Consider the following 246472-nt stretch of genomic DNA (forward strand, 5'->3'; position numbering starts at 1 on the left):
AACTTGGAAAACTTATTGACTCGAGTATAAGCCTAGACACAACTACAGCCCTGTCTCCCAGCAGCGCACATTCCGCCAAAGCGACCCCCCAGCGATCAACTGGACTTCTTTGCAAAGATGATGGTGACAGAGAATTGCTAAACGGATTACTGTGTGCATTGTCCCACTGTCCCACTACAATGTGCAGAGGGCGCTGTGTGATATTGCCATCACTGTTAATCTTTCATATAACCAACAGAGGGCGCTGTGTGATATTGCAGTTTCTCCCCAAGCGAACTGTTGGTATAGGAATGATTAAAAGTGACTGCAATCTCAGCTACTGCCCGCTGACCCGAGTATAAGCCGAGGTAGACTTTATCAGCACATTTTGGATGCTGAAAAACTCGGCTTATACTCGAGTATATACGGTAATTATGTTTTGGGCTTCTGTACCAGCCCAATGCAACCACAGCCCTTTAGCAGTAAAGATCTGTGTCTCCAAAGATGCCCCAGTAGCTCCCCATCTTCTTTTCTTCTGATTCACTGCACATGCTCTGTGCTGCTGTCACTTACTGAGCTTAGGGACCCACTCACAATATACAGTACATATAGAATAGAAATGTCACAAGATAAGGCTGATCAGTAATTAATACAGATAATTACTACATGGCAGCACAGAAACCAGTGCAATTAGCATCAGAATTTAATAATCAGCCCTGTAGCATCAACTTATATTACAGACCAACCTCATTTTCTGCTGGATAATTAGTGACGACCCCTAAGCTTAGCTTCTCAACAGCTGCTCAGAACCCACTGAGCATGTGAGTGTCACAGACACTTTCCAAGATGGTGACCCCCTGTGACAAGTTTGAAGTCCTGGATCATTGCTGCTATTGACAAGCTGAAACTTTAGGCTGCTGCAATAAGTTCAGTATATAAAGCATGGCATTTTTTGCCAAATTCATTTTTAGGTTTTAGTTCTCCTTTAAAGGCGGACACATGCACAGTACATGTGCTCACCAGGGTGCCTGGCAAAGCAGAAGAGCAGAACTGAATTAAATAATACAGGTATGGTATCCGTTACCTGGTGAGAACCCAGCATGGGATTCATTATCCCAAAGACCATTGCACAAGTTGCCGTGTTTTTTCACCAACAATGCAGTGTTTATATTGCATAATACCAGCATAATTGTAGTCTTAAAGGACATGTAAAGCCTGCATTTTCCTACCATGTATTTAAGTTGGGCATATCTTCACCACCCAAGCCACATCATTTCCCCCCTCCGTTTGCCAGTGCCATCACATTTTCCTAAAACAAATAGCAGCTTCACCCGGCGGCCATTTTCCCTCTGACATTGAGTCATGTGTGCTGTAAAGTTCATGCAATGCAGAATGGAGGTTTACACAGGCACAACATATTTGATAAAAGGTACGGCTGGGGTTGAGCACTTTAAAATAGGATCAGACTGCTAGAGTTTCTATGGCAACCAGCAATGCCATCTCTTCATTGGCTGTTAGACTGGAGGGTGTGTTTAGTAATCTGAGCTGAGAAGAACTGAACTTGCTCATTAGCAAACAGCCAAAGCAAATTACTGAGAGAGGAGGAAGAGTGGGTTAGAGGAGGAGAAGGATTTCTAAGTGATTAGGGGGGTGCTGCAGCTTTACTGTTAACCTTTTAACAACCAGATTTCAAAGAGGCTGTTCACTGATTACATTTTTGTGGAGGGGGGGTTTACATGTCCTTTAAAGGAGAATTCAACCCTAAACTTAAAAAACTCCTACCCCCCTTCCCTACATAGACCCTCCCCCCAGCCTAAAGCTGGCCATAGACACACAGATCCTATCGTACAAATCGAGGATTCGTACGATTTTTGGATCGTGTCTGGTGAGTGCCGACATCTTTCGTCCGGCTGAGATCGGTCGTTTGGTCGATCGGACAGGTTTGATTTTGACCCGACCGATCCCGCCGGAGCCCATTGCGCATCGTAAACGGATCGTTCGGCCTTACGGTCGAACTTTCAGATTACTCCTGATATAGCCATGCTCGTTAATGGCATATTGGCGAAAAATCCGCTCGTTTGGCGATGTCGCAGTCTGTGTCATTTCCACCATTCTCCACCTAAACTACACGTAGGCCCAATATTTCAGGTACAAGTGCTCTGCAGTGACTGAGGTCGGCTGTGAAGCCTGGAGCTACTGCTGAATGGAAAGTGTCTTAAATGAGCGCTAGTGATCAACCACAAACCATGTTCTCACCCAGTCTCCTGTTGAACCCAACTCTGGCTTTGGCCAAACACAGAACAGAAGCTGAAGTTTGCATTATAATAAAAAAGTACTTCCCAAAGTGCCAGTGAGACGTCTCTCCTGATGCTGATGACATTTTAAAAAAACTAGGATTGGCACCACCCGCAGAAAACCATCACACTATACTGTCAATTACTCTCAATGGGACAACTATGACAAGGAAATGAAATACAGGTATGGGATCTGTTATCCAGAATGCTCAGGACCTGGGGTTTCCAGATAATGGATCTTTCTGTAATTTGGATCTTGATACCTTAAGTCTATTAGAAAAAACATTAAATAAACCCAATAGGCTGGTTTTGCTTCCAATAAGGATTAATTATATCTTAGTTGAGATCAAGTACAAGCTACTGTCATTTTTAAAGGGATACTGTCATGGGAAAAAAATTTTTTTTCAAAACGCATCAGTTAATAGTGCTGGTCCAGCAGAATTCTGCACTGAAATCTGTTTCTCAAAAGAGCAAAGACAATTTTTATATTTAATTTTGAAATCTGACATGGGGCTAGTCATATTGTCAGTTTCCCAGCTGCCCCCAGTCATATGACTTGTGCTCTGATAAACTTCAGTCACTCTTTAATGCAAGTTGGAGTGATATCACCCCCCCCCACCCCAGCAGCCTAACAACAGAACAATGGGAAGGTAACCAGATAGCAGCTCCCTAACACAAGATAACAGCTCCCTGGTAGATATAAGAAAAGCACTCAATAGTAGAATCCAGATCCCACTGTGACACATTCAGTTACATTGAGTAGGAGAAACAGCCTGTCAGAAAGCAGTTCCATCCTAAAGTGCTGGCTCTTTCTGAAAGCACATGACCAGGCAAAATGACCCGAGATGTCGCCTACACACCAATATTACAAATAAAAAATACACTTGCTGGTTCAGGAATGAAATGTTATATTGTAGAGTGAATTATTTGCTGTGTAAACCATATCCTAAAAATCCTGACAGAATCTCTTTAAAAATTTTGATTATATGGAGTCTATGGGAAACAGACATTCTGTAATTCTGAGCTTTCTGGATAGCGGGTTTCCATATAACGGATCCCATACCTGTACCTGATGTGTATTTACATGGTGCCATTCTGTATCATTTCTATAACATGAGCTGCATTTATTTAAATATTCCTACAATTACATTTTGCCATTTTGGGGGCAGATCATAAATATCTATCGGCCCGGACTGGCAATCTGTGGGTTCTGGCAAATGCCAGAGGGGCTGCTATAAGGTGCCATAGAAAGTCAGTATTTAGTGGGCTGGTGGGGGCTGATTGGGCCTTTGTGTACCTGAAATGCCAGGACCTATTTCAATTCTCAGTCCAGACCTGACCGGTAGTGCAGGCCGACCCGATACACGTGGGACCCGCAGTTCGGATGGGTTCGGGTCGACTTCGCACTGCTCCTCGCGGGTGGCGGGTTGAGCTCTTCTCCTGCTCTCCCCAGCCGCAACCTTCAAATGCCGGCATCTGACTTCCGGGTTCCGGTTTTATAGTCTCGTGTCTGCTCGTCCCGCCCCTTTTGTGATGTCATCGGCGAGGCGGGTCTATAAAAGGACCCCGGAAGGGCGGGCGCGGGCTGCAGCAGGGCGGGTTAGGGTCGAGTGCGGGTCAGGAAAACCCTGACCTGCACATCACTAATTACCGGAACTAAAAGGATAAATTATTCAGTGAAACAAAAGCAAATGTCTTGCATATCGTCACTTTATTAAATGAACATGTTCACACAAAAAGACATTGCATGTTTCCTGTTAGCTTTCACGGTATATATATATATGTATTACTATTTATACACATTAAAGGGGAAGACAGATTGTCTATTAAATGCTTTGGGAAATGGGCGGCAGCACATTGACTGACACACACATGCCATCCCTTACACTGACACAGTCTAACACAATGTTGCAGCACACAGACACCGACACTACAATGACAGTAAGTTCGTATGCATATCTACGCAAATGTGCAAAAATACTGGTTTTAGAGCATTTCAATAATAAAACAAACCACAGGAAAGAAGTCATGGCGTTCAGATCATTCCGTGAGCACAGAAATTGCAAAAATAAATAAATAAATCAAAGACGCTACACAATTCCCTAATATCAGTTTAGTTACCCCTGCTTATATATATTCAGATATGTCACACACTGCTCTGGGGCAGATTTAATGTGGATAGAACCATATTTGCTTTAATATTTTGACAAATGCCCCCAACTTGGTGAATCCCTAATATAATGATATATAATATAATTGCACTACCCCATTATGCAACTTTCTTAAATTATAAAAATATAATTTACAGTTTGGTCTCATAGGGAAATGATCAAACCGTAGCCTTGTGCCTTTATATGGTCATGGAACTCCTCTGTGACTTAGAATATCCTTACATTTTACAATAGGGGATATATATATATATATATATATATATATATATATATATATATATATATATATATATATATATATATATATATATATATATATATATATATAACAATAAGGCAGGAAGGAGGGAGGGGGTCTATGAAGGGTAGGGGTTTTTTAACTTTAGGGTTTCGTTCTCCTTTAAACAAATAAAGTGTATTTTATATCATATTGATATGTAAAATCTTTTTAACTCACATTATTTTACTAGTTTTAGCTTAATGAATGAGGCAATTTTAGCCATTTGAGTGAATATATTATCTAAAGGAAAAGCAAAGGCTCCCAGGCATTTTTTTTAGTTTTAGCAGCACTTACATACTTGAGATAATAAGATAATAAAACTAATTTCTGATACAAATCACTTGTATTATGCAAAATAGCATTTCTTGTATTTAGACCCTTACATCTTGTTCCAGAAGTGGAATTACACAAACATGTAGTCAGATTTAAAAAGCCCAGGTTATTCTGAAAAAAATTATGTATAATTTTCTAGGAAAAATAAACCCCCCTCCCCCAAAAATTCCAATTTGATGGCTGACTAACAGGTGTAGTAAGAGCTAAAGACAAATTCTGAAAAAATGTCTTAAAAATGTCGTGCAGAAGACAAAATATTTAGACAAATTCACAAAAGTGGAGATAGAGGTTTGTGAATTTGGTGGGAAATCCGACACTTTCATTTTGTCTCAATATCACCACTTTTGTAAATTCCCCCCTTATTGAACGGTCCCAGAAAGCAAATTGAAATTGAGCCTCTCAACCCTTTCTGTGTATGAAAGGGAAGGTAACACTTATTGAATTGAAATACTTTAAAAAACCAAAGTCTTTATTAAGAAATAACTTACAGAAACTCTGCTTCCTGTCTTCTACAGAAAGGGCGACCATCCATTGAGTGGTGCTTGATTTCTCCTCCCTGGCTCTCTGCTGCTGGATCCTTTAGATGCCACATTCTGTGCTTTCTGTAGTGCAGCGGCGCTTCCAGCAGGAACTTGAGGCGGATCTGTGGTGCCAGTGTTCCTATGGGCCATGTTCTCTCTCTCACTGCTGTAACGGCTCACGCCCTACAAGATCCCCCTCCGCCGGGGGGGGTGAGTCCGGGTCAGTTCCCTGTAAGGCGGCTGTGTGGCAAGTGGAGAAGGAAGACTTGGAAGGGGGCGCCGATGTATTTAGGGGGGACCGGGGGTATTTGGGGGTTCTCTTACACAGTTTGCTGGGACAACCGGTAACGCGTTCTCGCAGCTGCGCCCACCCGCTGCAACTATGTATCTCTCTGGCGCTTCGCAGCTACCGACAAAACTACAAGTCCCACCATGCATCCGTCCCTTCTGCTGGGCAGCTTCTCCGAAAGCGCTACCGGCAGTGGGACGCAGGGACTTGTAGTCAGCTGGATGCAGAGTCCGCAGGGCGTGAGCCGTTACAGCAGTGAGAGAGAGAACATGGCCCATAGGACACCGGCACCGCCAATCCGCCTCAAGTTCCTGCTGGAAGTGCCGCTGCACTACAGAAAGCACAGAATGTGGCATCTAAAGGATCCAGCAGCAGAGAGCCAGGGAGGAGAAATCAAGCACCACTCAATGGATGGTCGCCCTTTCTGTAGAAGACAGGAAGCAGAGTTTCTGTAAGTTATTTCTTAATAAAGACTTTGCTTTTTTAAAGTATTAATTGTGTTAATTGTGTAATTAAATTTTTTTTGATGTTACTGGTCCTTTAAAAGGATCACTGTCAGCGAAATTATACGTTGGTTTTTATGCAAGAAAATAATGTTACATATTGAAATATATTATAACTTGGCTGAATATTTTTTTAACCAGTTCCTTTATTCTACTTGCATAGAGGGGGGCATTTCCTGTTCCTCGGGGACTTCCTTCCCAAAGGAATGATGATGGAGATGCAGCAAATCACAGGAGGCCCAGACACCTTGAAAACCCATTGTTCTACATTTCACTACAGGGATCACTGAATAAAGTCGGGCCCAAGCGTTACACTAATGGGCAGAAATTGCCCCTATTACACCTGCCACTTACACTATGTCCTTGTGCAAAGAAATGCACTCTAATCCCATGGCACCCTTCACAGAGCATCAAGCACAGAGCACCCATGCTCAAGGGAACCCTGACTTGACTCCCACCTAAAATGTTAATAAAATACAGGGTTCCACATGCACCTTTCATCCACACACTCCTTCTAGTAGCCAAGTGGTTACGGAGACATCCTCTCCTTACGGCACGTAGTGACTTACAGCAATAACGCGCGCACCTAGTGGCAGGAGGTACAAGTGGAACAGGAGTGGAGGGGGTGGGAGTGTGTCTGTCTGACACTTTATCTACGGGGTGTGAGGGGCTGCGGCCAGAACCAGGGTCTAACTATTGAGGAAGCAGACCCCACAGTTGCAGGGGGGGGCAGGGAATAGGGGCCCCCCTGCTTCGTTAGGCTCTGAGGAAGTGCCGAGTTTGGAGGCACGAAACGCGTAAGCTTTATCTGTATACCCACTGCCATAATGTGTGTTTTAAGAAAACCACATTGATATTACTGGTAGCGACTCAGTTAGTGCTAGATGTGAGCATAGAGTATTGGGAAGTATTGTACCTTCGGACTGAAGTTGCTGAATGCTAGCGAGAATTGAGTCCGGCCCAGGACACACTATTACAAGGAGACGAGCTCCGCCATCTAATGCATCCTTAATCTGTGTTCTGCTTCCCCTATAGCTAATAAAAAAAAACCTTTTCCCCAACCGCTTTCTCTTACTGGCGAGAAAGGGGAAGCAAGTCAGGCGGGAGTGGGCGGAGTCAGGAGCGGAAGTGGGAGGGAGGATGGTGATCGGAGTGCGTGGACAGCTTTGAAGATTTGTTTTGCAGCTCACTCTAGTTACGCCACTGACCAGAACCTTATAGCCGCTGTGAGAAATAAGTGGAAGAAAGGCAGAAAGTTTATTCTATTCCCTCACGTGTGTGTGGCCTCATTACTGCCTCGAATTCTCAGCACGTCACCATGAATAAGTTGTGGCAAAAGACCCAGTGGGTGGGCTCCCAGCCTGCATTGCCCGAGGCACCGTTGGGTTACCAGTATTGTGAATGGTTCTATATGCTCCTCTTGTTATTCGGAGACCTGTAATAATATATAAATATATGTGTGTGTATTGAAGTCTTTTCTGTTACTTTCTAACCCCTACGTTCATTCCTGATATGACACAAAATACAAAGAAATATAATGAAAATAAAATCTCTTCACCCTCTGATAACCCACTCTTTTCTGCCCACAGTCATCCCTATTAGCTTCACTGGCACTGATGAGACATCTGCAAAATAAATTAAAAAAAAAAAAAAGAGGGGGGGTATAATGTTGGCAGATCTGCATACATTCCGCTGCTTCACCCTCCTGTTCATTTCAGGTCCCCGTCACCATCTCCCTGAATGGATTTCTTTATACGGAGCAACATAGTCGTGAGCCACTGATCCAAACGCGATATCGAATCAAATTCCTTCACCTGAGCAAAACAGGAAGGAGAAATAATTAAAACATTTTTTAGAGGTTTCTGGTGTAAGTGCAGTTTTAGACTGCCATTACCAGGCTTTCATTTCTGCAGCTGTTTTTCAGAGTCAGTATGTCAGCAACCCTAAAGGTGGACATACACATAAAGATCTGCTGGTTATCAGGGTCACCAAAAAAGTGGATCTTTCCCCTATAAGCACATCTAGAGCTGGATTATCAACCTGATCGAATCGTCTCGCGATGGTAAATGTAGGCCGTCGAGATGAAGAGCTGCTGATGTAGTCCATTCCTTTACAAGGTTTTTCAACCTGCCCAATGTGACCCATCAACTGGCCAATAAACTGCCAGCTTTAACACATAAGGGCCAGTAAAGGCCTGGACACATAAGATTGCTAATCTGAAAGCCTGGTATTAGCAGTCTAAAACTGCAAATATCTCAAAAAACACTAATATAAAATTAGTGTCGGTTGCAAAAGTGTTCAGAGAAGCACTCTCAGCACATTTGAATGAATTTGTTTTTGGGGATATAGGCAGCATTAAAAAGTAAATGCGAATCACTGCGTATCTTGACAGCGCTATATAAATAAATGATGATGATGATGAATCCCTTTCAAGTCATATTGTTACATTGCAACTGGATAAATTGCACCCAGATACACTATACATATACACACACTATACTATAGATTAATCCCATTTGTTACTTACAGCTTCGGTGTATGCATCACAGTTTTGTTCTTCGTGAGCCTCCAGCAATTTCTACACAAGTTTTGAAAGGAAAAATCATTAGTTCTGAAATAATCAGGGAATTAGCTTCACCTTTGAACATAAAGGAACACATTCTCCATATCTTTATCCCTCACCAACATAAATTCAAAATTAAATTTTTGATGCATGGGTTGTCGTGGTTACGGGTTTGTACTCCGAATTATGTGAATACACATGAAATAAATGATTGCAATGATGATGAATTCATGTGATTGCTACTGCAAGCGGCATGTGTCTCTCCCTTTCTGTTCTCTGTCCTGCGTGTTACGACTCTTGAAACAACACAAGAGAAGTCGCTAACAGCTGTGTGGGCATTGTGGGAAATGCAGAGAGTACAGACATGAGCAGACAAAAACTGCTTTCAGTAACTATTCTAAAGGTGGCCATACACAGGCCGATAAAAGCTACCGACAGACCGTGTCGGCAGCTTATTGGCCCGTGTATGGGGCCCCCCCGACGGGCTATCCCGATCGAGATCTGGCCAAAAGTCGCCCAGATCTCGATCGGATGGGACGAAAAATCCCGTCGGATCGCTGCCCCATCTATTCGTCGATGCGGTCCCGCGATCGACCGCCCATTACTATTCGTTAGGACACGATCGTTGGGCCTAGGGCCCACGATCAGATCAGCCCGATATTGCCCACCTCAAGGTGGGCATATCGGGGAGAGATCAGCTCATTTGGCGATGTCGCCAAATGAGCCACCTTAAGTCATTTTAAAATATACATTCATCCCTAGTTTTTTGTGGTTTTCTAAAATTACGGTTTCTTACATTATGCTGTATTTCCCCTTTAAGTAGCAGAAATAATAAATATAATACTATAAATAATATAATAATAAATAAATGGGCTTCTTCACCAATTAGGAGTTGCTATAAAGTATTATTATAAAGAAGAATGTGTCTGAGCCTGAGCAATAGGAACTGCTAACTGGTTGCTATGGGCAACGACAAAGGTGTAATTTAGCACCTTTGTGAGTAAGATAGGTGCAAAATCTTCCGCAGCTCTAGCAGCTTAACCCATAACGTGCCACATGATATACAGCACCTGCATAAAAGAACATTTCCTCCATATTAGCACTTTTACAACACTAATATCATGAGTGTGTAGCTTAATTCCCCTTCTGTTTGGCTCAGTTGATAGAAGGGCAGAATGCAAAAGCTTATTATTGACAAAATGGTGGAAGCTCAAACTGCACATTCACAATACTAGCTGTGTAAAACTGCAAAGTGAAATGTAATCTGCCGTGTGAGATTTGGAAGTATTACTTTACCTTTAACAGCTTGCACTCTCTTGAATCTGTAAATGCAGGAAACATTTCTTCGTACTTCTCCAGCGCAAGCTGTGGAACAGCGGAATGGAATAACCAGTTAATCCTCTAGCTCAGCGGTCCCCAACCTTTTTTGGCCCAGGGACCAATGTAAGGGAAAAAATGTTTTGCAAGGACCGGGGAGGGGGTGTGGGGAGAGGCTGAGGTTGGCCAGCCGGCGTCCAATTCGGCGTGCCACGTTAATTCCAGGCTACGCTCAACGGCCCAGTTCAGGACTGTCCGTGGCCCGTTGGTTGGGGACCACTGCTCTAGCTGCCATGTGACAGCTGGAGAGAGATATATATATATATATATATAGGATGCACAAGTTAAAATAAAAACCTTTTTTCACGGAAATATTGGAGTGCGGGTCCCTATCTAAACATTGTATGCTAAAGCTTTGGCCCAGCACCCACAGTGACTTCAAGACTGGATCAGAGTGCGATATATATATATATATATATATATATATATATATTAGCCAGGGTGCACGTTATAATGTATATATATCAACAAATATCAAAGAACCGCCACACCCATATAAAAAAATCTTCACCTCTATGTTTATCGTATCAGAGTCCAATGTTTCGGTCCTCATTAGGAACTTGAAAAAGGTCCTGTCGGTTCTTTGAATAGAGATATATATGTAGAATGTGGCAGAAGTGAGTGCCAATTACAATTATAATTACTTTATTGTAGTTTGGGGGCTGCAGCTGAGCAGAGGTAACTGCGCATCTAGTGGAACAGGGAATTTGTATCAGTTTCATATTTCTATGGTGTTCTACATTACTTGTTTTTGACTACAAAAATAATTTTGCTGCCGTATTATAGGAATACTTTGCCCAGAAGATATCTAGCATTTAAATTGATGATGATAATGATGGTGTAAGGACACACATGAGGAAAATAAATAAATCTCCAAAAATAACAGTTATTTTTTAGGTCCTATATCTTGTTCAGAAATATTTTGATAGCTTTGATTATCCTGAAAAACAGGATAGAATGTTTTGTACATAAACTAACTGCTCCCCTTTGGAAATGCCCTTTGTGTTTGACTAAAGCGAAAATGAAAGTGCAATCCATGCTATCCGAGTAAATTGTGATGGTAGTATTACAGGCAGGGTTCATACAAGCATTCAGATATAAAGGACAAAGGGAAAGAAATATGTTTCCTACCTTGGCATTTAATTCATCCACAATGAAATGGCACAGTGCAGCCTTGAAAAAATATTCTTTTGCGCTGTATTTCAGTAAAGGATTATCCATTGTACTTGCACCAACCTAGGCAACATTTCAGTTTTAAAAAGAAAAAAAAATGCATATTTTAAGAGAAACAAGAGCAATTTAATATCAAATGTGTAATGTTTCAGATCATTCACTAGATGATCTACACAGAGACCAGACTATTCCATTCTTCTATATAAACATCTATGGGGCAAAATCTTTTGGCATCAAAACTGCAAATCCACAAGGCGACAGTCAGGAAACTTTTTATAAACTGGCTCATTTGTTAAAGCGGAAAACTTTGTGATCAATTCTAGACTATTCATTTCCACCCTGAAACGAATATTTCCACAATGGAAAATGGAAAGAGTCAAATTTTCAATGAGTGTTTATGTTTTACTACTCACCCCTCACCAGGTGCAAACTGATTCAATGCAATGTGACACTATTATTAATGGGCCATATAGAACGACTTACCTGCTCGTAGATTTCGATTGCTTTTTGGTACTGTTCCAGTTGTGCAGCGTAAGTAGCCACTTTTAGCAGACACTTGTTAGCAGAACTGAAATGCAATAAATGGAAATAAAAACATTTAAACAGAAGCATCAGAGAACAAAATATGAAACAGTTCTATCAGTCTTGCTGTATTGGCTTCTGGCAGATTGTGCTGTTTTGATAATTTATGTAGATCCCTAAGCAGCCCAGACCACACTGAGCATGTGCATAATCTTGGTCTTGCAAAGATGTATAACAAAGTTACAAGATGGTGACCCCCTTGCGGCCAACTTTGAAAGCATAAATCATTTGTTTGATTAGGCTTGTGGTGCAGTAAGTTCATGTTTATGTTTTGTATACAAAATACAGCATTTCTAGCCTTATTCTATTTTAGACTTTAGTTTCCCTTTAAGCCTCTTTTTTTTGGCAAAGTTCAGCACAATCCAAACAGATTGGAAATACACATTCTTCTCTTCTGCAGTCCAGAGATCTCCCACTGTCAGCCCTTCTATTCTATAAAGACTGCAGTTTGTCTCATGTTCCTTGGTGTTTTAGACTGAAAAAAGCAGTCCATATATGGGGTCTCCTCAGGAATGAAGTACTGCCATCAAATCATAGTTAATTACTACAAAATACATTTCTGTTTAGGTTGGCTGATATCACAAACACTTTTTGACTATAGTGGTTGTGAAACAGAAGAGAGAGGCAAATCTGCAGAAAGCAGACTGAATGACTGAACATTCCCAAACACTGGCCCATGTTTTGTCACTTTAACACAAAGCTGTGGTGGCTCAGATTGCCGTGTGGGGGGTACAATGATGTGGTTGGCAAGTGAATGTACCTGCAACGGGATTAAAGAGATCTTGTGTGTGCTATGAGAACTATTTCATTGCGCCTGTGGGCAGCTTGGTGGCACTGTGATTAGAACAGCTGCCCTGCAGTTCTGGGGTCCTGAGTTAAATTACCACAATGGTACAGTCTGCTAGTTTTCCCCATACCTCCATTGGTTTTCATGAGGTACGCTGGTTTCCTCCCACAACATATTGCCAGCAGTTCCTGTTAATACAGCCCATAGTGTGTGTGAATGTGAAAGGTGCCATCGATTTTGAGCTCCACTGGGCCAGGGACTAGCATGTAATCAATCACTGTCATGCTATAGTATATGTCGGTGCTTCATAAGTAAAGGATAAACATAACAAAAAACAGAGACAAGTATGACGTAGAGATATTCCAGAAGCTTGCCTGTTTGATTCTTCTCCCTTGTAATAATCTGCAGATTGTTCATAATGTGCAATTGCCTAGGAGATAACATATGAATCAGCTTTATGAAAATATTCAATCAAAGGGAATGGTTTGCTTTAAACTGCACATGTAATAAAAATGACATGTAATAAAAATGACCTACAGAAACTTACAGAAATATAAACACAAAGTTTTCTTGATATTTTATACTTTAAAAGACAAGTAGAAACAGAGTCCTGTTTAGTGAGTTTGCACCCACGGATTGTGTTTTCGCAGAGTCCAAACAAGAGTAAATGCCCCAGTAGTACCAGGTCATATTTCTGCAGTAGCTGCCACTATTAATCAACTGCAGAGAATGTTTAAGGCTGTAAATGGATTGCCTTGAAATATATTATACTTTCCAATTTCCTGCATAAACATTTCCAGGTTTAGATTTGTAGTGTTTTGTATCCTTGAGAGCCAAGAATGTGTATGTGAGTAAAGACCAGATCTACAATATAATACAGATTTAATATCTTACCTTCTCAATATCAACCAGCTCCGTTTCATAGATCTCCGCGATGGTGATGTGATGCTTTGCAGCAATTGTAAACCTTCCCTGTGGCACACAAACACACTTATTCATTTGAAATTAAGTTATTCATTAATCAACCTGGTATTTGCATACTGGCTCCCACAATCCCTAGCGGTAAGGGATACATCAGATTTATCCTTTAGATTTTGTTTCTCATTTGTGTAATTGGTAGCTTGAAACCGAGCTGTTCTCGTGCGGAGCAGAGCATTAACACTCAATGTGCCTTATTTGTAGAAAAGGCATTTTCTGAAGCATAAAAATGCCAATTGAAAGGAGAAGGAAGGCATTTAATTGCCAATAGATTAGATGTAATAGTCCAAGCTAGAATGCTGTATTTATTCTGTAGATTTTTTTACCATACCTGAGTAAAAAGCTCTAGACACTCTCTGTTTAGTATAGGATAGCAGCTGCAGAATTAGCTTGGTGTGACATCACTTCCTGCCTGAGTCTTTCCCTGCTCACTTATAGCTCTGGGCTTAGATTACAGCAGAGAAGGGGGGGGGGGAGAAGAGCGAACTGAGCAAACTGAGCATGCTCACGCCAGGGGCAAAAAGGTTTAAGCTGAAGGCAGGAAGGCTGATACAGAAGCCCATGTGTACACAATAGAAGGAAAGAAATGCAGTGTTTCTTTTGACAGAGACTTTGAGGGTTTACTGGTATATTTAGGTGGACCTTTCTGATAAGGCTTACTTAGTTTTAACCTTTCCTTCTCCTTTAATGATAACCTTGAATACTCTCTTACCAAGTCATCGACAGTAGCTGCTCATACATGTACTCGGGGCTGTGTAACAAGAGGCTCATGGGCTAGAAAGAATTTTTATGTAGCCAATCAGTTTGAAGGCTCCATAAACTTTATTGTATGACATCAAACGTGGTTTATGAGAAATAATTGGCCCACTACAAGTAATAAGTTAGAGAGCACTGCATGTACTTTAGGGATGCACGGAATCAAGGATTCGGTTTGGCATTTGGCCTTTTCAGCAGGATTCAGATTAGACCAAATCCTTGTTCTTGGTCGAACCGAATACTAATTTGCATATGCAAATTGGGGAGGGGTGGAAAATCACATGACTTTTTTTTCACAAAACAAGGAAGTAAAATAAATGTATCCACTTTTGCCTTTCCTGACCCTAATTTGCATATGCAAATTAGAATTCAGATTCGGTTCAGTCTTCGTCCGAATCTTACACAAAGGATTCAGCTGAATCCAAAATAGTGGTGCATCCCTAGATAAAATTGTACAAAATGTTTGGCATGGGTGCTGCCAAGACAATCCCAAGAAATGTATTTGTACCATGGATATAAGAGGGTTGATTTATTGTGTGTAGTTTGGGAATATTTATCAGCTGGTACATGGTGCATCGGTAAATAAGGGAAGCTGGAACCCCTCGCTGCAGTTCCGATTGTTCAGGATGCTGACTTGAATAAACAAAAAATACCAAATATTGCCCTTTATATTACTATGCTATGGCCAGTAGGCTGACTGGACCTCCTTAAATTAACAGCATTTATTAAAAAATGCAAATGCTAGAGCCTAGGTATAATCTATATTGCGTAAGTGAGAGAGAAGCCCTGCTGTACAAGATGACTTTGTTCCCCACAAAACAAGTACAATAAGTTTAACCTTCCTTACCATATCTGTGTATATATCGATGGCTGCATTTAAGCAGTTGATGGCCTCTGATGCGTTTAGGAAAGACAACAACAAAATCTTAACTTCTAGCACTTTCATTAATTGCACCACCAATAAGCCTGGCAACTAGAAAGCAAAAGAACCACCTGGAAACTCTTTCTTATATTATAAACAGAAATGTTATCTCTTTTTTTTTTTTTTAGAGGAAACTGTTTAGGTGTTTCTGTTAACTCTTTTGACTTAAACATTAAAGGACCAGTAACGTCAATTTAAAAAAAAAAAAAAAAAAACTCGTTTGTATATAAAAAAAAAAAAATAACACCAAGCCATATATAACTTTAAAATAACTTACAGAAACTCGGCTTGCGCTCCTCTTCATAAAAGCTGACTGGGCGACGATCCATCGTGCGGCGTTCAATTTCTCCTCCCTCGCTATCTCCTAAAGAAAGCAGGGAGGAGAAATCGAGCGCCGCATGATGGATCGTCGCCGCGTCGTCTTTTAATAAAAGACTTTGCAATTTTAAAGTTACATATGGCTTGGTGTTTTTTTTTCATTCTATACAAACAAATTTTTTTTTTTTTTTTAAATTGACGTTACTGGTCCTTTAGCAAGATGAATTCGCTGGTAAATGAAAATAAAGCTTAAGAAGGAAGGACATCAGAAACACCCTTTACAGCAGAGATATTTAGCCACTTCTGCTTTATTTCTTGCTTGTGGGCTGAACCCCGTGCAGTGATCAGTTGTGGCTGGTGCACAGATCAGTGGTGTGTTATATGTATGAATGAAACAGCTTCAGGCAGGTGTAGATCTGTGAAGACATAGAACCTGGACCCAAACACTGAACAAAGAAATACTGTACAACAAGGTTGTATAAAATACATTCCCCTAAGGGAACACAACAGACGTTTATAGCGCACACAAAGGTGTCTCTACATGTATTTATACTGATGAATGGCTGTGTTTGCCTTGTGTTAATGTTTCCAGATGGTACTGTTACTTTAAAATGACACACTCATAGTAATATATAAATAGTAACATGAAACTCCAAGTGAAGAAAAATGTTTAGGGAAGGAAAATACACCTTTAAGAGAGAAGGGGCATTTCTTAGATTTGCAGTCTGATAAACACAGACCAATGTCAAATATACAGATGTGAATAAATATGCCACAATATACAAGCAGTTTACTGCTACTTTGTGCTTACTGCAGGGGAGCCCTATGCCGGAATATACCCACTATGGTGACTGCTGCAGATTTGACTATATCATTTAAAGAAAAACATAACGAATATTGATAGAAATGCATTACTTTAAGTACTGAACTTGCTCTCCCAGCTCAGAGAACTAATAAGACAGGTATGGGTAAACAATACACAGGTATGGGACCTGTTATCCAGAATGCTCGGGACCTGGGGTTCTCCAGATAACAGATCTTTCAATAATTTCGATCTTCATACCTTAAGTCTACTAGAAAATAACGTAAACGTTAAATAAACCCAATAGGCTGATTTTGCCTCAATTATATCTTAGTTGGGATCAAGTACTAACTAATTGTTTTATCATTACACAGAATAAGGAAATCATTTTTAAAACTTGGATTATTAAATTATAATGGAGTCTATGGAAGACGGGCTTTCTGTAATTCTGAGCTTTCTGGACAATGGGTTTCAGGATAATGAATCCCATACCTGTATAGTAATAATCCAGGGCATAAAATTGTCCACAGCAGCTCTCCATCTTGGATCTGGTACCCCAACCCCCCATCTCGATATTTATATTAATGGGCATATTTTGTCATCTTTCAGTAGGTAGAAATGATTGGCTTTCAAGAAAAGATTACTATCCAGTACTGAAAACAGTGAGTATTAGGTACATGTCAGTAGTACTCCCACCTTGAGGATCCGCTTTCTTGTACGCATTTCCAGCATCTACGAAACTGGTGGCTGCATCATGTTTGCTCTGCAGTTGCATGTGGAGTTTGGCAGCCTGGCAAAACGCATTTCCGGCAGCTAAAAATACATACGGCATGTTAGCTAGAACTGTGAGCTTTAATTCCTGTTAAACAGGACTGACCTTGTACACAGGGACATTATAGAAAGGAATTTTATTTGAATTGAATTGTAACACCAGAGAGAAGATGACTTTATACTGCACTGCTTTTTTTTTAATGTTGCATTAATGTGCAAAGTTGAAATTGTTATCCAAATATGGCACCTGTTATCCAGAATGCTCGGCACCTGGAGTTTTCCGGATAACAGATCTGTCGATAATTTGGATCTTCATACCTTAAGTCTACAAAGAAATCATGTAAACATGAAATAACCCCAATAGGCTGGTTTTGCCTCCAATAAGGATTAATTATATCTTAGTTGGGATCAAGTACAAGCTACTGTTTTATTATTACACAGAAAAAAGGAAATCTTTTTTAAACATTTGGATTATTTATATAAAAAGGAGTCTATCGGACTGTATAAGATAAGAAACTTCATTATGCCTCTATAAAATTTTATTTTGTGTAAAAAATAAGAATGTACCAGTGCGTTGTACTCATTTAGATACAGAAGAATAGTGCTTAAAAAATTTGTATTTCAGGCTGATTTATTGAATATTTCTGCAAAAACCCTAATAATCCCTCCCTTCCACTTCCCGCTACCTGAATTCCCAGGGGAGCCGGCGGCAGTCAGCTCACTGCACTATAAGGACAGGAACCAATCAGCAGCTAGCAGCACCTGATAGGGAACTGAAGCCTGTCTTTGCTTGTGTGACTGCAGGGCTGTGATTGGCTGTCCCCCTTCAACTGTGCTTCTGGCAGGGACCATTAGGACACACCCACCCCTCATTTAAACAGGGACAGGGACCAGTGAACATCTATAGGGGAGCTCTAATAAAGGGGCTATTTTTAAAGACAATATTCATTTTTAGCACCATGTAGAAGCAACACCATACTTATAATTGCCTACAAAATTGGGGTTTTTTCATTTATTCTTATTTGGCCTGAAAGCTGAAAGTCGGTCGGCCTGTGAATGGCCACCTTTTTTTTACGACAACACAACCTCCCATGTGATCCTGGCATGATACGATCATTACAGTACGCAGACATTAATAATAATCCCAAACATCAAGCACAAACACTTACCAGTCCAGTTTTTAACCATCTTGAACATATTTGCGGCTCTGGCATACATCTCACAAGCTTCTTCCACCTTTGTGTTTCCACTAGAAAATATAAAAAGCATATTTGTATCCAATAGCTTACAATCCCATACTTAGAATTCAGATGGATGAGATATTGGTATTATACATTATACACGCAGCTTTTCCCCATGTACATTACTCACCAGCAGTAAATACAGCTTTAACAATACTAAATCAAATACTAAATGTGTAACAGCAGCTATGCAGATGTTCTACTGTACAGCACAAGAAAACTATTTAAAGGGATACTGTCATGGGCAAAAATGTTTTTTTTCAAAACGTATCAGTTAATAGTGCTGCTCCAGCAAAATTCTGCTGGAATCCATTTCTCAACAGAGCTAACAGATTTTTTTATATTCAATTTTGAATTCTGACATAGGGCTAGAAATATTGTCAGTTTCCCAGCTGCCCCCAGTCATGTGACTTGTGCTCTGATAAACTTCAGTCACTCTTTACTGCTGTACTGCAAGTTGGAGTGATATCACCCCCTGTAGTATCTCCATATCTGCAGTCACATGCTGCCCATCTCTGCCCAAGCAGCTTCATTCATTTTAACTGTCCTTATTATCAGATCAAGACAAGCCTTTACTGTAAGTGAATGTCAATATTTACACAGGGTCAGGGTGCACAAAATTCACATTTTTCAGATTCAGCTAAATACCAACTGCTGCTGCCTCAGACGGCGGAGGGGCCAGGATCGCCCCTGAGTGCAGGGCAACAGTAAATTATATTTTCATTACATTAAAACACTTTCATTTTTTGGTGCCTTTTGGTGTCCCTTTAAGGGTAGGGTCACACTGGGAGATTTGGGGAGATTTAGTCGCCCAGCGACTAATCACCTCCTCTTTGGGGCCACTTATCTCCCCAAACTGCTTCCCCATCTTTCGCCTGCGGCATGGCACTCGCAGCGCTTTGTTTTCAGACGTTTCCTCGTGAGGCAACTTCGGGCGACTTTGAAAAATGAAGCTCGACGAGTGCCATGCCGCAGGCGATCTTTCATTCTAGCAGGCGGAAGATAGCAGTTCGAGAGATTAGTCGCCCCAAAGAAGAGGTGATTAGTCGCCAGGCGACTAAATCTCCCCCAATTTTCAAGTGTGACCTTACCCTAAGGATTCCTAAACACTCATTCATTATCAGTTATTGCCTTTCTTTTTATAGGTTCTCAACAAAAGAGAAATCTTACAGACTTCTATAACAGTGTGGAGTAAAATCTATATAGCAAACACCCAGGCTTTATTTTTTTCAATCTCTGGCATCAAAGTTCAACGAACAGCACAAGTCACCTGATGTACCTCTATCACCCCAACGTTTCTGAAAGTAAAAGTTCAAGTGTGAGTAGATCTGATTCTGCCTATAACCGGTAGTTAATACACTATTGAATGAAGTTTTTTTAGGGGACTGTGATACACGCTCGTTTATTAGCGCACCACACTTGAACTTTTACTTTCCGACACGTGGACAAGTGGGTGCTGCTTCAGAGTGAATTGGACTTAGTGTGGATTTTCATTTTAACTTTTTCCAATTTTACCCTAAAGTTTCAGCTGCCCCATCAGCACTGTAGTGTTAGTGCACCGCTCTGGCTGGAGCTACAGATAGGGCCAAGGAAAACATCTCTGCACTCAGAGCCAGGCTTGCTTTCAATAACACTTAAAGGGGTTGTCCACCTTTGAATGAACTTTAAGTGTCATGTAGAGAGGGATATTCTGAGAATTTGCAATTGGTTTTCATTTTTTATTATTTGTGACTTTTGAGTTATTTAGCTTTTTATTCAACAGCTCTCCAGTTTTCCATTTTAGCAAACTGGTTGCAAGGGTCCAAATTCCCCTAGCAACCATGCATTTATTTTTATTATAGACTGGAATATTAATAGGAGAGGCCTAAATAGAAAGATGAGTAATAAAGTAGCAATAACTAAATTTGCAGCCTAGAGACAGAAGAAGAAGAAGGCAAGCAATTCAAAAACTATACAAAAATTGGAATTAGCTATTCTTTAACAGTAAAAGTGAACTTAAAGATGAACCTCCCCTTTATTGTTTCTGTATAGAAGTGATGAAGGATCAGGCACACACACAAGCTCTGTGCAAGAGCAGTTATTCTGGACAGGAATTAAAATGTAGAAAAGCTTTAGTTGCTCTTTAACCAGATTTGACTGTGATATGAAACAATTACTGACGTGTCCAGAGACACAACAAAGCAGAAAGCAGGAGACTTTAACAGAGACACAAAACAGAAAGCAAGAGACTTTAACAGAGACACAAAGCAGAAAGCAAGAGACTTTAACAGAGACACAAAGCAGAAAGCAAGAGACTTTAACAGAGACAGAAACGGAAAGCAAGAGACTTTAACGGAGAAACAAAGCAGAAAGCAAGAGACTTTAACAGAGACAGAAACGGAAAGCAAGAGACTTTAAAGGAGACACAAAGCGAAAAGCAAGAAACTTTAACAGATATAAAAAGCAGAAACCAGGAGACTTTAACAGAGACACAAATGGAAAGCAAGAGACTTTAACAGAGACACAAAGCAGAATCCAATAGACTTTAACAGAGACACAAACGGAAAGGAAGAGACTTTAACAGAGACACAAACGGAAAGCTAGAGACTTTAACAGAGACACAAATAGAAATCAAGAGACTTTAACAGAGACACAAATGAAAGCAAGAGACTTTAACAGAGACACAAAGCAGAAACCAATAGACTTTAACAGAGACACAAACGGAAAGGAAGAGACTTTAACAGAGACACAAACGGAAAGCTAGAGACTTGAACAGAGACACAAATAGAAATCAAGAGACTTTAACAGAGACACAAATGAAAGCAAGAGACTTTAAGCAGAAACCAAGAGAATTTAACACACACAAACAGAAAGCAAGAGACTTTAACAGAGACACAAACGGAAAGCAAGAGACTTTAACAGAAACACAAAGCAGAAACCAACCCACCCTTTTCAATCTGAGAATGTGATTGAGATGTAAAATGTGATTAAGAAATGCAAATTGCAGTCTCCAGAGAGCTGGGCACATGGTACCACATGGAATGCTTCCCGTTGCCATGGAGAGAGGGAAAAGGGGCTTCTATGGGGGTCTTTTTGAAGGTAATCAAGTAAATTTTCGCCAATACTCCTAATTTAAGACTCTGTGGCTCCTTGTCAAAGGCCCATCTGGAAAGTGACTCAATGAGGCTTTTAATATGGGACACTGGTTTTATTTTAAATATTCTGCTCCTGAGAGAGAGAAATTGATTCATTTATTGATTTGTAAGAACCACACTTAGGCTTTCCACTAGATGCTTTTAAAGGGGCAGTATACCCGCTAGTTAAACATTTATACAACCCCCTTCCTTCCGCAATTTTTTGTTAGCAGGAGGCCATAATACAGGAGGTTACAGACTGTAAGCTCTGCAGCGAAGAACCTCCTTCCTACTGCGTCGCATCTTCCCTGTGTGTTGTTTTATACATTGTAGCATTGTACATCATGGCACACTAGTTACACGCACATTACCTGCAAAAAACTATTGTTGTTTATTGATAAGTTATTTTCACTGTAAAACCCATTCTAGTCATTGTATTTAGCACCGAGTGGGAGAGACGGTTCCCAGGATCACCCAGAAATCTCTCTTTAATATTAGGCACCAGCACCTGAGAAGAGCCACAAAATCAGCTGCATGAATAAATAGTTTTCCATGTAAATAACATAAGTACCATGTGTATTGGCTCAGGGCCACCCTTTGGGGAGTTATATCGGGGTGACCACATAATATAGGTTGATGGAATTATTTCCCATCCGGTTATCAGTATATGAGTAAAAAACAAAGTAACAAATATACGATTTAGTCCTTCCTTGTATTTTCTAATTGCTCAGGGCTGCACCCCATTGTATATTAAAGGGAGCAGTGACCCAGCACCGGCCTTGCCTCCAGTAAAACGGACTGTTTCTGTACAGAAGTGACGTAGGGTCAGGCGCACACACAAGCTCTGTGCAAGGGCAATTATTCTGCACAGCAATTGAAATGTAGAAAAGCTTTATTTTGCCTTTAACCAGATTTGTCTGTGACATTAAACATTTACCAACAGAGAGACTCAGAGACAGAGACACACACAGAGACAGACACAAAGAGACAGAGACACACACACACAGAGAAAGACACAGAGAGAAAGAGACAACACATAGAGAAACAGAGACACACACAGATACAGAGAGACAGTGGCAGACACACAGAGACACATAGCTACAGACACACAGAGAGAAAGAGACACAGAGAAAGACACAGTGACAGAGAGACAGACATAGAGAAAGAGACACAGAGACAGACACAGAAAGAAAGAGAAAGACACACAGAGAAAGAGACAGAAAAAGAGACACAGAGAAAGAGACAGAGAGAAAGAGAAAGAGACAGAGAGAAAGACAAAGAGAGAAAGAGACACGCTGAGAGAATAGACACACAGAGAGAGGGAGAAAGACACATAGATACAGACACACAGAGAGAAAGAGACAAGGAAAGACAGTGAAAGAGACAGTGACACAGAGAGAGACAGACACAGAAAAAGAGACACAGAGAAAGAGACACAGAGAGACATACACACAGAGAGAAAGAGACACAGAGAGACAGACACAGAGAGAAAGAGACACACAGAGACAGACAGAGAAAGACACACAGAGAAAGAGACACATAGAGAGAAAGAGACACACAGAGACAGACACAGAGAGAAAGAGACACAGAGAAAAAGAGACACACAGAGACAAACACAGAGAAAAAGAGACACACAGAGACAAACACAGAGAGAAAGAGACACACAGCGACAGTTTTTGCTGAATTGTTTCTTCTGCTGAGAAATGTTCTGAGAGCAAATGGAAAAGCTTCCCCTTAGAATAAACCCGGTACCGACCTGACAAGTGACAGATCAGAAGGAATAGTAATAATAATAATGACAATAATAGCAATTGGCAAGAGCTCTGGGCGACACACACACACACAGACACACACACTGATTTGCTCAATTTCCCAGGGGCCCTGATGTGTCCCTCCAGCTGCCCAATAACCGCCTATACACCTGATACACCTGTAGCGATGCTCGGGGGGACTGTGGCCCAAGGAGCTGCCAATCGAGCAGACCTGCGCCATACAATACACTGCGGCCCTGCTGAGGACACTGGGAAATGTGGAGCTGACACTAATAGGCCGCCGTTTCCCTCACCCGAAAAGACCCCTGAGGAAGGAATGAGAGGATTTCACCCTCTTCTCGGCCTCAGCCATGAGTTGCACCGCTTCGCGCTCCTTGCCGCTGTTGTCCATCTTGTCCCAGGATTCTATGGTTTCTCCCACTCCTTGGCCTGCTGCACCAGATCACTGACACCTACCGACCCTCGTCACAACCAAAGGCGCGCGCGCTGCATTCTGGGACGCGTAGTTCATCTAACGTTATGCCACCACCAACATGGCCGCTGCACAGCCATGTTGGCAGTGGCATTAGGCGTGAGTTTCTGGTAGAAACAAACAATGGCAGCTTTGTGTGGGAGTGTGAATCTGCCTTTATATTCAATGGTCATTTTACTATGATGTAGAGAGGGATATTCTGAGACAATTTGCAATTGTTTTTAATTTTTTATAATTTGTGGCTTTTGAGTTATTTTAGTTTATTATTCAAGCGACTCTCCAGTTTGCAATTTCAGCCATCTGGTTGCTAGTATCCTAATTCCCCTAGCAACCATGCACTGATTTGAATAAGAGACTGGAATACAAATAAAAGAGACCTGAATAGAAATATGAGTAATAAAAAGCAGCAATACATTTGCAGCTTTACACAGCATTTGTTTTTAGATGCGGTCACTGACCCCCCCTCCATTAGAAAGCTGGAAAGAAGAAGGGAAAAAGAAGACCAACTGAAAAGTTGCTTAGTACTGGTTGGGCATTCAATAACACACTAAGGTTAACTGAATGGTGAAGCGCCCCTTATTCTCAGCTTTATTTTATCCCCAGCTAGGGTTGCCACCTGGCCAGTAAAAATGATGGTTGATCTTAATGTTATTAATAGGGAAAAAAGATAAATATATAGAAAGGCTGGTATTTTTTTCCAGGCAACCCTATCCCCAGCTATGGGGGTTTGACTCAGTCCTAAAATGTTACAGACCAACTGAATGGAGGTATAACCTTATTGGTCCCGCAGATGTTGTTGCCATAGAACTCATAGAACCCTCAACTCAACTAGGGCAGAATTTGGGGCAGGGAAGGGCTTATTATAAAGGGGTGCCTGTTATTATTGGTTCCCTCACTGTGGGGTTGATTCTCCTAGAGGGATGATTGCTGATATTGGTACCAAAAAAGTTGACACTTTGTCTTTAACTGCCGAATAATATGGGCCATTAAAAATCCAGTGAGAATACTGCCGACATTGGTCCTGCTTTTATTCTGCTCTCTGTTGGGGTGTCTTTCTCCATGACATTGTGGGACCTGTATGTGTTCTGGTGCCATTATACATGAACATTACAATGCATTTATTTTGCTTTGTGTTCCAAGGGCACTAAACATGAATTTGGTGCTTTATTTATATTTCTGTGTGTTCATGCTCTCTCAGTATCATAGAACTCTTTCTATTTGTACAATAACACAGTCTCAAGAGAGTTAATGAATTGTTCTCACCTACCATTCATCACACAAAGTAAAAACTCATTAAATGCAACAAGACAGCTTCACTGAAGCCTCATATCTAAGCTGCCTGGAAGGTCATGCAGAGTTCCACAGACTGTCCCAGTGGGCCCATCACAGGACAATATCAATCAGCCCCTTTGTGAAATGTAATATGTGACACCTATAACATTAAGGGGCAGATTTATCAAAGGTCGAAGTGAATAAGAGGGAATTTTAGAAGTAAAAAAATTCAAAATTCAAAGTAATTTTTTGGTTATTCGACCATCGAATAGGATACTACGACTTTGAATTTACTTCAACTTCAATTCGAAGTAAAAAACGTTCGAATATTCGACCATTCGATAATCGAAGTACTTTCTCTTTAAAAAAAACTTTGACTTCAATACTTCGCCAAATTAAACCTGCGAAGTGCTATGTTAGCCTATGGGGACCTTCTAGACCATTTTTCTAAGTCCTCACACATCGAAGTAAAATCTTCGATCGTACGCTAAAATCGTTCGATGGACAAATTGGGTGAAAAATACTTCGACTTCGGTATTCAAAGTTGAAGTATTTCAATTCGATGGTCGAATTTCGAAGTATTTTACACTTCAAACTTCGACCCTTGATAAATTTGCCCCTTAGTCTGAATATACTGTAAGGGGCAGATTTATCAAGAGTCGAACAGTAAATTCGAATTTGCATGTTTAAAAATTTACACATTCGAATTTTAATCCCACTATTAGAACGTAAATTCAAATGAAAGATTTATCACCTCTCGACCATGGAAACAGTCCTAATTCTAATATTTGCCACCTAAAACCTGCAGAGTTCATGTACAAGTCAATGGCAGAGGTCCGTTGAGCCATTTGGAGATGTTAATAGCCTTCCTGACATTCGTGGGTTTTCTTTGGGAGGAAAAACTCGATTGTTACGATTCGAATTTTCGGGTTGTAACCATTCGATCGAATCTTAGACATTCAAATTTTTCCTTAAATAACCTCACAGTCGAATTGTGAATATATTCAAATTTAAAAAAAAAAAATCATATGAATTTGAAATTCGACCTTTGAGAAATGGGCCTCTAATTGTTGGGTTCTTGACGTCACATTCTCTCTTGGGTTGTAGGAGGCCCAGTTCAAGACTATAAAGAACCCTCTTGGTGCAGTGGAGCCAGTTAAGATGAGATTGCTCTTCTAGTTATACCCGAAAACCCATCTAGAAGTTTAGGGTGAAATATAGGGTTAACATTTACTTTTACATACTTAAAGGGGAACTATTGTGAAAATTAAAATTTAATATAAGCTTCATCATACTGAAATAAGAAACTTTCTTAAAACAATCAATTAAAAATTAAGTTTATCTTCACTTTCCCTCTCTCAGCATCTGTTTCTCTTCATTCTGTCTTCATGCAGTAGTTCAGTGTCAGATATTCAATTACAGTTACATCCAATATATCTCGTGAAAATGAAAATTTAATAGCTTCCTGACACTGAAGTATAAAACTTTGTAAATACAATCAATTAAATATTCAAATATTTAAATATGCATAGTTTCTGAAATAATCAATTTTATATTCACTATCCCTCTCTCAGCATCTGTTTCTCTTCATTCTCTCTTCATACAGCAGTTGGGTGTCAGATATTCATTAACAGTTAGATCCAATATATCTTATAGAGGGCTTCCTTTCCTAGCAGATGAATTAGAGCTCACTCAAACAACTGATTCCAGTACAAACAAAATAACTGCCTTTTGCACAAATCCTGCATGTAGAGAGACATGATAGCTGGTGATTTTAATAAACTGAGCCCCCCTATAAATTATACTGGATCTAAAGGTGGCCATAGACACAACAATTACGATCTTTCTTGGATAAAATCTTTCCAAGAAAGATTGTTTGTTTCAATACACATGTATGGAGCTAAATTGTCAGATATACAGGTGGAAACAATACAATTCTACCTGTATCTGATGATTCAGCACTAACAATGGGCGATGTTTGGGTACCTTCAAATGCACCTGATGAAAATTTTCAGTCCAGCCCGATTGACTAGCCAACCGATATCCAAGTCTTCTGATGATATTGGTCGGCTCATTTCCCACCATACACGCACCGAATATTGTACGAAAGTTTGTTTTGTATGATATTATCTGTGCGTCTATGGCAACCTTAACCGTCAATGAATATCTGAGACCTAACTGCTGCATGAAGAGAGAATGAAGAGAAACAGATGGGAAAATCCTGTAGGTTGTCAATTTATTGAACTGAGTGCCGCTAGTTGGATCTATGGTTTCTCGCCTCATATTTAAATGTAAGTATTGCCTTGTTTGTGTCTGACATTTGGTTGCTGAAAGATGACGCCGGGGTGGAAGTTGTACAATGGTAATGCCAACAGACAGCAAAGGGTAGGGGCAAACAGTTGTCCATAGCATGTGCTACAAACAGAACTTTCTTGTTGGCTTATTGGCCCATGAAACATTTAGTAAAAGCTAAAAATCATACATAAAATACGGTTTTCTGATTGTCTGAATCATTTGTGTCTGTCTTGAGACTTTTGGGCAAAACAGAGCTACGAAGTATTAAATACAGGTAATAATAATGAGTTTCTATGTTTTGTTTAGCAAACTGCCAAACCTGAGTTGCTGTATAATTTACTTACCTATACCTACCAGTATTCATAAACCAACTATTTTTATTACCTCCTACCCCACTCATTACTGCTCCTCACTTCAGCAAATGCTTCTATATGGGCGCACCCTCCTCCCTCCGGGTATCTACTGATCCTTCATAAAGCTTCCTTCCCATAATTAGTAGGGATGCACTGAATCCACTATTTGTGATTTGGCCGAATCCCCGGTGAAAGATTCAGCCGAATAACAAATGAATCCTAATTTGCATATGCAAATTAGGGGCAGGAAAGGAAAAAGTGGAAAAAAATCTTCATTTGTGATGAAAAGTCACGTGATTTCCCTACCCGCCCCTAATTTACATAGTCAAATTAGGATTTGGTTCGGCCAGGCACAAGGATTCGGCCGAATCCTGGATTCGGTGCATCCCTAATAATTAGGCATTCTGAATTGCCTGCACAATGTCATTGTTAGGCTGTGCTTGGAACCTCCTGGTTGCTAGCTGCTGTTTTTAAAGGGTACCCATCACCCAAAATTGTACAAAATCCTATTTTATCACATTAGTCAAGCAAAATTAACTTTAATTACACTATATCAATTATTTGAATCTAGTTTCCTTCAGTCTGGGAATTAGTAATTATAGCAAGCAGGCAGGAACCATTTTGTGGATACTGTTATTAAGACAAGCCTTGTATCATCTCAGAATCTTGTTAGTGCACCAGAATGGGGGACCTAATTTCCATTCCCATGCCCTGGCTACACAATTAAACGGTGAAGAGAACGGGGGAATGTAGGGGGGGCAGTGACATCTAGGAAGTGCTGGATGGGAAGTGAAATTAATTGCCTGCCTAAGGCATAGAGGAGGGGCAGACAATATTTGATTGACAGCTGAGATGTTTAAATGAGCTTACAACAACAACAACAACCTGGTCCTGTGCCGATCCTGTCCTGTCTCTATACCTGCTCCATGCAGCTCCTGCCTGTCCTGTCTCTATACCTGGTCATGTGCCAAGCCTGTCCTGTCTCTATACCTGCTCCATGCAGCTCCTGCCTGTCCTGTCTCTATACCTGGTCATGTGCCAAGCCTGTCCTGTCTCTATACCTGCTCCATGCAGCTCCTGCCTGTCCGGTCTCTATACCTGGTCCTGTGCTGATCCTGTCCTGTCTCTATACCTGGTCCTGTGCCGATCCTGTCCTGTCTCTTTACCTGGAACTTTGCCGAGCCTGATCTGTCGCTATACCTGCTCCATGCAGCTCCTGCCTGTCTCTATACCTGGTCCTGTGCCGATCCTGTCCTGTCTCTTTAGCTGGTCCTGTGCCGAACCTGTCCTGTCTCTATACCTGCTCAACGCAGCTCCTGCCTATCCTGTCTCTATACCTGGTCCTGTGCCGAACCTGTCCTGTCTCTATACCTGCTCAACGCAGCTCCTGCCTATCCTGTCTCTTTACCTGGCCCTTTGCAGAGCCTGATCTGTCGCTATACCTGCTCCATGCAGCTCCTGTCTCTATACCTGGTCCTGTGCCGAGCCTGTCTTGTCTCTATACCTGGTGCTGTGCTGAGCCTGTCCTGTCTCTATACCTGGTCCTGTGCCAAGCCTGTCCTGTCTTGTTCCAAACTGGTCACAACTATCCCTTGCCTAAAAGGACTCAACCCCTTATCCGTTGGGATATTTCGTAAATCTCCTTACAGAATTACTGCTGAAAGTGGCGTTCACGGCACAGCTGGGTAACCCACAACCATAACACACATAAACCTCTTGCAATGGGATTAAGAGAGAAGTGATGAGAATGGTGGCTTAGCCAAGAATGACACAGCAAGATGGTCGCTGGTGTGATGGCGAAGCGACAGAGCACTTCCATTGGAAAGCCTTTGCCAATACAGAGAAAGGATTGGGGCTCAGCCACCAGGGGCACTTACCTCCTCCACCCTAGTGTAGCTTGTACAGTGGCAAATAGTATACAAAGTAGGTCTCAGACTTAGCTGGTCTCCTGGTTGACTTTAGCAAAAGGATCTGCATCTCAGCCTGTTAAGCTTTTTAAAGTCTGCTAAAAAATATTTTAAACATTAAATAAACACATTAGGATTGTTTTGCCTCCACTAAGGATTAATTATATCTTAGTTGGCATCAGGCACAAGGTACCGTTATATTATTACAGGGATAAATGAAATCATTTTCCAAAAATTGTGTTATTTGACTAAATATCTATGGGCGATGGCCTTCCCTTAATTTGGAGCTTTCTGTATAGCAGATCCCTTATATGTAGAGTATAAAACATCCACTAAACTATTGCACAGAGAGTCTTATTTATCTTACAGTTCTATATAATGTAATATTATAATTACCCACCTACACATTCATACTGGAAAAACATATCCACAACTGAAAGGAAAAAAAAAAACCTTAATTTAATCAGTAGAAAGGGAGTCATGCTGCTATGAAAAAGAAAATGTGACAATATGACACACACACAGGGGCAATGTGAATTTAACAAAACAGAATTTAAGGACAACTTCATGTGTGTGGCTGCTGAATACAGGGAACCACTCACATCTTCACAAAGAAGAGCATCATGGAGTCACTGCTGTTTGCAATGCAATAAATAAGAATTTTAAGACTGGTAAAAGCAAGAATGACAGACCAAGCAAGCAGGGGGCACAATGCAGGGTCGGACTGGCCTGCCAGGATACCAGCGAATGACCTGCTGGGCCCCACTCTATAACTAATATCAATACCACATAATTGTGTAACCAATCTACCATCTTGCAATTATATTAACGGGAGAGGCAAGCATTTATTATTATTATCATTATTATAAATATATATTGGGCCAAGAAAAGCAAGATATTAAGTTATTACCTATATTCAGGGCGCAAGCAGTAGGTATGAGAAGCTTATACTGGTATATGCGAGGGTTGTATTTATACTCTATATTAGTTATGTTTTGTACATACAAGGGGAGCAGAACCAAAGCACTGTGGGTTACAGATTCTTTTGGGGCTAATAAGTAAATATCTGCATTGTTGATGTCATCGTGGTGGTTATTACAGAAAACCTATTTATTAGTGGTGCTTAACCTATTCGTTTTATTTATTAGAGGTACTTAAAGGGATTCTGTCACGATTTTTATTTCTAAAATACACTGTTTACACTGCAAACAATTCACTCTATCATATAAAATTTCATTCCTGAACCAGCAAGTGGATTTTTTTTTTTAAGCTGTAATATTGGTGTGTAGGTGCATCTCAGGTCATTTTGCCTGGCCATGTGCTTTCAGAAAGAGCCAGCACTTTAGGATGGAACTGCTTTCTGCCAGGCTGTTTCTCCTATTCAATGTAACTGAATGTGTCACAGTGGGACCTGGATTTTACAATTGAGTGCTGTTCTTAGATCTACCAGGGAGCTGTTATCTTGTGTTAGGGAGTTATCGGGTTACCTTCCCATTGTTCTGTTGTTAGGCTTCTGGGGGGAAAGGGAGGGGTGATATCACTCAAACTTGCAGTACAGCAGTAAAGAGTGACTAAAGTTTATCAGAGCACAAGTGACATGACTGAGGGCAGCTTGGAAACTGACAATATGTCTAGCCTCATGTCAGATTTCAAAATGAAATTTGAAATAATCAATTTGCTCTTTTGAGAAATGGATTTCAGTGGAGAATTCTGCTGGAGCAGCACTATTAAAGGAACAGTTCAGTATAAAAATAAAAACTGGGTAAATAGATAGGCTGTGCAAAATGTAATGTATAAAGGCTAGAGTGACTGGATGTGTAACATAACATAACATAACACTACTTCCTGCTTTTCAGCTGTCTTGGTTTCCACTGATTGGTTACCAGGCAGTAATCAATCAGTGACTTGAGGAAGGGCCACATGGGACATAACTGTTGCTTTTGCATCTGAACTGAATGCTGAGGATCAATTTCAAACTCACTGAACAGTTATGTCCCATGTGGCCCCCCTTAAAGTCACTGACTAACTCAGAGTTAGAGAGCTGAAAAACAGGAAGTAGTGTTCCGGCTATTATGTTAGACATACAGTCACTCCCGCCTTTATACATTTTTGGCTAACTAACTATATTAGAAACATTTTGTACAGCCTATCTATTTACACAGTTTTTATACTGAACTGTTCCTTTAACTGATGCCTAGTGGTGCTTAACCTTTTAGTTTAGATTCAGTAAGGACATAGATTCTATACACAAGGGTGGGAGTAGCCATACTGCTTGCTTCCTCTGCGTCATGCTCCATAGGCCTCAGTAGAACAGCACATATAGTGGCTACAGACACTTTGCACTATTCTGCTGAATAAATTCAATACAACACAACTCTTAGTAATTTATGAATGCAAATTGCACTGAAGGAATGTTTGTGCTCAGAGTAACATTAAACCTTAAGTTGCAGTTTGCTTAAAAGTAAATAGTTCAGAATTTACACCATTCTTATAAATAGGGTATATATTTCTTTAAATATAGCTGCCAGTGCTTTCAAGAAGCAGCTGTCTTAGATTTCTGGGACATGTAGTTCCCCAAATTGAGATTGGCACCCATATTCCACAATCAATGCTTTTCTACTCAATCCCCAGGCTTGGCTCTATCCATACAGAGACAGTCCTTCAAGCCAAGACTCATTTCTAGATTCCACCAAGAGAGAGACATAGGGTGGAGGATACAGACACGATCAACGCATATACAGCAAGTACAGCACAATCATTTCACTATTTTCTCAAGCAATATGGGACAGACATTAGTTTGGTACTAATGTGTTAAGCTGTGCAAAGTCTGCTGCTGAGGTAACTGCACTGGCCAGACATAAAGACGTGCTACAGTTCAGCAATAATAAATGTGCATATAGGGAACAGCTGCTAGATGAACATTCAGATTGCACTTAAAAGCAGAAGGTCGCTGCCATAGAGGTACTCTGGTTAAGTCTTGCATTCATTTTGTACAGGAAAAAAATTAAGACATTTTACAGCTATTTGAATGCACCAGTGAAACTGAATTCTTCAGGGTGCATAAAAAATGCGATTGTATACAGGAATGATAATTATATCTGGCCAACGAACATATTTATCCAAAATACTTGGGTCCGAGTGGGTTCTGAAGGCAATAACTAGGTTATTGCTTTAATAGGGACAACAAATGTAGGTTTCCGCAGCACATGCAGCCCTGAGAAGCTAATGGACGTTGAAGGGTTAAACTGGTTGTTGGGCAGCGATGCCATTGGTATCCACAAGTATTCTGTCATTGGAGCAAGCAGAGGAGGTGCAGAAGTGGTTAAAGATGGGGCAGATGCAGCTTTTCAACATTTCCGCTGGAAGTTCTCTCTTGAGACGCTCCATATGCTCAACCTAGAATACGTTTGGCTGTTCAGGGTTCCAGTCTTATATCCTAAGGATGAAATATGCACTGTGAGATATGGAGTTTACAACACTGGCCTATGTTACACAGTTACTGGTCCTAGGACTGCCAAGTCATGCTTTAGCTCAGTGGCCACTTTCACTGGGATCTCGAAGCAAATCTTGCTGCTGAAATTACATGCACATATAATGCCAACAAACCAATGGAAGCACAACTGTCATCTCTTTGCCTAATAATGCATACAAGGGTTTCAGGCACTTTGCCTTCTGTGTTTAATCCTTCATTAAAACATCTACATGTCCCAAACTACCTCCAATTACCACCACCTTGTGTAAATCTCATCAGAATCATCTATGCTAGGCTGCATACATAGGTTTCAATAGGAGGTGTTTTGGTGGTTTTGGTCAACCTGACCTGTTACAACATCGGAGATTCTCCAAGTAGGGCCCAGAGTTGGTATAGTAGGGAGAGATGGTGCCTATAGTAACAGTGGGATAATAGTCTCTGGGAAGGGAGTGTGACTGTGGGATAGCAGGTATAGTAAGGAGAGATGGTTCCTATAGTAACAGTGGGATAATAGTCTCTGGGAAGGGAGTGTGACTGTGGGATAGCAGGTATAGTAGGGAGAGATGGTGCCTATAGTAACAGTGGGATAATAGTCTCTGGGAAGGGAGTGTGACTGTGGGATAGCAGGTATAGTAGGGAGAGATGGTGCCTATAGTAACAGTGGGATAATAGTCTCTGGGAAGGGAGTGTGACTGTGGGATAGCAGGTATAGTAAGGAGAGATGGTTCCTATAGTAACAGTGGGATAATAGTCTCTGGGAAGGGAGTGTGACTGTGGGATAGCAGGTATAGTAGGGAGAGATGGTGCCTATAGTAACAGTGGGATAATAGTCTCTGGGAAGGGAGTGTGACTGTGGGATAGCAGGTATAGTAGGGAGAGATGGTTCCTATAGTAACAGTGGGATAATAGTCTCTGGGAAGGGAGTGTGACTGTGGGATAGCAGGTATAGTAGGGAGAGATGGTTCCTATAGTAACAGTGGGATAATAGTCTCTGGGAAGGGAGTGTGACTGTGGGATAGCAGGTATAGTAGGAGAGATGGTGCCTATAGTAACAGTGGGATAATAGTCTCTGGGAAGGGACTGTGGCTGTGAGATAGCAGGTATAGTAGGGAGAGCTGGTGCCTATAGTAGTAGTGGGATAATAGTCTCTGGGAAGGGAGTGTGACTGTGGGATAGCAGGTATAGTAGGGAGAGATGGTGCCTATAGTAACAGTGGGATAATAGTCTCTGAGAGGGGACTGTGGCTGTGGGATAGCAGGTATAGTAGGGAGAGATGGTGCCTATAGTAACAGTGGGATAATAGTCTCTGGGAAGGGAGTGTGACTGTGGGATAGCAGGTAAAATAGAAGGGACTGTGAGATACAAAGGAGTGAGAAAAAACCTGTAGTATTAAATCTTAAAGCTTTTCAAGATGAACGGTTGCATTTGGGCATTGCATTACATATGATGACTGTTATCTTCTTTGCTGGGTAGAAAATATTTATCAAAATTGGTTTTGAAAAATATTTTGGTTTTTCATGCAAAATCACAATACAGATGAGGCAGGGATTAAATGAAATATAATAATCATGCCTTTAAATGCATAACATTTAGGACCTGATCAAAGATTATGACTTCACTGTTCTTTACAATTTAGGATGTTGAAATTCTGCAAGATACGAGAGAAAAACATGGAAGCCGTCAGATCTCCTTTGTTTTAATTTTGAATACCTTCAGCTAAAGGTTTTAAATCCTATAAGGCTCCTGGTATTTGCTGTCAGAGTACTTCTGGTGCTAGAAAGCTTGCAGTGTCTGACTATTGAAGAAAGGTAGATTTTGCCCAAAACTGCCAGCTGTGTTATTCAAATCTATGTCAGGCAACCCAAGCAGCAACCGATTCCCAAATAGTATATGTGCCATGAGCCTGCCAGTTGGCTCTTCAGTTCCAAACTACCAGTTAACTAGCCATTGGCCAATGACAGTACCCTTGATATAAATTCCTGCACAATATAAGTTCCTAGTCTCATTACCGGCGTAAATGAAACAATTCTAATCATTTGTAAATCCTAATATTCTATAAACAATATTCTATAAATATCACATTATAATAGAAGGAAAGGCTAAAATTAAGTAAGCTTTATCAGAAAAGGCTATATAAATACACCAGTAAACCCTCAAAGTAACCTCTGTCAGAAGAAACACCACATTTCTTTCTTTCTATTGTGTACACATGGGCTTCTGTATCAGACTTCCTGTTTTCAGCTTAAACCTCCAGGGTGTGGGCTTGAGCATGCTCAGTTTGCTCCTCTCTCCCCTCCCTCCTCCCATCTCTGCTGTAATTGAGCCCAGAGCTATGAGTGAGCAGGGAAGAGACTCACACAGGAAGTGAGGTCCCACCAAGCTTATATGGCAACTGCTATCCTAAACAAACAGAAAGAGCTTCTAGAGCTGATTACTTGGGTATGGAAAAGCCTTCTACAGAATATAGTGTTGCACTATTGTGGCTAATATAATGGCAATAAACTGCTTTGTTAGCTTTCCTTCTACTTTAAGCTCCACTAGTGTAAAGTAAACAACTAAAACACACATGTCTTTGGACCATATTACAAACTGACACATTAATATGTGCGAATTGCATAAGAAAATCAATTTGGCGTCAAACCAGGACTGTTAGTTTGGTTTGAGGATTAATGCTTTACATCTAGCAACATAACAATTAGTTGAACAAAGGTACCTGTCGTATATTAATCCATCAATCCCATATTCTCTCATTAGTTGACGGTTCTCTGGATCATTGGTGTCATCTCCCCAACAGAATACCACTAAACCCTTCGACTTAGCTTCCTGAATGTAATTTGGGTTCATTAGGAGATCCTCAGTGTGCACGTTGATTCCCTGGCAAGATGAATGTGTGAGAAATCATCTCATCATTTCATATGCAGCTTTCATCTTCCTTCTTTTTATATTACTACATGACAGTTTTACTTGCTGCCTGCACATTAATTGTTTCTCTGCACTGATACACATGCCTGGTAGCTGTAGTTTTACATGAAAAATACTTGGCAATAAACTCAAATGAAACAGCACCAATTAGTAGTCTGTGGCTTTGTCCAGCTATATTTGTAAAGGCCACACGCAGAAAAGAAATATTTAAAGGGCATGTAAAGGCAAAAAGAAAATAAATAAAATCCCATTTTTTATTTCTTTAATGAAAAAGAAACCTATCTCCAATATACTTTATGTACCGCTTTTATAAGAAACCTGACTGTATGCAGTGAAATTCCCCCTTCATTTACTGCTGTGGATAGGAATTGTCAGACAGTCCCTAACTGCTCTGCAGGTAAACAATCATACGTATGAACAGCAGGGGGAGCACCCGCCTTACTTCCCAGCCATGTAGAACTCAAGCAACTTTGTTTCCCAGTAGAGCAGTCGGCGACTGTGTAGAGATTTGTATTGGATTTTATTTTTGCCTTTACATCCCCTTTACTGTTTCCAACTCCAGCTGCAGGGGCAAAGATCATGGAGCCAGATTTAAACAGATAAACTGGGATTCTATTTGTAGGAATATTTTGCTGCAGCCACTGGTTCTGCAGAGGTGGAGAAAGTTTGTATTAAACAATACTTAAACGATAAAATCCACATTAGATTACATGACAACACAGGACCCAGTGCAGTCTGCATATTGTGATTATTAATCAGTCTTGCTGTATCGGCTTCTGGCAGATATTATTTTATTACTCTAACTCCATGTATATTTAGTATTTAAGAGGCCTCCATGCCCTTATAAAACCAACCCTGTGTTTAGGGTGTTTCCAGATTCCTCAGCGGTACTATTTTCCCTCTACATATTGGCACTGATTTTGCTGCAAGGATCTCTAGGCACATTCAATCTTGCTCCTGATAAGCACAAGCAGCAACTTCTGACACGCTAAGAAATTGTATTTATGTTGTTAAACATTAGATGCTTACCAAGAGATTTTCAAACTGAGCAAAACTAATGGCAATTGGAGTAGAACGTGATCTAAGATCCATCAGCTCTGGATAAATATCAGACTGCCCTTGTGTCAGAAAGAGTATGGGGTATTTATTCTGCTTCAGCCGAACCCTACACAAAAGGTAGAGATGAGAAAGCAGACAAGATACAATTAAAAAGTGCCGCAGTGTTTCATATTTAGTTGTTAGCTTACTTTTGCAATAGCTACACTACTCTATAACCTGTCATATCATTCCAGTGTAACAGTGTTTCATTTACCTTAATAAAGTAATTGTTTGCTCTAAAAAGCACCACTTTAAGGTTTGCCTCCGTCATATCAATACTGAACATTTGCTAAATCAATCTTTGCAGCCTCGCATGGAGACAATTCAAGAATAGTGCCAGGTATATGGATGGCCATATACCTGGCACTATTATTACTTATTATTATACTAACATTATTATACTAACATTATTATACTAATAGTTAACGCAAAGGTGGAGGACCCCTTTAACTTTCAGCCACTGTTGAAGATTGGCAGAACTGAACAGTAGGTGGCGTTGTTGTTACAAATTCATTATATTAGCAGCGTAAAAGGCTCATGGGAATGTAGCACAAAAGATCAAGAGCAGTAAGTAATAGTTTACTATTATCATCACAACAAAATTATACGAGAATGTATTTTCCTGATATTTCTATTGATTAGGCAAAACATGAAAACAATAACTTAGATACTTGCACAGCCACCAATCTACATAGCCTGCAACTTGGTTTTTCATACTAACTGCACAGAACACAATACTGACAGTACTGCTTACATATTTGCATTAGTTACCCTACACTCTAACATAACATGGCTGGGCTGCTATGAGCACGGTTTTTATGCCCTAGCTTTCCAAGCATTCTTGATGAGGGGCAGGTATGTACTAGGGTTCATCTTTGCCTAGCAGAAGTTCATTATTCAGCAGGTTCATCTGGGTATTGATAACCTGGTTAACTGCTTAGGGTGGACATAAACGCATTGATAATATCATACGAAACACATTTTCCTACGAAATTCAGTGCGTGTATGGTGGGATCAATATCGGCAGACGACTTGGATATCAGTCGGATGGCCGGAAAATTTTGATTGGGCGCCTTTGAAGACACCCAATCGGCTATTATTAGAGCTAAATTAGATACAGGTAGAATTCTATTTTCTATCAGTATATCTGACAATCCAGCTCTACACGTGTGTATTGAAATGAAGATCTTTCTTGGAAACATCTTTTCCAGGAAAGATCATAATGGTAACATCTATGGTCACCTTTACAGGAACCAGAAGCTGGCAAACATGGAATAGCCTAAGTTTCTCTGTTTGGTCTATTTATAGTAGGAAATTTGCAGGGTAATATAAATTCTAAATAATTGGATTTTATAATTGTATTTCTGTTCATTGGCATAGTGCAGTGATCCCCAACCAGTAGCTCGTGAGCAACATGTTGCTCTCCAACCCCTTGGATTTTGCTCCCAGTGGCCTCAAAGCAGGAGCTTATTTTTGAATTCCTGGGTTGGAAGCAAGTTTTGGTTGTATAAAAACCAGGTGTACTGTCAAACAGAGGCTCAATGTAGGTTGACAATACAAATAGGGGTTACCAAATGGCCAATCACAGCCCTTATTTGGCAGCCCAAGAACATTTTTCATGCTAGTGTTGCTCCCAAACTCCTTTTACTTCTAAATGTTGCTCATGGGTTCAAAAGGTTGGGGACCGGGTTCGGGCCAACCTTGCACTGTTCTTCAAATGCCGACTTCCGGGTTCATCTTTTATAGACGCTGCGCCTGCTCGTGCCGCCCCTTTTGTGACATCATCGGCGGGACGGCGCAGGTCTATAAAAGTAACCCGGAAGTCGGATGTGGGCACGGGCTCAGGTAGGGCAGGTTAAGGTCTGGGAAATCCCGACCCGCAAATCACTAGTGAGAACATTTTAGGACATTGTAACCATTAATCACTTCCAGTCTGATAATAATCTAAGAGGATTTTCAATTCTAACGAGTCATTCATTAACAGAGAAACCCAATGTGGGAGAATGAAGTGAATTCAGACATTAACTACATTCTGCTCCAGAATATAATCGGAAACTTACATTGTGCAAATATCCGCATCAAAGGAAGAAAACACCACCCTCCTCCGGCCGGCCTTTTCCAGAATGGTTTTTAAAATGATATCCAGGAAAAGGTTCATGTCAAAATAAGTGGAAAGATTGCCGTCCCATTTGCCACTCTGAATACAACAAAGCAAGAAAAATATTTACTGAGAAATATTTAGAATTTATTTAGAATTTGTGTCAGCCATGTGGCACAGATGATGGGAGAAGTTCGCTAGTTTCTTGTTTTTTTTTTGCATAATAACCAAAATGATTTCCCTTACTCTTTCCTGGCAGATCCACTTGATTTCTATGTTGAACCCAACGCCTTCAGGGACAGATTCCAAAACCTGTGTGAGATGTAACGAGAGACTATGAGCAGTCCCAAGGACAAAGAATAACAAGTGCTAGTTTTTTTCTACCAGAAATAATGTCACTTCAGGAAAAAGCCCTTCTAAGTAACGTTCTTTTCTAAGATTGTAACCTTACTTCTAGAGTAGATTTTTATGCTGTTGCCTTCCTTGATGATCACATAGATACCGGGGCATTGGCAGGAAAAAGGTTGGAAGCAAACGTGTATTAGCATTGTTGTTTAAAGGAGAACCCTAAACTAAAAAAAAAACCCTACCCCCCTACCCTACATAGACCCCCCCTCCCTCCAGCCTAGCTGCTACCCCGGTAAATGCCCCTTTTTTCTCCTTTAAGCATTAAAGAGATACTGTCATGGGAAAACATGTTTTTTTCAAAATGCATCAGTTAATTGAGCTGCTCCAGCAGAATTCTGCATTGAAATCTGTTTTTTAAAAGAGCAAATGGATTTTTTTATATTTCACTTTGAAATCTGACATGGGACTAGACCTATTATCAGTTTCCGAGGTGCTACCAGTCATGTGACTTGTGCTCTAATAAACTTCAGTCACTTTTTACTGCTGCAAGTTGGAGTGATACCCCCCCCAGAGGCACATCAGCAGAACAATGGGAAGGTAACCAAGATAACAGCTCCCTGGTAGATATAAAAACAGCACTCAATAGTAAAAATTCATGTCCCACTGTGACTCCTTCCATAGTGCAGCACTGGCTCTTTCTGAAAGCACATGACCAGGCAAAATGACCCGAGATGCACCTACACACAAATATTACAACTAAAAAATACACGCAAAGAACAGTTTGTCTGGCAAGCTAACCAAACAAGCAAATGTTGACTTGCGTGGCCAGCCTAAGTGTGCCTGCATGTGGAAAAGCACCCAGGTGAAGGGCAGTCAGAAGGGGAACTGCACTACTCTGATTGGCTCAATAGTCCACTAACTGTTGTGATACCAAAGTCCCCAAAGACATCAGATCTCATCTCTGAACTGGTAATGCTTAAAGGGAACATTAGTGCTCATCCATACCATCTGCTGCTATTTCAACAAAATGTCAATCTCTTATCATTCTGCATCAGACGTCTCCTGATAAAAAATTGTATACTAGATTATTGAGTACAAAACAATTATATGGCTAAGCTAAATATTTGCATTCGGAGAGTAATTGCAGTTTAAATAATGATGCTTCAGAAGGTTAAATTGAAAGGTTGTCATAAAATGACCTTGATCAGAAATCAAATCCCTAAAATATACACATGTTGAATGTAAATGGGTGTCCCTCACTTACAAGTTATGTATCAGGCCTTGTACTTAATGCCTACTAAAGGCAGTCAAAGTGAAGTGAAATTCCCATGCAAATCACTTTAAACAACACAACCCTTATATATTTATTTGTACAAGATTCTTTTACCGTCTGAAGAGATGGAAAAGGCTGGTTGTCCGAAACAGAACATTCTTCATCAATGGCATCTGTAAAGGGAGAAGAGACAGTAATGCGTGTGCATAATGAGACTGCAAACAAATGAACAAAAAGCCACTAGACACTAAAGCAGTACTACAGTAACCGGGTATGAGAAGTCAGCAACACATACCATGTATACTCATAGCCCATAGGCCATAGGCAATCCCTGAGAACCTTTCATGCTATTAAGTCTTAATTGTTTTATAGTCAAAGGTATGTTTAGTTTAATAAAATGTTTATGTACAGAATTCTAGAACACGTTCATTTCTGTGACATTCTACAGCTGACTAAAGAAGAAATGTATGTAGACAGGGTCGGACTTGACCGGTGAGACACTGGGGAAAAAAAACAGTGGGCCCATACGGCCAAGATCCGCACCCTGCGCTGCTTCTTCCTGCTGCAACCATCTTTCTTTGGGCTGGTGGTGGCGAAAACACAGTGTGCGCGGCACGGGGGTGGGGGTCAGAGGGGGCCCTAAGACAGCAGCCCTGGGCCCCCCAGTCCGACCCTGTATGTAGAGCACGGTCTAATTTGTTGGAGCTATATAAATAAATAATGATGACGTGTGTAGGGAACTAATTCTGCTACAAATCTATGCAGAATAAAAACAAGGAAATATGTACGGTTAAGATTTACCGTATGTATATAAAAAGGACTTTAAGACACAATGCTTTTGTCTCTCACTTTAAAATACCCCTTTTAGAGTTCCCTATAAACAAAGACATTAGATGTAGAATGGATCCCATCTTGAGAATAACAGTAAGAGAAGTTACTTGTTTACGGCCAACTCCTATGAAGGAAAGTAGATGAAGGGCAAGGCGACAGAACTGCAAAGATCACTCCACAGGGGAATGAAACTAAATTAGTATAATTGAATGTGCTACCTACCATAATGGTCTTTCAATTTCAGTGCATTTACGTGTGCAAGCTGTAAAAGAATACAATAAACATGAGATACACTGCAATATACTGCAGCCTCCCTAGCTGTAGCGATATATTAGTGGCACTGCATCTCACTTATTTCTCAGGTATCAGCTAACCATCTTGGAATTTGTTAGGATGTCAGTGACGCTGCACATGCTCAGTGGGCTCTATGCAGCTGTTGAAAAGCTATTCTTACACCAACTTCATTATCTGCTTGATAATTTGTGATGACCCCTGTTATATATGATTGAAATTCATTACAAACCAGCCCTTATATTAGGACATTTCTATTTTATATATACCGTATATTGTGAGTCAGTCCCTAAGCTCAGGTAAGTGAAGAAGACAGGGTGCTACTATCTTTGGAAGCTCTTCATTCTTATGTCTTGGGCTGCTACAAAACATACATAAGTACAAGTAAAGTCAGTTATAAAAAGGAGTCTCCAGCCTCTGGACTCACATTGGACAGATTCAGTGTCAATGAATGAATTCTTAACCAGCCGATACCCACCTTGTGGGACACCAGGCAAAGATTAAAAAACAGGCTTAGGAGCTGCCATCAGTTAAAAATCATTGGCTTGGAGACAACTCAGGTCTATCTTACATGGAAAAACAGCAAGTACATCTATGATCGTAGACTTGGTAGACTTTTTGGAGGAACTAACAATTTTTGTTGTTTCCCCATGTACATGCACCGACAGACTGGGGTGAACTGAGTATATACTCTCCCTTACATTATTTTTGTTTGCTCTAGCTATTGAACTCCCATTCACTGTGGTAGTGCTTATATTGGCTTTTTGCACCATTTCATTTTGTTTCTATATTACATGGACCTGACCAGGCACTTGAGAAAGGGCAATTACAGCCCGAAACATGTTGTGTATAGCAGCTTAAATAAATATTAATCACAAGCAGTTAATCTGCGTCAGAGTGCTCTCCTCTCTCCTACTGAAAGTTCAATTGTTTGGGATGTTCGGTACATCTATTCGGGAGGATTGATGCATTCATTCATCAGGTGCTAATTGGCAGAGCGCGGATTCCCTACTTCCACATTACATGGACCTGAGCAGGGGAGCTACTGCCATGAAAAGAGATGAGAAACTGAGACAACAGCATCCCGCAGGTTACCAGGAGCAGCAAAAAACAAAATTCAGATTTTTAAATGGTGATTTTGGCTCTTCTAGTGCAAAAACCGCTATAATGCTCTCTGCGCTAGTGATGTGTACCCCCCCTGGTGCCTCATTCAGCTCCGGCACACGGAAAGTTAAGCATTCGAAAGGCCACCTCAGGGCAGTGAAATCCCCTGAAACACCACTGGACCGAAGCTTTCTACCTTTTGGCTACAGCATCTCTCTTAGGCTAGGACAGATTGGATGGAGGGCCATAATGCTGTTCTATGATATTATCGATAGAGTCTACTTTCTTCCAACAATGTATAATAGCAATTAAACTAAGGACATTGTTTCATGGAAAATGTACTCACTTTTAATAGTTGCAGCTGGTCATAAGTAAGTTCTTTAACAGGTATCTCAAATAGCTCCAAAGAATCAGAATTTACTTTCTAGGGAAAAAAAATGTATGTATGGTTTCTGTTATTTCTTGCACTAAACAGAGCAAAGTGAAATCTGCAAGTGAAAGAGCGTTGGCTCTGTTTCTCTTTGTTAATTTTTGAAGGGTGAAAGAAGAAGGTCCACTTCCTTCCCCAGCTCCCTTGATCTTCATTAAACAGTGAAGCTCCTGCTTACATTCTGCCACATGGAGTGGAGCAGATAGGTGGACAGTCCAAAAATGCCTGCTTTCGAGTTACAGGCTAGCCTCCACTCCACTTGCCTGAAGCTTGTGCTAGCTTGCAGGCACATGGAGTGGAGACGAGGTTGGGCCTAAAATGCCTGCTTTAGAATAAAATTCTTTGTTATTAAATTTTCACGAATAGTGTGGTTTAGGTAAAACAATGGGACTGCAATAGAGACAATCTCTATTTATGGCTAGCAGTTCAGATGGGGATCTCTCTGGAGCACTTGCTATAATAATCCCTGACCAAGAGAACATCAGTCATAAGGAGCATTCATTCCATTTATGAAAATCGTTGGAAGAAGAGAAAAGTAGTCCCTTTGTCAAAAGAAGCAGTCTTAAAAAGATTTTATAACTCCACTCTGCTAGTAAAGTGAACATCAGACATTGTCATACCTTTTTCATGGATATACAACAAGTAAGATCATGGTATATGACGGGGACGTGATCTTTAGATAGGTGGACATCAAATTCAACAAAGGCTGCCCCCTATAAAATTAAATTGGAAATGTAAAGCAGAAATGTTTATATAACTTTTAAAGGCACATTTATCAAAGGTCGAATTTAGAATTCATGTGAATTCATGATGAATTGAAATGACCTGAAAATTCTAATTAAATTTAAATCTAATTTGATCAAACTCGATTCGAGTTTTTTCTCCAAAAAAAACTTGAATATCAGGAAGGCTGCAGACATCTCCAAATTGATCCCCTGGACCTCTCCCATTCCATTTAAAGGACCAGTAACATCAAAAAAAATGTTTAAAAATTCGTTAAAATAAACACCAAGACAAATGAAACTTTTATATAGCAAAGCCTTTATTAAGAAATAACTTACAGAATGTCCACTTCCGCTCCTCTTCAGAAAAGGCAACCATCCATACTGCACCGATTGATTTCTTCTCCCTGGCTATTCACCGACAGGCATCGTCTTCATCCTCCTCCCGGTGTCCAGCAGCAGCAGTGTCACGGGCTCTCCTCTCCTGCAATTTCCCGGCTCCTGGTGTGAAACCAGAACCAAGTTTGTTCCTGTGCTGGTGGCGTGCAACTAGCAGCAGTGGGTCCTCTCGCTTTCCTTCCACTGGCCTGGCCGCCTAGAGTCTCCCGACGCACACTTGTTCCTGCTACTGTTGTGCGAGGGAAACAACTAAGCCTCCCAGCCTTTCACTGTGCATCGGCTTCCCTCCTGGCTGCTGCTTCTCCTGGACGAACAGGGGCGCGGGCAGGCTGAGATGGATAGCCCGTAGGTACGGTACTTATGTAGGCTCTAGTCATGGTCATTGCTTCTCGCTACCCTCCAGCCTTTATTAGGATAACGATATTGCCCGGGTCCCCCCTTGTGTGATCAGAGGGTCCTCCCGCTACAGGAGTGGGGATCCCAATTTAAGAGGAGCAGATTTTTTCACTTTCCATTGATAAAAAAAATGGAAATGCGCTGCACTCTTCCTCCCCTCACACCTCATCCTCAGCCACCAGTTCCCCCCAGCATTAGCAGGGCCTGAGGAGGCGGGAGCAGCGGCGCAGACGCGATGAGAAGAGCCTGTCTCCCAACCCCACTGGTATGTACTGTGCATAATCACCGATCTGAGGCACAGCTTGACAGCCCCTTTATCTGCAAGAAAACATTAGGCTGGTCTCCCCATCCAAAACTGACACAGCCTTTCTCTCTCCTAAACCCACAGTAGCACGGATGCAGCAGCAGAGAGCCAGGGAGGAGAAATTGAGCACCACTGGATGGATTGTCGCCCTATCGCCTTTTCTGAAGAGGAGCGGAAGCCGAGTTTTGGTAAGTTATTTCTTAATAATGACTTTTAAGTATAATTTGTCTTGGTGGGTTTTTTTCGTTGTGTACTAACGAATTTTGTAAAAAAAATTTTTGATGTTACTGGTCCTTTAAACAGCAATTCAGCAGGTTTTAGGTGGTGAATAGTCAAATTTGAATATCAGAGTAAAATAAATCTTGACAATCACATTTTTGAAAAAAACTCGAATCCAATTTATATAACTCCCTAGTTGAATTTGAAAGTTTTGAGCATAACATTTTTTTTTAATTCGACCCTAAATAAATCTGCCCCTTAATATTGGAGTACATCAATAATAATGTGGAAATTACTTATAATTGAACTTTTATTAAAAATAGGGAAGGAAAGGAATTCCAGAGTATTAGAGATATTATAAATCATAACATTACTGCAATAGGGCTTCTGAAACAAGTTTGCAGAACACATATGTTAATGTTCTGAATGAAGACATGACTTGCTTACATTATAGGGATCAGGCAGAAACCTAAACTGGTGGCAGAGTAAGGTTACATATGTTTGATCTAAATTAGGATTGACAGGTCATCACCTTAGAAAAGGACACCTATAAAATATGCTGACATGTTTACCACTTGAATACATAAAAATAGAGAAAGATGCATCTTTAATTCAGCTTTGAGTGAAATGCATGTCTGTGTATACCCAGTTCTGGCCAGTTTACTACAAATTGCTCTCAACCAATCATGTTGCATGTGTACTGTAGACTGCATTGGTTTCTATGCAATGGTGTATGGCATACTTTATCCCCCAGGCGCAGTTTTCTTCTGATAGGTGCACTAGCCCAGGGTTATCAGGTAAGTAAATATAATCACTTGGGGGGTACCTAACTTTTGGCACCCCAAGTGTAAACTGCCTTTCCTTCTCCTTTAAAATCATGTACAAGTTAAAGTCATTATAGAAACAGGAATATCAGAATTATTTGCTTAAAATGGACTAAAATCGCCTTCAAGTAATTCAGAGCTTTCTTATATCAGGTTTCTGGATAAGAGATTGCATTCCACTATACACAGCAATTAATTATCAGTCTTGCATTCTATGCAATTTTAGGTGTCCAGTTGCAAAAGGCATAATACGACAATGCAATTTCTTTAAAGCCACACGTGTATCTATAAGATTCCTAGAATGGAGGTGAAATGGTCAGTTATGGTTGTAAAGAAAATAAAGCATTGCATTAAAAAGTTAGAGATTATTAATCATCAGACCTGAAAGAAGCCTCATGAAGTCAACCACACGGTCTAACTGATATAAAAGCAACTATTGTATACATTGTAGGCTGGTTCTGCTTTGCTTATTATGTTAAAAGTAGCTACCGCTACTTGGAGCTGAAAACATATTGAATTTCCTCTTATTTTTTTCTGTCCTTTTTTAAAACAATTCTTTGCGGTTATTTATTTCTCCTGTTAAGACAAACCCGCATTAAAACATAAGGAGAGAGTAATAAATAAAGATCTTACATGACTGGCAGCATTCTTTAGGGAAGCCACAGTGTTCTCACGAACCTTGGCCAGTCTACAAAAAAAAAAAAAGTAATAATACTCATCAATTATACAGATATTCAGTTTCTGATTCATTAAAACCATACTCTACCTGCAGATAATGATCTGGTGAAAAATAAACGTTTTGATGGAACAGATTTTCAGTTCAGGTAAGGTTAAGGGCAACATTGGACATCAACCAGCCTTATCTGATGTTGCTCACTTCTTTGAGTTTTAGGATCCGTTATCCGGAAACAAATTATCCAGAAGGCTTGGAATTAGGGAAAGGCCATCTCCCATAGACTCCATTTTAACCAAATAATCCAAATTTTTTAAAATGATTTCCTTTATCTCTGTAGTAATAAAACAGTACCTTGTATATGATCCCAACTAAGATATAATTAATCCTTATTGGACGCAAAACCGGCCTATTGGGTTTATTTAATGTTTACATGATTTTCTAGTAGACTTAAGGTATGAAGATCAAAATTTTGAAAAGATCCGTTATCTGGAAAGCCCCAGGTCCCAAGCATTCTGGATAACAGGTCCCATACCTGTACTACGAAGTGAGTGAAAAGTTTTTAACTCTAATGTGCATCCAAACCTGGCCTGGGGCCCAGGCATAGATTGAAGTGTAAGAAGATTGTTACAAGGTGCTCCTACAGAAATACCTAGGACTTTTGCAGTCTTCAGCCAACAGGGGCATCGGCCTGGGGTCTCCGGCACCAAAAAGTGATTATAATCGCTTACCTAACAGGATACTTACTTTGCAGTTGTGGAGGAGTTCCCAGCGCCCCGGTGTCCAACATCTAGTGGTGTTCTTGGCTTCCAGTATTTGGAGAAGGAAACGCTCATGTCACAGTGATGGCCTTGGATTGGCTTAATAACAATATAGTCCACTGCAAAGTAGATATGATAAGCACCCTCAGTCCATTTGCATGTGGCAATGCTATATAAACAGTCTGATCAAGGCAACAAAGGAACTGCGAAATAAATATACACCATAAAACAAAAATCTGTAAGTTACAGACTAAGGTAAACTTTCCAGCTGCAATAAAAGGGATTGATAATACTAAACAAAAACTGTATTGTGTATTTTCTCATGCCAAATATAGCATTTATTTTGACCCCCAAAAAACTGAATATTTCTTTAAAGATGGGTATTTTCAAACATGGGAGATATTTTAATATTAAGGGAATATTTGAATGGAGCACACCATACCGCCACTATATGCATCTACTTTACCTGCTTTAGCACAGCACAGTATGGGATTCAGAGAGCCAATTGTAGCAGTAGAACTACTGATCTATTTAAACCAGATCACAATACAGGAAGATTTATAGGTAAAAACACAGAGGTAAAAAGTTTTCTCACTGTTTTTCACTCCACATAGTAATGAAGTGCAAAGAGCTGCATTTACCCATGAATATACACTGCCTGCAAGAATCATTAGATATATTCATTAGGGTCGGCTGGAGGGTGGCATGAAAGTTTTCCCTTTCCTGCCCCTTACCCATCCTCAAATACAGGCCTCGGGTGAATGTGCAAATTGGGGAGAGCTAATGCAAGGTGCAAAGGAGCTTGGTTCTTTTTTTTCTAATGCTTTTATTTTAGATTTAGATCAGTTACAATTAAACAATCACAGAGGAGACTTGTTCTTATGGCATGCCCTGTGCTTGTGTTGGATATTTAATCCAGTATGTTAATCAGAGTGCAAGGATGTCCTGAATGCAAGTGCTTCCTGAATAAGCACAAACAAAATCACTCCTTAGTGCTTTAACACTTGGGGGCAGATTTACTAAAGGGTGAAGCGACGATTCGCCAGCATTAACGTTTTTAGGCACTTCGTAGATTTACTAATGGGCGCAGGCGTAACTTCGCTAGCGAAAGAGATAGATGCTAGCACTCATTCGCACTCTATCGCCAGGTGAATTTTCGCTCTGGCGAATGGACTTTACTCCGCAAATTCACTAAGATGCAGATTTTACTGAACGTTGCCTCTTTCGCCATACTTGCCTTCGCCAGCTTAGACCAGGCAAAGTGCATTGGAGTGCATAGATCTTCCTCAATTTTTAGTGGAAAAATTGACTAAGTCCCAAAAAACGCTGGCGCGTTTTCCTTTTTTCAGAGTGATAGTCCGCAAAAGTGCATAAAATTGTTTTTGGTCAAATCAGTAAAGGTGCCACACTTACACTGAATCACCTTTTGAAGCGTCAGGTGCACAGCTGTGTTCCGCTCTGCCAAGGAATAAATCCACTGTAAAGCAATAAATCCAGCAGCACTCTGATATGTGAATCTTAAGTGTGTTGTTACACAGTGCATTTAGCTTGATAAAGGGCTGGAATAGCCCGAAACGTTGCTCTGCTAATGGCATGAATAAATAATTGATTCACATATCGGAGTGCTGCTGGATTTATTGCTTTAAAATTGTTTTTGGGTAACCGGGTTCCCCCATACATTTCCTTACATATGGAACATAAACTATACACTGGGCTCATGTGTAGGGCATTATAACAACTCTATTTTTTTTTATTAGGGTTCCTGGACTTGTCTAATGTAATGTATTTGCTGCAACATATACGTCCATTAAACTTTACAATTTCCCGATGTTTGCAAATTAGCCTGAACGAAGACCTCTAACGACGTTGCACATTTTAGTAAATTAGCTTTGTCTGAGCGAATTTTCGCCTGGCGAAGTGTGTCGATGGGCGCAAAGCCATCGCTGGCAAATTTTCGACGGTTAGTGAAACTGCCCCTTGGTTCCAAAGCATTAAAAATTAACCCAATGCTTCTGGGTGCTCTACCGATGAATTGGGAGGGTGCATATGCCACAGCAGAATTAGGATATTTTATTATTCAAGATGTAAGAGCTTAAAATCCATACCTCTAACTTTCCCGAGTGTCTGTCTTGCTTTTCTGCTCATTATGGGAAGGGTCAGAACGCCATTGCTTTTCCCAATCTCTGTCATTGCAGATGAGAGGAGACAAGCAGTTCCCACATGCCCAGGAAGAGTGTCACCTTGCACCACAGCTTCACTCAGTTCTTCCTAGAATATTAAACATAAATCTACCTTCAGAAACTAACAGAACTAATCCGTCTTTCACTGAGCAGGGCAATGACCCGTGTGACTTCTTCAACAGAACCGAATGCATCTACAGTAATAAAATCATGATGCATACATCTGGGGACAGAAGCCTTACCCTAAATAACTGTTGTGTGTTTCTCAAAAGCAGTGGGGTCCCAAGTAGATAAATGTAATTAAGGCCTCACCTATATGAAATCACTTCTATTAAAGTAAATCTTGAAAAACAACACAATAGTCATGATTGAGGAATGAACTTCAATAACCACCTCAAAAAAGTCAAAAAGTAGCTCCAAATTGTCTGGATCCATGGTGTGTATACTGAATTCTGTCCAGCGATCAGGCTGCAGGGCATAGCCACACTCTGGCTGCGAGTGACGAGACTTGTACTCAGTGTTGCTTATTAAGGAGATGTCAAACGTGCTGTCCATCTTTGGAAGAAGAATGGGAGCCACTGCATCTTGCTCTTCATCTTCACCTTCTTCTTCTAAGCCTCCAAAGGTCAACTTTACTCTGTTGCCACAAGAGACAAAACATTAGCAGAAATGGCAGCCCATAGGGAGTGGGGAGATAACATATAAAATTATGTTTATGTCTATACTTTAATGTTGGCCTTTGTATGTAGAACAGCACCAGACTGTGAAACTTTAGTGTTTAAAAAGCCTTTATTTCAGCTTTGGGCATCACCGCAACGTTTCAGGCCATGCGGCCTTTTGTCAAGCTTATACTTATACTTTATACTTTACTATACTTTAATGTTGGCCATTTAATCAAAGTGTTACAATATGAATCAGAAGTATAATTTTATGTTTTGGGAGCTATATGCATATAAGTTATAAGCAGAATTATTCACACAACTTACTTCACGCAAATAGAACACTTAGGGGGTTAAATAAGGATAAAGTTAAAATACAGTTTTGAGATTCAATTCCTCAACATCTCTTCAATAGCTCCATAACCTTTTGATCGTGTCCATCCCTCTTCCTAATGAAAATGGCACTGCGCATGCTCAATGTGCTCTGGGCTGATCTACTGGCCACGAGGCAGCGCTCACTGTCAGTTTTTGTGACATGGATATTTTTACACTAACCCCCATAAGTAATAAAAGGCACAAAGTCTGCCCATGTACAGTAACACATAGCATCCAATAAAATGTATGCTTTTAAATAGGCAACCAGTAAATAGAACTTGCTGACTACTGGACTGTTTTCGAGTAGGGATGCACCGAATCCAGGATTTGGCCAGGATTCATTTCATCAGGATTAGGACGAATCCTTGTGCTTGGCCGAACCTAATCTTAATTTGAATGTGTAAATTAGGGGCGGTAAGGGAAATCATGTGACTTTTCATCACAAAACAAGGAAGTAGAAATTTTTCTTCTCACTTTCTCCTTTCCAACCCCTAATTTGCATATCCAAATTAGGATTCGGTTTGGTATTTGGCCGAATGTTTCACGAACGATTTGGACGAATCCCAAATAGTGGATTCGGTGCATCCCTACTTTGAAGGCATGGAAAGCTTCTGAACTCTTAGGGGCAAATTCACTAACCTCCAAAAATGTACCAGCCATGCCTTCGCTCACATCGCCAGGCAAAAATTCGCCAGGACAAAGCTACTTCACTGAAATGCGAAGTTGCGTCCAGGGTGCCGAACAATGGCAAAGTTTCGCTAATGGTAATTCGGCAAGCCATGCGAAGTTTCGCTTGCGTTGGCTAATTTGCATACGGCGGGAAGTGAAATTTCAATGGGCGTATATGTTGCAGCAAATACATTACACTACACAAGCCCAGGGAACCTTAATAAAATAAAATGGAGTTGTTATATTGCCCTACACATGAGCCCACTGTATAGTTTATATGTCATATGTTAGGAAATGTAGGGGGGAAGCCGGGTACCCTAAAAAAAAGTTTACGATCTTTTGCAGGCCATCACCCTGAAAAATTGAAAAGACGCCAGCGTTTTTTGGGACTTAGAAAATTTTTCAACTATTTTTTGAGGAAGTGTCCTATCTACTCTATTGTATTTTGCCTGGTCTGAGGTGGCGAAGGCAAGTCTTTGTGAATGTGTGTAGTTATGTTCATTCGCCAGAGCGAAAATTCGCCTGGCGTTAGAGTGCGAAGTAGCGCTAGAGTCTATCTCCTTCGCTATCGAAGCAAATTTTCGCCAGCGTTAGTCACTTCGCCCTTTAGTTAATTTGCCCCTAAGGCTGATACTGCAATCTGAATGGTCATCAACCATTGAAACACTAAAATAAAAACATAGGTATCATATCCCTGTAGATAAGGGAACACTTAAGAAAACAAGTAAAGTGAAATAACCTGGGGAAGTTACCCCAACAAATATATTTGCTAACCTTACCCTGGTCAGGGGTACCATAGTGCTGCCAGTGCCCCATCAATCCTCTTCTGTGCCCTGAAAACCACCACACATGCACAATAATGTAACAGGACTTTAAAGTAAATTTTAATCTACTGAGTATGGACAGTTCAGAGGATATCTGAGGCTTCAGGAAAAGATGGCGGCATGGCAGAAACAGTACCCTATGCCAGTGCATTTTTCAGAGGACAGGACAGTTTAGAGATTATATTCACTGGGGGTGCCAATGTGTTGGGCACCCCCAGTGAATATAATCTCTAAACTGTCCTGTCCTCTGAAAAAGTGAATTTCACTTTGACTGTTAAGGTATAAACCTTACTCTGGAAGCAGACCAGAAAAGCTATACATACACAAAATACATATGCAAATTCTGGGCTTCTGTAGCAGCACAAGAAAATGCTCTAGCAGATCCAACTGTTATTTTGATTCTGCTCCGTGGTTCTGTCAGTTGCCCAAGCTTAGGGAAAGACTTTTTATATTTATATATATATATATATATATATATATATATATATATATATATATATATATATATATATATATATATATATATATATAGAATTCAAAGTATCAGCACTTTCTGTTCAAAGGTGACTTTTAATAAAACATCCCGATACAGTATCTGCTGGATGTTAGAACACACATACTGTACCATGATGTACAAGGGAGTATTGATGCACTGAATTCAATATACAACATTCTGATTGTGCACCTTGCATAGTAAGTGCAGGTAGTTTGAGACATACATATAATGGAGAGTAAAGGTACATGCTTGGTAATAAAAAATAAATGTATTGGGCCTCTCATGGACTTTTCTATCTCAAGGCTAAAAATCAGTTTTGCTGCTTGATAATTTCTGATGACCCATAAAACGCAGCTTTTCAATACCAGACTAGAGCACGCTGAGTGTGTGTCATGGACACTCAAAAGATGTAGTGACAAGATCAGAAGAAGGGTAGCTAATGTGGACAAATTTTAAGGCCTAGAGCAGTGATCCCCAACCAGTAGCTCGTGAGCAACATGTTGCTCACCAACCCATTGGATGTGGCTCTCAGTGGCCTCAAAGCAAGTGCATATTTTTTTTATTCCAGGCTTGGAGGCAAGTTTTGGTTGCATAAAAACCAGGTGCACTTTCAAACAGAGCCTCAATGTAGGTTGACAATCCATATACAGGCTATTAAATGGCCAATAACAGCCCTTATTTAACACCCCAAGAACATTTTTCATGCTAGTAGGCTCTAAAGGTTGGGAATCCCTTGCCTACAGCATCGGTGTTGTAGAGCTGCTACGTCTCTCTGCTAGTACAGTAATTTTAGCAAATAAAATACAGAGTTTCTAGCCATATTCATTTTTAAGCTTCAGTTTACCATTCAACCTGACCATTGTATTTTTTGTTCTAAAGTACAATTTTATTAAAAGGCATGTAAAGGCAAAAAATAAAATGCCATTTTCACTTTCTTTAATGAAAAAGAAACCTATACCGAATATAATTTAATTAAAAATGCGTACCGTTTCTATAAGAAACCCGACTGTATGCAGTGAAATTCCCTGTTCATTTACTGCTGTGGATAGGAATTGTCAGATGGTCCCTAACTGCTGAGCAGGGAAACAATCATACTTATGAACAGCAGGGGGAGCCCCCTCCTTACTTCCCAGCCATGCGGAACTCAAGCAGCTTTGTTTATGACAATCCCTAAGCAGCCCAGACCACACTGAGCATGTGCACAGTCTTAGTCTTGCAAAGATGTTTAACAACGTTACAAGATGGTGACCCCCTGTAGCCAACTTTGAAAGAATAGATTATTTGTTTGATTAGGCTTGTGGTGCAGTAAGTTCATGTTTATATTTAGTATACAAAATACAGCATTTCTAGTCTTATTCTATTTTAGACTTTACATGCCCTTTAAGGGTAAGCTAGTTTACTGTGGGCATAGAACTCAGGCTCTTAGATCTACCATGCTGACTGCCTAAGCAATAGAACTCTTAACAATATTTCAAAAATATGGCAGCCCTATTCATGTTTAAATGCAGTTCTATACATTTAACAAGTAATATCCTAGAAATATATAAGGTATACTGCCCTTTTTGATTATTATTATTAATAATAATAATAGTAATAATAATAGGGTGTGTATGATATTTCGCTTGAAAATAATTCTGTTTTAGACTTCTCTGCTCAGTTCTATCGATGAATACTTTATCATATCCCTTTGTCACACACCTACCTAAAACCCCTGTTTTTGTCGAGCCCATGGTCTTACCATTTTAAACCCACCTTCCCCCAAACATCCAGCAGGTGGGGCAGAGTTGTTGTTTACCAATAGCTAAAGTGCTACAAGCTGAACATGCCCTTTCTAGCATAAAAAAAAGGACATGAAGACTGGTTATATGCAAGCCATATTCCATTACCAAACCTTTTATATTAAGGTTTCAACATGCCATGTTTATATAACAGCTTATTTAGGCAACACCCTATTTCACCTTATAGATCGAAAATGTTAAGGCTTAAAGCAATGTTGCTCTATTTCTACCTTTCAAACAATAAGAAAGCTTATTAGGAGTTATTTGTATTCATGTGTGTTTTGGTTATACTGATTCCAGAAGACTCAAAGGGAATGATGTGTGAGTAGGAGATGCATGACTTTTAAGAACATGTAGATGGTAAATACTCATACCCTCAATCTAAAATATCCCCAACAACACAGGAACGACCACCACCATAAGGGATGTCAAACAGCACTCCCGTACTATAACTGCATCCAGAATTCTACAAACTGATGACAATTAGCCATGGATTAATCCCATGTGAAGGAAAAGGGATGATGCAGTCTATACATCTAGGGACTGTTTTGTAGCAATCAATTTGCACCTCTCCAAATGTGATCCCCTTATTGCAGAGTTTCTTGAGGACTTGGGTTTCTATTCTGTGACTTTTCCTAATCTATTCTATTGTAAGTCACCAAGGTGTTTCATCACTATAGAAAGGATTGATGGCAAAAAAGTTATTATTTCAGGTGCAATGAGTGCTATGTTCAGCAAGATCTTATTGACCTTAACTATTTTAAAGGGGGGGGGGGAAGAGAGCTGCAAAATCATGTTTATTAAATTAGTCTTTTTAGTGTAAAGAGAAAAAAACCTTATATGTGTAGTCAAATATATATATATATACTATAACAGCGAGCAAATAATAATATAATAATAGTAATATATCAAAACTTATCATGGCCATACCTAAACCGAGACTTTTTAAATTTTTTCTTGGATATAGAAACAGGTTGTTTTTCGGAATAATGTAGCCGTAATCTAAGCTCTGTCTGACATGTCAGCCACCCGGAATCCACAGTCTCAACGCCATCTGGCAGAGTAGATAAAATGAGATGAAAGTTATCAGTTGCAACATACACATCTTAAAAGATAATAAACAATTTCATTTCAAGAGACAGTTGCTGGAAACTGTATAGAAAATGACTGCTCCCTCATTTATAGCACATTCTCCTGAAAAATATACATAAGAGTTCAGGTTTGTAGCAGCCTCCTTATGGTGCTGGATATAGCGCTGAGCCAACACAGTGGGGAGCAAACTTTTTTTTTTTAACTGAAATTTTTATTGTATTTTGTATAGGGATGCACCGAATCTACTATTTTGGATTCGGCCGAACCCCCGAATCCTTCGCGAAAGATTCGGCTGAATACCGAACCCTAATTTGCATATGCTAATTAGGGGTGGGAATGGGAAAACATTTTTTACTTCCTTGTTTTGTGATAAATAGTCACGCGATTTCCCTCCCTGCCCCTAATTTGCATATGCAAATTAGGATTCGGTTCAGCTGGCCAGAAGGATTCAGCCAAATCCGAATCCTGCTGAAAAAGGCCGAATCCCGAACCGAATCCTGGATTCGGTGCAACCCTAATTTTATACAACAGCGTTATCACATTATAGTGCTTAGAATACAAAAAATAAAAAAGGTGTGTGGGGGGGTAAAGTTGGGGTGTACAGGAAGGGGGAAGTGAAATGAGGTGGGGTCAACAAAAACAACAGTAAGATTCAGGCTTTAGGACTAGGAGTCAGATTTTCTACTCCCATAGCATCTGCTGAGTGGCAACTGGGATGTTAGGCTTACTTGTGAATTTGGGAGGCTAGGATTCATACCAATACTTTATTTGGGGGGGGTTTGGGAGGGGCCGTCTACCAAAGAGTTAATAAGAATAATGTAAATGGGTCCTTGGGAAAGTCAGTGTAAAGCATTCTTCAGAAGAGATTGGTTATGGGGAGTCCCAAAAAGGCATTTTAAGCCATATTTATTTTTAGGTTTTAATTCTCCTTTAAACGCAAGACACCTTTTTATCATTTTAGGGGTTAGTAAATTTCTTTGTTGATCTTTCTGGTGTGTGCAAAGAATTGCTTTACTGGCTACCAGTCTGTGACTGCACAAGTAGGGAAACGGAAAAAACACAGACAGACACTTCTCAGGGTGTGTCCAGGAAACAGAACCTTTTGTAATTAAAATAAAAGCCAAACAGCATTTCGAAAAGCCACAAGCAGGAAAGCCTAGAATTAAACCTGGATGATTTCACTTACTGTGGATTCCAAATTCTCCACCATCTATAAGGCATTCAGTATCTATAAAATAACATTAGGGAGAGAACATCATTGACAATAAATTGGTCTGTATTAATCATTCTTTCCTATAATTAAAAACATATCCCTAGTGAATTGTAGGCCCATAGACTTGCATTGTGATATACAGTATGCTATGAAAAATGAGCCAGGCTTTACTTATCAAGGCTGCAAATGAGCCTCACTCTTGTGAATTATGACTTCTGGGTTAAAACCTATTTTGGGGCTTTTTTCTGGGTTGATGTAGCAGCAACAATTACCAATAAGCATACCCAAATGGACCAAGAGCTGTTATGGGTCGTAACCACATAGTGCTATGCCAACCTCTGTCAGACTGAAGCAGCATTATTCGATTTAAGATTTCTCTTCTTTTCACTTCCCTGCAGCAGTTTCTTGTAGTTTTTGTATCAAGGTTCACAGAAATGATACAACATTTAGAAGTAATGATAAAGCATAGCAATTGGCTGCACGGTATCAGTAGGGGTGCTGGGCTCATGAGATTTTGCTTGCCAGTTACACAGTACAGGCTCCTTTACAGTCAGAAAAATAAAGCTTTCAAGACCTCCATTTGCAAAGAACAGAGGAATTAGTATGAAGAATTGGCTTTTTGCTGGAATAAGCGAACACTAAGAATGCTGGTCAAAGGCAAAGGTAATATATTGATTTTATACTTTGGGTTAAAGTCTCAAGAATAAATTGCTGGAAATCGATTTGTTTGACAAATGAAAGAGCAGTACTGATGATACAATCATATTATTAATAGCATGCTTTATTATTTATATTGCTCAGATCAACTAATACAACTTTCAAATATATTTTTCAAAGGGGATCTAAAACTGTCTTCAGTTTTTGGTCAACTTCTTGGAAAAGAATTTACCTGTTAGAATTCTGCACTATGGCAGGCATCTTACCAGTGGTGTAAGTAGTGTTTTGGGGTGCCCAGCAGAGAAACTTCAGGGCCCTCCACAGGGGTGTTTTGTTATATTGCAAGACTGAAATTTTTCAAGGTTCCATCAAGACCCAGGTCCCAGTCTGATGTGTGAGGCCCTTATTTACATGCCACTGCATCTTCCTGTTAGCTTACTTAAACTGGTAATAGACGTAAATATATAGTTGCACGAATTGCATAATTTTCCTACCACTGCTTTCATGGGCAGAATTAGGGATGCACCAAATTCAGGATTAGTTTCTGTATTCAGCCATGATTCGGCCTTTTTCAACATGATTCGGAGTCAGCCGAATCCTCCTGCCTGGCCAAACCGAATCTGAATCCGTAAACTCATATGACTTTTTGTCACAAAACAAGGAAGTAAAAAGTTTTTAGCCGTGTACTGGCTCTTTTTTTTTTCACTGCCCATCCTCATTTTCATATGCAAATTAGGGGTCAGATTTAGTATTCGGCCAAATCTTTCAAGAAGTATTCAGGGGTTCGGCTGATTCAAAAATAGTGGATTCAGTGAATCCATAGGCAGAATATGGTCTGATTTGTTCCTTTACTACTTTATTTCATCTGAATAGTTAGTGGCAGGTCGGAAGATTGCGACGTCCGATCTTTCATTGGATACAAAGGTAAAATCTGCACGTCTATGGCCAGCTTTATGGACATAATTAAGTAAATATGACTTCATGATATTACACAGTAAACAACATCAGGAATATAATTCTGTTTAGTTGGTCTGTGATGAAAAAACTCTGTATAAAGCTTCCAGCTCCAAGGAAATTAAGCCACCTTAACTTTGGCCTTGAAGAATAATGCTGCCTATTCCAGCCAGGGCACTGTGTGTTTGGAGTGTTCCTTCCAAGCTTGCAGGGCTTTACACCATTTTCCTCCCATACCATTCATAATTCTGGCAAATGTGCATATATAACAGATCCTAATTAAAACATGTGCTTAAGTCAGCAAGCGGTTTATGACTTTTGAACACAATCTGTAGTCATACCTAAAGGCTTTATTAATCGAGGCTGTAGATGGGTCTCCCACTTGTGAATTATGACTTGGCATGAATCTCTGGTATTCTGTAATTTAAAAGTAAAAAGTCTACAATAGTATAAAGAAATTTTTTTTTACCATTTTGGCTTCTTCTGTTTAATGGAATAAAGTAATAACTGTTAGCAGCTATAATTCTCTTTAAAGGGGTTGTTCACCTTTGAGTTAACTTTTAGTATGATGTAGACAGGGATATTTTGAGACAACTTGCATTTGGTTTTCACTTTTTATTATTTGTGGTTTTTGAGTTTGCAATTTCAGCCATCTGGTTGCTAGGGTCCCAAATACCTGTTGCGTGTACTGATTTGAATAGAATTAAACTTCTCTAGCAACCTCTGGGACAATGATAGCAAATGGATTTTTTCCCCTGGGTTGATGTAGGCATGCCAACCAATAAGCATACCTAAATGCACAAAGAAATGCCAAGAGTTCCAATAGGTTATGGGGCCAAATACCTGCAGAACATATGCAAACCATTAGTAATCTCCAAAATCCTCCACAGAAAAAAACCCATTGATATAGCCTAAATTTAAGGTGAAGGGGACATGGAATTGATTAAGGAGTTAGCAAGCAATATAAAACATAGTTTTCCCCCTTAATATATTCCCATCTACAAGTCAAAGTATAAGGCCAATGTTAAACTAGTGTATAAGACATTTCTTCTTTGCAGATTTTTAGGATTTGACATTTAGAATTTACATACTGTGATTGGGAACAACCCTTCTGTATTCATCAAATGCTTACTCGTTAAGACTTCAAAAGGACAGTATTTATGGTCAATAGGTAATTCTCTTCTACTGATGTTTAAAGGAGAATTCAACCCTTAATGAAAAAAAAAACCCTCTCCCCTACCCTGGGTAGACCCCCCTCCCTCCCCCCCCAGGCAAATGCCCCTAATTTTTTACTGATCCCTCTGTGCAGATTCCGGCCTCGGAGTTCACGGCAGCCATCTTCTTTCTTCGGATGTTTCGGCGCATGTGTAGTTGGAGTAAATTTCCAGTCACGAACCACTGCGCATGCCCCCGAAAGTCACAAAATTCTTTTCGGAAATTTCTGTGACTTTCGGCGCATTCGCAGTTGTTCGGGACCGGAATTTACTCCAACTGCGCATGTGCCGAAAATGCAGTCAATACAAAAAGATTAATGGAGAAGAAGATGTCTGCCATGAAATCCGAGGCCAGAATCTGCACGGAGGGTTTTTTAAACTACGGGTTAAATTCTCCTTTAAAGGAGAATGAACCAATAGAGGATCTTTACATATATAGCCTTGCACTTTTTAACAGTGAAGAAATGACACATATTGTAATTACACATGTGCTAGTGTGAGATGCAGGTATGGATAGAAAAGGAGGCAACTCTCTATGTGGAGGAAGCCAGTGAGAGGTGGGGACAGAGAAGAATTTGTGATGCATCACAATGTGCAATTAATTGCCAAAAACACACACATACCTTTGGTTCCAGAAAGTAACCTTTAAAATATCGATATTGCAATTCGATTCCTATAGGTAGCTGAATGCATGTCTTCCAAAGTTTACTATTTAGAAAGGACACAGAATGAAAATACACGGTCACAATAGAAGTATTACCAAGATATCTGTTATTTACATATTCCTATCATATTCCCCAAATGCCTTTTTGCATTTTTGTATATCCACTTACCAATCATTATCATCGGGTTGTAGGATAACTGCATTTTGGGGTTTCCAAAAACCCAGAATATCACTGTTCCCACACATTGCAATAACCTCCCCTGAAAAGACAAGATCATATTCAACATATGGGATTGAGTGCAATGATGCAAACAAAACACAAGAGAGAAATTAGAGTCCTGCCTGGACAATCTGATAATAACATAATTATTCAGAATGCTAGGAAAGCTTTGACACGCCAATATGAAACCCTACAGAATTGTGGGGTAAAAGGATTTAGATAGTATTTTAATGGGGAACTATTGCCAAAATGAAAATTTAATATAAGCTTCATCATACTGAAATAAGAAACTTATAATACAATCAATTAAATATTCTGCATTGTTTCTGAAATAATCAAGTTTATCCTCACTATCCCTCTCTCAGCATCTGTTTCTCTTCATTCTCTCTTCATGCAGCAGTTGGGTCTCAGCTATTCAGACTGGTAAATCCAATATATCTTATAGGGCCTAGAAGATGTATTAGAGCTCACTCTATTAAAATCACCAGAAATCATGTCTCTCTACATGCAGGATTTGTGCAGAAGGCAGTTATTAAGTTTGTACTGGAATCAGTTATTTGAGTGAGCTCTAATTCATCTAGTAGGAAAGGAAGCCCCCCTATAAGATATATTGGATGTAATTGTCAATGAATATCTGAGACCCAACTGCTGAATGAAGACAGACTGAAGAGAAACAGATGCTGAGAGAGGAATAGTGAACATAAACTTGAGTATTTCAGAAACAATTCAAAATATTGAATTGATTGTATTTAGAACGTTTCTTATTTCAGTATGATGAATCTTATATTACATTTTCAATTTTGCAATAGTTCCCCTTTAAATTTCCAACTGAAATGGAGGCATTGTAATGCTAGTAATACAGCATTCCTTATGACTGATACATGTGATCATATAAAGTCAAATAATTTGTCAAAATAATTTGTTGTATTCAGGTAATGATCACATTGGTTCTTAGATATGAGCATCATTCAAAGATTTGTTGTTTGATTCAGTCACTTGAACAGCTGATGAAAGACTAGATATGTGCCTGTGTAGCCAAAGTGACAATAGGTGTGTCCAGTTTTATTTACTTTTTGCCACAAAACAGCTAGAGCTTGGCACAAAAGGTAAAACCAGGCACATTATAGAATACTTTATGATCCGAGTCAGTCCTCTCCTGTCGCCTATATCCCTCTGGGTCACGACCAACTGAAATAATGTTTTCCAGCTCTTTTTTAATAAGAGTCAAAGACTTATTTTACCACAAAATTGATTAGACTGACCAGGACTGGGGCATTACTGCCATTTCCCAATCAAAAAGAGTAATATGAGGTTACGCTGGCAGATATGAAGTAGAACTGCAATAAAGTACAACACAATTGTTCCTACAAAAGCAGCTCAGTTCAACTTAGAGCTACGCACACATAGTGCTTTTATATTTATACCCAGAGAACCAACAGGACTGAGGCCACAGCTTAAATAGCACAAAATAATTAGTGCCGGGGGCTCTAAAACCAAACTGCGTACCTGGAATGACTGGAAGGGTAATTTAAGTGCAGGTCAAGTGACTAGTGGCAGAAGGCTTGGACGGCTGCCATTGCTGTGGCTGGCACATTCCATAAGCCGGTGTAAGTGTCATTTGAGTTAATGTTTTTCTCATCAATCCATGTGACAAAAACTGCCACAAAAGCAGCCCCACACTACATCTCTCTCCATTGCCAGTATCACATGCATGGGAATGTTTTACAACTGATAAAGGCCACTACACTTAAAACACGAACAGCAATGACGTTTCTCCCTGAAATGGAAAAATATTCCTATGAAAGGTGATCACACAGGGGCTGACGTTAGTCACTCGTGTCCTACACCTTAGTGAGAACAGAAATCAATATATTAAGGGGCACATATAAACAGGGCATTCTCCATGTGAGGAAAGGGTTGAACAGCAGGGGGTGCTCCAGTTACCCTGATATAACATATAAAACTTCTAATCTAAAAATAATAATAATTAAATAATGTAAGATAAATCTGAGCAATTTGTCATCAAGATATATTGTAGGGCATATGTCCCCTTTAAAATTACAGTTCAAAAATAAGAGCCTGGGGTTACATAATGGACACGTGAAATACAGAAAATTAATAAAAAGCAGAACAAGTAATATTTTCATGAGCTTCAGATTAGATGGGGGACTGTTAATGGAAGGCCAGACACTGTAAAATAAATAAATTACATCAAAAAAAAATCTTGCATTTGGTCTATACCACTCTGTAAAGATGTGCTGATCCCTCTGGTCAGTGGCATAACTATAGAGGGGGGGGCAGACCCCATGACTAAGGGAAATAGGTGACCCATGGGGTGGTCTCCAAAGTTACGATACTACATTTACGGGGCTATTTATCAAAATGCAAATTTTTCAGACTTTTTAAGTAAAAAAATCCACATTTGCCCTTATTTATCAATTTAAAAAAAACTCGAAAAAATCAGATCAGAAAAACAACTTTTTCACAAATATAATTTGAATTTTTTGGATGTGACGCCCAAAAATCAGCGTTTTTCGTATTTTAAAGCTTGAAAGCCAGCATTTTTCATATTGGACGCCCGAAAAGCCCGGATTTTTTTAGATTTCACACCCAAAGTCCGAATTTTTCTTATTTGACACCCCAAAAATCTGAATTTTTTTAATTTGAAGCCCGAAAAGTCAGAATTTTCGGTGAAATCAAAGAAAAGGCCTGAAATTTTCAGATTATCGTACCACAACCAGCGCAGACAATAATATCTTCAAACTGCAAATAGGACTTCTGCCTTTGACTTCTAAAGGACAGGTTGAAGATGGAGTATTTTCGGATTCTGACTTTTTGCAGCCTCTGGGTATAATAAATCTTGGAAAATTCAAGTTTTTTTTCCCCACTTAAATTCAGATTTTATAGTAAAAATAAAATAAAAAAAATAAAAGCAGCATCCCACACAAGCAAGAATTTCAAATTATTTTACACTTCTTAATTAATTCTATCCAAAACAATCTGCCAACTTTAAGGGCTATTCCACACGGGGAGATAGCCACGCGTTTGCGGTCGCGGCGACAAAGCGCCGCGCCAGTCGCCGCGACCGGCGCAGGCGACAGTTTTGTATGGGCGCCTATGTAAAAACGCCTGTGCTAACCACACGAGGCAATGCGCTTTTCAACAGTCGCCTGAAAAAGCCTGGCGAGGCATTTTCAGGCGACTGTTGAAAAGCGCATCGCCTCGTGTGGTTAGCACAGGCGTTTTTACATAGGCGCCCATACAAAACTGTCGCCTGCGCCGGTCGCGGCGCTTTGTCGCCGTGACCGCAAACGCGTGGCTATCTCCCCGTGTGGACTAGCCCTTAGGTCCTTTACACCAATTCGTCAGCTTATCTACCCTTGTATGGGGCCCTCCAACAGGCCTCCTCGGTCTATCTCTGGCCATAAAACAGCCAGGTATTGATCGAGCAAGCTTGATTTTTCTGTCGGATCAAGGATCGCATTTGCTCATTGATGTGGTCCTTGCTCTGACTCTGACCCTAGGGCCAAACAATAGCATTAGCACCATATCACCCACCAGGGGAAAGATTTGCTTGTTTGGCGACCACTTGATCATGTCCTCATCATTAAAAACAGTGTGCCCCTGTTCTTTTTCCAGTTCCTACTCATATACTGTATTAAATCCCTCTTTAACTTCTGGTACTCCCTCTTTATTCAAACAGGCCTGGATGCGCGGGTCCAGGGTCGGCCCACACATCACTAAATCCTAGAAATACATTCCCACGTTTCCCATGTATTAGAGAATTTTGTGCCAACCACTGCAATGGACTTGGGCAGCTATTAAAGCCAGAAGTGACGCTATTCTGACACAATGTATCCACCACAACTTGCAAGCAATCCACCAAAATGGATGCCAGTTTACATTTGGGGAAAAAAATGTTGCTTCTTGGCTTAAAAATGGAGTGATGTGCTAAAAAAATGCACTTTGCGCCACATGTCGATTTGGTATCATCATCATTTATTTATATAGCGCTGTCAAGATACGCAGTGCTTTATGAGGCTCACGGATTCTTGGCCTGACTTCTCCGATTGCTGCTGGTCCTTACGTGAACTTGAATCTTGACTGCGAGTCATTTAACCCTTCTGATACCATGCCTCCGGCTTTCGTCTATCAAAAAGATATCAGGAAAGGTATTTCTAGCCTGTTTTCACCAACGTCAAAAGTTCCAGACTGTAGGAATGAAGACACTTATATGTCAATAAAACACCGAGGTAAACACTTTCGCTTTAAATAACACGCACTCTGTTCTGCAAACAGCCAGCAATACTGGGGCCCCCAAGTGAGTGAGGAAGATGCTTCATGACGCAGGAATTCCCACATGACAGGGGTTTCATATACCACTAATCCAAATATTTACATAGTTACCACCTAACATGTTCCCTAACAATTAAACTCGTCTGTTTTGGTCATTCTTTCTGTTGACAGAAACTCCAAAAACCAGACAGAACGAACATTCAAAACAAAAAAAGTAAAGAAACATTTTCTTAGAACGACCCCATGCATAAATACCAAGAGTGCAGAGTGGTAGATTAGCCATAATTGAAGGTGGAATGAATCAGTGGTATTGATGCTGGACGCAAACTCCTAAAAACCTTTATTTGATGCTCACTTTTTAAAGGGCATGTAATAGGAAAAAAATAATACCCAATTTTTACTTTCTTTAATGAAAAAGAAACCTATCTCCAATATACATTAATTAAAAAATGTGTACCGTTTTTATAGGAGACCTGACTGTATGCAGTGAAATTCTCCCTTCATTTACTGCTGTGGATAGGAATTGTCAGATGGTCCCTAACTACTGAGTAGGGAAACAATCATACTTATGAACAGCAGGGGGAGCCCTCGCCTTACTTCCCAGCCATGCAGAACTCAAGCAGCTTTGTTTATGACGATCCCTAAGCAGCCCAGACCACACTGAGCATGTGCACAGTCTTATTCTTGCAAAGATGTTTAACAAAGTTACAAGATGGTGACCCCCTGTAGCCAACGTTGAAAGCATAAATTATTTGTTTGGTTAGGCTTGTGGTGCAGTAAGTTCATGTTTATATTTAGTATACAAAATACAGCATTTCTAGCCTTATTCTATTTTAGACTTTACATGCCCTTTAATCAGTCCAAAACAAGTTGGTACAGTGATGGGCTGACATACCATCATGATCTGCAGTTGCCTTATCTCCCCATCCACTCTGAAGGATATCTCATTGCACCCATCCTACCCATTTGATGGTTTCCACAACCCATTAGGGTACATGGGGAGTTTTATGGTCACCTGTGGTAGAGCAGATTCACCGCAGACAAGTATCCCAAAAATGGCTTCCCCTTGCCCAACTGCTTAGTCATGGGAAAATATAAAGAGAAAAGTATTTATTACACCTTTTTTATATAACCCTAACATATTTATGCAGCAGTAACTTAAATTTTGACCAGTTGGTCCACCATGTACTATGTTGAGTTCAAGCTCTTCAACGGTTCGTGGAAAAGCCACCTATATAATAGTATCAAAGGTAGAAGAATTAAACCACAGGGATTTTCATTGCATAGCATGTTTCAGACCATACAGGGTCTGAAGCATTCGAGGAAATCTGTTTTGGACAACGTAGGGTCCTTTGCATTTGAGGAAACTTGTTTCAGACCATGCAGGGTCCTTTGCATTTGAGCAAACCCGGGCCACACATTCTTTCTCACCCTATCCTTATCTAAATTCAACAGAGAAAAGGCCACAAGCAATGATATGAATACGTTTTTACTCAGCATTCAGTGGCTCCAGGCCACAGGGAGTTACTAGACAACTACTTCTAATATGAAGGAAAAATGCTTTTCTTAATGGTGCTATTTTTTATGCAACATTATAATCATAAATAATTTTATTTCACTTTTACAAACTTCGTATTAGAGCTGGCCAGTTTTATGAAGCTATTTTTTTTATAAAAATGTAGATTTTCTTAATTACTTTGCTGTATAATCAGCATTAGAAATTTGCTTTTGAACTTTGTTTGTTTTAAAATCTGAATAAAAACCAGAATTAAAAAAAAAAGTGGATTTTCAAACTGCCTTGGAGACATCACACATGCCTTTTCTCTACTGTAGACCAGAATATTGCAACAACTGCAGGGGTCCTCAACCTTTTTTACCCATAAGCCACAGTCAAATGTAGAACAAAGTTGGAGAGCAACGCGAGCATGAGAAAAGTCCTTTGAGGTGCCAAATAAGGACTGTGATTGGCTATTTGGTAGGCCCTATGTGGACTGGCAGCTACAGGAGGCTCTGTTTGGCAATACACATGGTTTTATGCAACCAAAACTTGCCTCCATTCAAGAGAGCAACATTCAAGGGGTTGATGAGCAACATGTTGCTTGAGAGCCACTGCTTGGGGATCACTGCTCTATACCCTGAGCCATGATTATCACCCAAAAAAACAGGTCTCCACTGTACATTTTAAATGGCAAACTGTCAGCGTGGCTGCCACCAGATAGCTGTGCTTTGTGAATGAGTTTTGATGGCTGGCTTTTTATATACTAAAATGTTGTTGTTTTTTTTTTTACTTAATCTGGCCTCAGATACACCGTACCCTGGCTAACAGTTTAGCTTCACTGAGTAAGTGACCAGCACTGCTCCAAGCTATATTATCCCATAAATGGACCTTAAATGCCTAATGTCACCACCTTCAAACAGTTGCTCCTGGCAGTGGAAGCTGTAATGCAGTATAAACATTATTATAGGTACTGGCTGTTCAACCCTGGATTAGATGCCTCCGGTTCTAGTTACACTTACTCTGCTCTTGGTAAAATTAGCGCATGTAAAACAGCTTGCACTTCAGTGGCACAGAAATAGTGACTTACAAATATAAAATTCAATCAACACTAGTATGCCTTTGGCAAGAGAAGGAGCCTCTAAAGCAGCGATCCCCAACCCATAGCTCGCGAGCAACCCGTAGCTCCTCTTGGTGTTTATCAGCAGATGTCCATTTAGCAAAGTGGATTCCGGCACTGTGCAAGCAATACGAGCGCTCCCTTCTTTCCAGCCCCATACCAGTACTGTTTCACCCAGTAGATCCGACTCACTAGTCCTGTGTAATAGGAAGCATTTTAATAGATTGTGGGCCAGCAAAATCCCTTCTTTCCAACCCCATACCAGTACTATTTCACCCAGTAGATCCGACTCAGTAGCCCTGTGTAATAGGAAGCTGATAGGAAGTTCATAGAGAGGATATTGCTCACTACTTCTATCTGCCTCACTTTCCTAGAAACAACTACCCTATCCTGACTACTCCTCATTCACGGGGTCCCTGTATTCCCGACTTCACTAAAGACTTTACTGGGGCCTAAGCTCCAGCCACCCATTACATTCCACTCCCTCCTGGAGAAGCAGGGGAAAGAGGAAACCCCACCAGCACTAAACTGAAGTATAGATACATGGGTTTCTGCCCAGCAACTAGAGAAAAAGGAAGTGTAGGCATTTAAAGTCATAGGGGAGTGTTAACCCTATGGGACTCTACATGACCTTAGCTCAGCTGGGGCAGGGACTGATTTAAATAATGTTTTAAGTTCTGTAAAGCAAAATGTCAGGAAAATTCAAATTAACATTATTAATAACAACACACAAATCACCTGAAGATATTTTCCAGAAAACTGAACACTAAGGGGCACATTTACTATGGTTCAATATCGAGGGTTAATTAACCTTCGATATTCGACCATCGAAGTAAAATCGTTCGACTTCGAATATCGAAGTCGAAGGATTTACCGCATTTAGTTCGATCAAGCGGTCGAAGGAAAAAACGTTCGATCGAAGGATTAAATACTTCGAATCTAACGATTCAAAGGATTTTAATCCATTGATCGAACGATTTTCCTTCGATCAGAAATTGCTAGGAAAGCTTATGGGGAAGGTCCCCATAGGCTAACATTGGTGCTCAGTAGGTTTTTAAAGAGACAGTACTTCGACTATCGAATGGTCGAATAGTCGAACGATTTTTAATTTGAATCGTTGGATTCGAAGTCGTAGTCGCCAAAAAAAAACTTCGAAATTCAACGTTTTTTCATTCTAATCCTTCACTTGAGCTAAGTAAATGTGCCTCTAAGTAGACGTCCCACAAGGCATTAAAACATTCAAGCATTTACCCTTCGGGGAGGTCAGTCAGTGTCCCCTTAACTGCACCAGCACTTAGCAAGCTGGTCTTACTACTCACAATATCCATAAATACTACAGATTCCATATTGTTCCCATAGATAAACACTACTGTACCAAAGCGGATATACGGAATTAAAAGTCTAATATGCGAGTACAATCATTTAGCAACTACAGGTATGGGAGCCTGTTATCCAAAAAAAAACCTCTTACTAATGGGAAGGCCATCTCCTGTAGATTTTAATAATTATATAGTCCAAACAGAAGAGGGGATGGTGGTTAGCACAGTTTTTCCAAAAGATATGCGTCCAATTCCTTAATAGTTGCTCTGTGCTGCAACAAAAGATCCAAGTATAGGAGAAGGAAGAGGAACTCCAGCAGTTACTGCAAACAACTTTTTATTCCAGGCAGTGGTAAACACAACATGTTTCCGGTTCAATACCAATACTCGATAAAGGGTATTGAACCCGAAACATGTTGTATTTACCACTGCCTGGAATAAAAAGTTGTAATACTGCTGGAGTTCCTCTTCCTTCTCCTATACTTGGATCTTTAATAATTATTTACACTGTTCTAATCAAATAATCTCACATTTTAAAACCTATTTCCTTTTTCTCTATAATAATAAAACAGTATCTTGTACTTGATCCCAACTAAGATATAATGAATCCTTATTGGAAGCTAAACCAGCGTATTGGGTTTATTTAATGTTTATATGATTATGTAGTAGACTGAAGGGTAGGGGCACAGATTCAGGGAGATTTAGTCGGCTGGCGACTAATCGCCTTGTCTTTGCGGCGACCTCTGTCTTGCGCCGACTATAATGAAAAGTCGCCTGCGGCATGGCACACGTGGCGCTTCGTATTCCGAAGTTGCCTCAAACGTTTGGGGAGATTGGTCGCCGCAAAGAAGAGGCGATTAGTCGCCAGTCGACTAAATCTCCCCGAATCGCCCAGTGTGCCCCTGCCCTAAGGTATGAAGAGCCAAATAACAAAAAGACCCCTTATCCGGAAAGCCCCAGGTCCAGAGCATTCTGGATAACAGGTCCCATAGCTGTAACAGGGGGGAGAGAAGAGGAGGAAACAAGAGGCAAGAAAGTACCTGGCAGGGTTGTGGCGCGGACCTGAAAGGAGACTGGCACGGCCATGATTGTGCGGGACTCGGGCTCAGTGAGCTGCTGCAGGTTTCCTAGAAAGAGAAAGGAGACGATAAGGCGGCGGTGGCAGAGGGAGAACTAAAGAAGGTGCCGCACCGGCTCCATCCAGTGACAGGCGGTTGTTGTTGCTGATGTGAGGAGCGGTGACAGCTCAGGGGAACACCTTATCTCCCGCCCTCTCCTCATCATCTGACTCCGCCGCTCTTCTTAATCCAAACGCCAAAGCCATGCGGACACGGGAGGGTTAAAGCATTGCAGAGGCGCCCGGTTCAGTCCGGCTCTAGCGGAGTGACGTCATTGGGTACCGCACCGCTCTCATGACATCATCTCGTTTTGCGTCAGCGGTGCCTTTACCATTCAAATCCCGTTGTAGTCATCTTCCCGTATGTCTGTTACTCGGACACGTTGTGCCGGTGAGTGGGTTCCGCGCGTTCGCTAGTTGCCAGCATCGCGCAATTGTTTAGGCGCGGGAAGTCCTGGGAATTGAGGTTCCTCCGCGCTCATAGACAATAGCTGAGTGCGCCGGAAGGACTACAACTCCCAGGTGCCCCCCGCGCTGCCAAGGAACCCTAGACTTCAAGGAATAGATTTTAGTGTTGCTGTGTGTTTCCCCGGCTGGCTGTTGATGTGCTTCCGCAAGCCTGGCAGCACAAACACAGCAACTGCTCGTGTGTGAACGCCCTGACTGACAGCTGTTGGCCGGGGAAGGGAAACAGGAGGCAACTGGGGGAGGTCACACAAGGACACCCTGTTCCTGGAAACCCGCGGCGGCGGCTGTTGTTATTGTGTGGCGCGTCCGGACTGGGCCGCCTCACTGACGTCACATGTAGCGTGGGATCAACTCGCTCAGGTACAGAAACTCTTTCACACAAACAGCAACTTTTTCTTGTTCAGCCATTGGCATTTCATATTTCCTTCACAGCTAAGAACGGGCTGTATTAAACTATATAGAAAAAAGGTTGATTATCTGTTACCTCTGAGTTATTTAGCTTTTTATTCAGCAGCTCTCCAGTTTGCAATGTCAGAAGTCTGGTTGTTAGGGTTCCAATTCCCCATAGCAACCATGCATAGATTTGAATAAGACTGGAATATGAATAGGAAAGCCCTGAGGACTAAAAAGTAGCAATAATAATAAATATTTGGCCTTACAGAGCATTTGTTATTTAGATGGGGTCAGCGACCCTCCATTTTAAAGCTGGAAAGAGTCCGAAGAAAAGGGCAAATCATTCAAAACCTGTAAGGAAGTAAAAAATGAAGAACAATCGAAAATTTGCTTAGAAATAAACATTCTACACCCCAAGCGGCCCTGTGTACACCATACTAAATGTAACTTAGGGGTTGTTCTCCTTTGCATGAACATTTACTGCGATGCAGAGAGTGAATATGAGAGGCCTGAATAGAAAGAGGAGGAATGAAAAGTAACAATAAGGGAGTTCTTTATTAAAGTCTGAATGCTAAAAACTCAAAAAAATCTTTAGTTTTTTTTGTTTTACTATAAAATAGAGATTCGAGATTTATTATACCCCGAGGATGCAAAAAGTCCGAATCCAAAATCTTCAACCTGTTGAGGTTCTGTAGAAGTCATAGCAGAGGTTCTATTTGCAATTTTAAGATATTCTGGTTTGCGCTGGGTTTCGTACAATAATCTGATTTTGGGATTTTCCAACAATTTCATGAAAAATTCAGATTATTCTTGAGACTGTCCAAAAAAGTCAGGGTTTTTCCCAATCCGATTTTTTTCGTGGGTGATAAATAAGGGTAAATCGTAGATTCTACTACTTTTTTTTTCATTTTACTCATGAGAAAAATTAGAATTTTGATGAATCCCCTAATGTATAGCCTTACAGAGCATTTGTTTTTAGATGGGGTCAGTGACCCCTATATTGAAAGCTGGAAAGAGTCAGAAGAACAATGAAGACCAGCTGAAAAGGTGCTTAGGAACAGTCATTCTATAACAAACTAAAATTAAGGTTAAAGTTGAAGCCCCCCTTTTAAGGCTGTTTTCTTTCCTTGCGGAGGGCTTCTTCATGGGTGCGGGTTGTGCTCTTCTCCTGCTTTCCCTGCCGCTACCGTCAAATGCCAACTTCGTCTTTTATAGACGCGGCGACTGCTCGCCCGGCCCCTTTTGTGATGTCATGGGGAGGGTCTATAAAAGCAACACAGATGCAGGTCGGGGAAATCCCAACCTGCACATCACTAACTCTCGCCCTTCTCAAAGTTGCTTGTCTATATACATTGCCCTGGCAACTTGCGCCCATCACCAGTCCGCCATCCCTGATGAATTGCACTCATGGACCTGGAAGCAACGCCTTCTTGAACCTGAAATGATGCAAAATGAATAATTGAAAAACTTAAAAAAACAAAGACCAACTGAAAAGCTTTTAAGAATAGCCATTTGTGTAACATGCAAAAAGTTATCTTAAAGGTGAATTAAGGGAGCCCATGATTAAGGGAGTTATTCCAGAAATATCTGTTTTTACTTGAGAATCCTGCACCCTCCAATACACACAACTGGGTTTGTAGGAAATAAATAGCCCTAGCAACCATGCACTGATTTGAATAAGAGACTGGAATAGGAGAGGCTGCAATAGAAAGGTGATGAGTAAAACATAGCAATAAATACAGATTTACAGAGCATTCAGATTTTTTTTAAATGGGGTCAGTGACCCCCTTTGAAGACTAGAAAGGGTTAGAAGAAGTTAAATAATTCAAAAACTATAAAATATAAATAATGAAGACCAATTGAAAAGTTGCTTAGAATTAGCCATTTTATAACAATTAAGTTAAAGTTGAACCACCCCTTTAAAGGACAGGGGTAGTCTTAGTCTAGCAGTCTGTTGTTGGTTCCAAGCAGTGAATTCTGTAACGTAGTGTGTCTCTGTGTATTGTGTTGCTGCTGAACTCTTGTTATTGTGACACCAGTGTTTTGTTTTCCCATTTTGCACTTTAGTAGGAACCCTCTGTGCCTTAGCTGAGTGACCCTGCGACAGACTGGATCAGGCAGAGCAGAATATATGTATATATCGGGTTCACCTTGAAGAGTGCAGAGCTTATAACCCATACATTTATACTGAGTAAATTAAAAGGGGCATGTGGGGACCAATATAGCACGACAGAAGTGATTTGGGTATATATCACAAGTGTCAGCGGGTAAAGTGTGTGTACTTGCCACTTCTTTCTCAAAAAAGAAACAAAACATTCTGGCCCTTAAAATTCAATTTTGCTGATTGCTGATCTGTTTTTTTTATGGTATAGGATCTGTTATCCAGAATGCTCAGGACCTTGGGCTTTCCGGATAACGGGTCTTTTCATAATTTGGATCTTCAGTCTACTAGAAAATAATGTAAACATTAAATAAACCCAATAGGCTGGTTTTGCTCCCAATAAGGATTAATTATATCTTCATTGGGATCAAGTACAAGCTACTGTTTTATCATTACAGAGAAAAAGGAAATCAATTAGAGAAGGCCTTTCTGTAAGCGGTGCCTTGAAGGGGATGCAATCTAACCCTTACCCCATTGAGTTGAAATTCAAGATGAGAATACAGCTATCATAAATGTAATATATAATAATATCCTCCATTATAAATGTAGCAGGATATCCTCTGTTCTAAACCCACATGAATTCACGTTTAAACTTGGCATTAAGCAAATTGCATAACTACAAGGAAATCAAATTAGCATTGTGACTGCAAATTTGGCTAATCTGCCACATAGAATAATCCTAGGAAATGTGTCCTTTAGGAATCTGAAAGATTGGGCAACATGACTGACTGTGCCTGACCAGGCCTGCAATTACCAACAGCCCAATTCTCCATCTTAAAGGGGTGGTTCACCTTCAAACAACTAGTTGGTTTCAGATAGATCACCAGAAATAATGACTTTTTCCAATGACTTTCTATTTTCTATTATGTGACGGTTTTTCTAATATTGAAGTGTAAAGTGTTATTTCTCTCCTCCTGAAGCAGCTCCGGGAGGGGGGGGGGTCGCTGATCCTATAAACTGTTCTAAGTGGATACATTTAGTTGATACATTTCTTATCTTTGTCCCTGCTGAGCAGAATCTCTGGATTTCATTACAGGCAGATGTTTGAATTGATACAATAGTTGCTAATACTCCAGAGATGTTGCTGAGAAATGTATCAACTAAATGTTGCAGAATTGTAACAGTTCAGAATCTGCACCTGAATTACTGAGCTGCCAGACTCAAACACCAGAGACAGGAACATTCAACTTTACACTTAGATTTTGGAAAAAACATGAAAAATAAATAATGGAAAGTAATTGAAAAAAAGTCTTTATTTCTGGGGAACAATCTAAAAACAACTGAATTGAAAAAAGTTTTTGGAAGGTGAACAACCTCCTTTAATGAAACCCAGGGATTCTGCTCGGCAGGGACAAACTGAGAGCTGCTTTAGAAGGTGAAAAATGAAACTTTACACTACAATATTAGAAAACCAGTCACAAATAGAAGATAGAAAGTAATTGGCAAAAGTCTTTATTTCTGGTGAACTGTCTGAAACCAAGTGAACTGAAACAAGTGTTTGAAGGTGAACATCCCTTTGGAAGACGAAGAACCCCTTTTATAAAGAGTGTGGCTTTAAGTTGGTGCAGTCAGTTTAGTATATAAAACACAGCATTTCTACCGATATTTTTTTTAAGGGTGTTCCGTTTTTCTTTAATCCAGTTGACCCATGTCCTGTGCTTGGATGGCCTCATACATGTGATAGGTGCCACCAACAGACAAAATTAACCTGGTTAGTTGTGGTGCACACATGGGCCACTGCAAATTTATTATAGCCTGAATTCACAAAGCATAGTACAGGTTTAGGATCCATTATCCGGAAAACCGTTATCCAGAAAGCTCCAAATTATGGAAAGGCCTTCTCCCATAGACTCCATTTTATCCAAATAATCCACATTTTTAAAAGTGATTTCTCTTTTCTCTAACAAAACAGTAGCTTGTACTTGATCCCAACTAAGATATAATTAATCTTTATTGGAAGCAAATCAACCCTATTGGGTTTATTTCATGTTTTTATGATTTTCTAGTAGACTTAGCACTTCTGTATTTATTCTTATTGTTTGTGTAGAATTACGATGCCCCTCTTTGTGTTTATACAGAGTAAGGTAGAACATACACTTGTGGCATGAGATAAAAGAATACAGTTTGGGTGGAAGGGCCATTTATGTACTGGTGAGTTTTTGGGGAGTGAAGGGGTTATTGCCTGCACTGTGTGGTGGATGCTTGTAATTGTGAGTTGACTGCAGTTTATTAGCTTGGTTATGTTGCCACCTAGTGTTAATACCAAATGTTAAACAATGCAAGATTCTGTGTTCGATTCAATGTGGTGCTCTATCTGGAAATTCTTCTGTTGCATTCAAAAGTCTCAACAATCCATGTATTGTAATAAAAATCAGATGGCACACACTCTGGCAAATGTGCAAAATAATTCTTGTGGTTTATTTCAGATCTCCACACAACGTGTGTGCCTTCAAAACATTGTGTGGAGATCTCAAATAAACCACAAGAATTATTTAGCACATTTGCCAGAGTGTGTGCCATCTGATTTTTATTCAGGGCCGGATTTACATAGTGGGCTCCCCTAGGCCCCTGTCCCCTCTCCTTCTTTATTCATGCAAATTTTCATCATCTGGACTGGAGCAATGGGGATTGGTGCATGGGAAATTTAAAAAATGATTGTATCTCCAGCGCATCCCCAGTGTTTTTGAATTGATGTTGGTGTGGTTGGGCAGCATGCCGCCCCCTAAAATCCTGCTGGCCTAGGTGGCCTTTCCACAAATCCAGGCCTGTTTTTATTACAATACCAGTCCCCTAGTATTGTTTAACAAAGCTCTGCCTCTAAACTAAAGCCATGTGTTTTTACCATTTATCAGCCTTTTGACATCAAATGTCTCCCTTTGACCTGGGCCTGCATTTAACCTGTGGCCATTTCTTTGGTATGTGGACACAGATTGCTCGTTATTATAGAAATGTGTTGGTATCAGTTCAGGGGTTACTTATTATAGTGCTATGCAGCTCGCATGGTTTCAGTTGCCCAATGGACTTGGGCAAAAATTATTTTATTCAGGTTAATAGCAAAATGTACCTGCAGGTGGCGCAGTTGCATAAGACAAAGGGACATTTATGGCTTCATTTTGGTTGCGAGAACCTGATGCTGGCGCAGTTATGCCAAATGTGTTCAGATTTCCGCATTAAACCACTGCCCTCCTTCTTGCTCTGGGCCCCCCCATGCAGAGTTAGAGGTGCCACCTGTCCAGTATTTGACCATGTCGGATTCTTGCTTGCTACAATAATAACTGATGCCAATGTAATTATTAGGGCAGAAGGAATACATATGGGGGTGTATTATAATAGTAACATCTATCTGCAGGGGACACAGTAGCACAAGCTCAGTTTCTCTGTATGTGCAATAGTGGGCTAACTGGCAACCTGCCATTGTTAGGCGTCTGCTTCTTTTATTATATTTAGAGATGTATTTGAGATTAGTTTGGTAATTCAGCATATACCATAAGGGGTTCAAACAAGCACTTTAAAGGAAAACTATACCCCCTAGGGCTCTAAAAATATATTGCATAAAACCTCATATGTAAAACCCTGCCTGCTTCATGTAAATAAACCATTTTCATAATAATATGATTTTCTAGTAGTATGTGCCATTGGGTAATCCTAAATAAAAAATTGCCATTTTTAAAAAATAAGGGCCGCCCCCTGGGATCGTACAATTCACTGAGCACATAAACATGCCAACAAACCATACTTGTTAGGTCACATGAGCCAATTAACAGACAGTGTTCTGCTTTTGCTTCAACACTTCTTCCTGTTAGTCTGGTCAGGTGATCTCTGAGGCAGCACACAGACCATCACGAAATGGTGGCTTAAAGTGGACCTGTCACCTACACATAAAAAGCTGCAGAATGAAAGTCCTTTGCAAATTAAATATGAAACCCCAAAAATATTTTTCATTAAAACATCCATACCTGTTATAAAGGTGTTTAAATATTTAAACTGTCAATCAAATACTACCTGCCCCGCCTCTATGCCCGTGGCATAGAGGAGGGGCAGACAATTACTTTCACTTTCCATTCAGCACTTCCTACATGTCACTGCTCTCCTCACATTCCCCCTTCCCTCCTCAGGCTCTATAATTGTGTAGGGCACTGCACATGGACATTAGGTCCCCCATTCTGGTGCATACACAAGATTTTGGGGTGATACACAATTTCCCTTAATAAACGGGTCCACAAAATGGCTGCTGCCTGCTTGCTGTTATTGTATAATTCCAAGACAGAAGGAAACAAAATTTAAATAATAAATACAGTGTAAGTAAAGTTTATTTTGCTCAACTAACATGATAGAAAAGAATTTGAAATTATTTCTTAGGGTGACAGGTCCCCTTTAAGGCAAAAGATGTAAAAGGACAATATTTACTTAAATATATAGACCAGTTTTGTAAGATTCTTTAATATGCCACTTAAAATGATGTAAACTATCTGTTTCTTAAGTGTTCATTCTGGGGGTATAGTTTTCCTTTAAGAAATGCTTTCTGCCCATTCTAACAAGGGCAATCAAGGATGATTTCAATCATTTTGCCCCCACTTGTGCTATTAAACATGTACCCTGTAACGTACCCTGTCTGTTAAATAGCTCAAGGGGAGGATGGGGGAGGAAATAGGGGTAAAAATAAACCCCAAAACCTTTATAAAATAGAATCCAAAACAGAAACACGCACACGTCCACAGCTTATAGAAATTCATTCTAACTTCTTCTTTAAACAAATACTTGATTAGAAGAGCTAATGGCTTGGGGGTAATAGACTTGGCTATAGCAATTACTGACATATAGCAATAACTGACAGTTGGTAGCGCAGAAGATACTGTATGATTGTGCCTATGGGAGCAGATAATAATCATTCTGGATAATGACATTGTGCTGATAAGGCCCCTTGTAGTATATGCAGTGCAGGGTCTCCAGTACACAAACTACTTTATGGAATGGGGGGCAACTAATTAATAAGGGAATGGAAAGTGTCTGTTGGGAAGATTAGTTCATGGAAGTAAGAGAACGTAGAGAAAGCTTTGGGATCTTCCCAGAGTACAGCAGAGCATCTCTTGAGATTGGATGAGAGAAGGTTTTATATGCAGGTGTAGAGTGGGCTTTTTATAATAAAAATGGGGGGCAGGGGCCGCTGTGGAATCCTTGTAGTATTTTTGCCATTATCTTGTCACCCGTTCTTTCTAAAGCACCAAGCCACAATAATTTTAAAGGAACAGTGACTCCAAAAAATGTTGTGTAAGTGTTTTCATGGAATGACTATGTGATATAGTGTTGCCCTGCACTGATACAACTGGTGTGTTTATACTTTAGAAACTCTACTATAGTTTATATAAACCAGCTGCTGTGTAGCCATGGGGGCAGCCATTCAAGCACTGGATACACAGTAGATACCAGATCAGTACTACTATAGTTTATATAAACAAGCTGCTGTGTAGCCATGAGGGCAGCCATTCAAGCACAGAATACACAGTAGATAACAGATAAATTCTACTATAGTTTATATAAACAAGCTGCTGTGTAGAACCTTGCCTTTAGAACATTTATAATACAGGTATTGGACCTTTTATCCAGAATGCTCGGGACATGAGACTTTACGGATAACTGATCTTTCTATAATTTGGATCTTCATTCATTAAATAAACCCAATAGGTTGGGTTTGCTTCCAATAAGATTTAATTATATCTTAGTTGGGATCAAGTACAAGCTACTGTTTTATTTTATTATTACACAGAAAAACGAAATTATTTGAAAAAATTTGTATTATTTGGTTAAAATGGAGTCTATGGGAGACGGCCTTTTCGTAATTCGGAGCTTTCTGTATAACAGATCCCATACCTGTATCTTGAAATATCATTGAAAACATAACCGCAAGTGTGAAGCTAAAATACAATAAATACAATTACCGGCTCTACATTTTATATTTGTTTCAGCAAGAATCATTTGGCTCGAGTTATTCCTTTTTCCGTCATTATTCCAATATTCTGCCCCTCTGTGTCTTCTTAATGTTATTTCCGGAGCATTGGCAGCAGGAAAGAAATGACTGGGCAAATACACCAGGGACCATAAGCAAAGAACATACACTCTCATGTAGCTCTTCACAACCCAGCTCTGCGTCTATAGAAGTGACAGAAATAGCACAAAATCTTGCTCTGACAGTAAAACTTCAGGTCTTGATATTTGATGTGGAAACCACACAGATTAGCATTTTCTTCCCTATAGTGCATAACAAATGGCAACATCCTATTGATTTAAGATTTGCTGGGTGGTGTTTTCCTATACCCAGACGATTATTTACATCTGGACACCAGTTTATAGAATAAAATCTAGAGATCCTTTGCCTTCACCTATTATAAATATATGAAGGACATCAAGACATTTTGTCCATTAAGCAATTAAAAAATGTCCTTCCCTTGAAACAAAACAGGGATTGTTTGTCAATATAATGCGCTATATTCAAGCTGTCCAAAAATGTCACACTCACCCCTGGTCTGACCAGTCCTACACTCATCCCTGGTCTGGCAAGTCCTACACTCACACTCATCCCTAGTCTGGCCAGTCCTATACTCGCACTCATCCCTGGTCTGGCCAGTCCTACACCCACACTCACCCCTGGTCTGGCCAGTCCTACACCGACACTCACCCATGGTCTGCCCAGTCCTACACTCACCCCTGGTCTGGCCTGTCCTACACTCACTTTAATCTGATTCATGAATATTGTTATTGCATTTTTATTAATTTTCACAGGGACTAAGTTTTACCTTAACTTGCTTTCAAGGTCAAAACTCCCAAATGGTTGCCCTTTTGATTGTCCACCACTGTGATCTGATTACAACATGGAGCTGCCCACTGCTCCTGTATAAACTATGTGTGGTCGTAAATATATAACATATTTGTCTCTCCTTATAATTGGCAGGTAAATGGAAAGAAAAGGAGCTGGGCCAAGTCAACTGCCCGCATCCATCAGTTCTGTGGGATCTTCAGGTGTCCTAGATCTGTCCTGTACCTATGATATTACAGACCAGATTCTACAACAGGAATCCCCTTGTGAATTGCAGGAAGATAGTCTGAGCCCACTTGTACCCCCTGTCTCATCTCTACCGTTCTTGGGAAATGCAGGTGAGATACTTGTGATTCTTTATTGCCTGGCAACTCCTTCTTTAAAGGGATACTGTTATGGGGAAAAACATTTTTTTTTCAAAAAGAACCAGTTAATAGTGCTGCTCCAGCAGAATTCTGCACTGAAATCCATTTCTCAAAAGAGCAAACAGATTTTTTTATATTCAATTTTGAAATCTGACATGGGGCTAGACATATTGTCAATTTCCCAGCTGCGCCAAGTAATGTGATAAACTTCAATCACTCTTTATTGCTGTACTGTAAGTTGGAGTGATATCACCCCCTCCCTTTTTCCCCCAGCAGCCAAACAAAAGAACAATGGGAAGGTAACCAGATAACAGCTCCCTAAGGCTAAGGCCACACTAGGCGATAGCGCCGCGATTTGACTCGCGGCGACTTTTCGCGGCGACTTTTAAGCCGCAATCGCTGGGGAAACTTTTGCGCTGGCGTCTATGGGGAATCGCGTAAAATCGCCAGCTTAAAAACACACGCGGCGATCTTTTTTCTATTGTCGCTCGAAATCGCCTAGCGAGGCAATTTCGAGCGACAGTAGAGAAAAGATCGCCGCGTGTGTTTTTACGCTGGCGATTTTACACGATTCCCCATAGACGCCAGCGCAAAAGTTTCCCCAGCGATTGCTTAAAAGTCGCGACGAAAAGTTGCGGCGAAAAGTCGCCGCGAGTCAAATCGCGGCGCTATCGCCTAGTGTGGCCTTAGCCTTACACTGAGTATAAGTAACAATAGCCTGTCAGAAAGCAGTTCCATAGTGCAGCACTGGCCCTTTCTGAAAGCACATGACCAGCCAAAATGACCTTAGATGGCGCCTACATCTTTAATTGCGGTATGTTGTATTATTAGAAGACTGATTTACAGGGACATGATTTGATGACACATAAACTGTGGTCTATCTTGTCTTCCCTTTTAATATATACAGTAGTTAATGCAGTTAATGGGGTTTTTTTCAACATGGGGACATATCCATATTTAATTTAATTCCAAAAGTATATAAATATAAATGTGATGAAATTGAGCAAAAATAACAAATTAACAAAATAAACAAATTTAACAAACATGTACAAATATGCAGTTCATTGGCAGAAACAACATCAGGTAGGAGTGTGAGTCCCTGACATAGACTGGGAGGAATTGTCCCATTCTTCCACGCAGGATTTTTTCAGCTGTGCAACATTTTGAGTCCATTGTGAAAAAGAATAAATCCAAACGGGTTGTTTCCTTTCTGTCCCAAAAGCCGGTCAAGTAAAGTCCTCCTTTAATCTTCAAAAAGTGTGTAAAGTTACCTGCACTCAGCAGGAGCAGAGAAAGAATAGAAAAACCTATAATATATAATGTAGTACTCTTAATTTACATTGTGGGTCAAAATGACATGAGTTATTGTTGCACTCAATTGGGGATAATAAAGTGTGATACTCTTAGTTTGTGGTGTGGGACAATTGGCACAAATTTTAGTTCCATTCTCCCCACACACCTCATATGTGAATGTACTGTTAATAGAAAAATAATATCAAATATATTTCACCAAAAAATACAAACAATCGCAAATATTAGTTAGTTATTACCAATATAAAAGTGTGAACCCTAATGAAGTTTTACTAGGCAGAAATGAACATTAGTGAAAGTTTGCTATGAAATGATGAATTAACACAAGCAAAACTTCGCCAGCGTTCAGCTGCAGAGACGCAACTTTGCATTTTAGTGATTTAGCGTAGTGGTAGCGAATTTGCGTCTGACGAAGTTGCGCGAAGTGTGGCGAAGCCTTTGCAGGTGAAAATTCGTGCCACAAGGCCTCACATTTTTTTTCAAGCACCCTCTCATACAATGAAACCAGTCACAGTAGATTCTGCAATGTTGACCAGAAATAAAGTCATTGAATGAAAAGCTTCCACTGATATTATATAATTTACCTTCTTTTAAATAAATCCCTGCTGCTATGAACTTTTCTTCTTGTCCCCAATCTTATTAGGCAAAATCTCAGTAATTTTGAAAGTCTATAACCACTTTTATTTATAGTGAATAGGAATAAGTCTAACTATGGCAGATGGGAACACATTCTCTTGCAGGACTTGAGGTTGTAAAACTGCAATTATATATGCAAAAAAATGTTTCACATAACCAAGGGAGGGCTGCAAGCATGAAATAAATATACAACTGTACTTTGGTTCCACTGAGTAGTGAAACAGCGGCTGCTTCCATTAAAGTTCCTCAGTAAATTTTGATTCTAGCTCTTACTAGACATTCTGGCCACAGTGGACATTGTCCAAAAGCTACATACACTTTACTTTTTCATTTCATCGATTTATTTTTCAGTATTTGGGATTATTTGATTAAAAAGACTACTGCTATAACCCCCTTTGGACAAAAAAAAAAATTAAACCGTGTCCTCGCTTACATCAGTAACACAATAACATTTGCTTTCCATTTGATTGGTAGATGCTGATCATTGTTCATTTTGGTTAAACGTATCATTTGATTCCCAAACACTGTGTACTGTATATTCACTATACCACTAAGATACTAGTTTTCACCTGAGTAGAGAGGTGTATAGTCTCATTAACTGACATATGGATTATTTTCAAGTAACAAAGTCAGTTCAGCCCGTGGTAGAGTGAGATCATAGTGGAAATCACAAAAAATAGAATGGAATCCAAAAATCAAGAAAGTTAAAGAACATTTATTATACTGGTATGGGACCAGGGGTGCTTCGCCAATGAGGCGAGTTGAGGCTGTCGCCTCAGGCTGCAGCGCCCCACTAGGTACCAGGGGCGGCAAAAATGCTGCTCCTGGTACTTTAATAGCGAATTTCCGGGGGAGGGGGGCAGCAGCAACTGCTGCTGACTCAGGCGGCGGAGGGACCAGGATCGCCCCTGTACGGGACCTTTTATCCTGTTTGGATCTCCAATTCCTGCTCTACAATCATGTAAACATTCATTAAACCCAGTAGGATTGTTTTGTCTCCGTTAAAGATCCTTTATATCTTAGTTAGGATCACGTGCATGGTACTGTTTTATTATTACAGTGAAAAAGGAAATAGACCATTTTTAAAATTTTCAATTATTTTATTAAAATGGGCTCTGTGAGAGATGGCCTTTCTGAAATTTGGAGCTTTCTGAATAACAGATCCCATACCTGTAATTGAATTGTCTGATCCAGAGACCTTCCAAGAAGAACAATGACCAATTACATCATCTACAGAGATAGAAACAAGCATGAACAACAAGAATTGCTTTCCAGAAGATCTGTGAGATCAAAAAGAATTTCCAGCCTGAATTGGACTTGCTGAATGATGTCAATGGGGAAATTATAACTGATGAAACCAAGATCAGGAAAGGAATACACAGAATACCTCTACTGGAAAGGGAATATTAACAAAGATATATTTGATGATGTATGTTACATGGAAGAACCTTCAATCACATTGGCCCTGAGGTCACTGCTAACACATCCAGGCTATAGTAATCAATAGCATTGCAATGGAAATATTACAAGCAAATGAAGTAGAGTCAGTGAAAGTAATGTCCACAAAAATGCAGACAAGTCAACAGGCTGGAAGAGTTTGGTTTCTGTTCCATTGGAAAAAAGCTAAGCAATACTAAAAGAAAGTCAACATGTTTTATTGACTGCAGCTAAGCTTTCTGGTGTTTCAACTGTGAAAAATGATAGAATTTTTTTAGGACTTATTGGTTCCAGGTTGACCAAGAAAAGGAAGGCAAAGCTGCATGTTACTGTCATACTACATCAATCTGTATACTAAGAATATAAGAAAAATACAAGATTGAAGGAAGTCTTGCAGCTTCAAGACAAAAAGACAAAAGAATGTGGGGCATATTTATAAATATTTGTGCTTTCACAGATTGCAAATTGCATTTAGTGGGTCTAAAAATCACGCATGATCTTACACTGGAAGAGGCAATATCTCAAATGGTAATTAATGTTAGCTTAACTACCCTATTAAGTACATCTAAAGGAATACACACCAGATTTGACTTTATACACCTTGACAGGTAACTTTATCTGAAATCTGGCATCAGTGTATTTGTACAGTATTCATTGATTACTGGCAATTCATCTGCAAAAAGGGGACCTTATATTGACGGGTAGATGGCCTGAGTTTCAGATAGGGTGTGAGTAGGGGGCCCAAACCTGCGTTTGAAGCTCCACTCAAAAGACAGTTCAGGTAAGATTTGGGGTGAATACTTGCTGTTCTGCTGTGGCATTACAAAGAGGTAGATCACAGTTTTGGGTGAACTCCAAAATTATGGATGCCCTGGTTTAGTGTAATGAGCTTTTTTTCCTACTGTCAAGCTAATCTTGTTGGCAAGCTCATCCTCTTTTTCATCCTGTAACCTTATAGCACCCCAAGGACAATCCAGTTGGCAGAACTTTACTGTGGGCTTACAATGTAGGATTTACTGCTCTTCACTCAGTTCGGAAAATGGACAGAATTAGGTCACCCGCTTGTCTGTTGCATATTTGTATAGAAGTCCTGTTTCAGTCCTTTTTCACCCAAAGCCTCTGCCCATACCCAACATGAAATGTAATAAACAGATTTTATGTTCTGCTATCAATACTGGCTTTTGAATGCTAGTGTCCAACTTAGCCAAGTTTTCATTTAATGTGGTTGCTACATTAATATGCTCATAGAACATTTAAATAAACGTGGGGGACTTGGAATACACCCTAGCATGTAAAGCAGCCTTCTGGGACATTCACCTTCTGACTGCCAAGCATGTGTGGGATTTCTTTTTGGCATAGTAGTTTGGAAGGCTCAGTGCGAATACTGTTTGCTTGGTTTTATCTGGGTTCCTAGCTGCTGTTCTACTTTTAGAATAAAAAAAAGTCATGTTTTGAAAGAATAAAGGAGTAGATGTTACAAGCTTAGACACAACATTCAAAATGTGTCTGTTTGAAGCCTTTTTATTAGGGATTTTGAATCTTTTACTTTCTTTAGTAGCTTTGTAATATTATTTGGTTTGTTAAGCTATAAGTTTCTAACGATACAGAATCTGAATGAGCGGTTCAGTCACTGGCACTGTATGAGTGGCCCCATAATTTTAATTCTGGCAGGGCCAACTATACAGAATAGATCAGGATATCAGGACTCCCTGTTTCTATCTGTTAAGTACATTAATTGATGGATATATTTAATTTGATGAAGAAAATTCTTGTTTGGACAACACCCCTAGTACAGTAACACTGCTCCCTCCGATTGGATGTAATGGGATCTGAACTTGGAGGTTCTTGGACCAAAAGAGCACTTTTAGGCCACCAGGAAATGTCCCATGTTCCTAGGCTATATTAATGGCTTCCATTCTACTCAAGGGCTTCATACAGTTAATTTTCATTAATAAATATTCCCTTCAGCAAATGCAGCACCCGGCCCTACTGTATTCTGTAACTATTATTCTGTTAGTGTTAGTAAGGTGCATGAGGCAGCAGGGGGCCATGGAAAAATGTCGCCTCAGCCTGGCAAAAACTGGATGAGGAAAACATGGGGGACATGAAACCAGTCATTTAGACCACTCTAATGGACAACTCTTCCATAGCAGTCCAACTTGGACTTTGTCTTTAGTTAGAGATTAGTAACATAGTAACATAACGTAGTAAGTTAGGTTGAAAAAAGACACACATCCATCAAGTTCAACCTTATAACTATTTTAACCTGCCTAACTGCCAGTTGATCCAGAGGAAGGGGAAACCCCCTGTTTAAAGCTTCTTATTTGCCTCAGAGGGGGAAAAATTCCTTCCTGACTCAAAGATGCAATGGGACCAGTCCCTGGATCAACTTGTACTATGAGCTACTGTATCTTCCATAACCATCACTTGTTAAACACCATCCAACCCCTTCTTAAAGCTATCTAATGTATCAGCCTGTACCACTGATTCAGGGAGAGAATTCCACATCTTCACAGCTCTCACTGTAACAAACCCCTTCTGAATATTTAGACGGAACCTCCTTTCTTCTAATCGGAATGGGTGACCTTGTGTCAGCTAGAAAGACCTACTGGTAAATAAAGCATTAGAGAGATTATTATATGATCCCCTTATCATCTCTTCAGCACCTCTTCTCCATCATGAACATCCCCAACTTGGCCAGTCTTTCCTCATACCTTTTACCAGCTTAGTTGCCTTTCTCTGTACCCTCTCTAATTCAATAATGTCCTGTTTGAGCGACGGAGACCAAAACTGTACGGCATATTCTAGATTATCAAAGAAGAAATGTTTATTTGCATGCGAGCAAGTTTTTACATAATGTTAGCATTAAGGCTGTCTCTGGGGCACCTTCAAAGACAGGCCGTTCTTTTTCAGCAGAATTCCTTTTCCATATAATTTGCAAACATTCTGCTTCCTGATTACCTGCAGCTGGAATCTGGATAAGTCTCTGCGGCTTTCGGCTTAAAATGTAACTAGAAAATGCAAAATGGCAAAATATGCTGATTTGCACCATTTGTTTTTTTTTTTTTTTACGAATGTTTTCCATATACTGCAGGTCTGAATCTGTAAAACAATAAGAGACAGTAGCATCAATTAGGTAAAAAGATCTTTTGCTTTCTTAGGGACTGCTTGACAGAATAACATAAGGATGATATATCTAGGAGGGTCAAAATAGAGAATAGAAGGCGTACACAATTAGTTATTCAAGTCGTTGATGATGGTGAGAACTTGAGAGCTGACTGGAAAATAAGAAAATGTGTTTCCAAAACATGGTATTCTGGGAGTCCTTAAAATCTGGAATGCGTCTGTATTGTTTTAGGAGGAACCTACCACTATCACTTGAAATATCTCCACCCTTCTTCCTCAGTGTTACTTGGACTCCTGATGCCTCTTTAGCTGTGATATTAGGCAAAGACCAAATAGTGTGGAATGCTGATGCTTAGGGAGTGCCTGAAGCAGTTCTAGGAGCTTTACTCTAAACAAAAACCTATTTATTTCTCATTTTATGCAGCACAAATAAAGTTGTTGATCATGTGGGCCCTTCAGTACATAGATTAGGAATGTCCACCCTGTGGCGCTTTAGAAGTTGCCAAACAATGACTTCTCTGGCTTGGGTTCTGGGAGTTGCAGTTTAATGAAAGCTAATCGACTACAGTTTAGATATCCCTGTTGGGTACTGTATATACTGACAATATCTCAAATGATTACTAGGGATGCACCGAATCTACTATTTTGGATTCGGGCGAACCCCCTGAATCAGTCATAAATTATTCGGCTGAATACCGAATCCTAATTTGCATATGCAAATTAGGGGTGGGAAGGGGTAGACATTTTTTACTTCCTTGTTTTGTGACATGACGAGATTTCCCTCCCCTAATTTGCATATGTAAATTAGGATTCGGTCCGGCCAGGCAGAAGGATTCGGCCGAATCTGAATCCTGCTAAAAGAAGGCCGAAATCCCGAGCCGAATCCTATATTCTGTGCATCCCTAATGATTACACAAAAAAGTATGGCTTTGTCATCTTATCAACCCTTACCCCCACCACTTTCTAATATCCAGGTAAAAAATGTCTTCTCAAACCTACCTGGTCTTGTTTGAAAAGGCCGTGTATTTTGCAAGTGAAGCTGAGCCAGTGAGCTTGCGACTAATGCTGAACGTGTGCGAAACATTTATAGAGATGCAAATAACTGTGCCGCTGACATTTAGGTGAGGATACACGAAGTATATGGAGCAGCATATGGTCTGTCACAATTAGCATTTAGTATTCATGGAGAAGCTCACACACTTGTCCACATATGGGGGATGTGTGATTTGTGACGCCGCTTTTATTAAACGTGAGATTCTTTTCCAAACACTTGAACAAAATAGTTTTGTAGCCCTTGATGCTCAGAGATTAAAGGAGAAGGAAAAATTAAATTGCTGGTGGGTGCCGAAAGTTAAGCACATCACATGATTGTATTATCTTAACCTGTGCTCCTGTTAGCAGTGATCCTCTTGGAGGTGCCTGGGTCAGAACATGCGCAGTATAGTGAAAAGGCCCCTTTTTTCTGGTTAAAGTTCAGTTGAAGTTCTTTCTTGCACCCCCATGTGAAGAAAGGAAAAGCAGGAAAGAAAGGCAGCATACAGGTGGGTGGTTGTTTTGCTTTTATCCTGCTCCCTGTTCTCCAGGGCAGAGAGGCCTGTATCTCAGTTTTAGAAATAAGGAGTTTGTTTACAGGGGGTTTAAATGGGAAGTGCCGCTTAATACGTTTCTTCTCGAGTACCAGTGGGAAATTGCAAGTGTAAAAAGAAATCCGTTTCTGATTTACTGCTTACGACACGTTATTTGTTGAAACAAAGGTTGGGGGCATTTCCATTTTGATTCATATTTATTGAACTCATGTTGATCACAGGTGTGTTTCTCCTTTAACAAGAAACAATACAGGCTGTTGGTTAAATACCTTTATTCTGGGATGTCTTGGAGATTTCCCATCACCTGCTGTCTCTAGCTTTCCCTGTGTCTCCTTTCTGTCTCATATTGTTCCCTGACGCCATTTGACTGTTCCTTTCTGCCAAGCGTACTCCACGCCCCCTCCTTTTTCTCTTTCCAGAACAGATTTCATATCTGTGTGTCCATGGGCATATTTGTATAACAGTAGACTCACATAAAATGGAAGAAATGGGCAGTATGATTGGCAAATCCACATTGTCATTTAAGGGCTAGTCCACACGGGGAGATTCGGGGAGATTTTGTCGCCTGGCGACAAAATCTCCCTGAATCTCCTCGTGTGGCCTTACCCTTAAGCATACCTTCCAAACTATCCTGTTTTTGGTGGGACAGTCCCGATTTTGACAGCTCAACCCGGAGTCCCGGATTGTTACTGAAATGTCCTGACTTTCTCTTTGATCTCCTGCACTGAACAGCCAGAAAAGATATAAAGTTTATAACGTAATTGGCTTTCGGCAGAGAGCCCAGAATATGTGGCAGGTGCACTTAAATACATTTGTTACAATTTAGAATAAGCAAAGAAACAATTGTAACAATTTAAGATAAGCAGGTCTGTGACTTGCAGCTTAAAGGGCAATTCACCTTCATTAGCAGAACTGTAATAATACATAAAAACCACAGAAATGTGTTCAAACTTTCGTAACCTGACAAATTTTGTAATTTTTGTAAAATGACCATGGTAATTAGGGGGTGTGGCTACAAAAACAGGAGTGGTTAATAAAATTTCACCACGCTCCACAAGGCAAATTTTTTTTTTTTTGTCCCTCTTTCTGTTTCCAAAATGTTGGGAGGTATGTTTAAAGTGATATTGTAATAATAAAATGAACCCCAGTTTCTTTAGTTAATATTGAAAAGGATGGAGACTTGACCCTTAGACTTCCTACTTTATGTTTGCCATGCATTGAGATTGTGGTGGGGCATCTAATGATGCTCTATGGGTGAGTGTTAGTTCCACCTATAGTATATTCTAAAGTTCTCTTCAAGGTGGCCGCACATGCCAATACTGTACGGTATCTGTCCAATCGTCCGCATGCACACATACCATATGCCACTTTTCATTTCGATACAACAAATGAAGTTTCAAAAGTATTAAACTTACCAAGTATTGGAAGAGGTACGGGTGCACTACCCTGAACCTTCAGCTAAGGGAGCAGTAGAGCAGGCACTCGGAGAGCAGTTTACCAGCCAGACATGTATCTCTCAGGCTCATAGGCCTATGATTAATTGGCTGTGAGATACGAAATGCGTACGGCTGTGCCTAAAGCTGGCCATACACGGGCCGATAAAATCTGCAGAAGAACGAGTCGGCAGCTTATCGGCCGTGTGTGGGGCCCTCCGAAAGTCAGGCAGATGTCGATTGGGCAGGGTTAAAAATCCAGTTGGATCCGCGATCCAACCGCCCATATTGCCTACATTATGATTCGATCATTGAGCCCTAGGGCTTATGATCTGATCAGCCCGATATCGCCCACCTCAATGTTGGCTTACAGGACCACCATCAGATATCACAGGGCCCCATACAACAAAATTTTCTGGGCCCCCTGCTGCGCCCTTCACAAGCTCGGCCTACAGGTCCGCCCACCCCACATGTCCACCCCACACCACACAGTAAAAAAACAAAAAAAACATTGGTGGCTAGGTTTCCCACATGTTAATAAAAATATATTGGTGGTCAGTGTCCCCCATAAAAAAACATTTGTGGCCAGGCCCCCCCCCCATTAAAAAATATTTGTGGCTAGGACCCCACATGAGAAAAAAAAATTGGTGGCCAGGCCGCCCCCCCCCCCACATTATAAGAAAATTGGTGGCCAGGGCCCCTTAAACGTCCATGCCTTCCCGAAGTCAGCAGCTCTAATCAAGTAAGTGTGAAGTGGGGCCCCCTACAACTCTCCCCCCTGTCCCCCCCCTGATGGCTGCCCTGTTGGCATATCTGGGAGAGATCCGCTTGTTTGGCAAAATCGGCGAACGAGCGGATCTCTATTTGTATGGCCACCCAAGTATACCAAATAAACTACACTTTTTTTACACATCTGATTGGAAGACTGCTCTGGGAGTGCCTGATCTACTGCCACTTTTCATTTTTTCAAAGAGCAAATAGGAGCAACCACTGAACACGGTGCATCTGCAGATGACATTTTCAAACTAGTTGATGGTTTTTGCCCAGATGATGAACCAAACTATATCCATGGTAAATTAAAACTGGTTGGGCATACACTTACTGAAAATGAAAGGGTCACTGATACTTAAACCAAAGGCGGTTTAGGGCCCTTCTGATGTTGGGGCCCCAGAGCAGACTCCTTCCCTGGACCATCTCTATTATATTTTGCAATAGTTCATTATGAGCACAGATGTTTCGCAAATGACCATGAAATTCAAATAACATCTTGTGCCTTAGGGTAACAGCGATGACAAGTGGAAGTGCGCTGAGCAATGTGCTGTTATTATGGGCGACGTTCGCTATGTCTGATTCCTTTCCCTGGAGAGAGAGACATTTGCTTTAAATAATTCACTAGCTTACCCCGCACAGCAGGAACACATTTATAAAGCATGTCTTTGATCACCTCCATGAGCAATATTGTTCTATAACTATTAGCAGCATAAAGCTCACTGCTTGTCACTATACAATACAGTTCCCAATAATAATAATATTATTATGTATGCAGTCTCACAGAGGCACATTCACCTCATTTGAACTATGTCAGTTTGGATACTGTGACGTTCTGTTACTTCTCCGTTTACCCTCGGTCTTACCCTGCAGTGGTCTGGGGCACCACTTGTAAGTGTTAATGTGTGTTAAGCCATGCCAGGTTATGGGCACAAATAATTCAATCTGCCACTCTCATATCATTTCATTAAAAGCTGCTTTGGAAAGGGGCCTTTGTACCTGCCCTCGGGCAGGAATTATCAGGATTGGCAGAGGGTGGCATGAAGGTAACCACTAGTAAAATGCTTTCTTTTTATCTGGCCCAGGTCAGGGCAGTGTTGGACTGGCCCTCCGGGATACCAGGAAAACTCCCGGTGGACCAAGGTGTCAGTGAGTCCTCTTGTTCTAAACATTTGGCCTATTTCATGGTCATTCCCTATTTCTTTATGGGGAAAAATGCTTAATAATGGGAGAAAATTGTAAGTATATATGAAAGACTAGGAGAATAAAGAGGTTGAGTGAGTAGAGGAGGAGTAATAGTTTGGAGAGGTCCACTGCCTAAGGTTTTCTGGTGGGTTCACGGTTTTAGGTTTTCTGGTGGGCCCCTGGCATCCCAGTCCGACACTGGGTCAGGGTCAAAAGGGGGCTTGTTACCCTGAAACATTGTACGTCCGGAATATACTTGTAGTGGCTTGCCCCTGCTTTGTGTGCCAGTAAATCGTCTTCCTCTTGCAAGTGGCAGTTTCTGACCCCATCTAAAAAAACAAATCTCTGAAAGGCTATACAATGTAGCTTTGTTATTGCTACTTTTTATTACTTATTTTTCTCTGCAGTCCCTCTCCTATTCATATTCCAGTCTCTTATTCATATCTATGCATGGTTGCTAAAGAGCTGCTGAATAAAAAGCTAAATAACTCGGGCACCACAAATAAAAAATAAAAACCAACTACAAATTGTCTCAGAATATCACTCTCTACATCAGGGATGCCCAACCTTTTGAACCCTTGTGCATCATTCAGAAGTAAAAGGAGTTGGGGAGCAACACTAGCATGAAAACTGTTCTTGGGGTGCCAAATAAGTGCTGTGAGTGGCCATTTGGTAGCCCCTATGTGGATTGTCAACATACATTGAGGCTCTGTTTGGTAGTGCCCCTGGTTTTTATGCAACCAAAACTTGCCTGGAATTAAAAAAAAAAATAAGCACTTGTTTTGAGGCCACTGGGAGCAACATCCAAGGGGATGGAGAGCAACATGTTGCTCACGAGCTACTGGTTGGGGATCACTGCTCTACATCCTACTAAGTGAATTCAAAGTTAAACAACCCCTTTAACATGCAGATCAGTGAATGTAACAAATCCGACTGAAAGTATATGCAACTGATTTCTTTTGCATTGGAAGATTTCTGTCAAGTTAGGGTTGGACCGGGAAAAAAAATCCAGTGGGCCGTGCTGACCCAGACCCTGTCCCTGCTGACTCTCCCCCAGGCCGCTGATCTCTGCCGCTGATCTCTGTCAAAACTACCTACTATGCTCCCAAATTCTAACCATGAGCAGTGTCTGACTGGGATGCCAGGGGCCCACCAGAAAACCTTAGACCATGGGCCCACTTTCCAAACTATTATTCCTTTTCTCACTTAACCTCTTTATTCTCCTAGTCTTTTATATCTACTTACTATATTCTTCCACTATTATGGATTTTTCCCATAACGAAATAAGGAATGACCATGAAATAAGACAAATGTTTACAAGCAAGAGGCCCACTGACACCTGGGCCCACCCGGAGTTTTCCTGGTATCCCGGTGGGCTAGTCCGACACTGACCATGAGTGGCCACATTTTAAAGTTATGCCCTAAATGTCAAAATGGAGTGTTTTTACAAAGGCTATCTCTGTCACTAACGCTGTTCCCAGGACAAAAGGCCAGCGGGGTGATAGCCAAACATGTTCATTCCCAGCAGCCCATCTCTTACTTGGCTTTTAATATAATATAGTCCTTACAGTGAGGATAAAATCCCCCCCAAAAAAAAACTCCCTTGTACATTTCACAATTCAATAGCAAACTATGTTTCTGTAAGAATTACTTGAATAATTATTGTGACCCCCAGGTCTTTCTTGTCTCTGCAGTCTCTGCTCTAATGAACGTATAGCTAGAAGAGTTTGCAGAATTCTCTAAGTTCATTTATGGAACCTCCTATCCGTCAGCTAGAATATGAGATTTGTCTGCAGGTAGAGCTGTGTGTTTTATGACTCAATGAGTGTGTGAGCTCAACTAATGAGACTGCTGTGATTATGCTCCAGTAACCAGGTGACTGGGGTTATTTTGGCAGTATGTTTTATGCTCAAAATAGTCCGAATTTTATGAGCAGCATGAAAGCTTGTAGAACACGGCTTCATGCATTTGCCTGAATCTTAACGTCTTATTAGATCCCCGCAGCACAAATGTATCCTCAAGGAATGGTAAGATTTCTAGCTGAATATTGCTTCATGATATGACAGGTAAGGATCAAAACAAGTTCCAATATACAGCTAAATATAAGCGTCACAATCCATGCCGGCTTTACATATTTTGCCTAATTTAACAGTGGCAGAGTATTTCAACAATGTATGGATGGAGCAAATAGCCTTTCACAGTAAAATCTCAAGTTTAAATCGAGGTTGAAGGAAACTAATGTAAGACTGCTCCTTTAAGCACTTTTGCAATTTACAGCCAGACAGACATTAGATAGTTGTACACAGGTTACATGTAAAGGAAATGTAATCCAAATGAATCTAAAATTGCTTAGATCACCAATCTAAGCGCTTCTGCAATTTATCTTATTTTTTCCTGGTTTTAAAGATATTTGTAGTTTTTAATGTTCTCATTAGATGAATTTGAATCAGCAGCACCGCCTGGGTTGTGCTTTTGTTTCATATTCAATATAAAATGCCTGTTAAAATTTCTAATACGGGACCTTTTATCCACAATGCTCTGGACCTGGGGTTTTTCCAGCTAATGTCTTAAGTACAGGTATGGAACCGGTTATCTATAATGCTTGGGACCTGGGGTTTTCTGAATAATGGATCTTTCCATAATTTGAACCTCCATACTTTGTCTACTAAAAAATAATGTAAATATGAAATAAACCCAATAGGCTGGCTTTGCCTCCAATAAGGATTAATTATAATTTAGTTGGGATTAAGTAGGAGGTACTGTTTTATTATTATTATTATTATTATTATTATTATTATTATTATTATTATTATAGAGAAAAAGGAAATCTGAAAAATGAGAGTTATTTGATTATAATGGAGTGTATGGGAGACGGCCTTTTCTTTTTTCGGAGCTTTCTAGATAATGGGTTTCCGGATAATGGATCCTATACCTGTGTCTTGAAAACCAGGAAAAAATAAGATAAATTGTGGAATGGTGATCTAAGCAATTTTAGATTCATTTTTGATGGATTACATTTCCTTTAACTGTAACACTTGTAATACGTCTCTGTGTGAATGTATACTGTTCATTAGTGGAAATCTTGTAATTTTTATGTATAGCTGCATTCTAGGAATAAACATGTACAGTCGCTGTATAACAGGGGATCTAAACTCAAATAGAAGATAAATGTAAATTCTAAAAGCAGTAAATTGGCAGTGCTTTCCATTTGGGCTTAGAGCAGCATTTTGTACACCAAACCAAATAGCTGATGGTTTCTCTGGCCTATTTTGTTTTCAAATTGACTGTTTCAGAATTGAAATGCTTTGCTTTTCTCTGCATTACCTACCCTTGCTTGTGTTTTAATTAAAGTAACAATATTCTATAGAGCTGAAAACCCCAGTAAAAAAAGAAAAGCCCATTGAATGTGGATAGGCCCGATATTTTTGTTTAGGCCAGCATATTTAATTTGAAAAACTGTCAGATGAGTGTGGGCATCCAAGTGGGGATTATACTCCCCAGGACAGACCAAGGGCTCCTTAGACTTACCTACAGTTATATAAAAAAAAGTTTCTTAAAACCCTCTCTTAATTCTTTGGAGTTTTGTTTATCATTGGCTGAGCTTTCAAAGTAGCAATTTCCTTTTAATATATAACATGCCTTATGGAAACAGTAGTATTTCAGCAGTGACATAACGTTTATTGGATTAACAGAAAATATGCAATATGCATCATAACAGAATTAGAGAGGTGCATAAATTTGGGCACCCCAACAGAGATATTACATCAATACTTAGCTGAGTCTCCTTTTGCAAATGTAACAGCCTCTAGACGCCTCCTATAGCCTTTGATGAGTGTCTGGATGGTGGTATTTTTGACCATTCGTCCATACAAAATCTCTCCAGTTCAGTTAAATTTCATGGCTGCCGAGCATGGACAGCCTGCTTCAAATCATCCCATAGATTTTTGATGATATTCAAGTCGGGGGACTGTGACGGCCATTCCAGAATATTGTACTTCTCCCTCTGCATAAATGCCGTTGTAGATGTCGAAGTGTGTTTAGGGTCATTGTCTTGTAGGAATATCCAACCCCTGCGTAACTTCAACTTTGCAACTGATGCTTGAACATTATCCTGAAGATTTTTTTGATATTGGGTTGAATTCAATTCCCTAAACCATAATACTGAAAAATCTTTGTTTTCAGTTCTTTTGAGAGTTGCTTTGAGGATCCCATGCTGTCACTCTTCAGAGGAGCGTCAAACAGAAACACAACTTGCAATTGGCCACCTTAAATACCTTTTCTCATGATTGGATACACCTGCCTATGAAGTTCAAGGCTTAACGAGCTAATCCAACCAATTTGGCGTTGCCAGTAATCAGTATTGAGCAGTTGCATATATTCAAATTAGCAATTTTACACGGGTACCCACATTTTTGTTCAGCCAGTTTTTCACATTTGATTTAATTTCATACAACTGAATACTGCTTCACTAAAAATCATTATGTAAATTATTATGCAGGCTGAGAGGGGTTTCCAAACTTTTTCATATGACTATATACTGTATCATCATAATTTGTATTTTATATTCCCCTGTTTTATTAGATATTTGCCGAGCTTGTGCATAACGTTGCCCAGCACTACTTTAGCCAATGCATTGGGCTGGATTTATTAATATAGCTAACATGTGCCCTAGTGATGTGCAAGTTGAAATAAATATGACACACACCCAACTCTAATCCGCCCACACCCATCTGCACCTAACCCATACCCTCCAACTGTCCCCTTTTTTTATGGGACATTCAAGATTTTGAAAGCTCAACCTGCAGTCCCGTATTGGTACTGAAATGCCCCAACTATTGTAACAATTTAAGATAAGCAGGTCAATTGGGGAAACAGACTTGCAGCTTAAAGGGCAAAATTGCTATAACTGAAAACCCACAGAAATGTGTTCATACTTTCATAACCTGCCACATTTTGTAAAATGAACTTGGTAATATGTGGGTGTGGTCACAAAAAATGGACAATGTCAAAAAATGTTGCCACGCTCAGTGCAGCAAATCTTTTTGTCCCTCTTTCTATTTACAAAATTTTGGGAGTTATGCTAACTTTCCCGGCACTACTTAGGAGGCCATGCCCGTCCTGCCCATCTCTGACATCTATAAAAGGCAAGAAGCCGACACAAGAAGGTCGCGGGTGGGGAGATATTCGGAGCTCAACACAAACCTGCCTGAGACCCACAGATGGAGTGCAGAAGTCGTCTTGACCCATGGGTATTGGGCAGGCTCACACTTCACTATGTACACAGTGCTTTACAAGGCATAAACACAAATAGAGGTACAGATAATATGAAATAACCAGTCAAAATGAGCATACAAGTTGTAGGAGTTTCAAGACAATTGAAAGAAAGTCTCACAAAGAATTTATGCAGCTGATAATAGTGTTACTCCACTCAACTGGCAGAGAACATTCAAACTGAATACACAAAAATCACAGCAATTCCAAAATCTTTGCTATTTAAAACTTCTTTCAATAGGGATTGTGTTTTTATGTCCTCTCTAAAAGCATATTCGTAGTCCCATATTGAATATGCCAGCAGTATAGAGTCAACGATCCGTCACTTGCCACTCGCTGACCTAAACAGCCAACCCTCACACACATTTTGCTATCTGTCGGCTGGAAGGGGGCACTTGAACTAGGGACCTCTTGATCTGCAGTCAAATGCTCTAACACTGAGCTATACCCCCTCACTTGCTCCAGCCACCTTGCCTGCACACTTGTGTGGGCAGAACTATCCTTTTCTACCGCCCTCTTTTTCTAACCAACAGTCCCTCGTGGCATTTGCAAACAACAGAAATTTATAGGAGACAGACTGCCTGAAAACCAAGAATGTGCCCGTGCATGATAACTGTTTAACTATAGATGGAATGTTCTTCGAAAAAGTAGTGTTTTGGCTTGATTTAGTGAAAACACCTCCAAAATCCCTGCTTGTCTTACCCATCTTGCCCACTTCTTGCTGCCTCCTTTCCCAGGCTGTGCAGGGGAGCCGACAGAACTCAGCCCACTGCACTGTAGGATGGGAACCAAGCAGCGTCTAGGCGGACCTGATAGGGAACTGAAACATGTCTTTCCTTTTTTGCAAATGCCGGGCTGAGACGGGCTATCCCCCTCCTGCTGTGTTCCTGGCAGCAACTGTTACAACACTCCCACCCCTCATTTCAACCACAGACAGGGAACATAGCAGATCTAAGGGCTGCTCCAATAATGGGGCCATTTTTCAAAGATAATGATGATTTTTAGCCATAAGTATGACCGCGACCGTATATTATTCATTGCTGCCTACACAACTAAGGAGGTTTTCTTTTCATGGTCGGTTAACAGGGCAGGTTCCAGGCTCCGTCATTTCATCTTGCTTCATATAGGCAATGATTTTTTTACATTTATATCGGCCCATGTATAAGAATGTTTGTAGTTATACACAGGGCTGTAGTTACTTCTTCCAGCTTTGTCTCATGTTCTCTCATATCCCTTTGTTCTATTACAACCTTGCAGCCTAATGCATTTTATGGTACTAGTAAGAGGATAAAAGCAGAATTAAAGAGTCCAAAGAACTGCAAATAAATATGTTTAATGATATATGAAATGAGATGATTAAAGGACAAATGCTCCATAGAGTCAGTATCAATTGTAGCCAAGCCTTTTCTAATCATAACGGGCTGTAGTGTATTCAAAAGCAGAATTATTCATTTATCTTTGCAAACAGCGGAATCCAGTTATTGTAAGAGCTGCCTTTCACCAGTTCAACTGGTTTCAAGTTGCAGGAAACATTAATATATATGTGTGTAATAATATATTTTATCCATAAATTAGACTTTAGATTTGTCAAAAATCAATTTCTGGTCAACATTTATGGGCCTGTTTATTAAACCTCAAATTTTTCTGGTTGAGTTTTTAAAGGGGAGAAATTTTCAAGATTTATTATGCTCTGAAGCTGCTCAAAATTTGAATCGGAAAAGGTTGATATCCGAAAATGTTGAATCCAAAAATGTCAAAATCATGTAGAAGCCAATGGCCGGTGGTCCCTTTAACAACGGGAACATATTTTTCACCTTTCAATAGTTTCAGGCTATTGGTGCTGGTTTTTGTTCCATAATCTGATAAATTCAAGTTTTTGGGGCGACAGTTCGAAAAAGCCTCACGATTCAAAATGACGTTTCATTTTGTGACGTTTTGCTAAGTATTATTGGTATATAAAGGGGATTCAGGTTTGGGACTTTGGCCAATTTGGAGGTTTTTTGAAAAAAAGTCAAATTTGAGTATATAGCCCCTTAATATACTTTAGCAAACATTACAAATTTTTAAAAAAAAGTGTCAGCTCTTGTATATTTTGGAGTAGTTAAAAATCACAATATCTTATAGCTTTGCGCAATGGCAAGTTCCATGTGGGTATATAAGCATTATATGTTTCTCTTTTTTTCCCACTGTAATCACCCCAGTCTCCCGCCCCCCCAGATTACTTTTTGACAATAAACCAGCTTTGGTTTTGGAGCCTATTCAGTAGGCGTATTGTCAGTAGGTTCATTGCTTAGGAATATGCCTAAGAATTGTTGCTTTGTTCCAGAAAGCTGCTGAGATATTCCCCTGTCTGTTTCCAATAGTGAGCTCTCTTGATGTTTTGTGATTATTCTAAGGAATTCTCTTGTTCCTGCTGTTGCCTGTACAGTGGATATGTAGTCACTGAGCTTCTTTATTATCCCTACGCCAGAATAGCAACTCTATATCTTGTGTGGGAAGAAGAGCAGTGTCACCTTGTGCAGTTGGGCTACAGTACCCGCTCACATTTACTCAATCACACCTGGAGACTTTGCCTTTCAAGAAACCTATTTGATCCAAGCAGACAATGAAAATTGTATTAGAAAATCTGTGTATTCTATGATTCTATAAAACACAATAGAGAAGTATGTATTCTCACCTGAATGCCAGGCAAACAAGGCAGAGAAGAAAAAGAAGTGTTTACAAGTTGTGTTGTTGTCTCTAGTTTAATTGGCAACTGGCACATACCCTGTGAGTGTTTAAATGCCACAACTATCTGAAATTACCTACAGCCCTGATCCGTTGAATGATGCCTATATACATACAAACGCACACACACGTTACAATAGAAACTCCCACGTTTGCAAAACTGCTTGCAAAAAACGAAATTACAAAGCATAAAAGTATAAAAAAGGTTCTTTAATGATGCATTTAGGAGAAGTTCTGTGTTGCTGAAATACATTGCCTTGGTTTGCCAGGTCTATAGCCAAACCCTAGCTTCTGAGGCTTTTCTGTGCAAGAATAAAGGGGCCGTAGCCACTTTTTTTTTTTTTTTTTTTTTAAACATGAATAAAATAAAAATCGAATTTTTGCTAAAAATATATGAATAGAATTACAATTATGGGAACTGTTATCCAGAATGCTAAGTACCTGGGGTTTTCCGGTTAAGAGGTCTTTCCATAGTTTGGATCTACATGCCTTAAAGTAAACCTTTAAAATAAGTGAATGTAAAACTGATGAGGGAGATATTCTAAGCACTTTTGCAATTAACATTTAAAGGGTTACTTATCCTTTAAGTTGGTTTAAAAGAAAAAATAATAATTTAACAATTAATAAACACAATGGTTGTTTATCTGCTCTGTAAGGCTACAAATTGTTATTGCTACTTTTTTTCCCCCTCACCGTTCTATTCAGGCCTCTCCCATCATTTCCTCTCCTTCATATTACAGTCTCTTATTGCTATCAGTGCATGGTTGCTAGGGTCATTTGATCAATCAGATTGCTGAAATTGCAAACTGGAGAGCTGTTCAATAAAAAGCTAAATAATGCTAAAAAATAAAACTATATGCAAGTTGTTTCAGAATATCACTCTCTACATCAGGGGTCCCCAACCTTTTTTACCCAAGAGCAAAATTCAATTTTAAAAAGAGTTGGGGAACAACACAAGCATAAAAAAAGTTCATGGGGATAACATAAAAAGAGCTGTAATTGGCTATTTGGTTGCCCCTATGTGGACTGGCAGCCTACAGGAGGCTCTTTTCAGCGTTACACCTGGTTTCTATGCAATTAAATCTTGCCTTCAAGCCTGGAATTCAGAAATAAGCACCTGGTTTAAAGGAGAAGGAAAGTCGGTTTGCACTTGGGGGGTGACAAATGTTAGGCACCCCAAAGTGATTGTATTGACTTACCTGAAACCACAGGCCGGTGCTCAGATCGGCAGAAAACTGCACCAGCCCGGGGTTATACCAGTGAGCACCACGGAGAGATCTTCTTCTAGACTTTCCTTCTCCTTTAAGGTCACTGGGAGCAACATCTAAGGGGTTGGTGAGCAACATGTTACTCATGGGCCACTGGTTGGGTTTCACTGCTCTATATCATACTGAAAGTTAATCAAAAGGTGAACAACTCCGTTATGCTGAGGTTGGTTTACTAGAGAGTGAGCTCTGTATAAACAACACCCTTTGTTTACCCCTTGTTTTGACTGTATTTACTTACAGCTAAGTAGAAGTCCATTATTCATGTACTCGTAATCCGATTATCTACTGTGCAAAGATAGCTTTAATTTTCATATTTGCTCTGTTTAGTGCAAGAAAAAGCAAAAACTATAGTTTGTCATGATTAAAATATAGTGTTGAGTGTTGTTTTTCACTAAACTTACTCCCCCCTCCCATTTAGAAATGATGCAAAAAATATATAATTATATTTGGACAGGTCCTTATTTCCATGAGGGAAAAGCTCAAAGCTCTGGGGTCCTGTATTTGTCAATGGGGGAAGGTCCCAGTGTCTGCGCTGCTGTCAGTACCGATATCTGATGATTTTGGGCCAAAAAGTCTGAAAACTTTGAAAAATTTGTGTTTTTTGCAGAAAAGTCCGAAAACTTTGGAAAGGTCCGAAGTTTGCCCAAACCAATTTTTTCGACTGATAAATAAGGTCCATTCGGGAATTCAGAGTTGCTCTGATTTTTATCTTAGAAATACTGAGATAAATTCGGAGCTTGATAAATAACCCCCTTAGAGTTTTCTATTTGTCCAATCCCTCCCAACACTATTGAGGAAGACAAGTAAGTGTTACGACCTACAGAAAAAAGGAAAAGAGACATTGACTGTGCTATGTAATATGTTATTATTGTTATTAAAAGGTGAAATACCCAGCAGTATAAGGGCTCGTCTGCAAATGCAAGTGGAGCTAAAGGGACTGAATTGTTGTGTTATATGTTTCAAAACACTCTTCCTTCACTCAATAGAAAAAAAGTGCCCCAATGCCACTTATAATCTTACTTTGTTCATATCCAGTTTCAGCAGTTCTTCAGCAAAGTGCAGGTCAGTACTTTTCTGTCTGTTGGCTGTCAGCTCTGCTGTTTTAGTCTTATTTTAATCACTTAACTAAACAACATCATCTATTCAGTGGGCCATTTGATAATACATACTAATGACCCATGCCCTGAAAAATCAAACTTCAGATAGCTGTAAATTAAATTGTCATGCTTTATCTATAGAAACACTGGGCCTTTTGTGTTGTTTTGACCTAAAGACATTACCTTGTATCCATTGTTAAGTGAATAGGGCTTTATCAAACACACTTCTTTGCCTATTTTTGCAATTAGGAAATTACTATGGTTTTTGTTATTCCTTTCTCTAAACAGGGCGACATTTGATACTAAAACTGCAGCTCCAATCAACTTCCTGGTCCCAAATAGCAAAGTCGAACAAACGAGAATCCGTTTTATAATGAGCTGCTCCGTATCTAACAAGTTAACAGGCTGTAGCTTGTGGGAAGGGGTTTGTTTATACAGAGGCTGAGTTGACCTGCTCTTTGGGATCAGGAAGTTGAAAGTGGCTTTAATTTCAGTTTCATATGTTTTTTTGTGTTAAGTGCAAGAAATAGAAAACATAAATATTTCCTAAAAGGAATAGGCAAAGAGTATGTTATGCACAAGCCCTTTCCATTGTGTTGAATAAAAATACAATGTCTATTTTCTTTTACTAGATGGTAGTAGACCTGTAAACCTGTTGTTTTATGCAATATCTTCTAAGCCGACATATCTTTTTTTTTTTATTTAAATATTCCCCTTTCTTATCGATGTGTGTGTGTGTTGCTTTATTTTTTTTGAATCTTGTTTTTTCATCTTTAATTTTAGCGCAAAACTTTAGGAGAGGAAATGAAATGTCACGCGTGAAATACAAAAAATATATTAGGTGTGTGTTCTGCGTCCAGAGAAACGGGATATTGATGTGAGCGGTAATTAGATTTTGTTCTGGTCCAACTGTGTACGTTACAGACATGAGACCCCGAGCAGATTTCTGCAGATGGTTCTGTCTCAAATGCAAAATGATAAAAATCTGTATCTGGTGCTGAGTTCTGTGTTATTGCCACACGTTCATCTGCCGCAAGCTAATTACCTTTCTATTTCGACTCTCTTTTTTTTAGCAAAGACTCACTGTTTTTCCTTAATTGTAAAAGCAAGTGATTAAACTGTGCCTATAATGTGATTTATTGCCATGTCGATCTTAGCCAAAAGTCATTTAGTAACAGATCTGTGTTTGTAATAACGTTTATCTGTGGCTAATGGGAAATCTCCTGCCACCGCCCAGATCTTCTCCCCGGGCTTTACTAAGTCTCTTTGTTGAAAGGGATAAATTGCATGGAAGTTTTGAGAGTTGCTCTTTTTTTATTGTTTCATTAAAGGACAAGAAAACCCTCCCAATGCAAATGTTACCTTGCAATTTTTTTTTTATTATTATTAAAACTGCCTTACATTGCACCAGAGATGCTGCAGAAATTGTGGACAAGACTTGCAAGAGCCTAACCTTTATTTTTAAAGGATTCTACCTGGAGAATTAATGTTCATGGCTGGTACACCTAGTGCCCACTGCATGTTGGTACAGGTATGGTATTTATTATCCAGAATGCTTGGGTTTTCCATCTTTCTGTAATTTGTATCTTCATACCCTAAGTCTACTAGAAAATCATGTAAACATTAAATAAACCCGATAGGCTGGTTTTACTTTCCATAAGGATTAATTATATCTTAGTTGGGATCAAGTACAAGCTACTGTTTTATTATTACAGAGAAAAAGAAAATAATTTTTAAAAATTTGGATTATTTGATTATAATTGAGTCTATGGGAGACAGCATTTCCGTAATTCAGAGCTGTCTGGATAATGGATTTCCGGATAACAGGTCCCATACCTGTACTGACTATCAGGGCCAGACTCAGAACGCTTTGCTGTAAATCTAAACAAATCAGCCAATGCACAAGTACCAACGGTGATTTTTCTGCACTATATATCATGAAACTTTCTGCTCCTTGTACTGTATTTTTGTTATTTTCCTACTATAAATAATGAAAGGCATTTTGAAGGCTGCACTTTCATTTCTCTGAATCACCGGAATTATTTATAATCACATTGGGGACAGCACAGGTGTAATTAACCCCCCTTATGTTTCTCCTTTGTGACATTGCCGCTTCCATTATCGTTTCAAACGAACTGTGTCATCTTAAGTTTTGTGATTGGGACCAGCAGAAATTTGGAAGAAGAATAAAGTGTTCCTTTGATGCGTGATGACTTTTCTCCGACGCAGCCCACAAAGTCCCAGAGCTGGTGGGGCGAGATGCAGATTTAGAAAACAGTCCAAGCCCCCCCCTATTCCCAGTATATTCTGTCATAATGAAATGCTCTGGGTTTACCAATAGTTTTTCTTCTTTTCAATTGGATTTTGGTTTATTATCTCAGGGGCAATTGCAGGAGTAACTAACTATGTGGGGGAGCTACCTAGGGTAGTAGGTAGGTGATTTTCTTATTGGGGGGGGGGGTTTAGTTATCCTTTAAAGCCTTGCAAATATTCCTCCATATGAAAGAGGATGCAATCTGCTCTATGGGCAATATATGTGCCAGCTTTTTTGGATACAGGGAAGGCTATTTCCCATAGAGTGTTACTTTTCCTCTGTAATAATAAAACAGTGCCTGGCCCAATTGCTTGATGGTAAATAGGTGGCTTGGTATATATCCTATACATTATACTTTGCTTTTTCATTGTGTGTGTGTTTGTTCCTATGTTTCCTAAGTATAGGATATTGTAAATTGACTTTCTTTTACAGATTTCTTCTGTCTTCACTGCTTAGAGAATTTACGGTTTTATTTCATTTTCTGGCAGCAGTGGAGGGTTAATTAATCTTTAATGACGGTGAGCTCAGCAGCAGCAGGAGAAAGGGTTGCTGCAAGGTTACAAACTTACAACCCCCCTTATGCTGTTCCCCACTTTATATGCTGTGTACATTGTATGGGAAATGTGACCCCGTGTGCCAATAAACGCCTAGCTTCTCATTTGCTTATATAACGTTCTTGGTAACTATTAATTGGGATATTATTACACTTGAGAAGAGAGTAACAGCCAGGATATTCGGGATTTTGGGACCCAGCTGAATGCTCGGTTGACGTGGCCACTAGGCTTCCCGTTGGACAACCATGGCATGTATACATTTTGATTAGCATTTGTTCATATATAAAATATTTGTTGCTAAAGTAAATAGGATGCCTTTGCTAATTTACGCAATGTAATGAGGAAAGATCTGCATAGTTCCGACAGTTTCTCATCTAAAGTCATGGCTACAGTATTTGTGTTTTACCATCTTCTTTACAAACAAGCTTAAAATAGAAAGATGCGAGGGCACCATTAATTGGCCAGATATAATATTCTTTACGAGAATGGTGAATATTAAAAGTCTCTGGCGCACAATACATTAACTTGTGTTAGAAAGTTATTCTTGGGTTGCTTTAAAGGATATATGTATATATGATAAGTAAAGCCCCCACTTTGTAGGAAATAATGAATAATTTATGGGCTCTGTTGACACACCTCCTGATAGATTTGCCCATCGCCATGTTCTCTGGAGTTATCTTTCTGCCTCCCGTTTCCAAGCAGGGAAAAGTGGCACGTGCCAAAGGTGCAGTTCTGGGGGAGCAGTGCTATTGCATACTAAATGACCAGTTGGTGAGGTGATAGGAAGCAAGTTAAAGGGGAAGTATCGCAAAAATGAAAATTGAATATAAGCTTCATCATACTGAAATATGAAACATTCTAAATACAATAATCAAGTCTATCTTGACTGTCCCTCTTTCAGCATCTGTTTCTGTTCATTCTGTCTTCAAGCAGGAGTTGGGTGTCCGATGAATAATCCAATATATCTTACAGGGGGGGGTTATTTTGCCTAGAAGATGTATTAGAGCTCACTCTATTAAAATCAACAGACGCCATGACTCTCTACATGCAGGATTTGTGCAAGAGGCAGTTATTTTGTTTGTGATGGAATCAGTTATTTGAGTGAGCTCTCATACATCTGCTAGGAAAGGAAGCCCCCCCCCCCATAAGATATATTGGCTCTAACTGTAAATGAATATATGACACCCAATTGTTGCATTAAGACAGAATGAAGAGAAACAGATGCTGAGAGAAGATTAGTGAAGATAAACTTGATTATTTCAGAAACGGTACAGAATTTTTAATTGATTGTATTTAAAAAGTCTCTTATTTCCGTATGATGAAGCTTATATTAAACTCAAATTTTTTCGATAGTTACCCTTTAATGTTGGGGGGGTCTGGCCAGTTGAGAAGATGCCATGGTCATGTGGGGGAAGGTTGGGGTCCAAGCGGTCAGAGTTTGGGCTTCCTTGGGTGCTGATCATACTTTGTCTCTGAACGACAGAATACTGAATAGGCATTTGTCTACTTCATGGAGCTCTTTAGGGGCCTAGCCAAAGAGTTTAGGAACTGCTGTATTGAAATAAAAGTAACTTAGAAACAGCAGCACATCTTGGAAAATCCCTGACATGGCACCCTACCAACAGATTCATATCACCAGAGAATGGCTTGGCTGCCCCTGTATATCCATATCTTTAATTAAACTCTCACAAGCTATTGATATAGTCATATTGGTTCTTGAGAAAAGCCTGGATTTTGCTGATGGTGACTTGAAGGAAATTGCTTGGTTTTAGTTTTAGTCCCACATCCTGACTCTTATTTATAGAGCAAGTACAGATCTTTTGAAAGCACAGATTTTTCTGCTCTTGATATATAAGCTAAACATATGCAGCTAAATGAATATGAAGTATGAAAAACATGGGATGATGTCAGTTGTGCTCGCTCATTAAAGGAACAATAACACCAAAAAATGAAAGTGTTTTAAAGTAATGAAAATATCATGTACTGTTGCCCTGCACTTGTAAAACTGATCTGTTTGCTTCAGAAACACTACAATAGTTCATATAAACAAGCTGCTGTGGAGCAATGGCGGAAATTGAAAAACGGCTAAATGGCACAGGTTAACGAATGGATAACAGATAACACCATTAGACAGACAGAGCTTATCTGCTATCTGCTGTGTAACTTGAGCTTTTTCTCCTTTGAATGGCTGCCCCCATTGCTACACAGCAGCTTATTTATATAAACAATAGTAGTGTTTCTGAAGCAAACACAACAGTTTTACCAGTGCAGGGCAACACTGCATTATATTTTCATTACTTTAAAACACTTTTATTTTTTGACGTTACTGTTCCTTTAAACCAGTCTTCTTGGCACTTGCTGAAATATGTAAATATGTTTTATGCCTTTTATTACCTTTTAAGGATTCTCTCGCTCTTCCTCTCAAATCATTGACCTACATAACAAGCCATTTGGTCCCACTTGACAACTAGACCTCTGGCTTTCTGGTCTACAGAGATTAGATGTTTCCAGTTCTCCGCTCATTTCTACATCCTTCTATGGCATAGCATTACGATTGGAAGGCAGTTTACCCTGAATGCGCAAATGCAGATACATTTTGATAAATATAGTTAAATGCCTGTTCTAACGTATAAGTTTAGGTTGAAAAAGACACATGCCCATCAAGTTCAACTTTGTCTATATAGAACCTGCCTAATTGCTATTTGATCCAAAGGAAGGGGAAAGCCCCCATTTGAAGCCTCTCGAATTTGCCTCAGAGGGGAAAAAATCCTTCCTGACTCCAAGATGCAATGGGACCAGTCCCTGGATCAACTTGTACTATGAGCTACTTTATCTTCCATAACCCTGTATTCCCTCACTTGCTAAACACCATCCAACCCCTTCTTAAAGCTATCTAATGTATCAGCCTGTACCACTGATTCAGGGAGAGAATTCCACATCTTCACAGCTCTCACTGTAACAAACACCTTCCCAATATTTTGGCAGAACCTCTTTTCTTGTAATCGGAATGGGTGCCCTCTTTTCAGATGGAAGGACCTGCTGGTAAATAAAGCATTAGAGAGATTATTATATGATCCCCTTATATATTTTTACATTGGATTAACAGAAAATATTCAATATGCATCATAATAAAATTAGACAGGTGCATAAATTTGGACACCCCAACATAGATATTACATCAATACTTAGTAGAGCCTTCTTTTTCAAATGTAACCCAAACTTGGTTGCCCTTTTATTGGCCACCAGTGGGATCACCTGACTTTAGCTAGAAAGGGTAGGAGCTACAACATGGAGCTGGCCACTGCTCCTGTATAAATTATAACAAACAAGGGAAATTTGTGCTCACCACTAATATTTAAAAACATTAAGCAGGAGCGCAATGAGATTTTGACCACAAAATTCACATAGACAAATATAAGATGTCCTCTGGACTCAACCCATTATCAATATATTAATGACATTGAAACATTTTGTTCCTTAAGCTACTAAAAATGCCTTACCCTTTAAACAAAACAGGGATTGTTTGTCCATATATTGCAATATATTTAAGATGGGCAACTATGTCAAAGTCATCCCTGGTGTGGCCAGTTCCTACACATGTATTTTGTGGTCACAACCTCATTGCACCCCCCCCCCCCTCGCTTAATGTTTTTAAAAATTAGTGGTAAGCACAACTTTCCCTTGTACGTGATATATATATATTTATATATATGTCAGATGCATTAGAAGACGAGTTCATCCTGACCTAAATCATGTGCAACTGACAGTTCTGAATAAGCTGAATCTCCATATTTTGCACTTTTCAAGGAAAACACTTGAGTTGTTGTAAATATCAGGAAAGGCTCAAGAGCTTGGGAAGCTTCCAGAAACGGTCAATAAAAGCTCGCTGTTAAATGTGTCTCGGCATAGGCTCTAGCAATTAGCCCTGGGCCTTAGCCATTCTAGGTGAGCATTGTTCTGCAGTACAGTTAGAAGCTCAGGCCTTTTGTATGAAACCCATTGCAGTGGAACACAAGCACTTCTCTGTACAGCAGGGGATATTATTGTTGAATTATATGTATGTGTGGGTTTTTTTGAATTTAAAGTGGTTTAAGTCAATAAATCCCCCAATGCTTTATGCATGGAAGCAGTTTCCAATCATTTTCAAAGTAGCATCACACGGATACATCACATGGCAAAATGTATTCTTTCTATGTACAAGCTTTGGGCCTTATCACTTTTCCCTAAACCCAGTCTGGGGACACTTGCCCATCACTTCTTCATCTCTTACCACATCTTGGTATTGGCATATAACACCCAAACCCCATATCTCAGACTTAGTGTCTGTCTTTCAGCCCCGTCTGATGCTTCATTGGTTACAAAATTTCTTTTGTCTTTACACACAACTTGCACTGCAATACTTCAATATTATAAAAATTATCACAAATTTAAAAAAAATGAAAAAGTCATAATTTCTGGTGAATAACTTGAAAACATCCACACTAAAAAATTGTGAAAATCCCTTTTAATAGATCTAAGAAGAGTGTGTTGAATTAATAAAACGTCACTACTTTAAATCTCTTGATTTAATTGAATTATGGATACCAGTCGGTTCCATTCGCTTGTACGTCTGGAAATTGGATACATTTTCGGTCTGAGATATCAACTTTGGAATTTGTGCTTTAAAATTCAACGTCAAGGATGAATTCAACGTCAAGCAAGAGTGGCTTTCTGCTGCTCTCCAATGATATACTGTTTTTGATACCACAAATACAGATTCAAGCAAGGATATTTAACGGTATCTCATGATCAGCTATTGCAGTACTGTATGGATTTACCAGTCAAGCGTCTTCTTTAATAAGAGATTGTTCCACAGGAAAGCAAATAATTGTTGCCGTTATTCTTTATTACCTGCATGTTTGTGCCACTAAAATGATCATTACTCATTTGGATCATCCACTGGAAAACAAATTCATGGTCTTTAATTAAAAGTGGTATTAGCACTGCTAAAGTAGGTGTCTGACTGGTAATGTTTCTAATTAAATCACAATCAGATGCCCAGAACTTTTACGTTTCCCTTTCTTTTCTTTCTTTTAATTTAACAGTTTGGTATGTCAGAGCCATCGAAGCAAAATTGCTTATTTTTTGTTTTTTTAACTTTAGAACCAGCCATAACATTTTAATATGATCTTAAGGGAGTTTTCCTTACTCAGCTGTAGTATTTTTAGCAATTAGTTGTTTTTTGAAGCATAATTGAGTATATCTATCCGGACAGACAATTATCCTTGTTAAGTCTAAATTTCAGGACAATTATGGGGTTATTGTAAAATAATCTAAGAGAGCGTTGTTGGTGGTGTGAATGAATGAAATTCTGTTATTCCCTGGGACTCCCCCTGGCTTGGGTGGATTCTGTTCTCAAGCTAGCCTTGGTACTAATATCTTGACCTTGAGGAAAACCATTCTCATTGATTATTTGAGCAGTTCTTGTTTTTTTTGTGCTGTGAAAGATATCTCTATGCTCTTGTAATGGTAACACCCTTTTATATATTAATAAATAAATGCATCTATTCATAAATATTTATCCCATGTTTATAAAAACTCTGTATCAGGCACTCTCCAGTAAAGGCTACATTCGTCATGAACTTATGCGCTCTCCGCCGTGGGCGAACATTGACTACGGAACGTGATGATGCGGACCCGCGTCCTGATTGACACTCTTCGCATGCTCCCTAGTAATAAAAGGACACTACCGCCTGCTCACTTTTGAAGTGAATATGGTTGTTCTGTGTACCTTTTGCTGACCAAAGTGTTTCCTGACCCCTGTTTCTACATTGTTGAAGTTTTGCTGGACCGACTCGGCCTATATAACTGCTACTGCATGACAACTCTGCTTTGACGTTCTGGAACTCTTTGGCACTCCTGCCACTCCTCCACTGGTTGCAGTCCTGTCTCCACTCTCAGAGACTGTCTACCCTGTGGGAGGTGTAGGAGAGGCTGTACCAATTTCCTCTAAGACAAGGTACCTCCTAGGTACTAGGTTCCTAGGTCCACGATACACTTTGATTTCTTTGTTTGGCGTTTTGAATCCATGGAGCTCATGTCAAATAAACGTTATTTTTTCACCTCAAGCGGTCTCTGGTTCTTGAGGTTCCACAACAGTGGACTTTGCTGCCATTTGACTACAAGAGCATTGGTAAATACGGGCACAGATGTCAAGGTCTCCGAATACAAAAATCAGCACCTATGGCAACAGAAATGAGAAACTATATTGTGTAATATGTTCAATTATATGGACGCCACCCAGTGTTCGAAAGGATTACAGTATATCAGGAGTGTCCACTTTACACCTTTAAAAGTCATAATGGAAATCAAGAAAGGATTTTCAGATTTCTGCAGACAATTAAATATTTCCATGTTTGGTCCACCAGTTGCCAAAATGCCTACTTACAGACTGGTGGTTTGGTAAGGTGTATACAATAGTTCCTCATATAGGTCTCCCAAGGTATCGGTTCTAAAATATCTGGACACAAATCACAGGTGGCATTCCCCTGGCATATGCCATCTGTCAGAAGGGCTAATGGTGAGGTTGATCTATTACTCCACAAAACACATTTCCACTTTGCTAGAGCCCAATGGTGGTGACCTTTATACCATGCCAGTTGTGACAGTGCTTGTGTTTATGGAGATGATAGGCTTGACCATAAAGAAACCATGCTCCCGACAAATAGTTATTGGGTGGACAATAGCTCCAGAGACTATTAGGAACTCTGAAGTTAGTGTTCTAGCGGAGGACTTGTGATGTTGATGAAGAGTGTCCAGATACTTTCACTGAAACATTCTGACGGCTGTTCAGACTTTTTTACCCTGAAGGGCAGGAAAGGATTTGCAGAAGACACGTCACAAAGAGAATATTTGATTTGAATAAACTCTGTAATATGCAAGAAGATGTGACACAGCAGATCCTTCCACAGAAAGCACATAAAAATAGAAATATAATAAATTATTAACATGTCAGTATTGTGTTTCACACTGGTGTAAAGGGATAAAAGGATGTGACTTAGAACAACAGGGCCTTAATCAGCTCTGTGAGTAGCTGCGCCCCACGCCACATCAGTGGCATCAGCAGGGAACGATAAATGCAGTGGCGTAAACAGATGTTACTGGGCCCCACAGCAAATTTATTTTAGGGCCCCAAACATATCCAGAGGTTGTACTTTTTACCAATAGATATTGAAATTGCTCATTATTTGGGACTCACAGAGCCCCCTTGCATCAGTAGGGTCTGCTTCCTCTAAGTTAAGCCCCAGGATAAACGATTCTAGTAATAGCTTTAATTTTTTTAGCTTTTATTTATAAGGCTACTAGGATATGGGTCTATGGACATATTCTGCTTCACATCTAACATTTCATTTAATGAACCATTATGTTTATAGTTGGTGGTGCCAGACAGACACATAGATCCACAAAGCAGTGTTTGAAAGTTCCTAGTCTAAATTCTGGCCAAATATATTAGGGAAAGTACAATTTCAGGTGCAAATGGCCATGATTTGTGTGTAACGCTCTAAATCCACAGCACAATTCACACATTTCATCCCACCAACCCCGTACACGATTACCTTTTTTTCCAACCAGTGCCTGCTTACCCACTTTTTTTATGCCCATGTATTTGCACCTCCCTCCTGCAGTAAGCCCTGCACCAACAGGAAGTGACATCACACAAATTGGAAGTGACCTCACACACCGATTTTAGTTTGTTTCACCCTTGAATTGGCTGCCTGTAGTCCCCTCCCATTGCAGCTAAAGGGTACCCTTGTGTCACCCGCACAGTGGGGACATCAAATGAGCCCCGAGCCCTTTGCAGGTATTGCACGGGTTGCCTGACCCTCTGTAGGATTCTACTGCCAGGTCTCTGCAATGGCAATTATATCATCATTTTCTGTATATGCAATCAGCTGCATTTTCTCTGATACTTACATTAATCAACGGAGAGTCTGATTGATCTATGGTTACTTGTTACCCTTTGGAACAGTGAGTTTTCCTTAGCTGGTCTAGCCCTTTCTAATCCCACTGCCCTATCTGCACTAGCTTGTGCATAATGCTCTAATTCACCACCTCCATGCCTAGTTAAACACTCCTCCAATCTCTTAGCCATTCTTTCCCCCAGCACAGCTGACCCCCTTCCATCACAACTATATAGATTGTACCCCAAGTGCCCTAGGAATCCAAAACCCTTGGTTCCTACACCAGGAACACAGCCATGCAAAGATTCATCAGCAGTAGGGAATTAATAAATTGTAGAGTTTGTACAGTGCAATGAAAAAGGAAATACCTTTAGAAATATATAAATAAAGGAGTTAAAAATAGTTAAAATGGCAGCCCACCAAGAGTGAATTTGTGCGAAGCAAACACTCCTTTCACAGCATATTTTAAAGTACAAAGCAGAATGATTTATGCATAAATAAATAAAATCTTTTTGTGCCTCAAAAGGGACATTCAGCAAAATAGAAACCTTTACAGGAAACTTGAAATAAGAAATCTGAGCTCCTTTTCCGTTCAATGTCTTTTTTATGTGGTTCTGGAATTATTTTCTCATCGTTTCTTCATTTTTATAACCTGAAATTTAAGGGTGTTATTTATTAAAGTCCGATTTTTTTCTCATTGGTCTTTTAAAGTGGAAAAACACAATTATTCAGGATTTTTTAAACCCCAAGGGTGTTAAAAGTCCATATGAAAAAGTACTTCAACTCAGACCTGACAAGTTCATGTGCAAGTCAATGACAGGTGTCCTGAAGATATACTGATTTGCGCTGGATCACAGTATTCAGATTTTTTCACCATTTTATCCCCGAGAAAGGGCCCACTGGGGTCCGAAACGTTGCCTTGCATGTATCTACTTTTTTGGGGCCAATAAAGAAAATTTGATGCACTAATCTTCAAGTTTGGTGTGCTACAGTGTTCCTGGTTTGCTACATGTGTTTTGGACCACAGGCGGATGGTCCCTCCACTGTTAAGCACCCTACCCAGCAAAAGGGTTTTCTACAGGTAGAAGCTCTCCATATTTGTGTGTTTATCCCCGAACAAGACATTTTAGGTAAAATTAATTGATACATAAGTGGAAAAAATACATGCGGATTTGGTCTAAGTTGTATATAGAAAATTCAGAGAAATTTTCAGACTTTGATAACCCCCTTAATGTTAGTTACCCTAGCTACCAGAAAGTAAACTCGATGGGGGGTCATTTATCAACACTGGGCAAATTTGCCCATGGGCAGTAACCCATGGCAACCAATCAAATTACTGCATTCATTGTTCTACTTGCAGCTCGCTTTAAAAAGCTAATCGCTGATTGGTTGCTATAGGTAACTGCCCATGGGCAAATTTGCCCAGTGTTGATAAATGAGCCCCATCTCATTTATAAACACTGGGCAAATTTGCATCTGGGTAGTAACCCAAAGCAACCAATCAGTGACTGACAGGTTGAACAGTGAAAGCAAGCATTGCTATGGGTTACTGCCGGTGTTAAGATTTGTCCAGTGTTTATAAATGAGCCCCATTGTGTATCTAGATTTTATTTTATTATTATGTTTGTAACTATTGGGGCCTTTCTCCTCCCAGTCTGTCATTCAAGCCGCTGTCTTGTTGTGAACCCTGTGACCAGATAGAAGTGCCAATGCCAACCCTGTAATTAAAAACAGACCAGCAGCATATTATTTTGGAATATTCATATGTATTGTATTGTATCCACTGCTCAAAGAAAAGCAAGTGCAAAGCTTGCACCAGGTCTAGTTTCCCATAGAAACCATTAATTGAACCTTTTTTTCTAAAGATGTTATCACCTCTTCATATAGGAACAGATAAACCTGAATATTAGAAAAAAAACACCATTCAGCCTCACTTCAATTTGACTTGAATGAAGACAAGACTTGCTTTTCTGGGCATGTTTTATTATTCTAAATAAGAAACTACTTTTGGAAAGAATTTCCCTTGTTTGATTTTAAATGATTTTTCTTCTGTGCTTGCTTTTACAAATTAATATGAATTTGAAAATATTAGAATATCTTTTAAGACGAAGAATAACTTTTTAATTTTTATCTTGAGGCGATGCTACGCAAGTAATTATTATTCCCTGTTCAGCCGTGAAAACATACTTATCAAACGAAAAAGCGAATGAATATCTTAAATAATGTTTATGCAGATTTGAAACAACCTTTTTCTATGCTTGCTCGGCTACAAGAATATTCTAGTGTAGCTCTTTGAAAACCACTTTCTGTTCTATATTGTACAGAAAGAGTTACATAAGGGTCTCAGACTCGTGATTTTACAAGGTATAGGGTTATTTATCAAAGGTCGAATTTCATATGTGAATTTATTTTAACTCTAATAAATTTGAATGTATTCCCAACTCGAATGAGAAGTTATTTATGAAAAAACTCTAATATTCTAATAGGAACCACCTGAAAATTTGAATCAAATTGAATCAAATTCAAATCAAGTTTTCATACTTGATCCCAACTAAGATATAATTAATCCTTATTGGAAGCAAAACCAGCCTATTGGGTTTATTTAATGTTTCCATGATTTTCTAGTAGACTTAAGGTATGAAGATCCAAATTACGTAAAGATCCATTATCCGTAAAACCCCAGGTCCTGAGCATTCTGGATAACCGGTTCCATAACTGTATTATTTATCTCTGTAATTCTGATTAACACAAATAATAGTTTCACTGCCACTGTTACTGTTTTACTGTAACTTATCATTGCTTTGCTGCACGTATTTAATACAGTTGTCAAGCAAAGTCACTGCTCTTATTGAGTTCTGTCAGAAAAATAGACATATTTGTCAAGATTGATGTGATCAAACTATAAAAGATACTCAAATCCCCTGGGCAATCAGTGATTAATTAGGAATCAAGTGGCCGCATTGAACAGTCCAGCTTGCAGCTTCCCAATTTATGCAGCTATTTATACTTTCAAAGCATCAACCCCTCCAAATGACCCCCAGTGCATATGTTCCTGTATAGGAATTGCACCCCCTGCTCCCCCGGTAGTTACGCCACTGTCAGGGAGTATAGATAGAGTGTGCAGACCTTCCTGTAATATCTATCAGTCTATCTATCAACATTACGGACCTATCAGTACACTCACCCTTGGCTATTAAGCTTGTACAAGAAATCATCCAAGCCAAAGTAATCTGATTTCATCTTTTGATTTAAGACTCTTTTTTAAAGAAGACCTGTCACCCGACATATTAAAACCTTCATAGCTGTCAATCAAATATTGCCTGCCCCTCCTATAGAGGCAGAGCTGGCAATTACTTTCACTTTCCATTCAGCACTTACTAGATTTCACGGCACTCCCCACATTCCCCCTCTCTCCACCATTTAATTGAGTAACCAGTGCATGGGATGGACATCAGGTCCCACATTCTGGTACATAAACAAGATTTCCCATAGTGGGTTAATATCAGTTGAATGCTGCCATGGAGAGTGACCAGGAAACAGAAATTACGGTATGTATAACAATTTCCTGTGTTTGAGATGATGCAAGGTTTGAATTAATAATTATGAGTTCCCAGACCGAAGGAAACAAGATTAAAATAATTTATATTGTGTAATTAAAGTTTATTTTGCTTGACTAATGTGATAAAATAGTATTTGCAATAATTTTTTTGGACCACGGGCCCCCTTTAATGCAAACCGTCATTTTGTTTGCTTTAGTGACCACAGACTGACACTGCCTAGAGTTACACACTTTCTTATCCACAAACGCCGCCAACTGATGTGAAATTCTTCAGACATGGGGCCTTTAAAGGAGAAGGAAAGGCCTATTTACTTGGGGCTGCAAATAGTTAGGCACTCCCAAGTGATTGTATCTATTTACCTGGCACCCCAGGCTGGTGCTCCTATCAGAATTAAACTGCACCGGCCCAGGGTTATTCCAGCGAGCACTATGGAGTGATCAGCTTCCTGCTTCATCTTTCTTCAGATTTTCCAGGGCAGACACATGCATAATAGAATGAACTAGTGACTTTTCGCTCTACTGAGCATGAAGAAAGAAGAAAAAGGAAGAAAATCGCTCGGTGGTGCTCTCATGAAGAATCCTGGGCCGGTGCAGTTTTCTGCTGATAGGAGCACTGGCCGGAGTTTTAAGTAAGTAAATACAATCACTTGGTGCCTAACTGAAGCCACCCCCAAGTATAACTTGCCTTTCCTTCTCCTTTAAATGTTTTCTTAGCCTTAAAGAATGGCTTTATATGTATAAACTGTGCAACTATATATAAGTTGACAATTATTATCTTATATAGTAGAAGCCTCCCTTTTCTGCTCAGTGATTAACTAATTTCTGAAATTTGTCTTAGGATCTGAACTGACCTCATCTGCCTCAGACCCACTAATGGGAGATGCATCAAGCACTTCACATCTGATTAATTATGAATCACCATCAGAAAACAACCCGAAGTTTACAGATAATGCTGAAATCCGAATGAGCTTGGATGCGTTTTATGAACTGGGTAACCGGCAAGAATTCCGTAGGAGTAACAAACTTCCCAACACAACTTTCCATCAGCTTTCAATGAAAATATCCGAGCTGCACGCTTGCGGAAACCTCTATGCACTGCGCTGCCTTCAGCTGGCCAAAGTTATTGTAAATCAAGATGAAATTGACCTTCTCCAGAATAAAGCCCAAGATGCCGTGTTCTCATCACCAGCATGTAATGAAACAGCCGCAGATAATAAATCCATACCCGGCTTGTCAGAAGATGTGAGACGTTATATTGTTAATCACAACAAAAAGTAGGGGGGGGTGTTGTGCTTTTAGAATTCATTTTACAGGAATGAAAATTGGACGTTGATTGACTGTAAAGAGGTTCTATCATCATATTAAACAAATTGCTTTTCACAACAGTTTTCTTATTGAGCGCTTTAAATATTTGAAAATTGGAGGCCAGTTATTTCTGGGGGATGTTTTTTTCAAATTGATGTTGCTGGAAAAAATGGATTGAAAGAATAGTGGCATTATCAACTGGAAAATATCTGCTTCCTATTCCTTGTTATGAAAAGTTTAGTTCACCGCCGCCTTCTTACTCTGTCCAGCTAAGGGAATTTGCTCTTTAGCCAGTGTCGGACTGGGATGCCAGGGGCCCACCAGAAAACCTTAGACCGTGGGCCCACTTTCCAAACTATTATTCCTCCTTTCCTCACTCAACCTCTTATTCTTCTAGTCTTTTATATCTACATTATATTTTTCCATTATTAAGCATTTTTCCCCATAAAGGAATAGGTAAGGATCATGAAATAGGCTAAATGTTAAGAAGCAAGAGGGCCCACTAACACCTGGGCCCACCGGGAGTTTTCCTGGTATCCCAGTGGGCCAGTCCGACACTGTCTGAAATTGCAAATAAAAAGCTAAATAACTCAAAAACCATAAAAAAATTAAAACCAACATTTTCTCAGACATCTCTCTATACATCAAAAGTTACATCTGCCCTTAAGATATAAAACTTATCTCCAGGAAACACAAGAATACCTCAAATCTGATGCAGTTATTTTAGCTCTGTTGGGTCATTTCATTTTCTTGCCTATTCTTCCCTCTTTTGGAAGGTCATAGTTACCGAATTTCTTTAAATGGGGGAAGGCCTCTGTTTTGTGGTAGATGAAGGGGGAGTCTACAATTATAATATACATAATAGAACCCCAATTTTACATTTTTAAGGGAACCAGGAAAAAGATATGTAAAATCTGGAAACATTTAATTAATCAAATGATATGACAGAAGTCTGTTTTACTTTGTAATGTCCTGTACTAATAACAGTTAATCAGTGCAGCATTAATGTTAAACTATAGGGGGGGGCATGTTCGAGACCCCTCAGACCGTTACATGCACAACCTAAAGCAATAGTTGATTGGTGCAGGACTATATGAGGTGTAGACTAATTGGGATTTCGTACCTACAGATAAAACTATGGCAACGTACGCATCTGCTTAAGATTTTAAACCTCCTTATTTCATTAATAATGACATTCCTAGAGGACAAACAGCGCGTTTTGGGTACAAAAAGAACAATATTTAGGTTATATTGAGGAAAAGCACCCATTCATTCATTATAAATTAGTGGGACCACAAATAAAAATACGGGAAAGCTTAAAATCAGGGTAAACTTGAGGTTTCACTGTATGTTAATACAGGTATAGGACCGGTTATCCAGAATGCTCCGGACCTGGGGTTTTTTGGATAATGGATCTTTCTGTAGTTTGGATCTTCATACCTTAAAGGGATTCTGTCATGATTTTTATGATGTATTTTTTATTTCTAAATTACACTTTTTACACTGCCAATAATTCACTCTACAATATAAAATTTCATTCCTGAACCAGCAAGTGTATTTTTTTTAATTTGTAATATTGGTGTGTAGGCGCCATCTCAGGTCATTTTGCCTGGCCATGTGCTTTCAGAAAGAGCCAGCACTTTAGGATGGAACTGCTTTCTGGCAGGCTGTTGTTTCTCCAATGTAACTGAATGTGACGCAGTGGGACCTGGATTTTACTATTTAGTGCTGTTCGTAGATCTACCAGGCAGCTGTTATATTGTTAGGGAGCTGCTATCTGGTTACCTTCCCATTGTTCTGTTGTTAGGATGCTGGGGGAAAGGGAGGGGGATGATATCACACCAAATTGCAGTAAAGAGTGACTGAAGAGCACAAGTCACATGACTTGGGGCAGCTGGGAAATTGACAATATGTCTAACCCCCATGTCAGATTTCAAAATTAAATGTAAAAAAATCTGTTTGCTCTTTTGAGAAATGGATTTCAGTGAAAAATTCTGCTGGAGCAGCACTATTAACTGATGCATTTTGAATGCCTTTAAGTCTACTAGAAAATCAAGTAAACATTAAATAAACCCAATAAGGATTAATTATATCTTAGTTGGTATTAAGTACAAGCTACTGTTTTATTATTGCTTTCTGGATAAGCGGTTCCCATACATGTATAGCAATTCTGGTGAGGCTCAAGGGACATTCTTTAGGAGCATTTCTTCTGAATTTAAAGGGATACTGTCATGGGAAAAAAAAAAATTTCAAAATGAATCAGTTAATAGTGCTGCTCCAGCAGAATTCTGCACTGAATCCATTTCTCAAAAGAGCACACAGATTTTTTTATATTCAATTTTGAAATCTGACATGGGGCTAGACATATTGTCAATTTCCCAGCTGCCCCAAGTCATGTGACTTGTGCTCTGATAAACTTCAATCACTCTTTACTGCTGTACTGCTAGTTGGAGTGATATCACCCCCCTCCCTTTTCCTCCCCAGCAGCCAAACAAAAGAACAATGGGAAGGTAACCAGATAACAGCTCCCTAACACAAGATAACAGCTCCCTGGTAGATCTAAGAACTCAATAGTAAAAACCCATGTCTCACTGAGACACATTCAGTTACATTGAGAAGGAAAAACAGCAGCCTGCCAAAAAGCATTTCTCTCCTAAAGTGTAGGCACAAGTCACATGACCAGGGGCAGCTGGGAAATTGACAAAATGTCTAGCCCCATGACAGATTTCAAAATTGAATATATAATTGAATAAAAAATCTGTTTGCTCTTTTGAGAAATGGATTTCAGTGCAGAATTCTGCTGGAGCAGCACTATTAACTGATTCATTTTGAAAAAAAAAATTTTCTCATGACAGTATCCCTTTAACTTATTTCAATAAATTGCATTCATGTTAACAAGGAAAATATACAGTAAATCCAATAGCAATATGGCAGTGGTAATTTGGGTAGATCTGTGGATCTGGGTGAGGCCTGGGCAATAAATATGTAATACTGGAGTCCTAAAATATTTAGTAGAATTAATAAAGACTATTCTATTACCAACTTTCTCTTACTCAAACTGAGCTTCGTTTTAGGTTTCGGCACAGTCTTGTTGCCATCGATAAATGTAACTATAATAATAACTGTTAAGCAGAACATAATGGCACATCTTTCAAACTGAATAGATATGTTGATATCATTAGCCAACCTTGTATTTATAGCAGCGGGTTTGATGGATGTCAGATGATAAAAGTCGTCACACAAACACCTATATTAATCACAGACTAATTAACATGTCAGTAAGAGGAAGCCAGAGCGTCTTCTACTTCGAAATTGTTTGAAATATTTCTCAGTGATTGCAGGATCTTATTTCTAATTGGAAAACCTTCCCACCAACTAATAAACCTCATTAAACAAATGCAGATTTTACTCATCTGAAGTTAAAAGTGGAACGTTGGAAAACAGAGGTTAAACATGTTTGTCTGTAACGATGAAATCATTTCATATGTACTTTCGTGGAGAAACGTTTGCAGTCATTTGTATTTCTCAATTTATCTTGTACCTATGCTGGGGGGTCAATGCGCCTGCCTCCCCTGAAGTATTAACATGGATCATAAATGTCTTATTCTTTCATTTCCATTCACTTGTTATTCAGTCTCCTATTCAGGGGTTTCTTGATGAAATTGCTCTTCATTTAAATTCGCAGAGAGAAAGATTTGAACCTTATCCTTAACCTTTGCTACAAGTCACCGTTTTGGCTAGGAAAGAGTCCAAATTCGATTCGAATTTGAAAAAAAAAATCGAAAATTCGAATATTAAAATTTATCATGCACTGTCTCTTTAAAAATTCGTCTTCGACCATTCGCCATCTAAAACCTGCCGAATTGCAGTTTTAGCCTATGGGGGACATGACTAAGTGCCCTAAGTGGGTGCGAAATGCGTAGGGCAGATGGAGATGCAGATGTACATTTTTTAAATTTAGGGTAGGACTCCACAATTTTGTCGCGATCCGACGCGCTGTGACAAAATGCATGCGAATTGTCGCATGCGACAAAAATAAGGTAAGAGATAGAATTGTCGCAGTGTTTATCCGACGACTGTCGGATGCAGACGCAGCGCGCAGCAACTAATATTAAAGGAAAATTCAACCCTTTAGCAAAAAAAAACACTACCCCCCACCCCATATAGACCCCCCCCTCCTCTGCCCTGGGGAAATGCCCCTAACTTTTTACTTACCCCTCTGTGCAGATTCAGGCATTGGAGTTCCACACAGCCGTCTTCCGGGTCTTCAGTAAAGGTGGCCATAGACGCACAGATAATATCGTACGAAACGAATTTTCGTCCGATATTCGTTGCGTGTATGGTGGAAAAAGAGCCGACTGATATCGGCAGAAGACTTGGATATCGGTCGGCTTGTCGATCGGGCTGGACGGAAAATTTTGATCGGGTGCCTTTGAAGGGACCCAAACATCGGCCATTGTTAGTGCCGAATCGTCAGATATAGGTAGAATTCTATTGTTTATTCCCGTATATCTACCTTTATATCTGACGATTCAGCTCTACACGTGTGTATTGAAACGAACGATCTTTCTTGGAAAGATCTTTTCCAAGAAAGATCGTAATTGTTACGTCTATGGCCACCTTAAGCTGAAACGGAGACCGGTGAAGCGGCACAATTGGAGCAATTTACCAGTTTGCAACAACTGTGCATGTGCCGAAATGGATGGAAATTGCTGAAATGCTGGAAGAAGACACGAAGACCGGAAGATGGCTGCGGTGTACTCCGATGCCTGAATCTGCACAGAGGGGTAAGTAAAAAGTTAGGGGCATTTCCCCCAGGGTGGTGCAGTTAGGTTGGGGGTGGAGGGAGGGGGGTATACGTGGGGTGGGGTGCGTTTTTTTTGCTAAAGGGTTGAATTCTCTTGTTTGTTTGTTGCAGTGTGGAAATCAAAGTAAGATAACATAGTAAGTTAGGTTGAAAAAAGACACACGTCCATCAAGTTCAACTTTTTAAGTCTGTATATAACCTGCCTAACTGCTAGTTGATCCAGAGGGAGGCAAAAAAAAACTTTTGATTGAAGCCTCTCCAATTTGCAACCTGTAGTATGAGCTATCTTCCATAACCCTGTATTCCCTCCCTTGATAAACACCATCCAGGGCCAGAACTAAGGGTCGGCAGAAGAGTCACATGCCTAAGGCACAACAAAAGGGGCTTACTGGGCAGGTACCCGTCTTCTGCCTACCCCTAGTCCATGTTTGCTGCTTTCCCCTCCGGCACTCTCCCTCTCCCCTCCGGCGATCTGCGTTCAGCGGGGGAGGTGCGCACAGAGGGGACCGGCCTGGTCGTCTAGGGCGCCTGGTCAGCTTGCCCGGCACTGACACCATCCAACCCCTTCTTAAAGTTATCTAATGTATCAGCCTGTACCACTGATACAGGGAGAGAATTCCACATCTCCCATTCCAAATCATTGAAAGTATTATTGGTAGGACCAGATATGTAGTGAATATGTATAACCAAAAAGTATTGTATTCCCATGCTGTGGCATGAAAGTGTAAGCTGAAAAGTGTATAAAGACTATAATATATATTGCAGGGAAAATAACTTTAGTAAATACCTAATAAATAAGTTTTTTTTTTAAGACCAATATATTGCTTGCTTCTTTCTGCAGTCTATTCCAAGAAACCTGGATCCTGCCACTGCATTCTTATGTATAGAAGCCCTTTGAGGTTTTTTTTGGATTATCATTTATCTTCAAGATGGGGAAGTGTAATTCATAGATACAAACAGGCATCTTCTGTCACATCCATATAAATCCATAATGGCCATTTGTGGCCTTACAATGTAATTGCCATGCATGGAATAATTGCAGGAAGCTCTTGGTGTCGGTGCTGTAGGTTCAGCATTGCAATAAAGGGCAGTAAGTGTCAACAAGTTCAATTCACTTTCCTAAATAGAGTGTGATTGATGCAGTACACGGCCCGGCGGATTGGCAACAGATGGGAAGACACAGGTTTCTATTCATGATTAATGAATCATTACCAGCCGCAGCACCAACACAAAGATTCTTCACCCTAAGTGAATGTAATGTGCACAAGAAAAAGCCCCATGCATTTTTACGAAACAAACGCGGCAGGTTAAACTTTATACCGGCAATTCCAACGTGAGGGTCAAAATCCAGCACAAGGTGCAGAGAGACCAGTGCCATCCCTGAAGGTACCCGTTGCCGCCTGCACCCTAACTTGCGAGAACATTGTGCATAATAGGAACATAATTACTTTCACCATTTGGTTCTGTTTTGCAGTTTAGTGTTAAGCCCCAGCTTAAGCTGGTTTATGCATAATGTAACATTTTCCATGACCATTTGTTGCTTTCAGTCTTCAGGTTGATGGAAATAGCTAAGTACTTATCTTGTGTACTCGTGTCTCCTTGTACAACTATTGTGTGATTTCAGCTGCCTTTAAATAAGAGGCACAGCTTTATTGCTTTTTCCATGAGCCAAAAACACAATATGAAATTTGACACGGGCAGATTTAAGCTGCTGATTCTGCTCCTTTAGACCAATTTAGAATCTTAGCTTTACAGACATTTAGCTATATTTAAATAGTGTACATCCCACGATTAAATTCACCCTTGAAACCAACACCAAGGAATTCCATTTTCTTGATGTTAATGTGCAGGTTACTGTATATTCCTTCGTGACTTCCATATACAGTAAGCCTACTGACCGGAATAATCACTTAAAAGTTTTCATCCACAGGGTCTCCCAAGAAGTCAACTGCTTCGTGTTCAGCGTATTACCTCCTCTGAGGCCCTTTATGAACAGGAATCTGTTAAGATGGTCCAAAAGTTTGTTGAAAAGGGATACAATGTAACTGAATTAAACGCCATTCACGATGAAATTAACGTTTTTCCAAGGGAGGATACCCGGAAGAAAAAAAAATACTAACAGGAATCAGCGTATCCCCTTTTATAACCACTTTTGATACCAACAATAAGGCCATCAAAAAAACTATCCTGGGGCATTTTAAATCGGACCCTAAATTTGGGCATTTATTTAAACAACCTCCAGTTTTTTCTTACAGAAGGGGTAGATCCATACAGGAGTTACTAAAATCAAAGGCTGACACTATTGAAAACCCCATGGTAAGGCTATCCAAACTAAACAAAGGCACTTATCTCTGTAGAAATTGTGGGCACTGCAATGGCATAATCCCTGGGTTTAGTGTAGTACATCCCCAATATGGCGCGAAACACGATATCAAAGGCTTCTTTACATGTGACACGAAGGAAGTAATCTATTGCATTAAGTGCCCATGCGGGCTGGTTTATATGGGCCAAACGAGTAGATCTATAAAGGTAAGGCTCAACGAGCACAAATCCACCATATGGAATTACCAATCCCCACCTCCTGAAATAAAAACAGACCCGAGAGTTAAGGCTAAGCCTGTTGGAAAAATTAAAAAGGAGACACTGTTAGCAAAACACTTTTTTAATCATGGTCGTAGAATATCTCAATTGAGATGGCAAGTACTGGAAAAGGGCCATGACATTAAGAAGCGCCTTTTGCAACATGAATGCTATTGGATATGGCTGTTGCAATCTAGACATCCAAAGGGGCTAAACGAAGATTTTAATATGTCATGTTATTTGTGAACCTATGTAATTAATTTACTATTCCACTCTTTCCAGATAATCAAGATATCCAGGCTGTATGAATTCCCTGCAGGGATAGACTTTCCCTTCTCATTCCCCTCCTGTAGGGTAAGAGAAAAATGAATGTTACAGTCTGTATATAACTTTGTTGCTGATGGATAAGTACTGCTCCAATACAATGTGTAATAAGTATGGGGTTTTTCCAAATTGGATACATTGTTGCACCTATCTACAAGTCCCAGGTTGATCTTTGGAGGATCATGTTTTGCTTGTCTCGGGACTTAGAATTTTTTCTTTCTCCGTCCAGATTTCCGAATTTTTTGCTAAAAGACTTAAAGTTAATCAATTAGATCAAAGCTTTGTTAAAGCTTTTTTGAAACTTTTTTTGATCGTTTGGACTTTTCACTATATTTTTTTATGGTTATTTAATTTATGCACCTTATATTGGGCTATTAATTGTATATACGATATGTTATCTTTCTAATTTTGATATGCTAATTCAAAAAGTTTTTTTACCACTGTGTGGCGCTATTTGGGACTAATTGTGCGAATGTGTTAATTAACCAATCATGTTGCTTGTGGGGTGTTAAATTGTATTCACATTAGGGATGTACCAAATCCACTATTTTGGATTCGGCTGAACCCCTGAATCCTTCTTGAAAGATTCGGCCGAATACCGAACCAAATCGGAACCCTAATTTGCAAATGCTAATTAGGGGTGGAAAGGGGAAAACTTTTTTTACTTCCTTGTTTTGGTACAAAAAGTCACGCAATTTCCTTCTCCGCCCTAAATTTGCATATGCAAATTAGGATTTGGATTCGGTTTGGCTGACAGAAGGATTCGGCCGAATCCTGGATTCGGTGCATCCCTAATTCACATACACACTGTTTTATGCTTGACAAAGGGGTATAGCCCTGAAACATTACTTTTCTACAAATAAAGACGCAAGGGACCTCCATGCTTGAACTTGCTGTGAGTGCCAGTGTATTTGTACAATTACCTGTGATCGAGGACCACATTGGCAAGTTGATCAGCCCATTCCCATCGCTGTAATTGGTTTGTTTGGCCCTAGGGCTAAAGATCAGATTAGCCCAATATTGCCCAGCCTTTGGTGGGTATATTGCGAGATATGCCCTTACCAAACAAGCGGATCTTATAGTGTATGGCCACCTTTATAGAGCAATAATGTTTTTAAAACTGAACAGCAACAAGTGTTGCACAATAGGCTCAGTATGTGTGAAAATCACTAGTGTAAAGATGGCCATAGATGTTGAGATTTTTAAAAGATCAGATCCTGATCGTGAGACCACGATCTTCTCAGAACAATTGTACGATCGTATGAATTTACCATCAACTAGAAAGACCAATTTGCCAGGAAAACAAAGGGGAGCTGCCAGCTTGGCCCTGCAAACATAGATAGATTGCACTGGGGCCGACAAAGATTTTTTGACCTGGCCAATCAATTTCCTGACAGATGTCGGCCGAAAAATCGTAAAATGTACGATCATTCGAATCCCACTAACCGCATGATAATTTCGAAGGATTGGTCGGGCTTCCCTAAAATCGGTCGTTCGGCAAGAAGAATCATCGCGTCTATGGGGAGCTTTAGTCATAGGGGTAAATTTATCAAAGAGTGAAGTTCCGCCACTAGAGTGAAATTCCGCAGCTCTCAATTCATTTCCATGGGATTTTGAAAGGCGTATTTATCAATGGGTGAAAGTTCACCCTTTGATAAATACGCCTATAAAAATCCCATAGAAATGAATGGAGAGTGGCGAAATTTCACTATGGTGGCGGAACTTCACTATTAACTTCACTCTTTGATAAATATACCCCATAGTGTTATATGGGTTTGCCATTGTGCTAACATAACCCTATATCAAATCCATGAGTGAAAGAGAAAGGGTGTTTGGCTCAATAGAATCCAATGTGTTGAACAACAGAATATGCTGCGATGTTACTGCAAGAATAGATATTGTACAGCCAATGTGGGGACATAAAAGTGTAAATAAATAATAATGAGCTGGCAAAAACCGGACCACACTCCATAAGTCATATCTCCCAACTGTCCTATTTTTAGAGGGACAGTCCCTCTTTTGACGGCTCAACCCGCAGTCCCTCATTTGTACTGGAAAGTCCCATTTTTCTCTGCACTGAACAGGCAGAAAAATAAACAATGTCTCTAACTTAATTTGGCAGAGAGCCCAGAACAGCCACAGCTTCAGATAAGATACTTTTGTAACAATTTTGAGATAACAAATGATATTGTAGCACTTTAGATAAGGAGGTTCCTTGGGAAAAGTTACTCACAGCTTAAAGGGCAATTCACCTGCATTAGCAAAACTGTAATGACAGAAAAAAAACACAGAAATATGTTCAAACTTTCATAACCTGCCAAATTTAGTAAAATGAACATGGTAATATGGGGGTGTGGTCACAAAAATGGGCGTGGTCAAAAAAATTGTCATTCTTTTTTTCCCCAAAATGTTGGGAGGTATGCATAAGTTGATGCGGTTAAAAAGTATTTATTTTAGCAAAAACATCTCAGCATAGCATTGCACGTTTCGTGCCTTTCGGGCACTTAGTCATAGGCTGAATATGTAACCTGCACAAGAGAAGGGTCTTAGCAAGGAATCCATTGACCAGGGGGGATACTGTGGCCCTGGCTGCCTAAGGTGGATCCTATGATGCTGTCTGCCCTCGTTCCCCAGTGCTTACTGTGCTTGCGTAGGAGCGGGTCCAGGAGGGGCCACAGGGGGGGGACTAGTGCAGAGACTGCAATTGCGCTGTGATGATTTCATAGGCAGGTACTTTCAGCTGAGCGCATATAACACTAAGGGGGTTATATATCAAAATCAGATTTTTTCTGATGTTTTTTTTTTAAAAAAAAAAGTCTAGAATCCATTTGACCTTATTTATTATTTTAAAAAAAACAGATTTAATTGGATCTGGGAAAAACTTGATAAAATCGAGTGAAAACTCGAATCATACTATTTTTTGTTTTTGTTTTTTTCCGAAAAGCCAGAATTTTTTCGGATTTCTGCCCGAAAAGCCCAAAATAGTCAAATCTAATAGTCTGCCTAATTCAAGCACAGATCACAGAAATTTCCAAATAGGATAGGGGACCTCTCCCATTGACTTATATACAACCTCAGCAGGTCTGAGATGCTGGATTTTCTGATTCTGACTTTTTGCAGCATATAATAATCATATATGCAGAATAATAAATCTAGAAAAATTTGAGCTTTTGTTTTTCCACTAAAAATTCGGATTTTATAGGAAAAACTAAATTTTTAAGAGTTTTTAACATTTGGATTTTAATAAATAACCCCCTTAAATTCTTGTATTGCACCTTTATATTTGGAAGAGTGTGGGTGGAGCAAATACTTAGCAATGACCTTGGTGCTCCACCTCTGTTGGTTTTAATTTTTTATCATTTGTGATTTTTGAGTCATTTAGCTTTTTATTCAGCAGCTCTCCAGTTTGCAATTTCAGCCATCTGGTTGCCAGGGTCCAAATTACCCTAGCAACCATGCACTGATTTGAATAAGAGACTGCAATAAGAATAGGACAGGACCTGAATAGAAAGATGAGTAATAGAAAGTAGCAATAACAGTACATTTGTAGCCTTACATAGCATTTGTTTTTAGATGGGGTCACTGACCCCCATTTGAAAACTGGAAGAAGGCAAATAATTAAAACACTATAGAAAATAAATAATGAAGACCAACTGAAAAGTTGATTAGAATCAGCCATTCTATAACATACTAAAATTTTACATAAAGGCGAATCACCCCTTTAAATAATAAAGAGGCGCATATCACAAAGGTGGGTGTATTTTCAGCCCCCTTAAATAAATCTCTCTGCTGAACTCAGAGCCACAAATAAGCTGTTTGATGTTTTGTCAGTGTTTATTGAGTGGGGCGGCTGCCAGTGACTCATGAACACAAGTGGATTTAGTAACAAGCACAGATGGATTTACATTCTAAACAAACCCTTTTTAACTAATGAATCAGACCTCGGATATAGGTCTGATCTGAAAAAGCCTCAGCTTTGTGTTTTAACATATTTCATATTCCACAGTCCTTTCTCTTTAGCTTTGAATGATTCATCTTGTTCTGTATCCTTCTAGTTTGCCATTTAAACTGCTGTGTGGTTTGTAGGGTCACTGACCCCAGCAAAGAAGCACCGGCTTCAAGTGACAGACTGGAAGATGAATAGGAGAGGCCCCTGTGCAGGGGAAACATATGCAATAAAAATAATATAAAAATATCATTAAAGAAATAGCTAACGTAACAATCATTCTGCTATCGGATTGATATAAAATGGGTTGATTTGAAATATAAGCTCAGAAAGAAATATAAAAGCACAACAACCCTTTATATCCATCATTACCAGGACATTCTTTCTCACAATCAGTTACTGTTTTTTCATAATCTTTAGACCTGTGGCATTTTTTTGGCTATTAGGATGTACAGGAGATAATCCCCCTTATGATCCATGATACTCTATCCCTAGTGCCATCATCAATAAAGTTGTGTATGTCAGCCCTAAAAATATTCCAAATGTTATGGGATCTGTAATCTGGAAACCCGTTATCCAGAGAGCTCTGAATTATGAAAAGGCCATCTCCCATAGACTCAATTGTAAATTCAAATGTTTAAAAATCATTTCCTTTCCTTTTTTCCTGTAATAAGACGACATTTGCTTGTAATTGATCCCAATTAAGATGTAATGAAATGTAAAAATTCTGTTTGGTTTAATTAATTTTTTAGTAGACATAAGGTATGGCAATTCAAATTATCTAGAAAGCCCCAGGTCCTGAGCACTCTGGATAATAGATCCTATACCTGTACTTTACATGCTGCAATGCAGTGAAAATTATGGGGGATATTTATCAAAATCCAAAGTTTTCTGAAAAACCATGAAAAAAGCGGATCGACCAAAACCGCAACTTTTTAATATTTTAATATTGTTTAGTGAAAACTCTGATTTTTTTTGGATTTGACGGCTGAATTTTTCGTGAAATCAGCAGAAAAGCCCAAAATATTCAGATTATCGTACGAACCCCAAAACAGACAATATCTTCAAATTGCAAATAGGACCTCTGCGTTGACTTTCTACAGGACCTCGACAGGTTGAAGATGGAGTATTTTCGGATTCTGACTTTTTGCAACCTCAGGGTATCATAAATCTTGAAAAATTAGTTTTTCTTCTAAAAATTCTGATTTTATACTAAAAAAAAACTTCCATTCGGGTCTTCATTTTCTTATCTGTTCAGACTTGGCTTTACTGTATAGCATGACTTGAAGGTGGGGGAGCCTCACATATAGAAGGAAGACCATCCATAATTGGCATAGGACAAATGTGAACCAAGGGTGGTTTCTAGTTTTTTTCCAAAGACATGCAGCAAGAAGTACCTAAAAAGTATGTGTTTTAATTAGGTAATGCAGACCTCGGTGTTCCCTAGGTGGGTACACATAGAGCATTTAGACTGAAACCATAAGCAATGCAAATCATTGAAGCTGCAGTTAATAGACTGTCTAATTGTTCTCTTCTGGCTCTTGCTAGCTATACCACCACTCTTCTGTTGACAGTCGGGCCCTAACTATGTTACTGTATTATCATAAACCTCTGTTAAAACTATGAACTGATATCAGTTGTCACATGGTTCTACCTAAACCCAGTCCTGGTGTTTTCTGTAGCACTCTGGCCATTGCTTTTTTCTAGGGACTATTCTTGGCTGCCATGTATCATGTGTTGGGAAGAAATGCAAATAAAACTAAAGTACCAGACAACCTTAAGGACATGTAAGTTTATACAATTTATAAAGCAAACATCTATACTGAGCATTTCCTACCAAACCCTAATAAGACCCAAGAAAAACAGAGGAATAGCACTACCCTGCATATGAATTTATAAATCTAAACAATTATTCTGAATATTTGCACAGGCAACAGACAGACAGAGACTAAACACAACCACTGCACAACTTTTTTTTTTTTATATACAAAAAAATCCCTAACTAATTAAAAGTAACCACATAACAGTTTTCATAACACTACTTAACTGAAGGACCTGAAATCACAATTGTAGCCCTATCCTTCACTATTATGAATCCCATAACAAATAATCTGGATTTTCCTCCTGGACAAGAAGATAGAACATATAGGGGCACATTTACTATTGGTCAAATATCGAGGGTTAATTAACCCTCGATAGTTGACCCTCGAAGTTAAATCCTTCGACTTCGAATATTGAAGTCGAAGGATTTAGGGCAAATTGGTTCGATCGAGGATTAAATCCTTCGAATTGAACGATTCAAAGGATTTTAATCCATCAATCGAATGATTTTCCTTTGATCAGAAATTGGTTAGAAAGCCTATGGGGACCTTCCCCATAGGCTAACATTGGTCCTCGGTAGGTTTTAGTTGGCGAAGTAGGTGGTCGAAGTTTTTTTTAAAGAGACAGTACTTCGACTATCGAATAGTCAAACAATTTTTAGTTCGAATCATTTGATTCGAAGTCATAGTCGAAAGGTCGAAGTAGCCAAAAAAAAACTTCGAAATTTGAAGTATTTTTTTATTCTAATCCTTCACTCGAGCTAAGTAAATGTGCCCCCATATCAATGGTCTGACAAACCAGATGATACATAGTAAGTTATGTTGAAAAAAGACACAGGTCCATCAGGTTTATAACATGCCTAACTGTTATTTGATACAGAGGAAGGCAAAACCCCAAATTGAAGCCTCTCCAATTTGCGTCAGAGGGGGAAATTGATTCCTTCCTGACTCCAAGATGCAATGGGACCAGCCCCTGGATCAACTTGTACTATGAGCTATCTTCCATAAGAAAAAAAAACCTTAGGTCCAAATGACTTGTAGCACTCTATGGAAGTGTGATGGGCAGGTGTCTCATTCAGACCTGTACCAACTGGAATTAAAGCGTATCTGCAGCAACAGTGCAATCCAATACAAATGTTATATAAGTCTAACAAAACCTTGACTTTAATCACATTGTAAAGAATGATTTTAACTGATGACTCACTAAAGCCTCAAGTACACATTTCTGCCATTAATATGTTCATGGACAGAGTCAACGATACAATATCTTATGGCGTTGAATTAGGTTCTGGATCCTCTCAAAGATTCCACATTAGAAAACCTTGAGCAATGAGTCACACACTGTGTATAGTTGGAATCACTTAATTTAGGAATGAAATGTAATCACAAAAACCTGTGTGTTCCTGAATCTAACAAGCTGCTCATTATGACAAACTGTACATTATTAATATCCACTGACACCGAATACATTGTATTTGTATACTGTTCCTCTATTAGACTTCTTTGCATGTTGTGGTATCTAGGAAACCACTGCTCATCATGGCAACATGGACAATGTGCTTTTTTGGCTCAGTCAGTCATTATATCCTTGCATGTCCCGATTATGCTACAGGTTACTGGGAGATATACTGGAATATGGATTCATTTAGGCCATTTTTGTGACTTTAGGGTTAGTTTTGTAAAGCAAAACCTGACATACAAAATAGTTAAAACCAGATGTTTCTAGACGAGCCATTTCTTTCCATGGCTTCACCAAATATCAGCATGACTGTGAGTCGCACATGGCCAACTATTTGATTGATTTAAACCTAGTCCATACTTTTCTGTTCATCAGCAGTTGCTTTGCACAGCTGTCATGCATCTAATATACTGTACGTGCCTTTGTGAATGAAAACCTAACACTAATTCATTGATACCAACTAGATAATCCAAAAAACAAACCTACTTCCTAGAATTTGAGGTGATGAAAATAAAAAAGTCTTCAAGGTCCCCTTAGGCCAGTGATCCCTAACCAGTGAGAACCATGTTGCTCATCAACCTTTGGATGTTGCTCCCAGTGGAATCAAAGCAGCTGCTTATTTTTGAATTCCTGGTTTGGAGGCAAGTTTTAGTTGCATAAAAACCTGGTGTACTGCCAAACGGAGCTTCCTCTAGGCTGCCAGTCCACATAGGTTTTACCAATGGTCACAGCAGTTATTTGCCATTCCCAGGAACATTTTTTATGCATGTTTTGTTTCCCAACTTTAGGGCTCTGTAGAACCTCCCACCAAACCCCTAGGTCATTAAAAAGGGAAAATAATTGAGGAAGTCTTGAATAAATTCTGACCCACATACTGTGCAAGACAACGGAGAACAAAATATCCCCGTTGCCATCCATTGTTGAAGAAGGGGTTACAATATGATTCATATTTCAATGGATCCATGTTGACTACCTTTTCACTTTTGAAGTTTAGTTGTAGTTTTGGACCAACTATATTACTGGTGAATTAGTGTAGTGAATTAGTGTAGGACTCTGTTAAACCTCCCACCAAAATCCCCTAGGTTATTAAACATGGAAAATAATTGGGGATGTCTTCAAGTGAGTTCTGACCCACATTCTGTGAAAGACAATGGGGAACAAACTATCTCTGTAGCTATCCATTGTCTAAGAAGGGGTAACAATAGAATTCATATTTCAATGGATCTGTGTTGACTGTCCTTTAGTTACAGACCGAACCTCGATCTCTCTGCAAAGATATTATTGGTGAATTAGTGTAGGTTTCTGAAGAACCTTCCACCAAACCCCTAGATTATTGAAAAAAACTGGCCAGGTCTTGAGTAAGTTCTGAATCAACATTCTCTGGAAGACAATGGAGAACAAAATATCCCTGTTGCTGTCCATTGCTGAAGAAGGGGTAACAATAAAACTCATATTTCAATGAATACAATTCATTTATGGAGATCCAAACTAGAGAAAGACCCCTTATCTGGAATACCCTATGTCCCTAGCATTCTGGATAACAGGTCCCATACCTGTAGCAGCATGTTTACACACCATTCACATCATGAACATGTTTACCCTCCCTGCATCCCAAAAAGGCTACAAGGAAATGATATTTAGCCGTTCCTGTGCCAGTTATTGGGCTCTCACAGAGGATCTGCTTGTATATTAGAGAAGCAGTGAGTACAAATGACTGGATTTATGTTGCAATACAGAAGCCAGCATTCTCCCTGCAGAAAGTCCCAGTAATTGATCTTGAGTGCTTCAATTTTCAGCGGAATTGTACCAGAAACGTAGTTAGACATTAACACGCTTCCTTCAGGGCACCGACTGTGGCTCCGCTGCCAAAGCCGCCTCTCTCACAAACAGGTAATGCAGTTAAAAGCCATTGCTTTCAATCTGGAGCAGAAAAGCCCCGCTGAACGTGCGATAGGGATCTCTTTTTGTCCCTTGGTTTAAAGCTTAAACCAACAGTGCAGCTCAGTATTACATTCATTAATATGATATTGTCTTTTCATCTCTAAACAGATGGCAGATTATTTAGATAAAACATTTATAAATGCTGTGCAGGGTAGTTTGGCAGAACATTAACTGGGTAGTTAAATTTGAGTTAAAATGGTCAGAATATCACTTACAGTAGAATAAAAACAATATTCGTTCTGTAAACACCTTTGAGTGTTTATGGGATGCTAGCCAACAGGACACAAGCCAAAGTACCATTGATTTTCTTATAGACTATATTTAAAAAATTGGTTCTTTTGTGTGTCCTAAACCTCATTTAAGTGCGAAAAATGGGTGCAAAGTACCTCCATAGGTCGTGCCCTCTTTTCACTGCTAGAATGCTTTGCTCATAATACAACCAAATTGCCTAAATTTAGAAGGGACATTCAGACCCATGTGCTAAAATTTAAATTGTTGGATTTTTTCTAGATTTAGTTTCTTACTGGTATAAGGAAACCTGACTCCAAGCTCTGGCCAATAGCCCTGGTAGATGGTTGGTGGCATTTTCATTACAAAACAATACTGTAAGGTGTGACTGGTAATGGAGCAAACAGGAGCAGTAGTTAGCTGCTACAGCATAGCTTACAGCAAGTTGGACCTCCTTGGGATTAACAGGTGAAAAGTTTGCTTGAGTTCTAGTAACCAATGAGCAGGGAACATTCACTAGTCTACTGTGCAAAGAAATGTCTTTATTATGCTATTTGATAAATTTATCAGTTTTAGGCAGGCCTGTCTTTAGCTGTGGCAGTGCCCAAGGTCAAAACATATTATTAAAGTGGAATTGTCAAGCCTATGGCCCTTTAGCACCAACCAAAGGCTGTCAATGGATGCTGGGAACTATATTTATGGATGCTGAAATGAACCATGGGGCCTTACATCCCTGCCTGGCAATGCCTCCAGTCTGCCTAACCCCCTCCCCAGATCCGGTCATATCCTACCTTGTACCCATCGCTTTCTTGACCAGACCCCTGTTGGAATTCCTGCCTGTGTCTGGTGGAGGGTGACCCTGTTTATAGTTCAACAACAACTTAAAGGCTACAGGTTGGAGAACTCCAAATAGAAAACATTGTTGCTGCCATCTTGCCTTATAGCCAATATCTCACTCTACTATATCTATCAAACACATTATTCTTACTTACTGCACTCTACTGCATTGTAGGGCTCCACTATGTACAACAAGAGCGGCCACCCCTGTTTGTACGCCGATATATCTGAATGGCTGGGTGTCTGTATACTAGAGAAACAGTAAATCTGGTCTTGAATGGCTACCTGTGGGGGGGGGGCAATCCTTCTCACAAATATATCTACACTCTCTGTCTATCTTCCTGTCATCTTTCTATCATCTCTCTCTATCATCTGTCTGTCTGTCTGTCTATCAAATGTCTTGTTTGTACACAATACCACACAAAATACCACACACATCACTCACAATACCATAGCCAAGTGCAGAGCCCGACCATTGCCAGGGACACAAGTACTCTGTGCCAATGGGCTCAATATTGCTCTCCTTACACTCTTGCACATGAGCCCAGGGCAAAAATAATTGAGTCCTACTGTATAAAGGAATTAAAGAGCAAACAGCAGCCACTTGAGATGCACAATTGCTTGTACTACTCTATGGAGGAACGCTGGGTAACAGATTATGTTTGGTTGCAAGATAATCAGTCACTGCAACAGTTGCTAGGTAAATAAATATATAAGTTGTTTTTATTCATAGAGATGGTGTGCAATTAAATAATAAAGCAAATGAAAAGTAAATCTCTATGCAAGCTACGTTAACATTGTGAGAGATGGACATCTCTCTCTCTCATTTATCTATCTATCATCTATCTATCTGTCTATCTTCTGTATCTAATACTGTTTCTATCCATCCTCTATCTCTCCATGTATTTCTCCTTCTGTCTGTCTATCTGTCATCTCTTTATCTGTCTGTCATCTATCTATCTATCTATCTATCTATCTATCTATCTATCTATCTATCTATCATCTATCTATCTATCATCTATCTATCTATCATCTATCAATCATCTAGTGCTACATCTCTCTATCGGGGGAATGTAATAAAAATCGCTAACGGAAAAACCATTCGCAATGCGAAAAGTTATGCCTTTGCGTGAACAAATTTTGCTTTGTGCGAATTGAATATAGCTTTTGCGAGCCCGGAAACTGTTTAGCGACCACTTCCGACAGTGAAAGACCGTTTGCGAATTTTATAGTTTGCGCAGTCAATGTAATAAAACTTCTTACTGAAAAAGTCGTTATGTTTGCTCCAAAAGATTACGACACCTTCAAGCACTTCTTATGAGTGCGCAATTAAAATTCGCAATGCAATAACAGTTTAAGGAACAATATTACATTGCGAGATGTGGATTTTTAGTCTTATTGGTGTGAATAGTTTTGCTCTTTGCAACTTTTATTACATTCCCCTGTATCTATCTACCAGTCATCTATATACAGGGCCACCATCAGGGGGGGACAGGGGGGACAAGTGTACCGGGCCCCGGCAGCACTGCATTTTTTGAAGATCCCCTTACGAGCGCCCGAGCCGTATGTCCTCCCTCTGCGTTGCCGAATACGGAAGTGCCGAAAAGCTGAAGTCGATGCGCCGAAAAGACCCGAAGTCATGGAAAAAGCCGAAGTCCCGAAGCGCTGAAAAGACCCGAAGTCACGAAGCGCCGAAAAGACCCCAAGTCACGAAAACAGCCGAAGTCCTGAAGCAGCGCAAAGACACGAAGTCACGAAAGGAGGCGAAGTTGAAGTACTGAAGCCATGAGTTGAATTCTACTGAACACCAGTTTGTGTATTTTTTTTTTTTTAATCCCCTGGCCACCAATGTATTATTTTAATATTCTATAGGCCCCTGCCACCAATCTTTTTGTAAAACATTTTTTTTGGGGCCCCAATTTTTTTTTAACTTGTAAGGTGCCCCTTGCCACCAATGTTTTTTTTTTTTGTTTTAATTTTTTTTCTTAAAAAAAAAAAATTTTGGGGCCCCTATTTTTTTTAACTTGTAAGGGGGCCCCTGCCACTTTTTTTATTTATTTATTTTTTTTCAAAAAACTTTTTTTGAAAATGTTTTAAAAGTTTTTTTTAACTTATAAGGGGGCCCCTGCCACCAATGTTTTTTTAAAAAAACATTTTCTTTTTACATTTTTTTTTTGGGGCCCCAATTTTTTATAAGGGGGCCCTTTATAACTTGTGTGGGGGGGGTTACTTTTTTAGCGCTGATGTCTGTGTGGTCTTTTAACTGCGATGTGGAGTGGGCGGCATATGGGGTGGAGCTTGGTCGTCAGTGTGGGCAGGGCCCAGGGGGCCCCAAAAATTTTGTTGTACGGGGCCCCATGATTTCTAATGGCGGCCCTGTCTATATATCATCATCTCCCTCTATCATCTGTCTGTCTGTCTATCTATTTAGCTATCTATCATCTCTCTATATCATCTACGGAGGAACGCTGGGTAACAGATTATGTTTGGGTGCAAGATAATCAGTCATTGCAACAGTTGTTAGTTAGGTTTAAATATATAAGTTGTTTTTATTCATAAAGATGGTGTACAATTAAATAATAAAGCAAATGAAAAGTAAATCTCTATGCAAGCTACATTATCATGGTGTTAGATGGACATCGTCACTTGCCCTCATCTGCAAATATCTATCAATCTCTCTCTCTCTCTCTCTCTGTCTATCTATTGTATCTAGTACTGTATCTATCCATCTGTTTATCTCTCCATCTATTTCTCTCTCTCTCTCTCTCTCTCGCTCGCTCTCTCTCTCTCTCTCTCTCATCTATCTCTCCATCTATCTTTCAGTTATATATTTAGCTATGTATCTATCTTTCTATGTAATAGATGACAAGTGCATAGAGGGGGCCCCAGAAGTCTGGTTCTGACACTGAGTTTGTTCCTTTATTATAGTTGTAGGGAAACCAATGCATAACTAGTCCATGTATTATATGGGAAGCCTTTGAAATCTACTTGTCCCTGGCCCTATTCAGTGGGGGGCGGGGGGTGAGCCAACCTCACAGGAATTTGGGGTGGAAGGGGCTTGTACAGTTATATCATTATGGGGCTCCTGAATGAAGCCTGTCATTACATTAAACTGCTAAAGATAAGTGCAGGGAATGTGTATTGATCTTTGCTGTATCTGTGTGACTATAATGTTCCTGATTTCTCCTACAATCCCCCCTCCCCAGGCAGAATATTCAGGGTGTGTTGAGTAGTAGGTATGTGTATAATATGTATTGTGTCATAGACAGTAGAATCCCTGTCGCTGGGCTCCACAGTGAACAACTTATTATTATTATTATTATTATTATTATTGTTGTTGGTGCCTGTGGTTTGGAGAGGGTTGAGCAGTGGCTGCATTTGCCATGGAAAGAGCAGAAAGTGCTGAGTCAGGGGCCCCTTATATGGGGGGGGGGTTCCACATATCTCCTGGCTACATCAGGCAGAAGAAGAAGAAGATGATGATGAAGGTGGGGGCGGTGTCTCCTGTGAATCCCGCACAGCCCAGCAGGATCAATAATTCACGCACAGGAGCGGCGTTGCCACAGGAATAGACAGTTTGGGGGGGGGGGTCGCGGTGACGCACGTTCCTGGAAGGCGATGGGGGGGCCGCTCTGCCTCCTGCTGAAAATGCCGCCGCCGCCTCCCACTCCCGCACCTTCTCTTTAAATAGAGCCGAGACACGAGCTGAGCCACTGACATCGCTGCTTCTGCCCAGAAACACTGTCGCCCTGTATCGCTCGCGTGAAAACGCCCGGCAACAACGGGCACACGCCCAGACTTCTCTCTCCTTTATTAAGTGACAAGAAAGGGATCGGGGGTCGCTATGACAATGTCTCCCTCAATTCTGCTGCTGCTGCTGAGTCTCCTGCTGGGCACGTTGGAAGGTAAGTGGCACTGCCCAATACACAGACTCTCTCACTCACTAGCGGAGCGCCGGGAGCAGCAGTTCCGGGATAGTCGGTGTTTCAGCACCAAGGTCAGCGCCAGGGCTCCAGGGCTGCGCGGGTTGATCGCACCTTCTGGCGTTTCAGCACCAAGGACAGCGCCGCACTCTTGCCGGATAGGAAACAGGTGGCCAACATGGCAGTGCCCTGATCCTGCTTCCCTTTACTTACACACTGCAAAGTTGCTGTGAACTCTAACACCCAGATTCCTTTCAGCTGACAAGGACAGTGTCCTAATACTGCACTGCTGCTTGGCACCCCTATTTGACATTAAGCAGAATGCACTGGCTTTCCCCCTGCCTAGCACCATAGTTAAGCCCCTGCCTGGCACCATAGATAGAGTTCTTTTGGGTTGGGTATCCCCCTGCCTAGCACCATATATAGAGATGTTTTGGGTTGGGTATATGCCTGCCTAGCACCATAGATAGAGCTGTTTTGGGTTGGGTATATGCCTGCCTAGCATCATAGATAGAGTTCTTTTGGGTTGAGTATATGCCTACCTGGCACCATAGATAGAGTTCTTTTGGTTGGGTATTCCCCCTGCCTAGCTCCATAGATAGAGTTGTTTTGGGTTGGATATCCTCTGCCCAGCACCATAGATAAGCCAACTGCCTAACACCATAGATTGAATTGTTTTGTGGGTGGATATCCCCCTGCCTGGCACCATATATAATCCCCCTGCCTGACACCATAGATAGAGCTGTTGTGGGTTGAATATCCGCTGCCCAGCACCACAGATAATCCCTCTGCCAAGCACCATAGATAGAGTTGTTTTGGGTGGATATCCCCCTGTCTGCCACCGTAGATAGAGTTGTTTTGGGTTGGGTATCCCCTGCTTAGCACAATAGACATTGCCCTTGCCTGGCACCATAGATAGAGCTGTTTTGGGTTGTATATCCGCTGCCCAGAACCACAGATAAGCCCCCTGCCTAGCACCATAGATAGAGCTGTTTTGGGTTGGATTTCCACTGCCAACCACCGCAGATAAGCCCCCTGCCTAGCACCAGAGATAGAGTTGTTTTGGGGTGGATATCCCCCTTCCTGGCACCATAGATAATCCCCCTGCCTGGCACTATAGATAGAGTTGTTTTGGGGTGGATATCCCCCTTCCTGGCACCATAGATATTGCCCCTGCCTGGCACCATGAAAGTGCCGACTACTGAGCTGGCAGTTTTTTTTTATCACTGCGGGTGGCACAACCCTAATGGACTGACTTCTATTCAGTTGATATGGTTAATGTAGGTTTTGGGCTGAGAAATGATGTTCACCCTAGTTTGAGGGAAGTTATGGAATAGCCTTTAACTAACCAAAGTCTAGTAACATTACTATTTCTAGTTGTGTTATGTTGCCTCGTGTGCCAAAGGGCAGAGTTGTCCATCCAGCCGCTCTGCAAACCATTTCTCTATATGAACATTGGAAATAAGAACCTGACAGCGCTGGCTCATGTTCCTCAGCTCTATATGGATTTGCACTGCTGGTTTTGCAGCAGCCGATCATAAAAAATTCAGCAGGAGCCCATTTTCTGACACTTTGCTGAGTGTCGGGCTCAGTGGAGGGGGGCAACTGTTGCTCGTGACACAAAGCACTGTAACGTGGGTTTAAGTGATATATTTGTGCCGACAAATATCATAAATCAGATAAAGGGTTTGACTTCCTCACTCGTATATTTATAGAATAAAAAATGTCCAAATCTAGAACTGACTTCCATTAGCAGCTGCTGGAATTCACATTGTATCAATAGCTTGATGCTCCGCCTGTTACATATTCAGTTCAACAATTTCTGTGTAATGACCAGGGATCAGTTGGAACCAATGGATTTACTTGCACAATACAAAAGTCGTTTCATTTGCCTGTTGTGTTAAGGTACATGTTGTTACAGTATATACAGTTCATGTTGTTCTATATCTTTTGATTATAGAATGGTGCCCCCATCAGTTGCTCTGTTTGGTAGCTCATTTGCCCATCGCGTTTAACCTCCAGCCTGCCATAATGTCATGTGATGCCAATGTGTTGAGTTATTTATGGTACAAACCTGCAGCCAGGGGTGAAACTGCAGAGGAAGCAGACGCAGCAGCTGCAAAGAGGTATAGGGGGCCCCACCAGATCCTAATTAATGAAAAACATATATTGGTAAAACAAGACAACCTCTGGAAATGTTGGGGGCCTTAACATTAATTTGCCGTGGGGCCCCGTAAAATCTAGCTGCACAACTGCCTGCAGCCTCTATTCAATATGCCAGTATATGGCCACACGTCAGCGGCACTTATTGCCGAACCTTGTGTATGTGTTGGAGCATCTCAACATTCTGTATTTGTGAGCTCAACATTCTGTCCTTTGCCATCACTGTAAATCATCCCAAATAAAATACTGTCCAAAAGCATGCAGAAATATACACACAAACACACACAGATACACTTACACACTAACCTCTGAGCACACAAACACACACGTTCACCCACACATCTACAGGGACACAATTGGCTGCTGACTTTCTCCCTGCGCCAAACAGATTTTGTATTTAGCCTTTTCCACAGTTGCACCTAAATGTTTGTAAAAAAATCTAATTAGGGGTCAGTGTTGGACTGGGAACCACCGGAGCACCTGAGATCAAGGGCCCCTGTCACTGATGTAAATAGATGGGACCCAAAACATTAGTAAGTTATCCTATTGTAGCAAGATGTGCATGAATTAGTGTCCCCTACACTCCTCCCCCCCCCCTGCAACCACAGGGTCTGCTTCCTCTGTAATTACACCCCTGATCCTTCCCTCCACTGACAAAATCTCTCCAGCCTGACCCCCGATAACTTTGCCCCCCATGCCATGCACATAACATCTGCCCCACCCCTGGGTGCCCAAACCTTCCTGGTGGTTGCACAGCAGGTCTCACCGTGGTTTCTCCTGGTTTAGTGGTGGACCAGTCTGTTAGGGGCCCAACGCATAGATCTGAATTTACTGATCTGGATGCTCTGGTTTTTGTGTGTGCCCAACGTAACCCTCACTAACACTGGCACTGTCTGCACCTCTACTATTTTACCTGAAAATCATTCTCAATGATTTAATGTGGCTCTCTTCTCAATATGAAGTCAGGGCTCTGTGCCCCCGGAGTAAATGCCGTAATATATAATTTCATGATTCAACAGTGAGATTTGTCTGTTCTTCACACACTTACACAAGTGCAGATACAATCAGTACAAAGTGAGGTGGGCACAGTTGTTCTACACATTGTGTCTAATGTACCTAATAATATGGTGTTTGTGCAGTTTCTTTCTCAGAAATACATTCTTAGTATTTCTAAATACTTAGAAATACTAAGAATGTACTATAAGAATGTACTATATGGAACAATATCATGAACACACACATAGACACAGTCACACTTATTTGTTGAACTTAAAAGTCTAATGAGTGGAGATCAGAATACACGAGAGGAAAAGTGCTACATATAGAATATTCTGTATATAAAAACAATGCTTGTGGGTGGCTGATTTTTTGGGCGATGAGGGTGGGAGTCAACACCTTAAAATATTTAATCAAAAACCCGATAGACTTTACTGAGAATTTGTTGTAGTGGGGAGATAATTGAGCTATTTGTAAAGAGTTTTAGCTTTCAACTATTTCTCTCTATCATTTGTTATTGACTGTATGACTTTGTATTTATGGTTCTGTGTGTCTGTGTGAGTGTCTGTGTGTGTCTGTAAGTGTGTGGGTGTGTGTGTGTTTGTCTATCTGCTGCTGCTGGACTGTCAGGTACCCCCCGTTGACTGGATGTAGATTTCTTTTAAAAAAAGCACTAAAAAAAGCACTAATTAAGGTTGTTACCTTTGAATGTTGGTTTTATTATTGAAAATTAAAAATGAAAAACTAAAAATCAATTATTTTAACAGTTATACTATGTGTAACCAGCAGGGGTCACCATGCCCTTAGGTATAAAAAGTGTCTATGGTGGTTGTGATTTATGCCTATGATTAAGGGATTGTATCCCGAAACGCGTAGGGCCTTTTGATCCCTATTTTTAGCTTGCAATAAAGTACCTTTTCTTCTTCAAGTGGAGTGCCGTCCATTTCCTTTGGCATAGTTTGTATCAAGCGGTGGGGACGCTGCGGACCGAGCACCCCTGAAGAAGGATAGGAGCTGTTACAGGAGGGGAGGCTGAGCGGTCTCCTAGGAGCCGCAGTAGATTTCTTTTACCCTAACTCTCCGTCTTTCCCCCACACATCAGTGAGATTGTTCATACAACGGCAGAATGGAAATGGCTTTGCCGGGTTCAATTGTGAAAGAGAATTCCAAGGGGAAAGTAGAGACGTCACTATTAGAATTACATGATTTTATACCAGGAACCTTCATACTGAGACTCTAGAAGTGTTGCTGAACTACAAACTCACCATCTGCCAATGAGACAATCTATTACTATTATGATTAGTTTGGAGAGCTCAGCCCTCTTGGAATAGACCTGTGTAGATCTCAGGTGCTAATACCGGAAGACCCTCACCTGCTTATGCAAAAAAATGTCTACTTGACTATTACTTGACACAAGAGCTGCAAAGGAACTAGAAGAAGACGCCAATATAACGGCTTTCTGAATGTTTATTGATGCAAGGAAAGCAGATCTGCATGTTCAACAGATGTGAGGAAGCCATAAGTTTGGAATAGATTGTTAGCTCATCTGCCCACCAATATGTTGGGCCAAACTGGGATGAGCAGATCTGTGACCATTGGACCAATGATTGGACCATACTGGAGGCCTAGGGAAATTGTCAGGATAGGATCACATTAATGTACTAGTGCAGTGCTTGTCCAATGGCATTTGTTTTTGGGCAGGTCAGGCTTTAGGGGTGTGTTCTAGTCCCGGATGTGGGTTTAGAATGAATGTTTCTGGCAACTGGCAATGGCAACTCAAGTGCAGGAGGAACACCTGCCCCCCCCAAACAAACTGCAGCAAATATCTTACAGCTGCTTTGGTGGGCCCCAAGGGGGGTGCAGCCCCCACATCCCTGGCAGTTAAACCACTGGCTGTCCCTTTCTGTTTAAACACAAATTTGGTTCTAAAGGTTACTGGGCAACTGTGTAAAGTGTATACTGAAGGCTATTCATACAGTGCATGGTGACTGCGGTTTGTTCCACAACTCTTACATTATATACAGCAGAACCCCACTTTTACTTTTCCGTTCTCTATCATCTATCTATCTATCTATCTATCTATCTATCTATCTATCTATCTATCTATCTATCATCAGTCTCTCTCTCTCTCTCTCTCTCTCTCTCTCTCTCTATCTATCTATCTATCTATCTATCTATCTATCTATCATCTATCATCTATATATCTATCTATTATTTATCTATCATCTATCTGTCTGTCTGTCATTTATATAATCTTTCTGTGTTTCAGTCACATTGTGTGTCCTTTTATACTGTATAATTAGAATTTATCACATAGTGGTTTGTGCCAGTATATAGATGCCTTGGATCCTCCGTATATACAAACCCTGTAACCTTCTGTAGGTTATATATAACAGCTGATTACTCTCTGTAACTTAAGTTTTGGTGCCACTAAACTTTCTACTATAAGAAGTGTCCCATTGTGTTGATTAAAAAATAAATTGATTTGTTTGTGAATTTCTTTTCCCTTCTGGGGACAATTTCAATGATGATTTTTGAACTCACTTAGGGCTAGTCCACACGGGGAGATAGCGACGCGTTTGCGGTCGCGGCGACAAAGCGCCGCGACAGTCGCCGCGACCGGCGCAGGCGACAGTTTTGTATGGGCGCCTATGTAAAAACGCCTGTGCTAACCACACGAGGCGATGCGCTTTTCAACAGTCGCCTGAAAATGCCTCGCCAGGCTTTTTCAGGCGACTGTTGAAAAGCGCATCGCCTCGTGTGGTTAGCACAGGCGTTTTTACATAGGCGCCCATACAAAACTGTCGCCTGCGCCGGTCGCGGCGACTGTCGCGGCGCTTTGTCACCGCGACCACAAACGCGTCGCTATCTCCCCATGTGGAATAGCCCTTAAATGAATTCAATGAGTGCACAAATAAAAGATTTTATTTATGCTGATTTTTTCCTCAGCTCCCAGTTTTTGTTTGTATCTTTAGCCGAATCCATTCTTGGTGTTTATCGCTGCAGCGGAGGAGTCTACTGAAAGCAGCATAAGAGATAATGAGAGATAATGAGAGAATGATATTGCCATCAATATATTTTCTTTCATTGAGTTTCATGAGTTCTATATATGTATATCTGTATATGTATATCTGTATATGTATATCTGTATATGTATATCTGTATATGTTGCCAGTTAGACTTGGGAAGCGACAGTTGAGATCAGGTCAGTGGATTCCCATCTTTGTGTTGTTGACAGGAGGAGGTTGGTGGAGGTCTTTGCACAGTGGAGGAGTAGAATGGCACATATTATTATTTTTGGGCAATAGAGAGCCTGGGAGTAACTGCGCCCTCATGTATGTTTCCCATAAGGAGAGAGGGCTCTCTCAATCCATCTCCATCCCTAAATGAGCTGTAATGTTCCAGTTTCTTTGTTACATCTTTATAAAGATATATGGAGAGAGGTTTAGAGTTCGTGACAGTCCCCAATGAGGGAGAGGTAATATTAATGAGGGATATGCAACATGGAGCCCTCCGGTTGTCATTAAATTCCCAACATCCCACGAGAACCAATGTCACCCCACAAAAATTCTGTGTTGCCCTTCTGTGACATGTAATAAAGGAATTTGCATAGTAACATAGTTAGCTTTGCTCCATCTGGTAACCCTTGGCAACCAGTCATTTATTAGTTTCCAGTGCTCCAACTGCATTAAATAGCTCCAACCTAACTGCTGATTGGTTGCTATGGGTTACTGGACTGAGCAGCTTTGAGTTGCTAAGCCTGTTTTATCATTAAAGCTGCCCCCTGACCTATGTAACTAATGTACATGAGTGTGTTACTGTGTGTGTTACTGTGTGTGTGTGTTACTGTGTGTGTGTGTTACTGGGTGTGTGTTACTGGGTGGTACTGTGTGTGTGTGTTATTGTGTTTGTGTTACTGTGTGTGTGTTACTGTGTGTGTGTTATTGTGTTTGTGTTACTGTGTGTTACTGTGTGTGTGTTATTGTGTTTGTGTTACTGTGTGTGTGTTACTGTGTGTTACTGGGTGTGTGTTACTGTGTGTTACTGTGTGTGTGTTATTGTGTTTGTGTTACTGGGTGTGTATTACTGTGTGCAACTGTCTGATGTTCGTGTATTGATGCTGCCGTATACTCTGTGCCTTTCTGCCATTTGCCTTGGTGGCCCTTTAATGCCCAGAATGGATTAATAATTAAAGTATTTAATGCAGAATTGAAAGGACAGGTGCAGTGAAAATGAGGGAGATTTGGAGCAGAACTACAACTCACTGTTTGTATGAAACACATATTTCCAGCCAATATCCCCAGACACTTGTTGGACTACAACAGATCTGCCCTGGGACAGTTTGGAGAAGAGAAACACCATGTTGTGTTTTATAAGGGAAAGAGCCCCCCCCCCCCCAGTTGGAGGTACTAATGCAGTTGCTGGGCTGTTATTATTACAGATTAGAGAAGCCTGGTTGTAAGTAAACTCTAGTTCAGCAATAAACAGCCTTTCAGATCACCCTTAGGTCTGTAGTCTGGTGATCTGTACTGATACTGATTCCCACAGTAGAGATGTACCAGCACCAGTACATTGAACTGAAATGTAAAATATCTTTATTTAATAAACATGCAGCTCTTTCCCTTATCTCTTTCCGGCATTTGGAGCATCTTATTTACCCCTTCACAAAATGATTAATTGCATGTGATATTGTGACTTGAGGATTGTGAGGAGTAAGAATTCAAGGCAGGTAGACAGATAGATAGATAGATAGACAGACAGACAGACAGACAGATAGATAGATAGATAGATAGATAGATAGATAAACACAGAGAGAGACAAATATATATATAGAGAGAGATTTGATAGGCAGATAGACAAATAGGTAGATAGATAGATAGATAGACAAACACAGACGGATAGATAGATAGATATAGATAGATATAGACAGATATAGACAGATAGATAGATAGATGATAGAATGAGTATTATAGGGGTGCATTTTATGAGTGACCCCTCATTGTTTCTTTAACACTGTCCCTTTAAAGGGTGATGCTGAGGTCCTTCAAGGATATGGTCTAGAAAACGGCCACTCTCGGGGGGGTCAAGGTCTGGATTTGGGAACACTCTGCAGAGCGACGCTTTACTGTACAAAAGATATTATAGTGGGATGATTTATTCTGTAATTAGCAGAACCAATTACAAACGAGAGAATAAAAAATAAATTTTTGAAAAAGGCAAAATATTTCCATCGCGTTTCTCCTTTTCCACATCTGAAAGGAAAGATCTGGGAGCCTCCCGCTGTTATTTGCTTGTTATTTGTACAGCGGGGGAGAGGAATAAGCAGCACAAGCCCATGGCACTTTTATAGCTTTCCTGTATTTGCAATAAAATGACTCCCCCCCCCTCCCAGTAACAGGTGTTTCTAAATCTCCTGAAAATGAATCTTTTTCACCGTCTGACTTCCTTTCATTAATTCTAATTGAAGAGGCAAATCCTTCCTGATGAGCAGAACTGGGAGAGGTTCCCATTCTCACTCCTATGACTGGTTGCTCCAGATTAAAAGCTTTGCCGTGTCATTACTGATTGCTGCCCTTTCCCCCCACATTCCGTGTTTAGATGCGCTGACCTGGGCCCACTGGGAGTTTTCCTGGTATCCCGTTGGGCCAGTCTGACACTGGGTGGGGGGAAGCTGTGGCAGCCCCGGTGGGTCCAGACACCCCAGTCCGACACTTTTTTGCAGTGATTATGGAAAATGCTTCCTGCAGCCCTGAGTATTAGTGATATGCGGGCTGGCCCGAAACCCTCGGAACCTGAGCCAGCTCCTGCACAAAATCTTTGGCTCCGGGTTTAGCTCTTTTCCTGCTCTTCCCACCCACGACCTTGCACTGTCGGCTTCCAGTGTCTGAATTTATAGCCCCCGCCTGCCCCTTTTGTGATGTCACTGCAGGGTGGGTCTGTAGATAGAGGAGGAACTGCGGCCAGGTGCATGTTGGGAGGGGCGGTTTAGAGTCGGGTGCAGGTCAAGAATATCTCAGCCGCATACCTCCCAACATTTTGGAAATAAAAGGAGGGACAAAAAAGTTGGTGTGCACAGTGCGGTGAATTTTTTGACCATGCCCATTTTTGTGACCACACCCCCTAATTACCATGTTCATTTTACAAAATTTGGCAGGTTATGAAAACTGAAGTGAAATCTGTTTCTCAAAAGAGCGAAAATATTTTTTCATATTTCATTTTGAAATCTGACATGGGGCTAGACATATTGTTAGTTTCCCAGCTGCCCCCAGTCATGTGACTTGTGCTCTGATAAACTTCAGTCACTCTTTATTGCTGTACTGCAAGTTGGAATGATATCACACCCCTCCCTTTCCCCCCCCCCCAGCAGCCAAACAACAGAACAATGGGGAAGTATCCAGATAGAAGCTCCCTTACACAAGATAACAGCTGCCTGGTAGATCTAAGAACAACGCTCAATAGTAAAATCCAGGTCCCACTGAGACACATTCGGTTACATTGATTAGGAGTAACAACAGCCTGCCAGAAAGCAGTTCCATCCTAAATTGCTGGCTCTTTCTGAAAGCACATGACCAGGCAAAATGACCTGAGATGGCGCCTACACACCAATATTACAAATTAAAAAAAAAACACTTGTTGGTTCAGGAATTCAATTTTGTATTGTACAGTGAATTATTTGTAGTGTAAAAAGTGTAATTTAGAAATAAAAACTATCATGACAGAATCCCTTTAAACTAAATCTAAAATATATAATTTAATATTTGATGCACATTCTTTCACATTTTCTATTTGAGCAAATTGCAGTGAAAAAAACACTGAGCCTGAATATTCAAATGTACAGTTTATCAATTGAAAAAAAAACAAAACATTTGTAATATTCAAATGAATAAATTCAGCAGCAAAATGTTCAACATTCAGTTAATTCTTGAGTTTTTTTGTTTTTTTTTTAACAGGGGAATGTGTTGAAAAGAACTGATTTTCATTGTGTTCAACGTCTCTTCCATGAATTAACATGATCATGTTTCTGATTGGAATTGAATTTAATCTGTTTTTTTATCAGATTGAATTTAAAAATGTATAAATTTGCCTCTAACAATCTGTATAATAATTTCCATAATCTGGAGCATTCCGGCACACTAATATATTAGTCATTACAACATAAGGGCTCATTTACATCCAGGCCGAACCACGACCGATTTTTTCGAGGGTGTTCGTTAATATTGTTTTCCGAACAAGGTCAAAATGAAAGAGGAAATGGATAGGATTTTGCCAATAAATATATATTTCTTCCACTTAAACAGACAGATTCCTACTGAGACAGAACCTGAAATCTAAAAATAAGACAAGGAGGGTCAAATGGAACTCGTGTCTGTGCCCCCTGCCTCCTCTCTGGCTCAGTTTGTATCATACACAGCAGCCAGACAACAGAACTCTGTGTAGCGCCACAATAAATGAAATTGCAAGCTCCTGTGTGCCTAGACAGGCACTACATTAGGAAAGGGAGACTCTATATTATTCTAAATTATATTATAAGCACTGGCCTTAGCACAAGAGCTGTTTGCACATTCAGCAGCACAAAAACAAACAGCCCAACATTAGGGGTTGTAATGGGACACGTGAGGGTCTATAAATCCCACTCGCTGCTACATAAATAATAAGAGGTATTGCAGATTTTACTAAACAGTTTGTACTATTGGTTCAATGATGAAAGGTTCCAGAACGAGGGTATAATAACAGCGCGTGGGTTGGACCTGAAGGCTGGCGGCACGATGACATTATGATCATCGCTAATTAAATCTCGGTGACTAAGCTCCACTATTGTGACAGATGTTATTTTCTGCTCTCTGTACTCTCTGTAATTATCACCAGGTCACTTCTCCTGCCCAGATTTAGTAGAGTTCTCATGTGCCAGCCTTACACTCATATCACTGACATCTCTCAGCGGCAAAAGAAAATGTTTATATTTGTGGGATAATTGGGAAAAAAAAGAGAAATTCTGTAAATATTATTTGCTTGATAAGCCTGAAACATGAATATAGAGACCCCTTGTCAGCAGGGTTGGAATTAGGGGGAGGCAGAAGAGGCATCTTCCTAGGGCTCAATGATGGGGGGGGGGGGTGCTGGGCAGGTACCTGTTAAAGGGTCTTCTGTCTACCCCTTGTCCATGTTTGCTCCTCTCTGCCACTTTCCTTTCCCCTGCATCACTCTCTACTCCCTCCCTCCTTTGCCCTCCCCTCTGCTGCTTCCCTCCCTACCCTGCACTCCCCCCTGCCACTCACTCCCCTCCCTCCCCTCTGCTGCTCTCTCCCCTGCTCTCCCCTCCCCTCCTCTGTCACTCACTCCCCCTTCCCTGCCTTCTGCTCTCTCTCCCCTCTTCCACTGACTCCCCTCTACTGCTCCCCTCCCTACCCTTCCCCCCCTCTGCTGCTCACTCCCCTCTGCCACTCTCTCCCCTTCGCCGCTTTCTCCCCTCCCTCCCCTCTGACACTCCCTACCCTGCCCTCTACTCTGCTCTTTCTCCCCTCTGCTGCTCACTCCACTGCCATTCCCTCCCTTGTTACATCCCATACGCACACAGATGGGGGGTCGGTTGCTTGGGGAACATGATGGCCGTCCAGGTTGCCTAGGGCTCCTGGTCAGCTTGGCCTGGCCCTGCTTGTCAGAGACTTATGTCCTTTTTCTTAACACTGTGAAATGAAAAATGTATATATATTTTACTTTATTTACTTATTCTGCATGAAGAGCATTTTGTTGGCCCTGTTAGAGGAGAATTAAAGTGTAACAAAAAGCAGCCTAAAAATACTGCACATTTGTTTTTGAAACTCTGTACCAGTCTATGGCAAGCCCTTTCAGCAGTTCCTCTGTTCCTCCAAAGATGCCCCCAGTTTTCTCTCCCCCCCATCTTCTTTTCTGCTGATTCACTGCGCATGCTCTGGGCTGCTGTCACTTACCTGAGCTTAGGGACCTACTCACAATATACCATATAGAGAGCATGGGGGGCTCCTGTGTACAACTTAGAAAGCCTGAATCATTACTTTTATAGATATTCTGAAGATTTTAGCTGGAGCATTAAGTTCAATAAATAAAATAAGGCATTTCTAGCGACATTTGTTATTAGGGTTTAATTCTCCTTTAATATCTAATTATAAGTAATTGGAATAATGGAGAGATAATGCTATTATTGATATAATAACTAAATGATAAAAACAATTATAGCTATATAAATGCTTGGGCCAGGTTGGTGTCAGGACAACTGGAACTGTAGTACAGAGCTCAGAGACTGCATAGCAGGAAGTGTATTGAACTTATACCAGCTTAATCAACTGGGAAAAGAGTGCTTTGATGATGATAAGGGTTAAATGTGTTTAAGCTGATGAATGTTTGTATAGCACAGAAGGGAAACTAGATGCTAAATATTGAACAGAGAGAATGAAAGACTGGATTTGTTAAACAATGATTTTGGCAGAGGATGATATTTCCAGCTTAACAAATTGAGTTTTTTTTTAACTAAAAGCAGAAAAAATAGGTTGATGTGGGAGAGGCAATGGATACCTGAAGTACAGGCTGAAAGAGCATTGGCTCAGAGACAAGTGGGAAAGTAGGAAAAGCCATGAAAGGCTATTGGGGGAATTATTAGAATGTTGCATTTCTCAGGAAACCATTATTATAAGTTATCCCCAATTTGATACAAACTTCTTTGAACATTATTTTGTATCAACTGCATTAAATGTAACATTCCATCTTGTAAAGTTTGTGTTTAGAGCTTGTACTTCTCAGTGCTCCCCTGGAATGAATGAACTAGAATGAGAGAGAGAAAGAGAGAAAAGGGGAAGAAAAACAAAAATAAAAATTTAGTGTTTGGTCAAACCATTTCACTGACAGACCTAATGGAGGGGGCAAAATTTCCAGGGACAGAATAAAAGGAGGGAAATAATAATAATAGTATACTAGAAATGGTTTTTAATGGATTAAAGACAAGAGTGAAAGAGTTCCTGAAATGGGAAATAATAAAGGGAGAATTTGCTGAAATGGAAGAGATGATCAGTTGGGATGTGAAGACCTGGCAGAGAAGTCTCCCAAAGCAAATAATGAAACTCCTCAGCAATCTGTCAGATATGATTGACCGGAATTGAAAGAGGTCAGTGGGATCAGGGGCTGAAAATGGAAAATAGCAAGAGATGCCGAGCTGAGCACGGAGATTACAGATACAATTTGATTTAGACAATCATCTGACCTTGAATTTTGGCTCAGAGAAACACACGCACTGACATTATTAAGGGTTTGCTGAAGGTCAGTGATAATACAGGGAGGAGTGGAAACAAGGGAAAACACAACCGATAAATTCTTGGCCTCCATCTATTGGGGCATCACTTCCAGGAAGACATTAAATATATTGAATATGCAGATTGCTACCCGCCACGGATGCTACGTTTCATCTGAGGTGTTACACTCATGGCTCAATACAGTGTACTTCTATTTCTCATTTCATTCTTAAAATTCCATTCTGATTCATTTATTATTATGAAACTGCTCATTATTTTTTGGATAGGTTTCTCTTCCATGATTTTTGCCAAAAACAGATTACTGACAATGCTGCATAATGCAGTAATGTATACTATTGCAAGGAAACAAATATGGCAGCTGTTATTCCAATGTATATGTCCCATACATAGAGAATAAATGTTCATTCTGCCCATAGAGTAACTTTGTGTTTCCTTTTGCCCACACAGTGTGTGCCGCGGCGCCTCTGGATAAAGGAGAACATCCTGAAGAGATGGTACGTTGTCACCTTCATTATCATCGTTGTCACATCATCTTTCTCTCGTAGCCGCTGGTCCTGTTTAGAACTTCAAAATATTGATTTCAGTTTACTGTGGTAATTGGGTTTTTGTCTCCTCGTTCTGCAAAGGATTTCATTCCGGTTCATTGGGAAGAAGTGGATTATTTTACTGCAAAACACGGCAGCAGATACACGGCCTCTCCTACGTGCTTGTCTGAATGTGCAGAGTTAATGAACTTCTCTCACCCCTTTCCAGTTTTGATTCTTTATTCTTCTCTGCTCAGGTTTTAAACTGTTTCAGGGGAGATTCATTTTCTAGCAGGTTTATTTGTTTTGTCCATTTGGTGAATTCAGGGTCGAACTGGGTAAAACCCCAGTGGGCACCACTGACCCAGACCCAATCCCTACCTGTAAGTTCTGTCACTAACCCACTGCATTTCTCTCCCCCTATCACAGCAAAGTGATGGGGTGTTGGATGAGCAGGCAGAAGGGGCCCCTAGGTATGGGGGACCCTGAGGCAGCAACCTTGGTGGTCCTCGGACACCCAGTTCAACACTGGATGAACACCGGATGAATTACCAATATTGGCCCAATATAAGTCTGGGCTACTTCTGGCGTCTATCCTTTTTTCAGAGTGATAGCCTGCAAAAGTCCTTAAAAATTTTTTGGGTAACAGGTTTCCCCCTACATTTTCTAACACATGGAACATAAACTATACAGTGGGCTCATGTGTAGGACATTGAACGCTAGCGCATCTTTGCTTTGATTGCCGAAGTAACAGCATTCAACGCCCTGGACGCAACTTCAGATTTTAGTAAATGAGCGAATTTTCGCCTGGTGAAGTGTAACGATGGATGCGAAGCCGTCGATGGCAAATTTTCACTGCTTAGAAAATTTACCCCTTAGATGGGTGTCCTTGGGTGCTATCGATCTGCTAATGGCACCCCCCCCTATTCCCCAGTGGTGCACTGGGACATAGAAGCTCTCATTATCCAGAATACTGGCAACACTATGAGCCCCCAAAGTAGTGTTGGAAATTCACCCGAAAGCTTTAAAGGGCATGTAAAGGCAAAAAAATAATACCCAATTTTTACTTTCTTTAATGAAAAAGAAACCTATCTCCAATATACTTTAATTAAAAAATGTGTACCATTTTTATAGGAGACCTGACTGTATGCAGTGAAATTCTCCCTTCATTTACTGCTGTGGATAGGAATTGTCAGATGGTCCCTAACTGCTGAGCAGGGAAACAATCATACTTATGAACAGCAGGGGGAGCCCCCGCCTTACTTCCCAGCCATGCAGAACTCAAGCAGCTTTGTTTATGATGATCCCTAAGCAGCTCAGACCACACTGAGCATGTGCACAGTCTTGGTCTTGCAAAGATGTCTAACAAAGTTACAAGATGGTGACCCCCTGTAGCCAACTTTGAAAGCATAAATTATTTGTTTGATTAGGCTTGTGGTGCAGTAAGTTCATGTTTATATTTAGTATACAAAATACAGCATTTCTAGCCTTATTCTATTTTAGACTTTACATGCCCTTTAATGATATTTAATCTCAAAACGCAACTGTCACGGTGCAATAGTAACCTCCCTTGTTACAGCTCAATTACAAAAAACAGTTTGTTTAATGGACGTTCCTGGACTGATAAATTGTACAGACCCCATAGCTAAAGGGGGCCCAGGACTATTTGGGGTCCTGACAGTTTTAGCATTACTGTGTGCCTCTTCTTTGCAGAGGTTCTGGGGTGGAGTATAAAAAGATTTGCCTTTCAGGTCAGTTTGAGCTCCTAACATCTTTGCACCCACCCCCCAGGTAGTTTGCACCTTGTGTGCATTTGTATGCAATGAGACTGAAGTGGTGCAAAAAATGTGCATGGGCATGGGTGCTTTTGTCAGTGCCATGCACTTCAGCTTTGTGCATATTGTAACAAGTGCTGAGAACTCACACCCAGCCATTGGCCTCATCTTTATACAGCTCTATAATACAGGGCTTACGCCTCTTCCTGGCTCCTAAAAGCTGAGATTGGCAATAACTCACTTTAGCTCATAATTACTTGATTAGGCTCCTTTCAAATTAATTATGGAAATGTTATATATATATATATATATATATATATATATATATATATTGGTCAAAAATATATTCTGAACCGTTATATTGCCAAAATGCTAGGGGTGTACGTTGGTTGGGGTATATGGATAATCTTTAAACCATATCAAGGTAAATATCAGTTCTTGATGAATATATAAAGTGTTTTTATACACAAGAGCTTCTTGCTACTAGAGGTACTGCTCGGCTGTTTGATTGGTTGCTATAGGTTACAAGACCTAGGAAAACAGTACAGTACAGTAGCTGAGTGACTGGTTTTGAGTCTATTAAAGGAACCGCAACCATATTTAAGGTTTACATCTAATATCACTTTTCTTTTGGTTCAGTTGCCTTGCAAGTAAAACCCCAATCATAATGGTTTCATGAGCTGGTTATTATAATGATTGTTTTATTTATTGTTTTATTCCAGCAGGACACCCAGAACAAAACCTTTCCTATAGGTGAAAAGAGAAATGACCATCATTGTAGATTGAATATAAGGCTCATAACTAGTGTTATCAACCTGCTCCCATCCCTAGAAATCCTTCTGCCTCTAACTCTATGGCATATAAATGGCATGGGGGGGGGGAGGAGCACTTTTTGGAAACCATGTGATGAATTTTTGCAGTCTATGTGCAATGTAAGGTATCACAAAACCCAGAACTTACACCAAGGTCCCGGTCACAGCTTACTCTTCTGCCTATAACATCTGTCTTTGGCTTCGGGAGGAGCCCTCCGCTACTTGAATGCCGCCAGGTCATAAAGTAAGAGGACCAGGGAGCGAGTTTTGGGCAGGCAAGGGAACCCTAACGTGTACAGGTAGAACAAGCTGGGTCAGTACCAATCAGACGTGTGGTATGAAATCAGGAACAGCGTAGTCAAAGTCACAGGCTGAGGTCAATACCAATCAGTAGCGCAGTACAAAATCCTAATTCGAAGTAACAGGCAGGGGTCGGTACAGGCAGTGCAATATCAGAAGTCAATGACAGGCAAGGGTGAGGAACAAAGATCAGAACTATAAAAGTCTCCCCAGGAACTATGAAAATAGACCCTTGTTAGGCAATGTGAAAAGGTACCGGGTACCTTTAAATCAGGGGTGTCCAAACTTTTTGCAACGAGGGCCAGATAAGGTGAGGTGAAAATGTGTGGGGCCGACCATTCAGCCTCATGTTCTTTGAACCATTAGGTATGAAAATCCAATTTACAGAAATATCCCTTATCTGGAAACCTCCTGTTACAGAGCATACTTTATAGCAGGTCCCATACCTGTATTCTGAATGCACTGTAGCACTTTGCAACTTTTTTGTAAATTAAGCTGCCCATAGACGCAAAGATTAACGTGCGATAGACAGTACTGCTCATTGACCGACTTCTGGCTTGGGCTGGCCAGTTGTGTGCCAATTTTTATCCGGGTCTGCCCTTGAATGGGCGAATCCTTGTTTAAGGCTGTGGGCCAGTCTAAAATTGAAAACGGGCCGCAATTGGGCCGGAGTTTGGACACGCCTGCTTTAAATATTTGAAATTCATGCCAAGCGCAATGGCGTTGCTTCTGGGTAAAAATCCGGTGGCGTAAGCATCATTCGCAAATTGCGAGCGCCAGACCAGACACAGAGCACAGAAGAGAAGGTGATGGACATCCCCGCAGTGAGTGCAGTAGGCGCCCCCCACTAGACCACCAGGTTCTCTCACACTTAGTTTTTGGTTCTGCATCAAGGAAACAAAAGCACTAAACAGAGCAGGGAGGATAAACAAGACCAGGGCTGGAGCCACAAGGAAGAAGCAACTCAAACAAGGCATAAGAAAGTCTCTTGAACAAGGAAAGATCATTGAATGGGAAATGGAACCAAGAGCCAACTGGAGAAACGGTGTTGCATTGTGTGATATTTTAGAGACTGAAATGTGCATCAGGTTTGGCCTGACATTGGAGATCATGTTCCTCAGTGTTCCTTATGTTTCGATTCCCAAGCACCGGCATCAGACAATGTTTGTACATAATTGTCTTGTTGGTGCAGAGAACATCAACGGTAATACAGGTATAGAATCTATTAAGCTTGGAGCCTGGGGATTTCTGGATGAGAGGTCGTCTTTCCATCATTTGGATCTCCATAACTTAAGTCTGCTAAAAACTAACTAAAACATTAAGGGGATGATTTATCAAGGTTGGAATTTGAATTTTTGCCACAATTCAAAAAATTTTTGCAAAAAAACTCAAATTCAAGCTATATTTTCAAAAACTCAAATGTCTGGTATATTTTAAGCAAAAAAAACACTGCCCGAGATAAAATTCAAGCCATTTTTAAAATTTGAGCTTTTCAGTTTTAATTTGAGTTTTTAAGTTTGTAAACACACAAATTTGAGTTTTTTAAGCTTAACTCAAAACATTCAAGGTATTTGATTTTCTTCACAACTGAAGTTAATCAAGTTTTTTAAAATCTGATTTTTTCATAAATAAGCAAACAGTTTTTTTAAAATTTGTATGTTTATTCGAAACAAACCTCACAAATTCGTTTTCTGATAAATAAGCCTATATATGAACCCAATAGGATCATTTTGCCACCTAGTTACCATCAAGTACAAGGTTCTGTCTTATAATTGCAGAAAAAAGGAAATCATTTTGAAGAATTATACTCATTTGCTTTAAATGATATAATTTTATTAATATAATTCATTATCGGTTATCTGGAAACCCGTCCAAAGCTCCAAATTATGGGAAGGCCAGATGGCCTGAATAACCATAGACCTATTATAATCAAATAATTCACATTTTTTAAAAGTACTTCCTTTCTCTGTATAATAATAAAACAGTAGGTTGTACTTGATCCCAACTTATTGGAAGCAGAACCAGCCTACTGGTGTTTACTGTTTTCATGATTTTCTAGTAGACTTAAGGTATCAAGATCTAAATTACAGAAAGACCCCTTATCCAGAAACCCCCGGTTTCCAAGCATTTTGTTTAACAGGTCCCATACCTGTATTTGCTTAATTCTGAGCTTTCTGGATAACAGGTACAGTATCTAATTAGGAGAGAACAAATCTGTACAGTAGAACCCCCTATTTTATGTTTTTTAGGGAACGGAAAATCAGGGAAATGCATTATATATTGGTGGGACCACAAAAAAGGTGAAAGCATAAAATCAAGGGAGATAAAATTGAGGTTCCAATGTTTGTGGTTTCCTTTTCTGAGTGTGGTCCCACTGCTCTGATGTTTGATTCCATCTGCACCATCTCCTACTTCTGACTTGAGATGAGACGCAAATGTATTTTTCTGATTGGATTCTCTATGAATCATGGAAAGGGAAGATCTATGGGCAATTTCTTGAGCGGATTAGCATTAATTTGCACCATGATCTGTGATGAACTAAACCGGTTTATACAATTCTGATTGGAATTGAGGTTAATAATCTCCAGGGACAATCGATGGACAATCACAGCATTATGTTTGGTGGATACAGTGGGATGGTTGGTTATTAGTAGTGCTTTAAATCAAGATTATGGGTCAGAATGAATCCTGAGCAATGATCACATTACTGTATTGTATCCAAATCATATTCAAGCCCAGCATGAAGAATGGCAATGTTAATTAATAGCACAGAAGGATGGAAGGAAGCGGCTGGAAACAGAAGGGCTCCTGGAAATGAAACCAGTTGAGATGACGGAGACAACATTGTGCCCTTTCCATCTTCAGTAGACAAAAAGATCTGTTTTCTGGAAAGGTTCGGAATATGACAAGTCATTGGCAGTGAAACATAGAAAGGGTTTTGTTTTTCATTGCAGGTTCTGAATATTATGTAATTCCTTTTCATTTCTCCCTGTGCATTTGGTTGTTATTAATGTTGACTTGAAACATTTAAAGGCAACACACCAAATTGTGATACTGCTGCAATAAGACATTGAGCAAGTACTGTATAAAAGTTGGTTTGTATTAAAAGTTTGTATTACTTCCCTTTGTTGTAGGCTTGGAATAACTTTACACTGAGCTAGTATGGGACACTTTATAAGGGCTACATGACAAATGTTAATGTTTTAGAGCAAAGGCTCTACTGGGTCCTTCACCATAGTATCAGCAACGGAGACAGTAATTGGTTTTCTCTAGGGAATGTCTTAATCTTGCCATACTCATAAAGATCCACCTCTTTGGCGAGGTCCCCAAACAAGTGTATCTTGGACACAAACATTTGACATCCCTGGTGGGGCCTATATATGTATATACAGTTGTGTTCAGAATAATAGCAGTGTGTTTAAGTGAATAAAGCTCCAAATCCTTATAATAGGTTTTATTTCCATCCAGGAAAATGCATTGGGAACACTGCTCATTCTATTCCAAATCAAACCAGGAAGAAAAATGGATGAAATGTGTTATTCCTTTAGAGAAAGTGAAGAAAAGGGAATATTAGGCAGTAATCCCTGTATTCTTCTTTCCCAACTCATTGACTGTATCAAGTGAAAGATGTTTCAAACTGTTCCTTTAAAGGAAGGAACTAATATTGAGTTGTATAAGCAGTGTTTCTGTGCTGCACATCTGTGTTGTATGGACTCCACCAATTTACAACAACCTGTTCCACAATTATTCTGCATTTCTTGCTTTTGCCCCAGGTCACCCATTCCCCCACACACAAGTTTTCTATTGGATTGGGGGATTGGGCCACTCCATAACTTCAATCTTGTTGGTGTGGAACCAAGATGTTGCTCAGTTACTGGTGTGTTTGGGCTCATTGTCTTGTTGAAACTCCCATTTCAAGGGCATTTCCTCTTGGGCAAAAGGCAACATGACCTCTTCAAGTATCTGGATTGAAACTGATACATGATCCCTGGTATAAAGGGATAAATAGGCCCAACACCATAGTATGAGAAACATCCCCATATCATGATGCTTGTGCCACCGACTTCAATCTGTACTGTGGTTTCATTTCAATGTTTGGGGGTTGTCTGACAAACTCTCTGCGGCCCCAACACCCAAATGTTGCATCATTTCTCTTTAGGCCAGTCAATGTGTTCCTTGGCAAATTGTAAGCTCTTTAGCACATCTTCTTTTCAACAATAGGACTTTGCGGGGGCTTCTTTCCAATAGCTTGGCTTCACATAGGTGCCTTCTAATTATAACAGTATCACAGGTAACTTTACTCCTTCTTTCATCTTCCTGGAGCTGATCATTGGCTTTGCCATTTTGGATATTCTTCTATCCATTCCAATGGTCGTTTTCCCTTTTCTTCCACGGCTTTCAGATTTTGGTGACATTTGAAAGCATTTGAGCTCATTTTAGCTGCACTTCTTTCTAGGTCTTCCCCTCTCCAATCGGCTTTTTAGTCAGCCAGCTGTTCTGAACAATGTGTGGAAGGAGCCATTTGAGTGAGAGTTTCAGAGAGAAATACACTATAACCAGGAGCACAACATTTGCTCCTTCCTTCCTTAAATAAGGACTGGAATTGACTTCTGTTTATTCACAGAATGAATGAGCTCACTAATTGAACCCCACACTGTTATTATTTGGAACAATGAATGAGTCAATGACACAGAATCAGCAGCATGGCATGACTGTTGGGTCTGTTGGGTTTCTATTACTGGTATGGGATCCATTATCTGGAAACCGCTTATCCAGAAAGTTCCGAATTACGAAAAGGCCATCTCCCATAGACTCCATTATAATAAAATAATACAAATTTTTAAAAATGATTTCCCTTTTCTCTGTAATAATAAAACAGTAACTTGTACTTGATGCCAACTAAGATATAATTAATCCTTATTAAACCAGCCTATTGGGTTTATTTAATGTTTAAATGATTTTCTAGTAGACTTAAGGTGTGAAGATCCAAATTACGGACAGATATGTTAGGTTCCGAGCATTCTGGATAATAGGTCCTATACCGGTACTCTACTACATCTACTAGTAAATTATTTGCAATATGGAAATAGAATTTCTACCAAAATCAGTGATTGATCCAGTAAGTGATGTTGCACTATTATTCTGAACACACTGTATACTGTCATCAATTTAAGGGACTGCTAAATACAATGTTATATAGGTCCATAAAGTGAGCTTATACCTCTTGTTTCTTACAGGTAACACGGTGTATAGTGGAAGTGCTCTCCAATGCTTTGGCAAAACCTAATGCGCCGCCAATCGACCCAGAATGCAGAGAAATCCTAAAGAAAAGTAAGCTTACAGTATACTTGCAAACGATAGCTCTTGCGGATCTTTACTCATATGGTGGGTTCAGTTATGATGCATGAGTACCAATAAGGAGACTGTCCTGAAGCATTCGTTTAGTGTATAAGAGTCGTTAAGGTTGGCCTTCGCTGTTGCTTGTGTATCACATGGCACATAGTACTTTTTTAAAAGGAGAACATAGTTACATTTAACAGTTTCATTTGGCTTGGGAAAAGATGAAAGTCCATCAAGTTCAACCCCTCCAAATGAAACCCAGCGTTCATACATACACTCATATAAACTATATCTATACCCCTAATAACTATAGAGTTTAGTATCACAATAGCCTTTTATATTATGTCTGTCCAAGAAATCATCCAAGCCATTCTTAAAGGCATTAACTGAATCAGCATCACAACATCACCCGGCAGTGCATTCCACAACCTCACTGTCCTGACTGTGAAGAACCCCCTACGTTGCTTCAAATGAAAGTTCTTTTCTTCTAGTCTGAAGGGGAGGCCTCTGGTACGGTGATCCACTTTATGGGTAAAAAGGTCCCCTCTCAAGCATCTACCCTCATAATTTAAGCCTTCCATCCCCTTAACCACAAGAAAGTGTGTTGAGTCTGTCCATATAGATGACCAGGCAGAATAAGTGAATACAACAGAGAGTCATGCTATTGATGAAACATGCTAAAATTATATTTAGGACTTATTTTTTAATATATAACAATAGTGTCACACAGGCAGAGGCAAGCTTCTTTCTCTATTCTCTTCTATAGCAACAAATTCTAATGGCTAATTGCTATCTGTGCCTCACATATGATGCAACTGGAAGCACCGGTTGAAGTGCTAAAAGGACTAGGAACAAGTGGATTTTGCATCGGGGTCTAGCGCAGCAATTTTGTGGCCCTACTTGCAGCTAGTCCTTCGTAAATGGGCCCTAAAATTTCAAAAAAGAAAGTTGACCACTGTTTTCAAAGCATTCTGCCACAATTCCTGTATAGAATAGGGAGGATTCAGTAAAACTTCAATGTTTTTAAGTCAGTGTAACTCCACCTGAAGAACAGGCACTAATATTAAAGGGTAAGTCCACCTTGGCATTAACTATTAGTATAGGTGGACTAATGTTTCAAGATATTATTCATTTTTATTCTGTGTGTTTTTGGAATGATTTAATATTTTGGTTTCCAGCTGTCCAGTTGGGAAAGAAAATCTAGGCTTGGGCTTAATGTACTTTTTGGTTGTTGGGACTCAATGACCACTGGCAACTGAGAAGCATTGCAAAATTTAAATCAAAGAAAATCACATCATTCAAAAACCTATTACAGGTATGGGACCTGTTATTCAGAATGCTCGGGACCTGGGGTTTTCAGGATAATGGATCTCTCCGTAATTTGGCTCTTCATACCTTAAGTCTACTAGAAAATCATTTAAACATTAAATAAACCCAATAGGCTGGTTTTGCCTCCATTAAAGAATAATTATATCTTAGTTTGGATCAGGTACGAGGTACGGTTTTATTATTAAAGAGAAAAAGGAAATCATTTTCAAAAATTTGGATTATTTGATTATAACAGAGTCTATGGGAGATGGCCTTTCTGTAATGCGGAGCTTTCTGGATAATGGGTTTCCGGATAATGGATCCCATACCTGTACTACATCTATTTCTAGATTGTACTATAAGTGCAGAGTTAATAGTTGAACTGAACCATTCATACCTTGTCAGAAGGATAAATTCCCACTCAGAAAAGTCTTTGCCTTTGCAATTTCTCTCTTATTCTCCAATGGAATCAGATTTCGTAGCATCGAAAGCCCCACAGGATCTTTAACTGACTCCAGACTCTCCTTAGTTACCGTGACGCCTGCGTTGCCATTTCACCTTCATTAGAGCATTTGAGCTATGATTTATGTTACGTGTGCCTACAATTGCTTTACGTTGGAGCATCAATCATTCATGGAGGCCAGATAATGAAATGGTTTTTACATAGAGCGTTAATACTTTTCAGATTCCGAGGCGATGCATTTTAATCTAATGATGGATGGAGCATCAGTCATAAAAATGATTCATGAAGCTTCAGCCCTGAAATAAGACATAATCTGGAAATAAAAATCTCATATGCCTGAGAGAACTCTAACAACTAAGAGATAATGAAAAATAAGTGGGGTTATTAACGCGTACAGATACAGTATGTGTATAGCTTGCCCTTTACAGAGCAGTAGGGTAGAAATATCAGTGCCATTATTTACTGTCATAGCAATAATGTACAACATTAACACCTCTGTGCCCTCATTATGTGTAGCGCCTATACAAGGAATTGGTTTGTTTATAGGAAGTCTGTTCTAGGGGGTTTGCTATGCTTGGAGATCTAATGATATAGTTATCAGACACAAGAACAGATGTATCAGCAGCAGAGGGTCTGGCTAAGCAAGCAAGAACTTGAAAACATGGTTAGATGAATATAGTGGGTTTGACTGTAGCATGGAGCATTATTAGCGGAGGAGAAAATGCCTTGAGTCTAACATCTTAAGCATTTCTTCCTCAGGCAGCAGACACAATCAGGATGAACAAGAGAATGATTTGAAGCAATATGAAACCAGAAACCTGAAGAATGCGGCCAGTACTGATGGTCACCATCATAAAATCAGTGAAGAAGCCAAACCAGAAAACCATGAAACCAAAGTTCCAGAGGAAGAAGAGAAATGGCACCACACAGAGAGCGAAAGCCAAGAAGAAAATGAGAAAAGAGAGACCAAGCATATTAAAGACAATGAAGAAGACACGGGACATTCCAAAGAAAGAGACTTTGCAGATGAGGAAGTAGAACCAATACATCACAAAGAGCATATTCAAAGTGAAGAAGTAAGTAAGGAAGATAGAGAACAAGCTGAAACTTCACATGAAAAAAGGCACGATATTACGGATGAGAGGGTCCTTGAAGCAGCCAAAAGTTTAGAAGAGGCTTCTGAGGAAGATGCAAGAAATTTAGAGGACATTATGAAGAGGCATCACGACAATTGGAGAGAACACGTTACACAACCCGTGAAACATCATCTGAGCCATTCTTATGAAGCATCCAAAGAATCAGATGAAAGTGAAAATGAAGAAGAGAGAAGATACAAGCAAAATCATGGCATGTTTGGACAAAGATTTCTTGGTTATGAGGAAAAGAGGAGTCATCATGCAAATCAAATAGATTCCAGTGAACGAACTGAGGGTGAAGAGAAAAAGCATAGCGCTCTAAATGCTTTCGAGGATCTCATAAGAAAGAATCATTATGACACAAAAGGCCACAATGGCATTCAGAGTTCAGAAGAGTCAAAGGAGAAGATTCAGCTGCACAGAGGAAGTGAAGAGGTAAGAGAACAAAGTTATGACAGTGAAGAAAACAATAAAGAATTTAAAAGACATCACAATACAGTAGAGGAAAGGCATCATGAGGAAAAAAAGCGATGGCCAATACAACAAAGTGAGGAAGACAAATTAAATTATGAGCATAGTCAAGAGGACAGTGAAGAAAGTGAGGAAGATATTGAGAAGCGACATGCCAAAGACAGGAAACTAAAGGAAGAACTCATTGAGAAACTGAGGCAACATCTGCTAGATGGTTCAGATGAACAACAATATAACCATGAAAGAAAACCAGAAGACAAGAAACGTTATGTGAGCGAAGCAATGGGTGAAATAAAAAGAAACTACCCAGAGCAAGAGGATAAAAAAACCCACTATGGCCATCATTATGGCAACAATAAAAATGACTTTGAGGAGTCAAATTACTTTGACAATGAAAAGTACAAAAGACACCACCCTGAATATGAGAAAAGAATAAACCATTATGGCTTCCCAGATGAGATGAAATGGAAAAACAGGTTTTATGATAAGGAGGATGACCATACTTACGACAGCGAGGAAGAAAACAAGAGCGACTTGCAAAACAAAAATGTCTTTCCAGAGTTCAGTGACTATGACTGGTGGGGGAAAAAGCAGCTACTGGAGGGTATGAATCATGGATATGCTGAGAAAAGGAATTCTCCCAAAATGCACAAGTTTGACATGAAGAGACAGTATGGCAGAATGGACGAGCTTGCCCAACTACTCAATTACAAGAAGAAGTCTGTTGAGTTTCCAGACTTTTATGACTCGGAAGAGATAAAGAAGAGGCACATTAATGACAGAGGAAGTCTTGGTCAGAGGCCCCTAACAGAACAAGAGGTAGATAGTATTAACTTAACAAAAAAGTAGATTCATCTCAACTGCTCTTAGTATATGTTTCCCTGCAGTATTGCACTTTCAAGCAACATATACTGTATATATATATATATATGCACAGCAGCTGAAGTGCTTACAACTTATGAGCAAAGATTTTGACTTTAATTAATGTTTGCTAATAAAACGTAACTATAACAAGAAACATGGCCAAAGGTTTTACATACTGAGGGTACTTTGAGACCTTTTATCCCTTCTCATTCTCACCATGTTGGTTCCTTTGTTTGCTGCTCTCCCTCTTAGGAAATACAAATATATCAAATATTTCTAAATTATAGGAAAACCTCAATAACTTGAGCTACTGCAACTCCTGTCCTAAATTATACTTGTTCTTGCCATGACTATGATGTCTGGAGAGAAACAAGTTCTGGGATACAGCAATTTTACACGTTCATATTTATTTGCTTCCCGAAATCCATAACCTCATGAGGCTTCTTAAACAGAGAAGGGGAGACTATGTAATGCAATATATATAGGGAATAGTATAGTGTATATATAGGGAATAGTGGGAGTTCCACTGAGGAACATGGCCAAAGGCTGAGCACATTGAAGGTATTTTGACTCTTTATTTATTCTTTTTATAATTATTAATGTTACTGTTTTGCAGGAAAAGGAACTAGAAAATCTGGCAATTATGGACATGGAGCTGCAAAAGATAGCGGAGAAGCTGAGCAACAGCCGACAAGGCTGAGCTAAAAAAAAAAAAAAAAAGGACTCTCTGCAATCCCTGTAGCCGGAAGCTGTTCTGTAGTTCAGAAACATACCCAGATTTTTTTCCTCACTGCCTCTTTAAACGGAAACCCCCTCACTTAGTCGATACATACAGAGTCAAATTCACTGTCCACCACGGTTATGTTACTGTTTGGGAAAGTGTTTGGAGTATACTACAAATATCAAGTGAGCATGAAATATAGCATTTATTCATATATGTTCCAGAGACATTTTAATGCTTGTGGATATTTTTGTGGTATTGTACGTTAATACATTTATTGTTAAAGATTTGAAATAATAAAAAGCAAATAAATCTTGGCCAATATAGTTCTGTGTTTTATTCAGGTCGGTAGACTAAGACCCCAGGCATAAGTGCAGGATTGCGCCCCTTAGACCCTGGGTGGAAGTGCTATGTGACCACTGTCTGCCCACTGCACTTAAAACTGGATTAAAGGATAAGTTATCCTTTAAAATAAGTGATTGTCAAACTGATGAGCGGGCTATAGTAACAACTTTTGCAAGTTACATTCATTATTTATTTTCTTTTTTTCCCCCCAAGATATTTACCGATACGTGTCCTGGTAATGAATTATATTACAACAGCGCCACCTGCTCGTCAGTTTCTGACCACCAAGTAGTCAAGGAAGTTGTCAGGAAAAAGAAAGAGGCTGCTCTGATGTTCTTCTGCTTAGGAAAGATGGAAAGACATAATATCAAAGGCTATTGTGATACTAAGCTCTATAGTTAGTACAGATATGGGTATATAGAATTTAATTAAAAGTAGGGAGGGGTGTGTGTATGGATGCTGGGTTTTCATTTGGAGGGGTTGAACTTGATGGACTTTGTCTTTTTTCAACCCAATTTAACTATGTAAATGTTTCTAAAAAATTTTCCTAAGCAGAAGAACATCAGAGCAGCCTCTTTCTTTCTCCTGACAACTTCCTTAACTACTTGGTGGTCAGACTGGTGGGAAACTGATCAGCAGGTGGCGCTGTTGTAACAAAATTCATTCATATTAAAGGAAAACTATACCCCCCAAAAAATGTAGGTCTCTATTAAAAGAAACTGAGTAAAACAGCTCATGTGTAAAACCCTGCTTCATGTAAATGAACCATTATCATAATAATATACTTTTTTAGTAGTATGTGCCATTGGGTAATCATAAATAGAAAATTGCCATTTTAAAAAATAAGGGCCGCTCCCTGAGATCGTAAGATTCACTGTACTCACATACAAACCACATGTAAGGTCACATGAGCCAATTAACAGACAGAGTTCTGCCTTTTGCTTCCTCACTTCTTCCTGTTACAGTTAGTGTTGTAGTATTTCTGGTCAGGTGATCTCTGAGGCAGCACAGATAGAGTCACGAAATGGTGGTTCAAGGCAAGAGATGTAAAAGGGCAATATTTATGTAAATATATATTCCAGTTTGGTAAGATTCTTTAATATGTCATTCAATTTGATATAAACTATCTGTTGCTTAAGTATTCATTTTGGGGGTACAGTTTTCCTTTAACAGTACATGTATCCCTTAATATCTTGGGAAAAAAACAAAATAATGAATAATGAATGTAAATTGCAAAAGTGCTTTGAATAGCCCCCTCATCAGTTTTATATTCACTTATTTTAAAGGTTTACTTATCCTTTAAGCAGTGGGTATAGGTCCGCCCTGCCCTATGGTAAATACAGCCTGCATTCATCATTACTACAGGAGAAATGTCTAAGAGCCCCACCATCCCTAATGAATACAGCGCTGACTAATACAGTCATTTATGGTGGGGGTAAAGGTCTCTGTGCTTCAAGATGGACACACAAAGCATTTTTGGGTCCAATCCAATTGATACAAATAAATGGAGGCCTGAGGAGCATACTCAAGAGTAGTGTTAACAACTGCTAGTAGTTTCTGCCCAGTCTCTCTTCAGACTGGGATCAGCAAAACACCAAAGAGCAAGCCTACTGAAAGCAGTTTGGAAAGATATGGAGCTATTCTCAGCAAGTTCTTAATGTTAAAATGATGATTAAGGCTTTTAAGGTAGTGATGCCCCCACATGGAGATGTGTAACTCATATGATCTATAGGGTGGACAGCTTGATACCCTTGGTCTAATTGGTTTTGCACCCCTTAAAGGAGAACTAAACCCTAAAAATGAATATGGCTAAAAATGCCATATTTTGTATAATTATTGCATCAGAGAAAAGTTTCAGCTTGTCAATAGCAACAATGATACAAAACTTCAAACTTGTCATAGGGTTCACCATCTTGGAAAGTGTCTGTGACACTCACATGCTCAGTGGGCTCTGAGCAGCTGTTGAGAAGCTAAGCTTAGGGGTCGTTACTAATTATCCAGCAGAAAATGAGGTTTGTCTGTAATATAAGCTGATGCTACAGGGCTGATTATTAAATTCTGATGCTGGTTACACTGGGTTCTTTGCTGCCATGTAGTAATTATCTGTATTTATTACTAACCAGCCTTATATTGTGACATTTATATTCTACGTGTACTATATATTTTGAATCGGTCCCTACGCTCAGTAAGTGACAGCAGCACAGAGCATGTGCAGTGAATCAGCAGAAAAGAAGATGGGGAGCTACTGGGGCATCTTTGGAGATACAGCCCAAGGCTGTGATTGCCTTGGGCTTCTAGCCTACTTCTTTGGTGAAGCTTTAGTTCTCCTTTAAACACTCAGTAATCCCTTGGTAAAACCAAACATCCAAAAGGTCCCTACTATCACCATCATTGATGCACAACAACCAAAGTGCTGCACTAGAATGGAACCACTTCTCTTCGTTCCGACTTTATTGGGTTTTTCATCCACCAGAAACAATAAGTGATCATCTGTGGCACCAAGCCCATCCGACAGAAATGATTATATAATCTGCCTGTTTCCCCAACGTGTTTGGTATTTCTTGTGCTTTTTTTAAATTAAAAAATAGAAATCGGAAAGGACTTGTCTCATGACAAGAAGCACAGATACTTTAGTCATGCCTACACAGCCCATTGAGGATGTTGGAACGGATCTCAGTTTCAGTGTTATTTTTGGTGAAGCGATGCCGAATAATTCATGCAATAAAGAATTCCAAATGACTCACTGAAAATACCACTTTTTTCAAACGGGGGGGGGGGGGGGGGAAAAAGAAAACCCTTGAGTGGCGGTGACTGTTTATTTTTATGAACGCGAATTAAAGCCAAATGCTTGAATATATATGACAAAAAAAAATGTCAACTAAAATATACTTCTATACATAGTATAAAATGTACCAAGAAACAAGAGGCTGTGCTGAACTGACGCAGCGATGGTGATGGGAACCAGTCTTACTAATGTTAGCTCTCTAATTCCTCAACTTTAATTTTTTTGGTTGCAGGTTCTTCACTCTTCTCTTGAGTGCGGGGATTTGGTTTTGCAGGTTCTGCTGCCACTGTGGTTCCATGAAGTATGTACCCTCCTCCTCCGCTCATCACCAGTTTAGGGTGACTTCGGTCTGGCAAAACCTAATGAAAAGAAACAATTCCTTTTGGTAAAAAAAATACAAAGAAATGTCTTATGGAACCTTAGAAGACCAATTTAGACAGAGCTAGAAGAACCTATAGCCAGTCACAGAATGAACATATAAGCTAAAGTGTAACCGATTTGCTCAAAGTGCACTCATGAGAACTGCAATTTATAAGTCAATTTTTTTTTTCAGATTTCATGACACTAGCAGTTTTTACACAGTGAATATCATAAAATCTGCCATGTGCACCCACTGCTGTTTGGCACAAAGCTGCAAAAGCTCATTCCCCTCCACGCTTTCACATTAAGCAGTAGAACTGATCAGATATGCATCATAAGATGCTTCCAGTTGTAAGGAAATTAGCTTTTGCACCTCGTGAGGCTGTCGGCCAGACTGAATCAACAAGCCAAAGTGGCCCTCATCCTGACATGAAAATCAAAACTGACCAATGGATATCTGGGCAATTTTTGGCCAGATATCAGTCAGGCAGGCCCCGCTCATGGGCCAAGAACTGCAGACTCAACCTGGAATGTGCCCGTGTATAAGCACCTTTACTTTAAGGAACCAATGAATAAATCATTTGACAGGTTTTACAGCAATAGAAATAAAATAAATTATAAATGTTTTAATATATATGTATACATATTTTTGTTTATTAGGAGTCACATTAAGGGACTGAAGTGCTGGAATAACCCAATAAATATCTTTATTTATGCTGTGCAAATCCTAAAATTGTAGTGGCAGTTCTTTTGTAAAAGGAGCGCCCCTTACGGATGAGACAGCCCACGTCTATCAAATGTAATGGCCCTGGTGCGGTCATGAAAGTAATCCTGAACAAATAAATGGAGCACTCGTGGGACTTCATTAATGGTAAACATTGCTTATTTAGTAGACCTTTTTGCTGCTTCTGAGACAGGTTCCTCTTAGGTACCAAAATATCAACAAAGTAGACCTTTATCACCATCTATAGTTTAAATTTATATACAGGTACGGGACCTGTTATCCAGAAAGCTCGGGACCTGGGGTTTTCCGGATAACGGACCTTAAGTCTACTAAAAAATCATGTAAACATTAAATAAACCCAATAGTCTGGTTTTGCTTCCAATTACGATTAATTATATCTTAAGTACAAGCTACTGTTTTATTATTACAGAGAAAAAAGGAAATAAGTTTTAAAAGCTTGAATCACTTGGATAAAATGGAGTCTATGGGAGACGGCGTTTCCAAAACTAAAAGCTTTCTGGATAACTAGTTTCTGGATAACAGATCCCATACCTATATTAAACCCACATAGGGTTCAAAGTAGGGATGCACCCAATCCACTATTTTGGATTCGGCCGAACCCCCGAATCCTTCGCGAAAGATTCGGCCACATCCCGAACCGAATCTGAATTTACATATGCAAATTAGTGATGGAAAGGGGAAAACATTTTAACTCCCTTGTTTTGTGACAAAAAGTCCCGCAATTTCCCTCCCGCCCCTAATTTGCATATGCATATGCAAATTAGGATTCGGTTCGGCCAGGCAGAAGGATTCCGCCCAATCTGAATCCTGCTGAAAAAGGCCGAATCCCAAACAGAATTCTGGTGCATCCCTAGTTCAAAGTGTTTTTCATTGCTGCAAAAGCAAAACTTTCCTGATTCCCCCTCAATATAAAGTGCACGTTGAAGAATTTAAAAAACAGAATAAAAGGAATACAGTTTCATTTAATAAAGACACAAGTCAATGGGTTGGATTCCTGCGGTTGTTTGTGGTGCATTACCTGGTAACTGCGCAGCCAGGTCTCAGACAGTTTCAGATTAACGACACCCCCCTTTTCTCTCAACTTGGTGTAACATTCCAGTAGAGGCTGAAAAGGCACAGACATGACGTTGAATTTTCACAAAACTAGAACACCTGAAAGCTCAGCACATTATTTACAATGAAGTGGTAGGATTAGTGAGACAATATGTGATGCATAATATAGGAATGAACACGTATATATTATATCTGCAGCTTTTATTTCCCAAGAATGTAACGGGTCACTATACATGGAATTCCACTTGCTAAAATGAATTCCATTCTGCATTGAACAGTAACCTTCCTACTGCAGCTCTAATTGTATCATTTCACTTCCATATTTAATAATATCATATCTGTCCAACATCCGGCAAGAGGCCGAGTCTGCTGCTGCTTCTTATAGAGGGATAATAAACTAGAGAAGGGCAGAGAGAGAAACCTCTGCTGGATCATCAGCCTTTAGTTATTCAGCACGGCACTTTATAGAGATAGAGATCATTCACTCGCTGCTAAAGTGAAGCTTATAAACAAAGTTCCTGATCACATACACACACACAAGGGTCAGTTTCATCAGGAACCAATTAACCTGCTTGTAGGTGTTGGAGCGTGGGAGGAACCCAGAGCAGCAGAGGAAACTCCACAGAGCCATCGTGAAGCCTTTAATACTTATAGGAGACAAATACATCTGGTTATCTAGATGTTAACTATGTGAATACGTTACTGGGATCACAGAACATTCCAGGGGTCATTCACTGACACACCAGATGCAATTGCCAGAGCATAAAGGGAAACAAAATCAGGCCCAAGTGCTCAATCACCCAACTCTTGTTCCTGTGGCTCTGCATCAGGTCCTGGGTTAAAAATCCAGTGCAAAGTGTAGAGCACATCACTGGCAAGTGCAAGACAGCCCCCTGTCCTCCACATGACTGCCCCCCTCATGGATACAGCAGTGACAGATGCCTGCACAGCTTTATTCATGGGGAAAACTCAGTTACATAGTTTAATTGGGTTGAAAAAAGTCCATCAAGTTCAACCCCTCCAAATGAAACCCATCATCCATATACACACTCCTCCCTACTTTTAATTAAATTCTATATACCCATACCTATACTAACTATAGAGCTTAGTAACAAAATAGCCTTTGATATTATGTCTGTCCAAAAAATCATCCAAGCCATTCTTAAAGGCATTAACTGAATCAGCATCACAACATCCCCCGGCAGTGCATTCCACAACCTCACTGTCCTGACTGTGAAGAACCCCCTACGTTGCTTCAAATGAAAGTTCTTTTCTTCTAGTCTAAAGGGGAGGCCTCTGGTACGGTGATCCACTTTATGGGTAAAAAGGTCCCCTGCTATTTGTCTATAATGTCCTCTAATGTACTTGTAAAGTGTAATCATGTCCCCTCGCAAGCACCTTTTTTCCAGAGAAAACAACCCCAACCTTGACAGTCTACCCTCATAATTGAAGTCTTCCCTCCCTCTAACCAGTTTAGTTGCACTTAGTCTCTGCACTCTCTCCAGCTCATTTATATCCCTCTTAAGGACTTGAGTCCAAAACTGCACTGCATACTCCAGATGAGGCCTCACCAGGGACCTATAAAGAGGCATAATTATGTTTTCATCCCTTGAGTTAATGCCCTTTTTTATGCAAGACAGAACTTTATTTGCTTTAGTGGCCACAGAATGACACTGCCCAGAATTAGACAACGTGTCTACAAAAAACCCCTAGATCCTTCTCAGTTAAGGAAACTCCCAACACACTGCCATTTAGTGTATAACTTGCATTTATATTATGTCTGCCAAAGTACATAACCTGCATTTATCAACATACAAATTTTCCAGTTTGCTGCCCAGTTTTCCAACTTAGTCAAATCACTCTGTAAAGTGGCCGCATCCTGCATGGAACCCATAGCTCTGGACAATTTAGTCTCATCAGCAAATATAGAAAAAGTACTATCAATGCCCATCAACAGGTCCTTGTAATAGAATCTGAATTGCAAAGAATTGGTCCCACATGTGCTCACCAAGGGACAGGGTACAAAGTGCAGCCTCCATCTGTTTTTTTTTTGCACTTTTCAACCCACCCTGCCATCTAGTTACATGTATTTGTATTTACTGAACTATTCCATTAGAGTAGAAGCACCAAATATCTCTAGTTGTGGAGGTGTCACTTTCATTACATTAGTGCCTGTCTGTGGTCTTTTACATTACTGTCCAGTTGAAGGAAAATAGCAGATATACCCTGCATATAAAATGGCTCTCAGCTTGTCCAGTTCAAGCCACTCTGGAAGGGTCAACCTTTGGTCAGCACCATCCTTAGCTTATAACAAGGTCACAGATATAGGAAAATATTTGTGTAACAGCCATTAGCCATATGTCCCACAATATCTATGACAGCAAATATGTGTTGGGACCACATCAAACTTAATTGCTATTCAAATTGGCCTTCCAGGTGTATTAAGAAGAGCAACTAAAGCGTTTTCCATTAAAATGTAGAATTTTAGGTTTCTGCGGTTACAAAACTCTCCTTAATTCTGTTGTTGTACAGCTATGGGACCTATTATCCAGAATGCTCAGGACCTAGGGCTTTCTGAATAATTGATGTTTCTGTAATTTGGATCTTAATATGTTAAATCTACTATAAATACTATATTAAATACAACCAATAAATCCAATAAGGATTAATTATATCTTAGTTTGTATCATATACAAGCTACTGTTTTATTATTACAGAGAAAAAGTAAATCATTTAAAAGAATTGTAATATTTGTATAAAATGAAGTCTATGGGAGACGGCTTTTCCATAATTCGGAGCTTTCTGGATAACAGGTCCTGTACCTGTACTGGTTACTACAATAAAAGACATAAGTCGAATAAAAAACAAGTCGAATAAAAGACAGAAGTCGAATAAAAGACTGAAGTCGAATAAAAGACTGAAGTCGAATAAAAGACTGAAGTCGAATAAAAGACTGAAGTCGAATAAAAGACTGAAGTCGAATAAAAAAATTGAAGTCGAATAAAAAAATTGAAGTCGAATAAAAAAATTGAAGTCGAATAAAAGACTGAAGTCGAATAAAGGACTGAAGTCGAATAAAAGACAGAAGTCGAATAAAAGACAGAAGTCGAATAAAAGACAGAAGTCATATAACAGAACCAACCTCCTGGTACTGGCAATATATTACGAAAGGCCTGGAAGGAGCAACAAATTCCAGCAAGGAGAGCATCAGAGGAGTGGGATGGAATCGGGAGGCTACGATTAATCTGCAATGGAAAATAAAACAATGCAAATTAAAAATTTTGCCTTTTGTCAAATACCATTTTTACAGGTTTCAATGGACGTGTCATTTTCTATTAAGCATGAGGTTTGCATTGCACTGCTTCAACTACGGATACAATGTTTCATGATCATCCTTGAGAAAGGTCCTAATGAGGACCAACATGTTGGACTCTGGTACAATGTATTGACGATAAATACGATTTATATATTTTTTACCAGGCAAAATAAAGACTTATTTAGGATTTGAAATCCCATTTAATGCTCTGGGCAATTACTTTCCCCCCCTGATCAATCAGATAAATAGCCATGTTACTAATAAAATGAAAGGACAGAGAACATTTAACGTGCTGGAGAATTTACTGGGGAACCCACACATACCCGTGTCTCTCAGATCTCCTTCTTTGTCTCAGACACAATAAAATAAAAATATTACTAATGATTTATCAAAATTGATGTCTCACAGATTTAAGAAACTTTATTTAACTCCATTCCTACTCCTGAAGTACACTGGTTTTTCAATTCAGGTATAAAATCCTGCAAGTAGACAGTCACAATAACGAGGACCAGTAACAATGTAAATAGATTTTCAGGGGTCAATGGAAAGATATAATCAAACCCGTTTTTCCAGGATATGTTCTTCGGTTGTCATGGAGACACTATCCCACCCCCCCTACGATGCGCCATACAATCAACATGAAGTCAAATCAAAAGGACCAATAGCACAAAAAAAAGTCAAATGGTTCTGTGAGCATCTAAACAGAATGTAGCGCTACCCTGTCCTGGATAACACGCTGCTTTGCTGGTAAACTGTTCATATCAATCAGCTGCTGTGTCACTTTCCTTTATTCTCTTGCAAAAGACAAGGAGTAATACTTGTGCATCCCCTTTTATTAACCCTGTATGTTCAGCCATTTGCCCCGTTTTCAAGCACGTCACCACAATGAAACAAAGAGAATTGATTCATCAGTTCCTTATCATCTACAGGTACATTAGAAACACAATGGGGCTCATTTATCAACACTGGGCAAATTTGCCCATGGGCAGTTACCTATAGCAACCAATCAGTGATTAGCTTTTTAAAGCCAGCTGCAAGTAGAACAATGAATGCAGCAATTTGATTGGTTGCCAGGGGTTATTGCCCATGGGCAAATTTGCCCAGTGTAGATAAATGACCCCTACTGAGTTTCCGCAATATATTTGCAAAAAAAAAATGGTATTCAAAATAAGTAGGTAAAATAATTGATCTGGCAGCAAATGTGAAATTAGAGCTTGGCGGAAGCTAACATTGTGCCAGTGGCCAAACAATAGGGAGGATTTCTGGGCAAGAAGCAGAAACGTTGCCTTCAGACTCACCCATCTGCGTTTTTTTCTTGCAACAAAGTGGCTGCTTCGGATTCTTTTCTCCTTTTTTCATCTTGTTTCCGCTTTTTTTCCAGAGCCTGAAACACAAATGGGGTTTATGGAATAAAAGGGGCAACGTTTTCCCAGGTCTGGCAGAGCCACTGCCGAGTATTAAAGATGAAGAGATAACGTCCCCCCTCTAATCAAAGCCTTGTTTGAAGAGAAATTGGGTAAAAAAAAAAAAAAAGCCTTATCTGATTCAGTCAGCCGCTTCTCTATCCGCAGCGTTTTATATATGTTAATAAATCTCTCAACTTTCTTTCTCTAAAGGGAGAAATATTCAAACAACTAGTTTTATTTTAATTTTTAATGTATAATGTATATAGGACAAGAAAAGCCTAAACTGAATAATGTTCAGTAAGAAAAGCATATAGACAATAGCTGGAGATGCGTGGTTGGAATGATGTACCCGTGCATCTAAATGTCGCTTCAATGCCCACCCAAAAGTAAGCTCATCCATGAGCCTGGAATGCCCACGCAATGGGAAGGCAATGCCAACTGTCATCAAAAGATCTTCCCACTCTGCCCCTTATGTTACCAAACCCAAGGTGGCAGTAACATTACGTGTTCAAACCAGTTGGTTACAAGGCCCGTTATTTTACTTCTCCTGCACCTTTCACAAAAGGAGTACAAGGGATTAACGAGTATGAATTTTGGGGGGTTACCTTTAATGTTTACACTTCCTAGCTATGCTAGGCACATCTAGGTCATGTGAGCCATTCTGTTTATTTATTATTAAAGTCTGAATGCAAAAAACTCTAAAAATGTGAGGGTTTTTTTTTTACCATAAAACCCAAACTTTTAGCGGAAAAAAACCCTCAAATTTTTTGGGATTTATTAAAGCCCAATGCTGCAAAAAGTCAGAATCCGAAAATCCGGCATCTCAGACCTGCCGAGGTTGTATATAAGTCAATGGGTCTTTATTTTGTTTGGAAGTTTCTGTGGTCTGCGCTGGAATTAGCCCAAAAATCCGACTATTTCGGGGCAAAAATCTGAAAAATTCGGACTTTTTGGGAAAAAGCACTAAAAATAAATAAATAAAAAAAAAAATCGAGTGATTCGGGGGAAAAGAAATCAGAAAAAAATCATATGATACTGATTGTTGCTCAATTTAATCAAGTTTTTCCCCAATCCGATTAAATCATAATTTTTTTAATTTGATAAATAAGGTCCTTAGAGTGTCTCAGATTAAATCTGTTTGGAAGTTTCTGTACTCTGCGCTAGAATTAGCCCGAAATCTGACTATTTCGGGCACATATCTGAAAAATTCTGACTTTTTGGGAAAAAAGCAGTAAAAAAATTTGAGTGGTTCGGGGAAAAAAAAAAAATCATACGATTTGGATTGTTGCGAAATGTTATCAAGTTTCTCCCTGATCCTTTATTCATTTGATAAATAAGGTCCTTAGAGTTTCAATTATTAAGATCAGCTAATCCATAAAAGTTATAAAGCATGAATGTGCTGTGTCACAAAAGTAGCATTACACAGCTGTGACTTTGCACCTGTGGGGATTTAGGTGTGAGGTGTTATTGGTCAGTGCTAACCTTCACACATGCAATATAAATACGCCGTATCCCTGAAATAAACCAATCTCGGATGTGACTTTTTTTTTTATCTAGATCTAATATACTCGGCACCACATAGTAACCTGTTGCGGTACAATAAAATTCTCTTTAACTATGGCTGAAATAGAAACATGTGACAGTCAGAATAGAAAAACTATAGCAGCCCAAACGTGCTCCAGCATCTCCTTGGAATTAGTTAGTGGTTCCTTTTGTTTTAAGCGCCTTGTGTGTTAGAGTGCCAGTAAATGCTTTGCAGCCTGCCAGGCGATTAAATGGGCAATGTGTGCACGTGTTGGTGCCATTTAGAGCATGAAGGAGAATGTCTAAGGGTTATAACTTTACTGCCATTTGCTGCTGGGTTGTATTCAAACTTACCAGCTGTTTCTTTTCCTGTTTCTGGGCTTCCTCTTGGCTTAATGGTCCCTCGCCACTGGCCTCCTGTTGTCCCTGTGCATTAGTGTCCATGACAGTTTCACATTCGGTGGCAGAGTTGGAGTCCTCCCCGTTGTCTCGTCTCTGGTCCTGGGTTTCACTGCTCTCATTGTTCCCCAGTGCCGGGTTCTGTTCCGAGGAGCTGCTACGACAGGAGTAGGTCCCGGTGTGGAGGCTCTCCACTTTGCTCAGTGGAAACTCATATAAACCTTTATAGAAGGACTTTGGAAATCCAAAAGAATCAGTTGCTGCTCTGACGGGGCCCCCGCCTGGGTACATCTGTATAACTGAGCCCAATCCTGAAACAAACAGAGAAAGAATTCAGTTATAGAAGAGTTAGACTTTAATACAATAAAATAATTTTCTGCACTGAAATCCATTTCTCAAAATAGCAAACAGATTTTTTTACATTTAATTTTGAAATCTGACATGGGGCTAGATATATTGTCAGTTTCCCAGGTGCAGCCAGTCATGTGACTTGTGCTCTGATAAACTTCAGTCACTCTTTACTGCTACACTGCAAGTTGGAGTGATATCACCCCCTCCCTTTCCCCCAGCTGCCTAACAACAGAACAATGGGAAGGTAACCAGATAAATTTGCCCCTATAGGTCATGTTGATCGTGTTTTTCTCATTTTGTAAGTAATTGTCACGAAGTTCCTAAACCTGACTGTCCTTTCTCACCCAGTCAGAGTTTCTAATGCTAACAGACTTACTGCTGCACAAATATGGCAGCCCCCTCATAAAGCAACATGGGAGATCAGATTGGACAAATACTTTTATGGCAAAATGATAAACAGCATTCAAAGACAATGTTACAATAGATATAAAAACAAGTTATTTTCTGGTGTCAGTATCTCTTTAAAGTGGTCAGATCTGGCTTGGCAAGTAGCACAGTTTATGATAAGTCTCCTAATTCCAACAAAAAACGATTATAACCACCATGACATGACAGAGATAATGCGAGTCTGGATTTTATTTGCTTTGTTCTTACTAATGAACTTAATTCCCAATGTCAAGATGAAGGCCCTGCACTGACAGCTACGAGACACTTAATCCTCCCAACGCCACTGTTTTCCTTCTGCTTCTGTAGGATCCCTTAATCCATTAGGTGTCAGCTTGGCTTGACTTCAACTCAGCCACAGATATTTTATTATTAAAGGAGAAGGAAAGGTTAAAATTAAGTAAGCTTTATCAGAAAGGTCTATTTAAATACACCAGTAAACCCTCAAAGTAATGTTGCTCTGAGTCCTCTGTCAAAAGAAACACAGCATTTCTTTCCTTCTATTGTGTACACATGGGCTTCTGTATCAGACTCCCTGTTTTCAGCATAAACCTCCAAGTCTTGGGTATAAATATAAAACACCGAATATATAGAACACCGTATATAAATACAGAACACCGTGTATAAATACAAAACACCGTGTATAAATACAAAACACCGTGTATAAATACAAAACACCGTGTATAAATACAAAACACCGTGTATAAATACAAAACACCGTGTATAAATACAAAACACCGTGTATAAATACAAAACACCGTGTATAAATACAAAACACCGTGTATAAATACAAAACACCGTGTATAAATACAAAACACCGTATATAAATACAAAACACCGTATATAAATACAAAGCACCGTATATAAATACAAAGCACCGTATATAAATACAAAGCACCGTATATAAATACAAAGCACCGTGTATAAATACAAAACACCGTGTATAAATACAAAACACCGTATATAAATACAAAACACCGTATATAAATACAAAGCACCGTATATAAATACAAAGCACCGTATATAAATACAAAGCACCGTATATAAATACAAAACACCGTGTATAAATACAGAACACCGTGTATAAATACAGAACACCGTGTATAAATACAGAACACCGTGTATAAATACAGAACACCGTGTATAAATACAGAACACTGTATATAAATATAAAACACGATGTATAAATACAGAATACCGTATATAAATATAAAACACCGTATACAAATACAGAACACCGTATATAAATACAGAACACCGTATATAAATACAGAACACCGTGTATAGATACAGAGCACCGTGTATAGATACAGAACACTGTATATGAATATAAAACACTGTATATAAATATAAAACACTATGTATAAATACAGAACACTGTATATAAATATAAAACACTGTAAATAAATACAGAACACCTTGTATAAACATAGAACACTGTATATAAATACAGAACATCATTTATAAATATATTTATTTATAAAAATAGATATAGAACACTGTGGCAAGTCTATAATAATGGCATGTGCTTATTCATTTCCTCTTGAACAGTTTCAAATGACCCATTTTACTGATACAGAAACTATTCTGTTCTCCCTCTGCTACATTCCTGGATTTTGTTGCACACAATAAGCAATAATAATAAAATTATATATATATTATATATATATATATATATATATATTATATTATATATATATATATATATATATTAAATGCGGTTTATAGCCGACCTCCCATGCGCTCCATTACAGCTCCCAGGACCAAACCGGCACACGTCTCCATGACAATGACTTTACTGCCGGCGTGAATATTACCCATGGTGAGCATCTGTGCCAGGGTATCATAGCGCAGCTGGCTAGAAAGAAATAAATCATAGACACACAATGAATACTCAGCAGCACCGAGAATATAACGCTGGAAAATCATTCTATACTTTACTGCAAATTATTGCTGTTTTATATCATATGGAATTGTAAAAAAAAAAAATATAAAAAAAAAAGTACAGAAACTAATTTAAAGGGGAAGTACAGTCAAAAAAAAATACATTTTGCAGAAGAAAAGAAGTCAGTCTTCCCAGGCTCAGGCAGAGCAGATAAGGTTTCAATAATATAATTTCTTCAACTTACTTAGTACTTTCGTATACCTTTATGATATAAATAATGGCATGGCTAAATACAGGAATGAGATCAGTTATCCGGAAACCCATTATCCAGAAAGTCCCGAATTACGGAAAGATTGTCTCCATTATAAACAAATAATCCAAATTATTCAAAATTATTTTCTTTTCCTCTGTAATAATAAAACAGTAGCTTGGACTTGATCCCAACTAAAATAAAATTAATCCTTATTGGAAGCAACACCAGCCCATTGGGTTTATTTAATGTTTAATTATTTTTCTAGTAGACTTAAGATCCAAATTACGGAAATATCTGTTATCTGGAAAACCCCAGGTCTCCAGCATTCTGGATAACAGGTCCCATACCTGTATATATAAATACATATATTTATTATTTGGGTCAAACAGATACATTTTGTCCAACACCCACTGAGGGTAAAGGGAACAAACACACCCAGTAAAAGTATACAACCCTGGGGGAGAAGAGAACCAGTTCTACTGGGAGGGCTGCTATAGAATTTTTTATAAATTAAAGGTAGGGGTGTACATATATTCTATATCATAGGACTGATTTCTATAATTTACTCAATTGTATTTGTTGTTTAAATGTATCGGTCACCCGTCGCTACCAAACAAAATGTTAATGCAAGGGAACAAGGCTGATGACCAAACATGGATCCTAAAAAAGAAGTTTTAAAAAGAAAATCTTACCAAATTTTGCCAGGCTCCCTTGCACAGTACATCATTGCTAGAATGCGCGTAGAGGGCTTTAAGACTGTGATCACTGCCTCGTATCTGTACGTCACAGACGTGGGACATTCAGTTAATGCAGAAACAAATCATGTGGCAAATGTTACATTCTTCACCCTAAGAGGGTTATTTACAAACTCCGAATGCCAAAAACAAGAAAAATTTGTGGGGGTTTTTTGTATAAAATCCAAATTTTTGTGAAAAAAAAAAAAACCACGAATATTTCAGGATTTATTATATCGACGATGGAAAAAGTCAGAATCCGAAAATCCAGCATCTCAGAACTGAAGAGATTGCATACAAGTTAATGGGAGTAGACCCAAAGATATTTTGTTCGGTGCTGACTTTCGTGCAATAATCCAAAGATTTTGTGGTTTTCGAGCAAAAATCAGAAAAAAACGGGTGGAAAATCCGACAAAATTTGTACGTTTTGTTTTTTTAAAGATTTTTTGGGGGTTTCTCCCCGCAAAAATTTTTTTCTGGAAAGTGTATTGATAAATAACGAGAAAAAACCCGTTCGGATTTGGTCGGAGTTGTTTTCAGAAAATATTGAGGAAAACTCGGACTTTGATAAATGGGCCTCCCAGTCTTTCAAAATCTGAATCATGGAGATTAATTGGCCGCTTGCACAGAGACTTATTAACACGTTTAAAGACAAGAGGTTTATTGCAATTAGAAAGCATCCATACTTTTTTAGTTAAGTTCAAAACTTAAAAAGAAATTAGGCATGCACCAAATCCAGGATTCGGTTCGGGACTTGCCCAGGATTCTGCCTTTTTCAGCAGAATTGAGATTCGGCCGAATCCTTCTGCCCAGCCGAACCAAATCCAAATTGGCATAAGCAAATTAGGGGCGGGGAGGGAAATTGCATGAATTTTTGGCACAAAACAAGAACGTGAAAAATGTTTTCTTCTTCCCACCCCTAATTTGCATATGCAAATAAGGATTTGGTATTCGCCGGAATCTTGCGCAAAGGATTCAGGGGTTCGGCCGAATCCAAAATTGTGGATTCGGTGCATCCTTAAAAAAAAAAAAAAAAAAAATCTAATTTCCCAAACTCGGGTAAATAGGATTGACCAGAAAACTCGAATCGAGTTTTAAAACGGCGTTGTTTGCAGAAAAAAAATCGAATGTCAGCAACTTGATCCCAGGATAACAAACAATTGATCCCAGGACATCTCCCCCTGACTAAAAGAGCAATTCGGCAGGTTATAGAAAACGAATAGTCCAATTCGACTTCTTAAAGGGCCAGTGTAAAATCAAATTCGAATTTTTAAAAAAAACAACTGAAATTTGAACAATTTCATAGTTGAATATGACAGTTTTGTCCATCAAAAACTCGAGAATTCAAATATTCAATTCGACTCTTGATAAATCTGCCCCAAAGTGTAGCATTTCTAGCCTACTACTGCCTATGCACATATTACATGTAACAAGTATCAAGTACAACAAACAAAACCTACTTTTTCTTTTTTTTCTTTATATACTTCTCTTGGGCGAATTCGGTCTTGTCTCGAAATGTTGCACTGTTCTCAATGAGCTGCTGAACGATTGCCTGGGGCAAAATACATTCAATAGGTTTATTTTCTTATGGATAAGGGGATGTAAATATTTGTTCAAACATGAGATAATTGACAATCAATCACCCTTCCCATTACCCTTACAGAGATATTGACTCTGCCCTCCCCCCAAAAATAGATCTATTTCACTTTTAAAACACCTGCGGAGTTAAATTGCCTTGCTAAGCTTTATTGTCATAATCAAGTCAATTGGCTAGAAATAGGTTTTATTACCTTCTGTGACGCAAGTAATAAAGCCTATATCAGTAAAATCAATGTAAAGCCAGCAACAAGCAATAACTAATAATAACAAATAATCAATGTAACATAGGGAAACCTAAATCACTGGGTGGGGGGCAATTTGTTAGGTACCCATCAGTGGCCAAACAAGGAAAGAATGAGATTAATGTTTTAAAGAAGAAATACATTGCCCTGGGGAAATAAAAGAAGTGATTTTTGATCAGATCCCCCTCCCTTGGGAAAAAGGGGCAATTCTGCTGAAATCGATGAGCTATTATTCAATCACACAGTCATTACACAGCAATATGGAAGCCATAGGGCACATTTCTGTGCCCAACAATGCACGAGGAAGTGATTAGGAATCAAGCTGTGTCTATGAGAAATACACTGCAGAAAGAGAGAGTATAATGTCTATAATACTATGAGTTTGTGCCAGCATGGTTTTATGCGTAATAGATCTTGCCAGACTAACTTAATTTCTTTTTACGAGAATGTAAGTAGAGACCTCGATTCTGGGATGGCAGTGGATGTGATTTACTTAGACTTTGCTAAAGCATTTGATACAGTGCCACACAAAAGGTTACTGGTTAAATTAAGGAATGTTGGCCTGGAACATAGTATTTGTACCTGGATAGCGAACTGGCTAAAAGATAGACTACAAAGAGTGGTGGTAAATGGAACATTTTCTAATTGGACCAGTGTTGTTAGTGGAGTACCGCAGGGCTCTGTACTAGGTCCCTTGCTTTTCAACTTGTTTATTAATGACCTGGAGGTGGGCATTGAAAGTACTGTTTCTATTTTTGCAGATGATACTAAATTGTGCAGAACTATAGGTTCCATGCAGGATGCTGCCACTTTGCAAAGTGATCTGTCTAAACTGGAAAACTGGGCAGCAAACTGGAAAATGAGGTTCAATGTTGATAAATGCAAGGTTATGCACTTTGGCAAAAATAATATAAATGCAAGTTATACACTAAATGGCAATGTGTTGGGAGTTTCCTTAAATGAAAAGGATCTAGGGGTCTTGTAGATAACACGTTGTCTAATTCTGGGCAGTGTCATTCTGTGGCTACTAAAGCAAATAAAGTTCTGTCTTGCATAAAAAAGGGCATTAACTCAAGGGATGAAAACATAATTATGCCTCTTTATAGGTCCCTGGTAAGGCCTCATCTGGAGTATGCAGTTCAGTTTTGGACTCCAGTCCTTAAGAGGGATATAAATGAGCTGGAGAGAGTGCAGAGACGTGCAACTAAATTGGTTAGAGGGACGGAAGACTTAAATTATGAGGGTAGACTGTCAAGGTTGGGGTTGTTTTCTCTGGAAAAAAGGCGCTTGCGAGGGGACATGATTACACTTTACAAGTACATTAGAGGACATTATAGACAAATGGCAGGGGACCTTTTTACCCATAAAGTGGATCACCGTACCAGAGGCCACCCCTTTAGACTAGAAGAAAAGAACTTTCATTTGAAGCAACGTAGAGGGTTCTTCACAGTCAGGACAGTGAGGTTGTGGAATGCACTGCCGGGTGATGTTGTGATGGCTGATTCAGTTAATGCCTTTAAGAATGGCTTGGATGATTTTTTGGACAGACATAATATTAAAGGCTATTGTGATACTAAACTCTATAGTTAATATAGGTATGGGTATATAGAATTTTAATTAAAAGTAGGGAGGGGTGTGTGTATGGATGCTGGGTTTTCATTTGGAGGGGTTGAACTTGATGGACTTTGTCTTTTTTCAACCCAATTTAACTATGTAACTATGTAACTATGTAATGTCTGTATTGATCCTGTGTATGGTGTCACATTGAAGTGCTGCTCCGAGTAGAAATAGAAAAGCAATTTATCAGATGAAAAGCATGTGGCAGGGGATCTCGTGAGAAGTGCAAATTGAGGCCTGGCATCACCCAACAGGACAGGTAACAGTGTATTTGGGTTTAAGGAACGGGTGCAGCTTTATTGTTTCAAAAGGAAATCATTTTGGGTATGCCACGGGGACATGGTGGATAAAGGATTCTCAGCAATGTTTTCCATCAGACATGTAGCCTATACATTAGAGACACTACTTAAACAAGAAGCAAAATGGATCTTTTTTCTAGCAACTAGACAACGATTTGGAATGAACTTAGACTATAATGTATCCTGTTTTGTCTAAATAATGCTTTAACGAAATATATAAATAATATATTTATTGAACTATAAGAATATCTCTGTTATGTATAATGTCTGCTGCCCCGAGCACATTTCGGATTGGTCTGTTTTCACCTAATACCACTGCTTGTACAGAATACAGCCTACGATTAAGTGCCCACAAGGCACCAAACGTGTAAGGCTATTTTCTGAGATTTTTTTTATTTGCATCAAGTTTTAGAGTGAAGTCTGGTCTGTGCCAGCCTACAACAATCGGAGAAGAGAAAATCACCGGCACAACAGGATACGTTGCATCTGCAAATAAACGAGCAAGGGTTTCCCTGCTAGAATTATCCTGTTGTGCCGGTGATTTTCTCTTCTCAGATTGTTGTGGAGGCTGCCAATACCTCCTTCATCGAGCACCAGGTGTCACGAGATTTGGACGGCCAGGGTGTGCGAGGTGACTCCTCTCTTCTTCCTACCAGCCTACAACAAAACACATATAAGACATGTAGCCATGCCAGAGTTCAAAGACAGCAATCTATTGCTCATATGTGAAAAGCCACTCAATGAAGCTTTTCTTTCTAGCGACGCGGATTATCATGGAATTTGTATTTCTCTGGTCACCAGAGAGGATTTTTACAAGAGAATTAGGGTTAATGCTGGCAATTTATATCCAAGGAACATGACAGGGAGCCCCCTAAGCACAAATGTGCAGGACAATCGCACCAACAATAAACGGCAACATTATCTCTGTTTCCCTACTGGCAATATTAAAATTTCCTTTTTCCTGCAAATTAGTGAGAGTTTTGTATCCTCCGGTACTTAATCATAGGTGTCTATGATTAAGTACCGGAGGATACAAAATGCATAAGGTGGGTCATTTGGGGTATGTGCTATTTTTAATATGCTAACTTAATAAAAATTTGACTTTTTATAATTAGCAGTTCATGGGATATTTTTGTTAAATGAATAAACGAGGGTGTCCTGAGAATTGGGGCAAAATCCTGGAACTTTATTACCCTGTGTGGACTGGCAAATTGACCCCCCCCCCCCTCATCAAAAACATTTTTCACTGATGGACAAGTACTGCCTTCACCAACACTGATATCCTGACAAAAAGCGGAGAAAGTCAATAAGAGCATTATCACCTTGTCACACCAATACACTTTAGATTAATGTGCCGTACACTGCAAATGACAGCAAACGTTACATAAAACAGCAAGTAACTGAGGAGAGAGCAAATAAGAAATGTGGATTATAGCAAAGTCTTTTTAAAAGCAATTACTCAATGGACTGTACCGGGGGCTGTCCAGTTAAACATGAAGTTCCCCAACTGAAACATTGTTTATGTCGTGGCACCTCTTCTACCTGCTGACATTATCACCCTGCACATGTACCAGTGGCCTCCCAACTTGTAAATAATGTGAATTCTGCTTTAAATAGACAAGCACAATGCTTTCTTCTGGACCAGAACACCATTGTCGGGCAGTGGGAACATCTTTAGAGTAATAAAAACAATTAAAAGATTTATTCTGTTTTTTTCTTTAAGAAAATCTGTGCAAAACATAAGTGAAGATAGGTTTAATGTTGCTTGGGTGCACACAAATGGCCTCACTACTGGGGGCAGAAACATACCTTGCAGGAGACAGCATTGGAGTGCACTTCATTGAGTGTCAGTGAGTTGCGCATGAAGGTGCAACACACAAAGTCAAGAGTTCAGTGCAGGAATCCCATGCACCAGTGTGCCCTCTACCTGGCACAGAGTCCATTAAAGGAACAGTAAGACCAAAAAATTAAAGTGTTTTAAAGGAATGACAATATAGTTTACTGTTGCCCTCCTCTAATAAAACGGGTATATTTGCAATAGAAATACAACTATAGTTTATATAAATAAGCTGCTGTATAGCCATGGGGACAGCCATTCAAGCACAGGATACATAGCAGATAACAGATAAGTTCTGTAGAATACCATTGTATACTATAGAGCTTATCTGTTATCTGTATTCAGTGCCTTTTCTCCTTTTTCTGCTTTGAATGGCCCCCATGGATACACAGCAGCTTGTTTATATAAACTATAGTAGTAACCATCTGTTATCTACTGTGTATCCTGTGCTTGAATGGCTGCCCCCCTGGCTCTGAAGCAAATACACCAGTTGTACCAGTGCAACACAACAGTACATTATATTTCCAATACTTCAAACCACTTTTTTTGTTACTGTTCCTTTAAAGCACGCAGAACGGACATATTGGAACTAGGAGCAAAGAGAAGCATTCATAGGCACAAACATCTTTGCAAATCACATTTAAATGCACCAGGCTGAAGATTTTATCTGACAATGATTATGTTGACAGTTGGGGTGGGACATATAAAACAATTTACACCAATTACATAAAGCAGCACCCTGAGAAAAGGAAGCATCCCAAACTAGAGTAATTAAATAAACAGAAATAGGCCCTGGGATAGAGACACAGAACTTACCTCCCCTGTAATGCCCTTTTCCTTTAACGCTTCTATGTCGTCTCTAGTGAGCTTCTGAGATTTCCCATCATCCACTATGTTGCGGTTGTCAGACCCCGCTTCTTTCAGCTCTACAAGACAAATTAAAAATCAATGTAGAATTCAGTGGTAAGATGGCACAAAGACTGGACTTCACTCCAAAATATATGCAAATTAAAAGTTTTATTACGCAAAAAGGAACATCTCAGAGGGTGGCCTTACGCGTTTCGTGCCTCAGGGGCACTTAGTCATAGCCTATGACTATGTGCCCCTGAGGCACGAAACGCTTAAAGCGACCCTCCAAGATGTTCCTTTTTGCGTAATAAAACTTTTAATTTGCATCTATTTTGGAGTGAAGTCCAGTCTTTGTGCCAGCTTACCACTTACTTCTACATGTCTGTTACTACCTCCTCAAGCTGAAGGACTGGGGCTTGAGAACCTGGACCCCCTGTCAGTATTGGTAAGTTTACCTTACTATTCACCAGCTTTGCAATATTGGATCTTTTTTCCCAATCCCCCATCCCATGTTACCCCTGCATAAATTTACTAAATTAAAAATCAAACCAAGTTTGAACAGCAACTTGACATTATTAGAATTTATTTAATGGGTTTGGCAAAGTTAAGATAACAAGAACGAAGAGAGAGAGGGCATGGGAGAGAGGGCATGGGCAGGACAGAGAGGGGATGAGAAGTAGAGAGAGGGCATGGGCAGGAGAGAAGTGAGAAGAAGGTATGAAAAGAAGCGTTCACTGGCCACTTTATTTAATTTTTTCCAATCCGCTCTGGTGTTTCCAGACTCTATTCTATTTGCAGATCCCCTCACAATTGAGTCTATTTTAATTAGGGATGCACTGAATCCACTATTTTGGATTCGGCCGAACCCCTGAATCCTTCGCGAAAGATACGGCCGAATACCGAACCAAATAGGGGTGGGAAGGGGAAAACATTTTTTACTTCCTTGTTTTGTGACAAAATGTCAAGTGATTTTCCTCCCCGTCCCTAATTTGCATATGCAAATTAGGATTCGTTCGGACAGGCAGAAGGATTCGGGCAAATCCGAATCCTGCTGAATCCCGAACCGAATCATTCGGTGCATCGCTAATTTCAATGCAGTTTTGGATGCATATCTTGTAAATGATATCCTTATAAACGGTGACTAGTGATGTCATCAGTTAAATACAGTGAGTAGTGAAGTCATTTTGGTCACATGACTCACTAAAATGTGTGTATTATAATAAATAAAGTACACCTTGTTGGAAAATATGAGGATATTAGAAGTCACCTCGGAGTTCCATGACCTGTATAAAAACACTCGGCCTCGTGTTTTTATATGGTCATGAAACTCCTGGGTAACTTATAATATCCTTATATTTTACAATAGGGGGTACTTTATTCACTATATATTCACAACATGAGACAAATAGCTGTATTACCCTAAATTATTTTGAATTGGTTTGACTTGCATGTTGCGGAATTGCTTTGCATTGCATCTAAATGCACACAGACAGTTGGTGGAGTTGCTGCTCTACAAGCTTTGCTGAAAAAATAGAATGGTTTCCCAGTAAATTAATGGGTATGTCTATAACAGCTAACGAGATATAAAGAATTTACCCCTTTACCAATTAGAAATAGTAGTTGGTATAATAAAATGGCACCTGTTGTGGTCACTTCTGTCCTCTTTGTTTGAAGATTTCCTCCTTGGCCGATCTCAAATGTGGTTCCGTAATGTTTGCCAATGACATTGTCCAAATAGATCCACTGCTTTTCAAATATAATTTTTCTGTAAAATGAAAAGGAGAAATATGGCAGAATGTGAATGCTGTGTTAGCATAAAGGGGTGTACCCACAATCACAATTTACAAAAATACACAGATACAAAGTAACAGTAGTAAAGAGACATCCCAGAACTGTGGCAAACATGTCCTTTAACAACCAGACAAGCTGCGGCATGGCCAATTTCATTCCAGCCAACAACAAAAACGCCCTTAGACTCTTATTTTAAAAGGTGGATGCTGTTGTGCCAACAACATGTCATGAAGCTCACACCCTGAAACTAGTAACTACCCAAGAAGCCAATCAGTGGCGTAACTGCAAGCAGGTTTTCTCCCACATTCCAAAAACATACAGCAGAGTTAATTGGACCCTGATAACTGAAACAGACCATTTGTGTGAATGTGTTAGGGATTGATGGGGGGGGGTATGTCACCCTGATTTGTCAGCAATATATAAATAAAAATAATTTAATTAAAATTTCAGAATTCTGCAGAGGTGCTTAGAACTTTAAAAAGTTGGAGGTTCTATTGTACTTATTGTTCTGCTCTAATTCTATCACTGAAAATTGTTTCCAATTCCAAAAATGCAGGAAACAGTATTATATTCCTATAAAATTGCCTCTCGCAATCGCTTGGGAGTTCCTGGTTCTGGTGTGCCCCAACATGGCTGCTGGAATGGGAGGCAGGAGGCTTGGAGTTCACAAGGAGCATTTAAAAAATAAAATTATTTTCCCCACCAGGTTCTATAAACTCACATCTCCAGTGGGTGCAGGGGGCTAGAATAGGTGCCTTTTAAACCGCAGAGAGATGAGCTGTACAGAGTGCTATGTACATAAGTAATGCTATATTAAAAAATATATTAAATAAGTGCAGCACCACAGTCCTTTTAATTGATTCTCTGCCTGGGGAAAGGGCATGAGAAGGGGAGAGAAAGGGCATGAAAAGGGGAGAGAAAGGGCATGAAAAGGGGAGAGAAAGGGCATGAAAAGGGAAGAGAAAGGGCATGAAAAGGGGAGAGACAGGGCATGGGCAGGGGAGAGAGGGTGAGGACAGGAGAGAGAGGGCACAGGAGAGGGCATGGGCAGCGGAAAGAGGGCAGGGGAGATCGGGCATGTGCAGGGGAGAGAGGGCGAGGACAGGAGAGAGAGAGGGAACAGGAGAGAGAGGGCATGGACAGCTGAGAGGGCAGGGGAGATAGGGCATGGGCAGCAGAGAGAGAGCACAGGAGAGAAAGGGTATGGACAGGAGAGAGAGGGTATGGGCAGCTGAGAGGGCAGGGCTGGGCAGATGGGGGTTGGAAAGGGAATGGTGAAAAGCAATTTACCCAACATTCTTTAGAATACAATTGCAACTATAACGAGGGACTATTCTGCTTGTGGAATAGAAACGCTACGGGAGCAAGAAACAGGCCGGTAGGTTAATGCGAGTGTCTCGCAGGTACCGGTGTGAGGATAAAGGGGTCGCGGTTGCTCAGTGATTTGTGCTTATGAGGCGCCGGGTTCCTACTCACTTCCGCCTCTGCACCTGCACGGCTTTGAACACGTCCTGCCTCTTCAGCACCACGAAGTCACCGTCGCCGATGAACCTGCCGGAGCCGCTGTCACTCTGATCCATGCTTCCCTGGAGTTGCACTATCCTTCCCCCACACACAGCTCCGGCTTCACACAAGCACAACCCACGTGCTACCCGCACTGCTTCCGGATCCCATGCAGCAGACCGGAGCAATCAAGTGCAGACGGAAAAGAACACAGCGTGCGTTCGGCGCTCTACTATTGCCATCCACCTTGGTAGCGGCTAGTTCCTATCCTCGGAAAGGACCTGACGTCAAGGTCATGTGATCCTACCATGTGACCGCTCCACTGCAGCTTACCTATTCGTGAGCGGCAAATTCAAACATGGGAAAGTTGTAATGGGTTCTAGTGGCGGTCTGCAGACTATTGACAGGACCTGCAACTAAATTCCCAGGCTTGCCAACTTGTATTGTAGGTTTAGTACAGGTTGTAACCTCTACCTCAGGTTTTGGGCAGTTCATTGTGTCGCTGGATGTTTGTAGGGATTGAAGGGATCACTGCCACTGACACAGCTATAATAATATTATATTCATTAACTATAAACAGCTTTGCTTTTCTGCCATGCACTGAAAGTCTCCCTTAATGGAGAATAATGTAATGGAGAATAATGTAATGGACAACTTGGGAACAAAAAATTGTATAGAAACTGTTGCCTTGGTGCTTCATGAGCTGACGGAAAATGTGGAGCGCTCAGTCAAGTAATAGAACATGGGATAACGGTCATGAGAGGGACTTCTATGTAAAGGAGAAGTAAACCCCCCTGGGCGCAAAACCCCTCCCCTGTGTTGGCCCCCCCCCCTCCCTCCTGGCCTACCTGTCCCCCTGGGCAAATGCCCCTAACATGCAGTCACTCCATTTATACATTACATTTTTGGCTAACTAACCATATTAGAAACATGTTTTTTTTGCACAGCTATTTTTTACCCAGTTATTTTTATACTGAACAATTCCTTCAGTATAAATTCAAACTGCTGTCACCTTTCTGCTATGGAGCTCTTTGGAAGTCAGATTCAAGCTCAAGATTTAAAAAAAAAAAAAAAATTAGAGTAAACCTGACCTAGTACTATAGCTATTTGAGGATGAATTAAGTGTTAAAAAATGTTGGTGTTACTGTTCCTTTAAAGATAAGTTCTGTCATCCCAGTGTCTTCACTATAGAGACTTGACAAAGCTGGTAAACACTTGTAGGCTGCAGCTATATTTATATGCAAAATGTATTTCAATAAGTGGGGAGAAGTTATTGTGGAAAGGGTTACCACACAGGACAGCATATGGTTAAAACTTAGCCTCACAAGGGAAATGAAGGCAAATTATAGACTAAAAACTGAAGGGAAAGGATAAATTGAATGTATGTGTGCACTTTGTGGAAAACGTGAGATAACATGATATATTTTCCCTCCTATAAGTGTAATGGAACACCAAAGGTTTTGTTGAGCAAAATGTTTGTCAGTTCATTCTTATGGGAACAGCTTGCAAGTGCTAGCTAATGCAATCATGTATTTACAGGCACAAGCAGTTTCTACAGAAATGAATTGGGTGGGGGTGGCAATTAAGAGTGGTTTGGTGTATGTTGACAGCACTGAAAACACTAAAGCAGCAAAATGCTGGGTCCATAAAGAGGGTACACATCAATGACTGTTCCATTAAAAGAGGCTAGTATGTGTATAGGATATATTTGATTCTTTAGGCTAATCAAAAGGCTGAAGACTTTGTTGCAATTTCCCATTGACTTAAATTGGAAGCTTGTGGTCTAGGGCACTACCAGATGTGTTCATCACACTGGTGCTACTTCATCTACTTACCTAAGAGAGCTGCAAAAATTGGAAAGTGGCTCATCATTTAGGCCAAACTGCTTGGCAACTTCCTGCATTAGAAACTGATTGATGGTCAAATTCTTCCCATTCCAACTGAGTTTGAGGGCATGGGAGCTGTAATATGAAGGGATGTTACAGAGGGTTTACTTAGAGTCATGAGCAATTAGTCCATGAAAACTATTCTCACGAAAGAAGGATACTACCTCCAGGTGATGGTCCTCCAAGCTCTGAAATACCTGGAATGCAGAAACTGAGTTTCAGTAAACATATTCAATACATGTTATTATATTTTAAGACTAGAAAGTAGTCTTTGACCCTCTCCCCACTCAAGTGGAGAATGTGGAGCTTGGGTGGCACCAAGGAAAAGGCTGGTTAAGATAAGACATATGGAGCTTCACAAGGAAACATTGGCCTTTACTGCATTAGGGTTGCTGTGTATCTGAACTGGTAACATCACCCCTAGCTCGAGAAACATTATTTCTATTCCAACACTTTTTTATACATAATACATCATTTAAAACCTGCTTACCAGGTGCAATATTTAAAATGTATCAGTACTGATATTAACTGGCCACTGCACAGATTACACTTCAAATTCATATAGTAAAATCCTGCATAGTTCACACCTCTAATCCCCCCTGCACTGTTCACACCTGTAACCCCTCTATTGTTCACATCTCTAAAGACTGAAAGTGCCCACACTGTTCACACCTAATGCAAACTGCTTCAGGGGCACCAGCATTGTGTCACTGTATGTAGCACGGTATGAACTGCCAGGGCTGGATTTATAATGCAGGTGCCCCTGTGCCTTTTAAAAAGTAATTTGCTTTTCCTCTGTAGTAATAAAACAGTACCTTGTACTTGATCCAAACTAAGATATAATTAAACCTTATTGGAAGCAAAACCAGCCTATTGGCTTTATTTAATATTTACATGATTTTCTAGTAGATTTAAGATATGCAGATCCAAATTACGGAAAGATGTATTATCCAGAAAACCCCATAACAGTTCCCATACCTGTTCTGGTTAATAGGTCCCAAGCATTCTGGATAACAGGTCCCATACTCATACTGGATCACAGGTGGATAACAGGTCCCATGCCTGTACATCATTTGGATCTTAATAAGAATAACCCAATAAATACATTATGGCCCAGAGGCATTACAGTTAAGACTACATCTCAAATCTATCGTACAATTAGGACCACATTATTAATTGAAACTCCAAATAATTTTATAAGCAAATAGACCTCAGTAATTCCGCATACAGAAGCTGCTAAGATACTCCAATTTCACACAAACGCTTTCTACTAGTAAATATCAGGAAATGTCTCTACAGATACTACATCAATCGTATCTGACACCACTTCGGAGACATCATACTACAAATACAAACAAATGCCTGAAATGCCAACAACCTAGAGCTCGTACACTGTCTATGGCTTTGCCCTAGTATCCAAAAATTATGGGGAGAAGTTCAGGGATATTAGAAATCTCTAACACAACAAACTGCACCCTTTACATCAGTGATCCCCAACCAGTAGCTCGTGAGCAACATGTTGCTCTCCAATCCCTTGGATGTTGCTCCCAGTGGCCTTAAAGCAGGAGCTTATTTTTGAATTCCAGGCTTGGAGCCAAGTTTTGGTTGCATAAAAACCACGTGCACTGCCAAACAGAGCCTCAATCTAGGTTCACAATCCACATAGGGGCTACTAAATGGCCAATCACAGCACTTATTTGGCACCCCAAGAACATTTTTCATGCTTGTGTTGCTCCCCAACTCCTTTTACTTCTGAATGTTGCTCATGGGTTCAAAAGGTTGGGGATCCCTGCTTTACATTAACATGGGCAATTTTTGGAATACCCCCCCACAATTAAAACTTCAGAGAGACTCTTAGCAGAAGAATTATAATATTTTACATCACTGGCTTTCTTCATCTGCCCCCCCACTCTCATTAGTCAAACAAAAACTCCATCACATTTTTCATATGGATTGGCTGGAATCTATGACAAATAAAGAACAGCATACAGAAACATTTTTCTTAACTTGGATGAGTTACATAGCCTTCCTTCCCACACACATTAAACACCTATTTACTCATTTAGACACACTACCTGGTTTGACATAGAATTACTATCTAACAATCCAACCATACAGGAAACAGCTCTATACATCCAGAACCTTTCTCATTCACGGGAACAAAGCCATCAATCAACCCCCAGGAGTTGCTAGATAAACCGGATGTTACATTCAAATTGTTAAATATTTTCAAACTATGATGTAATGAAATATTGTTGTTTTAATCAATCCCATATTCAAGCTATCTACATTAACTCACAATTTGACAGGTTTTCAGATAAAACGCTAAGCTTGTATTTACAATGGAATCTATTCTCTTTGTATAATTTATGTACCTCCAAATTTCCATTGTGTTACTTTGTTATTTATTTGATTTGGAAAATAAATAAAAGCATATGTTAATAAAAAAAAAATATCCACTTTTACCCTTAATGGGGCTGCACTAGGAAAATCCATAATGGAGATGGAGCTTGGCGTTTTATTTAATAAACTTGGCTGTAGCAAGCAACCTGTGTTGACCCGACCCTCTGACACTGCTAAAAGATCTTCTGTGATGTTTCAGTGACACTGGTCTGGGGGCGGCACAATCCGTCTATAGACTAATAACAAATGAAAACAGAACTTCAGCCTATGGAAGGATCACTCCGCCCCCAGCACAGCATCACGGCAGCAAGGCAGACGATCCATTAGTAGTGTCAGAGGGTCGTCTGCTTTGAGGGGAACTATTCCGGGTGCAGCAACTACTTGATACTGACACATTCCTATGATTTTTATAGGAACTTGTCAGTATCGCTTTAAGGGGTGATATGATACTATGTACTTTATAAATATATAACAGTGTCATATAATAGTCTCTGTAATGCTTTATTTACAAGTAGGTCTTTCCAGCTGACAGAAGAAAGAGGTTCCGGCTAAATATTCGCAAGAGCTTTGTTACAGTGAGAGCTGTGAAGATGTGAAATTCTCTCCCTGAATCAGTGGTACAGGCTGATACATTAGATAGCTTTAAGAAGGGGTTGAATGGTGTTTAGCAAGTGAGGGAATACAGGGTTATGGGAGATAGCTCATAGTACAAGTTGATCCAGGGATTAGTCCGAATGCCATTTTGGAGTCAGGAAGGAATTTTTTTCCCCTCTGAGGCAAATTGAAAGGCTTCGATCAAAAGGGTTTTTCACCTTCCTCTGGATCAACTGGCAGTTAGCCAGGTTATATACAGACTTAAAAGGTTGAACTTGATGGACGTGTGTCTTTTTTCAGCCTAACTTACTATATTACTATTTTATACCATGCTACTGTGGCAAAGATTTGTTGTCTGATCCTGCTACATGTTTATTTTCCAATAAAATTATAAATAAAATGACCTTTTTCAGTTAATTCTTAGAAGTTTAAAGGTAACTTTACCTACTTGGCTTGAAATAGACCCTGCACAATGTTACACTTGTCAAAGTCAGCCTTAGTTGATAGTACAGGTAAGGGACCTGATATCCAGAATGCTTGGGACCTGGGATTTTCTGGATAATGGATCTTTCTGTAATTTGGATCTTCATACCTTAAGTCTACTAGAAAATCATGTAAAATTTAAATAGCCAGACTAATGGCTTCCACTGATCACCTTTGGCCAGGTAAGGTACAGGGGAAACAGGCCATACCTACTTGAAAATTCAGGGATAGCAATATAAGTGAACCAGTACCATAGCTGTCTGCTCATTTAGAGTAGCGTTTATGGAAACAACATAAAAACACCAGATCATAGGCAGGATGTTATGTTACCCCCAAAGGGCTGCCTCTGGACCCTATAGTTGGTGTCTTGGAACAACTTAAAGAAATGTGAATCACAGTAGTCATCCATTGGCAGCTCTAAACAAACTTTGACAGACTTAGAATTTCAAGGATTTTGTATGGACAAATAAACTAGGGATGCACTGAATCCACTATTTTGGATTCGGCCGAACCCCCGAATCCTTCGTGAAAGATTCGACAGAATACCGAACCGAATCTGAACCCTAATTTGCATATGCATATACAAATTAGGGGTGGGAAGGGGAAAAATGTTTTACTTCCTTGTCACGTGATTTCCCTCCCACACCCCTAATTTGCATATGCAAATTGGGGTTCGGATTCGGTTTGGCCTGGCAGAAGGATTTGGCTGAATCCGAATCCTGCTGAAAACGGCTGAATCCTGGCCGAATCCCGAACCAAATCCTGGATTCGATGCATCCCTAGTCATAACTGGGCAGAGGGAACCTGGAATTGGATATTTTTAGTAGACTGCTAAACCCTGGTACCTAGGAGCAGTCCTATGATGTATGTCAATGGCTCTGTTAGAGAAGGTCCTTAGACATGATAGGAATTACCTAGAATTACCCTAGTTTCCATACCTTTACTGGACCTGTCAGGTATTTGCCTAATACAAATGGTTCCTGTACTGTTAGAGAAGGTCCTTAGACAGGATAGGAATTAGCTTGTTCTTATATGAACTGACTAGTTTTTATCCCTTTACTGGACCTGTCAGGTAATTGCCTAATATAGATGGTCCTTGTAATGTTAGAGAAGGTCCTTAGACAGGATAGGAATTAGCTTGTTCTTATATGAACTGTCTAGTTTCTATCCCTTTACTGGACCTCATATGAAAACAGTCTAACACAGATGATGGATTTCACACATCTTATATATGAATAACTAAGTACTATCTCTAAAAATGGCAGATATATGTCCTTTGATGAGCTGCAAATAGTTTTCTATCTATTTAACACACCATAAGGTTAATATATTGTGAGAGCCTTTATAAGGATGAGAAATAGCCAGCTCTATTAGAACAGACTAGAGTCTATCCTTATTTGGGACCTTACTTTGAAGGTCCTTGTACTGGATGGCATTTAGCTTTGTCATTATAGACTGGACTAATTCCTATATTTCCTGGTACCTCACCACTAGAGGCATTAGGTCCTTTCTGAGGATAGAAACAAGCTCACTGCCATGTGAATCATCTATTTCCGATCCACTAGGGGCGGTCCTTTCCAGGGATAGGAACTAGTCGCTACCGTAACTAATGTAGAGTTGCAACCTTTGCTGACGGCTAAACTCGAACACGGGGGGCGGGGCAGATAGCATTGAGGATGGGGCAGTGATGTAATAAAAGACATGATGACGTCAGAGGTGGGCACAATGATGGTGGAGTTATGACACCTGGGCGAGGCTATTGCATCACTTAAATGCAACTGGTTTTATTTCTATCCAGTTTTCACAATGTGTTAAAGTGTTGATGCCCAATTAAAAAAAAACACAACTTCCTAAACTCAGGTGAATAGGATCGACCCAAAAACTCGAGTCAAATTCAAATCAAAGGCTGCAAACAACTCAAAATTGATCCCAGGACGTCTCCCATTGACTTAAACAGCAATTCGGCTGGTTTTAGGTGGCGAATAGTCGAATTCGAGAGCTCTAATAAAGGGGCTATTTTTAAAGATATTAATTTTTAGCACCATGTCAAAGCAACACCATATATTACTTATAATTGCCTACAAAATTAAGGGTTTTTTCATGTATCCTATATGTCTCCTTGAAAGAGTCAGTGTATGATAAATCTCAAAAATCAAATTCCAATTTTTTTTTTAAAAAAACTATCATCGAATTTGAAAAATTACTCAGTGGAATTTGACAAGTTTGGCTTTAATAAAACTCGTAATTTATTTACTTGTAATTATTATTTACATAGGGCTATCGTCTCCCACAGCGCTTAACAGAGAACGGAGATTCAAACAAAAGACATTTCAGTTTGCAAATACCTGGTGTATAGCTAGACCCATACATTCCAGTATTTTTTCAGGCATGTCTTTAAGCTCTGAGGACAATGAGATGGTTGCCAAAAGGTCTTTGAGATCTTTGTAATCGACAAGGATACTTCCGTTTCTTTCAATTTCATCCTGTGAAATACAGATTCTGATAGGTTCCAAAGTTTCCTAATTTGTAGACCCGTAGCATTGGATTACATACTATAGCAGTGGTCCCCATCCAGTGGCTCGTGAGCAACATATTGAGGACTTGGATGTTGCTCCCAGTGGTCTCAAAGCAGGCGCATATTATTTAATTCCTGGTTTGGGGGCAAATTTTGATTGAAGGTGTGATGCAAAACAGAGCCCCCTGTAGGCTGTCAGTCCAAATAGGGGCTACCAATAGTCAATCAAAGCCCATAACTGGCATCCCCAGGAACATTCTGCATACTTGTGTTGCACTCCAACTTTTTTCTACATTTGAATGTGGCTCGTGGGTAAAAAGGTTGGGTATCCCTGTACAACAGTATCATGGTACTATGGACTTTTGGTATTATATATAGAGAAGTCAATAGAACATTACCATGATAAAATAATGAAAGCAATACCGGGATTTAAACCATATTGTCATTTGATTGTTATTATGTACTGCATTAGAATCTACTGTAACAGGATATATACAGTATTTGTGGTGTTTTAAAAATGTTTTACAGATTCCCAAGCACTCTATTTTACCTCCTCTATTTTTCATTGTAAGTATCTGGAAATGGAGGGAAAAAAACAAACGTATATTCGTTTTGTCACTATTACTCTATTCAGTCACTACACACAGCATCTCCAATACGTTGTCAGACTGTTGAAAATTCTCCCAAAAATGTGTGACATGCCCAAACCCTACAAAATGTCAATAAAACAGACAATGCTAGATTAACATTAAGGTTTTTTGTTTCCATGAATCTCGAAAAATGAATGATTTAAAGGAGAAGGAAAGCTCCAAGACAGTTTACTGTCAACAGACTAGCCACAATAGTGCAAGCTAGAACGCTATATTTATTCTGCAGAATAAATCTCTAGAGACTGTCTCTGTTTGTTTAGTATAGAAGCTGCCATATAAGCTTGGTGTGACATCACTTCCTGCCTGAGTCTGTCCCTGCTCACTTACAGCTCTGAGCTTAGATTACAGCAGGGAGGGGAGGAGGGAGGGGGAGAGGAGCAAACTGAGCATGATCAAGCCCTGCCCTGGAGGTTTATGCTGAAAACAGGAAGTCTGATACAGAAGCCCATGTGTACACAATAAAGGGAAAGAAATGGTGTGTTTCTTTTGACAGAGGACTCAGAACAGCATTACTTTGAGGGTTTACAGGTGTATTTATATAGACCTTTCTGATAAAGCTAACTTAATTTAAGCCTTTCCTTCTTCTTTAAAAACATTTTATGGTTTCCTTTTTATTTCTAATTTACACTGTCTACATTGCAAATAATTCACCCTACCATTTAAATATAATTCATGAACCAACAAATGTATTTTTTAAGATGTAATATTGTTGTGAATTCTGAGCTTTGAGAAGGAGCTAGCACTTCAGTATGGAACTACTTTGAGAGAGGTGTCCCACAACGGCACATAACAACTTTTCCCAAATAGGTTGCAGATCATATACTGTAATACAAATGATCTCTAGGATAGCTGAAGCTCTTTCCCAGCAGAGTACATGTGAGCTATAGAAATTATTTGCTTACTGCTTACATTGCTGCCATTTATATAAAGATATTTAGGATTACAGGTATAGGATCCATTCTGAAAACCTGTTATCCAGAAAGCTCTGAATTATGGGAAGGCCATCTCCCATAGACTCCATTTTAATCAAATAATTCAAATGTCTTAAAATGATTTTCCTTTTTTCTGTATAATAATAAAACAGTAGCTTGTACTTAATCCCAGCTAAGATATAATTAATCATTATTGGAAGCAAAACCAGCCTATGCGGTTTGCTTAATATGTAAATGATTTAGCAGACTTAGGGCAGAGACAAACGCGAAGATTCGGGGAGATTTAGTCGCCCGGCAACAAATTGCCTCTTCTGCAGCTAATCTCCTCAAACTGTCGGCTAGAATCTAAATCACCGGCAGGATGGCACTCAGAACGCTTAGTTTTCCAAAGTCGCCCGAAGTTTCTCACACTCACAGAGAAATGGAATGAAAGGGTTTTCTGCAAATATTAGGGAAATGGTCTACTATGTAACATCAGACACAAAATTGAAAAATACTTCCCTGCTCTAGATGGGGGAGGCAATCAAATACCATAAAGCAGAGAGAATGATTGATATGAAACGGCAAATAAAAGAATGATGGAAAGATGGAAATAATCAATTGATGTCTTCTATAGCTGCTTTATCAGAGCTATCATTACTCTGTCAGTCTTCTGATACATCTCGCACATGAATAAAGTTTCCCATTTCCTTTGGTACCTTCAGAAAAATAAAGCTTCCAGCCTTTGTAGGGAATGTATTTATTAAGGGGCAGATTTATCAAAGGTTGAGGTGAATTTTCGAATGAAAAAAAATTTGAATTTTCGAGCTATTTTTTGTGTACTTTAAAATTGAAATTTATCATGTACTGTCTCTTTAAAAATTAAACTTCGACCATTCGACATCTAAAACCTGCTGAATTGCTGTTTTAGCCTATGGGGGACCTCCTAGAACCTATTTGGAGTCAATTGGTTGACTTTGAAAAATCAACTTTTTTGGGGGAAAAACGTAGAATCGGATTTGATCGAATTCGATATTCCGTTGATTCGTATGATTCTAATTTGGCCGAATACGGACCTATACGATTGAAAACGGACCTATTCGACCAAAGAAAAACTTCGGCTTAATTTCGGTTGGTCTTTTTGAATTCGAATTTCAAATTTTTTTCAATTCAAAATTCGACCCTTGATAAATATGCCCATAGGTGTAGACCTTAGGTGCTGAGGCTTAGGGGGAGCATCTGAAAAACCTACAAAATGAAAAAAAAATGCCATAAATAAAAATATACAAAAGACTGTGTAAACCCCAACCCTCCACATTTTTCCCTTACACACAAATGTATTCCTTGTTTAATTTATAGCTTAATTGTTACAGAAACAAAAAAAAAACAGGAGATGAAATTTTAGATACACAAATACATGAATATGCCTAGTATATATGCCTAGTACCATGCACAGATTTGTATAAGAGACTGGAATATGAATAGGAGAGGCCTGAATAGAGAGATGAGTAATAAAAAGTAGCAATAACAATACATTTGTAACCTTCCTAGGGATGCAATGAATCCAGGATTCGGGTCAGGATTTGGCCAAATCCTTCTGCCAGGCCAAACCAAATTATAATTTTCATATGCAAATTAGGGTCGGGAATGAACTCGTGTGACTTTTTGTCACAAAACAAGGAAGTAAAAAATCCTTTCCCCTTCCCACCCCTAATTTGCATATGCTAATTCAGATTTTCGCAAAGGATTCAGGGCTTCGGCCCAATCCAAAATAGTGGATTCGGAGCATTTGTTTTTAGATGGGGTCACTGACCCCCATTTGAAAGCTGGAACGAGTCAGAAAAAAAGGCAAATAATTCAAAAACTATAAAAAAAAATGAAGGCCAATTGAAAAATTACATAGAATTAACCATTCTATATCATACTAAAAGTTAACTTAACACCCCTTTAAATACAAATAACAAGCTCTGTATGAATCAGGCCCTAATGTCTCTAAGCCGTAGTCAGTGTCAGGGCTTCAGATAAGGAGAAGTTTATTATACAATTGACTTATCTGCCTCCCACACTTAGGGTTGCCACCCAGCCGGTAAAACACCTAACAAGGCCAGGCCGGTATTACAAATTTACCGGCAATGTATCTGCCGGTAAATTTGTAATACACCGAACAAAAGCCTGTTGCCTACCCCCAAACTCACCTTTTTTGCCGGCTTCTTGCCAATCGCCGCACCGAGGCCCTGCCCCCTTTGATGTCACGATCCGTCCCAGCCAATCACGTGTCGTGGCTCCACTCTTTTGACGTCCTGGCCCGCCCTTTTGTTCCCGCCCCCTCCACCGGCCGGTGGAACTTTTATTAAAAGGTGGCAATCCTACCCACACATGTTCAGTAGAAATACAGGAAAGTCTAAAGGCCACCATACATGGGCTGTGTGTGGGGCCATCTGACGAGGGTCCCCGATCAGTGCCTGGCTGAAAGTCGGCCAGATGGCGATTGGGCAGGTTAAAAAATCCTGTCGGATCGCGGAAGCATCTTTTTGTTGATGAGGTAGCAGGGTCCCACCGCCCATTTTGCCTCCATTCTGATCCGATCATTGGGCCCTAGGGCCCACGATCAGATCAGCCTGATATTGCCCACTTCAATGTGTGCATATCGGGAAGAGATCGACAAATGAGTGGATCTCCCTGTGTATGGCCACCTTAAAGGAATACTGTCATGGAAAAACATGTTTTTCCAAAACACATCAGTTAATAGTGCTGCTCCAGCAGAATTCTGCACTAAAATCCATTTCTCAGATCTTTTTATATTCAATTTTGAAATCTGACATGGGGCTAGACATATTGTTAGTTTCCCAGCGGCCCCAGTAATGTAACCTGTGCCTGCACTTTAGGATCGAATTACTTTCTGGCAGGCTGTTATTTCTCATACTTAATGTATCTGAATCAGTCTCAATGGGACTTGGCTTTTACTATTTAGTGCTGTTTTTAGATCTACCAGGCAGCTGTTATTTTGTGTTAAGGAGCTGCTATCTCGTTACCTTCCCATTGTTCTGTTGTTTGGCTGCTGGGGGGGGGGAGGGGGTGATATCACTCCAACTTGCAGTATAGCAGTAAAGAGTGATTGAAGTTTATCAGAGCACAAGTCACATGACTGGGGGCAGCTGGAAAACTGACAATATGTCTAGCCCCGTGTCAGATTTCAAAATTAAATATAACAAAATCTGTTTGCTCTTTTGAAAAATGGATTTCAGTGCAGAAGTCTGCTGGAGCAGCACTATTAACTGATGTGTTTTGAAGAAAACATGTTTTCCCATGACAGGATCCCTTTAAGGCTAATGCCTACTGTGGTGTTTTTTGACTAGCGGATAAATTCCACCCCAACTCCAAGAATCAGCCCCTGGTTTGCCTGCCCCAGGACCATAGCCTTGACCCGAGTACAGGCACAAGGGGTGGATTACGGAGCTCAAATGCGAGGGTTTGCAGTTGATGCCAAAATCTGCCGCATGTTCCTGCACCTGGGCAAAAATTTCAGTCTTTAACCCAATTAATTAATTGCAATTAATTAAAACAAATGGCAAAAAAAATGTGTTCAGAACAAGCCCTATTCATTGAAGTTGTGCTAAACAAAGTTGGTAATACTGCCCTTTTAATCCAGTAATAGAACTTTTCTCTTTGATAACATTACCTACTGCTTTTGTCTCCTTTTACTGAGATTTGCATCTGACAGCTGCGGCTTCACCCAATTTACATATCACACAAAATCAAAACAGGCTTGTTTGATTGACTTATTATCTGACGGAAACTGGCCCTTGATGTTTGAAATTGCCTTCAGTTCTGCATGAGCCACTTTGAAATGAATATGGAGTATGCCGCAAACAGTAACTCAATAATGGAAGGCTGCTGGTTGCATTGTACTTAAAGGAACAGTAACACCAAAAAATTATAGTGTCTTAAAGTAACAAAAATATAATGTAGTGTTGCCCTGTGCTGGTAAAGTTTCTGTGTTTGCTTCAGAAACGTTACTATAGTTTATATAAACAAGCTGCTGTGTAGCCATGGGGGCAGCCATTCAAGCACAGGATACACAGTAGATAACAGATAAGTACTACTATAGTTTATATAAACAAGCTGCTGTGTAGCCATGGGGGCAGCCATTGAAGCACAAGATACACAGTAGATAACAGATAAGTACTACTATAGTTTATATAAACAAGCTGCTGTGTAGCCATGGGGGCAGCCATTCAAGCACAGGATACACAGTAGATAACAGATAAGTACTACTATAGTTTATATAAACAAGCTGCTGTGTAGCCATGGGGGCAGCCATTCAAGCACAGGATACACAGTAGATAACAGACAAGTATTACTATAGTTTATATAAACAAGCTGCTGCAAACTCTCCCCCCACAAACACTTTTTTCATGAATGTTTTTATATAACAGGATTTCTTGTGTCAGAAAAGGTATTCTTTTTGTAACGTTAAAGATTCTTTCACAAAGTTGACATTTTGTTCATATAAGAGCTTTGAATACAAAGTCTGTTTCACCGTTAACAAACCCTTTTTAATGGTTTTATTTCTTTTATTTGCTTTGATTGCAGTTTCACATAACAAGAAAAACATTTCACATTTTATTTATATGACTCAAGTTACAAATAATGCTGACATAAATGTGAACCAAGACATCAACTTCCCCTTTAATGGACACCATCAAGACAGAGGAGATGAACAGTTAAACAACATTAAAGCACATCTGCCATAAAGCAATAACTCCATGTATAAAGTAGAATTTTACATCCGTGTATTGGTTCTCAAACTAAGCCCTTACATTAACGTAAAGTAAAGGTGAAGCGCCCAGTTAAAATAAGGTGTACTTAAAAACTGAGTTGATTCGAAATCTTTGTGTGTAGTTCTAAGTCAATATATGTAATGTCACCAGAGCTATGTACTTGAAAGGTGAGAGAAAGGAGACAGCTTTCCAGTGGCCATTAATATCCCACCTGTTATTAGTAAACCAATCACGGGATGGACTGATGCCCAATAAAACATCACACAGACTTGCCCATCCTATGCCCAAATAATACCAAAGGCAACTTTATCATGGGACAAACGTCTTTTAATGACAGTGCTTTTAGCGCTTTCTAGACCCAATGAGTCAGTTTCTCCTTGGCCCAAAGGATACTAATGGCAGTGACATGTATATCCAAGTACCTGCTAGGCCCAAAATAACATACTAATAAGTCAGCACCTTCTGAACCCAGTCTCATAATGTACTAATCGCAGTGATATGTTTATATACACTATATATCATTTGTATGTGATTGATTGACCAAACCTCTGACATCAGTGCAGATCAGTAGGACTGGGTCCAGACATGGCTTATCCCCTTCTTATATTTCTTCATCCTTAGCATCTCCTTTCCCCAATTTCTCCCACCCTTGCCTCTTGATTCCACAATCACTTTTCAGTGACCCTTTTCCCTTGCAATAGAGGTCTCCCTCCTCTGTAATGTTCCCTGGCAATACTATAGAACACCAATGAAATGTGTATTAACATATTTATTTATAAATTGGATGTTATATTTATGCATTTTAGATTAATTCATATTAATTTAAGTTGGGAAGGACATCCATTAGGTTCAAGTTTTAGTGTCTGAACCGGTTGGCAAGAATGTGGCAGGTAGGGGGGACCAATTGTCAGATCTCTGTCTCTCCACACATTTTTCTTTTGTTTAGTATTTCAAGTTTTAGTGTAAAAGGATATTCCTATTTAGTAGTTGATCCAGAGGAAGGCAAAAACCCCATCTTAAGCCAGAGCCAATTTGCCTCAGAGGGGAAAAAAAATCCTTCCTGACTCCCAAAGGGCAATTGGACAAGTCCCTGGATCAACTTGTACTATGAGTTAATGCAGTATCAGTACTAAGAGTTTATGTAAGGGTGTAGAGTAGGAGATGTGACTGGTTGTTGAGTGAAAGGCTTGAAAGGATAGAATTTAGAAAGGAAAGAATTTGAACAGGAGAAACCACTGAGGAATTAGTGTTAGGAGATTGCAGGGGGGGAGGCAAAAGAAAAAAGTGGAGAAGAGAAGCCTCTGTGTAGGGGGCATGATTTTTTGTGTGCTGTGTGGTGGTGACTAAATGTCTTGGTACTGGTGGAATGGAAGAACCAATGGAGGTGCAGGAAGAAGGGCAAGGATTAAAATATATTTTAAAGAGGAGAAAATCTTGAGAAAATGTAAACGTGAGCATCTTCTAGCCGAAACCCACCTCTTGTGCACAGTGAGGATTTGGGTCCTACCAATGTAGACACCCACCAGGCAGCAGGGGTTCAAATTGCTATTTGTCTACCAGCTGAGAACCATTGTACAGGGATACTGAATGGAGATGGGACCTTAACCTGTGGATGTTTCTTTTTCCTCGGCTGTGATTCAGGAAACTCATTCTGGGCTGTTGATGTTATTGCCCACAAGATCAATAACAGGAGAAGCCCCCCAGGGCCATTTGCAGAGCTGCTTCTTGTTCTGCCGATGTCTGTGTGCAGAAGTCACAAGCACGCCGCAGCTGTTCCAGGGTCCGGAGAGCTACTCCCTTCAGTCCTGTATGGGGAAAAATCATATTTGTGATTCATGAAGACCAAATACAAATTAGAACGCCATTGTCACCATTATACTAAAATATAATATTAAACTAAAGTACCCCTTAAAACATGTTTATTATTCCCAGTGCCATTGTAATAAAACCAACTATTGCAGCTGTTGAGTTACACTGTGTGATGGTGCAGTCGTATCAAATATAATGGATTCCCTCACCCTCCTTGGCCGGCCGGTTCGGCAGAGTCCTGAGATGTTCTCCAATCTCAGCCTTGAGTGGGCAGTTGGGTGACGAATGGGTGCTGCAGGAGTTCTTCAGCACTCCCTTTCTCCAAAGGATCCTTCTTCAGACAGGACTCCAAGAAGGACACAAAATGTTGTGACCTGGAAAATAAGAGATTTAAGCTTTTTCTAGCAAACAAAAATCCCCAGATCATTATTTCCAGATTACAGAAGCTTTTATCCAGTAACCATTTGCTATACCCAAGAATATACATATATTTTGCAGTATATCTATCTGTCTATCTATCATATATCATCTATCTATCTATCTATCTGTCTATCTATCTATCTATCTATCTATCTATCTATTAGGGATGCACCAGATCCAGGATTTGGTTCGGGATTCGGTTCGGGATTCGGCCAGAATTCTGCTTTTTTCAGTAGGATTCGGATTCGGCAGAACCGAATCCGAACCCTAAGGAAATCACGTGACTTTTTGTCACAAAACAAGGAAGTAAAACATTTTTCCCCTTCCTACCCCTAATTTGTTCGGATTCGGTTCGGTATTCGGCTGAATCTTTCACGAAGGATTCGGGGGTTCGGCCAAATCCAAAATAGTGGATTCGGTGCATCCCTACTATCTATCTATCTATCTATCTATCATCTATCTATCTACAATATATCTATCCCATGATCTATTTATCTATCTATCTATGTGTAGTGATCACAATCTTGTTCAGTTCCCCTACTCTCTAGGAATTGGTTGGTCCCTTACCTTCTAGACGTCTCTGGTGCCGCCCTCTCCAACAAGTACATCCTTGGTCAGCCGACCAACAGGAGGCTGGAAAATAAAATAGAAAAAAAGAAGGATTTTATTGATAACATAATATTCCCCAGGGTACAAAACATGTCTCACTTCTGGCAGTAGCGGCGAGTGTTTTACCCTCCTTTGTACTTACCTTATAAATCTCGGAGAGGGGTCTGGATTCCGCCTGTGGCTGAAGGAGAAGAGAAAGATTCTATTACATTCTATACTTTATCTGTATCTGTTCTCTATACAGCAAAACCCTAAATTCAGATAAAACAGCAGCAGTTGACTTACCTTCCTCCAGGGGGCGCAGAATGGCATTGTGCCCACGTTTTTTAGCTCTTAAAAGAGCTGTTGGGTTAAAAAGAAGATATCAGCTGACGACGTCAAAGGAAGATGTTTTTTCCAAATGCCAAAAATCAGATGGAATATCGCTGAATATCTCTATAAAATAATCGCTGTGAAATCACTCGGAAAATCAATCTGAAAATCGCTTTGAAAGCGCTATGAAAACGCTTCATCTCTCGGGAATTTCACTGTGTGGGGACACAAAGAAAGAAGCGATTGTGAGCTCACATGCACCAACCCTCTCTGCTATACATATCAGGATTCACTGCCTTATATAAGTATTCATATTCGCCCATTGTACCAAAAACAAACCCTAAACTTATATATATTGTTTATCTGTTTTATCTGTTATTTTTATTCTGACCATAAATTCTGAAATCTGATATCCATTGGCAAAAAACTAAATTTAGCATCAGTTTTTCCTTTTGCATCAACAGCATTAAAGCAAAGTTCCCCTTTAAAGGAGAAGGAAACCCCCTCGGCGCAAAACCCCTCCCCTCCCAGTCCCTGCTGAAATGCAGCCTCTCAACATCATGATATCACAGTAAAAGGACTAGTACAGGCTGCAGGTCTGACAAGGGATTTGTAGGTCAGTACCAGCTAAAAGACCACAGGCTGCAGGTCTGACAAGGGATGCTGGGATTTGTAGGTCAGTAATAGTTAGAACATTACAGGCTGCAGGTCTGACAAGGAATGCTGGGATTTGTAGTTGAGTAACAGTTAGAAGACCACAAGCTGCAGGTCTGACAAGGGATGCTGGGATTTGTAGGCAAGTAACAGCTAGAAGACTACAGGCTGCAGGTCTGACAATAGATGCTGGGATTTATAGGTCAGTAACAGTTAGAAGACTATAGGCTGCAGGTCTGACAAGGGATGCTGGGATTTGTAGGTCAGTAACAACTAAAAGACCACAGGCTGCAGGTCTGACAAGGGATGCTGGGATTTGTAGTTGAGTAACAGTTAGAAGACCACAAGCTGCTGTCTGACAAGGGATGTTGGGATTTGTAGGTCAGTAACAGTTAGAAGACCACAAGCTGCTGGTCTGACAAGGGATGCTGGGATTTGTACTATAGGCTACAGGTCTGACAAGGGATGCCATGAATTGTACTACAGGCTGCAGGTCTGACAAGGGATGCTGGGATTTGTAGGTATGTAACAGCTAGAAGACTACAGGCTGCAGGTCTGACAAGGGATGCTGGGATTTGTAGGTCAGTAACAGCTAGAAGACTACAGGCTGCAGGTCTGACAATGGATGCTGGGATTTGTAGGTCAGTAACAGTTAGAAGACCACAGACTGCAGGTCTGACAAGGGATGCTGGGATTTGTACTATAGGTTACAGGTCTGACAAGGGATGCTGGGATTTATAGATCAGTAACAGTTAGAAGACTAAAGGCTGCAGGTCTGACAAGGGATGCTGGGATCTGTACTACAGTAACAGCTTAAAGACCACAGGTTGCAGGTCTGACAAGGGATGCTGGGATTTGTAGGTCAGTAACAGTTAGAACACTACAGGCTGCAGGTCTGACAAGGGATGCCGGGACATTCAGGACATGAGTAAATGTGACTGGGAAGTTTCAGCTCCAAAACATTTTCCTTTAAAGCTTTTTAAGAAGTCAGTTTTATATACAAAGTAGGATGCAAAGAGAATATGGATATTAATAGCATTGGACGAGAAACTCTCGTCACTCCAGTTGTTGCTATAGTGACCCCTGTTATATGTTAACATCGTTGATTTCAGACTTTTTATTATTTCTTAACCTGCACTTATTTTAAATATAAAGCAATTGGAATCCTAAATGTTATTTTCTACTTTCTGTATTTAGCCTGACAGGTTCTATTAAAATAACAACACCAATGCTAATATCTCAGGCGCTACCTAGTGACTCAATTTAGTAGTGATTTTCTTCATTTATATAATTATTTTCCATAAATTCTCCCCCCAGTGTGTGTTGTGCATCCAATCACTTCTGATCCCAGAAATGAAAGTGAGAAATCTGTTATTTAACTGTCAGTTAGCCAAATGCCAGTTTCCCCATTCCTCCCATAATGATATTTTCTATTAGAATATGCACAAAACCAAGGCTATTATCCCAGGCACTAGCCAGTGTCACACTCAAATAGTGATTTCCTTTATTTCTGCCATTATTTCCCTTAATCCCCCTGTGTATCAATGCTCTGCTCACCTCTGGTCCCAGAAATTATAAAGTGAGTTTACAGCCAATCACGTTTTACGTTTATCCACTGCTTGGATAAGTGGGACCTCAGTAAGGAGATGTGGGAGTTCAGCTCATGAATCTTTGATAAGGAATATTAATTCAATGGCCAATATAAGAAGTCTCAATGAGTGAGCCCTATTGAAACCTCCCATGAGCCTCTATGGATTTGAAGCTGACACAGAAGATAATTACCTGTCCTGGGTGTTGCACCAGCTGCTGAGGGAGCCCCATTCTGTCATCTTTAATACTGGCATCAAGATTCTCTCCCAGTTTGCGTTTGCCAGTGAAGGCCCCACAGTAGCAGCTATGCTGCTCTGTCATAGATCTCCCTTTCCAGTGATGTCCCACCTCTATCAAATGTTCTCATCCTTCTTGTAACTCTATCCTACCAAGAGGTAAAGTCCTCATACCATTGGAGAGCACGTCTGACTGAGTCACTGGGAAATTGGGGTAACAACAAAGGTAAAATGTATAATGTTCATCTTTAATTCTTATCACACAGACCAACTGCAGGAAGTTTATCCTTCGCTTTACTGCAAGTTGCGCAGATTCGGATATGAGCAAGACCTTTATAGAACTGAATAAATAAAATAGTTAACATTAACGCCTCTGTGTCCTTTCCATTGGACTCAATAATCTCTCCCAGTGGGCTCCTAATATATTGGATTAGTGGATTTCAATTTTATAAGAGGGGATAGATAATTCCCTATCCTGGGATGATGGTGTCACTGAAAATTCCCAACACATTCAAGTAGACTCTCAAGGACTGTGGTAGCAAGCTGTAATGTGCATTTAATGCAGACTGATGCAAGACCCCATCTCCCTAGTACTCCAATCAATATATAGGTTATGTTGCCTTAACCAGGGCAGGCAGGCTTGATTGGAAATCAATGTATTCAGAACATGTGCCTCCCACACACACCATAAGTTTAGGGGTTACTTATATAACTATGCCATTGCCAAGGGGATTTGCATCTGTGGGGATGTGTAGAATAGCCATCCCCAATATTATTTAGCAGGCAGTTTCCCTAGTGTTATAGACACCTAACTGGGTCTTAAAATATAGTTGGGAGGGGTAACTGTTTTCTATTCCTGCTTTAAGCTATGCCCCTTTTTGTTTCCCACAGTGACCAGTAGATGGCACTGTGCTAGAGTATAAAAGACTCTGAAGCCATGCTTTCAATGTCCATCTTGTGCTGGCTCTAGCCTGAGCAGGCAGGTAGAGCTTGAGTGGAACCTAGACAGGTCAGGTCTAGTAAGGATAGGCTACTCACCTTTATAGGTCACTCTAGGAGGGACAGACAGTCAGATTCTTTAGCTGAGCAGCTTGAGGCTCCTCCGAGGATTGTGAGTGGGATTAAGATCCCGGGTACTAATTGCCCAGAAGTAGGGACTAAATGTACAGAGGGTACAGAGTATTCCCCTCAGGTTCCACTTAGGGAAAAGACTGAAAGCTGGCTGTACCGCCTCAAGGCTGCATTTAATGTTCTCGTTCCTGAGGGAACTTATATTGACCAAAGGTGCTGTGAGTATTGCCTATCCATTGTAATGTATGATCCTGCAATGTTCTCTCTATGTACACTCCACTGAGGTTTGTTCAATAAATCTGTTCTATGGTTAAGAACCATTGGCGCCCCATTATTTGCACCCTGAATACAGTTGCACTACACCCTGCTTCCACATCGCTACGAAGGCTCACTCCCTAAGATTTTAAGGTCTCATCCGGAGCATATGTACTGGGAGTGGAGCTTATAATAGAGTAAGGTGCAGTCAATTTACTATAGCGCTACACATCTTTTGACAGGAGAGGAATGGAAGGGACAGACATTTTACCAGCAAAAGTTTTGTCAACAAAATTCCCAGCAGCCCCTGAATCAATGAAAGCCTTAACAGAAACAGTTGTGTTATTCCAGGACAGAGTAACAGGAACACAAATGCTAGAATTAGTGGTACAGGGAGCAGAAATACAGCCCAAATGAATCTCCCCAACACCATACAGGCTCAGGAGTTTTCCTAATTTTACTGGGCAGGTATAGACAAAATGGCCTTTAGTACCACAGTACATGCAGATGCCCTGGGAACGTCTGTAAAATCGTTAGGCAAGTGACAGCTCAGCGGTCCCAAACTGTATGGGATCCTCAGGGGATTGAAGAGTTAAAGATTCAGAGAGCTGCTAGGAACATAACCAGGCTGTGAAATCTTCTCCTGATGCCTTTTCATTAATCTGGGATCCACCTGTACAGCTAGGTGCATTAAAGGGGAACTAAAGTCTAACATAGAATAATGCTAAAAAATGCTGTATTATGTATACTAAACATAAACATGACATTACTGCAGCAGAAGCCTAATTAAACTAATGATTTATGTTTTCAAGGTTGGCAGCTAGCGACATCGCCAAACGAGCGGATCTCTCTGTGTATGGCCAGTTTAGACAGGATAGGAATTAACTTGTTCTTATATGAACTGACTAGTTTCTATCCCTTTACTGGACCTGTCAGGTAATTTCCCATTACAGATGGATCCTGTTCTGTTAGAGAAGGTCCTTGGATAGGATGGGAATTAGCTTGTTCTTATATGAACTGACTAGTTTCTATCCCTTTACTGGATCTCATATGAAATAGAAGTAAAACAGTCTAAAGGTGGCCATACACGGGCAGATAAAGCTGCCGATATCGCTCGTTTGGACCGATTTGACAGCTTATCTGCCCGTGTATGGGGGCTTCCGACAGGTCTTCCCGATCGATATCTGGCCACGATATCGATCGGGAAGGTTGGATTTTTACCCGACCGACCCGTCGGAGCCGCTTGGCGCATCGTAATTCGATCGTTCGAATTAACCCCCGATATAGCCACGCAGTTTAGTGGCATATCGGGGAAAGATCCGCTCGTTTGGCGATGTCGCCAAACGAGCGGATATTGGAGTCTATGGCCACCTTAACACAGGATGATGGATTTCACACATCTTATATATGAATAACTAAGTACTATCTCTAAAAATGGCAGAAATATATCCTTCAATGAGCTGCAAATAGTTTTCTATCTATTTAACACACCATAAGGTTAATATATTGTGAGGGCCTTTATAAGGATGAGAAATAACCAGCCCTATTAGAACAGACTAGAGTCTATCCTTATTTGGGACCTTACTTTGAAGTTCCTTGTACTGGATGGCATTTAGCTCATTATAGACTGGACTAATTCCTATACTTTCCTGGTACCTCACCACTAGAGGCATTAGGTCCTTTCTGAGGATAGAAACGAGCTCACTGCCATGTGAATCATCTATTTCCGATCCACTAGGGGCGGTCCTTTCCAGGGATAGGAACTAGTCGGTTGGGGAGGGTTACTGTGTGGGCGCCATTACCCGCCAGTCTCTCTCATCAGCACTCAGCAGACACATCCCTCCCTCTCTCACAGCATCGCCATGTGCGGAATATCGTCACCGCCCACTTCTTATTATTCTCCGCCTTCTCAAAACCAGTCCCTGGTCGGGGGAGTAAAGGTTTGTCCTACAGCGGGCACCGTACGCCTCTCCCACTCGCGTTTCCTGTGTGTTGCCAGTAGGCGGCAGCTCCGTGCCGTAAGGTGAGGATGTGTATGGGGACTGAAGCCCCACTGGAAGGTGAGGGGCGGCTGCTGCGGGCGGAACACTGAGGCCCCGGGGCGGGAGACATGTCGGTGCTGGCGCTGTTCCTGAGTAGGTCCCCGCTGGGCGCGCTGAGAGCCAGACTCGGTGTAACGAAGACTTGGAGCCGCCGCCGCCATGTGTTCCCTCCACTCAGTGTCCTCAGTTGTCAGCTGGAGACTCGCGCCCCGGAACGGCAATGTCTGTGGACTCGCCGCACGCTCCTCACTGGCCCCCCGCCGCTGCCCCGCACTTTCACCCGCATCCGCCTCGCTGCCAGCAGCTCCCGGGACGGACACGCGCACAGGCCCAAGCCGAAAGGACACGAGGGGGACAGTGCCCAGAGCAGCCTGACACATCTGGTACGTGCAATGCATCACGGGATTTGTAGTCCGGCGCCTCCAAGGGCAACAGCAGCTTCTGAGAAGCCTTTATGTCTCCCGGAGCTTTCAGTGGCTTCCTGGTTGCTATGGTGTCATTAGCCCAGCAACAAGGCACTCGTCACTATCCACAGTCAACTCACACATAGATGTGTCTATTTTGGTTGTTGGTCAGTGACCACTTGATAACTGGAGCTCGTGTGTCAGTTGCTGGCAGAGAAGGGAGGTCAATCATTCAGGAGCTGGCCAAAGTCAATCATGAAGACCAATTGAAAAGCTGATCTTTACACTAAGTGCTGTTTAAAGGGGAACATTAACCATTTATTCAGAAGGGAACTGAGACACAGGTGGGAGGTGCCAGTGTCCGAATAGAGTGCAAGCATTTGGGTTTAAGCCAATGACATCTCCCTTTCAGTGGGAACTGATCATTAGGAAGGGATGTGTTAAAGTCCCAGCTGTGGGTGGGTCCCAGTTACACCCAGTTTAGCAGGTGTGTGTGTGTGTGTGCCAGTGCAATGACTGACCCTTGGCCTCCAGGCTGCACCCCCGTTCTTTGACTAATGGGCTCTTCCAACCCCCCCCCTACGGATCATATGGGCAGGGGGAGGAGCAGCTGCTGATTTGGCTCAGTGTGACCAACAATTTGGATTTTGCTGCAACTACTGACACCCTGCCCCTGGCAGGCCCGAACTGGCAATCTGTGTGTTCTGGCAAATGTCAGAGGGGCTGCTATAAGGTGCCATTGAAAGTCACTATTTAGTGGGTTGATTGGGCCTCTGTACCTGAAATGCCAGGGCCTATTTTAATTCTCAGTCCTGACCTGGCCCCTGGGGTTGTTTTATAACATGGGTGACCAGTGCCGATGAGCTGAGAGGGGTTGTGGGACTGCCGTCTGCCTCATTGCAATTGGTTCTCCCCCCCCCCCCCAGGTGTCACTAAGAACTTCTTTTCTGTTGGGTTTGATACATTGCCCAGAGCGCTCCTTCCATGATTTACACACTGCCGATATCTTCCTATAACCTTAGCCCCCCTACTGGTCAGAGAGCAGCATTCCTTTACTTAATGGAGTGGTTCACTTTTAAGTTAACTTTTAGTATGTTATTGAATGGCCAATTCTTAGCAACGTTTAAATCGATTTTATTTATTTATTATAGTTTTTGAATTATATGCCTTCTTCTGACTCTTGCCAGCTTTTAGATGAGGGTCACTGACCCCATCAGAAAAAACAAATGCTCTGTAAGGCTACAAATATATTGTTATTGCTACTTTTTATTCCTCATATTTCTATTCAGGCCTCTCCTGTTAATATTGCAGTCTCTTATTCAAACCAATGCATGGTTGCTAAGTAATTTGAACCCTAGCAACCAAATTAGCCAATATTGCAAACTGGAGAGCTGCTGAATAAAAAGTAAATAACACAAATAATAAAAAATTAAAACCAATTGTAAATTGTCTCAGAATATCCCTCTCAGTGTCATACTGAAAATAACTTGAAGTTGAACAACCCTTTTAATCAGGAAGCTTCTCCTAACTGCTCCTGCTCAGTCCTAAAGCTCCCATCATATAGACCAGTTATCCCCCACAGTAGCTCATGAGTAACTTGGATGTTGCTTCCAGTGGCCTCAAATCAAGCACTTATTTGTGAATTACTGACTTGGAGGCAAGTTTTTGTTGCATTAAAAACCACATATTCTGCTAAACAGAGCTTTAAGTAGGTTGACAGTCCTCCTAGGGTCTACCAAATGGCCAATCACAGCACTTATTTGGCACCCCAAGAACATTTTTCATACTAGTGTTGCTCCCCAACTTCTGAATGTTGCTCACGGGTTCAAAGGGTTGGGGATCCCTGATATAGAGCAATGAGAGTGAGCAGGGAACAGTTAAAGGGGAAGGAAACCTCGTCGGCGTTAACCCCCCTCCCTCCTCCCCCCTGGCCTACCCCTCACGCTGGGCAAATGCCCCTAACTTGTTACTTACCCTTCTGCGCAGGTCCGGTCCAGGGAGTTCACAGGCGACATCTTCTTCCACGCGATCTTCTTCCTCCTTTGACCGGCGTTTTGGCGCATGCGCAGTAGGATCGTTTCGCCGGTACGGATCTACTGCGCATGCGCCAAAAGTCACGCGCATGCACAGTAGATCGTACCGGGCGAAACGATCCTACTGCGCATGCGCCGGTCAAAGGAGGAAGAAGATCGCGTGGAAGAAGATGTCGCCTGTGAACTCCCTGGACTGGACCTGCGCAGAAGGGTAAGTAACAAGTTAGGGGCATTTGCCCAGCGGGAGGGGTAGGCCAGGGGGGAGGAGGGAGGGGGGGCAATACACGGGAGGGGGGGAGGGGGGTTAGCGCCGACGAGGTTTCCTTCCCCTTTAAGATGCTTCAGTGAAATCATCTCATCACTCTCTTTGATTCAACACTGTTACATGGGAGGAGGGTGTATGTGCCCATTTATGGACACCCATGAGCGCTCCGCTCTCTTCAGAACCTGTTACCCATGTCTTGGGCTAACCCAAACAAAATATTGAACGGAATTTTGTGTTTCAGTATGAAAACCCATGGACAATCCCAAATATGCTCTCCATGACACGGATTGGCTTGTCGCCCGTGCTGGGTTACCTTGTTGTAGGGGAAGACTTTAACCTTGCGCTTGGTCTCTTCGCTTTTGCTGGAATGACCGATTTGGTGAGTTTTGGATCAGTTTTTCATTTCACTATTTGATGATTTTGTAAGGCCAAGATTCTTCTCCAAGGCCAAGATTTCCATTCACTTTGTATTTTCAGTAGTTTCTGAGATATTGGCAGTTTTTTACAGGTGAACAGCTCTCTGTAGAATTCCAGGACTTGCTGCTTAGGGGCACATCCACCAGGGACAGATGCATTGTGGACAGGGGGGTCAGGAATAATGCAAATCATGTCCTGTTAGTATAAGAATTGATACTTTGTGTGGATGTGCCTCTAAGGGGGGGGGGCAGCTACTAAGCTGTTTTTTTGGCAGTGCAGTTTACACAGAGGGCAAATAAAGGGCCACTGTGTTGGTTACATCTAATTGAAATAAGTTCATGTGAATGTATAATTATATTTCTCCTGCTTTGTTTTCCTATTCGTCTACCAGAATGTTTCCTCTATTTGCTGTTTCATCCTTGCACAAGATTCCATTGTTCTCTGTCTTTTTAGAGCTCAGCCTTCCTTATCCTGCCCCCATGGTCCCACTGTAGCAGTACAATACTTTTATACATTGACATAAAAGTGGTATAAACCTGCCCTGCTATAGACACAACGTCCTGGCACAAGCTTAGTATATGGGGGGTCCTTCAAGTCAAGACTTTTATTGCCCCCAATTGTTCCTAGTCAGCAAGTTTGGTACTCCCTCTTTATATTTCTTTATGGAGCCTATAATAACGTTTTTTTTCTTTCCTTTTGCATCTTTAAGCTGGATGGTTACATTGCCCGGAACTGGGCCAATCAGAAGTCTGCGCTGGGAAGTGCTCTGGATCCTCTGGCTGACAAAATACTGATCAGCGTATTGTATGTGTGCCTGACCTACGCACATCTCATACCAGGTCTGTATCTACATCCACTCTCATGTCACAAACCCATCTCTACCTGACCCAATGACTTCAGTGGGTTACACCAAGTCTAGGGGTGGGGTTAAATGACCAATAACCCCTTTTCTCTTTGCCTTTCAGTTCCCCTCACCATCATGATCATATTGAGGGACGTCGCACTCATTGCCTCTGTTTTCTACGTGCGATACAAAACTCTCCCGCCCCCTGTAAGTGTCCGACTGCAAATGCAACAAGTTGTGAACAGCAAAACACTTCTCGTACTCTCAATAATATTTAACTCTGTCTTTTTGCAGAAAACTCTTAGTAGATACTTTAACCCTTGCTACGCAACCGCTCAGTTGGAGCCAACGTTTATCAGTAAGGTAAGTACTTGCTCCAGTCCTAAACAGCAGCACAATACAGTGTAACCCTGTGTATAAGGATCCGTGTTGCTTATTATGCCCCATAACCTGCACTCTTATCATTTTATATTTCTTTTCACGTATTCTTATGAGCATGGGATAAAACATTACACCCTCTGAATGGGTGATTTCCTAAGTGTCATCTAGTGACAGGTGATGTCCTTCAACTCAAATTAATATCAAAACTCTCACAATGATGTTTTATCTTTCATTTTCCTGATATTAGAAGTTAATGACACTCCTGTTTGAATGTGTAACGTGCGAGGCCCTTGTGCTCCACAAACACAACTTGTGTTACTGATGCAGGAATCCTCCCCCGACACCTCTCAAGTTTTATCATAATATATTTTGGACTGTTCTTATTTGTGCTCATAGATGTTGATGGTTTAAAATCCATTGTCTGCCTTTAAAGGAACATAAAAAAATGTGTTGGTATAGAACGAAAAAAAAAAACCACAAAGACATACTAAACTTTTAAATATTTTATTACTTACCGAAACTCCTCTTCAGAAAAGGCGATGATCCATCATGCGGCACTCGATTTCTCCTCCCTATCTATCTCCTATAAGGAAAAGCAGGGAGGAGAAATCGAGCACCGCACGATGGATTGCCTTTTCTGAAGAGGAGCGCCTTTTTAAATTGATGTTACTGGTCCTTTAAGATCAGCCTGTAATTTGTAATAACCAGTGTGTTTGTTTCCTGTAGATGAACACCGCTGTACAGTTAATTCTAGTCGCAGCCTCGTTAGCAGCTCCCGTCTTTAATTATGTGGATAGCATCTATCTCCAAACACTTTGGTAAGTGCCTCCGTTTTCCTCCACTGGAAAACAAGTGACACTTTAAGGGATTCTGTCATCATTTTGATGGTGTTGTTTTTATTTCTAAATGACACTTACACTGCAAATAATTCACTCTCCCATGTAAAATTTCATTCCTGAACCAGCAAGTGTATTTTTTTAGTTGTAATATTGGTGTGTAGGTGCATCTCAGGTCATTTTGCCTGGTCATGTGCTTTCAGAAAAAGCCAGTGCTGCACTATGGAACTGCTTTCTGGCAGGCTATTGTTTCTCCTACTCAATGTAACTGAAGTCACAATGGGACCTGGATTTTTACTATATGCTGTTCTTATATCTACCAGGGATCTGTTATCTGGTTACCTTCCCATTGTTCTGCTGATGGGCTGCTAGGGGGAGGGTGATATCACTCCAACTTGCAGTAAAGAGTGACTGAAGTTTCAAAGCACAAGTCACATCTAGGGGCACCTGGGAAACTGACAATATGTCTAGCCCCATGTCAGATTTTAAAATTAACTCAAAAACCACAAAAATGGATACCAAGTGGAAATTGTCTCAGAATATCTCTCTCTACATCATACTAACAGTTAACTCAAAGGTGAACAACCCCTTTAAAGGTGAGATAACTTTTAGTATGATGTACAGAGTGATATTATGAGATAATTTGCAATTTGTTTTTTTTATTGAGTTATTTAGCTTTTTATTCAGTAGCTCTTCAATTTGCATTTTAAGCAATTTGGTAACTAGGGCCCAAATTACCCTAGCAACAATGCATTTATTTGAATACTGGAATATGAATAGGAGGGAATACAAACGTGTATATTCAAGGTTTTTTTTATTTTTTCTGTAATGGTCTGAGTATTTTTTCCCTATTCTTCTGCAGGTTTATCACGGCTTTTACAACTGCAGCCTCCGCTTACAGCTATTACCATTATGGACAAGAAACGGTGAAGGTTTTGCGTGATGATAAATAGACAAAATAAGGGACGTCATTTCTACGGAGCATCCATGAAATCAGGGGGCTTAAAAAAGAAAAAAAAAAAGTCTGTGATTGACTGAAATGTTAAGTCTTCTGAGCCAGAATAACCCAGATCAACGTTTGATTACAGTATTTATGCACTTATTATTCAATATTTGAATATTAGTAAAATGAATGTGGTGAATTTTTTTTAATATTTCCCTGAAGGAATAGCTCAGCCTTAAAATGAACTTCTCGTATGGTAGAGAGTGAAGACAATAGAGGTGGCCATAGACGCACCAATAATATATTGTACAAAAAAAGAATATTCTACAATTTTCGGTGTGTGTGTATAGTGGGAGATGAGCCAATGGATATCAGCAGAAGACTTGGATGTTGGTTGGCTCATTGATCGGGCAGGCCGGGGAATTTTGATAGATGTTCACTGGGGTCAGTGACCCCCAACAACTGTTTAACCTTTTCATTGGCAGGCTGGACAGAGGCAGAATAGGCCAGAGCGTGGGTGCAATGCTGTAAAACGTTGCCTACAACCAGGCCTGGACTGAGAATTAAAATAGGCCCTGGAATTTCAGGTACACAGAGGCCCACTCAGCCCACGCAGAGGCCCAAACAGCCCCCACCAGCCCACTAAATACTGACTTTCTATGGCACCGTATAGCAGCCCCTCTGGCATTTGCCAGAACCCACAGATTGCCAGTCCGGGCCTGCCTACAACAGCTCTGTCTCTCTCTCTTACTAAAGGTGAATTTTAAGATGAACATTTAATTAGAAGCCCCCTGCTGGATTATTTATTAAAATACTTCCCCCCCCCCCCCCATAGTAGCCATCTTAACCCTTTGGATGTGAGAGATTTTTGTATAAAGTGACTGCAGGTGTTGCACATTGACACTGTAAATCACCTCTCCAGTACTTGCTGCTATTTCATAGAGTAACGTCATTATCATTTGCTTCAGGCATAAAGTTGCTGCTGTACCAGCTCCTGCTCCCCACGATATGTCTCTCAAATTGGTCCGTTTTATGACATAACAAGATGCTATGATGTCATTTCTATGTCATGCTGAATAAAGGCAGATTTTGTAGGGGCGTCTGGGAGCTGGTTGGCTATGGAAAAACCGTTATCTTCAGATTTCTCTGACTTCTGTGTCAGATGAAACCATTGTCTTCATTTTCTCAGTCTTCATGAACTGTAATAATTCTTACACAATTTCTTTACACTCGGCTTCTGCATTTTTGTTTTTTTTTTTGTTTAGCATTTATTGTTTTCAAACTAATGTTTTATAGGGAATATAAACTCTCAAAACAACTCAATGTGCCATAACTCAGAGTGTTCTATTGTGTGTCTGTTTGTATTTCTAAATCATCTGCAAATTGAAGTGCCTGCTATTAAATCTTTATAAATTGTTATCCAGTATGTTCGGCACCTGGGGTTTTCGTGGATGAGATTTTTCCATATTTTGAATCAATCTGCTTAAAATTAATGTAAACATTATTGACACCCAGTAGGATTGTTTGGCAATAAGAATTAATTATATCTTAGTTGGGATCAAGTACAAGCTACTGTTTTATTATTACACAGAAAAAGGAAATCAATTTTAAACATTTGGATTATTTGATTGAAATGGAGTCTACGGGAGACTGACCGTAATTCTGAGCTTTCTGTATAACGAATCCCATACCTCTGCTATGGAATCCTGGCTAGAATTTGCTGTAAATATATAAAGTTTTGTATTTGTGCATGAGCCCTAGGTTTCTGAGTGCTTTGCGTTTCATACAGGAGGGGAGAAATGGTACAATGTGTGTATGAGTTAAGTGTTTTAAAGTTTCCGAGCACAAACCAAGACACAGAGATGGAACGTAGAAGCAATGTAATATGTAATGTCAGTTGTCAGAGGCGGGTGCTGGAAACTGGTTGCTGAAGAAGGTGCCTCCAAGCTGACACCTGGTTGTGCCTCAGGGTGGTCCAATAGGGTCCATGCAAGGTCTCTAGTACAATCGCAAAGTCAATGCCAGGGCCCCTCCCAGGACATAAAGCCAAGGTGGATTGTGGGCTGTAGATCCAAGTGCATATGACGGGTTTGGGCAGTTGAAGATCATTGGTTTCATTGCGGGGACAAATTCCTATGTCTAATAATCCAGTTCCTTCGCATGGCAGTGGTCACCAATGGAAGCCTGGGGCCATGCTACAGCACAGGAAAGGAAACATCTCAGTAAGTTTGATATGATTTTCACTAATCCTACTGTTCCCAGAATGTAGGTCTGTCCCCACTGGGAGCCGGTGGGGCTCAGCCTGAAGCTCAGTTAGGGTGACATGTGGAGTGGAAACCTATCTGCCTTCCTCATATTCCTGCAACTAAGACTGATCTATCATTGGTTTCCTACCCCTGTAACTTTGTTATGGGCTAATGGGGGGCCCTTAATACAGATTGGACCTGCAAGAGGGGCTTAAAGGAAAACTATACCCCCAAAATGAACACTTAAGCAACAGATAGTTCATATCATATTAAGTGGCATATTGAATCTTACCAAACTGGAATATATATTTAAGTAAATATTGCCCTTTTACATCTCTTGCCCTGTCTCAGAGATCACCTGACCAGAAATACTCTAACTGTAACAGGAAGAAGTGGGGAAGCAAAAGACACAACACTGTCTGTTAATTGGCTCATGTGACCTAACATGTATGGTTTGTTGGTATGTTTGTGAGTACAGTGAATCCTACGATCCCAGGGGGCGGCCCTTATTTTTTAAAATGGCAATTTTCTATTTATGATTACCCAATGGCACATACTACTAGAAAAGTATATTATGAAAATGGTTTATTTACATGAAGCAGGATTTTATATATGAGCTGTTTTATGCAATATCTTTTTATAGATACCTACATTGTTTGGGGGGGTATAGTTTTCCTTTAAAAAGACTGACAACCACAGAAACAATGTACAGAGACATGCCCTGTATTTATCCCATGTATTTAGTAACATAGTAAGTAAGGTTGAAAAAAGACACACGTCCATCAAGTTCAACTTTTTTTTAAATTTATTTATTTTTAATCTGCCTAACTGCCAGTTGATCCAGAGGAAGGCAAAAAACCCAGCTGAAGCCTCTCCAATTTGCCTCTAATTCCTCCCTGACTCCAAAATGGCAATCGGACCAGTACCTGGTCAACTTGAACTATGAGCTATCTTCCATAACCCGGTATTCCCTCACTTGCTAAACACCATCCAACCCCTTCTTAAAGCTATCTAATGTATCAGCCTGTACCACTGATTCAGGGAGAGAATTCCACATCTTCACAGCTCTCGCTGTAACAAACCTCTTCCGAATATTTAAGCGGAACCTCTTTTCTTCTAATCGGAATGGGTGACCTTGTGTCAGCTGGAAAGACCTACTGGTAAATAAAGCATTAGAGAGATTATTATATGATCCCCTTATATATTTATACATAGTTATCATATCACCCCTTAAGCGCCTCTTCTCCAGTGTGAACATCCCCAATTTGGCCAGTCTTTCCTCATAGCTAAGATTTTCCATATATTTTACCAGCTTAGTTGCCTTCTCTGTACCCTCTCTAATACAATAATGTCCTGTTTGAGTGATGGAGACTGAAACTGTACGGCATATTCCAGATGGGGCCTTACAAGTGCTCTATACAGTGGAAGAATGACCCCCTCCTCCTGTGACTCTATGCCCCTTTTAATACAGCTCAAGACCTTATTTGCCCTTGATGCTGCTGACTGGCATTGCTTGTTACAACCGAGTTTATCATCTACAAGGACTCCAAGCTCCATCTCCATTATGGATTTGCCTAGTGTAGTCCCATTAAGGGTATAGGTGGATATTTTTACATCCCAGGTACATGACTTTACATTTATCAACATTGAATCTCATTTGCCACTTAGCTGCCCAGATTGCCAGTTTGTCAAGATCATGTTGCAAGGATGCCACATCCTGGATGGAATTAATTGGGCTGGATAGTTTTGTGTCATCGGAAACACTGATACATTGCTTACAATACCCTCCCCTAAGCCATTAATGAACAAGTTAAATAAAAGTTGACCCAATAACGAGCCCTGAGGGACCCCACTAAGAACCTTACTCCAAGTAGAGAATGTCCCATTAACAACCACCCTCTGTACCCGATCCTGTAGCCAGTTTCCTATCCATGTGCAAGCTACTTCATTAAGCCCAACAGACCTTAGTTTAGAAAGCAGTCGTTTGTGGGGCACAGTATCAAACGCTTTGGCAAAATCCAAATAGATCACATCTACTGCCCCCCCCCGTATCTGTGCTTTGTATCTACTCCATATTCCTATGCCCTGTATCTACTCCATATACCTACGCCCTGTATCTGTGCCCTGTATTTATCACATGTATTTACGCCCTGTATCTATGCCAGCACAGTTAGGAGACAAGACCCCTTTCATAAATTCAAAACTAAAAACAAAATTCCATTTTCTGCACTGGTGAACCAATGCCTCCAGCACTTTGTAAGTGTCCCACTCACCCACTCAATCCCGGTCCCACTGACCCATCAGCATAGCAGATTAAATCCTGGTGGGCTCTTCCACGTCATCTCTTTTCCTTGGACTCTTCTCCCGCACTTTCCTTCTTTGCTGGTTCCAAGAGAAGATGGTTCTTGTGTATCTGGCCCTTTAGGTGAGTTCTGTTCTGTCTCCCAGGGACCCAGACCCACTGCACTCACTGAGAAACATCTGTACTGAGACTGAATGTGTATTTCTATTGGTCTACCTGCCATATTGTTTATTGGCTGCTGTACAGAAGGAGCCTTGAGCTGATAAACATCCATCAAATTGGCAAGGAAACTCGGCACGTATGGAATTAATATTTTATTTTTCCCCAACACTTTGGGAGTCATTGAGTCATTGAAATAAAGTGTGACGGACATAGACACCAAAAACACACAAAAGAAATTGACCTTCGTTTCCTCAAGAAAGGGAGCATTTCACATGTCTCCATTTGAATTCTAGGGAATTGTTTCGAGAAGACAAATATTGTTGAACAATTTGTACAATCATTTACTCAATGAGTCCAGTTTAAAGAGACATCGTACAGTATCTAATTCTGGCAGAAGAACAAAATCACAACGGCTGAAATAGGACAAGATTATATAATCCCTTGTCAATCTGTTTCTAGAGTTGCCCATAAAGGCATAAACCATCAGATTTGATTGAATGACCGGAGCAGAGACCAAAAGCAAACACACAGGATCATTATATTTATATTTTTTATATTGGTGATCTACAGGGTCTGTTACAAAAGTCCAATGATATTGGTTATTAGCCATTACCATTACAGATTCTTTTTTTTTTTAGCTCAAAGATGACCATTGCCCCCGTGTCTGATATACTCTCCAATAGTGGGCCTTATTTAAATGGTATTGTTCCCCTTAGAATGAACTTTTAGTATGATGTAGACCACAGTATTCTGAGACAATGTGCAAAGAATCTTTTTTTTTTTGAGGGGGGGTGTTTGAGATCTTTGTTCTGCAGCTCTCAGGCTTGCAGTGGCAATCTGGTTTCTAGGGATTAATTACAATAGCAACCATACAGCAGTTTGGAAAACAGAGTGGAAGATCAAATTGGGAAGATGTGAGAAGAAAGATTAGAAATGTAAAATAACTGTGAAGCAAATGCTTTCAGTAACCTTCTCTTGGTTGCCTGGGTCACTGACTCCTCAGACAACTAGACTACAGAGAGAAAAAGTGACCAGAAATAAAGACTTCTGACCTCAAAGAAGCGACACCATACAGAGATGAGCACATGGACCCCATTGTTGTCCCATAAGGGGGAAGGGACTAACTCCATTGATAACATTTCTGAAATAATATAGAATGGACAGCGATACCATCCATTCTCCTTCAGGTAAAAACCCAACTGAACCCAAATTTAAGGTGGCCATACAAGGGACGATAAAAGCTGCCAACAGACCGAGTCGGCAGTTTATTGGCCCGTGTACGGGCTTCCCAGATCGAGATCTGGCCAAAAGTTGGCCAAATCAGGATTGGAAGGGACTAAAAATCCCATCGGATCGCGGCTGCATCTGTTCGTTGATGCGGTCCCTCGATCCGACCGCCCGTTAGGCATCGTTAGGATCCGATCGTTGGGCCCTAGGGCCCACGATCGGATCAGCCCGATATTGCCCACCTCAAGGTGGGCAAACGAGCGGATCTCTCCATGTATGGCCACCTTTAACTAGTTCTCCAGTATTGTGATTCTGTAGAATTCAACATCACTTATCCACTTACGCTCGCATTCTTTTCAGGCTTTCTTTATAACAATGACTTGGTGCAAATTGGAGGGTCCACAGAATAGAGTCTTTTCATTTTCTTAGTATTAGTTATTGGTGGTCTCCTCTACATAAACATGGCTTATACTTTATACAAGCAGTTACATTCAGAAGCAGCCCCATCTGCGATTGCCTTATAGTTGGTCATCCAAAGACTGGTGTGGCCACAGTAAAGGCCAAGTAAAATTTCTTTCCAACACACTCCAGTATTAAATTGTATAAGGCCAACTTGCCCCTCGCATAACAACACATAGTAATAAAAATTAAGTAATGCAATTGGCTGAAACAGACCTTCTGGGAGGCTTTCCACTTGATGATGGAACAGAGTTGATTATGGGGAGCCAGGACCGTTCTTATTAGGTTTGGACTGAACCCACTCTTTTGGGATTTGGCTGAATCCTAAATCTTTCATGAAGGATTTGGCCAAATACCGATCCAAATTATTTGCATATGAAGCTTAGGGCAAGAAAATAAATAAATAAAAAATTTCCCTGTTTGTGTGACAAATAGTCACTTTATTTCCAGAATCTGAATTCGGTTCAGCCAGGCGCTAGGATTTGGCCAAATCCTGCCGATAAAGGCCTAATCCCAAACCAAATCCTGGATTGGGTGCATCCCTACTTCTAACTGGTGTTTCCAATTCAGCTCAGAGATTAGTGGCGTAACTTTGGGGGCCCAGTCTCCCCTGCACAATTTACAGGCCCCATCCTGCAGCCAAAATCTCATTGGTTACAATTATGTGCAAAAAATTTTGGAAGACCGTAAGGATCTGTTAGTTATGTCACTGCTTAGGGATGTTTAGTTGGGTTGAGGTTAGGGCTCTGCGTAGAACAGACATGTTTCCCTTCACATCTCAACAATCCCAATCTCTACTGATCTGGCTTAGTTCATGGGGACATTACTGTGCACAAACAAAAAAAGTCCTTTGCGGAACTGTTGCAACAAAGTAGGAAACACAGAATAGTAGTTGTATGATGTGGTGGCAGAAGTGGCTGCAGAATGAATGGACAATTCCAATAAATAGATAGGGGCGTCCACATCCACAAAACTGGTATTTTTTCTCTATATCCATTAGCAACATTATTCTCATTCCAGGATCGGATAGTAACATTTTTGGTACTGATAAGATCAAGGTAAGTGTTAATTGTACGATGGGATATTTAAATGGTATTCAAATGCCGGGTTCTTGTAGGAGACAAGACGTGTATCATATTGATTAACCAGTTTTTTTCTGCAGACCTTATACAGGCAGACAGATAATACAATTATTCCAACTATCGATACTCCAGCCACTGTGCATAAAGCAGCCAATATTCCAACATAACTTGGTTTGGTTCTAAATTCGGTGCAGGGGGATCTTGAGGGGCCGTCATTGAGTGGTTGGCTTGATCCTGCTCTGTTGAAGCTCACTGCACAAATGTGGTACGTTGTATCAGGTGCAAGATTATAAATTGTGTATTTCCTTGATGTGATGTAGATGTTGTCCACAACAGTCTGATTCTTGTCCCCCTCGGGATGGTAAATAAGCTGGTACTTTCTTACTTCAGAATTGGGGGCACACCAGTGGATCTGGGCCGATGTGTCTGTTATCTCAGATGCCTCCTGAATCCTTGGAGGAAACGGAAGAACATTGTCCCCAGATAAACCAGGGCAGGAACACGGCGTCATGCGCTGAAGTTCATAACACTCTTTTTGAAGGTGTCTGCAGGGGTTATAATCACAGGGTCCACTTGGGCTCTTCACTGTTGTTGTTTGTGGTGTGTCGTCCTCATAATAATCAGTTATTTGTATTTCTGGTAGTTCTAAGGGGACAGAAATAATGGGTTTTGTACTAACACTTGTGGTTGGATGGGTTTTCTGACCAACAGGGCTTTTTTTTGTACTTGTAGGAAGGATGAATCTTGAGGTGCCTGGAAATAGTGTAGCAGTTTCTGATTCCCCAAAGCTCTTTGTGGGTGCAGTTATACGTCCCAAAAGTAAAGTAGTAGCCTGAGTGGTAGAACTTGGAGGCTGCCCATTAAATGAGTCAGAGACTGACGGTGTTTGCTTGAAAACGGTGATAATGTCTGTGTTCTTTTCCACTTTTTGTGTGACGGTTGTACTGTCTATAGCAACTGTTGTTGTTTCACGAGTCTTCTCTGTAGAAGTGAAGAGGACTGAACCAATCAGACTATTTGCTATTGTGTTATTGCTGGCAGTTTTGTTGATTTGGCACCCGTCATGCAGCTGTGCAAGTGAGATCTCAAGTCCATCCTCCTGCCTACACAACGTTTCATTGGCTCTAAAGAAAAGAGAAGGCAAATCGTTATCCTCTGTCTGATCAATAACCAAATATAGACAATGGCCCAGAGGTATGGCTACCTATAGTCCTCCAACTGGTTATTCTTCAATAAAATATTCTTTATGCTTTAAATAGGCCTGACAAACGGGGTTCTTCTGCCCGGCCTTTTGGAAAGTATTGATTTTTATATAATCCCTAGGATGTAATCTGTACAGACGAGTCACTGCTTTCCTTCCTTGGCACTTTTATCTTTCATTTCACTGGATATGACCAGATTTTTATTCAACCGAACTCTTTCATGAATACAACTCTACTCGGGGGGGGGGGGCGGTTTTAATTGTATTTGAGTTTTGAATTTGATGGTGATCATGATTGAGTTATTTGTGTTAATTCCAAAGAGAGAACTCAATCACAATGAAAATTGTCAATCAATTTTTAAAAATGTGACCTTCCGTCAAGCTCGTCAAGTTTTAGCTGCCAACTTTTTTTAAATTTCTAAAAATAATAAAAGCAATTGATGCCAGTGGTGATTCTCCCTCCCCATTTAAGGAATGGTTCTCCCATCTCTAAACACTAATTACCAAAAAATCAAAAGAAGGAAAAAGGAGGTACGGGGCAATAGAAAAATATAATTTGCAAAAAATTTTTTCCTCTCATCATACCAAAATACAAAATCCTTATAGCATTTAAAACCAGCCTCTGAGTGGCGTCAAGAGATCCTCATGTATTTTCATTTAAATAATTTTTCCAGAAAATCCAATTTGGAAAAATTCAGTATTGCCTTTTTTTGGAGCAAAATAACATTACATGGGGGTGCAAAGATTAGCCCCCCCCTCCCCCAGTGATTCCAATCACTTACCTGAGACCTGGGACTGTTGCTTATGTTAGCTGAAAGTGCACCTGCCTGGGTACTACTGCAGTGGCACTACATCGCCATCTTCTACCACCTGATCTCGACTGTGGCCAGGGTTGGACTGGCCCACCAGGGCTACTGTCCCAGGGCCCCCTCCACTCCCCCCTGCTGCCCTGCGAGAACTATGTTTTTGCCACAACCGCGCAAAAAAGGGAGGTCGCGGCAGGAATAAGCCTGTGGATCTGGGTGCAGATCTGGGTTGGTTGTACATCAGTTCAGCTTTTTGCTCTACCACACATGCAAACCCAGACTGAGGATCTTGGAAGAAGACTAAGAAGAAGATGGTGGTGAAGTGGTGATCCAAGAGAAGTAAGAAATTATAATAACTGGGGGGGGTGCCTAATATTTTGTCTCCCCTCAATAAATTCTACCTTTTCTTCTCATTAATATATTTTTTTTATATATTCGAGAAAGAGAATTTCTAAAATTGCCTTCTATTGTACATAGTACCCTAAGCTTAAGTTTTGACAGAAAATGTTGTATTTGCTGATCTCTCCATGTGGGACATTCACTAAGATTCGTTGTTGCACCAGTGTCCGCTTCGCCGCACTTCGCCAGGCGTATTTTCGCCAGCGCTATGCAAATTCACTTAAATCCGAAGCGTAAGGTTGCGAAGTTGCGCTAGCGTTAATTCGCCAAGCGAAGTTACACTAGCAATGGTTAATTTACCATACGGCGCCAAATTGAAGTTACAATGGAGGTATATGTAGCATCACTACACAAGCCTGGGAAATCTTCAAAACAGCAAATAAAATTTTTATTTTGCCCTACACATGTGCCCACTGTATAGTTAAGGTGCTATGAGTTAGGAAATGTAGGGGGGAAGGAGGGTAGCCCCAAAAAATTTTTCGATCTTTTTCAGCCTATCACCCATAAAAAATGTAACTTTTTTTGAAGCAATCCCTATCTACTCTATTGCACTTCGCCTGGTCTGAGGTGGCGAAGGAAGTCTGGTGTAAAAGGTAGCGTTCAAAATAATTCACGCATCAGTGAATTTGCGTAGTTACGTCTGTTGCGCAAATTCGCCAGGCGTAAGGGTGCGAAGTAACACTAGCGAATTTACGCCAGCGTCCGTTAGTGAATCGGCGAATTAACGAAAATGCACTACGCTGGCGCATTCACACTAGCGTTAGGCGCTTCCTCGTTTAGTGAATTTACCCCCATGTATCTCTAGTTGACCAATTCTCTATAGAAATTTCAGCCTCTGGTGCTTGTCCTAGCTTAGACATTAAGAAATGTTTTAATTGTGGCTGATCTATATTAAATGCTTTAATAAACCCTTTATCAAATGTTCCTGGTTTGAATTCTTCATTATTATATAGCGGCATAATTGGTGATGGGTATTTAGTTAATCGTTCCGAAGCGTTTATTTTAAACCATACATTCAGACAGTTATTAATTAATAAATGGTCTTTGGTAAAATGTGATCATTAATATATTTCTAAATAAACTCTACCTCTTTAGTTCCTGGACAGCAAAGCAATGGTAGCAGCCTGAAGGGCTCTTGGGCCTCTAGTTGGACAGTTCTGCCCACGGCAATGAAATATTTAAATGGACAGAAAATGTAATATTGGCATATTAAGCCTAATAACCAGCCTAATAACCACTGATAGCATGAAATAGAGAAGAACAATATAGTTGGTCACATTGATTTGTAGAATTCCGCATTTATTTGTTACTTCTGCCACAAACCAATCCAAACCGTCTGCCAATCCTTTCATATCTACCAAAACGTCAAAAAGGCACCTTGTCATTAAACTTAACTCTCCCCTAACCTATAAAACCTAAACCCATGCCTAACCCTAACCCACAAAATGTTGCCAATATAGAACCCGCTACATTTCTATTTCTGTGCCCACCTCTGGTTCAAAGACAAGGAATCTTTGGGAGCAGTGGAGGATGTACTTCCCCAGTCTGACCCGCACCCAACCCTAATCCGATTTGAGCTGGTTGCTCAAATTTCAACCCAAACCCGCCCAACTGGTGGGTCAACCCACACATTACTACTGGTCAGCATGGACATGTGGAAAGACTGTCTGTCCATGTGTTGTACCACTTAACAGTTCAGCTTTTCTGCTTCATAGGCCAAGATTGGGGTTAGATAGAGGTTGAGAGCCACTTGTGTTCTTTCCTAAATTGGTGGTTCATGTATTCAATCAATGATTAAAGCCAGCCTCAAACTGGGGGTTCCTGGACTTCCACATTATGACCCCCCCAAGGACCTCCCTCCCCAGCCACACATTCTCTGCTATCCCCCTGCCTTATCCTGGCTGTGTGGAGTATGTCTGGGCTGGGGCCCAGTCCAACGCTCAGTAAAACCCATTAACGAGACATTATAGGGGTGACTATGTAGTGACATATGCAAAATAACCCATTGCACTCATGGGTCATGATTCTGTCCTACATCAACAAAATGTAACTGCACATTTATTGCTCTGAGTTACTGAATAGGACAACTTTCTCCCAGGTTCTTTGTTCCTATGTTTTTGTATGATAAGCAGCATTTTATTACCTGATTACTGTTACATTTATCTGCTCAGAAACAATCCAGGCAATATCACAGTCGCAGGCCAAAGGATTTCCAAGAAGGACCAGGTTCAAATGAGCAGAACCGGTGATCCACTGGGGCAGGGCAGTCAGGTTGCAGCTGTAAATATAGAAAACAAGGAGACTTGTACTGGAACATGCAAATGATTGGCCATCTTTGTGATTCACAACCAGTTTAATAAGTGCCCCAATGCTTCATTTTTACTTATGGTTTGATGGTCTTAACAACCGTTCTAGTGATCTATCTATCTGTCAATCAGTCTGTCTATCTATCTATCATCTGTCAATCAGTCTGTCTATCTATCTATCATCTCTCTATCTTCTGTATCTCTATCTATTAATCAGCAACTGATCTGTCTATCTATTGTCTCACTACAGTGAGTGCTGATCCCCCTTTTACTATATTTATATATTCTATCTATCTATCTATCTATGATCTATCTTTTTATTATCTATATATCTCTCTATCTATCATCTATCTATCTCTTGATCTGTCTGTCATCTCTCTCTATCAATCAATAAATGATCTATTATCTCTGTATCATCTCTATCATCAATCTATCTTTTTATCATCAATCAATCAATAATCTCAATCTAGCTATCTATCTGTCATCAATCAATAATCTCTATCTGTCTCTGTATCATCTATCTATTAATCTATATCAATCAATCAATAGATCGATAATCTAACTATTTGTCATGCTGTATATCTAGCTATATCTGTCCATCAATCTATATATCTAGTTGTCATCTATCAATAAAGAGGAATAGTTGAGCTTAATTCAATACATGTGTTCCACTACACTGCAAGCTTGTAACACAACTGTGAATTCAAAACCAAAAAATCGTGGTAAACAACTGGACACCAGTAGTGATAGGTGACCATTGATTCACCACAAAGCGAGCCAGTTCAGGAAGTGATAACACTAGAAAAGTAACAACATATAAACTAAAACGTAACTTTTACTGTCTTTCACTTTTAAAAACACGCTCTCTGAAGTACACACCCACTAGCCAACCAATCCGTCGGCAGTGCTGGACAATGTCCCTAAAATTGACACACAGTTAAAAATATATTAAGCGCAAGGTGGATCGGTGGGGTCTCTGTTTTTCACTGTTTTTTTTAAGAAAATTCTTTTTTAACCCTCCCAAATACAGGGAGACCACAACCGACTGCTCCCTCCCTTCCAAGCAGACTCCCCCGTGCCAAACCTGCCTATCTACTTCGGGACTGCGTGGGAGCTAAGCACTCCACCGTCCACCTATGCCCGCCCTACGCGTTTCACCGATGTACTCGGCTTCGTCAGGGGCAATTTTCTTAAAACAACCAGTGATGTCTCTTAGAGACCCCACCGATCCACCTGGCGCTTAATATATTTTTAACTGTGTGTCAATTTTAGGGACATTGTCCAGCACTGCCGACGGATTGGTTGGCTAGTGGGTGTGTACTTCAGAGAGCGTGTTTTTTACAGTGAAAGACAGTAAAAGTTACGTTTTAGTTTATATGTTGTTACTTTTCTAGTGTTATCACTTCCTGAACTGGCTTGCTTTGTGGTGAATCAATGGTCTCCTATCACTACTGGTGTCCAGTTGTTTACCACGATTTTTTGGTTTTGATGTCATCTATCAATCCATCAATAATCTCTATCTATCTATTATCATCTCTCTATCTATATCAACCAATACTCTATTTGTCTTACTGTATATCTATCTATATTTATCCATCAATCTATATATTTGTCATCTATCTATATCTATCAATCAATAATCTTTCCATCTATATGTCTATCTATCATCCACCCCCTCAAGGCAGTTATTTTTTAAAATGAGGCTAAAAATCACATAACAGAAGAAGAGGCCATGGTACAATAGCAAATCTATTACTATATTGCTCCTGGTTCTTTCTCTGAACTGTTCACTACATTTCAGGCTTCTTTCACTGCAACTAGTTTGCCACCAGAACTGGGTTTCATTGTTCTCAGTGTTGCAAGTCACACTACCAAGTTGATTATCACTACACTGACAATAATTCTATCTGCAAGAAAATTGCAACTACATATAGTTCCTTGTGTCAACTACTACACACTAAGCATTTATTTTAGCAGGCAGATATATAAAGTGTAATATTTGTACTGGATTATTAAGACAATATCTCAAATGGGGGTACGGAACCAGGGTATTCATACTTCTCAAAATCGACATGCGTCAGATGAGATCCAGCTTCAAACAAAGAACGACTGACTGATGCGAGAGCGCTGGAACCTGCACAGCTTAGAAGCTTGAGCCTTGGAAACATTAGAACGAGCTCCATTTCCAGAGTTTTTATGTTCATCATATTCTGAAGATAAAGTTCCTTCAGGTAGGAGAAGCCAAAGCTCCAATAGGAGGGAACTAAAATATAAACATCATGTATTATGATTTAATCACAAAATTTTATTTGGATGTATTCACTTTTAAGGCCCAATAAAACCTGTGAGAAAACCTGGGGAATTGTTCCTGCAATGACTGCTCACTCCTCTCAACTCTGCAAGACTATGTCTGGGGTCTCTACAGGATTACACTATGATGGGAGGCTGGGCCAGTAATATGTTGGCTTGTGGCAGCTTCCAACCCATCCACTTCCTAGTGCTACAAATAATACAAAAATCACAAATAATTGAAGAGCAAATGATTATCATTGTCTACACTCTAAATATACTGTCACATTTGAAGTTGAAGGCCCATCCCCTTTAATAAACACCCATACATCATTTCTGCATTTATAAACCCATTGTAACCAACTTACCCTCACTAAGATAAGTACCGCTAAGATCAAGTATCTCAATAGATGATATATTTGATGGCCGTAGCTCTTTCAGAGGAAAGATGTTACTGAAGCCTCCAGGGGAGATCTTCCCAAGCCTTGTGTAAGATAAGTTAAGAAACACCAAATTAGGAAACCCATTAAAGGCTAAATTTTGGATTCTGAAAATTGGGTTTCTTGCCAGGGACAACCACGTGAGGTTCTGCACTTTGCTGCACCGTGGGACGTCAGATACATTATTATTGCTGAGGTCCAGATATTGCAGGTTTTCCAGCACATCACTCCCACAATAAAAGTCCTGGATTTGGTTGTGCTTCAGATCCAGCCTCTGCAGCTGAGAAAGCTTCAATAGATGGGGCTGAGTGATTGTCACCAGGCTGTTATTACTCAAGTCCAAAGCTTCTATGTCGCTAGGCAGGCATGGTGGGAACACATCAAGACTTCTGCTGCTTAAAGTGATGTTTCTGCCATGGAACCACCCCTTACAGGGTTCCTCTGTACCGTATACGGGGACGTTCTGAGTTGTCACATGGAACAGAGTTGTCCCTTTGGTCTCTGGTACGACAGATTGTTGCGCCATCACTTGGACTTGTTTCAGGCATGTCAGCAGCAGCAACAGAAACCCTGAGTCCTGTGCACCAATCAACATGCTGTTGTCTGTTTATTTGTCTAGAAAAGAACAACGAAAAAGACAAACAATTCATTTCGTAAGACAGAAAAATATAAAAAGAAGAAACAAGTGAATGAGGACACAGAGCAAACATTAACATGATAATGCAGATAAACATGTGATTCCACGGGATACCTGATTTAGGAGAGGTAGGGCACCATATTGTCACAGGTCCATGGAATATTTAGTTAACATCATTGTTAAAATAAGTGAGGAGAACAAAATGTGTTAATAGAACAGACAATGTTGAGTTTGCTATGCTAAACATAAACAACACTTTTAGATTCTTCAAGGCCAAAAAAGAATGTCTCGGGGATATGCCCCAGTCATCAACAGCAATATAAAGCACAGTAGGGCCTGTAGCCCATGAGCTTACCATCTGAATTCTCATAATGGCAAACCAGCCCCATCAAGTGCTTCTATCAGTGCCCCCGTGTCTGAAAGCAGAGCACCCCAGTAGAGCTTTACCCAACTCAGTAACATTGGTCATCAGCTTGGCTTTCAAACCACAAACCAATTGAAGCAAGGACTAATTTAATTATGCTTTGCTCTGTGTGGGTTTGGTTGGATCATTGGAGGGATTTTGAAGTAACAGAGCCTTGGCCTTCCATGCAAAGGGCATTTTTGTTCTATTGAGGCCCTATTCTCTTGGGTGTTAGATCACACTCTCAGGAGGTCATGGTGAATAATGGTCTAATAACTGGGGTGTCTAGCCCTGCTAAATTAGTAGTGTAGGACCCCATGACTGATAATGCGCCTGCTTAACCCAACTGAGCCCTTGTAAAAAGCTTGACAATAAGGTCAGAGTTAAATGTCCTTCAAAGTCATCGCAACTCTAGATAGAGCTACAGAAGTTGTAGCCTACAAATTCCCTGGAATATCAGACATCAAGGATACAAAAAGTCTGCAAAACTGGAATTTCTGCAGTTTAGAATGGTAAGTTCTGACATTGTCCATGTATCAATTCTGCTCAATCTGATGCTGCCATGGTGAATGAAAGGATCAGTTTCTATGAACATTTGCTGGTGATTCCAGACTCGGGCGCCAGGGAATAGTTTGTACATATGTGTAGTACATTTATATAAAATCATGAAAAAATAAATGAAATATCCAGGTCGTTATATTGCACATACATTATATAGTGAATAAAGTACCCCCTCTTGTAAAATATAAGGATATTATAAGTTACTGAGGAGTTTCATGACCATATAAAAACACGAGGCCGAAGGCCGAGTGTTTTTATACAGGTCATGGAACTCCGAGGTGACTTCTAATATCCTCATATTTTACAACTGGGGGTACTTTATTTATTATAATACACAAATTTCAGTGAGTCATGTGACAGAAATGACATCAGAACTCACCGTTTATAACTGATGACATCAGAACTCACCGTTTATAAGGATATAATTTACAAGATATTCATGGCTTTTGTGTATTATATTACACATACATTATATTACATTATGTGGGCCCTCCCATTGTTATTCTGTAACCCCTGTTAGAAATGAATGTAAAGCTCTGCATAACTTGCTGGAACTATATCAACAAATTATGATGATGATGATAATGGTATTACAGGTACACAAAATACTTAGTAACATTCTCATGTCAGTAGTTCAGGCATTTTGCTCTCATGTCTCCAATTTGATTAGTCACCCCCACCCCCCATGTGCACCATAAAATGCGCAGCTGTCAGGTATGACTTGAGTTGAGGACCCCTATAGTCATCAAATCTTATTAGAATGGGGAGGGGGTCTGTTATAGAATGAAGATCCCTAAGTAAAGTAATAAGAGGGCAATGGAAGAACCATTGATGGGTTACCCCCCAAAAAAACTATTCGGATGAGGTTTGTTACAGTGAGAGCTGTGAAGATGTGGAATTCTCTCCCTGAATCAGTGGTACAGGCTGATACATTAGATAGCTTTAAGAAGGGGTTGGATGGTGTTTAGCAAGTGAGGGAATACAGGGTTATGGGAGATAGCTCATAGTACAAGTTGATCCAGGGACTGGTCCCATTGCCATTTTGGAGTCTGGAAGGAATGTTTCCCCCTCTGAGGCAAATTGGAGAGGCTTCAGATGGGGGGTTTTGCCTTCCTCTGGATCAACTAGCAGTTAGGCAGGTTTTATATAGACTTAAAAGATTGAACTTGATGGACGTGTGTCTCTTTTCAACCTAACTTATTATGGTACTATTCAAAAACTCATAATAATAAGAATTACACAAATGGAATAAAAGAATGTATTAGTAGTATTTATTTCTAGTAATAGCAGTACATTTAGTTCTAGACATTTCTCAGTTGGCAAGTAATAAATAAATAAATTAATTAATTAATAATAATAATAAGAACAGAAATATTGCAGGTAGTAATGGCATAGTGACTATGACAGCAGGGGTGTCCCCACTGGGTTTTGGCATGAGGGAGGGGGGGCTGTTGCAAAGATGTGGCCCCTCTAGATGTTCCCCTGTTGGTACATAATAATGAACCTTATATTACTAAGGTGGTTATTTATCAAAGTCCGAATTTATCTCAATATTTTTGGAAAAAAACTCTGACCAAATCCGCATGGGTTATTTATTAATACACTTAATTAATATATAAATTTTGTTTGCGGGAAAAAATTCATGAAAAATCATATTTTCACGTTTTCTTCAGATTTTTCATCCGATTTTCAAGTTTTTTTTGGATTTTTCACCCAAAAACTCAGAATTCTGCTCTGAAAACTTCGGGGTATTGCCAAAAACCCAGCGCATATCAAAAAATCATTGGGACTTCTCCCATTGACTTACTGTATAAGCAACCTCGACAGGTCTGAGATGCTGGATTTTCAGATTCTGACTTTTCCATCCTCGGGGGTTTAATAAATTCCGAAAAATTCATGATTTTTTAAAAGTCAGATGTTATTTAAAAAAATCTAAAATTTTCCGTGATTTTTGCATTCGGAGTTTAGTAAATAACCACCTAAGTGTTGCAGATAGAACTGTGGTATATGCTTTAGAGGGGCCTATTGTAAAGCAGCTAAATGTTTTACTCTGGGATTAAACTGCCACTTATTTATTAAACTAGTAAATAGAGGTAATTTGGGCAAATGTGGGTCCTGCACAAAGCATAACACAAACACTGCTAAATGGATTTCCCTGCAGATCTCAAAGATGTGTCTGTAATGTGTGTAATGCGCTTCCCAACTCACTGCAATAACTGCACCATGCGTCTAATTGGCCCACTCATGCGTCTAATTGCTCCTTATGTCCCACTCACCCCTCACATTATTCTGATTGGCTTCAAATAGGAAATATATGCAGCATCACCTCAATAGTGCTTGGAAAGTCTGTGCTACTATTATTACCATTATTTTTATTATTATCATTATTATTATTATTAATGGATACAGGTATGGGACCTGTTATCCAGAATGCTTGGGACCTGGGGTTTTCTGGATAATGGATGTTTCTGTAATTTGGATCTTCATACCTTAAGTCTACTAGAAAATCATGTAAACATTAAATAAACCCAATAGGCTGGTTTTGCCTCCAATAAGGATTAATTATCATATCTTAGTTGGGATCAAGTACAAGCTACTGTTTTATTATCACACAGAAATCGGAAATCGTTTTTTAAACATTTGGATTATTTCATTATAATGGAGTCTATGGGAGACAGACTTTCCGTAATTCTGAGCTTTCTGGATAACGGATTTCCGGATAATGGATCCCATCCCTGTATTTATAAAGTGCCAACTTATGCACTATACAATAGATGGCTGCTGTTTTTCTACAATTATTGCCCAATACAGAAGCTACACAGAGCTTACAATCTAAAAGTGCTGCTTTGCAAAGCAAGTACCAACATTCCATGAAAAGTGTCCAGCCCAACATACACTACATATCCCATAACATGGAATCACGGGAGAATCTCAGTACCTGTCAGTAGAAAATCTGCAGCAGTTCCTTATGGATGAAGTTCTTCTGGTCGCCTTGAAGCAAATTATTATTTTTTGGGGCTTTTTTTTTTGTCCTTTTCAAAATGTTCCCCGGGAGCAATTGTCAGGGTGAGCAGGAGAGAGGTCTCACGTAGGGTCTGTTTCCTTTCTTATCTCCCAAAACCACATACAAATGCTTCTGGAATGCGGTGGGAGGTCTTTGTTTTTCTTAATCAGTCCCTGAGCCCTGGGCGGCCAAGCAGATCTGCAAATTTCCCCCACAAAATGATGATTCAAAGTAAAATTGTGTAGAACAGGTGCTACTGCCTTATCCGGGGAGATTCCCAACTAATTCCCAAGGAACCATTGCTCCATTCCGGGGCCATTCTTTATACACGTATTGGACCTGTTATCCAGAATGCTCGGGACCTGGGGTTTTCCGGATAATGGATCTTTCCATAATTTGGATCTTCATACCTTAAGTCTACTAGAAAATCATGTAAACATTAAATAAACCCAATAGGCTGGTTTTGCTTCCAATAAGGATTAATTATATCTTAGTTGGGATCAAGTACAAGCTACTGTTTTGTATTTACACATTAAAAGGAAATCATTAAAAAAAACTGAACTATTTGATTATAATGGAGTCAGTGGGAGACAACCTTTCTGTAATTTGGAGCTTTCTGGATAACGGGTTTCCAGATACCATACCTGTACCAATGTATTGCTTCTTCCCTGCTTGTTCTCCTTCATACATTATTTGGATTTTGAACATTATTAAAAGATCCGATGATAAAAAGCATGAACAAAAATAGCGGCTGAGATTGAAAGTTTGTTAAAGAAAAAAAATTACATTTGAAAATGAACTTTCAGATCTCAGAAAACCTCCGGAACCACCGAAGGAAAGTGAGTTCTTTGCAAGAAAAGGGAAAATTCCATGGACTTCTACGTAACCTCCACAGCTTTCACTTGCCTTACTATTGTATTTGAGGATTTTACACAAGAAAAATATGATTCTTAAATCGGCTCCATAGAATCAACATGAATAGTCAGCTCCTGTGCCAACACATAGAAAATAAAGGAATGAATTATAATTGAGCAATGTCCGACCTTATATAAAGTGCACTGTGCTGAGTGTAAAGGCAGACCTGGGGGTCCCCCTGCACCCCCACTGGGAGTGTAAAGGTGGCCATAGACGCAAAGATCTCATCGTATGAATCGAGGATTCGTACAATTTTCTGACCGTGTTTGGAGAGTCCTGACATTTTTCGTCCAGCGTCGATCGGACAGGTTAAAAGATTTCTGCCGATAATATCTCTTCATGTTTTGCCGATCGTACGATTTTCAGAGGGAGACCAGCTTTTGTCGGACATAACTTTCGTACGATTGCTGTCAGGGGCAGAACATCAGCTGATCTGTTCTTTTCTACTTTATTTGATCTGAATGGTTAATGGCAAGTCGGGAGATGGGAAAGTCCGATCTTACGATGATTTGTACGATCGGATCTATGCGTCTATGGCCAGCTTTAGAAACCTGCTGTTCTGATTTTTTCCACATATATTATAAACATATATTATACACATATATTATACACATATATTATACACCTATATTATACACCTATGTTATACACATATATTATACACATATATTATACACATATATTATACACCTATGTTATACACATATATTATACACATATATTATACACATATATTATACACATATATTATACACATATATTATACACATATATTATACACATATTTTATACACATATATTATACACATATATTATACACCTATGTTATACACATATATTATACACATATATTATACACCTATGTTATACACATATATTATACACATATATTATACACATATATTATACACTTATACAGGATTATGGGAGGAATTATGACTGGCGGTCATGTGACAGCCCTGCTCCATCTGTGCCATGGGATTGGCAAGAGAATCCTTGTTGGCCCCTCACTCTCAGTTACAGGAATGGTGTCCCACCACTACACCACATTAGAGTTTATAGGTCTGTACAGTTGTTGATAAAATCATTCAATTCAGAACACTCAGAAATAAATGTAAAATAAGTGCCATTTAGGGAAATGGCACTGAAGTCACTTGTGTGCTGATATAACTTGTAACAGTTTAAACTACCCCCCCCCATTGTGTTCTAACCGCTGGCATGAATACATTTATTTCTGAGTGTGCTGAATTGAATGATTTTATCCACAACTGTACAGACCTATAAACTCTAATGTGGGGTAGTGGTGGGACACCATTCCTGTAACTGAGAGTGAGGGGCCAACAAGGATTCTCTTGCCAATCCCATGGCACAGATGGAGCAGGGCTGTCACATGACCACCAATCAGAATTCCTCCCATAATCCTGTCCTTATAAAATCTCTGGGAAATTTACCCCCCCCCCATACACATCCAATTCATTTGCACAGACCATAAACAGAAACAAATAATCCCAACATGAAATAACCCATTGGCCTTTAAGGAATGAGACTTTAATAAAAAGCGCATGCATTTCTGCATTTACTGGTTAACCCACTCCCTGCTGACACTGGGGGTTTCAGGAGTGCAGTTACTTTAAATACAGAGTCATGTTTGTACTGGGAGTGGAAGTTCCGATCAGGAGGCACAGGGGGGATGTTGTTGAGCTGACACTCTGGGGCAGATTTATCAAAGGTTGAGGTGAATTTTCGAATGACTAGGGAATAGTCCAAATTCGATTCAATTTGAAAAAAATGAAAAAATTTAGAATATCGAAATTTATCATGTACTGTTACTCTTCGACTTCGACCATTCGCCATCTAAAACCTGCCGAATTGCTGTTTGAGCCAATGAAGAACCTCCTAGAACCTATTTGGAGTCAATTGGTGGATCGAATGCGCTATTCCTTCTATTCATACGATTCAAATTCGGCCAAATACAGAACATGGACCTATTTGACCAAAAAAACGTTGACCTAATTTAGGTTGGTCTTTTTGAATTTGAATTTCAAAGTTTTTTCAATTCGAAATTTGACCCTTGATAAATATGCCCCTCTATGTTTGGGCTACTGGAATTCTGTGTTTCTCCAGACTTACTTTATGGGGCTATTGGATTTTGTTTGGTACTTATTTATCAAGGGACTGGAGATTCAAGTGGCACATTTAGGGGTTACCAAGACCCCAGTGGTAAAAGTGCACCCCTTAATGCTCTTTCGAAAACACATCTATATTCTAGAGTTTGGCAGTGGCTCTCTCTGGAGAGGGGGGTGCAGAGAATTTTAAAAACACATTTACATTCTGGGCTGGGTGCAAAGTGCACATATAAGTGATTGGACCCCAGCATTTCACTGCCTGACCCCAAATATTTCATAGCCAGTAGTGATGGGAGAATTTCTCCTGTTTGCTTCGCCAAAAAAATTATGAATTTCGCACAAAATTCGCGAAACGGCAGATAATTAGCAAAAAATCATGAAATCTGAAAGTTCACAGAAATAATTGTGAAATTCTAACATTTTCACAAAAAAAATCGTGAACTTCGAACGTTTTCACGAAAAAATCATGCAGTTCGGACGTTTCACTTAAAAATCGAGCAAATCAAAAGTTTTCACTTAAAAATCAAGCAATTCGAATATATTCAGTAAAATCGAGCAATTCGAACGTTTCGCTAAAAAAACGAGCAATTTGAACGTTTTCACAAAAAAATCCAGCAAATCGAACGTTTTGGAGCAAAATCGTGCAAAAATCGTGAAAATCGGAAATTGACACCGACAAATTTTCACGGGAGATTAACAAATTTATTTGCCAGCGGCAAAATGTGGAAATTCACCGCAAATTCGTGCCAGGCTAATTTATTCGCCCACCACTAATAGCCAGTGTGCGGTGCCCAACAGGTTCAGTTTGGGTAATGCTGGCCCCGGGCTGCTCCCAAGTTCAGCTCTGATATTATTCCTTTGGCTGTAAAGGAGGGTGTAGGTGCCAGGTAGGTAGCCAGAGCAAGGCCGTGCCAAGCTTTAGAGCAGTGTGTATTGGGCACTTGGGCTGAGCCCTTTATTTCCCAGGAATATGTCTGAGTGTAGCAATGATCCAGTTCAGCTGTGCAAAGCAAGGTGTTTCTTCTCTGCAGAGCAGACACTTATCTGAAATTCTAAGGAAGGCTGAAGGGGAGGAATGTTAAGGATGAGCCACATTCCATAGTGACAGGAGAGATAAGACTGACATGAAGCATTTGTGGTACCAGGGGAAGGAGTCTCCAGCTCTCACTTGCAGGTGCATCACAGGAATCCTTGTGTCTGGCTGGCAAATAAACAGCTTGGAATGTGATGCAAGTTCTATTACACAAGGGCTGAATCCATAGCTCACAATCTGTACAACTATAAAATGTATTATTACACGTATCCTGGGCCAGCACTTCCAGCTGTTGGAGAAAAGTCTGAACCCACCCCGGTGCCGCCAGCCTCATGCTTGTATTTAGTGCAACAGTGTAGCCACTGCCATAGCTTCCTGCAAGTCTGACTTTTATCATCATTTCACTGGTGAATTCAGGAACTTCTCGTCTGCACTAAAGTATCACTGCCACAAGAAAGGGAGTTAATGTACGAGCAGCGAGAGATAAAGTCTTTGAGATTGTAAGCTCTGTTGCACAAAGTCCGCTTTAGCTTTTGTATCAGTCAAGGAGTAAATGTGTCTAATTATCTGTATGTTTCCTGTGTACAACACCACAGCATATGTTGCCTCTTTATAAATACCGCCTAATAATTGCACAAGAAGTAAACTTTTACTATGTTCTAGAATGGCTAATTCCAAGCAACTTTTCAATTGGTCTTTTTTATTTTTTTATTATTGGCCCTTTTCTTCTGACACTTTCCAGTTTTCAAATAGGGGACACTGACTCCATCTATAAAAACAAATGCTCTGTAAGGCTACACATGTAGTTAATGCTACTTTTTATTACTCCTTTTTCTACTCAGGCCTCTCCTATTCATATTCCAGTCTCTTATTCAAATCAATGCATGGTTGCTAGGGGAATTTGGACCCTAGCAACCTGATGGCTGAAATCGCAAACTGGAGAGCAGCAGAATAAAGTCAAAAACCACAATATAAAAAATGAAAACCAATTGCAAATTGTCTCAGAATATCCCTCTGTACATGATACTAAATGTTAACTCAAAGGTGAACAACCCCTTTAAGGTCATTCAGGGGTGAGTCCAAAGGTTTGGGAGTGGCTGGTGGGATGTATAGCAATGTATATGCTGAT

At 40.1% G+C, this 246472-nt stretch overlaps 7 protein-coding genes and 1 long non-coding RNA gene across 16 annotated transcripts; 3 read left to right on the plus strand and 5 right to left on the minus strand.

The window, feature by feature from the left end:
• Positions 1 to 6314: 6314 nt before the first annotated feature.
• Positions 6315 to 24014, minus strand: LOC108717753 (beta-soluble NSF attachment protein). 2 transcript variants are annotated; one of them, XM_018265067.2, is made up of 11 exons: positions 23819 to 24014; positions 18569 to 18648; positions 17325 to 17441; positions 15434 to 15480; positions 13747 to 13824; positions 13227 to 13282; positions 11967 to 12051; positions 11442 to 11546; positions 10230 to 10298; positions 8898 to 8948; positions 6315 to 8184 (listed from the first exon to the last, which is right to left on the minus strand). In XM_018265067.2, exons 1-11 carry the CDS (start codon positions 23914 to 23916, stop codon positions 8080 to 8082), a joined length of 891 nt encoding a protein of 296 aa, XP_018120556.1. In that variant the 5' UTR covers positions 23917 to 24014; the 3' UTR covers positions 6315 to 8079. The 2 variants fall into 2 exon arrangements, with proteins under 2 accessions (XP_018120556.1, XP_041420264.1); XM_041564330.1 differs by lacking the exons at positions 15434 to 15480; positions 23819 to 24014.
• An 8555-nt stretch (positions 24015 to 32569) lies between these two features.
• gpcpd1.S (glycerophosphocholine phosphodiesterase 1 S homeolog) lies at positions 32570 to 70387 on the minus strand. 4 transcript variants are annotated; one of them, XM_041564331.1, is made up of 20 exons: positions 70255 to 70387; positions 60934 to 61024; positions 60724 to 60808; positions 59228 to 59303; positions 57249 to 57290; positions 55901 to 56024; positions 50563 to 50806; positions 50095 to 50257; positions 47976 to 48108; positions 47189 to 47243; positions 44312 to 44404; positions 43608 to 43685; positions 42089 to 42128; positions 41150 to 41208; positions 39661 to 39726; positions 39377 to 39513; positions 37248 to 37383; positions 36010 to 36170; positions 34893 to 34944; positions 32570 to 33260 (listed from the first exon to the last, which is right to left on the minus strand). In XM_041564331.1, the coding sequence occupies exons 1-19, from the start codon at positions 70298 to 70300 to the stop codon at positions 34929 to 34931; spliced, it is 1845 nt and encodes a 614-aa protein (XP_041420265.1). In that variant the 5' UTR covers positions 70301 to 70387; the 3' UTR covers positions 32570 to 33260; positions 34893 to 34928. The 4 variants fall into 4 exon arrangements, with proteins under 4 accessions (XP_041420265.1, XP_041420266.1, XP_041420267.1 ...); XM_041564332.1 differs by lacking the exon at positions 57249 to 57290; XM_041564333.1 differs by lacking the exon at positions 43608 to 43685.
• Positions 70388 to 70584: 197 nt separating this feature from the next.
• Positions 70585 to 118121, plus strand: LOC121394167. Of its 2 annotated transcripts, none has more exons than XM_041564335.1 (3): positions 70585 to 70722; positions 80300 to 80502; positions 117580 to 118121. In XM_041564335.1, the coding sequence occupies exons 2-3, from the start codon at positions 80304 to 80306 to the stop codon at positions 118017 to 118019; spliced, it is 639 nt and encodes a 212-aa protein (XP_041420269.1). In that variant the 5' UTR covers positions 70585 to 70722; positions 80300 to 80303; the 3' UTR covers positions 118020 to 118121. The 2 variants fall into 2 exon arrangements, with proteins under 2 accessions (XP_041420269.1, XP_041420268.1); XM_041564334.1 differs by lacking the exon at positions 70585 to 70722 and adding an exon at positions 71023 to 71159.
• A 21489-nt stretch (positions 118122 to 139610) lies between these two features.
• On the plus strand, positions 139611 to 167381 carry chgb.S (chromogranin B S homeolog). The gene is made up of 5 exons (XM_018265071.2): positions 139611 to 139893; positions 153798 to 153844; positions 161999 to 162092; positions 164632 to 166298; positions 166960 to 167381. Exons 1-5 carry the CDS (start codon positions 139833 to 139835, stop codon positions 167041 to 167043), a joined length of 1953 nt encoding a protein of 650 aa, XP_018120560.1. The 5' UTR covers positions 139611 to 139832; the 3' UTR covers positions 167044 to 167381.
• Positions 167382 to 170211: 2830 nt separating this feature from the next.
• On the minus strand, positions 170212 to 192775 carry trmt6.S (tRNA methyltransferase 6 S homeolog). 3 transcript variants are annotated; one of them, XM_041563999.1, is made up of 11 exons: positions 192371 to 192775; positions 190748 to 190872; positions 189075 to 189184; positions 184125 to 184216; positions 182623 to 182706; positions 181526 to 181650; positions 178953 to 179308; positions 176967 to 177052; positions 175495 to 175597; positions 172318 to 172404; positions 170212 to 170553 (listed from the first exon to the last, which is right to left on the minus strand). In XM_041563999.1, exons 5-11 carry the CDS (start codon positions 182655 to 182657, stop codon positions 170386 to 170388), a joined length of 960 nt encoding a protein of 319 aa, XP_041419933.1. In that variant the 5' UTR covers positions 182658 to 182706; positions 184125 to 184216; positions 189075 to 189184; positions 190748 to 190872; positions 192371 to 192775; the 3' UTR covers positions 170212 to 170385.
• Positions 192776 to 206275: 13500 nt separating this feature from the next.
• LOC108717756 lies at positions 206276 to 213109 on the minus strand. Of its 2 annotated transcripts, XR_001935895.2 has the most exons (6): positions 212211 to 213109; positions 209748 to 209989; positions 209605 to 209643; positions 209421 to 209486; positions 208643 to 208807; positions 206276 to 208429 (listed from the first exon to the last, which is right to left on the minus strand). It is a non-coding gene; the product is annotated as an uncharacterized LOC108717756 (long non-coding RNA). The 2 variants fall into 2 exon arrangements; XR_005961527.1 differs by lacking the exon at positions 212211 to 213109 and having other exon boundaries at positions 209748 to 210461.
• A 2516-nt stretch (positions 213110 to 215625) lies between these two features.
• crls1.S (cardiolipin synthase 1 S homeolog) lies at positions 215626 to 223164 on the plus strand. The gene is given in 7 exon segments (NM_001096993.1): positions 215626 to 216005; positions 218566 to 218703; positions 219451 to 219580; positions 219707 to 219792; positions 219880 to 219948; positions 220693 to 220784; positions 221665 to 223164. Coding segments are annotated over 7 exon segments (921 nt in total). The 5' UTR covers positions 215626 to 215690; the 3' UTR covers positions 221756 to 223164.
• Positions 223165 to 229176: 6012 nt separating this feature from the next.
• Positions 229177 to 241593, minus strand: LOC108717757 (leucine-rich repeat neuronal protein 4). The gene is made up of 5 exons (XM_018265078.2): positions 241204 to 241593; positions 236593 to 237279; positions 235994 to 236198; positions 233773 to 233907; positions 229177 to 230347 (listed from the first exon to the last, which is right to left on the minus strand). Exons 2-5 carry the CDS (start codon positions 237257 to 237259, stop codon positions 229207 to 229209), a joined length of 2148 nt encoding a protein of 715 aa, XP_018120567.1. The 5' UTR covers positions 237260 to 237279; positions 241204 to 241593; the 3' UTR covers positions 229177 to 229206.
• Between the last annotated feature and the right edge of the window lie 4879 nt (positions 241594 to 246472).

This window comes from Xenopus laevis, chromosome 5S (genome assembly GCF_017654675.1).
Source record: "Xenopus laevis strain J_2021 chromosome 5S, Xenopus_laevis_v10.1, whole genome shotgun sequence".
NCBI lineage: Eukaryota > Metazoa > Chordata > Amphibia > Anura > Pipidae > Xenopus > Xenopus laevis.

Coding starts and splice junctions, on each gene's coding strand:
- trmt6.S (XM_041563999.1), bottom strand. CDS start 182,657: ATGATGTACTGTGCAAGGGAGCCTGGCAAAATTTG. Junction 179,309..181,525: donor TGTAATGGAGCGCATGGGAG/GTCGGCTATAAA, acceptor TGTTTGTTTCAG/GATTGGGCTCAGTTATACAG. Junction 172,405..175,494: donor TATATTGCCAGTACCAGGAG/GTTGGTTCTGTT, acceptor GTGCCTTTTCAG/CCTCTACTGGAATGTTACAC.
- LOC121394167 (XM_041564335.1), top strand. CDS start 80,304: ATGGAAAGAAAAGGAGCTGGGCCAAGTCAACTGCCCGCATCCATCAGT. Junction 80,503..117,579: donor ACCGTTCTTGGGAAATGCAG/GTGAGATACTTG, acceptor AATTTGTCTTAG/GATCTGAACTGACCTCATCT.
- chgb.S (XM_018265071.2), top strand. CDS start 139,833: ATGACAATGTCTCCCTCAATTCTGCTGCTGCTGCTGAGTCTCCTGCTG. Junction 153,845..161,998: donor GAGAACATCCTGAAGAGATG/GTACGTTGTCAC, acceptor TGTTTCTTACAG/GTAACACGGTGTATAGTGGA. Junction 166,299..166,959: donor GGCCCCTAACAGAACAAGAG/GTAGATAGTATT, acceptor ACTGTTTTGCAG/GAAAAGGAACTAGAAAATCT.
- LOC108717753 (XM_018265067.2), bottom strand. CDS start 23,916: ATGGACAACAGCGGCAAGGAGCGCGAAGCGGTGCAACTCATGGCTGAG. Junction 17,442..18,568: donor GATGGTTAAAAACTGGACTG/GTAAGTGTTTGT, acceptor ATGTATTTTTAG/CTGCCGGAAATGCGTTTTGC. Junction 13,283..13,746: donor AGCTGGTTGATATTGAGAAG/GTAAGATATTAA, acceptor GTTATCTCCTAG/GCAATTGCACATTATGAACA.
- LOC108717757 (XM_018265078.2), bottom strand. CDS start 237,259: ATGTTGATTGGTGCACAGGACTCAGGGTTTCTGTTGCTGCTGCTGACA. Junction 233,908..235,993: donor ACGCATGTCGATTTTGAGAA/GTATGAATACCC, acceptor CTATATTTACAG/CTGCAACCTGACTGCCCTGC. Junction 230,348..233,772: donor ATAAATGTAACAGTAATCAG/GTAATAAAATGC, acceptor TCTTTTCTTTAG/AGCCAATGAAACGTTGTGTA.
- gpcpd1.S (XM_041564331.1), bottom strand. CDS start 70,300: ATGGCCGTGCCAGTCTCCTTTCAGGTCCGCGCCACAACCCTGCCAG. Junction 57,291..59,227: donor TCGATTAATAAAGCCTTTAG/GTATGACTACAG, acceptor GTTATTTTATAG/ATACTGAATGCCTTATAGAT. Junction 44,405..47,188: donor TAAAGAATGCTGCCAGTCAT/GTAAGATCTTTA, acceptor TTAATTTTATAG/GGGGCAGCCTTTGTTGAATT.